Source organism: Podarcis liolepis (assembly GCF_965112155.1).
Source record: "Podarcis liolepis genome assembly, chromosome: 11".
Classification (NCBI taxonomy): Eukaryota; Metazoa; Chordata; class Lepidosauria; order Squamata; family Lacertidae; genus Podarcis; species Podarcis liolepis.
The window spans coordinates 38,954,001-39,197,793 of record NC_139565.1 but is presented as its reverse complement, the minus strand read 5'-3'; the positions used below and the strand labels follow the sequence as shown (position 1 = coordinate 39,197,793).

At 40.5% G+C, this 243,793-nt stretch overlaps 2 protein-coding genes and 2 long non-coding RNA genes across 26 annotated transcripts; 1 reads left to right on the top strand and 3 right to left on the bottom strand.

Moving 5' to 3' along the window:
• Positions 1 to 2,272: 2,272 nt before the first annotated feature.
• Positions 2,273 to 4,079, bottom strand: LOC310688803. Its single transcript, XR_014517198.1, has 2 exons — positions 3,174 to 4,079; positions 2,273 to 2,556 (listed from the first exon to the last, which is right to left on the bottom strand). It is a non-coding gene; the product is annotated as an uncharacterized lncRNA (long non-coding RNA).
• Positions 4,080 to 7,571: 3,492 nt separating this feature from the next.
• LOC310688793 lies at positions 7,572 to 14,323 on the bottom strand. Its single transcript, XR_014517188.1, has 3 exons — positions 14,268 to 14,323; positions 12,123 to 12,201; positions 7,572 to 7,972 (listed from the first exon to the last, which is right to left on the bottom strand). It is a non-coding gene; the product is annotated as an uncharacterized lncRNA (long non-coding RNA).
• Positions 14,324 to 23,810: 9,487 nt separating this feature from the next.
• Positions 23,811 to 229,760, top strand: MAST4 (microtubule associated serine/threonine kinase family member 4; the record flags this gene model as incomplete). Of its 23 annotated transcripts, none has more annotated exons than XM_083465118.1 (32): positions 23,924 to 24,577; positions 49,763 to 49,916; positions 56,370 to 56,491; positions 83,195 to 83,269; positions 100,639 to 100,670; positions 118,825 to 118,927; positions 121,697 to 121,777; positions 159,633 to 159,721; positions 164,515 to 164,584; positions 168,989 to 169,067; positions 173,122 to 173,279; positions 174,755 to 174,830; positions 176,311 to 176,520; positions 180,092 to 180,193; positions 182,298 to 182,430; positions 186,343 to 186,410; positions 186,994 to 187,079; positions 193,340 to 193,548; positions 194,329 to 194,467; positions 195,796 to 195,928; positions 196,638 to 196,803; positions 201,507 to 201,608; positions 204,695 to 204,817; positions 204,961 to 205,073; positions 211,926 to 212,053; positions 212,375 to 212,568; positions 214,410 to 214,610; positions 215,284 to 215,513; positions 215,963 to 216,085; positions 219,741 to 219,877; positions 222,299 to 222,480; positions 223,680 to 229,760. In XM_083465118.1, the coding sequence occupies 27 exons, from the start codon at positions 118,839 to 118,841 to the stop codon at positions 227,426 to 227,428; spliced, it is 7,170 nt and encodes a 2,389-aa protein (XP_083321244.1). In that variant the 3' UTR covers positions 227,429 to 229,760. The 23 variants fall into 23 exon arrangements, with proteins under 23 accessions (XP_083321259.1, XP_083321256.1, XP_083321240.1 ...); XM_083465135.1 differs by having other exon boundaries at positions 212,336 to 212,568; XM_083465130.1 differs by lacking the exons at positions 118,825 to 118,927; positions 121,697 to 121,777 and adding an exon at positions 168,013 to 168,033 and having other exon boundaries at positions 23,884 to 24,577.
• A 1,321-nt stretch (positions 229,761 to 231,081) lies between these two features.
• On the bottom strand, positions 231,082 to 239,524 carry CD180 (CD180 molecule). The gene is made up of 3 exons (XM_083465612.1): positions 239,224 to 239,524; positions 234,893 to 235,059; positions 231,082 to 233,488 (listed from the first exon to the last, which is right to left on the bottom strand). Exons 1-3 carry the CDS (start codon positions 239,311 to 239,313, stop codon positions 231,760 to 231,762), a joined length of 1,986 nt encoding a protein of 661 aa, XP_083321738.1. The 5' UTR covers positions 239,314 to 239,524; the 3' UTR covers positions 231,082 to 231,759.
• Between the last annotated feature and the right edge of the window lie 4,269 nt (positions 239,525 to 243,793).

The following is a 243,793-nucleotide window of genomic DNA, read 5'->3' as shown; positions in this document are numbered from 1 at the left end:
TGGAGGAGCAGAGACGCGAACCTGGTTCCCCAGATTACGAGACTACCGCTCTTAACCACTACACCACACTGGCTCTCCGCACTCTCTCTGAATTCTTGAACTATGATCATGCCTTTTTCTTGCCAAGATGGAGAGGTGTGTGTACACGTGTGTGTGTGTGGAAAATCTCATGACTAGAATGTAGCCTATTGTACATGGGTGGCACTGTGGGTTAAACCACAGAGCCTAGGACTTGCCGATCAGAAGGTCGGCGGTTCGAATCCCTGCCACGAGGTGAGCTCCCGTTGCTCAGTCCCAGCTCCTGCCAACCTAGCAGTTCAAAAGCATGTCAAAGTGCAAGTAGATGAATAGGTACCGCTCTGGCGGGAAGGTAAACGGCATTTCCATGTGCTGCTCTGGTTCGTCAGAAGTGGCTTACTCATGCTGGCCACATGACCTGGAAGCTGTCTGTGGACAAACGCTGGTTCCCTTGGCCAATAAAGCGAGATGAGCACCGCAACCCCAGAGTCGGCCACGACTGGACCTAATGGTCAAGGGTCCCTTTACTTTTTAAGAGTTGCATCCTTATGTAGCTGTGTAGTACCCTTTGATGAAGAGAGAGGCCACTGGATGGTTGGCAGCTCTCCAAGCTGCTGTGTTCTTCCCTTCAGGGCATGATAGTTCTCTGTGAATGCCTCTGTGGTGGCCACTGGAGAGGACATTTCATCTAGAATGCTAAGAGATGGATGACTATCAACTTTCCAGACTCTTCTGTCCTTTCTCCCAGGAGAAGATGGTTTTTCAGTAGCCTTGGGGTGGCAGTTGGGTAAGAGGGAGGCCACCTAAATTGGTACAGTATGAGCTATATGGTTGGCATTAAAGCATACTCCATGCTGATAGTATTGCAATGAACAATCTATATACTTATCTTGACTCATGGCAACATTTCAAAATGATCAATGGTGCGGATTAATGGTAGAGGGGGAATGTTTTTTCACTAAATCTTCTCAAAATATCAACTGTATTTTGAATATCAAAACCAAGTATTTAATTAGACAATACTGGGTATTGCTGTTGTTTTTAATCCAAACCTAATCTTCATCCACACATAGATTTCAGGAGGAAAATCCATACATTATTAAAAGAATGAAAATGAATACAGCATAATGAAATATAAAGCAATCAACCAGAAACAATTCAGGCCTCTAAAATAATTTAGCTCGGAGGTGGGGGTGTCACATAATACAGATTTGTCAGTGTAAAGATGGTCGATCAACGTAAAACATTTTAATTGATCAACAACCCTGGAATTTTGGAGTCAGGGTGGTTGCTGCCTCTGCCTCCAGGAGAAACTTCAAAATAAGGAGATAACCACCTTGGCCCCATCTGTAAGCAGGAAAAACAGCAGCTGTCTGAAAGAACACTCAACTGCAAGTGCCTGTTGCTCTGCAACTGCAGAATTAAGTGGTTTGTGCGCAATCCCTGGCCCCCATGCATCAGGCAAAGAAACAAGAGCCATCAACTGTTATTTGAACAAGAACACCAGCAAGGGAAGCCCGGCCTGAACTTGTTAAAAATGCCCACTCACAGCTTACCGTTTTGTATTGTACTGAATAACTAATCTCCCTCCTCCACATATTCCCCTCCACTTTCTTTGTGTGTCTTTCCTTTTTAGTTTGTAAGCTGGATGGGGGGTGCCTTAATGTTTAACTGATGTGGGGCCACTTTGAGAAGCAATTATTGTCTGAAAGGTAGGATAAAAAGACAGTAGTAAACAAACAAACATGTCTATGGAAGAATGGGTGGGGTGGGTGTTTTGTAATTGCATTTATCTCCGTGTGGGTGTTTTAATGTACCCCAGTTCTTTTGCTAGTACAGTGGACCCTCGGGTTACATTACTTTTGGGTAACATAACTAGGGTTGCAAACCCGGAAATGTATACTTCCGGGTTTCACAGCCTGTGCATGCGCAGAAACGCTCTTTCGCGCAGTGCGCTTGCACAGAAGTGGTGCCTCTCAATGCGGACTTTTAGGGGTATGTACGGACCCCTGGAATGAATTAAGTTCATATCTGGAAGGTCCACTGTATAACATTACATGGTCATAGTAGCTAGGAGTCGAATCTGGGAGTTTAGGGTTCAAACTAAGTTCCACTCCTCCTCCAATGCTGGCTATTTCAACCCTTCTCAATCAGTCAGTGTATCATTCATAATATACTATTGTTCATATCCAGATGTATATGTTGCAATCTACATCTTAAGAAAATCAGACACCAAACACTGCAAACTTGTAAGTTTGATTATTTACTTATTTAGGATGTTTATGGTATATAGCTCTGACAGGTTCTCAAAGCAGATTACAAGGGATTTTCAGCCTAAAAATTACATTCAGGTTTGTAACAGAAATATCATCGTGCCAGGATTATTCATTTGGCATGTTGAGCCCTCCTCCTTGGTCTTCTCTGGTGCTGAGCTTTGACCTCTGCCTATTAGGCACTGAATTTCCTCTGAGGCAAGTGTTTGGGGCCAAGCAGCTGGAAATTGCTCAGCCCATGATGGAGTCAAGTCTTCCCTTTCTCCTAAGTGAAAACAAGAACAGAATACCGAATTAAATAATGAAGAAAAAAGGAAATTTAATTACCATGCATAGCACACTTGGTCATGGATAAGTCTGGTTTGAGTCTAATAGTTTATTCATATTCATTCATTTGCTTAAACAATTGGAACCATTTACAGATAGGTAGCCGTGTTGGTCTGCCATAGTCAAAATAAAAAAATTCCTTCCAGTAGCACCTTAAAGACCAACTAAGTTAGTTCTTGGTATGAGCTTTCGTGTGCATGCACACTTCTTCAGATACACATCTGAAGAAGTGTGCATGCACACGAAAGCTCATACCAAGAACTAACTTAGTTGGTCTTTAAGGTGCTACTGGAAGGAATTTTTTTAATTGGAACCATGAGAAACTAGAAAAAATAGGTTGCATCCAACTCAGTTCTCACTGAAATTAATGGACCTATACCATATAGAACTTACCTGTATACAACCCAAAAAACGTTATAGAGAAATAGTTTCTGTATACAGTGCATCTTTTTCCAAGCAGATTATGTTGCGATGACAGCTATTCATGAATGTGCTTCACTTACAACAACTCTATGGGGAAAACATGACTATTCACATACCACCTTGTATGTATACCATTAGATTTTCTGGAAGCGAAATCATGTGCAGAAGTTGTGCTGTAGTTGTGCTTGCAAACCCCTGATGCAGTCAATGTATTCATGAGGTGACATCTGCTGAAAGCCTCAAAGACATGATTGGAAGAGAATCAACTCATTAGTGGTGAGCAGGAACTTTTCCCGGTGTGTGATGGCTGGGGGTGTTCTTTCAAGCTACCAGTTTGTATAGAATACAAGCGTTCATACAGAAAGTTGTTCCTACTGGAGAGATAACTTTCTGAATGCTAACTGCAGCATTCTTTTCTTCTTCAGCCTGCAGAGACATAACTTGCAGCACATCTGGGCTGTTCCTACTTCCCAAAGCAGTAGTCTGAAGCAGACGTGTTTGCTATTAACAACTCTGTAGGAAATGGAGAGATTAACAAAATGAGATTACATTTATACTGTTGATTGGTCAAGGAATTTGGATTTACATCTGTATTATTTTAACAATGAATAATCTTGTGGCATTTTAAGGATTCACAAATTTATTATGGCATCAAATTTGGCCTAGGGTTCACTTCCATCACATGCATGAAATGTCATACTGAATTTTATATATCCATCACACATAGATATTTCTTGCAATTGCACTATTTTATAACTGCTATGATGTTTTATTTGGCTAGTTTATTACATATTTTAATTATGGCTGTTCTAATGTTTAGGTATAATTGTATTTCACTCTTTATATTAATTACAGCCAGCTATAGTTTATACTTTGGTTGTATACTTGTTATTTGAGAATGATCTTGGTATTGCTTCTTGAAATGATAGGCGGTATATAAATTATTTTAATAATATATTTGGAGGGAGGGGAAAGTGAGAGGAGGGAAGTCAGAGGGAAATGAAGGAAAGAACAGTTGCAATTATGTAACAGTAAAATAGCTTTTTGCTTGGGATGCGGGTGGCGCTGTGGGTAAAACCACAGTGACTAGGACTTCCCGATCGTATGGTCGGCGGTTTGAATCCCCGTGGCGGGGTGAGCTCCCGTCTCTCGGTCCCAGCTCCTGCCCACCTAGCAGTTCAAAAGCACCCTTAAAGTGCAAGTAGATAAATAGGTACCGCTTTATAGCGGGAAGGTAAACAGCGTTCCGTGTGCTGCGCTGGTGCTGGTTCGCCAGAGCAGCGATGCCACACTGGCCATGTGACCCAGAAGTGTCTGCGGACGGCGCCGGCTCCTGGCCTCTAGAGTGAGATGAGCGCACAACCCTAGAGTCTGTCAAGACTTGCCCGTACGGGCAGGGGTACCTTTACCTTTGCTTTAAAATGGCTTTAGGGCTCATCCACACTTTTGCTTGACCTGTATTTTGATCGTATTGTGTACTGATTATTCCCTTACTGCTCAGCCGGACAAGGCAGCAGCCAATGGCCAGCCAGCCACTGAGGTACTGCCCTCCAGGAGGGACCACTGATTGGCCCATTTGAAAATACCTTTTTGGGCGGGAAGACTGCCCCAAAGATCCTGCCAGCTGAGGGGTATTCCCTTCCAACTGCTGGCAAACATGTGTGCCTAGGCCAGCGGCTAAGGAGGCCAAGAGCTGGGGGCCGCAATCGTCATCCACCAGGAAAGCGGCGAGCAGCTATTATTTCCCCTAGGTCCAAGAGCTTTTCTTGTTCCACGGCTGTGCCTTGTGAAAATCTTATCTTACTTGTTGAATTGAAGCTCAGCTAAATAAAATCTCTCTTTGGATTTTCCGTGTACCTGATGAGATCCAATTCAGTAAGTTAGATCAGTAAGTTAGTTTTTGCAAGGCATAGCCCTGGAACAAGAAGAAAAGCTTTCGAACCTGGGGAATTCATTGGTACACACAACAATCAAAATACAGATCAAGCAAAAGTGTGGGTGAGCCCATGGTGACCATTAACAAAGGTGGTGGTACTGAGAACACCAAAATCCTGCCATAAATTGGTATATGTTTTTGATATATATGGTGGGATAAAAACTCAAAATATTTTCTCATAAATTGCTCACACTTGAATTTCCCTTTGGTATTTCTTTGTTCCAGAATGGCTACTTGTAAGGTCAGTAGGTGAGTGCCCTGTGAGGCTGACATGTTCTCCCAAAGCTCCGTGTTTCCATCTGCTCCTGCCCATGAGTCTGGATGATCATGATCACCTCCAAATATGAAGAGAAGGTGTAGAGGGGACCATGGAGGAACATGAGCAAGCCCTTTGGTTGCTGCTAGGGCCACCACTATGCTCCCCTGTTGTCCTTTCAGAATGAGCTTTCATACCTATGTACACGCAGAGTTTATCAACATGAGGAGTGAGCACAGCACACTCAGGCTTCATCTTCATGCAAAAAAGCTCTTTGCACATACATTGGTATACAAATATAACTCCTCACCTTGTGCGAATGCATGGACATGGAGAGAGGGTGGTGGTGGGACTTGCCTGTATGGCCCTGTGACCACTTCCACATCTTTCAACACATGAACTCCCCCAATATCATCAGTATATCTCAGGTAGAGGAGAGGTACAACTAACCTGCATGGCAAGGATATCCACCATGTACAAAGACTATACCCATCTATTACATAGGGATATATAACACCACTGGTGCTGGCACTAGACTGAGGCTAGTCTGAGTACTGCTCTAATGCAGGGGTGACAAACTTGCCCATTTGGCCCATGGGCTATTTCCCCCAAACCACACCCACCTTCCCACACCTAACACCAGAAAGCTGGATTGAACTGCCTGCACATGAGCCGATTAGAATCTAATGGAAAAGCAGGCCCAAAGTTTGCATTTAATTGTCCCCAAGCCTCACAGAGTAATTACACAATTTGCAGTGTAGGAGGTGAACTCATTAGTTGAACTTTGTATGGCATGGCCACAGTAGCCAGCCAGGCCTAAAACAGGAAAGATGAATAATCATACTTTCCATAGGAAACAGGCACAATATCTGACATAATTCAATGTTATACTGTTTGCGTCTTCTTTTCTTAAAATAACACGTTAGGGCATTACCAGTGGCAGCTGTGTGGTACAGAAGTTAAAATATGAAACTTGACTATGTATTTCGGGTTAAGCCGAAGACCACAGTGCCATCATGGCGTGGTTGATTATAGACATACATGCATACTGTAAACAGGAATTCCAGTGCTAACTTTAAGAAAATTGAGACAAAAAAATTGCTAAGGAGTATAGAAGAATGAAGGGATGTGGGTGGCACTGTGATCTAAACCACAGAGCCTAGAGCTTGCTAATCAGAAGGTCGGCGGTTCGAATCCCCGCAATGGGGTGAGCTCCTGTTGTTCGGTCCCAGCTCCTGCCAACCTAGCAGTTCGAAAGTACATCAAAGTGCAAGTAGATAAATAGGTACCGCTCTGGTGGGAAGGTAAACGGCGTTTCTGTGCGCTGCTCTGGTTCGCCAGAAGCGGCTTAGTCATGCTGGCCACATGACCCAGAAGCTGTACGCCGGCTCCCTTGGCCAATAAAGCGAGATGAGCGCCGCAACCTCAGAGTTGTCCGTGACTGGACCTAATGGTCAGGGGTCCCTTTACCTTTTTATAGAATGATTGTTTCTATTGATGAGGAAATACTGAAGCTTGCATGGGGGGGGCGGAGAATAACAATCAGCAGTCACATTCCCAGAAACACAATTCTTGCAGCTGTTGTGTGATATTGTGTGATACAATGTAAATCAGTAGAAACCAAGGGAGTCCCAGGGGATCCTAGGATACAGAATATATCTCCTCCAAGTTTTCATTTAGGTATAGATGCCATGAACAGTAAATTAAACATGTTAATATTCAATTAAATACACACATCTGAACCTGAAACCTGTTATCAGTTTTATCTGTATGTTAATGCCTCTACCATCCAATGGACATGCCATGTTAGAATATATGCCACTTTCTGAGGTGTTTGCTTCCCATATTGATCAGGGTTTGAACTGCAACATAAAAGTCATACCAGGGTCCAAACACACCTCTCAGAAGCATTCTGTAGTCCAGCTATTATAGGCAGCACCATAGCGATAGTGTGGGGATTGATTTGGAAGGCTCTGTGTTCAGGATCTCCTAGGTAAGCCCTGTTTTCAAATCCCTATGTTCCTAGCCTCCAGCTCATTGGCCAGGGCAACTGCATATCTCCTATCCATTTTTGTATTTGTACTGATATTTGTGGTAGCTCAGTTATTTCAGCTGCACTTGCAACTTGTGAAAAATAAAACCAGTGCAGATGGTCCCTGTACTTACTGCTTCAGTTCTGAGTGTCAAGAGCAGCTTAGGACAGTAGAGTCCATAGCTAGTTGTCCTCTCCTTATGTAAAGCCATGACTGGGGGAAATAAGAAGAGCTCTAAAGGAGCTGATGACTTTTTAGAAGTTGAGCCAGGTACGTGTCAAATCAGTCAGATTAATATTTCTCCTTCTGAAACAAGACTTTACGACACCAAGACGGGAATCTATCAGTTGAGACTTCCCCTAATATCACATCGCTATTCTAAAAAGGGTTTTTTTTGCCTAGCATGGAGCTGTTAAAGAAAAAAGGAAGCATTCTGGTCTCTAGCCTCAGTAGCAAGCTGATTGGCAGACTCATGCATGCATTTCTGAACTGAACCAGAAAGTCCATTAAAATACGAGGTGGTGTCAGTAGCCCATGTCTCTATCCATTCAACGAATGTGTGGTCACACCTTTGGCTAAAATGTGGATGTCCACAAACAGGCGCTTGAAGAATTCAGCAAAAATTTGCACACCCCTTGCCAATAGCTTATGTCTTCTAGAGAGATTTGCTTCACATTTGAGAATCCTGGCATAGAACAGGATCATGCTGTAGAACAAGAATAAAAAGTCACATGTATTGAATATCCATCCCATTGCAGGTAAATGAATTTGTGAACTGCTCCAAGGATATGGCTATTTGGGCAATATATAGACACCATATACACCATAAATAGAAATCAGTTTTGGTTACTCTTGCATCTCATTAAAGAGAAGTATTTAGCAGCTGAGCACAGCCCCTAAGATGACTATGGTTATAGGCTTTTCTTTTTACAGTTTGATCCCTGCACAGTGCATGGATCTAAAATTGAATTAATGCCAAAAGATTCTCTGTTTGTAGCAGAACCACCCTCTTTCTTGTCTGCAGTTCTAATGTGAGATTACAGCTACTTTGGAAGACAGCACATTGCCAGAATTGTGTAAGCTCTATAAAAAACGCAGAGCCATTTAAAAAAAAAGTAATATCTTGTAACCTACAGCAACCACTATTTCTAATCTGAGGTACATTTCACACTATATCAAAATGAGCCCATTGAATCTGACTGTCATTGTCTTCATATAATGCAGGTAACATTAACTGAACTAAAAATGCAATGCTATTCCAGCTTTTCTTTCAAAATAATGTGTTGGCTGCAATGCTTGCTCCAGTTATTCTGTAGAGTCCAATTGAAGTAAATGGTCTACTTCAGTATAGTTTGTTTCAGAATTGTACCCTTATTATTTCCCTTTCCCCACCAGTACTTTCTACTGGCAGATATAAAACTGGAAATTATGGACTGTGTTCCACAAATCAGCTAAACGAAGATATAGTGTTAACAGGTGAAGTGCTGGAGATGATGCTGTGGATGATATTGCTCTCATTGAAATAAATGGAAGCAATATCCATTCCTACTGTAGCAAATACATGCTTTGAATATATTTATATCAACATTTAGATAGGTGTGACTTTTGGGTGGTATTTTAAGTCCACTAAAAACATTTTGAGATGTTGGTTCACTTGAGGTAACCAAAACCAGGGCTTACCAAGATTCAGCTCTGGGTCGTGTTTCAGCCCTAAAATGTGAATTGATGAAGCATTGAAGGTAATCTCAACCTCCAATATTGCTCATTAAAGGATTTTCGGTATTAAGCGGGGAACAAGGGCTCAAGATCCTGTTTAGCATAAAAGGGACTGAGAAAGAAGGATCAATAATCTCAGTAGCTGGATTAATATGTAACACTAAACCATGGTTAAGTGCTGTGTGGATGAATTTCCACAAGCCTCAGAACATTCCGCTCTCCACCTTTATGTCTGGGAGGATTTCCCCGGCAATGTGCTGTCTGGTGAGGCTCAGCCCTAGGCCTACTCAGCTGTGCTTCAATCTTGGACCCTTTGTATGTGAAGCATGAAGTCCACCATGGCAACATAGCCAGGACATTTACAAGCCTCTGAGTTCAGCAGCCTCCTCAATACATGAAGGTTGGAGTGCAGCTGATAAGGGAGTTGGTGAATGTAGCTCCCCCTTTCCCATCTACATATTCTCTGAACCACGGGGGGGGGAGTCACTTGTGAGCAGGGCTTATTACCGTATTTTGCGCCCCATAGGACGCTCCGGCCCATAGGACGCACCTAGTTTTTTTGGGGGAAAATAAAGAATTTTTTTTTATTCCCCCCCCCCCAGGTGCGGGGCTGGAAGAACCAGGTCGGGGAACAGTGGGAAGGCACGCTCTGCCTCCCCGCTCTCCCCCGAGCTTGTGGAGCTGGCGATGGGGAGAAGTGCGCTAATCCCGGGACTGCAGGCAGCTCTGCGCCGCCATCCGGAGCGGGACGGGACTTAGCGCCCCGCTCCCGATGGCCGTGCAGAGCTGCGCTGATCCCAGGACTGCAGGCAGCTCTGCGCCGCCATCCGGAGCAGGACGGGACTTTGCGCCCCGCTCCCGATGGCCGCGCAGAGCTGCGCTGATCCCGGGACTGCAGGCAGCTCTGCGCGGCCATCCGGAGCGGGGTGGGACTTAGCGCCCCGCTCCCGATGGCCGTGCAGAGCTGCGCTGATCCCAGGACTGCAGGCAGCTCTGCGCCCGCCGCCATCCGGAGCGGGGTGGGACTTAGCGCCCCGCTCCCGATGGCCGCGCAGAGCTGCGCTGATCCCAGGACTGCAGGCAGCTCTGCGCCGCCATCCGGAGCGGGGTGGGACTTAGCGCCCCGCTCCCGATGGCCGCGCAGAGCTGCGCTGATCCCGGGACTGCAGGCAGCTCTGCGCAACCCTCGGAGCCTGTCTCCCGAGGGTTGCGCAGAGCTTCCTGAAGCCTGGAGAGCGAGAGGGGTCGGTGCGCACCGACCCCTCTCGCTCTCCAGGCTTCAGCGAAAGCCTGCATTCGCCCCATAGGATGCACACACATTTCCCCTTCATTTTTGGAGGGGGAAAAGTGCGTCCTATAGGGCGAAAAATACGGTATGCAATTAAAATGGAGGCATATACAGTGGTACCTCGGGTTAAGAACTTAATTTGTTCTGGAGGTCTGTTCTTAACCTGAAACTGTTCTTAACCTGAAGCACCACTTTAGCTAATGGGGCTTCCTGCTGCCGCTGTGCCACCGCTGCATGATTTCTGTTCTCATCCTGAAGCAAAGTTTTTAACCCAAGGTAATATTTCTGGGTTAGCGGAGTCTGTAACCTGAAGCACATGTAACCTGAAGCGTATGTAACCCGAGGTACCACTGTACCTATATGAGAACATTCTTGAGTGCTGGGTATATTTAACCACGTTCATGATTAGCATAGTCAGCTGACAATATTTAACTAACCAGCTGCCAGATACCTTAATCCTGCTTGCTGTATCATATGGTACTTAAAAAAAATCAGGGCTGCATACATAACTTTATTTGCATTCATATTTGAATTGAGGAACCTGCTAAACATATGAAGGAACCGTGAAGTAGCTTAGGTAGCAGGTGGGGATTAGGGAATGTCCAGAGAGAACGAGTTACTACAAAGAGAGTAATTGCAAGGATGTGTCACAAGTGCAGAGGGAAAGGGGTGGAATTCTTCTAAATGAAAGTATCTTTCTGGTTAGGTTTCCAGGAAGAAATAATGGTAGGCTATCACAGGAGGAATAACTGGTTGGCTGCATGTTTAAGGTTCTGAATAAACTAAATTTAGTTGAGGGCATTCTTACTGTGACCTTTAAAGCGATAAATGCTTTCTGGATTTTCAGGTGAATGAACTCCACTGCCAATGGCTAGAAGCCATTTGTTTTAATTCCTTTTCACATCATGCAGACAGGCTGGGATAAGGGCATACGCACAATTTGAAGAGGTCATTTTGCAGGGAAATATTTATTCATCCTCCAGCTTGAAATAAGCTCTATTTATTATAAACACAAAACAGTTCCGAAGAAATCTTGCATCAAGCTAGCTCTTTGATCACATCGCTGTGGGGCAATTATACTTTTATTCTTGGCAGTCAGCACAGGGGGTTTGTTTCTTTTAAGCGATGGATAATGTACATTCCTTCACATTCTAAGATGGCAATACCAACTCAGGTTTTCTTGTTGTTGTCATTAATTTCACAGCTGAAAAAAGAGGTGTTGCTATAGAAATTTCAGGATGATGTAACCCGACAGCTGAAACTCCACTTATGCTTAATGGAGAAAAGTTTGCTAAACACAACAGTAATCGTTTTAGAACTATCACACTGCACTGATGTATTAAAAAAAAGATTCTTGAAGACTCTTCTGCTGAAATGGTGATTTGAGGTTATGCAATACATGTTGTTTTTGTTGAGTCAAATTCCCTTCTAGCTTTTGGCAACCTCTGGCCTCCAGGGCTGCTTGAGCTCTTCCGTGCAGATAAGATTTTCCCATAGTCTGTTGTAAACATCTCCGCAGAAATGACAACAGGAAAAGTTAATTATGGGGGGGGGGGACTACTTCTTTGGCCCTTCTTGGCTTTGGCAGGGTGCCTTTGCATCCCAAAAGCTAACAGAGGCAACAAGGTACACAAACAGCCTGTACTATTTCCATGAGATATAAGGAAGTAGCTTGTGACTCGGGGGAGCCATTCTTGGATGGGTTTGTGCATGAGCACAGGAAAACAAAGGACCTGGGCACATGAGAAAGATTAAGAGAGGGAGGAATGGCATGCTCTGTCCTGCCACCAAAGGTAGTCCAGGTGTATTTCTGTAGCGCCATCTACCTCAACGACCAAGGTCAAATTCTTACCTTGTTACATATTTGTTGTGAGGATATTCACCAGGTCAGAAGTATACGCAGGAATGAACTGACTGGTGTCATTAGGAAGCTGTGAGTGAACAAGGGAACTCTGTACTTTTGTATGAGGGCTAAAATATACATTATGTGCAAATGTATGCAATAAGACTCCAGGATGAATAATTAGATCACATCTACACTGTACACTTAAACTGCATGGCTTTTCTCAAAGAGTCCTGGGAACTCTATAGCTTGTTTAGGGTGCTGAGAATTGTAAACTACAGTTCCCAGGAAACTTTGGGAAACCTATGTATGGTGTGGATGTGAACACAATGGCCAAAAAAAAAAAAAAAAAAAAAGCATCTTGAGAGGGAGTTACAAGGATAAATGATGATTGGAGGAAGGGTTAAACACCCCTAGTGTTTCTCTGGTAAAAATAATCCTCTCATAACTGTTTTGTGAGGAAGAGCAAGACTAGATATAAGAGGCTTAAGTTACAAGAGAGTAGATTTTAGCTGAACATTAAGCTGAATGGTAAGAGCAGTTGAGCAAAGAAATCAGTTACCTGGGAGTGGGTGAGCTTTCCCTTTATGGAGCTCCAAGTATTGGCTGGATAGCCATATGACAGGCATGCTTTTGTTCTGGATTTGCTGTACCAACCAGGGAGTTGGACTAGATGGGTGAGCCAGGCACATTGTCACAAAGTACCCCAAAAACACAAGCACAAGAAAATCCTGTCTCACAAGAATATTAAGAAATCCAGTTGGGAATTTCCACCAACAGCAGCCATCTTCCCCTGCCCACAGGAGGTGTCTTCCATTTCCTCAATTCCTGGAAAGGTGTCGTGCTGGGTACCTGGCAAGTGTGGCCTGTGCTGATTGGCTGAAAATGTGCCAGCTGTCATTCAACCCAACATGGGTGTAAATGCTTAAAAATTGACTGTGGACATGTATCCCCCATTATCCCCCATTGACGACCAGAAAACCCTGCAACTGACCGTCTACGCTCCTTTTATTTTTCAGTATTCTGCTTTGTCCCTTTGTTCCATCCTTTGTCTTCCTTATTCCTAATAAGCATTATATTATTAGACAGTTGGGTCTGCGTGCATTGTTTCCAATTCAGATGGTTAATGAGACACACACACACCACCAAGTCTAAGCCACATGGCTCATGCTGCGGAGGTACAGGATTGGGTTTAACAGAGAAAAGTGGGCTGCTCTGATTTCTGGGAGAGGCAGGGAGGTGGATGCTTGGTCTCCTCTCCAGGAGCGTAGTGTGGGGGATGCCGGGGGGGCATGGCCCCAGGCGCACAATTTTTTGAGGGAGTGCAAACCAGGATCCCCCAGTACTTCTCTCCACCCACCAGCTGGGCTCCCCTCTGCATGGAGGGGCATGGCCCCAGTTTGCTCTGGTGTTGTCCTTCCAGTGGTGTTAGTGGCAAGGACTGGCACCCTCCAACCCATCACAGGTCTGCCCTGGGTGCCAGCAACCAACACTATGCCACTGCTCCTCTCCTCATAAACCAAGGAAGATCTTGGGAAAGAAAAACAAGTTTCTTGCATCCCAGGGAGGGTCAAAGAAACTGAATATCTTGCGTTCTCGGTTTTTAGTATTTCCTTGAGCACCCCAGAATTCCCTCTCACCTGGGGACTGTAAGTGGTGAAAGGGGTGGTGGTAGCAGCAATTACCGGATAGTTTTGGGAGGCAACTGTGGAAAGAAGGGTGTAAGCAGACTCCCCTAGCCTCCCTCTTCCATTGCAGTTCCCATGGTAGTTTCTCAAAATTACAAATGTGGCCAAAGGCCTCCAAAATATTGATGGTCCCTGCATTGCTTTCTTTGTCTCCCTGCCCTCATCTTTACCACACATGTGCCTAAATGTACATTTACACATTCATGTGAGTGTCAATTGTGCAGATGCATGCCCATAGAAAGCCTAGCAAAATCTGCCTTACAGACATTTGGGGGGATTTCATAGATTCAAAAATTTCCTGCAGAGGCATAGCTTAAAGTGCATAATTTGTCCGTAAAGTATTTCTAGAAGTCTTTACCGAACAGAGTGGTATTAGGATGATTTAACACATTTATAACCTTTCACTATATTCACTAGCAATTCTAATAACCATATTAAATGCTCCAGAGTGATAGACGTAACTTACAAGGCGTCCATGGATTGACTTTCAAAACTTGAAGACATTCATTTTGAAAGGTGAAACTGTCGAAAGAATCAAAGTAATATAGCTGTTATCAATAAATGAAGTCTATCTACGTCCTTAATTGCTTTTGCAGGGGGATTTCATAACTTCATTTAAGGAGATTGAATAATACAGCATGCCTATTTAAATGTCTTTCATACAAAGATTTAATACATATATTTTCTGTACACAACAATGAGCAGTAATAAATTTATTATCTCAATCAATATATGCAATTCTGAAGGAAATAATGTAGTCTAATACTTTGAAAAGACATCAAATGGAATATCTGTGAAAATAAAGAATATATTGCTCTGTCGTTAGCTTATTGTTAGCATGTAATCTGGCTCAAATGGTTTGGCACCGTATGTTTTGAAGAGGGGTTTTAGGCACACTTTCCTGGAAAGCCATGTGGTCATCTAAGCCTGGTATTAGTGGTTGGCCAGGTCAAACACTGGCAAATGGCCTCGGGGGCAAAGAAGGGCCACTCAGCAGCCATTCACCATCTTCCTCACAGGGAACTTGGATGGTCGTTTTCATGCTGGGCAGGTGGTGGAGTTTCTTTTGAATGGGTCTCATCCAGTGCCTGCCCACTAGGGATGGGCAAATACGTCAACTTAGTTTTTTCTCAGTTTTCCAGTTTTAAGTTCAGTTTTTAACATTTCTACATCAGTTTTCTATTTTTTAAAAAAAGTTCTCTTAAAAATTCATCACTATTTTATAGTGCAAATTTCAATATACATACATATTTTTTGAAAAGCAGTTTCCCTCAGTATGATGTATTAATGCATGTTATTATCACCAATAATGCATTTTTATGTGCAGTTTACACCAGTATGTGAAATTTTGTACACATTACTTGGCTAGAGAAAAGCATTACAAAGTTAGAAGTGTGAATTTTGCATGATGGCTAGATTTCAGTTTGCTTATTGTTTCCTTGGGGCCGGCCCACTCATGAGGCAAGGTGGGGTAGTTGCCTCAGGCCAGCTGCCTCCAGCATGGTGACCAATCCTCCTCTTGCAAAACACCTCCTTCACCCTGCGATGGTGATGCTCCACAAGCGCTTTTCCTCAAGAAGCACTTGTGGAGCCTCAACCCGCCTCCAGGTACATAGCACAGTGACTGAGGGCTGCTAGTTGAGCATGTGGGTCAGCAGCCATACAACAAGTGTGCCGCATTTTGAACTCTGCTCAGATACACACAACTCACATTTTCAGTGTGCTATCTTGGTTTTATGAATTGTTAAATGGTGCAACATCAAATGCAAAACTATAGGCTTATGTAACAGATTCTTCCTGCACCATTGTAGTCTACTAAAAACTGGTGTGGGTGGGGGAAGGAGGGAGCAGAACAAAGGGTCTTAAAGAGAGAATGCAAAATTTGAAGCATGATAGAATGGAGACTACAGCTTATAGCAATATCTGTGAAAGGCATGTAGAATTTCACATTCCAATCGCGAAGCTTCCTGCTGGCACTTTCTTCTTATCTTGCAGAGCTACATCAGAAATCAAAGTGGTTTGGGTGAACTCTCTCTTACTGAGCTCCCTAATAAAACATTTATATACCATGAGTGCAAGTGTTGCAGAATTAAAAATTAAGAAGGACTCATATTATTATTTACTTGAGGATTGGCACTAATTGGTGATATTGTTGACAGACTCAACAGGGAGGCCAAAGCATAAGAAAGTAAGGAACACTGGCTTAGCCTCAGAAGTGCTTCCTCCAGGTCAAGCATGGCAAACAGAACCACAGAAGGAAAACTGTTGAATCTCCCCAGGGCAATGTGGATAACTATTACTTGAAAAGGCAAATAATAATTGTCTGTACTATCAGCCAAGTCATCTCTCTTTTCCATGATCATTCTAATTCCTAAAATACATGTTTATTTTGCAAACCGTCTACCTGGAACCCTGATGAAAAATCTTGCAGTTTAATTTCATCATCCATCCCCCCCCCATAAAAAGATAAAATTGCTACGCAAGAATATATGGAAGTTTGGGGTCATGCTGATGGCACTCAGCTCTGTGTCCCTTCCTCCAACTCAACATCCTGAGACAGTGATGAGAATGCAGGTCAGTCAGAAAGAACTGAAATCATAGAGGAAGATATAATCTTGTGACTTGAAGAGAAAGAAAAATTTCTGGTGCCTCAGGTTTGCCAACCTGCATGTTCCTAGATCTGCAGGTGACCCGGCAAGCCCAGATCTTGACAACGGCTGGGAACAGGGGATCTGTCGGTTTTGGTTTCTCTCAACGTCTCATTTTTCCAGTCATTATGTTTACATTTCCACATCAGTTTCTGTTTTCTTACGTCCTCATGAAAATTTACTTGCTTTTTAGTACAACTTACTCCCAATAAACACATTTGTGTATGCCATTTCCCCTAATATACACATCTTTGCAATTTTCCCCTTATATGTTATCCTTATGCATTTTTATGTGTTAATTTTGCTGACATATGCACCTCAATACACTCTTTATCATAGTATTTGCATTTTTGTACACACTCTTTGGTTGGAGAACTGCATTGCAAAATTCAAGGAAGGACAACTTTTGAAGGATGGCTGTGTTTCAGTCTATATATTGTTTCAGAAAGTGCAGATTTGGTAGATTCACCTTGAAATGTGAACTGAATCAAATTTCTTTTTCATCTCTAGCTGGGAGTGTTCACTATTCATGCCTTTATAACGTTTGAAGCTAAACCCCTTGTACCATGCTCTATTTTATGTGCCCTTAATTACTTTCCACAATTTTCACCTAGCTCAGACCACGGCACCCTCCATCTGGAAAGGCAAATACATTAGATTACATAAAACCAGCACATAAACAGGTCCAAAATCTACTGAGCCCCTCCATAAATATTCAGACACAATTCAAGGTGCTAAAGGTAAAGGGACCCCTTACCATTAGGTCCAATCGTGGCCGACTCTGGGGCTGCAGCGCTCATCTCGCTTTATTGGCCAAGGGAGCTGGCGTACTACCGCTTCTGGCGAACCAGAGCAGCACACGGAAATGCCATTTACCTTCCCGCCAGAGCGATACCTATTTATCTACTCACACTCTGACTTGCTTTCGAACTGCTAGGTTGGCAGGTGCAGGGACCAAAGAACGGGAGCTCACCCCGTCGCGGAGATTTGAACCGTCGACCTTCTGATCGGCAAGTCCTAGGCTCTGTGGTTAAACCCACAGCGCCACCCACATCCTATTCAAGGTACTAGTTTTGTCTAAACATTTTAAATGGTTTGGTTTCTATCTACCATAGTGTCAAGCCCTTTAGAATCCATCATTATTAATATCAGTCAATTGTTGAATATATAAGTGTATGAAACTGTCTTCTACTGAGACTACTGGAATGAATGAATAAATAAATAAATAAATAAATAAATACGTATGTACGTACATACAAACATTATACTGCCCTATATCCATAGATCTCAAAGCAGTTCACAACATAAAATTACAATATAAAAAACACAAAATACATAATAAAAATAAAAATAAGAACAAAAACAAACTAATAACACCCCCCCCAACAACACGTGTAAGATGGCTTTGGATGTCAATCAGCCAAATGCTTGTTTAAAGAAGAACATATCTAGCTTAGTAGTGTTTACTCTGACTGGCAGCAGCCCTCCAAGGCTTTTGCAAGGGCCACCCGCAGCCCAGCTACCCGACAGGAATGACAATAAGCATTATCTTTGCCTTGCAGAAGGCAAAACTGGCATATCAATGCCAACTTCAGTGCAAGTAACAGTTTTTGTTAAGTTCTAACTTGAGGTATATTCAAAACCAGCTCAGGAAACATTATTACAAAATTGTGTCTCAAGTCCCAAATGCTTATCATCACCATTCTTCAATCTTGCCCTAATTAGATTGTAAGGTCACTGGAACAGCTACCATATTTTATTATGTTTCTGTGCCATCCAAGTTACAATGGGACTGCAATTCTCTTTAATGCCTCTTGGCACCACACCAGTGCTGCTTCTGTTATTGCTAATAATATAATGAAATAGAACTGAGTCTGCCTGCTGAGGAGAGTATGAGTATGTTAAAACAAATTACTCTTGGGATCCTTTAACATTATACAGGAGGATTTCCCCTGCAACACAGCTCTCTTCATTATTTTCATAAGCGCTACCCTTTGGCCTCATCACATCCCTGGCTTTATTTAGCCCTCCATCCTATTGGAGCAATTCAACAAAAAACCTCTGCTAATAATAAATACAAGGTTCAAATGTGTGTTTATGTAGAAACAGGTATGCTATTTGTTTATTCTCTATAGAATGCCTTGTTAGAGGGGTGTGGTTTATTTTTGGCTGTGTCAAGAGTTATAGTTGTAGCTAACCAACCTCTCATCAAAGTAGATATATGAACTTTCAATGGGTCTACTTTGACTAGAACTTAGTTGAATGATGTGGGCTAAACCTATCAACTGTTGCTTAATTCAAGTCCTGAAGTAAATCCCAATATCCAAACCCTGTGTTTATTTGCATACTAGGCTAGTCACAACATTAAAAAACCCTTACCTCTACAGCTAGTAATATAAATATATTTTACTAAAATGTGGTTCCAGCTACAATTATTACTTCTCAAAAAGACTTCTGTGGCATATTTTCCTTTGAGTATGAACCTCACCAAAAGGAAGGGGATATGTGTGGAACTATTCTTAAAGGCTGCAATCCTGTGCATGTTTATGAGTACACCCAGTCAATTTAGTGGGATTTGCTTCTGAGTAAATATGCACAGGATTTCACTGAACAAAGCTAGTATTTTTTAGTTTTGATTTATGAAAACCTACTATGGCAATACTTGGGAACCAAAACTACCTCCAAACAGTGTATTTACTGATTGTTCTGGCCCAACTGGCAACAGGGGACACATTTTAATCTCTTTTTTGTGTGTGAAAGGCTTTAAATATTCAAAACACCTTATCATATCCCACCTTTAACATTTATTCAGGCTAAATACAGTGGTGCCCCGCAAGACGAATGCCTCGCAAGAGGGAAAACTCGCTAGACGAAAGAGTTTTCCGTTTTGGAGGTGCTTCGCAAAACGAATTTCCTATGGGCTTGCTTCGCAAGACGAAAATGTCTTGCGAGTTCCTGCGGGTTCCCCCCCTTTTTCTAAGCCGCTAAGCCGCTTATCAGCTGATCCGATAAGCCGCTAAAAGCCGCTAATAGCGCTAATCCGCTAATCCATCAATGGGCTTGTTTCGCAAGACGAAAAAACCGCTAGACGAAGAGAATCACAGAACGGATTCTTTTCATCTTGTGAGGCACCACTGTATATCCAATTTTGTCAATGGCTTCTGTTCTTAACCACCTGATCCTCAGGACAGGCTAGAACGCAGTAGTAGCCTTTAACAGCAAGATGTGTGTCTTGGGGAAAATGTGTGCATCTGAAGGAAAGAACACTAGATGCTCTGTTCCCCCCCGCCCGAAAAAGGGGGTAAGGGGTGTGATTCCCCCCTCTCTCAAACCCACTGCACTGTGGCACTGCTGGCAACGACAGTGGCAACAACCCTCCACTGTGCAACTGTAGATCCTTTTAAAGGTTCAGGCTGCTTACCTTTGCTCACCATAACTGTTTTTCTTCCGCGCATACTTTGGTTTCTGTATGGTTATTTCAAGTTGCTACATCCCTATACACATGTATTTGGGAATAAATCCCAGGTGGGAGTGGCTTAATAATAATAATAATAATAATAATAATCTATACCCCATCTGGCTGGCTTTCCCAGCCACTCTGGGCGGCTTCCAACAAAACATTAAAATACAATAATTCAAGAGAGATGCATAGGATTACACTGTTGGAGTTTAAGTTCAAACTCCTTTCCAAATGCTGAATAATACATGAAGCAAAGGGACATCTTTTGTTTATTCCTTCTACAGTGAATCAATAAGAGGAGAGACATACTTCAGGGGCCTGGTTTGAATGTCACAGTAAGCCAAATGATTGCTTACTGGGACTGCACAAACCAAGAATAAACCTCGGGTGCCGATTGTGTTTAGGAAGGAGAAAGCTTATTCACCAGCTAAGTCAAACCTTGGTTTAGCTCAGTGTGCTGTGGGATTAAAAAAAGACCGGGGAGGAGCCAGACAGCTGTGACCTCCTCTCTGGGAATCCGTATATTCATGCGGTTGTGGCATGCCAAGATCTGTCCCCTTGCACTCTGTTAAGGCACTATGCACACTCAATACGCTATATAAACAAATAAAAATAGCAACCCTGTACTTCCTTACTTCTTTCCTGCCTGGAAACAGCCACAAAGTTCAAATTCTTCCTTATTCTGACTTTTGTATGTACCTTTTCAGCCACTCCCTTGCCTCCCTCAAGAGACTTACCTCTTACTCCCAAGGAGGCTGTTGCTCATGAGGAAGCTTCCTTTTCACCTCCCAGTCCACTTATCCTTCCCTTTTCTTCCACCACTCTAGTTGCTGTATCTGGGGGTTTAATGACAAGTAGGAACGACCTCTGAACTCCCTCACTTTCCATGTACTGGTAAAAGTGGGGGGGAAAGAATAACATCAAATGGAACATTAAAAAACCCCCCGATATTGCTTAACTGCTAATCAATTGTAATCTGAGGGGGGGGGGGAGAGTCAAATTCTCATATAAGTGGAATTTTACTACTTTACCTTAAACAGGTTAAGAAGTTGCTATAATCCAATCTATATCTTTTATATGTAAAGAGATGGTGACTGGAACATCTCCCATCATTAGTGATGTATGATTTATCTCATATTGAAGGAGTGGATTGATCATAAAAAGAGGACTGAAATTAAAAGGAGGCATTAAGCCAGTTATTAATTTCTGAAATGAAAGGTAATGGGACTGAGACTTTAAATTCATTTCGATGCATGGGTGGTGGGGGCAGGGATGGAGAGGTGGGTTATGGAAGGTCACACAGATCTTCCCTTAAAAAAACACACACACCTTGAAAACAGGATAGGAGTCCTGAATTTGGTTGAGTAATGTGTTTTAACTGATCCAAATTGCAGTTTAGATGTGGTATTAGCATCCTCTGTACAGATTCCTGTGTAGGGTTGATTGCAGTTTTAGGATGTGGAGAACTGAGATAACTGACATGGATCCCCCTCCCCAGGTGTGGTTTGACCCTCAGTGGTAAAAAACAAACAAAAAATGTTTTCGATATAAACAGTCTCTTCCATTAGTCTTTTGAAAATAGTTACACAAGGGTCCTTGTATAGTCCGTATAGTTAAAGCCATGGTTTTCCCAGTAGTGATGTATGGAAGTGAGAGCTTGACGATAAAGAAGGCTAATTGCCGAAGAATTGATGCTTTTGAATTATGGTGCTGGAGGAGACTTTTGAGAGTCCCATGGATTGCAAGAAGATCAAACCTATCCATTCTTAAGGAAATCAGCCCTGAGTGCTCACTGGAAGGACAGATCGTGAAGCTGAGGCTCCAATACTTTGGCCACCTCACGAGAAGAGAAGACTCCCTGGAAAAGACCCTGATGTGGGGAAAGATGGAGGGCACAAGGAGAAGGGGACGACAGAGGATGAGATGGCTGGATAGTGTTCTCGAAGCTACCAGCATGAATTTGACCAAACTGCGGGAGGCAGTGGAAGACAGGAGTGCCTGGCGTGCTTTGGCCCATGGGGTCACAAAGAGTCGGACACGACTAAACGACAACACACAAGGGTGCTATGTATTTCAAATTTTGGGAGGAGCCGTAGGAGTGATTACTGCCCTCTTGTAGCATTCCTTAGAGCAAGGGGTAGGGAACTTCTAGCCTAGGCGCTGAATGTAGGCTTCTCTAGCTAGCTCTCGTGGGTGCTCCCTTCACCTGAATCCTAAATGTATTTATTTTAATGTAGCCATCCAGCTAGTCAACATGTTCAGAAGTAACTCCTTGTTATTGACTGTTTTGGCCAAGACCCTTGAAGACTCCAGTTTTCGTTTAACAAGTGACCCAGTTTGTATTGTGTTTTTCTTTATGTTATAGATGGATACGTGTTAACAAAAAAAAAAGTCTGACTGGCTTCAGACCTTATACCCGGCATCCAACAGAGCCAAGCTAGTTTTTTAATTTGGTTTGGAGTCCTACAGTGTTCTATGGACAAATCAAAACTGTATGTCTTTCAAGTGCCTTACTTTGTTATTGTTAAATGGACAAATAAAGCAATTTGTTAGAAGTTCTGAAATGTATAATCCCATACAATACATTAAATCACCACAGCTTCTCTTCAGCACCATGAGGTACAGTACTCGGGCTTCAGTTGTAAGACAGCAACCTGCAGGTACAAGTCACACACATGCGCCCACACTGCCTGAATTATTTCTGCAGACACCCAGGCAAGCACTTGGGACTGCCAGGCCAGTGGCTCTGGACTGCACCTCCCGTGAGTCCTTTTTGCCCTTATTGTGATAATGCTTCTTGGATGGACAGGCATGAGTAGAACCCTCCAGATTTTGCATGGTTGGAACATAAGCACCTGTAGAAAGGTAAGAGTCATATTCCTTACTTCAACCAGTTTTTTGCCTTTAACTCTGTTCACTTTTGCATCTGTCTCTGCCTGCTACAGACATTTAGGCCTATAAGCCGCATATATATAAATAAATAAAGTGGTCCCTGGGAGATTACTCATGAGAGAAGATTCACTTGGGCTGCAAGGGTTCCCCACCTCTGCCTTTGAAATAGTGAAAACGATCTCCAAAAGAATATTGTGACTTTCAAATAAATAAATAAATAAATAACCTGCTAACCAGACGGGTTATTTATTAATGCGTATTATTTTCATCCCCTCTTTTCCCCAAGAAGTTCCAAATAGCATTTGAGACTCTGCATCGAGCCAGTAGTGGTAGGTGAGGTTGAGACAGAGGCGCCCAAGGCAACTCAGCCAAGCTCCACAGCTGAGGGGGGGGGGGAATCTGAGAGCCCACCTGGCACGAGCTGCTGATTCCCGAAATCGTGCTCCCGGTTATGCGCACACACGGCCCGCAAAACGGTTGTTGTAGAGCCGCAACTCCCTGACACCGCCTCCCCCACCCCCATCCGTTTCTATTGCCCGGTCCCAACCAAGCGCCGCGGGAAGCGAGCCCCTCTTACTTCAATGGGGTTTATTTGTAGGTGTAGCTTTACCGCCTAACACGCCAGTCCCTAGTAAGTTTTGTGGCGGCTACCTCGAGACTTCTTAGGGGTTGTTACTACAAATATTTGCAAAGCACCTTGCACACCTTTTGGTAGAAAGGCGGCGCGTGAATGAATAAATAAAAGTCCCAATGGGCTCAGCAGGGACTAGCTGTCAGGTTACGCCTGCAAAAAATAAAATAAAATCTGCAGCGGGGCAGCGCAATACCAAGCACTGATTAATAACGTTATCCTGAAAAGCTGAAGTCCCGCTGCCGGCGCCGCGTCCAAAGGGCGTGTTCCCAAGTCGGGGCGCGCGCAGGATCCACGCCTCGCGCTCTGTTTTTGCGGCGGCTTTTTCCCCGCCTTCCTCCCCTTACCTGCCGCTCACTCGCGTCGGGCTCGCGAGCCCTCCCTCGGCAGGGCCCACCCACCGCCTCCGCCATTGGCTCGGCGGGCTGCCCGTTTCCCCCCCGCCCATGGCCCGGAGGCAGGTCCGCGGAAGGCGGCAGCCCTCTCAGGGGCCGGCGGAGGCAGCGGGCTGCTCTCCCGGAGCCCCACAGCTCAGGCTCCCCGCTGCTGCCGCCTCCCAGGAGCGGCTTCCCAGCCGGCGGCGTTTCCGCGCTTGGGACAGCGGAAAGCGATGCGGGTAGCAGCAAGCCGCTAGGCGGTGCCTGGGCTCGGTGTTCCCCTTTCCCCTTCCCGGCGGAGGATGCTGCCGTTGCTGGAAGAAGAGGCGGGCGGCTGACTTTCTTCCCCGACCCGCCCAGGCGGCGGCGGCGGCGGCGGCGGTTGTCTCCCCTCAGGACTTAGCGGCGGCGATGGGCGAGAAAGTTTCCGCCGAGCAGCAGCAGCGGCAAGATTACGGCGGCGGCCGGAGGGTCTCGTCCTCTTCTTCCAGCTCGTCAGGCTCGCAAACTCTCTCCGAGGAGGGCGACGGCGATGCCTCAGCCGGGCAGCTCGGCGGGACGGGCTTCGCTGCCCCCCTCAGCCGCGGCGCCCCCGAGCGGCAGGTGGCGACGGCTTCTTCTTTCCCCCTCGCCGGGGAGAAGGGGGACCATGTGTTGGGCGAGGGGCAGCGCCGTCGGGGGAGCGAGGAGGAAGAGGACTCAGCCAGTGGCGGAGGCGGCCACTTTCGTCCCGAGAGCGACGCCTCGCTGGAGGAGCAGGACGAGGAGGTGCGAGGATATTGTGTGGGGAGGGAGACCTCATTCCCCGCCGACTGGGGGAGCCCAGACGTGTGCGCAGGGGCGGCGAAGACAGCGCCCGCAGGCTCCTCCGCCTCCCGGTTGCCGCCCACGGGGCGAGCCCTGGCCAATTGTGGCGGGAAGTGGGGTGGCTGCTGGACGTGGCCCGCCGCGCTGCCTTTTCCCCCCACCCTCGGGCTCGCCCAGGGCCGGGCTCCCTGCCCGGTGTTGACAGGCGGGCCTGCCCCTCCCAGGTTGACTTTGAGGGCTGTGTTTATGTCTCTCCTCCGCGTTCCCTGCGGCTTGCCGCAATTGAGGCTCCCGGAGCTTGCTTCCTTCCCCGCCCCTTCGGGTTGCGCCTCGGAGTCCCTTTCATGCTCAGCCAGCGCGTGCTTGTATTGTGGGTGCCGGCGAGCCACCGGCGACGTGCTTGCACGTGGGGATGCACGGTGGCCGCTTGAAATGGCACAGCCGAGGAGCAAACTGTCCCGAGAGCAGCAGAGTTGAAATCTTTTTTTTCCCCAGCAGGGGGCTCGTGCTTTTATAGCCCGAGCGTTCGTTATCAAAGCCTTCCGTAGCTTGGCAATGTTTTAATGTTTAATAGGTTATTGTATTTTAGTGTTTTGTTGGAAGCTGTCCAGAGTGGCGGGGTATAAATTATTATTATTATTATTATTATTATTATTATTATTATTATTATTATTATTATTATTGGCTGTGGAACATAAGCGTGCCTCGTGCTTCTTTTCACTGGTGGCAGAAATATTTGTGAAGAGGAGACAAATTCCAGAGGGATTCCTGTGAAGTCAGCATTGCCCACGAGTGTCTTTATTTAAATACTACTTTGGTTTTGGTGAGGAAGCAGTGCCTTTAACTGGAGAGTTCTGAAACTTGAGGAATTTTGGGCGAATGTGTGTATGGGTGGCTGCTCTTGAAGACGGGGCCTGTAATTAAGAGTTACAGATGTGCAGAGGCCTTGTATCCTTTTTAAAACTCTGGTTAGGCAAAGAAAGCTGCTTCTGTGTTCACAAACTTGGCGGCTGCCCTCTGTGAATAAAGAATCTGTTTGCCTGAGTGGCTGAACTAGGTTGCAAGGTTACACAACTCTATTTCAAGCTTCCCTCTGTTCTAGAGAAGGGCTGACATTGTAGGGAAACAGGATTTAGTTTATGCCAGTGCTCCTTCTTGGCATCTGTTCTCAAATGCTAGGGGCTCAAAGCCGGAAACACTAGGAAATGGTCCTGAGCAGGTGCATAGTGCTAGGGTGGGTAGGTAGGTAGTGTTTGCAGACAGGTAGCCCCAATATCTGTTCCTAGTAACCAGTGTTAGAAACTGAGATATGAAAGCTAGGAGCTAAATGGCACCTTAAACCTAACGGAATGTCTAGGAGCACTTTTTAATAACAAGAGTTATTATAACAAGCTGAAAACGGATGGAACTGCCGCTGAAATATTATGTTCATTTTTCATATCGTCTAGTTCTTCCCCTGTCCACCCCCTTAATATTCTCAAGAGGGTCTCTTCTCCAGTCTTCAGAGAGTAGCTGAAGTGGGTAGGAAGAAAAAGGTCCTCCTTTCCTTCTACTCTGCAGTTTTAAATCTGAAATCTTAGGTGCAGTACTGCATCCAGAGCTCAGAAATTGCTTGCACTAATGAAGTTTCCTGTCGCAAAATGCATCTAGAACAATGGGAGTTTCAAACACTGCTAGTAACTTAAGTCTACACCAGAGTAGAAAAACTTCTTTTCCTGTGTATTTTGCTTCTGGATATTATAGCTGCTAGGGTGTGAACTTGATGTCAAGCATTCATTATATACTTTGTTTTTGGTTGACAGTAATCTTGGAAGAACTAAACAGCATAGTTTTATGGAATAATGGGTGATTTTGCAAGTGATCTATTGGGAGAAAGTGCTCACATACTTCAGTCTACATGCATTCATATCTGAATTTTGAAAAATGATATGTCCAAATTAATAAAATTAGCATGTGTCAATAGCATGCGTATGAGAAAGTGTAGCTTAAGGTGAAGTGTGAGCACTTTCACAACTACTGGTAATACTTTTTAGTGACAAGTGTCCTACGTGATGTATACTTTCAGATTCCTTTTGTAGTTTACACTCTCTAATTTTCAGAATGGCCAATGAATGTTAACCATGTCAAGCAAGAAGCTTAGAATGGATAAAATAATGGGACAGCAATAGAATCTGGCTTTATTTTTGAGAAAGTGACTGCTGATGCCATACTTCACCGCTTCATTTTGTACATTAGCAGTTTTTTTTTAAAAAATAGGTATATAATTTTATACTATCTTCACTAATTATTCCAGGTCACTTTGCAGTTAGGCTTCTGGTGTACATTGCTATCATGTATTGTTCCACAGCTTTGTTGCAGTCAGCAAATTTGCTCATGGTTGAAATTGAACCTTAAGCGTATGCTATGCTTGGCCTATGATATGCAGTGGATAAACAAATGGATATCTACTCAGGTAGAACAGAGCTATTTCTGACTTTAAATGGAGCTCTCAAACTTTTTATAGTTAAGGAAAAACTGTTGGGCCTGCCCAATATTAGTAGGAAGTCTGTGAAAAAAGTAAGGCGTTGTCTGGATTGGTTCTTAGTCATAGTTTGACATGAGAACAAGTCTAGCTTTCTCCTATGTTTGTGCTCTTCCCCTCCTGTAAGATGTGGCAGTGAAAAGGAGTTAGTGTTTCTTTTTGATTAACTGTCGTTTGCTGTGTTTTCCTCACCTGGATAAACTGTGTTTAATCTTAACTTAGTTTAATGGAAGCCAGCCAACTTCAAATATTGTTTATGATCCAGGCTTGTTTTCATTAAGCATAATTAAGAATAACTGCACTTTAGACTATGGGCAACATACTAAATTACAGCTAATGTAAAATGGAAGCAGAAGCTTGTGTTCAATGCCATGTGGCAGTGCCAGGGGAGGGGTGGGGAGTCTGAGTTGTTATGTCCAAATGCAGTGATCAAATCCCAGTACTAGGGGCCAATACTAAAAGTGGAAGAACACATAATGAGAATTATCTGCTCATAAGTCTCATAAATTAAAATCAGACTCATAACATTTCTATAAATCTCAGTTTGCCAGTGTACATAGAAGCCATTTGTCTTTATATCTGCTGTGGCACATATTTCATTTAAAACTGCTATGATGCTTCTGCTGCCTTTAAGTGGCAAGGACTGTGTTGTTAAGAAAGGAATTCTGTAATAGAAGAGTGCATTAAAACATGAATCTTTAACTGTTGGCTTGCAGTCTGACCTAAGGTGGGTTAGCACCAAGAGCATCACAACCATATCATATACAGAGCGGAAAAAAGTTAAAAATTGGTCCCATAATTCATGTTTGGGCTAAAGGTGAGCCCTGGGTTTGAACATAAGGTCTTTGAAAAGTCATGGCATCCACAAATAGCAACACAACTCTCAGAGAAATGGGGCAACACTAGATAGATGAGTACTGTATAAGTTGCTATAATAGTGTCAGCCAGTGTTTCCTCAAACAGTAATCTGGAGACCATGAGTGATCCTCTGCCTATCTTCAGGCTGGCTTCTCTGCCACTGTGCATCCAGTGCTGCCTCTTCCTCTTCATCACCTTGTGGTGTGTGCTTTTTCATTGGACTAATGTTGGTACCAGCAGTGCCCAACATACTGAGTACAGGTGATTGGGTGACAGAGATGTTTGGTGGTGTGGTTGAAAAAGTAGTCCTCTTTCCTCTGAGGTGGAAGAGCCAGAGGTGGTTTTTGGTGACACAGTTTCCCTTTGAAAAATCACATGCTATGTGTGGTTCAGCATATCAGCAAGTGTCTGAAAAAATGCTTGCTCTGTATGTGAAAAATGAATTTGTAAGCATTTATAAAGCAGCAGCAGCAGCAACAACAACAACAACAACAACAACAACAACAACAACAACAACAACAACAATTTATTATTTATACCCCGTCCATCTGGCTGGGTTTCCCCAGCCACTGGGCAGCTTCCAACAAAAGATTAAAAATACACTGACATCAGTCATTAAAAACTTCCTTAAACAGGGCTGCCTTCAGATGTCTTCTAAACGTGAGATAGTTGTTTATTTCTTTGATATCTGATGGGAGGGCATTCCACAGGGTGGGTGCCACCACCAAGAAGGCCCTCTGCCTGGTTCCCTGTAACCTCACTTCTCACAGGGAGGGAATCAGCAGAAGGCCCTCGGTGCTGGACCTTAGTGTCCAGGCTGAACAATGGGAGTGGAGACGCTCCTTCAAGTATACTGGGCCGAGGTCGTTTAGGGCTTTAAAGGTCAGCACCAACACTTTGAATTGTGCTCAGAAACGTACTGGGAGCCAATGTAGGTCTTTCAATACCATTGTTATGTGGTCTTGGTGGCCACTCCCAGTCACCAGTCTAGCTGCCACATTCTGGATTAGTTGCAGTTTCAGTAGTTATTCTCTTGAAGCGGGGCAAAACTTGTTCCCTGTTTTTAATATTGGTGGCTACCAGCTTGAGCAGGGTGGCAAACATCCCCCACCCCTATGTGGTCTTCACTATAGCTTTGAAAATGTCTCAATGAGACATGGGAAGACCAATGACATTGAGAACTCAAGAGGCGCCTTGTATCTAGGAAGATCAAAAGAAAAGCAGGGTGCGGTTTCCCGCTTGTGTAGCTTTGGGTTGTATGTATGCTCTATAGGAAGGGAGGACCTAACACATAGGACCCTGGCATTACCAAGTAACACAGTGATCTGTCACTTAATGTCCGTGATCACCAAAAAGTGTTGCCTTTTGATGTAGTACACTAACTGGTATTTCTAGATGTTATTTCATAAAATGCATCCTTTAGGAAATTAACAGTTGGTGTGGGGTTTTTTTTTGCATGTTTGCTTATTTTTGTGTGTGAAACTTCATCTATTTCCCTTAATATTGAATTTGATTGTAATTGCATTCTAGATTTGTTAATGATTTTCTTTTATCTGTTGCCAACCCGTATCTAATTTATTACTACACACTGGAAAGAAAACCCAACTGCATATTTTTTTTAAACCACACTGAAAACTACAAAGCTGCCTTATTTCTAGAGCTGTCACTAGTTAGTTAGAAGGATCACTAATACTGTGACAGCTGAAATACTTTTTCTTTGGAGCTCTAACTGCAGGCGTTGGCATGATTTCAATCTATTAGATCTAATTACCTGCTCAAACACTGCATTTCTGCAATGTTAGAGACTGAAAATTTATTTAAAGTGATGCGTTTCCATGTTCCGCTCTGTTTTGTTATCTGTAAGGAGAAGAGCAATTAGACAGAACTTCAGGCAGGTTGCTCTAATTGTTGGTAGAGTTTGGTGGTAGATAGTGCTTAACATCAGAATAGCAAATTCATATTGGGCTGATTAAGGCACATTCCTTACTTAGCAAATGTACGGAATTTGTATCCAAATATTTATTTCCCCAACAATGTTACTCCAAACTCCTTCATTCTATTTGTTGCCTATTTCATGCTTGCTTCTGTGTCAAATGTTTGACCACAAGCTTCCTGAGGGGCGACCTCTGTTTTTGTTACACTGAAGTATAGTATAGTATAGTATAGTATAGTATAGTATAGTATAGTATAGTATAGTATAGTATAGTATAGTAGATGGACTTGGACTGCGAGAGCTTGGCCCTAATATCCCTTTGAGCGATGAAGCTGCTTTGGATGGTCGTTGTGAAATCCGGTTTCTAACTTTCACCTTTCTATAAGGATACAATAGGATAACCTCATGTATACCATCCTTAGATCTTTGGAGGATTGATGGGATACAAATATAATATAATTAGTTCTAAACAATGATTACAGAAAAATAAGCCCATGTGTTTAAATAAACACAGCTTATTCTCTACCTTACAAGATATAGAAAAGAAAAGGGACCAAAGTAACAACGCCATCAGTGTTGCTTTAGATTTTTTTCATAAGTGGCCAACTTGAATGTTTGGTAGCAATGGAATGCCTTGGGTTACAGTCTTATACACTTTTATCAGGGAGTAAATCCCATTGACCTTACTTCTGTAACTTACTTCTAAATAGACATGAATGGAATTGCATTGCAAGTAAATAACCTTTTCTGCTATTTTAAGTGAACATGAAGCCTGTGTGAACTTCTAGTAGTTATCAGTAATAGCTCATACAATTGTACATAGCACCCAGTAGACTGAAGTGGTATTTATTCTATCAAGCAGCCTCTTGGGGGAATACATAGTCTCTCCTACAAATATCTTAGTGACAGTTATATAAATGAGAGATGAGGAAGTTCTGACCCTCCAGATGATATTTCCTTCTAACTAACACCAGTTTCTGTCATTATGGCCAATTGTCAGGGATGCTGGTGCTGTACACCAGCAGTATTTTGAGCACCGCTAGTTCCCCAGTCCTGGTATAAATGCTCTAACTTTTGGTATTTTATAAAAAGGATTTTATAAAACCACACTCATGAAAGAGTTTTATAAAATCACACTCATGAAAGTTTCCTTGTACTTTTCCACATGGCATGCTCTGACATTTTAAAATGTCATATCACTTTTAAAATACTGCATTGTTTTTAAAGTCCATAGTTAACTGATGTTTATAGTTCCATGTTTATTACAGCGCTTTATGATCGTTGAAGATGTATGTAGCTCCTACTTAAAAATGTTCATCTCAAGTTCATTTTCACAGTGCATCTTGTAAAAACTAACAATGTGTGCATGCATAGTTGAGTATAATAGTGACATTCTCAAGTTTTATGGTGGTGTGCTACTTGAGATAAGAACACCTGGGTTGAAATAAATTGCTATGTCAAACGACTTCATAAATATACTTCAATGTTATCAGTGTTCCTTTGCTTGTTCTCTTGTAATCTGAGTACCAAACAACTACATTAGCAGCATTTTAACAAAATAGACATTGATGCTACGAAAACTGAAGGAATTGAATCTAATGTTTGAATAATGACTGCATAGTACAAAAGAAAAAAATGCAACAGAAATTGAGAAATGTAATAATTCTTGAGACTGGTTTAAGACATTGTTAAATTTTGAAACTATAAGGAAATTCAGAAAGATTGTTAGAGAAAAGCAACACACACATCTTGGTTTGTCACTCTTTTGGTGAGTAAGGATTTGGTGAGTGAGGATGGAGATACATTACAGCAAAATAAGACTGACAGAGCAGAAGGGAAAGCCCAGTAGTCAGACAGGACAAATTAAATAGCTAGTTAAGGTAGCAAAACACCAAGGTTCATTCAGTATATCAAATTGGTCACACTGCAACAAGGAGAAAGAACTCTAAAATTGTATACACTACTGAGATCAATGTCCAAAGACAAATTTAGTACTGCTCGATCCAGTTTCTAAGTTCTGATAACTGGTGTCAAAAACTTTGTGAAATATTTCTGACCAAAATACAGAAAGTGTAAGGCAACCCCACCACATGTGCATGTGCTCTGTTGCCCCAGACTTTCCATCATAAGGAAGGCAAACTTCAACATTATCAGAGTACACCAGTTACCAGCCAGTAGTGATTCCCGAGTACAGTAACTTCCTGCATCTTGGTAGAGGTCATTTTAAGTGAGGTCCAGGTCTTACTCCCAGACTAGCTGCTGCTGTTCTGTATTGTCCATGGAATTCTCAATCATTGAAGAGGCCATCCCCTTCAAGTTGGGGTAAACCACTGAGTCTCTTGGGCTTGCTGATTGGAAGGTCAGCAGTTCAAATTCGTGTGCTGGTGGTGAGCTCCCGTTGCACTGTCCCAGCTTCTGCCAACCTAGCAGTTCAAAAGCACACCTGTGCAAGTAGATAAATAGGTACCACTGTGGTGGGAAGGTAAATGGCGTTTCTGTGTGCTCTGGCTTCTGTCATGGTGTTCCGTTCCATTGCGGTTTAGCCATGCTGGCCACATGACCCAGAAAGCTGCCTGGACAAATGCTGGCTCCCTTGGCCTGAAGCGAGATGAGCACCGCACCCCATAGTTGTCTTTGACTGGGCTTAACTGTCCAGGGGTCCTTTACCTTTTTTACCTTTTACCTGATTTAGAGCAGTATGATTCATACACGGTTTTGCGCTTCTAAAATAAGGCTATTTATAAGTGACCATACTTGCCACCTGAAACCAGTTACAGTATAGTGGAGACTTCACAGTTTATTCTGCAGTGTTGTCTCAGTTATCGGGTGACAACATTTAATAAGTTTGAGACGTTTATACAGCCCTTTAGACACTCATCCTTTGATGTAGTACCATGTAACACCTTCTTCCATTTAAAAAACCATTGTGTTGGTGTGATAATGAGGAGGAAGCAGAACAGAAACTTTGGCAGAATTGACATACTGACTCAATTCCCCTGCCCAGCCCAGAAAGATGTAAGTGGTGTTAAGGGCAGAATTGCATTTGAAAAAAATGCTAACTAATGTGTTGTTTTATAAAATGTAGAGCACTGACAGCAGACAACACAGCAGAGGATTGTTCTGAGCCAAATGTTAGACTAGAATATCTCTTTCCCATCTGCTGGGTCATCAGTCATTCTGTTCCCATAAGAAAATCCCACCCCACCCCCACCATCTAATATTTGCAGTTATGGACACTTGGCATAAATGAAGAAAACTATATTGTAATCATTTATTTTAGTGGAAGTTTACTGTTCTCTTCGTTATACTTCTTTCTGTAGGTATTTGCCCAATAATTTGAGCCTGTGACAGCTGTGTGTATTAGTTATGTGTTGTCTTCAACTTGTTTTATTCATACACTGAATTGGTTTTTTGACAGCTGTTTCTGATTTCCAGATCAGTTTTTGGCATCTAATTGGTCTTTTAAAAACTGGTGCTAGGACCAGAGATTGGTAGCCAGCCTTATTCTGTGACAAATTATTTATTTGTCAAACTTGGGGGGCAAATTGGTATTCAGGGGTAAATAAGCAAGTATAACTGGTGGGTAAGACACATTGATAACATTTACAGAGGGGTTTTTTAAATCATGGCATCAGGGCAGCACACACGGTTCCTCTTTCCTCATTTAATCCTCTCAACAATACTGTGAAGTAAATTAGAATGAGAAATTGTGACTGTATCAGCATCACCCTGTGAACTTAATGGCAGAGTGAGACAAACACTTTATGCATCCTTTTTCAAAATTCCATGTTTTAGAAAATACTTCGGCAGGTTTTATTTGGCCTCTCCCCCCTGCCCCCCCAAAAACACAACAACTTGGGAGAAGGGCCATATTTCATTGGTAGAGCAATTCAGGTCCTAGGTTTAATCTCCTGCATCTCTAGATGAGGCAAGGAGGGACACCTGTCAGAAAACCTGGAAGTGCAGTGCAGACAATACTGACCTAGATGAACCTATGGTTTAAGTATAGTGTAGCTTCCCATGTTCCTAAGTTATTCTGTTGGCTTTAGAGAAGCAAGTCTGATAGGGACTTTAAAAACCTTACACATTTTGAGTGATAGCCAACATTAGTCATACTTGGAAGAGCTCCATTAAATTCAGTAGACTTAAGTAACTAAGTTCATTGATTTCAATCGGTCTAACTGTGAGTAGGACTTCATTGAGAAACAGTGTCTGAGGATAATACTCAGTTTCTCTTATGACACAAACTGCTTCACTATGGTATAAATATGTTTGAAATCTTTGTTTTGTGACCTACTTCATTTTCCTCCAAAATCTCTGTAATAGACTTTTTAGTTTTCTCTTATAAACAAGCATTACTTAGTTTGTGATTTCAGCTGTAATTGAAAGTCAATGGCAGGTTGCCATTAGTATTCAGTGGCAGTGTGCAGTGGTTCTGAAATCCCACTGGTCTTGCCTTTTTAAAGGGCAAATTGAAATCAAGATTGTCTTAAAAAGGATCAGATATTACACAATCTGGGCACTATTTAATTTTTTCAGGCCACAATATTTTTCAGTGGAGTGTCTACCTCTCCCTCCAAAAAAAGCTATAGAGAACAAAGTGATCTATAAATCCCTGCAAAGTTATCATTTGATTTGCAAGGGAACATATACGTCCTATAATGCCAGTTTTGAGGGAAATAGTGTAGGAGAAAAATGTTGAACATTCATTTATTAAATTATTATCCTACCCTTCTCCCAGAGGATCCCAGGGTGGCAAACCAAAGTGATAAAATGATACAATTAAAAATACCGTATTTTTCGCCCTATAGGATACACCGTCCCATAAGGCGCACCTAGTTTTTTTGGGGGGGAAATAAAGGGGGAAAAATTATTCCCCCCCAGCCCCCAGAACAGGCAACTCTCCGCAAGCCGTGGAAGCCCAGCGCAGGGCTCCCGCGCCTTGCGGAGAGCTGCGTGAAGTCTGGGCATGCTGAGCTCAGCGCCCAGCCTTTGGGATGCAGGCAACTTTCCGCAAGCCGCGGGAGCCCAGCACAGGGCTCCCGCGGCTTATGGAGATCTGCGGGAAGCCTGGAGAGCGAGAGGGGTCGGTGTGCACCGACCGCTCTCGCTCTCCAGGCTTCAGTGAAAGCCTGCATTCGCCCCGTAGGATGCACACACATTTCCCCTTCATTTTTGGAGGGGAAAAAGTGCGTCCTATGGGGCAAAAAATATGGTAAATCTAAAATATATATAAAATGAATAAAAACACCTAAAACTTTAGAACATGCAATACACAATTTCATAGGCATAGCTAATAACAATATATATTTGGGAAAACTGTTTTAGGTAATAATTAATTTTTTTATATATAAAGTAATCATAAGATGGCATTGGTCATTATATTGAATGTGCTGAGCTTCAGATGGCTCCATCTACAGCAGCTGTGTCATGTTGATTAGTGTGGCTAGAACATAATGTGATGTACATATATTCTGATAAAAATAAATTTTTAAAAATTAAAAAAATGTCCAGTAGCACCATAGAGACAAACTAAGTTTGTTCTGGCTATAAGCTTTCGTGTGCATGCATCTTTCGTGGATAGCATCTTGTATGCCTCCTGGCAACTCCTGCAACCAAGCTTTCCTTTCCTTTCCTTTCCTTTGTACCACATTAGTGGGGCTGAGAGTGGGGTCTTGTCATCTGGGTCCAGGACCTCCATACACACCGCCCAGGCTTGCGCCCCATGGAGGTCATTATGGTGCTGCAAATGCAGCAAAATTAGCTTACAGTGGAAGTGTAATGATTGGGTAGTGCTAAAGGCTAATCATCTGGAAGTAGCTTGAGAGATCAGTGGGTGAAACAAAAAAACAGGAATATTAATTTATCATTTCTATTGCTGTCACTGTCAATAAAGACAATTAAAAGATAAAATAAGAGCCCATGTTCTGCGATGAAAAGCCAGTACAATTTATTATTGTGTCTTGGTATGCAACACTTAATTGTGCTTAAAAGTAATGGAAGAGTCATTTAATTGTTTCTACCTCTAAGCCCTTTCACATGGATTTCTGGGAGTCTTTGCTTGCTAGAGGCCATATGATTTACTGTTGTGATGGTTCCTAGATAACTACGATATTTCCTATGTGTGAGTGCCTCCAGCTTTGTCCATTTTCAATAATTCTTGTTATATTGTAAGCGTCCCCTGGTTCAATGCGCTCAGTGAAGTCTGAATGTTTTGCCCCTCAGCAAGGCAGATGATATTTAATAGATGCCATATTTCTAAGTATCCCATTTAGCTGCATTGCTAAGTAGAATGGCAGCAATAGCAATAGTGAAGAGCTTTGTGGACTATGACTCTCATGTGACATCTAAGAAAGTGATGACATGCTAGCAGCAAACTTCTCTGACAAAAGAGGAACTATAGGCACAATAAATAGATAGCAGACTGTAAGTAGGTCCTTTTATAGTGGAGGAACATTGCCAATTTTATGATGGGGTAATGTGTAAGCTTTTGGATATATACAGTTGGGTATATAGCTCCAAAAGGTACTAACTCTTAATTAATTTTTACTAGCAAATATGCATGTTTTGCTTCTAAAATTAGGCTGGAAGACCTTTTATGTTCCTTTATACTGTGGTTTGGTCAGTGCTCCTGTACAAAATTGCCAGATACACATTCATTGTCTAGTAAGAGGGGGGAAATCACAACAATGAACTTGGGGCGCAGTTGTAACAAAAAAATAAATTAAAAAAATTCAGCAAATGTCACTGGTCTCCTTAAATATCCTAAAGTGAGAACTTTCTCAATTGTCAAAGTTCAACAAAAGGCCTTAAATAGCTGTCCTGTGCTCTAAATTATTTACAGATTATATGGTCAACTATGCTGATCTAAAGTTTGAGTTGCTTGGCTTCTTGTGGTTAGCAGACGTGACAACATGGGAAGAAGTTATACTTTGAGTGATAAGACAGACCAAATTGATTTTTAATAGAACTTATTTTTAAAAAGTTGAGTTCTTTGTTGTGGAGGAAGGAGTAGATGAGCTCTAATTCTAAGTTTCATAAATTTTTAATTTTTAATCTTTATGTTTTTAATCTTTACAATCCAATCCTGAGTCATTAAAACAGCTCCTTAATGTTAATGAAGCCACAGCTGTCATGTTTTATAAATGGAACTGATCTTTTTAACATAATGTTTGACATAACATAATAGCGATGCATAAATCTGGAATGTTTGTTTTATACCTTGAAGGGATTAACAGCACTACAGAAATAAATGCTTTCATGTTGAATGGTTGTTGGAAGTCACCAGGAAGCTAGAAAACAAGCCTGCTTCATGGCAAGGCTTTTGTCTAGAATACTAAGGGCCAATCATCACTTTATATTTTGTACTTGAGTAGAGATACCAGCGTACAAAATAACTGACCTCTTCTAAAACGTGAATATATAAAAAAGAGACATGGTGAATTCTATAGCATTGCAGTTCACCTACAGCTGGAATTTAAACTGATTGATCTTGCTTGTAGGACTATATAAGCTTCTGGTTGTGTTTTGTTTTGTTTACATAGAATTTATAAAGTCTGGCATGACATACATTGAGGTTGAAGAGGTTTCATTATACTGGAAACACATTTTGTTGCTACTTATTGCAGTGGTTATTGCAATAGTTTAAAGCATTTTGTAAAACTTATTTCTTCCAAAGCTTGTAACATTCGGTAGAGTTAAAAATTTCCAATGTTTGTTCTTTTTGTGTTCCTCAAAACTGCTCTGGGGAATCTAAAATCTTACTTTGCACAGAGATAATTCCAACTGCTTAATGTGTGTGTTTTGCTGTGGAAATGTGCCTTGCTGAGAATAAACCGTGTAAAGCTGCAATTGATGTGGTTCTAATTTAGGGCTAAAGTACATGTTACATTACATCTTCATTTTAAAAAAGTCAAAACAGTAGGTGTAGGCAGCCTGATCAGAATTGAGGCTGCCTCAAGAAGGGAGAAAGAACTTACCCTTTTCTCCCCTGCTGTGGTCCTAATGAAAATCCTGGTCCTGAAGCTGCTATTAGCACTGTGCTAATTTCACTCTTATAGTGTGTGGAGTGAATTTGTAGGATTGTGCTCTTGCACACTTGTACATTTACACAATTCTCTTAACTTTGGCACATTATGATAGTTGATCTTAGACGGCTCCTGCTTAGCATGAGTGAGAACAACAACCCATTATTCTTTGCTTAGCATCATATCTGAATTGGGGATTGTGGTTTCTTTCACTTCAAACAAACCACAATTGGAAGGGAAGTTTTGTTCATGATCAAGTTTGTGCAGTCCATAGTTTGGATGTAACGCCATTGCCAGAGGTCAGTGTAGCTTGTTCCTCCCTCAGTTGAATGATGGCCGGAGCGCGATGGCATTTTTACCTAGCAGTATATTGCGAGTGAAACTGCTGCTACTCCTTAGTCTCTCTGCCACCAGTGCCTGGCTGCAGTTCGTTTCTCCTTAGGGGCGCTGGTGGCAGAGGTGGCAGCGGTTTCACTTGTGATATACCACTGGGTGAAGCAGCCATCATGGTCGAATCCTCATACTGGTTCTGGGCAACGTATTGATACATTGCCCAGGCCTAGTGGTTGACAGTATGGAAAGCTGCTTAGCAATCCAGCAGAACCAGGGAACAGCTTTCACCTCTGTTCCTAGCCTGCTGGAGATCATCAACCAGCGTGACCGATGTGGTTTCAGTCCCATGATGGGGCCTGAAACCCAATTGGAAGGGGTTCAAATGCTCTGCATCCTCCAGGCATGCCTGGAATTGGTCCGCGACTACCCACCATCTAAGATAAATAAGTAATGTGGTTATTGAAATGGCTGAATAATAAAGATTACTGAAGGGTATATATACAAGGGTATATATCCTGTAATAACTTCAATTTACTGTAAACAGGCTTTTAATGAGTGTGCTATAAGTAGAGCTGAAAGTTTTAAGTGGCTTAATCAGTAGATTTTCAATTTTAAAGCTTGATTATTTGTTTGCAAAATTCCAGCTTTAAGTTAGTGGCACTGGGAATTAAGGGCAAACTTGCTTCTTTAGCCTACTTTATTCTTCTGTTACTGTAATATGCAGAATGGGGGGAAATAGTTTAAAATGATATTTCCAACAAGAGTTGTAACTTTTGTTTCTGAAGTGATCATAGCTTGCACTTCCTTCAATACTTCAAGGGCACAATAGTTATGCAATTTTTTTTGAATATAATCATTTGAGCTGTGAAATAGCAAATTGATGTTAATCTAAAATCATTTCACAGGTTGAGTGTTCTATTCCATATTAAAGCAGGGGTATCATACTTAAATGGATTGCGGGAAACTTTAAAATGCTAGTATCTAATACAGTGGTACCTCGGGTTACAGACGCTTCAGGTTACAGACACTTCAGGTTACAGACTCCGTTAACTCAGAAATAGTAACTCGGGTTAAGAACTTTGCTTCAGGATGAGAACAGAAATCGTGGGGCGGCGGCAGGCCCCATTAGCTAAAGTGGTACCTCAGGTGAAGAACAGTTTCAGGTTAAGAATGGACCTCCAGAACAAATTAAGTTCTTAACCCAAGGTACCTTTAGCATTATGCACTGAATGCAGCTTCTGGATCAAGTGCAATGGAAACTCCACATAGAGTGCATAGCAGTAATCCAACTTTAAAGTCACCATTGCCTGAACTGTCGTAGTTAAGCTCTCAGTCCAGGAATGGTCATCACTGTTGTACTAGGGAACTTGTAAATGACGTTTCTAGTGGTTTCATGGAAGTATTTCACACACTGGAAATGTAAGATTAGTTCATACTGTGCTAAGGATTTCTAGGATGAATGGATGTATAGCATGGGTAGGCAAACTAAGGCCCAGGGGTTGGATCCAGCCCAATTGCCTTCTAAATCCGGCCTGCAGACGATCTAGGAATCAGCGTGTTTTTACATGAGTAGATTGTGTGCTTTTATCTCTGGGTTATTTGTGGAGCATAGGAACTCGTTCATATTTTTTTTCCAAAATATAGTCCGGCCCCCCCAAAAGGTCTGAGGGACAGTGGACTGGCCCCCTGCTGAAAAAGTTTGCTTACCCCTGGTGTATAGTATGTAACTGTCCTGTTTTTCTCTGAAATAGTTTTCTAGGATGGTAGTATGTTACAGGTTTGTGTTTTTATGGTTTAGGGATGGGATCAGGCAGGCTTTCCTGTTGCTGTAATTGTGGAAATGCTTGTTCTGCTTCATGATTCGAGAGGAGTTTGGGCTTCCCCAGAGAGCATCAGGAATAGGAAATGTTCTTTTCTTTCACTTGGTACATAATCTTCACTCACTTAAGTTTTTTTATTGTTATTTCAAGCTACAGTTGTAGGGCTTGAAATTATTTCTTTTTTTTCTCATTTGGAAAGGAAGTGCAGTTTCTTGAGAGTCCTAGGATTATGGTAGAACTCTTGATAAGCTAGGCAAAATACTAATTTTTTATGACTTAATAAAAATGTGGATATGAAAATGATACATTATTCAGATGCCTTTATCATTTATTTTATTTTATTGATAGCTTGATGCTTGGCATTACATAGTATTGACAGTAAATTATGAAGTACTTCTACAGTTGGTTATTTTTTCATTCATTGTAATTTATAGTAGATTTTTTTGTAGATTTGTTTTTAGTGTGTTGTAGCTGTAGTGAGGAAATCAAATGACGTCTTTCCTTTAAGAGAAATAAAGGTAAGAATCAACAGAAAACATCACTAATTTTACCAAGGAAACTCGCTCCTTATGCAAGCACCTTAAGTAAACAAACTGCTTCCTGAAAATAAATCCACGATAACATAGCGATTTGTATAGTTTGATGTTTTTAAAAACTAAACATGATTTGGCAGATGCTGACTTAGGGGATGTGAGTTGTATGTTTGGTAGGAAATTGCGGTAGTACTGGGAGGATATTTTCATCTTACTTGCCACTTTTCATGAACATCACCTTCCCTTTTTTAAAATTAACTCTTGTGGAATACAACTCTGACCGCATTATACTATAACTATGGTCACTATTAATCCAATGATATGGACTGCAAGAAGATCAAACCTCTCCATAGTGATGTATGGAAATGAGAGCTGGACCATAAAGAAGGCTGATCGCCGAAGAATTGATGCTTTTGAATTATGGTGCTGGAGGAGACTTTTGAGAGTCCCATGGACTGCAAGAAGATCAAATTCTGAAGGGATCTATTCTGAAGGAAATCTATTCTGAAAGAAATCAGCCCTGAGTGCTCACTGGAAGGACAGATCATGAAGCTGAGGCTCCAATACTTTGGCCACCTCATGAGAAGAGAAGACTCCCTGGAAAAGACCCTGATGTTGGGAAAGATGGAAGGCACAAGGAGAAGGGGACGACAGAGGACGAGATGGTTGGATAGTGTTCTCGAAGCTACCAGCATGAGTTTGACCAAATTGCGGCAGGCAGTGGAAGACAGAAGTGCCTGGCGTGCTTTCGTCCATGGGGTCACGAAGAGTCGGACACGACTAAACGACTAAACAACAACAACAAATGATATAACACTATGCTGCTTATTCCATTGTGTCATGCAACATGGGTGGCTCTAAGGCCTCTTACCTCTGACCTTCAGTTATTATGTTTGTTTTAGTGGTAGCTAAGACTGATGGGAACTGAGGTCCAAAACATGTACAGGGAAGGCCACTACATTCACTGCATATTACTTAACTACCTTTGTTTGTATTTGTCCTCTTATTTCACCTGCCGTTTTGTGTTTTTTTGGCCAAACCTAAAATCTTTCCGTAATCTCTCTATTTTCTCTTGCTGCTCAATACAACTGGAAAGGTCTTCTACTTGGCATCTTCTTGACTAAAATGATTCTGTCCCTCAAAGTATTGAAAACTTGCTTTTTCTATGCCTAACTCCCCCCCCCCCCGTCCTCTTTGTCTATTCCCATGACTTGATAGCTACACTCCCAGAGGCATGCACATCCTTATAAATAAAGTGAATATTTTTGCCTCAATCACGTGGCATCTTTTATAAGGAAGAGTGAAACCCCTTGGTGTATACAATCTACATGAAGAGAGCTGTATCCTCCAGGATGCATCCTCTTCTAAAACCTGTCCAGTCACTCCCTCCCTGCTCTTCTGCCTAGCTTTTTCACATGGGCATAAGCATTGGAGGCATAGCCTTAGGCTGTGCTGCTGTTATGACGAAATTAATAGTACAACACTTACTGCTGCATGTGCTTTGTTTTTCCTATTCTTTGTCTTAACATCCTGAATAATTAATATATTTATTTAAATATATAGCAATGCTGCAGAGTTTGGATCACACAATTTTATTATATTAAGAGCTTGACCAGTATTTTATATTTATGTAATTGTTGTTGGCATCCATCTGTCGAGAGACAATGAAGTGTGCCTCTGGGGGTTAAGACAAACTTCTGCATTAGCAGCATCAAAGTGGCCAGACCCACCTCTTGGCCTCACTGATCTGCCCCCCACCCCCCCAAAAAAGCAGGGCAATACGTTCGGCACCAGCTTGGCACCATCCAGCTGTATTAGGTGCTCCAGATTTGTGTAGTGTTTTCTCCTTAGTGTTTTCTTTTCCCAAAGATATCCCTCAGAGCAGTGGAGATTTAGGATCAGAGTTTTCCATCTCCTAGGTGGGCTACCTTCCCAGGTTGATGAGCCCCATCTGCCCCAGGAATGGTTTATATATATGTTATGATATGATATGATATGATATGATATATAGGTGATACATCTAGTATTCTATAAAAGGAAATAGGTGTTGGGGTTAATTAGATATGTTTATTATATAGCACTGAGCAACTGTGATCATCCCATTGAGGGTCAGGCAACACTTGCAAAGTCTTATTTGTTTTGGGTAGACTTCTGCAAGCTAGCAACATAGGTACATTTGCTAGGTAACTCCAGCATGGCACCAAATTTTAGTGCATGCCTAAAACCAGGGCTGGCAATGTATTCTGCTAAATTCTTGAGAGATTTTACTGTAATCCTTTGAGATTTCAATGAAGCACACAAGATCTCCTGATATTTCAGTAAGATCTCAGCAGAACCCGCCACTACCATTTCACAGGCGCTGTTGCACAACCCAGGTTAAGAGAGGTAAGAGATGCTTCAGGGGCAGTGGGGCACCATGTTCCTGTTCTGCCTCAAGTGGTGAAATGGGACACTACCCATGCCTACAGCTTGCAGAGAAAGTAAGTGAAAAGCTATGATATCTATTAAATAGGTGCATTTGGAAGCTGTGAGAATGATGTGATCTAGTGTAGGGTATGAATAGTAGTCCTTTAAAACTATAGCAAGAGGTCATATTAGATGCAACTTTTTCTAACAAAAGGAAACAAATCTCTACAAGAAATAATTATCCAGAAACAAATAGATCCTCTGGAAAAGCAAAGCCACTGTGATGCACTAGAAGCCGTAGAGGGACATAGGTGGCAGTGCTCTAAACCACTGAGCCTCTTGATGGTCAGCAGTTCAAATCCATATGACAGGGTGGGCTCCTGTTGCTCTGTCCCAGCTTCTGTCCACCTAGCAGTTCAAAAGCATAGCAGTGCAAGAGGATAACTAGATACTGGTGCAGTAGGAAGGTAAACAGCATTTCCATGCGCTCTGGCACTTGTCACAGTGTCCCGTTGCGCCAGAAGTGGTTTAGTCCTGCTGGCTACATGACCTGCAAATCTGTCTGTTGACAAACACCAGCTCCCTCGGATGGAATGGGAAAAACTAGAGGATAAGAAAAAGTCCTAGAAGAACAGGCACACAGCCATTGTTTTCCAGCTCAAGATTTTTTACTCTGGGATTAGAAATGTGCTAGCTTGTATTTGTATTTTTATACTTTAATGTAACAGAGGAGAAAATGAGATCTAATTGAGCTTGGGTCGAAGTGCATAGACCTGAATGAACAATTAGCTTTCTGAAGCCTACATAGTATCTGATCGAATTAAGCCATTTTAGGTAGCTTTGAAATGTGTTGGTGACAGAGTAGAAATGGATTTTGTAAATGAACTAAACTGAGGTGACTTCATTAGTATTCCTGGTAAATACAATATCTCCTTCCCAAGAATACATATTCTCTTTTGTAGATTAAAGCATTTTTCACTAACCAAATGATGGTGGTGTCAACAAACCATGAATATGAATGCCTCTTTAATATGTGCTTAATTTCTTTTCCTTAAGATTGAAAGTGACTTTGAAAGCAAGCTTGCTGGTTTTACCCTGTGGCTGTGAAACTGTCACATTTTTTTGTCTTTTTAAATAAGCCAGTGTTTAAATCAATGGTGATGCATATAAAATATGTTAATAGTTGCAAAGTATTCTAAATATATTATGGCTGATTTAAAATTAGTATTTGTCTAATTATATATGTTTGGTTTATCATAAGACATTCAACAGTTTAAAAAATAATTTCTATGGAATATAAATATTAGTTACATTTTCAATATTTTTCTGAGAGCACTGAAAAATTATGCTTAACTTTTTCTGTGTTAGGGAACCTTTCTATTTTTTTTCTGGTATTTAACCAGGCTAAGGAAGAGAATTCTTAAGAAATAGAGTAGCTTTCCCAAAGGAAGTCTTCTCCCATAGGATTACGGGGTGGTATGAAAGGTATTATATGAAGGTTCCAAGACAGTGGGGGCTGGTGGGCTTTGGACCTGGTGGGACTGATAGGAGATCATGAAAGTGTGGCCATGAAAAAGGGACTCAAATGATGATCACAGGGCCCAGGTTCGTTGATATGGGGGGGGGGCGGGAAGCAGTCCTTGAAGTATTGCAGTCCTTGAGCACTTCAAATTGAGCTCAGAAGCTAATTGGCAGCGAGTGCAGTTGGGCCAGGATTGGCGTTTTTGAACCATGTTCAGAGACAGCCCCTTGTAACGTGTTGCAATAATCTTTAGAGATTGCCAGAGCATAGACAACAGAAGTTAGGTTATCTTTGTCCAGGTAGGGGTACAGCTGGGCTATCAGCCAAAGCTGATGGAAGGCACTCTGTGCCACCGAAGCCACCTGAGTCTCAAGCGACAGCAATGGATCCAGAAAGACCCTCAAGCTGTTATCAGGGTTGGCTTAGCTACAGGTCAGTACGGAAGCTCAGAGATGAGCAGTAAGGTTGATGCTTTATTTGAGGAAACAGAATACAAAACAGAGAAACCTATAGGCAAGACTGGCTCTGGTAAAGCTGTCAATCTGGGCCTTCCACTTCCCCCTAAGTCTCCTCCCCGGCCAGCTGTTGAGAGGTTGAGGAGAATTAACAGGGACACATTTCCCTTATCTCTCTCCTGACAGAAGTCATCATTCAGGGTGACCAAAGCAGTATATGTGCTGAAACTGAGACTACATCCCAGTTGAAATGGAGCTAGAAAATCAGTTTCTTCTATGAGTGCCTGGATCTGGTCTGCAACCACCCACTCAAGAACCTTGCCCAAGAAGGGGAGATTAGCAACTGTCTTTACTTAGATTTTCAAAATACAGGGAGGGTTTCTTGAGGAGTGGTTTTACCCCAGAGCCAGTCACTTCAGCATGGATGAACAGTCTGGGAGTCATCAACACTGTCTCTGACGAGACCTCTGTCAGCTCAGGAGACTGCGAAGCAGTATTAAACGGTTGTGTTATCACCCCAACTCTATTTATTATTTTCATTCCCAAGATCCTACACTTTGTTGAAGGGAAACCCCCCACCAGAATAGAAATCATATATTGAATAGATGGAAAGCTCTTTAATCTGAGTAGGCTGAAAGCAAAGAGTGAGGCTACCATAACTTCCACCACAGAGCTTCATTATGTTGATGACAACATAGTGTGTGCACACTCAGAGGATGACCTTCAAACCATCCTAAATATCTTTGCAGAAGTTTACAAAAAGTTTGGCCTATCACCCAAAATCCAAAAAACCAAAGTGGTACACCAACAAGCACAAAACAACCTCTCTGCAGCACCACAAATACCTGGGCAGTTATCTTTCCACAAGGGCTGACATTGATGCCAAAATCCAGCATTGCCTGAGCTCTATGAGTGCAGCTTTCTCCTGATTGAAGTGCAGAGTATTTGAGGACTGAGACATTCGCAGGGAAACCAAAATGCTTGTTTACAAAGCTATTGTACTACCAACCTTACTATATGATTGTGAAACATGGACCACGTATAAACTTCATCTCCAGCTCCTTGAAAGATTCCATCAACGGTGTCTCTGAAAATTTTTACACATCACTCGGGAAGATAGGCAAACTTACGCCATTGTACTGGAAGAAGCAAAGATCACCAGTGTCGAAGCAATGCTTTTTCAACAACAACTTCGTTGGACTGGTCATGTGGTTCTGATGCCTAATTATTGTCTTCCAAAGCAGTACCTCGAGTTACAAACGCTTCAGATTACAAACTCCGCTAACCTGGAAGAGTTACCTTGAGTTGAGAACTTTGCCCCAAGATGAGAATGGAAATCATGTGCCGGCGGTGCAGTGGCAGCAAGAGGCCCTATTAGCAAAAGCACGCCTCTAGTTAAGAACAGGTTAAGAACAGACCTCCGGAACAAATTAAGTTTGTAGCTAGAGGTACCACTGTACTCTATTCCGAACTTAAAAATGGAAAGCGCAAAAGAGGTCAACAAAAGAGGTTTAAAAACTCTCTTCAGGGAAGTCTGTTACTATAAGAGAACAAGGGAGATGCTCAAGATGAGTTCCGGCACCCTTTTTTTCTAGAAAAATAGCGCTGCTATGTTGATGGAAACAGACTGATTTCATGGAGAAATAGATGGTATAAGAGGAAAATTAAATAGATTTTTGTTTTATTACAAATATTCAAAATAGCCAATGCAAATTCTTCTCCCTGAGGGTGTAGTCTTTATTTTGTGTGTCTTTTAAATACACTTGGTGTTAGTTTAAGGTACAGTAAGTTTTGAGACACACAGAATTGTTTCTATTTTGTTAATTATGTAGTGCCATCTGGTGGCTTTTCCATCTCTTGCTGCAATATAGTTAAAATGGAGCTTAAAACAGAATATGAAAATTCAGTGGTGTGTTTTCATGATGTTATTCCTCCCGGCTTAATATGTTTGTCTGTACATAATGTAAACACGTTTTTATACTTTGCTGGATGGAGACCAGTTCATTCTAATTTCATCTATAGGTGGTTATGCATATATTGCAAGAGTTTATGTCATGAGATTCATAAATACAGTGGTACCTTGGTTTAAGAACAGTCCTGTTTACAAACAATTCGGTTTACAAACTCTGCAAAACCAGAAGTAGCATCCTGGTTTGCGAACTTTACCTTGGTCTAAGAATGGAAGCGGAACGGTGGAAGGGCACCGATGGCGGGAGGTCTCATTAACTAATGAGGAAAAGCACGCCTTGGTTTAAGAATGGTTTCGGTTTAAGGACGGACTTCCAGAACGGATTAAGTTTGTAAACCAAGGTACCACTGTACTACAGAATACACAGAGGAAATCCCTGTGTGTACCTTTTTCAGGTAGAATTGAAAGTTCCATTTTGTTGAGCTTAATTGGGCGAGCTTTCTGTATCCACAAGTAATGTGGTTAATATTTTAGGCTGCAGCAATAGGCCCCAAATATATGTAAAACCTATTGGTAGCATTCTATCTGATAGCTCTATAGGCAGTCAAGCCCAACACAGAAGTTAGAAGAAAAGCAGCAAGCTGGAGAGAGGAAACAATGTTTGATTTCTCTCTGACTCCAATGTTGTGGCAAGGACCTCTTGGGGTGTTGATACTGAGGCTCAGGTTGTATATATGTGTAAATAAACCATATATTACAAAGACACAACAGTCTCCACTGTAAAAGTAAAGGTAAAGGTACCCCTGCTCGTGCGGGCCAGTTGTATCCGATTCTAGGGTTGTGCACCCATCTCACTTAAGAGGCTGGGGGCCAGCGCTGTCCGGAGACACTTCCGGGTCACGTGGCCAGCATGACAAAGCTGCTCTGGCGAGCCAGCACCAGCGCAGCACACGGAAACGCCGTTTACCTTCCCACTATAAAGCGGTCCCTATTTATCTACTTGCACTTAGGGGTGTTTTCGAACTGCTAGGTGGGCAGGAGCTGGGACCAAAAGACGGGAGCTCACCCCACCGCGGGGATTCGAACCGCCGACCATACGATCGGCAAGTCATAGGCACTGAGGTTTTACCCACAGCGCCATCTGCGTCCCATAAATAAACCATATATTACAAAGACACAACAGGCTCCACTGTACCTCATTCCAAAAGCAAACACGAACTCTGGGTACGTGCTTGGAACTCCTGGAATCTTGCACCACTTGGAGAGTGGGGTGGTGTGCAACAATAGTAAAGCTTAAAGAGTTGTATGAAAAGAAGTTTCCCATACCATTTTCTCCCCCTTAGTGAAGGAAACAACATATAGTCAGATAACATATGGCCCTATGCATGTTTACTTTGTAAGCTTTGTTAAGTTTGATGCACAGGATTGTACTCTGAACGTTAATTGCTAACATTCCAGGCGACTTCACACTTGACAATGACTTGGTCCAGGGACAAGAAATGTTACACAAAAGATAAGGTCATGTAGCCTAACTAGTTGCAATTTGGTGTGATCACCTTTTACATCATAAAACAAACCAGGAGACGTCTGGTGGAAAAATACTCCACTGAGAAAAAGTAGGCTTATACTGAGGATGTTCAATGGATTTTAGTTTTAAAAAATAAAAATAAAATATCTACATTCTCATACTATATATTTGTTGCAAATTGGGTGCTCTAAGGCAGCAGACACCGCCTGTTAGGAATCTTTTTTTACTCTGCCTGAGGCTAGCAGGCAAGTACTTGCTTGCAAACCTGCCTTGGTATTGTTTTTATCCTTTATGAATAATAATTATTACATCTCTCCCTCTATCGACTCCTCTCTCTCTCTCTCTCTCTCTCTCTCTCTCTCTCTCCCTCTCCCTCTCCCTCTCCCTCTCCCATTCAAAGTTCCAATTCCCATGTAGAGAAGCCTGCTGCAGCAAAGGACCAATGAGACTTTATTGCATGGTCACCTGTATTTTGAACTTTTCTGCTTTTATAGCTACCAGTTAAAATTCCATGAACAAGGCTTAAGTATAGCCAGTCTATGCTTTCATCCTGAAATAACAACAGTACTGTACTAATTGTATGTTCAGAACAGTTTTTGATTATCATTGGCAAATAATAATGAGAAACATTTGGAAAACATAAAACTGCCAATGTACTGGTACCCAGATTCGTGACAGAGGTAGCTCAAACAAAAGCTGACAGACAATATTTTTTAAATAATTGAAAGTGGTGTGAGAGTTGCATCTCTCCACATTACACAGCCATTTATTTTGTCATCTCAATTCAAATAGGTTTTGTAGGTTTTTGATATGATGTAAACTTGCTATATTTAATTGTATTTTATCTTGCCCTTTCCAAGTGCAAAAATGAGATGTGAACAATGACCAGATAGTCCTCCTTCAAATTGCTTTCAATTTCATGTGTAAGTGTGTGTGTGTGTGTGTGTGCGTATGGGGAACATATCGCCTGTGGGCAGATGAAGGTTTGCTAGCATTCCATCTCTCTCCTTGTTTAAATAGCTTAAGGCAATGTGGTGTTCTCTGAAGCTAGCAAGCATTCTTTTTTTTACACATACAAATGGCCTATCTTTTACAACTACCATTTTATGCTTCCTCAGTGCATGCACAATCGTGCACGTGCACATTGCCACAACCCGGAAGTGGCCGGAGTGAGCTTATACACATTCCACCAACATGTGTGGAAGCCACGAACATAATCCTCATGTAAATGGAGGTTGCCTGTATTTCAAGTTGAGAATGGATTTTAACTCCAGCATCTTTGCTTTTTTTTTTTTTTACAGCTTGATAGTATATTGTCACCTCCATCTATGCCATTTCGGAAATCCAGCAACCCTGAAGTTTCTTCTGGCCCCAGCAAGCCACTGAAATTTAAAAGGCAACTCAGTGAAGATGGGAGACCATTTAGAAGAGGAAGTCTTGGAGGAGCTCTGACTGGTAAGAAAAATGGCATGTCCATATAGCCAAGGATGGATATATTCCCATACATAGTATATAAAAAAAAGCTCTGCTATAGAAAACACGCCTGATCTTAAAAAATTATATGAACAGACACCGGTCAAGCTCAGAGTTTTGTGTACTGATTATAGACAGATGACTTAGAGGGGATAACAGAGACAGATATCTCCATGAGTCATTTTAATGAATCTCCACGATACTGTCTCTGTAAAGTAAGATTAGCAATTACTCCTGCTCCCCACCAAAACCCATTGTACTGGTTATTGCAGCCCATTATTTAGTGAAGCCTGCATTTCTTTCTGGGTAACTTCCTGAGACCGTATGTCAGTGGTGGGTGGGACTGGAGACAAAAGTCAGCAGAGCAACAAATGTAAATTTTGCCTTTGATCAGAAGGTTGGTTTCTACACACAACTCTCTACCCCTCCCTCCCATCCAAGCAAGCAAGCAAGCAAGCAAGCAAGCAAGCAAGCAAGCAGGGAATCATTATAAGAAATCAGTGACATACCCCAGCCAGGCACAATTACTCAAGGAAAGTGCAGAGCAGGGCCAGTGAGGGGGGTGATGTGGCAAGAGTCCCAGGGGCCAGGTAGACTGTGTGGAAGGGCACATTTGGCCCCTGTCACTGATTTATACACTAGCTTCTTAGTCATAGGCGAGAAGGAATTGTATGCAGGCAAGTGAGCAGGCTGGTAGAAGAATGGCAGAACACTTCGTGTGTCATATGTACCTAGTATAGAACTGCAGCTGGCTCTTGCAAAATGATGAAGCCCTGTCCTTTTTCTGCCAGCCCCAGCAGGCTAGTAAAAAGAAAAAAGCATGTTAGTAACTTTTGTGGCCTTACATGCAAGGCTAATTTACTACCATGGTAGCTTTTGGGTTGCTCTTTTTTTTACTTACATAAAGTAGAAGTTACTCAATGGACCTTTAATTCCACTAAGAATGTACTGCTGTGACTCCTGGGGGGTGGGTGTGTCTCAGGAATCAGAACTCCATTTCCAGTGTCAGATGCCTATAGAAGATACATGCTGGAGTGAGCTATGCTGTGCCACTCAGAAACCAAGCAGTGGAATCTTAAAATGTCCTGCAGAAAATGTCAACATGCCCAGCAGAAGTGACAGCTATCTATTTGGAGAATGATGCGTATAATGTGATTTTGTGTGTGTTATAAACACCTTTTTGTTGTTGTTAGAGTAAAACTCTAGTTTCCCATGGATAACATGTTCATTTTTGCAAATTCTTTACAGTGGAAATTATCAGTTACTACAACCAGACAACTTGATCCTTCTGTACTCCACCTTTAGTTATTTCCCCTCAACTTTGCCAGTTGGAGACTTGTCCATTTTCCAATAAGTCTGTTGATGGTGGAGAAGGAAGAATTCTGCAGTCAAATTAACTATATACTTTTTCACTAGATTCTCCCTGCCACTTTCACATTCTTAGCTACTTGCCTTTCTGGAAGCTGCTATAGATCTCAAGAGAGAAGCTTGTCAATCATGTCACTTCATAAAATTATTCATGAATTCTAAATTTAAGTGTATTAGGAGACTGTCGACAATTTTTAATGTACAGCGTGGGTAGCCATTTTGCTGTTAGTTTCTGAATTACCACCATATATTTTAATAACAAATTCTCTATTTAAATTAAATATATCAACAGCAATTTATATGTTCAAACTAATTGGTTATAATTCACTGCCGAACTGAGTCAAGGCTCTTGTTTTCCCTTTATTAAAATATTAAATGCAGAAAACAAAGCTGCGTGATTTATTCCTGTCATGGAGCAGGAAAACTGGTTAACTGCAAAGCTCCTTTGCTGCAGTGAATGGGTTTCATGAGCTGAAGTAACATCAAAGGGCTTTATACAATCACTTGGGCTCGGGCTTAAATTGTCAGAATTGAGAATGCTCCACAGGCTTAGTAGGCTATGCTGAAAGTGGAATTCAAGATAGAAAATAATGGCTTTCTAAATGGGCTGGAGGTGAAGAGTGCTGTGTCTAACTAGGTTCAAAGTGAACTAAAATGTGTGACTTTATTTCCTTTCTATTACTTATTACAGAGCAGTATTGCATTGTAGTAACTTAAATGTTTTTGTTCATTATGCTAAGAAGTTTTAGGATGCTGAAATTGACTTTACCTTATTTATATATAATAAATAAAAATAAAGGTGAAATGCCTTTAATTTGGTTACTATGCTGTGTAGCAATTTCAGGCAGTTATTTCAGGCAATAAAATGCAGTCTAACTAATTCTATGCCGTTTAAGTCAGTGGCTCAGTTTGTATGTAATGCTAAGCCAAACCATGGCTAAGTGTGAGTGAACGTTTATATGAATGCATAGAGCAAACATTGTGGCTGCTTCGCGTCTCCCTTCATCCTGTGCTATCCTGAGCTAAGCCGTGGTTTGGTTTAGCGTTGTGTCTGAATCCGGGTTTTTGGTTTGTCTAGCCAAGAACAAACCATGAAAATACAAAACTGAGTGGTACAGAGCGAGTGATGGGGAATACCACTCCCTGACCTCCAGCTGATCCCCAGATAGCACTGGAATCCAGTATAATTAACTTTAACATTAGCTTTAGGATGGATAAATGAAAGTAGCTTTTTACACAACACATATTTAAATTATGATGTTTGCTGCAAATAAGATATTATTTGATGACTCTAAAGAAGAATTGAACAATTAGCTGTGATAGCAGAATAATGTAACAGCCGTGTTCAGAGGCAGATGCTGAATCTCATGTACTGAGAACAAGCATTCAATGCCTGTTGTGTTCATGCCCTGCTTGCAGGCTTCTGACTGGGTAGTGTGTGTTGACAGCAGGATCCTGGACCAGATAGATCCTTGGAGTGATGCAGCAGAAGAACTATTCCTGTGTTCTTGTGATGTTGGGGCAGAGTGTTATTTTCCCCAATGCTTCTTGTTTTAACTGAAATTTGTGAAAGTTGCTTTGGTGTTTGTGTAACTCAGAGGTGGGGAACCTGTGGTTCTCTAGATGTTGCTGAGCTACAGCTCCCTTCTTCCTAGCCATTGGCTGTGCTTGCTGGGCCTGATGGGAGTTCTAGTACAGCAACATCTGGGGGCTAAAGATTCCCCAGCTTGCATTTAATTTAAGGCAGTTTCAGTACATGTGCTCTAAAATGGAAGAATAAATGCATGAAACTTGAAAAACTTTTGTTTAAGAAACAGGCCGCTTTGTCCAAAGTAGCATTCTTCTGCCACTCTCTAAGCCATTTCTGAAGAGTTTTCATTGATGGACGTTTATGACATTAATTGTGGCTTAAGGTTCAGCTGAAACTCATTTCTTCCTTTATTACAGATCATAGTGAAATAGCAGTAGTCATTCTGAAAGAGCAAAGAATTAAAATAACACTAATTGTAAATGTTAACTGGGCAATTATTCCAAACTATTGAGGATATTTTAGCACCTCAATAATATGAGCTAGATAGGTTTTATTACTGTGTGGAGGAAGGGGCATGAAAGTGCTGAATTTTGTTAATGGGGGTTCTGTACAATGCAGTGGCCAAGGACAACACAATTAAGTCATCTGTACTTCTAGCTTTGATTGAATTATATCAGCTTTAATGGACAGATTGGGGGGAAATGTTTTATCTCTCTTTTAAATCTGGCAGGGAAAGAAGCATTGTCCGTTAATTTTAACCATATGCAGCTAAGTAATACACTTGACAGATGCTAATTTCCTTAAGTTGTAAGCAGCAAATGATGCATGAATTAAACAGCAACATGCTTTTTAAATGCCTGCTGGTATTCCTCCCAAACTGGATTTAAATAAAGTTTCTTGATGTAACTACAAGAAACCAAGATAACAATAATGAAGGGTTTCATAACAATGGTTTTAAAATTAATCAATTGTTTTATTTTTCTATTAAGTCTAACGGGGATGGTTGCATTAATTCTGCATACATTATTGTAAAAACAAACACTAACATTTACATATTTCTTTTTTCACCCTGCTGGCGCTGCAGCAGTTTGTACTAATAAAAGTGATGTCTTAGAGTCTTAGTTGCTAGGGTCTCTGGTGATCAGATTGAGAAGGGATTTATCCTCTTACTGCTCCTACCCTTCAAGTTAAATACAGTCGTTTGAAGAAATCATTGTTTGATGCAGATTATCTTAACATTTACTTCCTGCATTGCTGAACTTAAATACATAGCATGATACAGTCAAAGTTAAGTATTTCTAAGACTCATATCAATGGGAGAATTACTGTGCTTTCCTAGGCATGTCTACTCAGAGGTCAGTAGGACTTAATCCAGGTAATGGTGCATAGGATTGTAACCTTAAGCTTTTACTCTTTTTAAAAAATAATAAAAATAATAAATCAGTAATTAAATTAATGGGCCTTTAGTTCTGTTTAGATAGTGTCTAGATTCTGTGCTATTGTGATAATAGTTCTTTTTAAAGCCATTTCCATGTCTCTGGAAAGAAAGGGGGATAATTCCCATTAGGATTCAGCAGCCAAGCATGTCTTTATGTCACAAGAACAGTTCAGTTTTAATGTTATTTTTGAAAATGTGGTGATTTACCTAGAATATACATTTTTTCTTACAGACTTCTAGCCAACTGCCCTAATATCACATATGTGTTCATAAACATATAGGCATATGTATGCATCAGGCAATCTTTTTGTTTACTTAAAAACAGCTGCTCTATATATTTCTTTAAGTCAATCAGTTTACTTATACAGTGGTGCCCTGCAAGACGAATGCCTCGCAAGACAAAAAACTCGCTAGACGAAAGGTTTTTTCATTTGCGATTTGCCTCGCAAGACGAATTCCCCTATGGGCTTGCTTCGCAAGACGAAAACGTCTTGCGACTTTGTTAAACCGTTTAAACCGTGCTTCGCAAGAAGAAAAATTCGCTAGACGGCAAAAATTGCGGAACGAATTAATTTCGTCTTGCGGGGCACCACTGTATAATGCATTCTCCACGAATAGTTGGTGGTTCACAGAAAATAAGTCTACAATAATAATACACAGGTATAATACTTATTAAATGTGAGGATTTATGAGCTGACAAGCTAGCTGAGATAAAGCTCCAGGCATTCAGCCATCTCTGTATAAAGGATTTATTGCAAAACTTCAAACAGTTACAAGAGTTTCAAAAAGCACATCGATCTCTTAGGAGTCAGATGAGTCATCTGGCGTCTTTTTGTGACGTCTCCAGCAGACCCATCTCCTTAGTTCACGCCTCCTCTTACCTCTGCTCTGTGAGTGGCTGGGTCCTGGCATCGGCTCCTTCCTCCCAGCTTCCTCCTCTGACGTGGAAGAGAAACTACTGATTACCGACTTGGGCTCTCTATACTTGTCTCCCTCCCCCCTCAGCTCTTTTGCAGCCTCCAATTTCCTGACATTAAAGTTATAACATGACTGCAGAAATTAACAATTCACTTAAAATATATCAAAGTGAGCATAAAACTTACCAGCAGATCAGTTAGCAATATTCAATACATTCACATCCCAAGGTAGTCCAAATCTGATGGTGTTACCATAAATACATTAATAAAGAAACATGTTGTAATAATAATAGATCTCTAAGTGATTTACAGTAGATTAAAACAGAAGAGCAACCCCTCTTTTGTATGTAGACCCAACAGGATCAGTGTTTACTTTTGAAGGCTCCGAGGGCTAGAAGATGAAGTAAAGTAAGTAGAACCCCCCCCCCAATGGTCAATATTGAGTCTTTCGCCTCTCACAGCACTTCTCCGGAAACAGCTTCTTGATGAAGGTTCCTTGTGCCAGAGTCTGGGGACTCAGCTACATTAGTCAAAAAAACATGTTTTGAATTTGTTATAAACATGCAACATCAGATGGCGCCAGAGAGCAAAAGCGATTTTTACATCGCTCCAGCCCCCTTTTGTTATAACGATTTAATTTCTGACTTATTTATGGTGGGGGGTTTTCCTGTGTGTATATCTACCCTGGGTAAGAAATGTACTAGATAGGTCCCAAATGAGTAAAGCAAGTCTTTTTTTTCTAAAAAGGCAAGAAACAGGAGAAAGGAAGTAAGTAGAGAGAAAGAACACCCAAGGGATCAAAATTAATTCTTAGTGCAAGTTAAAAAAAGAGAAGGCATTAGGAACAATGGGTCAAATTATAAATAAACTAAAAAATCCTCCTATTCACAAGTCTCTCATTTCTTCTTTTGTTCATCAGTTACTTAATTCTCAGAATGGGATAAGTTTGTATTTATATTTGTATTTGCACAGTAAGATTTATTACCTGGAGTATGTGCATATATCTAAGGCTAGCTGAGTATCTATTTCAGAAGCTTATGAAGAGCATTCGAGGTTTAAATCTTGCTAAGTCAGACCAAATTTGTCCATTTACAGTGAGTTGCATGGACTAATATTGCAGACCATTAACTGTGCAAGAGGCTGTGTACTGACAACTTTTTTTCCACCGAAACTTTCGACAGGTAGGTACTTGCTGCCAAATGCTGTTACACAACAGTCATGGCAAACTGGAGAAACTTCCAATCTTGTCCGAATGCGCAGTCAAGCTCTTGGGCAGTCAGCACCTTCTCTGACAGCTAGCTTGGTGAGTTATATTTTCAAATATTTGTTTATTCAAGAAACTAATGTTTATGTAACATTGCTGCAAGGAGTTTATTTGCACTACAGTCAAATAATCCAAAATTGTTTTCAAAAGATACAGTAATTCAGGGCCTTTCACATAACTGTTGTCGGTTACTGTATATAATAGTACTAAACATGTACAGTTTATCTGAATTATGTTTACTGAGGGAGCTGTAATTTTGAATTGCCTTACTTGCTTTCCTATAAAACCTCAGCTGGGAGCACATTTTAGTATAGTTTTTCCATTTAAGTAGTCTATTTAAGAAAAAGAAGCAGTCACATTTTTTTAATAATACACTAGTTTCAAATACTGGGGTGTGTTTGTTTTTTAAAAAAGACATTCTATTATTTTGTTCTATTATGTGCATGCAAGTAGCTTACTAAAGGAATGTGTATATTGGTGTGTGTATTTGAAGCTCATCACGATAACGAGTAAAACATAGATTGGCATACTGTGTAGGACTTTTTAAATTGGGTGATGGAGCTTCAGGTTGCAGCTGGTACTAAATCTCTAAGTTAGAGGAATGTTAGCAATAGAATCAACTTTTGCACCACCACTATTTTATAGGGGGAGGGGGATATGTTTTTGAAAGTCATCTTGCAGGTCAATGGAACGGTAAGGCTGTCCTCAAAAAGTATTCAGTCTTGGTGTGGCCCTGAAGACTATTTTAATCTTAGTGTTAATTTTTTCACCCCACCTCTCCAAAACCAAAGGAGAAGCTTGGGCCTGACACTTCATTATAGATAACAAGAAAGTACTAAGTACTTGTGCTTATTTCAAAATATATATTTAAACTGATAGATATATTTAGTTATGAAAGGATGGAGATGGAATAGTTACTCAATGGAATCAGATTTGGAGACAGGTAGATAAAATCTCATCCAGTCTGCCAGTTGGGGATGCACAATATAACTTATTACTTAGGTGGTATCTAACACCTGCAAGGTTAAATGAAATCCACCCAGTTAATGGCTCTGAATGTTGGGAATGTTTTGTGGGAAATGTCCATTTATAACATAATGTGATGGAAATGCCCAATTGTCACAAATTATTGGTGGCAAATAACTCAAAATATCTCAGATATAATAGAGCATATATTGAGACCTAGCCCCATGTAGATGGGGATAATGTAACTATAAATCTGAAATCACTTGTCAGTATTGCCAAAATCGTATGGGCAAGAAAATGGAAATGCCAGCAGGCCCCAACAGAGTGGGGATGGCTGATGAAATGTACAGAATTGCCTATAATGGACAAGCTGACAGAGCTAGTCATAATAATAATAATAATAATAATAATAATAATAATAATAATAATAATAATATAAGGAAGGTAGGCAGGCTAAGAATGCTGACTTTGCTGAAAGATAGAACTGTTTTGTTGAGTTCAGGAATGTGCACTATAAATGTAGGATTGAAAATATTTTAGCGTATGTAATTATGTATGAGAAAACATGGGGATAGTGAGCTTTATGTGTAAAACATCGCATTAAAAAACTTCATACACTTAGAACTATAGCATCAAGTAGTATCTGAAGCAAAACATTGCAATGTGGAGTGTTCAGTCAAGTAACAAATAAGAAAATAAAACAGCCAGGTTGGACCACACCAAAGACCTTTCTAGTCTAGCGCTCTATTCCCACAGTGACTACAGGAAAACCGCAAAAAGACATGAACATAACATTTCTTTCTACACTCAAATTCTAGTCCCTTCACACATGTACAGAGTGTTTCAGTATGAAAGGTATGGAAATGAAACATATAGCAATATTTTTGTCCATTTTCATGGTACAGAGTCTGAGGTAGTAGAGAATGAGTTTATAAAGTCTACACACTTATAAAGAAGTACCATAGATTCTAATTTCAATTTTTAGATGTGACTTCTCTTGAAACATAGAATTGTGGTTGTTCTATTAAATAATGGCTTTTCATGTAATGATGGTATGCAGCATTGGAAGTTATCTAAATTAACATACCCTTCAATTTTTCTGCATTACATTTTAACGCTGATACTTGACCAGTGATGTGCTGTTTTGCTTCACTCAGTCAGCATTTGTCTAAATAAATGCTGCTTATTTGACCTTATTACATATTTGCTGTTGGAAAAGAGCAGAACATTCATTTCTGAAATATTCCTCTCTTGCTTTGTAGAAGAATTCCTCTGTACTCTGTTATTTCCACAGCTGAAAATAACTGTATGGAAAGGAATGGCCTTTCTTCCTGGGGAGTTTGCTGTATTTGTTTAGGAGAGAACAAATAACAAACACTTAATTGAAAATGATAACTCCTACTAAATTGTCATATGCCATTTGTAAAAATGGTTTCAGATATAATTATGTTAATTAGATTATAACTTCGTATTTGTATGTATTTCAGGAGTACTTCAGTACTATTTTATGCTTTACTTCCTCAAATAAAATGGGTCAATTACCTACCTGAGAGGTTATAAAATACCTTATGTACATAATGCAAGAATAAACAAGTGCGCCTTCAGAAGCATTAATTGGAAATATATTTGAATGTCAAATATAGTGCTGGCTTGCTTTTTAGCAGTAATGTTGAAATCACTGTTCTGTTAAAATGGGTTGTTTAAGAGTATTGAAGTGGGTCAAAGAGCTTCCTGATAACTGAGCAACACTAATTGAGAAGGCTGGCCCACCCATGAGGCAGATTACTGGATGGCTCTTAGATCCCCCCTCCATCTTCCCCAGGACTAGAGAAGCAGGGGATATGGCAAGCCAGGTAAAAGCTTTAAAGCCACTGTCTAATGTGGCTGACTAATGGGATGTCAGGGACCAACTGGACACTGAGGAGAGTTGGCTGAAAGCTGATCTCCCAGGTAGCAAGCAGGACAACTCTACTTCTTTGTGCAAGACAGAAAAGGCTCAGGACAAGGGAGAGGTCATGGACAGGCAACCGGAAATTCACAGGCAAGCAATGGAGATACTTCACGGAATGCTCTTCCTGCTCACTGCCTCAGTTGCACATTTTTTGATCCATACCCCAGAGAGACTGCTCTGCTTCTCCACTCTTCTCCCTAAAATAAGATTTTCTGAGCCCACAAAAGAGCATTAAAAAGAATGAACAAATCATGGCTATGCCCAAGTTAAATGCCTTGCCATAAAGGTTTTCATGGGAGGGAGGGGTGCAACCCCCCGATAGCTCTTTTTCCTCCCATCACTGGCAGAAGCTGTTGTGTCCGTCACGTATGTATGGCCAGAGTTAAAAACTGACCTGTATCAGGCTTTAAAGTTATTACTCTGGCCTTTTTCCATATTCTATTTTGTGAGCACCTCTGTGTTCTTGGGATGTGGCAGGCAAAATAACTGAATGTATACCTGCTGTTCTCAGAGTCACTGTGAGCTTATGTATGCTTATTCATGTGTTTCATATAAAGCAGAATGGAAGGGTGTAAATTTTATAAATAAATAGGTGCAAATGTGCGCCCTTCCCTCGAAGCATATCCTGTTCTATCCCTCCTAGCAAGGAAGGGCACAGACTTTGCAAAGTCCTTTAATACTGGAGTCAGATGCAAAATTTCATTAGAAGGTTAGCTCTTCTGGTTAAAGTTCATGCTGATTTGGTCTGGTAGAAGCTTTCTGACTCAGTTTTTTATATTTTATTTCACAAGGAGTAGTGCCAGTTGTGGCACAGTCTTGGGGAAAGACTGTTGCTTTTCTTGTCTGTTAATATCTAGAGTCCCCATGACCTCAAGAGGGCTTTAAAAGCATACATCTTCAAACTATCTAAAAATAGTATATTCTTCCCAAAAGCAACCTTCGGGGTCATGCTCCTGCCTGGCAGGCGAGCAAGCAAGAAATAAAGGCAAGTAATAAATAAAAGAATTTTGGGGGGGATTTTCTTTGCTTTCTGCCACTTGAGGGGGAAGAAGACAAAGAACTATTGGAAGGATTAAACAACCATATTAAAATGTGGTATAAGAAATGTAAAGTAATACTGGATCACAGAAGTAACATAGTCTCTAGGGGAAACACCCACTGCCCTTTTTGTATCTCTTAGTCTCAAGCATTAGTTTAAAAGCATTAATTAAAAGTAGCTAGCTGTAACTTCCCCATCTGAAGGAATCAGGAATAATGGATAAATAAAAGTATAAAACAATGGACATGGTGGCAATGGTAAGACCCTCCACAGTAAATAAGCTTTTCCATGTTTTAATATATTACAGCAGAGGCTTAAAACACTACATCAACTTTGTTACCTGAAAAAACCTAGAAAAAGCCAAAAGAATGTCTCTCAGCTCATCACCATTCCTATATCTGATATTCAAGCATGGTTTCCAGTTGTTTTATACTACCCATGCACAAGAGTGAGGTATCATCAGGCTTGAGGAGTTCTGTAGTTTGCAGAAATAAATAAAAATCTGTAAAAGGAGGTCCCAAAAAACATGCTCAGTAGTGATGGAATACTAACTGTTGGGGATAATGGGAAAACTGGATTGGTGCAGGAATGGAATATACCAGAGGAGAGTATGCCTGATCGGCCACAAAAGGGAACAGAACCATTCCAAACTGGAAAATTTCATGCAGATCTTCATTTTCTAACTGCCTTACAGATTCTTACACCTGCCATTCCAGATTGGAACTGAAATAGAAAACTAGAAACTTCCGGCATTTTAAAGTTTGTAGAAGGTTACTCCTTCACAAAATGAATGTTGAGATTTCATTGACTAAGAAAAATAAGTTTTTTTTAAGGAAATAATTTTATATGTAAGATGCTACATTATTGAAATAAAGATTATATATTAGTTTTCATACTGGTTTCCATCAATTTGGCAGTTAATTCTGGTGTATGAAAAGCAATGAGTGTTGGCCTGTGAGATGGGTGAGGTGATTTTTGCAATGGATTTAGCAGACTGCTTTAAAAGTACGAATGTAGTAGTTTGTACAAGTGATGTCCACTAGGTGGCACAAGAGCCGTGTGCAGTCTATATCATATGTGCTGTAACTAATATGTACCCTGTCCTTCCCCTTTGTTTTCAATGTTCATTTGTTATAGTCAAACTCAACTGCCAATCAAGATACAATGACTACACAGGTGCAACAGCTCTTATTTCAAAATGCATATAAAAGCTACCCATACTGGGATTCTGAAAATAGATAAACTGACTCCGCTCACCCTTGCATACAAATATGATAACTAAAGATTTGCTCTTATTTGTCTAGATGTGCTGTGAAATTAAAATAGTGCTGGACTTTTAAGACATCTGTTGTTGAAATTCAGCTTGTAGATTTAAATGCATTTGGCTAAATGAGAAGCAGGGTTCTTACGCACTCAGTTCATGTTTTTATCCTTTTTCATTATTGACTTCTGATTACTCTTTATTATGAAATGTACTTCAAAGAAAGCATGTTGTTTATGTTGGGATTTATCCTCCCAAGCAACAGGAAGTGGACCACTTAACCTTAGCTTTCTGATGAAGAGGTAGTGTTTTGCTTGCTCTTCAGAGAGTGAGCTCTAAAGGGCAAACAAGATGGGGGAGGAATATCTGCCTGTTCTTTAGAGATGAGGCATTACACTTACTTCTGTAAAACAAGAAAATCCTTAATAAAATATTAGGAGGAAAAAAACAACAACAACAGAGATGAGCAAGCAGAGGGAATCCTCTATCTTGGATCTTGGCACTAAGCTAAAGCTCTCTGCCTGCTCTTTCAATAAGGTAGCATTTCCACCCACAGTCACCCCAGTACTGGAGTGGGAGTGGTGAGAAATGCTGCCTTTTACTTTGCTGTTGGGGAAAACAGCCTGGTGAACAAAATTGGACTCAAGATTGGCCTGCAGGCTGCTGGCTTCCCATGTCTGCTGCAACGCTACAATCCATTGAAGCAGACGGAAGTGCCTAGTGGAGAAAGGGAATAAGAGTGTATTTATAATCTGCACACAGTTCCCACTCATTGCTACAGCGCACAGGCAGTCTCTGTATTGTTAAGTCAACTGTTACAGTTGATGAAACCTTTTACTTTCTAATGTATGATATGATGTTGGTTAACTTTGCAGAATTCCAGGCAGTGTGGAATGTTTCTTCCTTCCTCCTTGTCCCCAGGTTTTGATTAGGTAACTGGAAATAATAATAATAATAATAATGATGATGATGAAGAAGAAGAATACCAAATGCGTGCTCAAATTGTGCTCCATTTCGAAAGGAAAATATATTTCAGGAGCAGTTCAGACATTTTAGATAAGATACTACTAAAATATCTTGTTCCTACTGATAAGGGAAGAAAATGAATTGTACTTCCTAATAAAACAAATTTGCAAATACTTGGTGCATGTGGAGCCAAAGTAGAACATCTTTCTGTTTGATTGATGAGGTGATATGTATGGAGACAGCTTGGTATATATCAAAAGTATACTAGGATGTTTTTGTTAAGCTGTCCAAACTCATAGCTTAACATGTATGATTTTCTTTTTGAAATGTAAATTTTCAGTACCCTAATTTATGCTATTCTTAACTGTATCAGGTTGTGATGGGCAATATGACAAAAATAATAAGTCCAGGAAGATAGTCAACCCTCTAGTTGACAGGAAAAGATTATGATGCTTTCAGACCTAAACTGTATATATTATAAAGCCCTATAACCAAAACAGTAAACTTTAAATGGCAGCATAGATCATATTGCTCACATTTATCTCTTCTTTACTTGATGATAAATATGTTCATTTAAAAGCATATTTTTAAATTTAAAGTGGGTGTCGTAGTAGAGGGCGGGAACTTTTTAAAAAACTGATTCAAATTTGCTGTTCAAGGGCAGTCATCACTTAAATTTTAAGCCATTCTTTAGTTGCTGATTTTCAAAAAGGCACTCACACACAATTGTATAGAAGCAGTGACTTAAAAGTGGCCATGGAATCTTATAGGAGCTTTGTTGCTGCTGACTGGTATTGGGGGTGATGTGACACAAGGAACAGCTAGCAAATCTCTATCTTAATCAACAGGTGCATTGCGGACAGCTGTCTGCAGCCCTGGAGCATTTAGTCATAGTGATGAAGCCTTTTGTGGCATTTCTGATTCATGATAAACCATGAGATGGTGACCGATTAAATAAAAAGCTAGAATTTAAATTGCTGGAGGTCACTACAACAGAAATTAAACTTGGTGAAGGAGGATCTGGAAGAAGGGAAGTAGTAAGAGAAATTATCCAATAGAATATTGTCTTCCTAAGTGTCACTATCAAGCAGAAAGATGCTGTTTCTAATGTATTATAGTCTATTATGTTGTTTTTAGTCTATGAGGAAACATAGGAGTACTGTTATTATAGAGTGGTATAATAATTTGAATTATTGGTAATGAAATGTATTTGTCCTGTTTTTTCTTAGTTATGCTACACAATAACATTAAATACGTAGCTGGCAACTGTGTCTGGAATTTTATAGGAGTGCTTATGGGGGGTGGGGGAGAGATCATTGGCACTACAACACATAGCAAGGAAAGGTTTAACTCTCTCCTTACCAACTGCCTTACCAACTCCTTACCAACTGCCCACTACCTTTCCATTGATGTTCCTCTAACATTTTAAGACGTCTTGCCTGAGGTTCTGCCAACACCTGGTACCAGCACTCTACTTATCCATCAGACAAAATATTTGAATAGTGTGTGCAGTCTTTGGCAAATCTTACTCCTGATTTTATATGATACAATGCACTAAAGCATTATTCAGCTGGGTAGTCATGAGGATCCCAGCCCATGAACACATATTTCTGCTGGGAGATTTTAATGCCAGAATTGGGGATGCTCATCACACGTGGAACAAATTCTAAGGCCACTTTGGTATTAGCAGCATGAACAAGAACGGACAAAGGCTGCTTTTACTGTGCTCATATCAAGGCCTCTGCATCATGATCACGTTATTCTCTACTAAGGCAAAACACTGAGTGTCCCAGAGACATTCAAGGTTGGGCCACTGGCACCAGCTGGACTTGATTGTCACGCCTTTACTGAACTGTGTTCCTATCACATAGAGCTGCCACAGTGCCGACTGCAACATGGATCGCTCCCTGGTGGTGAGCAAGATCCTTCTCCAGCCAAAGAGGATGCATAGTGCAAAGCAGAAAGTGTGGCCTCAACCTGAGTTTTGTGAGAGCTCTACTGAACTGCCCCAGAGACAGTGTTGAAGCAAGACGAAACTACATCAAAAAGGCAACCTACAACACAGCTATGCCCTCTTTTGGCAAAAGAGAGCAGCAGATACTGGACTGGTTTGAGGTCAGCATTAAGGACATGGAGCCTGTTGTCACTACAAAGCATGAGGCTCTTGTGAACTACAAGTGTACACCCTGCGAGAAGACGCTTGTGGCACTGTGTAAGGCAAGGAGTGATGTCCAGTGGATTTCCAGACGATGTGCCAGTGGCTACTGGTAAAAGCTGTGCCAGAGGATTGAACTTGCTGCTGACAGAGGTAACACTCGCAAAATGTATGGAAGGTGTGAAGAAAGCCTTTGGACCAAAAGGCAAGGAAACTGCACTACTGAAAACCTTGTCTGGAGAGAATCATCACGGACTGCAGCAAGCAGATGAAACGATGGGCAGAGCACCATCAAGAACTGTACTCGCAGGAAAACGTGGTCTCTGACACAGCAACTGACAGCATCTAGACACAGCCTGTCTTGGAAGAGCTGGATGTTCCTTCCTCCACTGATGATCTGAAGAATGTCATCGGCTCAGACATGTGGTAAAGCATCAGGACAGGACGCAATCCCAACTGAAGTGCTGAAAGCCAGCCTCCATTGCTCCCTCATAACACACCTCCATAGCCTTCTCTTGCAGTGTTGGGAAACAGAACATGTGCCACCAGACATGCGAAACTCCAGCATGGTTCCAAGAACAAAGGTGACCACTATGACTGTAATGACTACTGTGGAATCGCCCTGCTGAGTGCTGTGGGGAAAGTCTTAGCCCATGTAGTTCTCAACAGATTGCAGTCACTCACTGACAGGGTCTATCCCAAGTCACAATGCGGTGCAGGAATGGAATACTTTTCATAACTGTAGGAAGCAAAATTGTACAATTACACTACCCACGGTAAAGTTTACTAATTATTTAAGAGTCAAAAGCAGAAATGTAATATATTGAGACAGAGGTGAATAGTACTTACTGAATTCTGGTGTAACGAAGCACATACTTCACATGATCCAAAAAATTTATTTGAGATGATATTCCATTTAGTTTGTTATTACTGTAGTTTTTTTTCCATTTTTCCATAATTTTCTATGTAAATATTTGTGGTTTTACAAAACTGACTAAAAATTACAATTACCAATGAAAAATTCACATCCTTGATTATAGCCCAAGGAGCATTCGTGGGAAGAAGGCTACAAACTCACATGCAAGCTCTGGAACTGGCTATTGTGTAAAATGTGGCAGTTAGCACTGGGATATTGTTATTCTGATACTGAAACAACTGCACTGGCTGCCAGTTGTCTTCTAGGCTCAATTAAGTGTGTTGGTTTTAGCATTTTAAAGCGCTTGGGGACCACATGTCTCATTATGAACTTGTGTGTCTATTAAGAATTATTTATAATGATATTTGTGTTGCTTGATGGACATCTGATTCTAGTATCTGACAGTTTGCGTATGTTATATCTGAAAAAATAGTCAAATTCCACTGTACAACATTCAACAAATTGACACAACAAACTTTCCAAATCTAAGACTAGCATCCCACACCTGGTCAAAATACACAAATATGTAGCAAAGACAGTCATTTTATCTTACTGGTTCTTCAATATCTATATTATTGCCCAGAGCCATTCTTTCAACACTTTATTTTGTCTCACAAGTTTTTGCCTCCAGCATGTAATATAATTTTTTATGTATGTGTGCCTGCTTCTCAAAGTGATGCTTTCTGACAGGAAATCAATATTTTTTCAAGCTAGATTTGAGGGTGCGATTGTCATAATCCTCCTCGTAGACTTTGTTAATGGCTAAATACTAGCCTGTATTTTTATCTTTCACATTGGCCTTTGGTAAGAAATGTACCTTTCACCTCTACTGCAAAAATGTCCCTCTTCATTCCTCACTTCGCAAATGTTTGCAGAGATTTTGAAAAAGGAGTGCTGGAACCAAGAATTTAAAATGCCAGTAGTTGTTTTAGAGAGATGGGTACTACTTAATAACCTCCATAGAAAGGGGAAAATAACAGGTTCAGTTTCAATTTATTTCCGTATGCACTTATACACCATCTGTTTGTTGAGGAAGCCTTACAAATAGGCCTGCATTGATGTCACCATCACAAGATCTAGTTCTCAACTGCTACAGACTGAATTTGGGTGCCAGAGCACTGAAGTGGAGGGAATAAACTTCAGTCTACCTTTTTCATCAATAAAGCTCTCTGGAAATTGAAAACTAGTAAATTGGGGAGAGAGGTTCTAGCTTAGTCCTTTGCTTAGACTTTTGCCTTCTGAACTGGTTTCCTATTTTAGGTAGATGTGTCTCAGAAATCTGATTTCCCTTCCTTCAATATTTCTGGGTAGCCTGTCATCTCACTATCATGCCTCTGTAAACAAAGCCGGAGAGACAGTATTTTTGACAATAGACCTCATGCTTTGTAAACTAGCAAATAAAGGATAGTTATTTATTTGGCAGGAATTTAATCATTAAAAATAATAACTGAATAGCACTTGACATACATATTGTAGAAAGAATGGTATAAATAAAGCATACAGAATATAACAAAAAAAGCAAATCCTTCAAACACAGGAACTGTGATAGAATACATTACCACAAAACAAAAGCAAAAAAATACAACTATCTGTTCTTATTAATGTCCTGGCTTCTACTGGAGGTAGAACTTGAACAAAGGCTGTGGTATTTCCCTTTAGCCAGTAGGGATGGTAGGTTGGGTTAGGCTCCACCTTCTGGCGAAAGCAGGCCTCTCCATGATGCTCTACTTTACAAAGACATTGATTGAACAAGAGACATGCCTCCTGTGATCCTGTTAAGAGTGGACACAACTTAGTGCAGCAAGCGGGACTGTTCCCTGGGCTGGGCAAGAAAATGGGCACTCTTCTGGGAAGGTTGTGTCTTCATTTCATATTTTTATGGGCCTGGTGAATTGACTGCCACGATTGTGGGAGAAAAGGGGAGACCGCATGTGGAGGGGTTCTTAGATGAAAGCTCCATTTGCACCCAATGCATGTCTGGGAAAAATAAGCCCACCCTCCTCTCTGGAGCAGTACAACACCATTTTGCTCAGCTTTACAAAAATGCATTGCTGGGAATTTTAATCCTTACATAGGCTTTAGGATAGTTTTCTTTCAACCTGGTCCCTTCCAGAATTTTGGATGACAATTCCCATTGGTCATGAACATTAGCCATGTTGGGACTGAAGAGAATTGTAATCCAAAAAGCATAGATATTAAAACTGAGTATTGTAAAGTGGCCCAGCGGGGCAGATAATTAAGAGCCAGAAGCCCCGAAGAAATTCTGCTGAGGAAAGATGTAGAGCAGGGTTTCCCAAGCTCTAGAGTAAGCCAAGAAAAAGGGATCTGAGGGATAGACCGTAAGTGAAAGAGGAGATTGAGGAAGGTCATTTGGAAAATGATGATCCAAGGAAAGAAGAAGCAAATGGAGGATGTGGTCAAACTGGGCCTCTCCAGATATTTTTGGACTCTATCTCTCATGAGCTTCCTCCAGCATTTCCAGTGATCAGGGATAATAGGAGTTTAGCAACTTTTTTTAGCATCGCAGGTTAGCAGTAAGGAAAAGGTGCTTGCACTGCTTAAGGTTCAGAATGCTTGTACAGTGTAGGCTGTGGGAAGACAGGAGGACTAGGGAAACTGCTCAAGATGCTTGGTGAAGTGACAGATTGAAAAACAGGAAAGCAGTAGGGGATAAATGGAGATGAGTAATGGAGAAGCCATACTGATTTTGGCCAACCTACAATATCTTTGGCTACAGACTTCTAGAAAGAATATAAGATAGCAGTTTGGTAACCTCTTCCAAAAGTTGCATTAGATATATAAAATTGATTGTGTTAGATACTGTCACAGGTTTTTCTGTGAATGAGAGGTACATGTTAGAACCCATCAAGGGACCTTCCAGGGCAGTATGCAGGTGGCCCGGGAAGCTGCAGGTAGAAGGGAGAATTGAAATTGTGGATGGACATGTTTAGATCCAATCCCTAATGTGGATACGAACGGGATCCGTTCCGGAGCCCTGTTTGCATCCTGAAGTAAATGTAAGACGCGATGGCGCATCTGCTTATCGCGTTTTGCCGCTTCCGCGCAGGTGCGTGACGTCATTTTGAGCGTCTGTGCGAGCGGCGAAACCTGGAAGTAACGTGCTCTGTTACTTCTGGGTTGCCGCAGAGTTCAACCCGAAAATATTCATCCCGAAGCTACTTCAACCCGAGGTACGACTGTAATTAAGGGATGCGGGTGGCGCTGTGGGTTAAACCACAGAGCCTGGGACTTGCCGATCAGAAGGTCGGCGGTTCGAATCCCTGCAACGGGATGAGCTCCTGTTGCTTGGTCCCTTCTCCTGCCAACCTAGCAGTTTGAAAGCACGTCAAAGTGCAAGTAGATAAATAGGTACTGCTCCGGTGGGAAGGTAAATGGTGTTTCCGTGTGCTGCTCTGGTTCGCCAGAAGCGGCTTAGTCATGCTGACCACATGACCCGGAAGCTGTACGCTGGCTCCCTTGGCCAATAAAGCAAGATGAGCGCCGCAACCCCAGAGTCAGTCACGACTGGACCTAATGGTCAGGGGTCCCTTTACCTTTACCTTTTATGACTGTAATTAAGTTTTGTTTACTATAATTTGGATCTAGACCCATCTGAAGGGAAATTGATGGGCATGTCTTAAATTCAACCTATCATTGCTGTGGGGGAGGCAGTGGTAAAGAAAATGGAAGAAATTTGTCTCCAGGTTTTATTCAGTCTAACAAAATTTGACTTTGCTTAGTATCCGAAGGGTTTCCTGGGTTTGTCCACATAACTGTTGATGGAATGTTGGTGTATTTACTTTATAATTCCAGTATAAATGTGTATTCTTAGTGCCTTTGCTTCAGGATGTTCACATGCTTAATTTTTGTAAAAATGCTTATGACTTTATCAGTGTATGTATATTGTAAACCAAATACTTTTGGAGTCATCTTGATGTGTGCACACCAGACTGAAAACCATTCTCATGATAGCCATTCCTATCTAATTATGGTGGGTGTTCTTTCCAGCCCAAGTATGAACACTGGAAGTAGTATGTGAAGCAGCTCTTGAAATGGTATCAGAAGAATAATCTTCATGACAACTCATTAGTATATTTGAAAGAATCCTCTCTTGAGTTAGGAATTAAATACTTGTTCACAAGAGTTTGTCCTGTAAACCTAAAGAGAGATGCAGAGCCCATTTTTGAAGCATGAAATGCAATTGATTTAGTTGGCGGATAGACTGTTAAATCCCTAAGCAATTTTTAATGACACACTCTAATCAATTGATATCAAGCCTAATAGCCTGATGACAGCTTCAAAAAAAATCAATCATTGCTTTAACCTCAGCTGTACTGATAAGGCAAATCAAATAGCTTTCTCTTTTTCCTTTTGAAATTCATTTGACCAGAAATCATGAACTCTGATAAAGATGTGTGACTATGGTTAAGGGGCAAGTTGGTTCCTCTTTCTCTTCTTTGATACTTAGCCCACATTGCCTAAATACAGGAATCTGAAAATGGGGAAAGATGATTTCTTATAATCTGGCATTGTGGTATCACTATTACTGTGGCAATATTCAAGCAATAAAAACTTAATATTCAGCTCCTTGCAGTCTTGAACTGGAATAAAATGGAAATGATCAGAGTAAACAAGTGGAAACAGAGTGTGAAATTATGCATGATGAGGGGGAGAAATAATATTTGTATCTACTACTTCATCTCCTTAGCATAGGTTAACTGTTTAACTGATGACTGTATTTTATGAGGTATTAATACTATGAATATTAATATTTTAAAAGCTTTGAAATATATAGGTAGAGCATACATTCTAGCAAGCTAAACAATTTTGCATTAATGTTTTTAGAATAAACACCAGTGTTGATTGGAAAGCTGCCATAGATCTCTCGTGTTCTGCCTTCCCCCCTCCCCACACCTTTGATGTCATTGAAACGACGAGAGCCAGACTTTGTTGTGCTGCTTGAGTGACCAGCTATGCTTCGTTTTTTCCTCTATCGGCTTTTGCCTTCTCTTGAGGTGTCACTGCTGATTAACTCAGACATTTTGACCTCACACTTCCTCTCAAAAGCTTGACCTATAGTCTGTGCTTAAAACAGTTTGCTGTTAGCACAGGATGCCGGGGTTATTGTTTTCGGAGCGTAGCAGTGCTCTTGCAGGATTTCCTCTGCTGAATAGCTGCTCCTGCCTAGATAAACGTGCTAGGTGTCTGGAGCCCACTTGCTGCTTTGTAACACAGTACTGCAAGCATTCATGAGCTCAGAAGTTACTGAGAGAATAACTGGCTGTAGTCAGCTGACTATTCCTCTCCAATCAGATAAGCTGTGATGTAAGTGTTTAGCAGCTGCTAGGATCTGAATTAAGTGTGCTGAAGTCTGAGATAGTACAGCATGGCTATATTGTTGTGGAAGGAATGAGGGAAGCAATGGACGAGTCCAGCATTCTGAGGAGACGAGGGCTTCAGGTAGGTTACCTAGTTCATGAGTTATGCTTTTCTCAGTGAGGAATTGTGTTGCAAAAGTTTGATTTGCATTCATGTTTTATGCAAAAACCTAGGGATAATTTTAAAGTGTTGGGTGTCATGCCACAAGTACAGCATGATAGATGGCTCATCAAAGAATTCCTTGTCAGAAAACTGTCTGCCTTCCTTCCCCAGGAGGGGTGAAAAATACTGTAATTCTCTCTAGTAACATTTCCTTGAGGAAAGAAGTTTGATTTTTAATATAAGCTGACACTAAAGAGCTACAAATGTGATATTTAGTAACATTATGATGACTGACATGTGCAAAAATAACCTTAAGGGTGGACCATTTAGCATTCAAATAAATGTTGGTAATTATTAAAGGTTTATTCTCAGAATTAAATAGCATACATGGGTACTGAGGTTTTTTTTCATTGCAAGTTTGAAACTTGTAGGATTATGTTTTAGGAATAAGGCACAAAGTTATGCTAGAGTGTGATTGATTTCAAGTTCATAGGTGGATGTGTTTTCGTTTTTGTTGTATTTTAAAAGTATTTTGTTGTCTTTTAAAAGTATTTTTTAAAGAACACATTAATGGATTAAGCACAAGCACTTCAATATTTTATATGAACCAACATTTGATATATGAATTTTAAACAAAGTAATATAATTTTTACAACTGAAGGTGGGTGTACCAATACTTTTAAACTTCATTGTTGCAGTCTATTGTTTAGGAATGAATATGCTTTGGTCATTCATCTTTGACTAAACTTCCTTCCTCATGTTTGCTATACAACCCCATTGTTTCAGTATTTAAAGAGGGGCTTTAAATTGTAGCTTTGTATATTTTTAGAGTGCTGGGAGTTTTGTAAACTCTTCAGCTCTTAACTGCAAGTCCTTACTGAAAGATGCTTTGTTAACTGCTCAGTGTTATGAAGTGTAGTGGTTTTCATGTACCAACAATATTACAATATTACAGTACAAACTATCAATGCTAGATAACTTGAGCTGGTTGAGGCATTTTGAGAAAATTGCTTTCTGGACTCTGGAGCCTTTAAAAAAACAATATAGTTTCCTTTGTTTTTATTGATACTATTGGAGAAATCATAGTTTATAATGTTGAACTCATGTATCCTAAAACATTGGAATGACTGTGGCTAAAGTGAACCATGCTTATTATTGTTGCTGCAAGTATAAACAAATTTCTTGACTATAGGATTTAAAAAGCCAAAGTTGTTACATTTTTAGTAAATATAGTGCTTGCATAAAACCAATCAGGTTTTTTTTTATTGTAAAGGACATTTCTGTCTTCAATAAAAATCAAGCAATTTCTCAAAAAATACACCACCACACTCTTCTGCTATTAACTTCTGCAGTATACTTTCAAAAAGTTTTAAATAATCCGTACACTCCCCCCTCTTTTTTTGAAAATTAAGGTGTCAAAATCTAGCAATTATCATGCCTAGAGGGAAGACCTATCCCCTACTTTACCAGTATGCTTTTAGTACTTGCTAAAGCACAATATTTTATTGTTACTCACCTTTTCTTTATGCATTGCACTCTGTCTTTCTACCATGTTCTTGTATGAAAAATATGAGTACTTAAAGCATCAATTAGCATTGTTGACACGTGGCTAGGTTTGCTGATGTCACTGTGCCTTATGGTCTCTTTCATTAAAGAGCACCTCTACACTGAGGTGTATCAGTTACTATATTCTCCTCTGTGAGGGTTCTTAACACTCCATAAAAGCTTTCATAAGAATATATCTGATTCAGTATAAAATTATTGCAGATATTGATATGTGTGTTAACTTAGAAGACATGGGTACATTTTTCCTCTCCTGATGTGTGAAGGAACATGAATTTTGGGGCGGGGATTGGCTGAGGGACAGAGACCTTCCTAATGTATGTATCTGGCATACAGTGCATTTCAAACTATTCAGCAGAGAGGCAGCTGAGGGACACATATTGTACCTATATGTAGCAGACAATCTGTGGCAGCATCTTTTTTAAAGAACAGAATTTCATAGCAATGTAGGTGGCAAAACACACCCACCTACCCTTGTTTTGCTGGTGCATCTGTGTATGGTGCTGTCTAGTGGAACTGTCATGTCTGATAAATGGCCCTGTAGACTTGATTGTTTGAGCTGATCTCAACTCCTGGTGCGAGGTATATCCTCAACATCATAATATTTTGTATGTGATCTGAAGAGAAACCAGAGTATATTTGTTATATGCTACTTACCTGGCAGGGGAGATACTGTGATCAGAGTATTTTATATGCATTAGCCTTTGATGTGGGAGTGTGATATTGAGGCATCCTTTTATAGCTTGTTGGTTAAATACACCTTGAGTCATGAGGAGGCCCAAACATTTTATATAGTTTGTAGAACTGATACTTGTCTCTTTTATCATCTAGCATAGATCTTCAAGGGACAGTGACTTGGAATGCTTTTCATAGGAAACAGCATCTGATTAATTCTGATATAGCTATTATCATCATTTATGCTGTTATGCCCTCCTATTAGAACTTCCCATAAGACTCTGGATGGCATAAAATATGGCACTGTTGACAGAGACAGATGATGTGGGGAGTTCTACAGTTAGGGGCTGCCACAGAGAATGCCCCCTCCTGGACCATCACCCCCCCCAAGCTTTTAAGAGCGATAGAACAACTAAGAGTGCTGCTTCTGCCAATCTTGGCACAAGAGAGGGTCTTTAGGGAAGGAGGCGATCTTTCAGGTATTTGTGGGCACGAGTCATTTAGAGCTTTAAACAATAACTCGAGCACCTTGAATTTGGGTCGGAAGTGAACTGGCAACCGGTGCAGCTGTTATATGAGATATGAAAGGAACCCCAGCCAGTAATCTGCTTGCTGCATTTTGGAACAAAATGTTTCTGAGCCATCTTTAAGGGTAGCCACACATAGAATGCATTATAATAATCCAATCTGGAAGTTACTAGAACATGGAGTACAGTGGCCAAGGCATCTAGGGAAGATGAATGGTGGAACATTCATGGCAGACAAAAGGAAGTACTTCTTCACACAGTGCATAAGTATAGTATGGAATTCAGTTCCTCAAATTGGTGGCTGTTACCACGTCTTGGAGAGTTTTAAAAGGGAATTAGAAAAATGCATGTTCTCAGTGACTAGGAATCATGATGGCTTTGAATAATGGTTGCTGGATGGAACAGCAGCAGAAGTGGGTTATTTGAATATGGAACAGCAGCAGAAGTGGGCTATTGTCCTCATGTTCTTATGGCCTTTCCATAGGTATCTCATTGTCTAATGTAGAAAACAGGATATTGGACTTGGTAGGCTTTTTGTCTGATCCAGCAGAACTTTTCTTATGTTCTTATGTTTGTTTTCACATAATCTGCCTCCCAATTTTATCTTGTTAATACATTTATTTGTTTATACCTTGTCTTGCAGTGAAATGTACTGGGTTGACTTACAAACTTTAACTCAAGACCACATCATAAAATGGAGTTTCATTCACCTTCTGAAACCTTGTTCCACATCTCATTGTCTTCTAAGGTGCAACTGGCTGTGATTTTTACTCCGTCTATTGTGATTGGGTATATCTGGTTGTGTTTTGTCAAGTTCTGTGCTTTTTCTTAAATTATTAGAATTTTATTGTGATTTTTAAAACAATTTTTTTTATATACATTCTATCCCACAAATATACATTCTATCCCACAAGGCCATCCTGTCAGCACAAGGACTTCTGCCTGTGCAAAATGACTTCTTCTCTTACCGAGCCTCCCAAATCTGCTTTGTTGGGCGAACTCGAAAACAGATTTGTAGTTGGTAGTGGGAGCATACAGGAAGAAGAAAGGGAGGAGAAGACCCATTATAAAGGTGGAAGTCTTTGAGATAATGACATTGGATACAGAAATTAAAACTTTTTAAATCTAAGGTGCCAAATATTTTTAAACATTATTTGCGCTGGAACAATCACAAAATATGACCCTTATCATGAAGTCAGAGGAAGCTCCCATTGTACAGGATTCTAGAAAGACTGAGATTACAGTTTTAGGACTTACTAGTAGTTGAACTGTAGAAGTGTTCCAGTTCATTTATAGAAACCGCAATATAGACAGAGGCATAAGGGGGAATGGTTGATCATAAGGTGTGGTTCTGGTAAACTTAGAGATCTTATAGAATCATAGAACTGTAGAACTGGAAGGGATCCTGAGGGTCATTTATTCCAACCCCCTTCACTGTCCCTGGGTGGGCTGGAACTATCAACTTACTGGTTAACAGCCAGACCCACTGTGCTACTGGGGTTCAGGGTTCAGTGTATATCACCGATGGTGCATTGGGAGTGTGGGGAAAAATTAAATTGCAGACAACTGTAGAATGGAGAGGAGAGCAGTGAAAGAGAAGAAAACGATGACAGCATAAAGGATGTGATAAATACAAAGATTTCGGAAAAGGGATTGTAAATTGCTTATAATTTTATGTAAATTTAGTTAGTGGACAGCTTAATATGTCCTTAAAAAGTATTCAAAGGTCTGTCAATTGAACCTTTCAGTTTCAGGGTATACCTTCTACATCAAGGAACATAATTTTCATTTTGAGAGGACCAGTGGTTCTGTTGAAGACCAATTTCAGCCTAAAATGTTTGTCAGCCTCTGTGGCAGGGCTTTCCCCCACAAGCAGTTATTGCATTGCATGCTCCCAACCTTACTAAATCACAAGGTGGCTAACACCAAAGCAATGTCAAGTCTGTCAGTGACTGCCTGCCTCTTTATCTGGAACAGGAGACAGTGGCTATAGAACCCACTGCTGCAAAGCAGTGAGAGCAACAGAGATAGTAATAGCTGTCCAGAAGAGGAGGCCCTCAGCTACTCCATGATGGTGATAGTGCTGCAGAGTTGCTAAGCAGTGTAAGCCCTCTGCGGTGTTGGTTACTAGGCGTGCAGCCCATTTTTCCAGCCAGCCCTTGAAAGCTCTTCTCCTCTGCCTATGTTGTGTAGCTCCTAAAGGCAGAAAGCTTCCGTCTCACCTCTTTCAGAATCTGTGTGGTACAAAATACCTGTGGGGGCAGCCTTAATGCCACTATAGAAACTCCAGTGAAATCCCAATAAGGAATAGTCCTTGTGCACACCATAAATAAATATGGAGACTTCAAATCAGGGTTTATGCAAAAATTCCAATCCTCACTCAATTGCTGAGTGAATCAGTTGGGTTGCAACTAATTTTTATATTGACAAGCCACAAACATTGTCTTCAGTTAGAGAAAGTTAGGAAAAGACAGAAGCAGCACCCACCAAGCAAAAGCAGCACCCACCACTGCCCGTGTTCCTGACAGCCTCAGCAGAAATTTATATGCTATTGCAGTTAGAATTGTGATAGTTGTAGTTACAGCGGCAAATTCCCCAGTCAAGGCAGTTCAATACAGGGGAAGCCATGGCCGTTTGGCCTACTGATCTCTCATCACGAGAGCAAGTCAGCCCAGTGAAGGAGGCCAGCAGAAGAGGGCGCTGCTGCCTGGCACTGGCTGCTGCACAGATGCATCTCTGAGACAGTGCTTTCTTGGTTTGGAGAGGGCAAGCTCTTCTTCTGGATGAAGTTCAAAGGGAAGCAATCTAGGCCTTTTACTTTTCTTCTTCCAGAGAACTTTCCCAGGTGAAGGAACCATTAGGGGATTTAATCATTTATAGTACGTTTGGGCATATTTCTGCTCTCACAGAAAGTATGATCAAACAGCAGATTCAGGTTGTAATCAAATGAATCATTTGAGTGGGTGAGGGAACCATGTAAGGAGCTGGAACTCCCAACAGCCAACAAGACAAGCTGTTTGAAAACTCAGAGGAAATTGCATGGTATGTGGAGTTTCCTTAGGTGTACACAGATAGTTCCTTTTCATTGTAATCCAGTCCCCCTGCCCCACCAGCCCCTGTGTGTGAAACAGAGAGAAAATAAGTACTCAAAGTGTCAGTGAAATCAAATAAAGATTGCTTACAAAATTGCTTATCGAAAGAAACTCATAACAAGTACAAAAAAATATAAACAATAGTCTAGATTGAGTTCTGACCTAATTTTTAGCATTCCTGGTCTCAGAAATCTAGGGTAATTAGATGTTCTGGTGGGAAAGGAAGCTCTGCATCCTGTTGCTCATAGTGAAATGATTTTTCTTTGGTAAGGGCCTGGAAGTACACAAACGAGTTGAAGCATTACTATATGTATTAATGAAAAACAATGCTTTATATATGAGGAAGTGAGATAGTAGAAAATTCCAGAGACTTTGTGTGGGATTGTTCCTTTTGTTGTTTTAATTGATTATTGAGAAATTAGACGTCCTAATCAGTATTTACCACAGTAATTGCATGGTAATGAAAACAATAATGGTACAGAAAAGAAAACCTGCTCATTAGACCATTTTTTTAAAAAAAGAATAAAGAGCATTTTTAGTATATACTAAATGGATCAGAATGGAGCTAAACACTGTTTCCCCCTAGGGACAGAGGTCTTGGTTTTGTTGTTGTTCTTATAATGGGCTATACACCATTAATACTCTTAATATTCTCAGTTATGCACTTGAGCATACAAAAGTTTGATTGCACACTCTGAAACCATAGCTGCATGTAATCTAATATTTTTATAGTAGGTCAGAAGTTCAGTTTTCACTGTTTTGTAGTTTTTGGATGCATTTTGCAGGTTTAGTTGAATACTGTTCTGGATGCTAAACATCTTTATTCTGTCATAACAATAGGAAACTTCTGCATTGTTCTTATAATGCTTAAATGATGCACATCAATAGCTGTTGTGCACATTTCTAAAACAGAATAATGCAGTGGTTTTCAGATGACATACCTTTTGACCTCATTTTCAGCTCCACACAATTTAAATCCACAATTTTGGCAAACAGGAGTCAAAATGCATATTTCCCCAGTGAGGTGAATGTAGCTTCCTCCCTTGTTTGGAATGCTATTGACAGGTGTATTAGTGAATTAAACATCAGTTCACTATTTATCTATTTATTTACCTATCTATTTTTTTAAAAATATTTATACAATGCTGTATCATAAAAATATACTGCAACAATATAAAAGCACAAAACCAGTATATTCTTTTGCCTATCCTGCCACACATGCTTTATGGGGGAGCTTAAAATTAAAAATGCTGCATGTATGCTCATGGGCATTTCTCACTTTAACCCCATCCTTAAACTGCTCTGAAGAGGCAGGTGGAAATGAGTTGCAGGGAACCAACGAACTAGCTCTCTGCACAGCCAGGTTCAGCTGCAAACAGGAAGAATGTATTTCTTGAGAACGTGATCCTTATCAGAAGCTTGTACATCAGAACAAAACACTATGATTGTGTTTCTATACTGGGCTCACTGCTCAAATTATTTTCTGATTAGGTGATGCTTCTATTGGCATAACAGAGAGCAGTGTATTTGCCTGCTTTGTCTGATGTTTTCAAGCCATTTATCTATCATTATGTGTTTGCCAAGCTATCTCAAAGGCTCTTTATTTGTAACAGTCAATTGTACTATTATTAAAGCTATATTAAGCTTCACAAAAGAGTTAACACTGTTTCCCATGGGTTCACTCCTTCTGTAGTCTAGTGGCCTCGTGCAGCAGAAAAAAGAGCTGCTACATTAATAGCTGGAGCGTTTGGAATTTGGCCAAACTAAATGTCTACAGCTTGTATCGTACTTCTCATTAATGCCTTTTGATAATTGCACCAACATTTCTTGATAATGTGTACAATATGTTACAAAGCTGACTGTTTGGTGTTCTGTTTGAAAGGAAAACCATAAACTTAATGTTCCTTCATGTCAAATCCTTTAGCAAGCAATATGTCTCTATAGAGGTATCCAAGGATGGTTTGAATCCAATTCCATTGCATTTCTGGACCTGTACCAAGCACCATTTTCACGGTCCTCTGAATGCTAGTTAGCTGTACTTTCCAAATCAGCCAACCTGTTCCTTAGAATTATCAATATTTGATGTTTTCAGTATTTGGATATGGACCAATATTCATTCTTATTATTTTTAATAGAAGTTACCTAAATTGTGCGTGGCAGATTCTCAAATTGAATTGGACAAATTTAAAAGTAATTGGTTCTGTTCCTACCTTCCAGACAAGACTATTACTTTATTACTGTTTGACAATATGGTAAAAGTATATCTCTCATCTAATTGCATGAATATGTTTCTAAGAATAATTGTCCTTCTGCCTCCTTTGATATTTTTTCTTAACAATACTATTTATTTTCATTAAGATTATGACCTAATCTGAGATATTTGACCACCAAATTTTCAGATACATTTTAACATTGATATAAACACTTGTTTCTTGCATAAATTAAGGAAAGTTTCTACTCATATGATATGTCATGTTCATGCCACTTCCCACTGCATAGAACTATAGTTTGTCAGATTGTGGCAGTGCCAATTATCTGTCTTAGTAATAAAATGACCTTTGGGAAATGCACTTATTGAAGGATAATTTCTTTTGAGCTATTATCTCTCCAGACAGCTTTGTCAACGCATCAAATGAATTACTGCATAGAAAACATTTTTCTGTAAACTTTTGATGGTGAAGAGACTATGTTTATCAGTAACTTGATAATTATATATAGCATAGGGTGTGTTGAATTTTTCCACTTTCAAATTCCAAAATGAGGGGTGCTAAAAAGTTGTAACATGACTTGGGAATTCAGAACATATTTTGGTTAGTTTTGCAGGGTAAATAACTACATAAAAGTATTGACATTTTTATGTTTTTGTGGAAGTGCCAGTAACTTCAAACTGGTCTTATTAAAAAAAAAATTGTGGAGAATGTGTGTAAAATTGCATAAAATAATTAAAAATGATGCCAAGTTCTTGCAGTTAATGTTATATATCAATATTTTTCTTATTATTTTTATATTATACATATTTTATATGTATGCAAAAAGTTGCAAAAAGGAAGCTCACATTAACTGTATATACCTTATTGAGGTGAAGATCCCTGTGAAGGAAATTGTTTTCATTAAAAGTCAGAGAGAGAGAGGACTGGTTCTCCTGGACCACATCTGATTGGCTTGCCAGATCTGCCTGAGCATAACAGACAAGTCAAAAAGAGGAGGTGGCAAGAAGGCGAGAGAAGAAGTCTCACTCAATATAAGCAGAACAGTAAGCAGGATGCTTCAATATCATCAAATGAAATATTTTCTCTGCTGATGAAAATGAATAAAAAATGGCTGATGCCCAAGATGGAAATATGGGAAGTTAAGAATTGACATTAGGAAAACCAAGTACACCTTCCAATTCTAATAAAAAGACAGATTACATCACATTAGAAATACATAATGTTGTTCTGCAGAGCATCAGACACGGTGTTGGCCTGTGTGCTACAGCTGCCATCACTGCTGCCACCTTTATGGATGCTGGCTTGATCACTGAAGAGGACAAGAGGCTTATACTTGATCATAATAAAGTCAAGAGGGCCCAAGAAAACGTTATGAAATCCCTGGATCAGGAATTTGACAATCTTTGCCAGAAGGGTGAACAGGACTTCATCTTTTTTGATGGTCATGGAAATACAACCAAAGTTATTCTGAAAACAGGCAATGTGGATCAGCAGTTTCCCCAGCATCATCAGAGAACAGCATTATTCTGTGTGCAGTGAGCCAGGTGAAAGATATCTCCACCTCTGCACTCTGGAGAAAGGCCCAAAGAGAGAAAAACTAACTGAAGTTATTGTTCATAATCTTGTAGATCTCATGAATAAGGGCATTGGTAAGAGGCTGTAGGCCACTGGAGTTGATTCTACAAATGTTGACACTGGCTGGAATGGTGGTATCATGCATTGGGTAGAGGTCAAGATTGGTCGTAAGCTGATTTGGTTGGTTTGTGTCTTCCACATCAATGAGTTACCCCTATGACACTTGATCACAACACTTTATGGGAAGACCTTGTCTAACAGCAAGTGGACAGATAACATTGGCAAGATGCTAGACACTGCTACATAACACTACGTTGATCCTTGGCTGGGCTGCTGAAGTTGTCTCGGATCACAGGCCTGGACTCCTTCAACACCACACTGGAGACAACTCAGCCAGCTCAGTGATGGAGGCCATTGGGTAGCAGGTTGGCCAGTATACCAAGCGTATTGTCAACCTGTTTTCAGGACCTCATGCCAGAATCCGGCCCTCCAAGCCAGCTCCCAAGTGTAGTATGTACTCCTATGAATTTTGATAATGCCTCTAGTCTGGTTAAGTGTTATACTGAGAACCCAGGTGTTCAGAGCTGTGTCAGATCAGGGACTGGCTGGATGAAGAAGAGTGATGGGAAGCACCAGCCGGGGAACCCCAGAGGAGGAAGGCTCAGAGCCAGGGGATTAGTGGTAGGACATGTAGGAGAGGTCAGAGGGAGAAGATTGGGAGGAGGATCTGAATGCTGAAGGGGCAACAGGGTTTACTGAGCAGAAAGGGCCTGTGACAAGGAGCAGTTCAGACTCAAGGCTGAAGCAGAGGAAGCAGGGTCAAGAGGCTGCTGAAGAATCCAGGGGATCTCCCTCTCCTGTTGTAGCAAGCTCTCCTACCCTAAGAATGCTCAGAATAATGAAGAGGGCAGAACAGAGACCAGAAGGGTGCAGACACAGTTTGAGACTGCTTGGGAAACATCTGGGAGAGGAGGAGCCTTGGAAGGGATGGAAGGCAGGCCCCCATTTTAATAAACTGGAATAAATAAATACAGAACTACTGTGATATAATGAGGACACACAAGATATATTGTGCATATGTGTTTTAAAAACACATGCTCTGTGTTACGCTCTGAATGCTAGGTTTATTATAAGAAGTTAAATGAAAGATACAAAGTAGGAATTAAGATACCTTAAATCTCATGTGCTAAGTACTTGATTGATCATGATTCCCTGTGAATCCTGTATGTATGAGACCCTATCTGCATGCATTTAAAGTGCTGATGTGATATTACAGTAGTTTTAACTTGCTTTCTTATCATTTCCGTATCCACATCATGCTGATTTTTAAAATCTCTTGGATGTCATGAGTGGGTTGGTGTGTGAAGGTGGAGATAGAGCATTTTGCATATATACCATAGGTAGAATATTATGGAGATACCAAGCAGGATGATACCAATTTAGATCAGAGATGGAAACCTGTGGCTTTCCTGATTCTATTGAACTCCATGTTCCATCAGGTTCAACCAATATGGCCAATGATCAAGGCTGTTGGGAGTTGTAGTCTCCCCCAAATCTGGAGGACTGCAGGTTCCCCATCTCTGCCCTAGACCATTGCAGCCTTAAAACTTCACATTTAAAATGTCACTTGATATAAAAAAGAACTTTCTTGCACCCCAATTTTCTAAACATTACAAGGTGCCATGGTTTCTCTTATAAACAAAATTTACTTACCAACAGCACAAGTGTGTAAGTAAGTGCAAATGGGTTTAACCCATTAATTTAACATATTTAAAAGGTGTATTGTTTAGGAAATAACTAATTTAATAATTAAAAGCAGTTGTTTTGAATGATGTTGATGTTAAAAGTTATTTTTGATATTAAAAATGTAATTTTTATATATTAAATTCTTAGTACATTATTTTTATCTTGTGCTTTTGACAGTAGTTGTTAATGTCAAGGGTATAATAAAGATTTGGTTCAGGGCTACCTATAATAAAATTAATATGGACAGCAGATGCATTTTTAAAATAACTGTATTTATTAGACATATAGGATATAATCCAACATTGAGCACTGAGAAAATCTGTTGAATTCAGTGAGTTAAGCAAGTGCTTAAATGTCTCCCAATGAAACTAATAGAACTATCACTTTACTATGGATGTGATCCATCCAAAGTTATCACATTGTGTTATTACTGACTCTATCTTTACATTAATGTTGCAATTGTTTATTGATTTTTTAGAAACAGAGTGAAAGTACACTTTAGTTAAATAGTCTCCTTCTCCCTTCCCTGGTCATTTTCCATTCCATTCCATCCCTTCCCATGATTCATCTTTCCCCTTTTTGTCCCTCCTTCCCTTTGCCACCTTTTATTCACTGTCAGGAAGGGACACCTCAGAAGAGCCATTTCAGCTCAACAAGACATCGCCAGAGACTAGTGGAACCAGCCACTACAAAAGTGAGTTAACTTAAGTGGAACTTAAATGTGCTAAACAAGGGAAATATTTCAAAGCTTTCATGAACATTACCTTGGTGGATTAGGGGAATGCTATGGACATAGTATATCTTGATTTCAGTAAAGCTTTTGACAGAATCCCCCATGATATTCTTGCAGAGAAGCTGGGTAACATGTGGGTTGGACTAGATGTCTGTTAGGTCTGACTGAATGAGTGCTCACTAATGGCTCCTTGTCATCTGGGAAAAAGTGACGAATGGGCACAGGATTCTGTCCTAGGCCCATTGTTGTTCAACATCTTTAGCCAATGACTTGGATGAAGTTATGGAGGAGATGCTCAATTTGTAGATGACCTCAATTTGTAGATGACCCCAAACTGGGAGGGGAAGCCAATGCAGCAGAATACAGAATCTGAATTCAAGATGACCTTACAGATTGGAGAACTTAAATTAGCAAAATGAGAGAGAGAGAGAGAGAGAGAGAGAGAGAGAGAGAGAGAGAGAGATTTGTCTGGCATGACTTATTTTTTGAAAAACCCACACTACATCTTAGTAACCACAGCATCCATTTCTAAGTGCTCACACACCAAGTGTTTTCTGGCATTAATTTCAAGCTCATTGGTCAGTAGTTAACTGGGTCTTCTTTTTTCCTCTTTTTGAAGCTGGGGAAAACATTTGCCTGCCTTGGGGATCTCACCAGTTTTCGAATAATTCTCAAAGGTTATAGATAGATGCCCTGAGATTTCATCTGCAAACTCCTTTAGCATCCTTGGGTGCATCAGGCCCTGGAGATTTGAATTCATTTAAAGGAGCTAGTTGTTTCCTTACCACCTCTTTTCGTATCTTGAGGTGCAGCTCCTTGCTTGCATTGTTTATTCTGTTATCACCAGGTTGGACGCTGTTTTCCTTTTGGACGAAGACAGGAACAAAGTAGGCATTGAGCAGTTCCACCTTCCCTTTGTCACTCAGTAGCATTTCTCAGTCCTTGCCATACAAGGGGAATACCACTTGTTCTTCCTCTTACTTTAAACATTGCCAAATAAACCTTTTCAATTTATTTTTAACCTCTTTTGCAAACCTGAGCTTTCGCCTGCCTGACCTTCTCCCTGCAACTGTTGGCTAGTTGTGTAGACTCTTCTTTTGTGATTTCTCCTTTCTTCCATTTCTAATACATTCCCTTCTTACATCTCTGCTTATCTGTAAGCTCCTTATGTAGCCACACTGGTTTCTTTAGACATCTCCCATTTTAGTTTCTTGTTAGAATTCCCTGCCTTTGCAACTTCAATATTTCACCTTTAAGAAGCTCCTATCCATCTTGGACTCCCTTCTCTTTGAGAATTTCTGACCACGGGACTTCTCCCATTAGTTTCTTAAGCTTTTTGAATCACCCTTCTTAAAGTCCAGAGTGCATGTCAGACTATACTCAGCTTTCCTTTTCCTGTATAAAATGAAACCCAAGAGAACATAATCACTTCCTTCCAAGGTTCTCCAGTACTTCCACTTGGTTGATCAGTTCCTCCTTGTTGGGGAGGACCAGGTCTAAGAGAGGTGAACCCCTTGTTGCTTCTTCCACCTTCTGGCAAATGAAATTGGCAGTGAGGCAATAGGAATTTGTTGGAATTATGTTCTTGCAGAATTTGAGTCCCAACCAGCCTTCGAAACTCCCACTCTAGATGCATTTTGTGACAAGGAATTTCATTAGCGCAAGCAGTTTCTGAGCTCTGGGCGCAGTACTGCGCCTAAGATTTCCACTGAAAACTGCAGAGTGGAAGGAAAGGAGGACCTTTTTCTGTCTTCCCACTTTCAGCCACTCTCTGAAGACTGGAGAAGAGACCCTCTTGAGAATATTAGGGAGGTAGGCAGCGGAAGCATGGCTTTGGTTTTTTTTTTTTTACAGTTTTCAGATGAGGACTAGACCATGTGAAAAATAAATATAAGATTTTAGCTGCAGTTCATTTGTTTTCAGCTTTGTATTCTGGTTATAAAAAGTGTGCCTAGACCAGGGGTCTGCAACCCGCGGCTCCGGAGCCGCATGTGGCTCTTTTACACCTTTGCCGCGGCTCCGGGATGGATACTAGCGAGGGGAGGAGGCGCATTGTGCGCCCCGACACTCCCCACTGTGGCGGGCACTGTACTGGCTGTGACATCGCATGGGGGCAGTGCGTGCGTTAGTCACGCACCGTCCCGACGTCACCTTCCCGCCCGCCCGCCCGCTACATTGTAAGGGGCATGTACACTGGTCACTGCATTGAAAGGGGGCATGTACGCTGGTCACTGTTTTGAAGGGGAGTGAAGAACACACACACACAAAAAGGTAACTTGTTAATTTAACGTTTATTTCTATGAGGATGAGTAATTCTGAGGGGTCAAACAAAGAAATAATAAAAAAGTGACAAAAAAGTTATTTTTATAATGACGAGTTTTGCGGCTCCCAGTTTTTTTTTCTTCGGAAACGGGTCCAAGTGGCTCTTTTTGTCTTAAAGGTTGCAGACCCCTGGCCTAGACATTCGATTTTTGCACCTATAATCTAGGTTTAAGGTGCCATTTAGCTCTTAGCTTTCATATTTTAGTTTCTAACACTTGTTCCAACAGATATTGGGGTAGCTGGAAGTCTCCCATGACTATCTCCTTTTTGAATGTTTGGTAATCTCCTCTAGGAAGGCACCATCCATGTCCTCATTTTGTCCTGGAGTTCTATAGCAGACACCCCCAGAAAGGTCACTACAGAAAATAGTGATAAAGAGATATTCTAATGAAGCACTTTTGGAAGTGCTATGAAAGCACCTGGCTGGAATCACAGTATCCGTTTTATTGCCTCTTTCTTGAAAATCCACATATATGACCAATTCTGACAACGCATTTGCAGTGTGCGTGTGTGTGTGTGCAAAAATAATTTCACCCCCCCCCCCCAGTGCAGACAAACATGGAAACAAGTTCTGTGATTACTGCCCTAATTAGCCAGAAACAAGGAAACCAGATAAATGTATTAGGGCAAAAATGACATTATGGAAATATTTTCTTTTCTTTTTTCCTTATTATTTTCTTGGTTTTGTTTGGCTTTTCCTATCTCAGAACTCAGCAGGAGGCTATCTAGATTGTTATATCCCAAATCACGTTTCAAATAGAAATCTTTGCTAGGGAATCTGACCTGGCAGCAATTTACAACTGCAAGATGTTTCCTTGATATCCTTTCTTGAAGGCAGAGCATACATTTGAAGAATATCTTGAGTGGATAAATGGGATTAGTTTTAAGAAGATTTTCACTGCTCTGTATTTCTGCTGTCATGGAAGGGCATTATAAGGTTATAGAGAAGTGTTGGTTACTATGTCTCTATGGATCTGATCACACCAAGAATGACCCATAGTATCTCCTAGATTGCAGTCTCCATCTGGCATGAGTAATAATGGATTTTTCTTCTATTAGTTCAGTATTAGTATCCTTCCTTTCAGCTGCACAGATGTTGAAGCAATTATTGAATAATACAGATCTACAAATTTCCTGGCTTGGTTGTATTCTTGGTTGGCTGCTTGGGGCAACTCCAGGTTTTTGTTAGCTGAGGATTTTTGCTATTTAATTGTAAGTTGCTACCTTATAAAGTTTGCATATGTACTAAATTGGTATTTAGAAATTCACTGTTTCTTGTTTAGCTTGAGATTTTTAGCTAACCAAACTGATTTTGGAAGAGTATTTTGTAAGGTATATTCTTGTTGCTGAGAATTTCATTTGATCGACCTTCAAGAGATATCAAGTTATGAAAGGCTCCACGCTAATATTGTGGAGCTCATTTTTTTATTTTTTTTTAGTGTTAAAATGTTTTAATTAATGGCATGGTGTGCATATTACGAGGAGCATTCATTAAAGATTTCCCCTGACATACTTCCCGTGGACTGAGACAAACTGGGCACAGTTATTAGTCCTGCTCTACATAGCTACCAGCAAGAGTCAAATACTGCTCCCATCACTTTATGCAGCTGTGGAGACCTTGTCTGTAGTAGTCGGCATTTTGTGTCAGTAACCACGACTTGACCTCAGAAATCAGCATTCACCGTTTGGAAAAAGCTTGCCCTTCAAAAATAACTTCATGGTTGGAAAGAACTGGAAGTCTGATGGTGCGAGGTCTGGAGAATAAGGGGGGTGAGGTAGGATTTCATAGTCACAGGACTGTACTTCCTTCTGAGCAACATTCAAGTTGTGAACCAGGGCATTACCCTGCAGGAGAAGGACACCTTTGGTTAGCATACCATGCCTCTCGATTTTGATGGCCTTCCGCAATTTCTGTAGTATGTCCCAGTACCCTTGTGGTACCCTTTGCCAGGATATCCATCATCACTACTCCACGCTGGTCCCAAAAGACCGTGAGCATGACCTTGCCTGCTGACAGTTGGACATGTGTCTACTTTGGAGGTGGTGAGGCAGAGTGCTTCCATTGTTTGGACTGGGATTTAGTCTCTGGGTCATAATGATGGACCCATGTTTCGTCCTGAGTAATTAGTCTGGCAAAGAAGTCTTCATGGTTTTTGTGACACATGGCCAAAAGAGCCCGTGAGCATGTGACTCGTTCCTGCTTCTGAAAAGGCGTCAGCAGCCGGGGAACCCACCATGCGGACACCTTTCCCATGTGCAAATGGTCACAGATTATTTTTTCTACAGAGCCCACACTGATCTTGACATCTGCGGCTAGTTAGCGAATGGTTATGAGGCGATCCTCCAAAATGGCAACCTCCACTTTCCGAATGGTGTCTTCATCAATGGAGGGGTGTGGTCTCCCAGGAATGGGAGCCATTCCACCAAAGTTCAACCACACCTGAACTGACAATACCAGTGCTTGACTATGTCATACGATGGGGCATCCTCCCCATAAGTCCCTTTCATCTCATCGAACATCTCTTGTGGTGTGCACAAGTACAAGAACCTGATGGCAGCTCTGCATTCAACTGGTTCCATTATCAGACGTTACTCCATGTTAGCACCCGTAATAGAGAAACTGTTAGGGGTGCAGAGCTACAAATTACTACGTTACCTATGGAGAGATGTATCATTATACATGTGCAGTTTCATCCTCCTACGATAACTGGAAGTGGGTCAGGGGAAATATTTAATGAACGCCCCTTGTATATCTAATTTATGTTTCAAGTTAAAGGGACAAGTGTTTTTCTTTTTGTTGTTGTTACTACAGCCTCCTTTTTCTCTTTAGTATTCTTTGGTTATAATACAAGAACAATATTTTGATTTTGGATAAAGCAGACTAGAAAATGTTTGTTTTGAAGTGCCAAGTATGTCACATTGAATGCAATAGTCTGTACTTTGGCCTTTGTCAATTCCAGGGTTTTTGCTTTTGTTTGTGCCTCTGTAATTGATAAAGGTATAATTAGTGATACCACAAAAAGCTCAAAAATAACAAGTAGGAAAATGAATTTTCCCAGTTTGTCATGTCCAAAGGTATTCAGAGAAAAACTACCTTGAACTGAAGTGCATCCTCTGCTCATTATCAAATCAATAATATGAGGTTTTGTGATGATTTTAATCTCTCTGCAATTTGCATTCCTCATGCTAGATGCTCAAAATCAGCAGCCATTTTTTGGCACATGCACAGAAGTTAATTACTCTAACCGCTTACTCTTAATAAAACTGTGATTGACTAGAATGTCTGAAAAATGGGACAATGATTTACAGAACAATATCTTGGCTACAGTCCCGACAAACCAATTAGCCCAGCTAGGTCTGGCCCAGTAATGTGGCAGAATGAGACTGTTTTATTGGGTGGCATATATGGAGGGCAATTTACACCCGTGGATCCATTTAATTATTGTACACTCAGTGAAGCAAGGCTTTCTGCCACCTTCTCCTGTGACAGAGGAAGCTGGCTATGCTTTGTCTCCATGGTCAGAGGCAGTTTGCTTCTGAATAAATAAAAAATAAATAATGAATACCAGTTGCTAGAAACCACAGGTAAGGGAGTTTGCTCTTGGAGGATGCTGAACTACATGAGCCCTTGGCCTGGCCCAGAAAACTCTAATGCTCTTAAGAATGTGTGCACTGCCACTTTAGTTCAATACTGTGGCTAGAAAGGTTTCCAAAGTTTTTTGTTCAGCCTAAACATAGAATGAAAAAATTAAAAAAAAACCACGGCTGAAAAACATGGCTGTATGGTTCATGCTTAAAAATGAAGATATCTAAAGGCTGCAGTCCTATCCATCAAGGATGGCGAAGTGTAGTTTTTATACTATAGTTCCCATCATTCCTCACTGTTGGCCATGGTGAATGGGACTGGATAGGAGCTGGAGTCCATAAGCTTCTCCCTCCCTGCTATATATGCTGACCTGGAAATAAATGTCATTGACAGGGATCTGAGTATGCTGTAAATGTATCTTCTCTGTAATAATGACCACTTTGTGAAATACAAACACATGAGTTGTATGTATTGAACAATCCTTCTTCTCTCCTCCTCCCTCCAATTCTGCTCTGAATTTTCCCCAAACGCCCTGGAGCAGATTTGCAGGGTGTGTGTGTTTGTGTGTGTGTGCATGCACACATGGGAGACAAAAGAGAGAGAAAGTTATTTTACATGAATTGTTCTGCTTCTGCAGTGACTGTGTTGGATTCAACCCATGATTCTGAATTGAATTTATTATTAGTAGCATACAAAAATGTCAAACACAATTGAGGTTCTTTATAACAATTAAAAATATATAGAGACTCGTCACAGCAATTGCATTGGATACTTAGCAGTTTTGTACTTGCATTATTAATTGCTTCATTTTTTTTTAACTCAGTGTGTTAGAGATCAGTCACTACTGTGGATTGACTGGTTTCCCGGGTCTAGGGCTTTGAGGCTTTCCTAGCCTGCTAGGCTTTTGCTTCTCATAGGACACATAGGCAAGCATACAGACACACCTCAGGTGAGACAAAAAACTCAAGATGTCCCAGGTGGATAAATAAGTCTCTGCAACTGAGTAAACTTGCCTGGAAAAACTGAAATCCTTACTTAAAGCTGGGTTGTTTACACATGCATTAATTTGAGTACAGAGTAACTTTTCTTCCTTTAGTTGTTTGAGGAATTGTAGAGCTTGAAAGCCTATACATTTTTACCAGTAGAGTTGTTCTCACAAAAGATACATTCTCACCTACTTGTTGCTCTTTGTTGGGAAATAAACATGGCCATGATGTTCTGTAGATTGCCTATGAGCAGCAGATTACTTTTGTTACGGTGATGTGTGCGGTAGAATAAGGACCTGAAAGTAGAATAGCTTTTGTTTTACTTTTTATAAAGCCCTAATTATTTCACAAATGTGACATGTGAGAAATTTCCTGGAGTATATTTAGGTAACTGTGAAAATGCATTAGGATTACTTCAATATTTGAAAACACTGCCACAAAAGCTGAAAGTAGATTTATTCTAAAAGCTTCTCCATATCTACAACATTAGCCATCTCTTTAGCAGTTTATGAACATTGTAGCTTTTATTGATTTCAGGGAATAGGACCCAGCAACAAACAACAAAATTCGATGGCACCTCTTTGCTTCCATATAGAGGTGTCCAGATCAATATTTTGAATTTACAGTAATTTACTGGTAATGGGTAAACAAATGGACAAAATTTCTGTATTGTGGATATGGCTAGGCATATATTCTTTTCATCTATACTCTGTTGTAGGTCAAAGTCTTTGTTCCTGCAGCTGGAAATGCAGCTGGATACTGAAATTATGTGCATATCCATGATGTTCTGAAATGTGTCATATGTTAAGGAACACTGAACAGGTTTCATTTATTATAGAATGTATTGAGTGTTCAAGGCTGTTTAAAACCAAAAAACTACTTGTGCTTTTAATACCGTTCAGAGTTTTGCTTGTTCTTTTGGTGTACATTTGTCAAGCTGCCTGGCTTTCAGACCTCAAGGATTTCCCTCTATATAGCGGTCTCTCTCTCTCTCTCACACACACACACATACACACACACACACACATACACACACACACACACACACAAAGGTGGGGAAAAGAAAATAGTGTGGAACTGGTAAAAATAAATGAGAAACTTTCGAGAATGAATGCTGATATGCTTCATGTGTACAGTTCTACCCTATTCTGCCCTATATTAATCACATGCAGCACTGTTTCCATTACAGTGCAGTTTGTCTTCCACCCAAAACTATTTTGTGTGTCTCATTGACTGCTGTGGTGAAATTACACACCTCAAGTAATTTATGAAAGTAATTATGTAACTTATGTGAATTATGTTGTCATTATGTTATTTCATTTCATTCATTTCAATGAAAAGGAAATAATGCAAATGGGGAGGGGGAAAGGATTAATTTATGTTTTGTTTGCAGACAGCAACAAAAGTGAATACTGATCATATTTACTGGGTTGATTTCCATTACAGACATGGGATGAATAAGTTGCAGATAGGTAGCCGTGTTGGTCTGCCATAGTCAAAATAAAAAAATTCCTTCCAGTAGCACCTTAAATACCAACTAAGTTAGTTCTTGGTATGAGCTTTCGTGAAGAAGTGTGCATGCACACGAAAGCTCATACCAAGAACTAACTTAGTTGGTCTTTAAGGTGCTACTGGAAGGAATTTTTTTATGGGATGAATAAGTGAACATTGGCAGTTTCTACTTCCATTTCTTGGAATTCTCCAACATCTCTAGTATACTGTTGTTGGCATCTGTCTTGGGAGACATGGGAGTGTGCCTCTGGGGGTGAAGTCAGACCAGTGCATTAGCAGCACTGAAGTGACCTCTCTTGGGCGCAAGCCTGGGCAGTGTGTATGGAGGTCCTGGGCTGCGCAGATGACAAGACACCACTCTTGACCTCCCTGACGTGGTCCAAAGGAAAGCAGAGCAATGTTTGGCACCAGCTTGGCTGCAGGAGTTGCCAGGTTGAGGCATACAAGACCCCATCCAACCATCTTAGAAACTCCACTCTGGATTTGTGTAGGGTTTACTCCTCAGCCTTTTCTTCTTCTGAAGATATCCGAGGTTTAGGATCAGAGGCTACCTTGCCAGGTTGATTAGCCCCATTTGCCCCTAACTTCCCTCCACAGCACACGAAGAAACTGCCTTCTTAGCTATTTGACCCACTATTGGTCTCGTCTGCTCAATCCACCAGAGCCTGTCTTCGCATACAGGGGAAGTACCTTACTCAACAAAGGGTTGAAACTCATCAACTGCCCTCACTTGGTTTATCTTACCAGTCAAAACCGTTTCCTAGAGTGTGGCCACTGTTGCATGCTGACAGCTTCTTTTTTTTTTTTTTTTTTAATAAACTTTATTACAAGCACATAAACTTACACATACATAAAATCAGATACATACACCTGAGAAAGAAAGAAAAACCAAACAAAGAAGAAAGAAAAAAAAACCAATCACACCCTTACACACATTTGACTTCCAATAACCTCAGCTTTGGATTAAGTGTTCTACATATATCATCTGCAGTTATTTTCATTTATCTTTCCACGTCGTAGGAGTTAAACATCATCTACTGTTAAATTATTGATTCCCAAATTAATCTCAAGGTAACTTAAAAATTTGGACCAATCCTCTGTCTTTTTGGGGTTGTCCCGCCTAATATATTGTGTAAGTCTCGCCAATTCCAAGTATTGATACAATTTCACCCGCCGCTCTCTCATTGTTGGTATTTCGGGGGATTTCCATTTCTTTGCTATTAAAATCCTTGCAGCAGTAGTAGCATACTGAAAGAAGGTCTGATCTGGTTTTTTTATTTCCTCCCCAATCATCCCTAAGAGGAAAGCTTCCGGATTCTTGGGGAAATTATACTTCAAAATTTTCTTTAACTCCTCGTAAATTTGTCCCCAGAAACCTTTCACTTCCCCACAGGTCCACCAAATATGAATGAAGGTCCCCACCTTATCTTTGCACCTCCAACAAGTATTATCTGCTGTTCTATACATTCTCCCTAGTCTGGCCGGGGTCAGGTACCAACGGTACATCATCTTATATAAATTCTCCCTTAAATCAGCACATGCAGTAAATCTCATGCCTTTCTTCCACAAAATTTGCCATTTATCATAGCCTAGCTCATATCCTAGGTCTTTGTTCCATTTAGTCATTACCTCTTTGATCAACACTTCCTTGTTTTCACTTTCCAGCAGTTGCCTGTACATTTTAGACAATAATTTGTTGTTACTCTCAATAATCTCTACTTGGAATCTAGATTTGTTTTCTCCCATACCTATTCTCTTGTGTTCCCTCCATAGTGCATTAATTTGGTGTAAATGAAACCAGTCCTTAATTTTCTCTTTTAATTCATCCTGCTGTCTTAATTTCCACCCTTCTTCTGATTTAATTAGGAGATCTTCATACGTCCACCTTCTACCTGTCATGTTTAATTTCTTTATTTTAATGATGTCCACAGGTGAAAGCCACCAGGGGGTACTTTGTTCTATCACGTTTTTCTTCCTATTCCAAACTTCTAAGAGTGGCCCTCTAACTGTATGGTTATAAAAACCTCTATGGATTTTATCTTTCTCCTGCCAGAGGTAGGCATGCCACCCAAATCTTAGATCAAATCCTTCTAGGTCTAGTAAATCAGTATCTTTCAGTGTGACCCATTCTTTAATCCAGAGTAAACATGCCGCCTCGTAATAGAGCCTTAAATTTGGTACACCAAAGCCCCCTCTTTCCCTAGAGTCCGTCAAATATTTAAGTTTCACCCTAGGTTTCTTCTCCTGCCAAATATATTTGGTCAAGGTCCTTTGCCAGTTTTTAAAGCAGGCGGTACCTTTTATGACTGGTAAGTTCTGGAACAAGAATAACAGCCTCGGGAGAATACACATCTTAATCGATGCCATCCTCCCGGTCCAGGATAGATTCAATCTACGCCAGGTGTCCATGTCTTTCTTCATTTCTTTCCACAGTTTATTATAATTATCCTCTACTAAATTAATATTCTTTGGGGATAACCAAATTCCCAAATATTTCACTTTATTTACTACTTTAATGTCCACCTGTTGTTCCAACTGTGATCTCTCCTGTGCTGTTAAGTTCTTTATTAATATTTTGGTTTTTCCCCTATTTAACTTGAATCCGGATAATTTACCGAACTCTTCCAAAAGTTCTACCGCTCTGCTGGTACTTTCAATTGGGTTCTCTAAGAAAAGGACCAGGTCATCAGCGTAGGCCTTTAGTTTGTATTCTTTCTCTCCAATTTTTAATCCCCTAATATTCGGGGTCGCTCTTATTTTATTTGCGGCTGTTTCTAACACCAAAATAAACAGTAAAGGTGACAGAGGGCAACCCTGCCTTGTCCCTTTCATAATTGGAAAATATTTAGTCAGGTTGTTATTAATAATCAGCCTAGCCTGCTGTTCTGTATAGATCGCCCTGATGGCCTTCAAGTAGGGGCCCCCTATTCCCACCTTATCCATATTTTGTAGCAGAAATTCCCAAGAGACGCGATCGAAAGCTTTTTCTGCGTCAATGAAAATAAGGGCCGCTGGTACGTCTGGTCTTGCCTCCAGGTACTCCATTATATCTAGTACGTGCCGGACATTATCCCTCAATTGCCTCCCTGGGAGAAATCCCACTTGATCTCTATGTATATATCTATTTAGTAGATTTTTGAGTCTACTTGCCATGATGTCTGCGAAAACCTTGTAATCACAATTTAAAAGTGAAATTGGCCTATAATTTTTTAAATCTGCCTTTTCATTTTCTGTCTTGGGAATCAGCGTAATATACGCCTCCTTCCAGGAACTAGGTATCCTCCCCTCTTGGAGAGTGTTATTTATTACCTCTGTTAATACCGGCGCTAACAGATCTACCAATTTCTTGTAATATTTTGCTGGCAGACCGTCCGGACCTGGGGACTTCCCGTTCTTCATCTTATTAATAGCGTCCCTGACCTCCTTTACAGACACCGCTTTGTTTAGTTGTATACAGTCCTCTTCTGTAAAAAATTTTCTTTCTTCTTGGTCCAGGTAGTTCTCTATTTCTACACTACTCTCTTCTCCTTTTTCATACAGCTTTTCAAAGAAAGCAACAAACCTGCATTCAATTTCACTTGGATCTTCTATCACCCTCTCATCTACAATAAGTTTATTAATCGTATTTTGTTTCTTTCTTTTCCTAAGCTGCCATGCAAGCAGCTTCCCCATTTTATTAGCCGACTCGAAATATTTCTGTCTTGTAAATTTGATTTTCTGTTCTACCTCTTGGTTCAAAATAGCTGAATATTGGGACTGCAACACCTTCACCGCTTGGTTAATCGTTTCATCTGTTGGATTTAGGGCCAGTTTCCTTTCATAGTCTTTTAATTGGGCCAAAATACTTTCCTTCTTTTTCTCCCTTAACTTCTTTCTATAACTATTTTGCTGTATCAAAAAACCCCTTAGGACTGCCTTACCGGCATCCCATACCAACTCTATTGGGGTATCTCTACTCAAATTTATCGCCAGATACTCTCTCAGAGTTTTTTTGGCCATATCTAGCACTTCCTCATTCTCAAATAAATATTCATTCATCCTCCACCTGGGTTGCCCTTTCAATTCATTTTTAATTTCCAAGATCAAGGGGCAGTGATCTGACAGGGTCCTGGGTAGTATCTCACATCTCTTAACTCTCCATACCATAGCCCTAGTCACCCATATCTGATCGATCCTGCCCCAGCTTTGGTGAGGCTCTGAATAATGAGTGAACTGTTTAGTGGTAGGATTTCGGTGTCTCCAGATGTCAATTAGATCTAAATTTTCCACTAACTCATTGAAAGCGTTAGGGAGCTTCCCCCTGTTTACGTTCCTCTGGTTCTCACTTCTGTCCATGCTTGGTGTTGGTACCCCGTTCCAGTCTCCCAATAGAATTAACTTATAAGGTTCCAATTCCAGCAGCAGACTTTCAAGTTTTTCAAAAAACTCTGCTCTATTTGAGTTCGGTGCATATACCGACACTACGTTGATTCTTTCCCCTCGAAAATTTAATTGAATACCTAATATTCTCCCTTCCTCATCTTTACAAATTTGTATTGGTTCCCACCTTTCTTTGGCGTATATTACCACTCCTCTTTTTTTGTTTACGTCCGAATTTACAAATTCTACTCCCAACTTTTTATTCACCAAAATATGTCTATGCCTCTTTGCAATATGAGTTTCCTGAAAACAGATTACGTCACATTTCTTATTTCTCAAAGCTTTTTGAATTTTATTCCTTTTAATTTTCTCATTCAACCCGTTCACGTTCCATGATAAAAATTTTAAAGTGTCCAGTGTTGTCTTAGTTCTCCGACTACTCTACCTCAGGTCAAAACTCTGATTAAAATCTAGCGCCTTTGTTTCCTGAGAGCCCCTCCTCCTCAGCCGCCCCTTCTCCCACTGCGGCTTCCTCATCTTCATCTCCTGAGATTGACCCCCTCTCTCCTTGGTCTTTCGCGCTCCCCTCCCCCTCCTCTTCCTTTTCCCGACCATTCCCCTTCATCTCTTCCCTGTCTCGCGGTCTATACTCTGTCCTTCCCAGCTCTCTTTCATATCTTCTCAGGAACTTCTCTGTTTCCTGTATGTCCGTCAGTTTAAATTTCTTATCTTTGTAGAAGAAGGTAATCCCCTCGGGGAATTCCCACCTAAATTGTATTCCATTCCTCCTTAAAGCCGCGACCACTTGTCTATAGCCCTCTCTTTTTCGTAATAATCTAATTGGAATTTCTTTGTAAATAATGATGGGCCTACCTTCGATTCTGAGTTTATTACGATAGCTCGTCCTTAGAATTAGATTTCTCATTTCTAAGGAGTTGAATATCACCAGACAGTCTCCCAAAAATTTATTAGGTTTTAAATGTTGTGGTCTAGACATTCTAAATACATTGTCTATTGTTAATGCTATCTCTTCTTCTTCCAAACCCAACCATTTAGAGAGCTCCTTAATCATTTTCTTTCTGACATCTTCATTTCTTTCTTCTACCACACCTCTGAATTTTAAGTGGAGCTGCTTTTGACGCATGTCAGCCATGGCGAGATTGTCCCAGATCCCCATGCTGACAGCTTCTAGGAGCCACAAGTGAGAACTGAGTGCAGGGTGGAGACCAAAAGTGGACAAACAACCCCAGAAGGAGCACAATGTGTCCCACACCAGACGTAGAGCCCCTCCCCTCACACCCCATGCACCCCTCTAGTATATAGTGACATTCAAATCAATACAGAAAAGCAAATTACATAAATAAGAGAGTGTTCAAAATTTCAGGAGGGCTCTACAATTACAGCATGATTTCTATAGTTCTCTTCAGTAGGTTGGTCTGCCAATCTATTCACTAAGTTTGTAATTGTAAGCAGGCACAAACTCCACAGTTCATTGCCAACAAGGCTTTTTAAATAGTTAATGCAGCAAAGAACTACTGAAACAGTTATGCATATTTCCCTCAGCTACATCAAGGTTTTTAAAAATCCTCTTAATATTACATGAGATCATTTACATATAATGAGAGGAAAAACTTGGATAGCAAGATAAAAAATGATGTTGCATTCAGAGAGCCAGATTGTGGTAACATTTCTGTACTTTTGTTACCCAAAGATTATGTCATGCAACACTAAGAGGAAATTTGGGTGTGGCCAGGCATAAAAATTGTTAGCAGTGAGCCTACTGTGAAATGTATTTCTAGTGCTTTGAACAGAAGTACAATTTTATCCCATCAGATTGAGCTTGGGAGGAAACATATTAATCCTGTTTTGTAGCTAACAGGAATATATGCCCTGTGCTGGCTGACTGGCCTTTGTGACAATCAGAAAGTTGCTTCCTTTTGAACTTCTTAACATTAAATAAACCTGATTTTTAATTATGGTGCTGAATAAACATTTAATCAGATCAAGGTACTTGAGGTCTGCCTCCCCCATGGCATAATGGGTGGCATTCAACTAAGTCGTACTCAGATTAGACTGTACAACTGTTATGAAATAATGTAACAATTGTGAAAAATTCTTGCAGCTTTCCCATATCCTCTTTATTAGCACTATATGCTTTTTACTGAATAGGTATACTTTTTAAAATATAATTAAAAATAAATATGAAAAATAAAATATATGTTTAGTTTTGTTTAAATTTATGCACCTTGGTTATTATTCCCTTCTTCATGTGTGAAAGATGCCTATACAGGAAGAAACTCCAGTTGGTTCAGCCATAATACAGGGAACAATATATGAGTACTTAGATGGGAAATAATAGTTTAGCACAGAATTGGATGATTCACCTATGATTCATGTCATCATGATGCAAGTGGATCATGTCAAAGTCAGCCCATAGGGTGGGGATGAGATGAAGATCTGGGCTACTAGGACGAAACATTTTCCCACCCCGGTGTAGAGCTACACATCATAATATATTAAATTTCTTCTAATATTGTATTTACAAATAAGCGATTAAGTAGAGGGAACTTTATTGTATATGGAAGTAAATAGTTCCTTTGTATGAACTCTCAGTGTTCACTGGTGATGTAGACCTCTAAATGATAGGTGTGTTGAAATATGAAATGAAAAATATGATAAAATCCTATAATTTGTTTTATTTGCTTAATTTTGGAAGAAGCCTAAGAAAAACATTATTCTAACTATAACCTGCTTTAAAACTTCATTGGGACTAGCTCAAAACTAATTCTTTCTCTCGGGATCATACCAAATCGTTTCTTTCTCTGGACCACCTTCCCAAACCCTTGACACTAACACTCATCCATATACCTTTGTTCTCCTGCTTCTCCTCACTGGTTATCTTGTTTCAATTTAGATTTGAGGGTAGATGAGTTTTCCTTGGTGGACATATGTTAAATAACATGACAGTGGAGGTGGAAGAGAAATATGAGGCTGAACAAATCAGGGTGAGGAGAGGGGAGAACATTCTCTTCTGACTAACCCCAAAACAGACCTCGTTAGTATGTGGCACCACAAGAAATGTTACATTTGTGCAGAATCCCTTTGTAGGAAATCCTTGTGTTTCTCAGAACATGGGTAAAAGTTTATTAAGTCCCAACATTTCTAGGTTAAAAGCAACAACCCATAGACCATCAGCATGCACTTAAAATTAAATAGTGCAATGCAAAAGAAATAAGAATTGGATGGTGGTGGTTTGCAGGAAAATAAATAAATAAATTATAAGATGGGAACTGGGAATCCTTCATTTATATACAGTAGAGTATGAAAAGAGGGAAGGAAATTGACATTTGTTGCTGTTTGAGTGTATTGAATGCTTTCAAGCGTACAATAACTCAGCATTTATTTTTGATATTCTGAACTATAATGCATAAATGAAAAATATGAAGAAATAGAATTAAAAATAGAACTTAGAAAGAAACTTTACCAGTGTATTGTTAGTTTGCTCTTTCTGTCGTGTTTTATTTTAGTTTATGTTTAAGTAGCATTTGCTGTGCTGGAATTCAAATGAGGTGTGTGTTTGTGTATAATAACTTTAAGGTGAGAAAAATTACTTTTTAGAACTGCCACAAATTGCCAATGTATCCTGATGACACTGTTGTTTTAAATGATACATCTGATGTTGAATTCAGGTTTCAAAATTCAACAAAGATGGGCAAATATACTTAAAATGTGGCTTCAGCAACAACAAGATCTATACATTTTCTCTCACTGTGCTGCAAGCTTATATTGTGTGAGTGTTAAATATATAGTCTTAGATCCTGGCCGTTTGCTTTTGCTAGTGTGAGCATCCCTGGATTGGAGTTCCATCCAGGTGATGCTCCTGCTGGTGGGGGAGATCATACTTTGCCAATTCACCCTCTCACCTGCAGTCCCTTGCAACCTCCAGAAATCTCCTCTGAAGAGTTAGAAGCCGCTGTGGAGTACTGTGGAACAGATACAGGGGGAAATAGATGAAAATTACCCCAACTCTTCTTCCCTCCTCTGGATTAAAGCCTTCTGTGTGGGTGGAAAGAACTTTTCTGCCATGGACAGTTTAGTTGGGCTTCAGTCCTGCATTAAGGGTTTAAATAAAGTATATAATGTTTTGTAAGGACCCATTTTACATGCCATAAAGGTGAGTCTGACTGAAAACTGCCTGGGCTCTGTTTTATTATTAACAGAAAACTGCCTGTTTCCTGGTAATTAGATGCCAAGAATTTTCAAGTTAACTATGCAGTTGCTGCTCCCCCCAAATATTTGGCATTGAGTGGGATTTCTGATTGCAGAATTAAGTACTAGAGTTTCATATACTGTATAACAAAATAAGAGGCAATCACTTAAGGCAATTTTCAACTTTGAAATATTAAATAGTGCACAAAGAACTAATGTATTTTTTAAAACATAAATCTTAGTCTAGAATAAGATGTCTGAACCATTCATATGTGGCATTTTAGGTAAATGATGGAAAAATATTCTTATTGTATGTTTAGAATTCATTTTATAATTACCTTTTTCTTCATTTGCAGAAGGAACTGAGCCTTCCAAGAAGGGGAAGTTTGTAAGTAGTTGAAATTTCTTCTTTTTATTTTGTTCAATGCGCTCTGCATAGGGCTTGACAGTTTTTCAATATGTCTTCCTTCTCTCAGTGGCTAGTGAAATGAAGGTTAAGTGTGGCAGTTGATTGTGCACAAAAAAGCTAACATTGTAAACCAATGCGCCATGTCCTTGTACTTCACTGAATGTTTCTTCTGGTATTGGTTAATAGTTTATAGTAGGAAATCATTATGAAAGAATTCTGGGTATCAATAAGGCTATCAATTAAAAATACATTAGAAATAAATCAAGTATAGGATATGTTCCTTTGGACTTGTTATGTTTGGAATTTCAAAAAATAGCTGAGAGAGATACGTGTACATAGATGGATTCAATTTTACTTTAATATTAATGCCAAAAATAAAGTAGCTTAAAAATTAAACTAATGCCAAGCGAGGCTAGCTAATATAATATTTAAAGAATCAAGGTATGGATTGTTAGAGCCTTGTAAGCATTTATTTGTATTGGTTTGGAAAATTAATGAGTTAAATATACTGACACCTCATGGTTAAGAATTGCATTGGGTAAATTTCTGTGTCTTGACTTTATTTGTCTAACTGCATAAGTCTAGGCATGCTTATTCAGAAGTAAGTCCCACTTTGTTCAAAAAGTTCAGTAAGTCACACTTTGTTAAATGCCATGTAAGTGTGCATAGAATTGCAGTCAAAGTACATTTTAAGCAGTTAATTTTTAAGGCCTGTGTTACTTTTTGTGCTTTTAAGTTGTATATTTTTCTTTACAATGCTTGGATAAAATGGATGACTGTGGTCTGAATGGGTCTCTCTATTTTTGATTTTGATTTTTGTTGCTGTTTTTAAGCCAGTAGTGAATCTTCTTTGGGAAGCTAGAGGCTGCAATTTTTCTTTTCCCCTAGTTCCTCAAATGTAGTGATGAGGGGGAATAGCACCTCTCCCACACTGATGCCTGCTGTTTCCTGCCCCAAGCTCCACCTAGGAGGTACTGGTGGTTTTTAAAGAAAATGACAGCCAGCAGCTGACTTGAAGGGTTCTAGAGAATATAAAGAGGGACTTATGAGAAATTCCACAAATCTTCAATGTACTTTCATGATTTCCTTGTTTTAAAACATATAAATGATGTTGGATTCAGGTTTAGATCAGTTTTTCAGGAACTTCTGACAGCTTGTTCTAAAACACACAGGGCTCGTTGAGCACTCCTGTCCCCAAGGCTTTGGTGTTTCCTTGTATTGTCCTGTGCAGGGCACACTGGGCAGTGTGTCCCGTTCTGCCACTTGAGGCAAAACAGGAAGTGCCGCCTTGCCTTGCTGCCACTGGAACTGCTTCTTCTCCCTCACTACCTCCTTCGCTGCTGGCGGAGAAGCAGCACCAGCAAGATTTCACATGATTTCTGGCAAATTTTTAGCCAAAATCAGCACTGATGCTGGCACCACTTCCATGCTGCTAGACCAGGTAACCCGTGGGGTGGTTGCCTTGGGGACTGGTGCCTAAATGGCAGAACTGGCTCTGGTCTCATGTAGGCAACCTCAGCAATATATACAGTTCTCAGGAGCTTTAAAAGCCAGCTTTTGGTGAATTTTTTACCATATAAATAGAGGGCATATTTGAAGGTGCAGTCAAAAGTGTTCACAGAAAACTGGAGGTCAGAAAATGCAAGTGAAAACAAAACTAAAATTGCTTGTCAGCTTAGCTCTGATGTATATTGCCTCCTTGTGCATTATACATAATTTCTCAAGTTATGATGGGTATGTTCTCTTTAAAAAAAATTGGCACAAGTTGAGGACCACCATTAATAGTTGTCTATTTTTGTTTTGAAACAGACAAGTTTACCCACTATTTATTGTATTAATGATGAGAACATGTAGTCTTCATATTTTTTGTTTTTGCTTTAAGTGCCACATATCTTGCATTGGACTAAAAAGGTTGAGAACTGCATGTACTTTTCAGAAATAGAAGCAGAACCAAGCTGTTGCTGTAATTAACATTTGAAGTTGAATGTTATGAGTGGGGGAACAAAATAATCTCTGACAAGGAAATCCTTTTCAATATTATGGCTTTGGAACATTGTAACATCACATTTATTAACTGAAGACGTAACTTTGATACTATCCTTGCAATGAGTTTACTTTTATATGTTGGAAGCTCTTCTGTGCATCTGGGTAAAAACTATTGTGGGAATAGTAGAGTTTACTTAACAAATATGGTAGAGGGTTTTGGAATAGAATTGTACCAGTGTTTTTTGGTGTGTTTTTTTGGTTTCAACATATTATCAGACTTATTTATCTTTTACTGAATCTCATTTTAATGAAATATGGCAAACCATAATCTGTGAAAATTTTGCATGAGACCATTTTATTCTATTATCTCAATCAGTTTTCACACATAGAAAAATCAGGCTGTTGCAGGTTTTCCACATAATGATCATAAACCTCATTATGTGTTGGATGGAAAGCAGCTGATACCATCAGATGAGGTGCTGAACAGAAGACTCCAAATGCATACAACTTAATAGGAATTGTTAAGCTTCTTTTTGCTTGAGGCTCATTCTGACAGGTTTCCCAGAAGTTGATAAGGGTTTGTAATTGGCCTGTTTATCGGTGATTTTGAGTGTGGATTATTGGATTACCTTGGGGAAGAAGAGATAAAGGTAGGAAATAGAATGAAATCCTCCCACTACAGCCAAACAATAAAAGAACAATGGGACAGTATTACATTTTTTATGCAGAAGTCTGTATTTTTCTATTGTTAACTTTGTTCAACTCTACAGATTTAATATCTGATTTTAGATTTGTGTCACAGTGGAAAAAATGTGGTTAGAGACAATTGCCGAAACTGCATTGCATGCCTGTTTGAAATTGCAATATTGGCCCAACAGTGTTGAATAGGTTTGTGATAATAGTCTAGGAGAATTAGTCATTAGCAGGGAGTACCTGCATGTGGTGCTGTGGGTTAAACCACAGAGCCTAGGACTTGCCAATCAGAAGGTCGGCGGTTCGAATCCCCGTGACGGGGTGAGCGCCCGTTGCTCGGTCCCTGTTCCTGCCAACCTAGCAGTTCAAAAGCACATCAAAGCCAAGTAGATAGGTACTGCTCTGGTAGGTACTGCTCCGGCAGGAAGGTAAACGGCGTTTCCGTGCGCTGCTCTGGTTTTCCAGAAGCAGCTTAGTCATGATGGCCACATGAACCGGAAGCTGTCTGTGGACAAACACCGGCTCCCTCGGCCAATAAAGTGAGATGAGCGCCGCAACCCCAGAGCCAGTCACAACTGGACCTAATGGTCAGGGGTCCCTTTACCTTTACCTTTAAAGGTAAAGGTACCCCTGCCCGTACGGGCCAGTCTTGCCAGACTCTAGAGTTGTACGCTCATCTCACTCTAGAGGCCGGGAGCCAGCGCTGTCCGCAGACACTTCCGGGTCACGTGGCCAGCGTGACAAGCTGCATCTGGTGAGCCAGTGCAGCACACGGAACATCGTTTCCCTTCCCGCTGGTAAGCGGTCCCTATTTATCTACTTGCACCCAGGAGTGCTTTCGAACTGCTAGGTTGGCAGGTGCTGGGACCGAACGACGGGAGCGCACCCCGCCGCGGGGATTCGAACCGCCGACCATGCGATCGGCAAGTCCTAGGCGCTGAGGTTTTACCCACAGCACCACCCGCGTCACCTTTACCTTTACCTGCATGTAACTGTACTGCTTGCTTTACAAATAGTAAGGAAGTAGCAAAAGCAGCAAGTACTGTTTTCAGAATCATCAGCTGTGTAACATAGAATTTGCCTTTTCTTTTAGAGATTAGGCAGCCAGTAACATCTCTTACGTGGGACACGGGTGGTGTTGTGGTCTAAACCACAGAGCCTAGGGCTTGCCGATCAGAAGGTCAGGGTGAGCTCCCATTGCTCGATCCCTGCTCCTGCCAACCTAGCAGTTCGAAAGCATGTCAAAGTGCAAGTAGATGAATAGGTACTGCTCCGGCGGGAAGGTAAACAGCGTTTCCATGCACTGCTCTGGTTCGCCAGTAGCGGCTTAGTCACCCAGAAGCTGTATGCCAGCTCCCTTAGCCAATAAAGCGAGATGAGCGCCACAACCTCAGAGTCGTCCGCGACTAGACCTAAAGGGACCTAATGGGGTCCCTTTACCTTTACCTAACATCTCTTACAGTTGATTGACTGTTCTTAAGTCCATGCAATTTTGCACAGAAGCTTCACTACTCTTAGTCTTTAACGGGATGAGGCCAGCCCTTTGGCAAGCACTTTTAATTTGTAATATGTTGGGGATAGTAAAGGATAACATCAGTTTCACTTTCAGCGAGCTTCTTATGCAAAGTCCTTGATTGGATTTTGAGAGGAAGTAGGGGAAAATAAACTTGAAATCATGCCCCAGCGAGTGGAAGGATGGAGGATGGGGAGCATGAAATAGGGATAAAGCCTGAGTAGGACACAAACTGAGGAGAGTGGCCAGTTAAAGGAGAAGAGAATGAAAAAGGGTGGCAATGTAGTAGTAGTGAATGCAGAAGTCTTTGGAGAGGAAGACAGAATAGGATTACCAGACTGGAAGGGGCCTTTGTCACTTAAAAAGCTTTGTTGATTCTGTCAGTATCAACATCATATTGCAGAGCTCCTTTCAATCATGTAATGCTAAAATGTAGCATCAGAAATACCAGAAGAGAGCTTCTGTACCAGATGACCTTCCTGCTACAGTATTAGTGAAGGAGAAAAAAGGAAGAATGTGAATTCTGTTTGGTGTGTGATTAAGAAGCCCCTCAGCCATCCTCCCCATCCTCTGCTTACCTACTCTTTCTGTGTTCCTTTGGCACACAGTTCTTCTCTTAGGAGACTGGTGTGCTGACAAGTCCTATACATGCTTGATCCTCTCATTCCTAATTTTGACATTCCCAATTTGCTGCTTCCAGCAGGCACTTGTTTGGAGATGGAGCCTGCCCTGGTTGTTTCTATTGCAGCATTTTTTTTGTTGTGGATTATGTGGACACCTGAATGAATAATGGGAATATTTATTGCTGCAATAGCAGTACTACCTCTTAGCATGAAACACAATGTGACAAAAATTGTGCCTGCTTTTGAGCACTATTGTCTGGAAATAAATTGTTCTTTAGAGTAACAGGATATGATCTAGGGAATGCAAATCAACATGTCAGAAATTCCTATCAACCTGAAAAGGGCAGCTGAGAAGCCAAAGAAAGAACACAGTGGATTTTTAGTGCAGATTCTATATTTCTCACTTCACCTCTTCCTTTGTGCAGCATATGTGTTCCTGGAGAAGCGTATCATTATTAAAAGAAAAGAATACCCTGCAGGTAAAAGGTCTCTAGCAATCACTAACAAGACCCAATAGATGAACCTGACAAAATTGGGCGGAAACAGCAAGCAGGAAGAAGTCAGAAAGAAATAAAGCGGACCACCTGCCAATCTTATTTTATGTGTTGCTTCAGTGATGTTTTTTTCAGTCTCTTTGTATATCTGGTAGACTGCTTCTCTTCATATAGTTTTTGTCTTGTCCTATGCCCTGACCTGTTGATCCTGCATTTTTTAAATGTTAGTCTTTTCATTCTTTGGCTCAGAAATAGGGAACAATGGAGCAAGAGCCTGTGGAGATTTAGATAGGAGAAAATGATAGAGAAGAAATTGCCCTAAATCAAAGAACATTTTAAGTGGGTTTAATTGTTTTCATGATGAATGTGATTACACGTCATAGGTAAACTGAATTTGGTATAATAACACGTGCTTTACTATATGCAGAATTTTTTTTTGTAAGGAACAAATATTTATGTACCCTTGACCTTTCCAAGATCCAGCTCATAATTCTCATCTGTTGTACATGGATTTTATAGAAGCACAAGTTCCTGTATGGTTAAATCAAACAGGTAAAACTGCACCCATAATTATAAAACTAAAACACTGTAAAGAAAATTCAGAAGATTGGCAAGGTGCAGGAGAGCAAAAATCTGTAGGACCTAGCATTGACAATATGACATGTTAGGCACCAGGTGAGCTTTTCTGTGGAGATGTTCAACTGATGGGGTGCTATAGTTGAAATAACACTCTCCTGTCATCATCCTTCTCACTTCTGGCTATCTTAATTATATGAGAGAACCCCAGTATCTGAGGCTTCGGTAATTCAGGGTTTCCTCTCACTAACTACGGTAGTTAGTTGGTAACATGCATTACACATCTATGTGATTTGTAGGAGGTTGTAGCAAAGGGAGTTCTCTTCCTATGTTATTTCCATATTCTGTTGTATTTTTATTTACTATTTTCATTGTTTTGATTAATCACCTTTTATGGTTTGGATTGTTTGTGGTAGAAAAGTGGGATGCAGAGTTTAAAATGTAGAGAAATGTAGGGATGTAGGAGTAGCATTTTGTGGATAGGAATATTCAGTGTTACTAACTTTGGAATTATAAGATCTGTAGAGGAACAAGCCTTGCCTGAAGCATCATGACTTCCGCAAAGGGAAGGTCAGACTCATCAACCCTTTGGAGCTCTTTGAGAGTGTAGATTTAAAAGCAATATACTTTTTGTGTATACAAGCATTTCCAAATGTTACCATAGTTAAAACTTCTTGTTTATCTGTCTTCTTTTTTTTTAATTGCTGCTGAAAGACTTTGGTAATATCTAGTATTAAGGACTGAAGCAGTTTTGAGGGAAATGTCTTTATGTTATTTTTGTATAAATCTGTAAGGCAAATGAAATAATTGAATGTAGAGGCAGCCCTAAACATGGAAAAGGTTACACCCAGGGCAAAAAGCTTTGACATTGTGCAACAATGATAGTTCCTGTTAGGGCTAACAAATATTGACTAGCTTTTTCATCTCCATTCACAGCTTCCTTCTGATTTGTGCCTCTGCTCCTCCCTAACTTCTTCTCAAACATTGATAGAAGCAAGTTAGTTTAAGCTACTAAATTTAGAATAATTACCGTTGCAGCTTTTTGACAACTATTGAGCAGAAACATCCTTTGCCTTCTAAACAATTGGCCTGTGCTGCTCTAATGCCTCTACTGTGGCCACATATAATTGCTTTCAAGCCTGATTCTGTAGCAACCTGGATAAGAGTTAAGGTGAGAGAAGATACTGGTCCATGGAAACCATAAATGGTTGGTTTGACTAGTAAGCAAAGCCAAGCGGTTTGAGCCTTTGAATCTACTCCTGGCTTGGCTTCCTCTGTGCTGGAATTCCAATTTCTAGATAATGTTTCTTTACCTTAAACATTTGCAGTATATCTCCTCATATTGGAATGTGACACATTTTTATTGTCTTGGATGACACGTGTGCAAAATTTCAGATTTCTGGTTCATGTAGAACTTTACACTAACAACTTTGATACCCCATGAGTTAGTGAGTCAGCCTTGTGAGTAAGGTTAAAATGTCTTTAGGTATGCATTGTGTATTTCTTACTCTTTTCTTGGATTTCCTGTTCTTTTATGCTTGTTTGAAAGCCATAAGTTTAGCTGTGAATATAACTGGAAATTTCACACAGTCCTATCTCACATTATTTAAATATAGGTTCTTTCATTGCTTTCAAAGTTGACGTTAGTTGTCTCATTGAAAAGTTAAAAGTCTAACTTGAAACCACACAGATCTTTTTAAGCATTTGCCATTCCTTTAAAAATAATCAGATCCCAGCAGCTTCATTTCAGCACTATTCTTTAATGGTTCAATGGCACCTCAGTAGGAGCCTGTCAATTGAGAGCCTGCCAATTCTAGCTGGCTGCCAGGGACTAAAAACTTTGATTGCAAACTTGCTGAATCTGACATTACACTAGAAAATAAAACAGAATGTACTCTAAAGCATTTCGGTAAATGACATCACCTGAAATTTCTATGTACAAATAAGAATGAAGTGCTTCTAGCAAAATGGAAAACTAAATTTCTTCTTGAGCCTTTTCCATGAATATTTTAAACGTATTTGGTGTCCATTTGACATCAGACCTACCATATGCAGGTAGTTCTAGATTACTTTGATTTTTTACATCTTTAGTAACTAGAACTTAAGTTTATTCTCCTCTGTATATTGTCTCAAAGAAGTCAATTTTAAGAGGAAATGTGATAGACTGGCCTTAGATAGCAGGAGTTCAGAGTACCCAGATTATTAGTTTACTTGGGACACAACATTTCTGATGTATTGCTATCTTCGGAGGCGGGGGGGGGGGGGTCATCATCAGGCTGTTGTTTCTGGATCCAATTCATGTTGCTGGTTTTGACTTCTAAACCGTTTGACTATGATTATCTCAGGGAATATCTGTTCTTGTATAGGTCCCTCTCCTAGTTTTGTGATACGCTTATACCTTTAAGTGTCAGGACACGTTCTGGAAAAGCATTTTTTTTCAGAGTTAAGGAAAGAATAACTTTATTGTTCCAATGTTATTGACTTCAGACAGTCAGCATTCCATGCCCACTAAGTATGTTCAGTGTTCACTTGGGCTGTCTTTGGAGTCCTTTCTCTTCTTTGCACCCCACTCCTTTAAAAAAATGATTATTCTTTTGTACTGCTGCAAACTTTTTTGTGTGTGAATATTTTATTAGTTGAATATAAGAACAACATATAATCAAATACAAGCGATCAAATACAGCCATAGCCGCGCGCAGCCCCTCCAGCCGGGAGAGGTTGCGCGTGGCTAAAGAGGAAGCCAAGACGCTGTCTTGGCTTCTTTGCTCTTTGGGGCTGGGGGGGGGGGAATAATATTTTTTTCCTTGATTTCTCCCTCTAAAAACTAGGTGCGCCTTATGGAGCGAAAAATACGGTAGATGGGCTGCTGCTTTGGCTGGTTGATATAATGATATGGTAACCTTGGCCTTTTATTCTGGTGTGTTAATTTTAGAAGCATGTTTTGCCAATTTTGTAATTTTTTTGTCTTCTGGTAGCTATTGGTAAGACTCCAAAGAGATAGAGGAGGTGCAGCAGCACCATCATTTTTATAGTGACGATTCGGCCCAACCATGACAGTGAACCCTTGCTCCAAGTTTTTAATTTTTGTCTAATCTCTTGGATCATTGGACCAAAATTAAGCTTTTCCAAATTTTGAAGGTTCCTGGGGATAATAACTCCTAAATATTTAAAATATTTCTGACAAAGTTTTATTCCAGTGGAGCGCTGAAGTTGTAGTTATACTTCAGGTGGCATATGAATGCATAGCAGGTCTGATTTGCTATAGTTAACACAAAAACCAGAGACCTTTCTGTAAGCAACAGGAATTTTCATTACAGCCGGGAGGCTTGTTCCAAGGCGAGACCAGACTACTCTGCCCATTAATTTGTATTCCAGACACCTAGGGTCTCCCCTAAGTGCTAGAGCCAAGGGTTCCATGGCCAGGGCAAAAAGAAGGAGCGACAATGGGCAGCCCTGCTTCGCGCCCTGGCCCATCAATATAGGCTCTGAGTGTATACCACTTATCAAAATATTTGTGGTGCAATCCTGATATAAGGTAGTCGGCAGTGCAATAAATTGGGCTCCCATGCCAAAACCTCGCAAGGTTCCAAAAAGAAAATTCCATTCAAGACGGTCAAATGCCTTCATTGCATCCAACATAAGGATGGCTGTTGGTGCCGGTTGGTTTGATCCCCAGTATATTGCATTGAGGATCCTCCTAACTGGGGTAGTTATTGACCCTTGCCTAATAAAACCTGTCTGATCCGAATGTATATAATTCGTTACAATCGTCGCTAACCTGTGTGTAATCATGTTTGTAAGTAATTTTAAATCAACATTTATTAATGAGATAGGCCTATAGGATTCAACCGACTCCAGGTCTTTATTTGGTTTTGGTAGCACTACGATGTGTGTGTTTTTCCAAGTTCCAGGTATCAGGCCATGATCCTCTATACAGTAGTGCCTCGCAAGACGAAAATAATCCGTTCCGCGATTCTCTTCGTCTAGCGGTTTTTTCGTCTTGCGAAGCAACCCTATTAGCGGCTTAGCGGATTAGCGCTATTAGCAGTTTAGCGGTTTAGCGGCTATTAAAGGCTTAGCGGCTTAGCGGCTAAAAAGCTATTAGTGGCTTAGCGGCTTAGAAAAAGGGGAGGAAGCGAAAAAAATCGCAAGACTCGCAAGACGTTTTCGTCTTGCGAAGCAAGCCCATAGGGAAATTCGTCTTGCGAAGCGCATCGAAAAATGGAAAACCCTTTCGTCTAGCGGGTTTTTCGTCTTGCGAGGCATTCGTCTTGCGGGGCACCACTGTATCTCTAAATAATTCCAGCAAAAATGGGGCCACAAGTTCAGAAAAGGTTTTATAAAAATAGCCAGTAAACCCATCTGGTTCAGGTGCCTTAAATGATTTTGTCTTTTTTATACTAGCTAATATTTCCTCGATAGGGACGCGGGTGGCGTTGTGGGTAAAACCTCAGCGCCTAGGACTTGCCGATCGCGGTTCGAATCCCCGCGGCGGGGTGCGCTCCCGTTGCTCGGTCCCAGCGCCTGCCAATCTAGCAGTTTGAAAGCACCCTTGGGTGCAAGCAGATAAATAGGGACCGCTTACTAGCGGGGAGGTAAATGGCGTTTCCGTGTGCTGCTCTGGCTTGCCAGAGCAGCTTCATCACGCTGGCCACGTGACCCGGAAGTGTCTGCGGACAGCGCTGGCTCCCGGCCTCTAGAGTGAGATGAGCGCACAACCCTAGAGTCTGTCAAGACTGGCCCGTACGGGCAGGGGTACCTTTACCTTTACCTAATATTTCCTCAAGTGAGAAGGTTTGATTTAAGTAAGTTGCATGCTCTTCTGTTAATTTTGGAATGTTAACTGTGGTCAGAAATTCCTGAATGGCATTTAGCGATGGTGTTTCAGAAGTGTCTAAGGTCTTATAGAATGCATGAAAGGCTTGGTTAATTTTAAGTTTATCATGTATTATTTCGCCTTTGCCTGTTTTTATTGAGTGGATTGTTCTGTTTAATTTACGTTACTTTAGTTGGTTTATTAAATTCGTAGTATTGTTGATTTAAATATTGAAGGGATGTTATTATTTTTGGTATTTCTAACATGTCTAATTCTTTCCTTTTCCAAATTAATTTGAGATACACTCTGTTACTGCATGTTATTTTATGTTTTTCTTCTAATTCCTTTATTTTTTTCTAATTGGAGATGAATATTTCATTTCCTTTTTTTGATTCTACTCCTCTCACTGATTAATGTTCCTCTAATTACTGTATCCCAAATTAAAGATGGGTTATATAATCCTGTATCATTGATCTTAAAAATTTCTGGTATCTCTTTTTGCAACCGTTTGAGAACCAGCTGATCTTGCAGTAGCCATGGGTCAAGTCTCCATACTGGGTTCCTTGGGTATCCTTCTCTCAGCAGTTCAGCAATAACCATAGCATGGTCAGAGACTTCTCCTGCTTTGATCTCTGATGAGTGGATCCGATGGATCCATCCCTCTGATGTCAATAAATAACCAATTCTAGAATAGTTTGTATCTCACTTTAGTAATCACTATAGTCCCTTAAATCAGAGTTTGCCATTCACCAGATATCATATAAATTGAATTTTTTAAGAATTCTATACAGAGGGTTTTTTGTTGATGGGGAGTCTCTATTGACCTTTTTTCCCCCTGACTTGAACAATTTCTGTCAAAATGTTCATTTAGGACTAAATTAAACTCTCCCCCCAGGATTGTTTGACCTATTTAAAAAATTTTCTAGCTCCGTCAAGGTTTTTCCAAAAATTCTTCCTGTTGGTTGTTTGGTGCATAAAGATTACCTATAGTCAGCCATTGGTCCTGCAATGTGCCCCTGATAAACAAGTAACGTCCATCAGGATCACTAAGGGTTTGTTCAGGTTTAAATTCTGATTTATCCACAACCCATGTTGCTATCCCACGAGCCTTAGATGTTCCTTGAGAGGCAAACCACTGTCCCCTAGAGGAGGGGAGGGGAGACGTACTCATTGTAGTCCCCCTCCTCCTCTGGTGAGTCTCCTGGACCAGAATCAAGTCCAGTCTCCCTTTTCCTAATTCCTTCCAAACCCGTCTCCTTTTTATGGGTGACCCCAGTCCATTAATATTCCATGTGATTATTTTTAAATTATCCATACTTGCTCCAGGATGATTAGTACGTTATAGGAACGTATGGAAAACATTATATCTAAAAGGCAATTGTTGACAACTTTCAATAGTTTAACAGCTGAATGGTGAACAAACTCCAAACTTCCCCTCCCCCCCTCTTTCCTCTCCCACCTACAACAAGAAAATTTCCTCCTTCTGTTGGAACCATTGTCGTATCCACAGAGTAGTAAATTCTACTCTTTCAGTAGTATTAACAATAGGGGATGACCAAAATCACCGCAGCATTTTTGACACCATTGGAAGGAATGCACTGTTCTGCTACCCCACTATTTTAGCACTTCCTCAAGGGGATGGGGCAGCAGAAACTACCCATGGTTCACAGTTCCCTAAATGGAATCTGAACTGGGTGCTAAAAGCATCCATGGCCTTTCAGGCCTATGGCCACATGTGCCCTCAAGTTCCTGACTTTAAAATTGGTATTCATGCTGGCTGTTAAATCTATGTGAAGGGTCTCCAAACTCCTGCGATCCCCTGTTGCATATTTTACATCAGGAAGTAGTGGTGCTCAGATCCATCTTTTGTTCCTAGGATTAATTCAGTATTTCACAGGTCACAGGAGGTTCTTCTGCCCACATTTTCTCCAAACCCATTGCAAGTCCAGTAAAAGGGTATGCAACATGCTAGATGTCTGTGGTGTTCTCTGCTTCTCTTTGGATGGAACTGCTGAATTTAGGGAAGGTGAGGGCGTCTTTCCATCTCTTTCCCTTAGGGAAGAAAGTGGCTCTGTCTCGTATCTCTTTATGATTTTAAGGAGGTCTCCATTTAAGGGTACATAGAATTTATTTGTTTTTAATAAAATTTCCATACCACTTGTTCATAACAAAACCCCTAAGTATTTTGCAAGAAATAAACTGATTTACAAACATTGGGGGAAATGCCACTGGGGCAGGAGGCAGGATTAGCCCACCCATTCTCTTGGGGTGAAAGTAGTCTTCTTCAGCAGCTGCCTTTAAGAAAAATTTCACCATTGTGGATATCTGTTGGGCAGCCACTTGGGTTTCCTGCATATTTTTGCCAAACATGATAAAATGGAAGGTTCTGCCGAAGGGCTGCTTGATCCCAGACCCCCACCTTGGATCCTATGACTAATACATTCCAAGAGACAGAAATGCTCTCGATACAACATGGCGTGGGGTGGAATGGAAATTTTCTTACCATTATTTTCTGTTTCCAGTTACTGTATCTCATGAAATGCTTTCTACTTGCCCTTCTTTTATGGGATTAGCATGATCGTATTATGTTAGTGCTTTCTGTGTGCACTTTGCATGCTTGGTGTTAGAGTGTCCTGATCAGTGGCTCCTTTCTGCTGTTGGTTCTGCACTGTATCTCTCTCCGCGCCCCCCCCCCATGTTTCATTTCTCACCAAGTTTAATTTTAAGCGGGTGGCTTAGTGGCCTGTATCGTGGTTTTCTTTCCATGGATGTCTGTGAAATCATTTATGAGGTTTGAGGAGTTTTCCTTCCTTTGGCAGTTGGTCTGGAGGGTGGGGTAAATCCTCCCTCTGATAAGATGGCTAGAAGAATCCATGTTCTGCCTCTATCAGCAAGCAGAATGTGTCATCCCAAGAGACAGGATTTCTCTCTATGTGACAGCTGCAAAACAAATTCACAGTAAGAAAACGTTTCTGTCATTAACACCATTATTTATTTTAAACAACTTAATAGTATAAATAACACTTGATTTTAAAGATTCCTTAAAATTGCAGTAGATCTAACATGTAAAATCTTTCACAGTGAGTTCCAAATGTTAGGTGGTATTTTATGCTACATGTTTGATCTAAATTATGAGTTTGATATAAATGTTGATCTTTTTCTTGTTGTGAAAGCCATAAACCATACTGTACTTTCTATTCAGAACAGTTTTAGAAGTGTTCTGCTTTGTGCAAAGCCCCATGCTATTTTCTGCAACCATTATGAGATGTGATATATTATTCTATACATCAAAGCTGTGGGCTGCTATATATGAAGATGAATTCATATGGACAAAATTTTCCTTCACAAGCATACATTTTTGTGCACTAATAGAGTCTCATACTTGTTTGTATATGCTTTCATGTTCTAAGACTTACATATCTTGTGAGACAATGTCCGTAAATAATACCTTAGGCTTACTAAGTCGGGAAATGGACAAATCTCCTGTTTTCATGGCATCATAGAGCTGCAGAATTGGAAGGGATCCCAAGCAGGGGTGGACTTTGGTAATATGGTGCCCTAAGTGAGCACTAAATTTTTCATGCTCTCAACTTTTGAGTAGGTACTATATACCATATATCTAGGTATACCCCTGCAATGCAGAAATCACAGCTAAAGACTCCCTGGGAGATGGCCTCTGTCTAAAAACCTCCACTGAAGGAGAGTCCACCACTTTTTGAGGTAGTCCATTCCCCTAGCATGCAGCTCTTGCTATCAGAAAGTTCTTCCTAAGATTTAATTGGAATCGCCTTTCTTGTAATTTAAATCAATTGTTATGGGATTTAAGAATAATGGAGAAAACATATTTCTCCATCTTCCATGTGATGGCCCTTCAGATATCTGGAGATGCCCATCATATCACCTTTCAGTCTTCTCAACACCAAACATACCCAACTCCCTCACAAGGCTTGGTTTCCAGACTCTTTATCATCTTGGTTGTCCTCTTCTGCACATGTTCCAGCTCGGCAATATAATGCCTAAAATTGTGCACAAACAGGTAAAGTTGATGAGACAGTGAGCTAAACCAACTAGACTAAAATGTGTTTGTTAACAATATTTTAAATGGCACGGGATGGGGAAAAGACTCGGATCTGTTCATATTTATTTTGGGATAAGAATCCTTTGATTCACTGCCAGTCTTTGATTTGTTTATGCATTCATAATATTAATCAAAAGCTGAAATGATCTGAAAGAGAATCTCTGTCCTGGGAAAACCTGGGATTTGCAACCTAGGTCTCTTCTGTTTTGGAGATGGCAGCCATTTTGCTCCCATAAGGTAAGAATTCACAAGCATCAGGTGAGCAGTAAGACTTGTTCTTTTTAATGCCAAATTCCTAGAAGTATTGACCTGAGATGTTCAGTACTGAAGGGAGGTGTTGGTAGTATACTCTGGAATATAGAGGGCTTGTTTAGAAACCCTAAGAGATTCTTTGGAGCCTAGATTGTGTAAGCAGGCAGCTAAGTAGGCACAAAGGATGCGGAGAGTTTGTAAACTGTATTTAAGTAATATTGTGTACAGAGGCTGTGCATTCAAAAATAATCACAGGTTGTTTTTTTTTACATTTCACTTAAGGTTCTGAAGTGTGGCACACCCTATTTGTGATTTTCATCTTTTTTAGAAGGTTGAATAAGTTGTGTAAGAAATACCTTGCATCTGGTGTTTTATAATACCCTTGTTCACCACCACTCTGGTGCAAACTATGGCCATTATTTCAGTTCGCACCTCGTTTCTCTTTGCTGTACCAGGTGAGACAAAATAGGACCTAACATGGGAGTTTTGCATTAGTGATGCAATTCCCCACAGCAGTATTGCAAATGTCCTATTTGCATATGGTGTTGGATTGGGCCGGAAGAGTTTCTGAAAGCAAAGTTTGGGATTCATGTTGGAAATGTAGGTAGGAACATACAAAGCTACCTTTTACTGAGTCAGACCATTAGTCTATCTAGCTATGCATTGCCTGCATGACAGGATTTTAGACAGGGTTCTCTCCCAGTCCTACCTGGAGATGCTGGTGATTGAACTTAAGAGTTGAGATCTTCTGCATAGACAGCTGAGTTATAGCTCTTCCCTGCCAAATAGGTGATATCAGTTGGGTCAGAGCCAGTTGGTACCCTTGCATGAGCATAAGGGTTTTGATTGGCAGTGGGGGATTGGTTTGTGGGAGGAACATATTTGCTGTGGTGCTTGGGCATGGTGCTGTCAGGGTATGGGGAAGATGGGAAAAACACTTCCTTCTCCTTTTTCATGAGTGGTTAGTAGACGCCTCTGCTGGTGCAACAGCACTGTGAAAACAAATTAGATACCCCTGTGTGTTTAAATCCTATTGGAGATATTTCAGCTTCTCCTCTGGACTTCACAGAGGTATAACAGGTATTTCAAAGCCCTAATACATGGTTGCATCCTTGATTTGAATCAATAATGTGACTTGCATGTCCTAGTTTCTGAGTCAGAGATGGCCTGGGGAGTTCACTGAGTGTTAAATGATGTTCATGTTGACATTTAGCAGGCAGTTCCTTTATGTAGATTCTTCCTCAGAAAAAAGAGTCGTGCGTTTGATAGATCTGCAGTCAGATTTTGGGCCTGTGAATGAACCCTATTGGGAATGATTAAAAGAGGTAAGAGTTGAAGTTTGAAATTTTGGAGAAACACTTTGGTCTCCTAAGAGAAGAGCTGAGAGAAAGCTCTGGGGATTAATTGGAAATCCATAAAACACAATTGATGGAAAAGGTTCTGAAATGCAGGTTGTTTAGGTGTTGGATGCAACGTTCTGTATTATCTATAATTTGAATTTCCTTGTAACAAACTGCAAAATATGTTACTATTTCTTTTTGCGTGTGTGGAAGAGAAACTGAGGCACAAGAGAGTGATACTCAAGTTTTAGCCACTGAGTCTGGGGCTAAGGTGAAAGCTGAGCCCAGACAATGTTCATTATTTGGCCTTCTGAGCCACAGTGGCTCATTCTTTTCTTATTTTGTCACAAAGGTAGTCATAGGGGAGGTTTCATAGGACTCGGACAAATTCTTAGAACTTTAATTGATTTACTTACTGCATTTATATAACTTTATGGTAATATACCAAGGCAGTGAAAACCCTAAAATGTTGAATGAAGCAAACATGCACAAAAACACAGGTCAAAATAATACAAGAGCAGAATTATTTCAGGCCATTGGTGGTTCCATCAGTTACTAACAGGCCAGGCTTAGGAAATGCATTCTATCTTTTGCCTTCCCATCTTGGCATATGGGCCTTTGTATCACCTGGAAGATGGGAGACATGCTACCCCTTACTAGACACCCTCAGGCCATCTTGAGTTTTGTTTCCATTTGTGTTCAGCATTGGTAATGATGAGTCTTTGTTAGTTAAGCTTATTTGCTGATACATGATGGCTGTGAACATGGGCATAGACAGAATTTATTTTAGGGGGACAGGCTTTATGTTAGGGGGACAGAACTGAGTTATGTGTGATGCAATTGGTCAGTTAAGTATTTTTATTTATTTGGTTGATTTAGGTGGGGCAGCTGCCCCCACCCCGCACCCCCTGGGTACGCCCATGGTTGCAAAAGAGCAGTATTCTCACTATTTCTCTGGTTGTCAAATCATTTAAGGTTTAAAAATATCCAGGAAACTTTAAAAAAAAAATGCAACAAGCTAAGAATCACTGCTGTGTGCATGCCATATAATTACCCTATGAGATTAATGGGTTTTCTTTCGGATTCCCTTTCTTGTTCATATTGTGCTTTAATAAAATATTTTTAACATTTTCTTTTTTTAGCACAAGTACAAGCTCCTTCAAATAAGATGATTAACTTTTGATCATGAATTAAGGAACAGCTGTGCTTCAGTGTCATGTGTTCCTTCCTAAGCTTGGAATAATTTTCTGGACGCAAAGGGAAGGAACTTAACTTCCTGTGATTTTATGCAGAAACAGAATTTTGCTCATCTGTAAAACAATAATGGGACAACCTAAACAAGATAGATAAATCATTTTTTAGAGGGTCATAAAGCTTGTTTGTATCTTGGATGTGTGTTGAAGAATAGCATTTTAAGCATATTTTGTTGCACTTCTTAATTTTTTGTTCTGTTCCGAAATCTGACAGTCTCTGTGGCAAGGGGCGGGCAGATTTTCATTCCTCTGAAGAGAAAAGTCTGCATTTTAGGAAGGAAACTGCTTCTTAGAATATTAGACATGAGTCGATTGAGATACAGTCCTGAAGCCTTCTTTCTGCTAGCAAAATCAGTGCAGTACGCTTGCGGTTAGCCTGGAAGAAACCTGCTGACATTTCTTCGTGACAGCTAGAAGTGGAAGGACCCAAACTTGCAGTGCTCCCTCCCCCAAGAGATTGTTAGTCCATTCCTTTATAGTGGCTCATTTGGGCTCTCTGTCATCACCAGGATGCTGCCACTGAATGTGTGTCATGGTTACAGTAGAATGTGGTAACGTAACAGCCATGAAAGCCCAACGCGAAAGGCTGCAAATTCCAGGGCTGACCTTGGAGTAAGTATTGTCTGCCTTTTAATATTTTAATGCTTTCTGCATGGCACTAGCTTTTGTGCGAGCTGTAGTTATTTAACATGCGTTTGTGCTGACAGGCTCAGAGCACTGCAGCTTTAGGTCGCAGGAACATTTTCAGAAAGCATTTCAGTTGCTGTTTGCAATGTGTGAGCCTAAAGCAAGGATATTGCAGTATATTTCAGATTAAAATATACTGCATACTTAAAATCACTGAATGCATGAATGTGAGCATCCTAAAAGCATACTGTGAAATAATGCTTCGGTAGGCCACGGTGTTCGTTTCTCTCTCACACCCTTTCTGTTTCTGTTTGTTTATCCCAGTGCTGCCTTTTTGAAAGGCCTCTTTCTCTGCTGAATAATAGAGAGCTCTGCAAGAGATTAGGGCATAAGAGGAATGCTATTTGTGAAAATTCATTGCGTATGATCCATGTTTTACTGTGTAGAGTACTGGTGAACTGTATTGCATTCTGACATTTCTGCTTGGTATTCTAGTCTTTGCATTAAATGTGTTTGTGTAGGTAAGGGCTTTGTTTACTTAGTGATGTTTTAGGACTGATGGACTCATTTGAATGATTCCAGTTTGCATTTAGAAAACAGCTGCATAAAAACATACGTATTTGATTTACAGTGAACATGTTGACCATAATGTCTGATTTTTAAAGTGCCAGTCCACTGATTCTGAATTAATCAGCCAGTGCAAAATGTGTTTATTTTTGTGTCCCACCGCAATTTGCTGCATAGATATAGATGTATACCAGCACACACACACATGCAATATTCTCTCAAGATGTTATTTTTGTAGGTATTGAATAGACTTAACGTGCCAGTTCTGCTTTCCTAAAGAGAATAGGTCATCTGTAAGGTCAGGTTACTTAGCTGTGAACCATTTTACCCATCTACAAATTAGGTATGTTATTTGATATACGTTTGCATTTATGCATGTAGTGCCACTTCTAGTGAGTTGCAACTGATACAAAATATTAATTCTGTTAGTATAAATGGCATTCTGGTATCTTTGACCACCTTTGATAACTAGATTACAGAAACACTGACATTAATAAAGGTAGTAGTTTCTGTGAGTGTTTCATTTATTGTATGTGATGTGTAGATAGAACCCTGAAAGAGTTACATAAACGCAGTGATAATGGTTTGCTTATTGTTTATTTTATTTGAGCATACCTTCCTTTAAAAAGATGGAGTCCAGTGTTTATACTTGGAGTTTTGCTTGATTGTAACTTTACCATATATAAAAGTAATAAATAATAGTAAGAAATTCTTGATTTTTTAAAGTATTGGGTTGTGATTGTTTTTAGTCTCAACATTTTATTATTTTCTGTTATATAGCTTTTATGTCTGACTTAATGTTTGACATATTTCATTTACAAAGTTTCTAAGGTAAAAATGATCCATTACGTTGCATTGGCAACTTGATAAAATTCTAACTCTTAACTATTATTTTGGTCAATTTTTAGACACAATGACAGCTGGCAAACTTTGTATTTTTTGTTACTATTTTTATTTTTATTTTCCACTAAAATTGGTGCATTAATGGACTTCATCTTAAGAATTGGGTATTCAAAGTTTGGGCTGGATGTTTTCCTTTGATAGATTAGAGAATTTGAAAAAATTATAGTCTTTAACTCCATTTTGCAAACATTTTATTAATAATCAAAATAGCAGTATTCCTGAAGGGAGCCATGGACTCCAGTAGGCATAGTTATATCTTCTGTTTCCATACTGTCTCTTGCCTGTGTACCTCAGTTCTGCCCAGTTAACTATGATATTTGCCATTGTTCAGAATAATTTGGATGACATGGAGTTTTAATATTGGTAGTTGGCCTGTTGCCATTATTGTTGGTGTTATGACTGGTGGAGTTATATTAGTAGTATTTTGAGAAAATTCTCACCACAAACAATTTGTGCCAGGTTTATTGACACAAATAAACATAGGCTGGAATTAGGCACAGTAATACAGATTTGATTAGATGAGAGCACAGTCATGTTAATTTTTTACAGATGTCTTTCTGGAACAAGTATCAGGTATTCATAATTCAATGTTTAGACACTGCTGTTGTCAGTGACTGTACCATATTTTCACAAATGGCATTCTCAAAACTAAAAACGAATAGTAATATTTTCATTATTATTTATTTTCCTCTAGGCCTGTTGCATCTTTTCTTTTGTAATTTTTCTTACGTGTATGTGTTAGTGTCACATTTAAAGTACTGAAATAAGTTTTTAATACTTCTTTCAGCCAATTTTCATTCAGCGTTTGCACAGTGCAATATTGTAGCCAATGAGGTTCATCTGAGGCATGATCATTGTTAATTGATTCCCCCCCCCCCCAGTGCATGGCAATTCAGAATTGAAGGCAATCAGTTCTCCTGAAAGTTAGCAGAATCTTTCTTTTGTGCATCAATTTGTGTACTCAAATTTGTGCTAATTTCATTTTTACAAGCAATTTTTATAACAAGATTTGTTTTTTTTTAAAAAAAATTGCTCCGTGTGTTTGAACACTTTCTTATAATGAAAACATTTGCATGGTTAATCCCACCCCCCATTTAATTAGGAAGATACAGAAAATTCAGGGGTCTTTTGACATAATTTTTTTTGTTTGGCTTTCCTCAATGTAGAGAAAACCAGTTTCCTGTCTACTGATTGTGCTTGAGGCCATACTCCCTTAATTCAGTCATACTATAGGATTTTTACTCAACTTCTGTTTACTAGAGATGACATTATTTTAACTTTCAGTCTCACCCCAAGAAGCCTGAGCCCAACCCCAACAAGCCCTTGCAGCCCATGCAGTCCTCTGTACGCTTTTCATTTTTGGAGGTAAGCAACTAAACTTCCATTGTTGCAGTTCTCTGCCTTCCACATTGAAGAGGGGGAATAGATAATTGAAGCCTGTATGTATGTATGTATGTATGCATAGTCAAGCAAATATTGGTAGCTTTAAAAATGTTTCCCCAAAGTAAATTAATTTGCATGTGTGGTAAGATAATACTGGTAGAGTTAGAGGTGGTAGCAGTCTTTGGATTTCTGAAGATTCAAGGTTTGTGAAGAGCCTTACTAATGCACCAGTTTGGCCATCATGATAAAATGTGATTTATCTTTTCAGGAATGATCTGTAGTGAGCTTTGGGTTCACACATTTCTTGCTTCCTCTCCTCCAGCACCAGAGGAGATCTTCTATTTTCATAATCCATGGTTTGAAGTTGACTTGTTTTAAACAAACTCTTAAAATTAACCAGAGTTTGTCAGACAAAACAGCAAGATGCAGATAGTCTCGAACAGAAGCAAAATTTTCAATCCCATGGCAAAATGAGCAACATACAAACTGAAGGCTTGTCATGGCTTGTTTCAGTACCTGGTAGCTTTGCATTTACTGTACTCTGCTGTTCAGAATACTGTCAAATGCACACCATCTGAATTTATCAGTTAGTTCAACCTTTTTCCCATAAATTATTTGACCACTTGTAGGTTGCCTAAAATTCAGTTATTCTTCTGGTCATTCATGAGTACGATTGCCAGCTCAAAAGTTTAGTACTTCATAGCTCTGTTCAGAATATTTTTGTATTCTGAAATGTTGTATTTGTCTGTGATGTTTTGGAATAATTTTTCAAAATTAGCTAGACTTAATGTATTTGCTTTGCACAGGTTGTGCAGTAGTTCTTATATCTGTGCCTCCCACTCTCTGCAACGAGAGTCGCTAACTTGTGGTCTTCCAGATGTTGTTGGACTCCTACGAGTCCCATTCAGCATGGCCTATAATATGGGGTGATGGGAGTATTGGTTCAGCTCTAAGTTTAACACAACACAGCACAACACAGCACAGCACAACACAACACAACACAATGATTGAACAAATACTTAATAAACAACAGGGTTAATATTAAAGAAGAAGATGAGGAGAAAAAACGAAAGTTACTGCATGATCTTTCAGGACTGCCCTTGTTGGGTGCTTTGCGGGCAGTGATAATAGTGGTAAATTGATCTGAATCTTAAGCAAAATCTTAAAAACCAAGTGTATAGTATATGGAGCAGGTATTATCATTGTCCACCAAACTGTTGCATTCCCACCTTGGACTGAATGGATGGTTGTCTCAGCTGCTGGTTGATTCATGAACTTTAAATTATAAACAATCACACAAGGTCTGGAGTGTCCAGTTAACTGGAAACTGCTATGAATGGAACCCATATTTTAGGACTTATGTGGGTAAAGATTTTTTCCCCTTTCTGTCCTCAGAAACTTCACAGTGAGAGTCTACCAGAACTCTGGAGTAAAGTTCTGGGGGTATGAGTTAGGACTCAACTGTTCAGCCTTTCTGTAGTCCAGCTCTTAATGCTAGGAGAACAGATCCCCACAAGATGCACTAAATTGTTATGGTGCTGCAATTACCAGTACCAAGAGATGAGCACACATTTTTTAAAATTACCCAACAGAACTCATCTGCATTTTTCTGCCTTTATTTTAGTTGAATTTTATATGCATATAGTTTGGCAGGGTAAGAAATACTTTGCTGAATCAATAGATTTATAGTGTTTGCTGGATTAAGAGATGGATGCACATTTTTATATTTGATAGTAAATAAAAATGGATGAGCAGTTTTTTAAAAGCAGATGCATTCAAACGATGTTTTATATATTTAACCAAGCTGCATATACAATTCTGCTTTGCTGTAAATTGTGACCTACTTTTGGATCATTGTGTAAATTCAGGGAGTTTTGAACAAAATTAATGGATCAGTTTTCTAATTGATCTGTGCTAATCATTGCCAACTCACAAAGCAAACTACAATTTCTCCTGATGCAAAATAGCAGCTGTTGTCACTGAAGCAGAGTGGTGGTTTCTAGACAAATCCCCTTTGAAATGTTGGTTCAGTTTTGTGTGAAAACAGTTTCCCTTTACCCCAGGGGTCTGCAACCTTTAAGACAAAAAGAGCCACTTGGACCCGTTTCCGGAAAAAAAACAACAACTGGGAGCCGCAAAAACATTGCAACATTTAAAACAAATATAACACTGCATATATTGTTTCTGGCCTTAATGCTATATATACAGGATGGTGCAGTCAGCTGTCAATCTCAAGAAAAAAGGACAAATTAATAGCTAATTAAAATATTTAATTTACAACCAGGTAACCAGGTTAATGGGACTTTTGCTCCTGAACCTCAGTGCTCAGTGTCTGCACATCAGGGCTGTAAGACGTCACCTTCATTTTCACACAGGCTTGCAAGCTGTCATCTGTGAGGCGTGATCGGTATTTGTTTTTAATATAGTTCATGTTGGAGAAGACCTGCTCACATACATATGTGGAAGAGACCACGAGGGCCATCGAGTCCAACCCCCTGCCAAGCAGGAAACACCATCAGAGCACTCCTGAGATATGGTTGTCAAGCCTCTGCTTAAAGACCTCCAAAGAAGGAGACTCCACCACACTCCTTGGCAGCAATTCACCAAAGTTTCACCTGCTTAAGTTTAAAAAGGGGCTTCAAGCAACTAAAAAGGGGCTTCAGGCAACTAACTCCACGTGGAATTCCACGCGACCGCGACTGCATAATCAATGCCACAAAATGCCAAAGAAAATTAACCAGGGCCCCAGTGAACCATAAATCATAATCAGTGCCTGATGTAAATAATAATTAATAATGAGGGCCCAATGTCATCCTCGTCATTATAAAAATAATCCCTCTCTTCGTGCCGCCCAGCCTCCCAAGAAAAAAACCCCACTTCAAACGGTCACAAAGCACAAATTCCACGCGACCGCGACTTGCTATGCCCAATAATCAATGCCCCAAAATGCCATAGAAAATTAATCAGGGCCCCAGTGTACCATAAATCATAATCAGTGCCTGATGTAAATAATAATTAATAATGAGGCATTCGTCATTATAAAAATACCATATTTTTCACCCCATAGGAAGCTCCGTCCCATAGGACGCACCTAGTTTTTTGGGGGGGAAATAAAGGGAAAAAAATTTCCCTTTATTTCCCCCCAAAAAACAGGTCGGGGAAACCGAATCAGGTCGAGGAACAGCGGGATGGCGGCGCTGCGCCTCCCTGCTGTCCCCCGAGCTTGTGGGGCTGGCCGATGTCTGCCCCGCGCGAGGGGCGCTCTGCATCAGGGCGCCCCCCCTGCGGGGCGGCAGGCTGCTATCCGCAGCGTGGGGAGCCTTGCCGGGAAGTCCGGCAAGGCTCCCCACGCTGCGGATGTCTGCCTGGCGAGGGGGGCGCTCTGCTTTAGGGCGCCCCGCCGGCCGGGCGGCAGGCTGCTATCCGCAGCGTGGGGAGCCTTGCCGGGAAGTCCGGCAAGGCTCCCCACGCTGCGGATGTCTGCCTGGCGAGGGGGGCGCTCTGCTTTAGGGCGCCCCGCCGGCCGGGCGGCAGGCTGCTATCCGCAGCGTGGGGAGCCTTGCCGGGAAGTCCGGCAAGGCTCCCCACGCTGCGGATGTCTGCCTGGCGAGGGGGGCGCTCTGCTTTAGGGCGCCCCGCCGGGCGGGCGGCAGGCTGCTCACCTCCGCCCCTCGCCTCCTCCCCTCGCCTCCGCCCCTCGCCTCCTCCCCTCGCCACCGCCCCTCGCCTCCGCTCCTCGCCTCCTCCCCTCGCCTCCTCCCCTCGCCACCGCCCCTCGCCTCCTCTCCTCGCCTCCGCTCCTCGCCTCCGCCCCTCGTCTCCTCCCCTCGCCACCGCCCCTCGCCTCCTCCCCTCGCCTCCGCTCCTCGCCTCCTCCCCTCGCCTCCGCCCCTCGCCTCCTCCCCTCGCCACCGCCCCTCGCCTCCTCCCCTCGCCACCGCCCCGGAGCCGCAGCAAAGGCTTTAAAGAGCCGCATGCGGCTCCGGAGCCGCAGGTTGCAGACCCCCGCTTTACCCTCTTGTCATCCATCATATCTGTTGCCTGCTACTTTCCCTAGCACCACCTCTGTGCTCTACTGCTTCGCTTTTCTACATTGCTGTCTAATGAAAGTGCATTTTTGAAATGATAAGAGGCTAAAAATTGTCATGGGTTTGTAGTAGTTCTGGCCCGGGTGAGTTCTCCCTTGTGCAGTCATCAGATCAGCACACATGCTGTTCTTGTAATCCTCCCCCCTTTATGCCAACACTTCTTGCTTCTGCTGGCAAAAAGTTCCAATTGCAAGCAGTCAGTAGAAAAGGAGATCAATTACTTCCATTCTCCCGTCTTTTACTCTTCCTTGGAAACTTGCCTGAATGCTGCTGCAGGTTAGGACGTTGGCAGTGGGAGAATGGGAACAAAGTACTGGCACATTGTGGTAATGAAGGTCAGATGAGTGTTGTAAGTAGTTTGAAGTGCAGAAAAGAACTTTGGCAGGTGGTTTCTTAATATGATTTGGTAAGACTGTATATTAGTCTGTTGCTTGGTAGGCTTCATCAGGAGCATGTTTGTTTTTTGCAGATATCCTTTTTTGCAGTTAGCTCTTAGTATATGTATATGGGACGTAAGCATGATATAGGTTTGGATTCTGGCTGTGCTGGGTACTTTTAACAGCCTTTGGGCCTTTAAGCTTTGCAGGAATATTAGAAGGTAGTTGACAGTGTATACTATATCAATACTGTGAAAATATGTAGGCATTGAAGTAGATTTATAAGTATAATGACTGCTTAGTTACTAACCTATATATAAACATTGGATATGACCGTTGACATACTAATTGGAAATGGGGCATGGTTTTCACTGTGATGGACTTAGACCATCAATTTGTTTAATGTAAGCTACCAGCAACAAGCAAATACAAGGCCCCTTTAACATTTATGAGGAGGGGGGGTATTGGGTTGTTTTTGTTTTTATTATGTATTTTTTGTTTTTATTGTGATTTTATGTTGCAACTGCCCTGAGACCTGCTGGTGTAGGGCGGTATACAAATTTATTATTATTATTATTATTATTATTATTATTATTATTATTATCATCATCATCATCATTATTATCAGGGGTGGTACTGACAGCTTGGAGTAGGCTTGTGTTCAGCTTTGTACCTTTCCTCCAATTACCTTGTGTCTGCTGCTGAGAGGCAGGAGCTGCAGAAGATAGCAGCAACAGCCTGGATGAGGAAACTCCACCCACTGAGTGACTTCATCTTTCTGATCATATTGTATTTTAAATACATTGTAAGTTAACTTGATTGTTCATTAGTAGGTGGGGTATTAATATTTGAAATAATAAAATATGGGTGTATTTCTAGTCTACATGTTGAATTAATCTAGATTATCAGATGATGCTTTAGCCTGGATGACAATATTACTAAAAACATTACTAAGAAACCTGTTACACAACAAGCTCATCAAAAAAGGCTCACCTGTTAAGTACTTGACATCCCATCCATCCTATGTGCAGTTCTAGACATGCAACAAAAAACAGGAGACTTTGAAAGCAGCGGTGGCCTGTGCTGGGCTTCATGGGTCACAAGTTCTGCTGGCCTATATTAAAGTTTCCTTTTTCAAACTGAAATGCTCAGGGAATCTCTTCCTTACTGTGACCCTTCATTTAATCAGCTTCCCTCTATTTGTTAGCTTTTGGGTTATACCTGACAAATCATTAACATGTATTTGTCTGTTGAATACTATCTTATGAATGTGATCTACGTGTTGGTGACTGAGTGTTACAATGTTAAATAGAGCTGTCATTAGGAAATAATTAAATGTAGCGCATAAAACATGTCTTTGTAAGCCTGTTGTTGCCTTGTAAGCTGTATCTTATTATTCTTTTGTATACCTGTGAATGAATTAATGTTTCTTTTAAAGTTTTATCTTTGTCTTGCAGCTGCACTGTTCCGTTTCAAGGGCCTGGAGTTGGTGAGGGCTGAAAGGGAATTATTGGTTATATAACAGCTATTCTCATCTGTCTATCATCTATCTATCATCTATCTATCTGTGGTTCTCTTCTATTTTATTTTGGAGGTGTATGTGGTGTGGCTGATTAGCTGGATTTTATGAAATGAAAACCACTGAGAGGACAGTGTTTAAATACTGCAACAAGTTTACCCAGCTCTTTTCCTTCTTCATCTTTCTATGTTTAATCTCCAGTTTAGTAATGGGTCCCGATTCTTGTGCAGGCAATATGGAGTCTATCCAGTGCTTCTTATCTTAAGTTCTATGGCTAGTTATTAAAGAAAACACAATCTCAGTTCAATAAGCTTCTAGATTGGGGCTAAATTTGCAGAAGAGTCGTTGAGATATCACAAATGGCCCATTGGCAACAGGGCCTTTAAAACTTGTTGGATTTCCTCCAGAAAGGGTAAATCTGGATTAGACGGGTGGTGGTGGTTATGGACTAGCATTTTGATGTCAGTGACATTGTATGGGCACTACAAAGCACCTGAGTGCATGAGGAGCACTGCTACCAAAATAAAAACCCATATGGAAGTACCGTGACTGGCATTTGCATCAAAGTAGGTTGATTTACTTCAAACTCTAGACAGGCAGGATACCCTAATGTTCTACTGGCTTGTGTTATAATAAGCATATGAAGGGGGAAATAAATATCCAGAAATATCTGGATGCCCACAGAAGAGCTGGAATTGGCTGTGATTCCATGATACGTGTCCATGTTTGTTTAGTAACATACATTTCCTTTTCATGTGTCATCTTTTGCTGTGGCAAATATAGTGGAACACTACCAACTTTAAAAGAGTCACATTGTCTGTCAGGCCTCATTTGAAGGTGCTTATTAAGGCTCCCAAATGATTTCTCCCTAAATATCTGAAAGAACCCCTCATTTTATACCAGCCTGCCTAAAGAGGAAGCCCAATCGGTGGTCCTTTCACCAATCAATGATCACAATGCAAGGGTCTGAAGGAGGGCTTTCTCTGCAGTGAGCCAACAGCTTTGGAATAGCCCCCCCCCGAGGTATGCCACACCCCTACTTTTTTCCAGCTTCATTCCAATGACAGGTAAACATGCACACTTTCCTTTGCCCAGGCTTTGTGGAGCGATGAGTTTACAGTGATCCTTCATTTCCAATTCTGCTGCATGTTTTATGTAAGATTGTTATTAATTTAATTATGGTGTTTGATTTATTTTGTTTCAGATTTTTAGTGTTAATTTTAATGTCCACTTTGTGCTGCCCTGAAGCCCTTAGTTGAATGGCAGACTAGCAACACTTCCAGCAAGCAAACATTGTTTTATCTGAGTTGCCATGTAGAGTGTGAATATTGGGAGGGGGACATACAGAATCATAGAATTGTAGACTTGGAAAGGGACCCTGAGGGTCATCTAATCCAATCCCCTGCAATGCAGGGATCTTTAGCCCAACCCTAAGATTAAGAATCTCATGCTTTACCAACTTAACTATCCCAGGTCCAGAGCAACATTGCTCTTGCTTTTGAGAAATGGAAAAGAAAATTTGAAGAAAAACCCTCCCATGAAATATTTTCTCATTTACATTGAATTGCTTTGATTGATTGATTTCTAATGTAAGACAATCTTCCAGCTTGGTGCCCTCCGTGTGTTTTGAACAGCATATCCCATCAGCCTTAGCAAAATCTATTGTTGGTGAAGACTGATCTAGAATTCTGTGATACAACGCTCAAATCTTAGGTACATGTCTGAACCTAGTTGTGCTGCAGTCTTCATGAGATGACTATAGAGAGCCTTTGTTGCTTGGTAATTGCTACTTGCCTTCTTCTGGTGACCTTTGGTTTAGTTTAAAGCAAATATCTTGCTTCTGCTGTCCTTTTGAACTGGTTCATCTTTTCTGGCGAACCTTTTCACCTCTCCCCTCGAGCAACTGTGACACAGACACCCTGCTATATAGGTTGAGCAACAAGAAGCCTTTGCCCTGCCTTGCTGAAGGACAAAAAGATCATAAGGAGATGGGGTGGAAAATGAAAAAGGCCTGTTGTGAGTGCCAAAGCCTAAGAGGAAGATCAATATTTAATCAATAATTGTTTTATACACATGTGAGGAATATATTTTGCCTTTTTAAGTGACAGGCATTGATGTAGCACTCCCACTGCTTCATTTGCATTAGATAGAAGGAAAGGTAGAGTTGAGTGTCATCTGGATATTGATGACACTTAATTCCAAACCTCTGGATGACCTCACTCAGTGGTTTCATGTCCTTGAGTGCTTGGAGTTGGCTGACATCTACTAACTGGGACACTTTGTGCAGTAAATAAATGTTGGCCACTAGCTAATAATTTATGTCTTTAGGGTTAAAGGTGGGTTTGAACAGGAACGGCCATGCCACAACATATTTCAAGGCAGCTCGGGCTATTCCCACTCTGCAAGAAGAAGTTGCCACCTCCTGTACCTAGGTATACATTCCATCTCTGCTGGATATTAAAAGGAGAGTGTGGTAATCAGCATACACTTGACCAAGACTTCAGACTTTAATAACTGAAAGTCATCCAAAAAATACTGGACAAGATAGAGCTTTGGGCAGCCCATAGCAGTCATGAAGTCCTATGCCATCGCAGATTAGGTGATCATAACTTGGATGATGATACCTCAGGACAGCCATCCTAGGAATCCTCATCAAATCCAAGTCCATCTCTGTCATTTTAGGAAGGGAAACTGATGAGACAATTGGATAGGCATTATACTTGCAGAATCCCTAATCTGAGTGCCCAACACACAATATAAATATTCAAGAGTGACACTCAAACAGATAGCCTTGAGAACAAGATGAAATTCCTGTTGACCACAGTAATTTTCTTTCCCTTACTCCCAATTCTTTGCTGGGGCTGAACAGAATACAATATCTGGAAGCTGAGAGACAGCTAGGACAGACTTAATCCAAATCATCCACCAAAGTCTTGGTAATTCTGGCCAGATCAGCCCATTCATTTACAATCAAATAATGCATGAAGACTGTTATTTTGGACATTATACCATCAGACTGAGGATAGACTGGTAATTCAACTACGGACCATTTGGTTCACGCAGAAACCAAAATAATGAATGGACAGAAGATGTATAATATCACTTTCTCTTTCCTGGTTTATCACAGTCCAACAGCATATCTCCAGCTGCTAGTGTGCTTTTTCTTAATTTTCACTCTATTTTGCTTTTTAGCTGAGATGTTGGTGGCAAGAATGTCTATAGATGCAGCCTCATAAAATCAATGTTTCCCTGATATTCTTCTAGGTTAAGGTGTAAGATCCTTTTAATCCTTTAGATGACAGGAGAGATAAACAGGTTACCACAAAACTATCTTCTATTTTCCGAACCCATTTGCTTTTTATTAAGCTACTAGAACAGTGGAAGTTTGATTTGAACTCCAAATTGTTTGTATTGGATTGAATATAAATGATTCAACTCATGCATAAATAGAGGTTGAACACATGTGGTGTATAACTTGGAATTCATGTTCTCCAGATTATAGTTCTCTCACTCTACAGAGAAGAAATGCAGTGAATGTGGTAGAAATCTTGAAAAAGGTAGCAGTTAATTAACTGTAACCACTAGAGGGAGTGAAGGGTCGATCATTGTGATTAGGGTAAAACAGAAAGCATTCTATCTTCATTATATTTTCCTCTCATAACGTTGGTTGGCTATAAGTAGTCTTCAGTAGTGAAGCTCTAGTTTGAGCTCTGCTATGTTTTGCTATATATTTCCTGCCACATATTTGAATATAAAATGGTAAACTTCATAAGATTTTTCATATAGAAATTGTGTACAGTGGTACCTTGGGTTACATACACTTCAGGTTACATACGCTTCAGGTTACAGACTCCGCTAATCCAGAAATAGTGCTTCAGGTTAAGAACTTTGCTTCAGGATAAGAACAGAAATCGGCGGCGCGGCGGCAGCAGGAGGCCCCATTAGCTGAAGTGGTGCTTCAGGTTAAGAACAGTTTCAGGTTAAGAACGGACGTCCAGAACGAATTAAGTACTTAACCCGAGGTACCACTGTATCTCTGTATGTGAAAGATTAAGTCCAGGGTTGCCATCCTTCTGGTCAGTTTCACAACCAGCTGTTCCAGGACATAGTCATTTAGAGTTTTTACCTCTTTCTCTTGCCTGGAAGACAAATGTCCTCATTCTGTGTGGCGGTGATTGGAGTCACCTATTACTACAGCATTTTCTCTTTTGGATGTCTCATTGATTTCATTCTCCATCTCAAGATCACCCTGAGCATTTTGGTCCTTACATCTGAAGTACTTATTTACTCTTGGAGCCTAGTATCACCAACTACAGTGAATCTTGGGAGGATTCTGCCCCTTTGGAGATTTCCAGCTTGTTGGGCTCAGCCCCCTTTTAACATTCAGAGCCTCATCACTGCACCATTTCCTTTCCTTCCTATAGAGTTTGTAAAGGTCTAATTGTAAATGAGTTGTATAGTTTTCTGACAAATTTTAAGCTGCCGTTAAAAGGTTAAGCTTTTGGGGAGAATGAGGAGTGTGAGGCCCTTTCTCTCCAGGTTACCTGCACAATTTCCTACTCTTTTGACACTTGTTTGAGGTGGTTGTATTGTAATCTCAGTAAGGTTTAGCCGGAAGTGGTGGAACACAATCTGACACAGTACATGGCTTTGCTAACCCTCACAACAGCACTGTGGTTACTAAATATGTCAACCATGCTCAGTCAGATCTTAAAATTGTCTTAGATATCGGGGGTGGTGGTATGTATGTATGTATGTATGTATGTATGTATGTATTTTATTACATTTGTATACTACCCTTCACCCAAAGATCACAGGGCGGTTCGCAACATAAAAATATAAAATGAAAAAATAAAATGTGTAATAAAGATCAGTTCATATGGGGAGATGGTCCTTGAGGTATTGTGGTCCAATAAAAATTCTCCAGGAAGCTCATATTACTTTGAATTTGTAGAAATGTAGTTACCAAACAGCCTTAGGCAAGCCACTCTCTCTCAGCTTCAGTTCCCTCATCTGCAAAATGTTGGGAAAAGAATACAATTTGAATGCTTAAAAGCGTTGTACAAATGCTTAGCCAATTTTAGCCGCTGTTTACTAAAGCAATGGCTCTGTAAGGATGGAGCAACCCCCCCCCCCAAGAAGTTAGCTTTACATTGTTTTGAACCTAAGCATGTTGTTGTTTATCTGCCTTTCACCCTAAGGGTCCAGGGCAGCAAATAAAACAACAATATTGAAAACAGTTTAAAATAACTTAAAATCCCAGAAATAAGGTGGACATATATAAAAATAAATTTAAAAATGTCCCGTAGCACCTTAGAGACCGAGAACAAACTTAGTTGGTCTCTAAGGTGTTACTGTACAATTTTGTTTATTTTTTTAATATAGTTCTACTGCGGCAGACCAACCCGGCTACCTACCTGAATCTAGAAATAAGGTGGGTTCTTAAAATATCCATCTGAAAAGCCAGGGTTAAGTGGTGCATCTTCAGCATTTCCCAAAACCCGTATAAAGAAGATGCCAGAAGCATCTCTGTGGGGCAGGAGATACGCAACTTGGGGGCTAACAGGGAAGACACCCTCTCCTGTCCCCAAACTTCCGCAGGTAGTGGAACAAACAAGAGGACTCCCTCTGCTGATCTTAGCACCTGAAAGAGTCTGTGGGAAAAGAGGCAGCCTTTCAGGTATTTTGGGCACAGGTCATTTAGGGCTTTAAATACTAACATGAGAATCCTGAATTGCACCCAGAAATGAACATTGGAGCTGTTTTAGAGCAGAGGCTGTTTGAGATCTAAACAGAACCCCATCCAGCAATCTGGCTGGTGCATTTTGGATCCTTTGAAGTTTCTGAGTTGCCTTCAAGGGCAACCACATGTAGAGCACATAATCTACCAGAGCATGAAGGACAAGTCATCTCTGTCCAAAAGGGGCTATAGCTGGTGAAGCAGCCAGAGCTGAAATAAAAAAAGGGAAATTGTTTACATGCAGTTTCACAAGGGAGATAGGATTTGCTTTGCATCTCTTACTGCATCATGTGTGGTAGCCATGAGAAAATGCCTTTACATTTCCAATAGCAATGAAGATAAGTGCTGACTCTCAGTGAAGTTAGGATTGTAGCATTTGTCATGCTTAGAAATAATTTCTGTTCTAAGCATGACTAAGACTGTATCCAATTTACTGCTTTTGAAAATAGCCAGGCGTACTTCTTTGTACAGGAGGAAACTAGGGCAGCATTAGAACTAGGGTAACACAAGAATGGAAAACTTGAGAAAGGTGATAGAGCATGAACTGAAGTTAAAGGAACAAAGTGAGAATGAGAGATGATTCTGGCATATGAATCCAAATGCGGCTAAGGGTATAAAACTGCAAAGCTGCAAGAATTAGTATTGGGACTAATGAGTAGGTGCTCAAGATGCCTCCAAGTGGAAGAAAGTATGAGGTGTAGCTGTAGTTATTAAATAGTTTCTCCTGCCACACCCTGTATTCTGGCTTTTCTTTTTTCTTTTGTTTTTGTTTTCAGTGCTGGAATGAATGGGCAATGAGTTTTAGTTTTGAGATGGGTGGCAGGATACTTCTCCTCCCACTCTTGGTCTGCTCACCTCACCCATGGTACAGGTATTGCAGCTTTGCCAATTATTAATAAGTTCCCAGCCAAGCAAGTTGAAATATACTCAGAGTCGCCAAGTGATTTCATGCTCTTTATTCAGCTCATAGTGGTGAGGAGGAATGAATGAAAGTCCCCTCAAAGTATCTGCTTTATATACAGTATTTACACAATGGGCTGCACATGATTGGTTAATTCTGGAATTCTACTGTAAGCCAATCAGGTTGTGGATTCACTTGTATCTGGAGTATGATTGGGTGGTTCCTGCCAACCAATCATACTGCTGCATTGCTCTTGGACCAATCAGACTGCTGCATTCTGAATCCTATTGTTCTAGGACCAATCAGACTGCTGCAATTTGGATCCTATTGTTCTAGGACCAATCAGACTGCTGCAGTTTGGATCCTATTCAACTCAGTACATAACACAAGTTGTGTTAAATCTGTTATTTAACAATTACAGATTTAACATGGAACTCCCTGGTGTCACTTTTCTTTAAGACAAACATACAAATTTACTGGTTTTAGTTACGAATAGAATTCCTATTTTGCCTATTATATGTTCCGTACAATAACACTTCTGGGGTGAATGACTTATTTTTTTCTGCTTTGAACATGAGTGGTGATCACACGATGAATAAGGCATTCATTTTACGTAGAAAAGGTGCTTTGAGTACCCTCTGGTTGGGGGGAAATAAAACTTTTTGCAAGCCTCTTACTGAAATCCTCTCCTTTTTATATCAGTGACTGCTAGAATTCTGGAAGAAATGTGTATTTGCAGTGGAAAGATTAAAGTTGGAAGATTTTTTCTTTCTTCTGCAGTAAAGGAGACCCTGATTTTGTTCACAGCCTCTCAATAATCAGGAAGATAGTATCAAAAGTGATAGGTTTAAGTCTTGGAAAAGTCTCTGAAAGATGATCTGATTTCTGAAGCAGCATGGGGGGGGAACAACTGTGTGAACTTTGAGATTTATTCTTCATTAATACTAAAGGAATTAAACTGGCTATTTTGTTTATTTAATGAAACTTTTAAAACAAAATTCCACGTTGAAATTATGACCACCAAGAAAGCTACAGAAAAAAAACAAAGATTATAACCTTCCCCCCTTTCAATGAACCTGAATGGTATCTTCCAAACAGATGACAAAGTACCTTTGGCTGAATCACACGTACAAGGACAGGGTTTTCAGCAGAATGGGAGGGCTAAAACTATTGTAATTTTTATTTAAAGCTTGGCAGCATACGCATCAGATCATTTAACCAGAAAAGGAAAAGTTTTTTATTTATTTATAATTGAGAACAGAAAGTTGTTCGCTACTAAGGAAGCCTATAGTATCCAGCTGCTTTGCTGTGCTTTAAAGTTGTCTTGAGTGGAGCTAATGTTTACATTTTCAGTGGGGAGGAGGATAATCAAATCGGGATTATTTCCCTTTTGTTCTTTTTGTATATATCCCTCCTTTTTTAAAGGGGAGAAACACAACTTGTGTGTTTAAGGAAGGAATATGGATATGTCTGATCCACATTTTTGGACTGTGTTCTCAAGTTTTACAATGCCTCATTTGAGAAGTGGAAACAGACTCCGCCGAACACAAAGGTAAAAACTGAGTTCAGGAAGCTTATGCTTCTAGTTGTTTGTTGCCGTTCTTATAAAGTTTTCAAAATGTAAATAAATTTTGGCCGCATACAATTGCCGAATAGCTTGTAATGCAGGTAAATACTGCTTCAGCACTTCCGCCTTCTTTGTTTTGAGGTTTCATGCTACTTTTAACGCTCAGTAGGCTATAATTAGTTTGTAGACTTATGGCTACCTTAACTATAGGTAGAGGGAAAAAAGTTTCAGTATTTGGATTTGTGCATCAATGAAATCTAATCACTGAACCTTTTATTGTTTCAAGCTTAGTAAATAACTCTTTTGTAGAGAAAGTTCAGTTTCAAATTAATGTTCTATATCTAATTCACTTTTCCCCAGAAATGAGTTCTTTAACGGGGGGGGGGGGGGTGCCACTTGTTAATACTGTGATTTTTCTGTTTATCAGAAAATGTTTTTCTGGAAGACAATTAAAATAACTAGAGAAATGTGGCATGTAAATAAAGTTTGGATTATTATTTTTGAAATGATTGCATTAATCTGGTGCTTTTGCTTAACCTGTGATAATGGGTTCCTTTTTTGTTGAGTGACAGCTTGATTAGTATTTAATCAGTTTTTTTCTGAATTTTGGCAGGATGTTTTCATTGGTCTATGTTTTGATACTACTTGTGTGTCAAGTATTAAGATACATTTCTGTAACTACAGCTTTTCTCACTTCAGTCAGAAGCAATAACAGAATAATGACAAGATCTAATCTGAAGTACATAACTAGTGAATTTGATAGAAACTAGAAACTAGAGCTATGTTAGAAGAAACAAAAAACTGATTAGAAATGAGCTAACAAGTATTTTTTACACTATGCCTCACATGTAGTTATTTATGTATTTTTAGACTGCCTTTAGCTAGAATCCCAGGGTGGGTTTGAAAGCAATCAAATAAAAGATACACATCATACAATCATATTAAAATATATAAACATTATATAAAACAAATTGCAATAATAAAAAATTAATATAGCAGTAGCAACTCATCCACTTTTGGAATTCAGTTAATGCACAACTTCCAAAGTTTGAAGGGAAACCATAGATCTTCAGCTGGGACCAGAAGACCACCAGTGAAGGAGACAGGTGCACATCCATAGAGAGGTAATTCCACATCCAGGGCACCACAACAGAGAAGACCCATTTTAGTACTTTGGCTAGTGTAACTCGTGGTTTACTGATGTGTAAATAGTCTATTGACTCTTGGAAACTTTGGGTACAGTCTGCATCTGTTTATGGATACATCATCACCATCATCATTATTAATAATAAATCACTTTATTACCTGCCCTTCACCATAAGGTCCCATAGTGGGTTACAACAATTTAAAATTCAAAACAGTTTAAAACAAGAGAGTCACAGGACTAGGGTAGTTCCTAAAAATGTATATCAGGTGTCAAAAGGCCAGGGTAAAGAGGTATGCCTTCAACGTAGGATAGAGGCTCTGTAAAGAAGGTGCTAGACCCCTCCTTCACAGTAGGGAATTCCACAATGTAAGGGCTGCCACAGAGAATACGCTCTCCTAACACACACATCCCAAACCTCTGGAAAAAACCCTGTTGATTTTAATACCTGAGTGGTTCTGATAAATAAATATTATTTATTAAATTTGTATACCGCTTTATACCCATAGGTCTCAGGGCGGTTACAACATAAAATCACAATATAAAAACACAAAATGCATAATAAAAAACAGCAACCAGTACCCACCCCCTCCCCAACACCTTTTAAAAGGGCATTGGATATCAGTCAGCCAAAGGCCTGGTTAAAGAGGGACATTTTTGCTTGGCACCTAAAGGTGTATAATGAAGATGGTCTTTCATATATTTGAGGACTAAGTCATTTGGGACTTAAACATGAATGTGATCACCTTGAATTAGGCCTAGAAACCAACTGGCAACCAGTACAGCTGTTATAAAGCAGAGATAACAACAGCAATAAATGGAACCCTAGGCAGGAATCTGGCTGTTGTATTTTGAACCAGCGGACGTTTTTGAGTCAATTAAATGCTACCCCGTTTAAACTGAACCATAGTTAGCACGGATGTGGACACATTGCTAAACTCTTGTTATGAGCATAACTAAAGCTGTGGTGAACTCAGACCAGGGTCTACTTAGTCCAGCTTTCTGTTATCAGAATGGCCGAACTGTGGGAAGCCCAGAAGCAGTCATGATCGTAATAACACTCTTCCAATAGTTTGCCAGCAATTGGTATTCAGAGGCACATACTTCTGATAGAGGCAGTATATATAGCTATCATGACTAGCAGCCATTAACAGCCTTTTTCTCCATGAAACTTTCTAATCTTTTTTTAATATTTTCCAAATTGGTGGCTATCAGTACATCTTGTGGTAGCTTGTAGCTTAACTATTAGCTATACAAAGTAATACTTCTTTTTATCTGTCCTGAATCTCACACTGTTCAGCTTTGGATTACCCCAGGTTCTAGTGTATATGAGAGGGTGGAAAACTTAATTCACTTTCTTCAGACCATTCATAATTTTCCTGTCCCATGCATTTCTTGTATGTGTTTTTTCTCTAAACTAAAATCTTTTGGGGCTGGATAATGTCTTATGGCTACTTGGGGGAAGGGACCCTCTGGAACCACAAAGGCAGTTGTGAGTTGCATAAAGGTAAAGGAACCCCTGACCATTAGGTCCAGTCGTGATCAACTCTGGGGTTGTGGCACTCATCTCGCTTTATTGGTCGAGGGAGCCGGCATACAGCTTCCGGGCCATGTGGCCAGCATGACTAAGCCGCTTCTGGCGAACCAGAGCAGTGCACAGAAATGCCATTTATCTTCCCGCCGGATCGGCACCTATTTATCTACTTGCACTTTGAGGTGCTTTCAAACTTCTAGGTCCTAGGCTCTGTGGTTTAACCCACAGCGCCACCCGCGTCCCTTTGTGAGTTGCATAGGGATAGAGAAATCCATGGAAATAGCTTCATTGCCCTTTCCTCCAGCAGGAAGCCTTTTCATTTGCACAAGAGCAAGTCTGAATCCAGCCCTGTGTTTTACATAGGCCCCTTAATGTGCATGACTAATAAGGTAAAGGTAAAGGTACCCCTGCCCGTACGGGCCAGTCTTGACAGACTCTAGGGTTGTGCGTTCATCTCACTCTAGAGGCCGGGAGCCAGCGCTGTCCGCAGACACTTCCGCATGACTAATAAGCTTGGCTAAATCCAAGGCTTAAACCTATAGAAACATTCATTCTGATTATCATGTCAGATTACAAAATATTTTGCTATTGCACTGGCTGAAAAAAGAATATCATCTTTCCTGATTTACTTGAGGAGTGCCATTTGTGGCCTGACATGGTGAGGGGAGTGGCCAGTGTCTCAGGCTCGTTGTGGGAAAATGGGGGCTGGATGGGACTTCAAGGAGCTAGTTGGGTGTCTGAGCCATGGAGCAGACCAGACAGAAGACTTTGTTCCACTTGGTCCGCTCCTGGCCTATAGAAGGCATGCCTTGTTTGCTTGCCTAACCAGTTGCACTGGGCTTTTTTTCAGCCTCCCACCCCCTGTTTAATTTACCTCTTCTTTGCAGGAATGGGTTTGCTGACCAATGACTTTGCTATGGACTCTTGGTTTCAGGGCTGGGGAGAAATTTTGCTCACAAGAAAATTTGCTTTGGCTTGTGGCTTTAGCTTACCTCATAGCAATCGTCACAACCTTTGATGGCGGGAGAGACATTTGGCTGGATCCTTAGTTGGGAGAGATAGGGAAGGGATTGTAGAGGTGGTGCTTTTCATCCTGAAGCCCAGCTCAGGGGCTGATGGGCCATAGTATCCCTGCCAGTGGCCAAATCAGGTCTACTAGAAGTGAACCAATCCCCACCTGTTGCCTGACAGCATATCAGCCAGCAAGTGGACTGGTTGAGTAATGGATCCATGCCTAATGCTTATGTTAAACCTATACTTCTGTAATCAGTAAAGTTGTGGCATAATTTTAATCCACACGGCTCTGTGTCATTCTTTGCTGCCTGCTCATCCACCCACAGCTTCACTGCACGGGAGCCCACAATTGATTAGTGTGCTTAGAGACCAAAAGGGTGTGCCTTTCCCAAGTAGGGCTGCTTCATTATGGCACATAGCAGGTTGGCTTGGAAACACAAAGTTGGAAGTGTTAAATGGCAACCGTGTATGATATTAATCCAGTGTTTTAATGTCACATGCCACATATAAGCAACAGATTATTTTCTTTTGTGTTCCAGTCTAACTTTAGTATTTAATTTTTGTATTGGTTCTGTATAATCCACCATTGGCTCAGCCAGTGAAAATAATCATTGGGCATATGCACGGCTATTTTCTACTTTGCTAAGGATAGTTCTTTCCCCTTGCACTGTTTTTCTACGTCCTGATCCTCCACTGCCCAGTGGGCTGTTTCCCTTTGAAGATTCAGAACCCCAGACCTCAGAAAGCTTGATAGGACCTAAGCTCCCCCCCAATGGTACAGTTACCTCTTCCAGGCCCTTGAGGCACCACATTGGTGACATACTATGGAGTCATGGATGCATGGCATGAGTGATGCTTCTTCCAGATACAGGACTGGAGCTTGAGACTATAAAAAGAACACCAAATGCAGTGTTTGTGGAAGACCACACGTGACTGTACTACAGATGAATCAGTAAACTGGGGTGCTTTTCTTTCCCTTCTATCTCTAAAGTGTGCCGTGCAAACTGTTGATATGAAATGGCCTCCTTCAGTGGATGGGAAATGTTAGCCCTGCCACTTCATAAATATGAAAGTGTTTTTAGTTTTTATTCTGTTTTAGTTTTATGCTTGTTTAAATGCATGTGCTGTTTTTTGTAAGTTGCTTTGAATTACTTTTCATTTAAAATGTCACTAATAAACAAACAAGCAATGAAAAGCTTTCTGTTTGCTTGTTAGTTTTGTCCTTGGTATGGTAGTGCATTGATCCATTTTGCATATATTGCTAAGCCAAACTATGATTTTATGCAAATGTGTGACTTCCTGATGTAAAGATCTTGGCTGCAGTGGTTCTCCCCAAGGCTGGCTGCGGCTGTGCTATTGGGGGCTAAGCCATGGTTTGGCTTAGCAATACATTTGAACCTTGGCTTGTTTTGCTGCTGTAATCAAACTTTATTTTGGCCAGAGCTTTTTTTCAGCCAGAACTCATTGGAACTCAGTTTCGGCACCTCTCAGGTGGGTGCCACTGCCATTATATCAGAACAAGGGAGGTGTTCCTGGTGAGTTCTGGCACCTCTAAGTAGCACAGCTTATGGCTCAGAAAGACAAAAATGTAAACCTTGGTTGAGCTGTAACATATAGTCAATCCATGGCTCAGCCCCAGGTAGCGTGGCAGCTGCAGGAACTGAGACTGAAGGCAGTCGCATCTGCTCAGTTATGCTAAGCCATGGTTTGACTTAATGTTAAGTGTGAATGGGGACATTATTTCTCAAGTGGTGAATTTGGTGGGGGGGGGGGTTTGAGGGAGGAATTGCACAGATTTGTATAACTTTTAAGAATTTTAAATAATTTACTTTTTGTTTATTTTGTGACATCACCATATAATTGTGTTGGGTTGTTGCGTTTGGCAGTTGGTCTGAAAAGCAGAACATCATTTTTTGTGATTATATGAGAGCTGAGTTTATTAACAACATTGGTATATCACTGAGGACAAATTTGGCTGTTCGGTATATTTGAAGTAACCCATGTTTATTTGCCAAAGAGTTCCTTTTGGGATTGTAGGTTTTATATGAGATTTTAGAGTGATTGTTAAAGACTCTGCTTCTATCTTTATTGTTAATTTCTTTCCTCATGAATCTTTAAGGTGTTGGCTTTATTTGTAGGTTTTTTGTTTTTGTATATTACATATCCTAACTTGCTGGCTTTAAAAAAAATTAAAATACAATAGATGCCAGGCTATTCCATGTACAATCAGACCAATGGTTAATCTAGTCTTGACTTGCCTGTGTTCATCAAGTGGATTTAATCTCACATCTAGAATAATTCTTAGGTGTGGCCTCTGCTTTCATACAACAGTTTGCACTTTAAGTCAGTCTATTATTTGTATTAGCAGGACATTTGTTTTAAACAAATTTGGATATATGGAAATGGAAATCAAGATTTGATAAGGAATAAGTTTATTCCCGTACACCAGTTCCTAATATTATTCATTTTCTCAGAAACCACAAGCTTCACATTTTCAGATTAAGTAATTACAAGCTGCTCCAGATGCTGGTATTCATTGATACTACTTTTCAGAACCATTGAGTGTAATTAACATTCACATCCTTTATGATTACTTAGACCTGCTGTGGTAGAACACTTTGTTTCAAACCTGAATAAAACGGAAGGGCAAAACAGCTTGTGGTGAAATCTTAATCATCAGGGGAAAAGAGACTTGTGATTCTGTTGAAAATGATCCAGCAGAGAAACAGCAGATGTAGAATAGTAGCAGTTTGAAGATAGGCACTGGTCCCAATAGATAGAAACAAGTTTCAGAAGTTTGGGACACTAAGATTACTTCCATATCGATTTGCCCATTGGAGAAGGTTCAAAAAAGCAACTGTACTGCAGTTTATCCGTACTAGCTGTTATTGTCTGAAGGTGTTATTTCATCAGGTCTGGTGTCAGTAAAAATGCCATAGTTCATTTTCTTCCTTAATTTTCCCTACACAATTTTTTTCCAATGCATATTATTCCTAAAATTTTATAATCCATATTCATTTCAACACAGTTCTGAATTAATTATTCTTGGTTGTATCTAATTGTGTTTGCACACAAGTGGGAACAGATGTATTGTTACTGCAAAAGGACTTGGACTTCCTCACTTCTCCACTGCAGCATCCCCCCCCCCAAAAAAAATGTACTGGAAGGCTGGGAAGGGGATTGTAGGGGGAGGAGAGGATACTAAATTGTGTGAATGGAAGGCAATGTTGGATTAAACCCTCTGTAATTAAAAGAAATTACTCCCCTTTTCACTAGTTCATGTGTCTAAATGCCCAGTTGTTTAAAATGTTGCAATGTACATTGATTACTGTACTACAAAATCACTTTACTGGTTAATTTTACCCAAGACTGCAGTACAAGTACCTTAAAACAAGTTCCACAGTTACCCCTCAGTGGCCATTCATAGGCTTACACCTAAGGAAACACACATAGGCTTGGAACTAAATGTGAAATGAAAAGGTATGTGAGAATCTATGGTTGGTTGGCATCCGTTTGTTTTGAGAGACAGTGAAAGAATACACCTTTGGGGGTGATGTCAAACTTTTGGAAAGTTACAGGGCCTGCACTGGCTGTAAACACCAATACAGGAGAGACATGTTTTGTTGCACTTGGAGCAAATGAAGGTGTCCGGTTGTCCTGATGCAGGTGTACCATGGCATTTCTTCTTTCTGCATTCTTTCCTGTGGTCATTCCTCCTTTGGTCCCTGCTCTGGATACAGAACTTGTTTTCAGGCACTGCAGTTTTCTGCAAGGGATTCCTACATCGCGGGGTTAATGTTGTCAGCCTTCATGTCACATTTGCATAGTCTTTGTGACACAGAGTTGGTCTGCTAATGCAGTGTTTCCCAACCTTTTTTGGGCAAAGGCACACTTGTTTGATGAAAAAAATCTCGAGGCACACCACCATTACAGCCCTGTGACGTCAGCGCGCAGCGTCACGCCGGGAGGGACGCACGAAAGTGTAACTTTCAATTTTTTTCCCTCCCCCTTGCCGGGGAACCTCCAAGCTTTGGGGGTGGGGGGGAGGAGGCAGCAAAGCGAGGGACTGAGGGACCCTAACCCTAACCCTAACCCTAACCCTCACCGATCACCCGGGAAAGCATGCGAACGAGGAGCCCCCGTGTCCTGCTCCCGGCAGCGGACGGCACAAAGCGAGGAGGCCTGGACAAGGCAGCACGCTCCCCGCTCTCGCTGCATCGGGGCTTTTCTCCTCCAGGCCGCTTTCGAAGTCCCCTTCTCCGCTCCCAAGAGCCGGAGCCACTGCTTCCAGGCCCTGTCCGAGCCCCGACTTGTGGCCTCACTTCGAGGAGCGCCTGTTGCTGGGGACGGGGCTGCATCCCCCTCAGCCGCCGCCTCGCTTCCTTCCAGGAGACCCGACGGCTCCCCCTCTCCCGCTCGCCCTCCTGCGCCCGCAGCAGACCGAGACCTCCCCGCCCCCGCCCAGCTCGGCCCTACCTGGGCGCCTCCAAGCCCGGCCGGCTCCGCGTCGCGCTCCACGCCGGGCAGCTGCAGCAGGGGCTGCGCGGGGGCACGCGGCGGCCCGGCTGAGCGCGCCCCGGAGCCGCCGCGCCGTCGCTCGCGAGTCCCTCCGAGAGCCCTCGGGACTGACTCCGGAGTCGCGAGGCGGCGCGTCGCCCAGGGAAGGGGCGGCTTCCCACAAGTCCTCCGGGAAGCAAACGCCCTCGCCCGCCTCCCTCCAGGCAACATCTCGCGGCACACCAGGCAACATCTCACGGCACACTAGTGTGCCGCGGAACACCGGTTGGGAAACACTGTGCTAATGGCCCAGTGCCTGAAGCCAGCTCCCAATAGAGCACTTCCTTGGGGATCACATAACACAACTTAGTTCTTATTAGTACTGGTGGAATGGCTACCTGATCACCAAGAGTCAATCATACTTTTTAGCAAGTATGCTAAATGGATTTTAAACACTAAGAAGTCTGAATTAAAAAAAAAGTATTTATGCAAAGTAGTACTAGGCTGTACAGTAATACTAAAGCAGTTGTTTGAATGAGCATGAGTTTCCATGAGCATGTCAAAAAGTATGTTGAGTATAAAACACAGATCAATTTCTTATTACTTCCCATTCTTAAAATAGTGGTGGCCACCATATTTGGCAAACATGTCACAAGCTTGAGGTTGAAATTATGACTCTGCAGTTCTTAGTGTGCAATAAACTATGTATACAGCTCATACCTGGGGGTGGCTTGTCTTCTACTGTTACTGAGCTAGAAATAGAAGCAAAGCAGTACTGAAGAAGCAAACAAGGGCATAGACCTGATTCTAATCCATAGCCAGACTGGTGAGCCCTGCAGCCAGATCTGGGATCTGGGTGTGGACCAGGGTGAAGCCTGTGCTGGCCTTTATGTGCACCTGGGCTATAAAACCTGGGACTGCAGCAGCCCTGAAGCTTCTGAAGCCACCACCAACTGACCCACCTACTCTCAGTGAAATACATTGGGGGGGGGGTATCAAACAGCTGTTGGTTGATAGGGCTGGGAAGCAACTTTATCTATGGTTGAAACTGATCCACTGTGTGGTGGAAAACCACCTGCTGGAATCTCGTCAGGTTGCCCAAGGAGGCAGGCTGGATGAGAGATTGGGCCAGCTGGTGGACTGACTGGAAGAATGGATCCTTGCCCCATGCCATGCCCAAACCCCACAGTGCTGGTAACCAATAAAGCTGTGGCCTCGTTTTTCGCCCATATCCTGCCTTTGTTTGGTTCTTGCTCACACTTGCCTGCCTCCCCCGTGCTTGGTGTGCAATAGGTCTTAACTCTTCTCTCCAAACAATGACGACTATATTTAAATGTTTTTGTAGTAAAGTCAGTTTGGTGACTCATAACCTTATGAGCTGGAGTCATGCTTCTTCCTTTTACTTTGTTTCCTAATGCCTTATTCCTCCCAATATCTGTTTTGCAATGAAGAAGCCTGCATTTAAACTGCGTAACAGTGAGTAAAGGGTGTTTCATCTAGTATAAGCTTGTCTCCTAGAGAAATGTTTTCTACCGAGTATTTTTGGCACATTAGAAACTTCGTATCAAAAAAAATCTACCTACTTCAGAAACACCCGTTTCGTTTGGAGTAAAGTCCAACATTATAGATAATGATTATTTTTAATGTTGACTAGGAGTAGCATATGTTGTCCAATGGAAAGCAAATGAGCATCACAGAGTTTTATTTCTTTCTCATCTAAATATGGTGTTTCAACTTTTTAAAGAAACCTTTGTGACCATGTCTCTGATTCTGCAGCTTTTTATTTTTCAACTTAAATAAAATGACATTAGCAACATAATTTCTCGCATATAATTTTGATGCCATAAGCACTTGCTGCTTGAAAGAGAAGGAAAAGTAGTTAAGCAAGTTTTGTGGCTGTCTGGTTTTCACTTAGAAGGCTTATGCCAAAGCACATGACTGGTGCTGTGCCACCCAAAGATTATTAATGAATAGGCCATGCCTTCCTTTGCTGAGGGCACAAGAAGGGACATGTAGAAAGCAGGAGAGTTTTTACAAAAGTTTCTTCTGACTTCAGGCAGGATTACTCACTGCTTTTCCCCTGCTACTTCCTCATGTTAAAATGAGCATAGCATGATGTAATTGTCTTGTCATATAATCTGTGAGGTAGTTTCAGAGCTGAACTGAATTTTTCCATTTATACCATCTTCTATTTCCTATTTGTACATTCAGCAGAGGACTTAAGAGTACTAGTCATCTGTACTAAATCAGGTAGCTTCAGTAAACTAGAAAACTGGGAGAGGCCTGTGTGGTAGAAGTTTTTTTGTTCTTTTCTCTCTCCAGAGTTTTTTGTTGCTAGGGTTGGTGGCAAGCACATATTCAAGCTGTGAAACTTCTTATGTTAATTGACAAATGCCCTTACCATTAAATTTGTGTTAAGCAACTATTAAAGAGCTAGGACCCCACCATTATGAATTTGAAGTCTTCTTTAAAGGAAAGTAGTTTAAGGTCTGCTAGAAAAAAAGTTGCAACATTACATACTGGCTTGAATTAAAAAACCAATATCTTATATGAACATTCATGTGGTGTTTTTTTATAAAAAGGTTGGTATAATATGAACATCAGAGTCCTTTTAGTAATAGGAAAAGGTTCATTTAGAACCAACTTAACTGCCATTTTCTATCTGTGGGCAATATACAACAAAATAGCAGAATGGGACTTCCCCCTCACCCTTTCCCTCTGTGCACAGTGGGACTTCCCCCTCACCCTTTCCCTCTGTGCCATCCCCATGCTCCAGAGAGTTTTCAACATATCCTGTTTTCACTGTTGCTATAATGAAATGAAAAGAAAAACACAACCCTTTGATCTCTTGCTAATATTGCTCCTTTTCCAAGAAAGAAGTGTCAGGATATCATTCTGCAAGAAAACCCAGACAGTTTTCACACAATTTTGTGAGACTGGATGTTTTGGCTAGGTTATGCATTGTCATGGCAAGCTGTGTGGCAGTTCATATACTTCTAAGGTTTAATACATAACAGGGGGAGTAACGAGAGCGGTGAGTGACATGCAATGCCGAAACAAAAAAAGTTCCATTAACCGTGTTATCACAAGACACCGAAAACATCAGTTGATACCATGAACTGGGTTGTTGTCCTTGTGTTGTGCTTTGAACTGCTCCTTGAGCATGGTTTACAGTCATATTTTCCCTCATGGATGTTGTTAAATTAGAGTAAACACTATGTCTAACAGTTGCTAAACAGTGTGTTGGATAAAATTAATAGAGTGTTTAGGTGGAAAATTCTTGATTGTAAAAATGCTGACCAAAATATATATTAAAATGAAACATTTGAATGAATTTGTCATTCTGTATGGCAGAAGTTGTGAAAGATACATCATGAAAGCTGCTGTTTACCAAATTTCTCTAGGTTAACAGTCTCTGAACTCAGTTATCCTGTGGCTTGTGTACACAAAGTATGACTCAAAGCTTGAAGTGAGTAGAGTGTCTAGAAAGAATCCCTAGCTAGAACAAGGAATCTTAACTCATCTCTTTTCTTCATGATAAGTGATCATGAAAAGTAAACAAGAGGATTGCTATATTTGATAGTTCACAAGACAGCAGAAAAACACAATGGCCCGTGAATGTTTAAAAACGGTCAGGAGAAGAATGGCAATTGTGTAAACACAGTCTATGCCAAGGAGCCTTCTAAATATGTAGAAGGAGCTCCTTGAACTTAAAAGGTGTTGTGCTACTATTTCAATTAGGGACAGTAATTACTTGCATGCAGGAATTTTCTCAGTATATACCTAAGATAGATTGGTGTAAAGTGGTACCTCGGGTTACAGACGCTTCAGGTTACAGAAGCTTCAGCTAACCCAGAAATTGTACCTCGGGTTAAGAACTTTGCTTCAGGATGAGAACAGATATTGCGCAGTGGCGCCAGCGGGAGGCCCCATTAGCTAAAGTGGTACCTCAGGTTAAGAACAGTTTCCGGTTTAAGAACGGACCTCCAGAATGAATTAAGCTCTTAATCTGAGGTACCACTGTACAGTATATGGCACAGGACAACTGCAGTATGGGACATTTGGTTTTGCATTTGCATTTAACTTTGTTTTTAATGTAAGGAAGTTTTTACAGTCCTATTCCCCCCATCCGATCTACCCAATCAGATACCAGTCAGATTGTTTCATATCTTAATAACTTAAGCTGTCATTTTAAAAGGAACAAAACAAAGCAGACACAGTATATGGCTGTTATGAAAGTGTGTGGGTGGAAGCCTGCAAATGCTTCAGCTGTGGTGAATTCTGACAGCAAAGATGTTATAGGGATCCTTAATTGCATCATTCCTTAACTGTATCATTCTATTTCCATTGTTAGATTCTTGAAACAGTGTTGGGGATGAGAAGGTTTTTGCAATTTAATTGAACCAAAATTAAATGTTGGGATTTCACACAGCACCAGGTCAGGTATAATTTTTCTCATGAGAATGGTATGGTTGAACTCAGATCCTGTCACCTGTGTGAACCCTAACTCATTGTTACCTGATACATTTCAGTTCGATAAATTCTCAGTAAAAGGAAACAACGTTTGAATGAAGATTCAATTTATTTTGGACATAATGTTAAGAGATGGCTTTACTTGTGCTTTGTGTGTTTCAACCAACATCAATATATCACATCTTTTGTTATTGTGACATCCTTGTTGTACCCCTGCTTTACACTTCATTAGCATTTGTTGCTTGTCTATATTTAGTAATCTTATTTGCAGTCACATATGTTTCTTTCCTGGCACATTTCGGACTGTTCTTGGCAGCTCTAATTAAAGTTTGATTTTTCTTACATAATACTATTTTAAATGTTTGATTTAAGAGGGGAAATGAAATAAATGTTGTAATTGGGGAAGACATCAACACCTTTCCATATATAACTTATTGCAAACATTTATGAACAAAGAGAATACATAAGACAGACCCTATGCATAAAACACAATAGTTTTATTGGGTCACAGGGAAGCTGAATCCATGTTTTCCTTGGTGATGGGCAAGTTTCCAGGAACTGGCTTTTGTTGATTGGATTTCACTGGTTTGTTTATTTAGGACTCATAAGTGTTTGCCCACATTACACCCTAAAAATAATGGCAAATTATAAAGCCAAAGTGTGGTGTTTACATGGTATAGAAATAATTGAGAGATCCAAAGAAAAAGACTCTTACCAGTATCAAGATGGAAAAGTAACTGAGCTTTCAAAACTGTTTCTGTTTAGGAGAATGATAGGGTGACATATAAATATATTGCCTTGGAATATAAATGCAAGGGCAGGTCCTCAAAATAAACAGTAAGTTTTTGCGGAAAGTTTTCCCCAACCTGTAGCACTGGGAAACAGCCTTTTGGACCCTTGGCAATCATGTTGTGGATGTTGCAGGGCTATCAATTATCTCGGGTACTATTTAATAGCTGTATGAAGCCACTGGGATAGATCATTAGGTGATTTCTGGCTTGATGTCATTGACACACTGATGACACACAGCTCTCTTTTTCTGTAACGTCTGAGTCAGAAACTATTTGGATGGTTGGTTCTCACATCTGGGAGCTGGTCAGTTACATGTTCTGGATTGGGTTGCTTTTACTCTTAACAGAACAGGCTTGCAGCTTGTGAGTGCTCCTAGATTCCGCTTTGTTGCTGGAGGACCAAGTGTCTGCATCTTCTGCCAGCTTTAGCTGGTATATCAGCTCTGGACTTTCCAGGAAAAGGATAACTTGACCACAGTGGTGCATGTCTTAGTAATAAACATCAGATTGCTTGCCCCAACACTGTGTTGGGGATGTTTCTTTCCAGAAACTACAGCCAGTGCTAAATGCAGCAGTTGGTTCCTTTGCACGATGACCTTTTGTCAGAGTATATCACTATTGCTGAAAGAGTTGGCCTTTTCTATACACTATTGGGCTAAGTTTAATGCTTACTTATTGTTTATAAACCATGAAAAACTTAGGGCCATGTTATCTTTAAGATCTCTTGCTCCCCATGCTACCACCCAGTCTTTATGTTCAGTGATGAGGTTGGTCTATACATTTATTCCATAAATAAATACATTTATTAATTACAAATAATCTTCCATGTTTTGTCTTTTCCTGTTAGTTCACTATAAAGCAGAGATATAAAAGAGTATACACCCAAGCTTAATTGTTTGATACCATCAAGATGTTCAGACAATAAAAATCTTAAATCTCACTCTGTAGCCCAACTTGGAAATCATAATAGATAATATAATCTTATAGCAACATATTCTTGTTCTAATCTGGTGTCTATCAAGATATAGAATGGCCTGATAAGGTTCTTTAATATCAAGATGAAAGTATTCTTTCTTAATAGGTACGTTTGTGGATACTCCAGACAGCCAGCTGTCCCCACCATAAAAATGATAAGATTTGAGCATAATTGGTAATATCAGTAGAGGCAGTGAATTGAATATGATAGTATTATTGTATGCTGTTGATATTTTCTGAAGCATCCGAAGAATTTTACCAATGAACAGCCTAGAAATATACTAAATAAATTGAATGGGCTGAGAAACAGTGAACTGTTAAAACCCTCTTTGTGACAATAAATGTTCCTAGGCTATTAATTATTAACCATTTAGCTTCCTTTTGTTAAAATGGCCTTAATAAATATTTTAGAATAAATAACTTTAGCTTTGGACTGTTTTGGCCACCTCCTAAGAGCAGAAGCTAGATGTCATTTAATGGATCCATAGAAAGTATAAGAATATGATATCGACTCAAGGAGGTATGTGGTGGAAATACTGTTGAAAACTGTCTATTCATAAAGGCATCAATGTACAAAATTGGCTGGTTGCCTAATTCTGTCAAGTGTACCCTGTCACATAGTAAATTGGCTTATATAGCAGCTAATCATATAACACCATATATTTTTCTAGTCACATATTCAGCTGAAGTCTATATCAAGCAGTACTCCAGATTATGTAACAGGATATTTAAAAATCCAAGGAAATGTATCATTCTCACTGAAATGTCATGTTGACATAATACAAAATGACAACACAAAAAAATTGTACAGGAGCAGCATAAGCCATAGTCTTCTAGAAACCCTTCTAATAATGTTACAAACAAAAATAGGTTAAATTTATGATGGGATATGAGGAAAGCTTTTTAAAAAGTTTGTTTCCTTAGTTTATGCATATAACCCATTCCATAGACCTCTTCTTTGCAATCAAATCCCCCCTTTCCTGTCCAAAAGTGGAAATGTGTTAATGTGCAAAGCAGGTACTTGGTGGCAGATTTAAGTGCTCATAAGATGTTTCAGGATTATTTCCACATCATTAAAATTTGACTGCACTAATTTTTCATATGTTTCTCACTTGGGCCTTATCTAGCTTGAAAGGTAACATTTGAATCAAAGGGCAGTTCCCTAACTGTTTAGATTTGCATATGTGCTGTGATGCTAGGTCTTTTGCTGTGAAATAATTAAGGTTAATTCTGTCAGTGTGACAAGATGCGTGACTTTGGGGAGGTAGAACTCTCAGTGTTCGTCAGTATAAAAATTAATCAATATTACGCTAGTAATTTATATTTAATGGACCAGTGCAGCAATTTGATGAAATTGTAAATGTAAACTTTCAATAAGATGCATTAATAGAGGGTACAATGAAAAGTAGCTTGTGGGATTTTAAAAGCATGTTACAGAAGTTTAGTTATTTGCTGACAAATTGTGTTTTGTTCCATTTTAAGAATATATAGTGAAATGCAAATTTTTGTACTGCATGTCATTTTCTCCTCTGCTAATAGAGCAATCTCAGCAATGCCTTTGGTGCTCTCTCTTCAATTCTCCCTCTAATCAGTTTGTCTTTTTGCTGCATTTTTTGTTTTCTTTTTTAAAACCCATTTTCAAAAATCAAAACATGCCAACCTACTTTGCTGAATACTTAAAGATGAGCAAACAAGCGAGAAGTGGGGGTGCACAGTCAAACTCTGCTCTCTCCAGCACATCACCTGTACAGTGTACACTCTTTAGAGCCCTTCATGAGTTTCATGATGGAGCACTGAGTGGGGAGTGCCCTCTTCTTGTGTGGCCGTTCCCTGCGCAATTTAGAACCCTGCACAGCCAGGATTTTAAATCAGGCATGGAGTCTCCGTGGAATCAGATAGAAGTTGCTCCCCACTTCAAACTTTGCCCTCAAACTCACAGAGGGTTCTAAACTATGAAGAAATGTCCAAATAGGCTTATGTGAGGTACCTGTGAGGAATATGAAATGAGCTTGTATAAAATAAGGCAATTGTTGCCTGAAAGCTGACACAGCATTGCAACTTAGAGACTGTTATGAATCACAACATCTTTGGAAACTATACAGCAAAATGTAAACCTATAATTGTGGATGCTGTAGATGATGTGCTCCATGGCATGTGTTGACAATTGCAGAGGAGAAGGGGAGCTATGTATGCAAGGCTTAATACCTCTTTAGGGACAGATTTTTCCGTATTTGCAAATAAAGGATTAACATACAGTAAATATTGAAAGCCTAGAGATGAAAACTGCTAAGGAACTGACTGCTGTAATTAAAATCATGCTTCTTTGGGATAACTTGTCCTAGTCTTGTGATTCGGCATGTAATTATTGTTTTGGTTTGCTTGATTTCTCCAGCATGAAATCAAGACAAAAGATACAGAAAGAAGTATAAATATTAGAATTCGCTAGGGAAATATGTCCAGTTGATGTCGGGAACAAGCAATTTGGGTATCTTTCCCACCTCCCAAAGTAAACTACATAAACACTGATTCACCATTTCCAACAGGTGGTTGTTTTCCAAGGCAGCCGCCACTCTCTCTTTGTCAGTCAGTTGCTTGTTTACTGCATGCTCTGATGCATGTGTTCCAGGGGTTATGTGGACATCCACCTTAAACCTTTTAGGGAGAGATCTGATCAGCTTCACTTTGATCGAAAGGCCAATTAGCATTGCCATGCTGCAGTGAGGAATGGTGAAAGTGAATTCCACTGAAACAGTGCTCTCAGCATCATTTAACTCAGGGGTCAGCAACCTTTTTCAGCTATGTGCCGGTCCACCATCCTTCAAACCATGTGGTGGGCCGGACTATATTTTTTGGGGGGAAATGAACGAACTCCTATGCCCCACAAACAACCCAGAGATGCATCTTAAATAAAAGCACACATTCTACTATGTAAAAACACCAGACAGGCCCCACAAATAACCCAGAGATTCATTTTAAATAAAAGGACACATTCTACTCATGTAAAAACAGGCTGATTCCCGGACTGTCGGTGGGCCGGATTGAGAAGGTGATTGGGCTGCATCCGTCCCCGGGGTCTTAGGTTACCTACCCCTGATTGAACTTGACTCGAACTTGTTCTGCAACTTGGGTCGTTGATGCAATGAATGAAATTTAGAAAGTGAAGGAAAACACTCTACCAGCAAAGCACAGCCAGGCACAAAGCCACAGGCCCTTGGCTGTTTGAAGGGTCCTTGGGAGGCCATCTATTCCCACCTGCCTGTTCAGTGCAAGGTTTTGCAGCTTCAGCCTCCCTGCCACGAAGACCACCCAGCTGCCGAGGGTCCACGATTAGAGTATCAGGCTGAGGAAAAAGTCCCCACAGAGCCCCAAAAGTCACCAGGAAGGGTGGGATGGCTGCATTGTGAAAACAGTATGCACTCTTGTTAATAAATATATAAAGTAATAATAAGTTGGATCATCGAAACTTTGCAGTGTACAGAATAATATAGCCATTGCCTGCCTTCATCTGTTCTACCTTCTTAGCTCATGAAGTTTTTACATTTCAATAAATGTTGATTCAGCCAACTAGATGTTAACTAAATGATAACCAGAGACCTGAAAACCCTGCCATGCTATAAATTCTCTTGGGGGTAATGCTTGTGTCATATGGTGTTTCTGCTCAGTTGAGATCTAAATGTGAAGCACATAGCTGTTGAATAAAATTTAATATATATTTCTATATTACTGTTGCAGTATTTTGCACCATTCTTTGCTTTATTTCTGATATTTTCATGTGTGCTTTATAAATATTTTAAGATTTGTTTAAGACTGCAGATTGGGAATCTTGGGCTATTACTATTATTTTAACTGCAACTAATCAAAGTGGCATATAGGCACAGAGAACCCAGCCACCTTGAAAATATGGCAGGCACCACCAGGGTCAAACTACGTTTCATGAGCACATGGCGCTTCTAAAATAACCCTGTTCAGAATATTACCCTCGTGTGTGAGACAAGTGAGTAAGCTTTTTAAAAGCCAGGGATGTAGGCCATAAGGCAAAGAGGCAGTATAGCTTGGCAGGCAAGCAGAGGACAGATGAGGAAGCAACTGGGAAATAAACAGACTGAAGGGACTTGGGGATCCTCATAGAGGAAAAGTCCAGTAGGAACTTTCAAGGGTGATGGAAAGGATGTCTCTCTCTCTCTCTCTCTCTCTCTCTCTCTCTCTCTCCCTCACCCCCAAAGGGATCCCAGAAAAAGAAGAAATGCCATCTGGCAGGCCCATACAGGGGTGGGGAGCAGCTGGGTATACTTGTCCTGGGCATTGGAAGGCTAAGCTGGGGGAGGGGGTGCCAGGGGCCTGCTATACTTGCACTGTCATGCTAAGAATGTCCAGGGACAACTGGGGACTTAATGGGCGAAATGGCCGTGCCTGTCCATCTGCATTGCAAGGCTTCAGTAGTAAAATCTGGACCTGTGTTACTGCGTACAGTCATACCTTGAGTTACAGACGCTTCAGGTTGCATTTTTTCGGGTTGCGGATGCGCTGAAACCCGGAAGTACCGGAAGTACACTTTGCGCATGCGCAGACGCTGCAGGTTGCAAACACTGCAGGTTGCAAACGTTCCTCCCGCATGGATCACATTCACAACCCGAGCGTCCACTGTACTAGCATGTAGCGTTAGGTCAGATTAGGTGCTGCGTCTCATGGACAAGACTCTTGCCCCAGGCCTAAGACAAGCCCTGCATGGGCCTGCCCTCTGGACTCTGCCCTGTTAGCTTCATGGGCTGAATCAGTTTAACATGCACATTTCAGCTCTCAACCTGTGTTCCCAATTATCAGCATGGTCAGTTATTTCTTTTGAAACAAACTTCCACTTAATACGTCACAAAAATAGCCATTAATGCTTTTCTCCTCAATATATGAAATGCACCCTGCAGATACAAAGATACAGGTTTCTTCACACATTTTTGGATATAGCCCTGGAACTGAAAACCAAGGTCTGGCATAAATTTAAGCTGTTAAAAAAAAAAATGCTCAGTTTTTGCCCTTAAAGACAGAGGCGAGGCAAAATATTTGTGTACTGTGAAATTAAGTTTGCTGAAAGTAGCAACGTAGTTATGAAACCAACCATGCTTTGTAAATCCTTGCGTAACAAGAATATGGTACTAAACATTCATGCCCCATTGGAGTTAAATTTTAACATTTATGTGTTTTTTCATCTTGTGTATATTTGCATTACATGGATAATAAACTAAAAATACGATGCAGACTAAGGCAGGGCTCAGGAACAATTTACTGTGCTGATAGTCTGACTTCCTATATAATTTTATTTCATTGTGCATGTGTGTAAGGCATGGAAAAGGAAGATTTAACCCTTCTCACAGTCAGGAGCTTGATGACAAATAGCAGAGCCAGTCCTAAACCAAATTGTACCCAGGCAAAGTATGTCTTCACCTCTCTCCAATTTAAACTTTAGAATTATATATATTGTTTGTGTTTGTAAAACAGGCTATCAAAATGTGGTTTGCTCTTCCGATGTTTATCTAGCTTTAGTTAGACCAAAGCAAAGTTCCTAGAGTTTTGGTGTAGGAGGAAATTGTGCTTTATGAAAAAGTGAAACCAGAATGTTTCAATCTCCTTGCATATGGAGAGGGCAAAGGGAAGCACATGATTTTGAGGTACACCAAGGTGTGTTTTCATAACAAGTAACCATAGGTTTGATCTAAGCAAATGGCTTTAACTAGTAGTACTTAAGCTAGTATTTTATAACTAGTAATAGCTTTAACTGCTATTGGCTTCAAGATTGTTTTATAGATGAAAAGCCTTTTTGTCTGAAGTTAATAAGGATGCTGAAGTAAAATAGTTTTAAAAGGTGCAAACATGTTGGCATAATTTTTGCCAATAGATTTATAGAGGCTTTGTTCCAAAAAAATTGCTGCGTCCTTTGTCACTCTCATAGCCTATGTTGAACAGATGATCTGAAGGAGTGTCTCCACCCCCATCGTTCTACCCAGACACTGAGGTCCAGTGCTGAGGGCCTTCTGGCGGTTCCCTCACTGCGAGAAGCCAAGTTACAGAGAACCAGGCAGAGGGCCTTCTCGGTAGTGGCACCTGCCCTATGGAATGCCCTCCCACCAGATGTCAAAGACAACAACAACTACCAGACTTTTAGAGGACATCTGAAGGCAGCCCTGTTTAGGGAAGCTTTTAATGTTTGATGCGTCACTGTATTTTAATATTGTGTTGGAAGCCACCCAGAGTGGTGGGGTATAAATATCATCATCATCATCATCATCTGCACCTTAGGCTGCTGTACCATAAACAGAGTTGGCACTCTGGAATCTGTGCTTAGCAAAGCAAATAAATCTGAAGTCAACTTTCACATCATGTTGAATATAATGTAAACTTATCTAGTGTAAACAAAATGGACACATACCATATCTTGCCAGAGGTAGCCTACCTCTGTGAGATGACGTTTAGCTGTACATTTTTAATAGTAAAAAAGCATGAAGCCTCCATCCTCTACTCATTCATCCTTGCCTGTATCACTTTATATTGTGTTCCTACATGACATTTGGAATTTAAAATTGGTTTAGAAAGCACTTCATTTGTTGTGCTTTCCAAATACAAAGACCCATACTCTTTTAAAGCTTTATCTTCTGCTCAACCAGCAAGCACATTACAATGACAACAAAATTAAGGGATACATTACAATAGTCAGTGTATGCTGTTAAAGGTTCTGCCATAATAGTTTACAGCCCATATATCCATCTTCATTACAAGTGTAAATATTAATAATTAAGGATGTTAAAATGAAATTATTATAAATGATTAAAACAGATGTCAGATTTCAAGTGAAAAGCGTGGTAAAAAGCAATTGCTGCCAGCACATTCCTTTCACCCAGCTCTTTTTAGCAATTAACCTTTATTGCCAGTAATTTACCCATGTATTCATAGTAAACGACTCTCTCTGAAGAAGAAACATTAATGGTAGCATACCTAACAGGGCCATTATCTGTGCTGCTGATTGCCTTATCTTGAAAGCTGCACTTAGTAGCACCACATTGCAACGTGATTGTATGTAAATATTGATTTATGGGTCCTTATGTGTTTGATCTGCTCCCTTGGTATATTCACGTAATATGAGGGGTTTGACAGAAGGCTGCTGCCCAGCTGTTGGTGGTTTGAGTTGTGATGACCTCTTATCCAGTGTGCAAAAACCCCCAGCTAGTTGAGCCTTCCCTATAGCCACTAAATGATGATCAAAGTGATTGTAGCCCATGTTTGAAACAGTGTGAAACGGGGAAGGCATAAGAATTGCTAGTGGTTTCTTAGTAACAATATTCAGTTTCAAATGTGACCTTTCTCACCAGCGCTAAGTTGATTTTAACAGTTAATAGGCAATTAAATAAATTGGGGAGCATGTCTTTTTACATGTAGAAACAGACATGCCATACTTTTCTTTTTAATAGACATCTGACATTTAAATATAAGCTGTTCTGAATATAGCAGTGTTTTAAAGCAAAACGATAATGTGATAAATGGTCCTCATTTAGCAGAACTGGAAAACAAAAACAAAAAAAACTGTGGTTTGAACATTTAAAATTGGATCCCCGAGTGGTGAAAGTAGTTTACAGGAAATATATGTGAAGGAATATGTTTGCCTAGGAGTACTGAGTAGGCTATGGTTCCTTAACAAGAGTACTCAAATACTTTGGTTTCTTTAAGGAGCTAGAAACTTGTGAAAGGCATTTGAAGTTCTGACACCACTGCAGTAGAACACTCAGAGCCCTATCTACCACTTGTTTTCGGAGCAGATAAAATCCTACTGAGGTTTGGTTTTTATTTGTGTTATTTGGGAGATGGCTTCTCTGATTGAAATCATATTATTGGCCTTCAGGGATGGATTTCGCTTACATGGGGTTGTAACTCCACAACTGTGCCACCGCAAAAACAGATTGAGTGGTATCCAACTAAGTTATGCTCTTTGTAGGTCCACTGAAATTAATTGATTTAGGATGAATTTATTGTAAGTCTGTTTACTTCAACGGGTTTACTCTGAGTATGACTTAGCTGGATACCACCCTTCTGCAGGAACTTGATCAGTGTTTTATTTCCTTGCCTATAGAAGTGTGAGCTATTTGTATTTTTGTTGCTTGTGTGCGTGCATGTATGTGTTTGAAGACTTACAGTGTGAATTCAATGTATGCATTCACCCTTCCTTAGTTTAAGCAGACCATAGCTCACTGGCAGAGCATATACTTTCACTTCAGAATGTCCCAGGTATAGTTCCCAATATCTTCAGTTAAAAAGAATCAGGTAGCAGATGATGGGAAAGAACTGTGCCTGATACCCCAGAGAGTCACTGTCAGTCAGAGTACTAGGCTAGATTGACAAATAGTATGACCTGGTATAAGGCAGTTTCCTATGTTTATTCTGAAGATGTAATGGAATAATTTGTATTCCAAATGTTAACATATTTGATGCACACATTTTTGCTCATTCACAATTTCATTATCTTAGGGGAAATAATTTACATGTGTGTTTCAAGGTGGAAGATGATATTCTTAGGTGTATTTGATTATAATTACAAGAGTATGAATTCACTTAAAGCTGCAGAGGTCCTGCTTTTTAGTAGATGTATGCATTTGCCATTCATGTCATAATTATCTGTAATGGAGAAAAATAGTGATTTGCAGTGCTTGAGATGAAAAATGTATGAGTGAAAGAACACATTTATCTTTGTAGGATGTGCCTGGTCTATTTACAAAAAGACGCAGATGTGAAATTTGCTTCAATAATTAGATTTTTAATTAGTATATCATAAGATAGATAGATTATTGCCCTGGATGGAATTAGGAAATCCATGTATCAAATGGTGGTTCTAAATGGTCATCTTTTTTTCTGACATTTTTATGTATTATAAATAAGACTGTTGTTCTGTATCAGATAAAATGTCAGTGTTAATAGTGTAATGTCATAGTGGCAGGTGGATTTCTTTGGGGATAATATCTGCATAAAAATTGTGGTTATAATTAACCTTAATGCATTTTCTCCTGCTGATATATGGGATATAACTCATTTAACATTCAGTGTGTGGTCTAATTCTAGGGTTTCTCCCCTCCCCTGAATTCAGAATGCCTATCACAAGATAGTAATTCTGAGTTAAATAGAGGGTTGGGATGCTACATATTTGAAACATTTGTGCTTTAAGTATTCTCTTCTCTTCCTACAGTTGCCGGACAAGTAACAGAAAAAGTTTGATATGCAATGGGCAGTCCCCAGCTATGCCCCGGCCCCATTCGCCACTTTCAGCTCATGCAGGTAAATTCCACTGTTTCCATAGACTTAAGAGAGAAATATTGTAGTCTGTAATTACATAGCGTGACTGGGTTGGGGTACCCTAGCGCTTCCAACAATCACTTTGGAACCAGACTAGAATGAAAGTTTGAAATTTTAGTTTTTAATGCTGGTTTAAACACATTAATGGTAAGTTTTAGCAGCAGCAACACCAGAAAATTCCTTAGGTAACAAAGTCCAGAGGAAATAAAAAGCTATTTGCCTGTTGCTCAGACCAGACAAATTTCATAAAAAAGGTGCTGCAACAGAGAAGGCCATCCCTCTGGTCCTTGCCTACCTCATTTCAAATAGCAGAGACACTGAAAATTATTTCCAGATTATTGCTGTACATAGACAGGTTGATGAGTAAACTAATCTTTCTCTAGGTCCTCAGTCTTAACAGTGTTTCACAGGAAAAAACACCAGCATGTGGGGGTGGAAATAAAGGTATCATCAGGTTGTGGAGCTGACATTTTCACAAAAAACCTTTTGGTTTTAAGTGATTTTCAATTTGCATTTGTATAGAAAAAAGATTCTACATAGCTGATCGCACACATAATACAGTGGTACCTCGCAAGACGAATGCCTCGCAAGACAAAAAACTCGCTAGACGAAAGGTTTTTCCGTTTTCGATTTGCCTCGCAAGACGAATTTCCCCTATGGGCTTGCTTCGCAAGACGAAAACGTCTCGCGACTTTTTTTTCTTTGACTAAAAACAAAGACATGTTTTGTTTATAAAGTTAATTTATTTTCCCTTAAATTTTTGAACTGCTCTTTACAGTATGTGTGACTTTAAAGAGCAGTTAATAAACTGTTGTTGTACCAAATTTGGCTTTGTTTGGACTTTTTTTGACCATAGGAACGCATTAATTGATTTTCAATGCATTCCTATGGGATTTCGTGATTCGCAAGACGAAAAATTCGCTAGACAACAAAAATTGCGGAACGAATTAATTTCGTCTTGCGGGGCACCACTGTATCTGATCACAAATATATATTCATTTCCATTCACAGTTAGTGCCTAAATAATTGATACTGGTTCCTAAAACGGAACTGTTTTTCCAGCTCTGGGTTGAAAGCTTCATGCACATAAAATGCTCAGTTCACACAATTCAAATGAAAGAAACAAGAGACAGCAGTGTCATATAGAAATACATTTAAGCAAAGAATGGAGTCTTTAAGCATTAACATAAAACATGAGGACAGCAGGAGAGACAAGAAAATAACATTATGGTTGTAATTTTAAAGCAATTGTACTATGACAGAACTTCTCTGAAACATGAATACTTGATACGTTACACATTGATTTCACTGCAAATCTTACTAAAGTTTCTCAAATCAAAATGCCTATACAACAAAATTATATACCAGAAATATATTTACAGTTTGGGAACTGTCATTTTCCAGTCCTGATTTTATGCTTTTTTTTCATTAGGAGACATAATAAAGACCAACTGAAATATGTAATACAAATAAATTGTAGTACTGTACTGACAGCCACCAACATTTCTGTAGGTTCAAATTTTCCCAAACACTCTTTCCCAGGGGCTTGTTTGGAGACATTGAATTGAAAGCTTTCTTCAAAGCAAGCCTGCTGCTAGTGCCACAAGGCCACTTAGTGAAAAATTAACATTTTCCTTTCAGAAATTACATGTTCTGATAGATAATCAGATATAAGAGATAGGAAACTTTCCTGTAGTGAGTTCTGTTATCTTCTGGGATCTTCTACATTTAATCAAGCTCTTGTAGGTCCTCAGCAACATATTCTGAAACCTTTTCCCACATAAATCATCTGGCAGTTTCTTGGAAAATTATTTTTCTGCCATCTGCAGCATAGTTACATTCTAGGGTGTCAAAACAGAGACGATAACTTCCTGGATAGTTGCCTGAATTATAAAAATTGCCAGATTACTACAAACTAATAAATTTGAGTAGTTACTAGTATATTTTATGGCTATAGTGATAAATGCGGATAGGCATTAAAGAGAGTTGTCAAGTGGTAACAACAAGGTTTCTAACTGATCCTGTGTATAATCTTAAAGATCAGTTATTATTAATCTCCCTTAGTACCGTCTGTGTATCAAAACATTTGTTCCAGGCACTAAAGCACAGCAATAATTTATAGTCAGTGCAATAGTTGCTCTCTCAGAGTTCTTCAGGATTTCTGAAGCTCTTCATTCTGAATATATTCACATAATGCAATATGTATGCAACACAGCTCCTAATATATTGCCATTAAATACAGTATTTTGAAATACTGATTACTCGCTCTCAATGTTTGCCTCTCCCTGGAGATTGTAGTGTTAATTATATAATGCCTGACCCTACCAATCAGGTTTACTTTATCTGGCCAGAAACGTCAGTAGTAGTCTCGACAGCAAATGAAATGTGTGAAAGCTGAAACAGCCAGCAAAATCCCTGAGAACAGCAGGATTTGAGTAATAAGGAAGCAGTGCACATATGGGCAGAGAATTAACTGGCACTGGTTGTCATTTGAAAGCCTCTCAGGTATTGACTTGCAGATAGGTGGATGAGTACTGAGAGAAATGCTGTGAGCGATGAAGGTCACAGATGAGACTCCAGTTGCTTTTCTGAAATGCCACGCCTTAAATTGTGGCAGCAGTATGATTCCTATTCCTATTGTCTCTGGGTTTTCTTGCCCTCTGTTTGAGTTATTTGAATACTTAAACGAGTCAGCTGTGCAACATGCTGTGAACTCTTTTGCATCTAAATATTGAGTTTAGTGACTGGCAAAGGCAATAAAGTTTTAAAAGAAAATCAATATATTCAGCAAAAGCAAATCTTCAGCTGTAGGGATGTGTGTTCTTCCAAGCATCTTCCTCATAAGATTTCTGCTTAAGATCTATTTGCCCCAAGAGTTCAAGACAAGATTTTCTAATGAAGTGTGGGCTGATGTTACCAACTTTTCCCTTCAGAGGTGGACCCCCAGTTAGGATGGTCAAACCCCCAAAACTTATGGATTCTGATGGATTCCTGACCATTCTGGGGGTTTTTCTGGTGGATAAAGCTGGTGATCCTTCTGAGGCCCTCATCTTGCTGTGAAATGGCATGATGCAAAGGGCCATAAGTACAATCACTCCTGAGTGTCCTCTCTGAGAATATGGAACACATTCTCTGCCCCTGGTATACTGGGGAGAGATGTGCTATGAAACAGGCTAAACAATGTAGAACACAGGTGGTGAATGCCCTGCTATGAAGAAAACCAAATGTGTGTTGGAGCACATAACCATGTGGGCAGTGAGCAGGGCCAACTTTGCTGCTTCCATCACTTCATTGCGTAATCAGCCATTAGAGCCCTTCAGGGTGGACCATAGAGTGTCGACACCAAATTGGTTAATGGAGCCCGGAACACCTCTGAGAGTTGCTTTGATGACCAAAATTAATCTTGAGGAATGACTATAATACAATAATTATACAGTAGTTGAATAATTAACATTTTCTAGTAGAACTCTAGTGTTTATTATGACCACTGGTTAATTACTGTTTAAGCATCTGCAGTGCATTACTCTTTAGTACACACACTGGATAATTATTTGCTACCTTTAAAACTAAACAATGTTGTCAAATAGAAAAAGACGAACCTTGCGTGCAATAACTCAACTTTATTCCCTTGAACAGTGTAATCTTGTTTCTATATATTGGACTGTGTGATTATCAAAAACTTAGTGGGTTGTGTGTTTCTCTAGAAAGAGGGTTATGTATTTCTTGACAGACACCACTGCTCATAAAAAGAACATTCTTGCTTGTGTCGCCTTTACGTTTCCCCTGTAGACAGACCACATGCTCTAATTATGCATGCTGAGAGGCAGGCTGGAATAGTGGTGAACTTTCCCTCAACAGCTGCCTGCCAAGCTTTCTCAGTGTTCAGCAGCAGGTTGAGTGGTCTAATGTGAGAAAGTAACAAGGCCCCAAAGGAAATGTTCTCTTCACAATGAGCAGTCACATCTTCATATCATTTAAGATCACCTCCCCATGCCTTGGTCTTGCCAGTCCTGGGAATAACTTTCTATCTAATTTTCATGGTTTGCTTGTTGGCATATAGAATGGTTTTTAAAAGGGGGGGGGGGCGGCAAGAAAAATGTTGAGAAATAACATTTTTAAACTGTGGATATCAGTGTTTATTGCAAATGTCCTTAAATGCTGATATATTGAGAACAGATATATACATATTTTATATACTTTTTTTAAAAAGCAGAGTTTCAGTCTTAATATTCCGCCCCCCCCAAACAGAAATATTTCTGTAGCTGTGGTGAACTAATTTTGGTTGAGATGATGTAATAATTGTTTTTGTTTTTTTGTTACGTCTTTTGTGTTCTCGTTTTGTATTTTTATGTTATATATTACATTTTTATGTTATATTTAAATATTTAGATGAAGGGTGGTATACAAATTCAATGAATAAAATAATAAACACATAAAAAATATATTGAGAGAACCACAGATGGAAAGCAGGATGGAAGTTAAGAGTCTAGCTTCCATTTTATTTACATTTTAGATAATTATATTTTATTTATTTACTTTATATGCCACTCCATAACAAAAGCAGTCAGGGCAGCACAAGGTGAGCCAATGTATATGGCTGGAATAGAACTTGAAGGTTACACTATTTGACCAACTTTGTCATTAAGCACGATACACATTAAGTGCTATACAAACAAATGATAATCAGAGCAAAATAGGTTTCTGAGGATTTTCACTGAGTCTATGATTGTATGACACTTTAAATAATTTTCTTACTTTCTTCTGTTTCTCACCAGGGAGCAGTCCTCAAGATAGCCCTAGAAATTTTTCTCCTAGTGCCTCAGCCCACTTTTCTTTTGCACGAAGGTAGGATGGGTTTGTGTGTATTTGATGTGTCATAATTCATAGTTGGGAATCATGCTTCACTTTGCATTTATGCATTTATAATATGCTGGTGGAGGTAAGAAATACCAATATATGTTGCCTTAAAATGCAATTCAATTTATAATAGTCTTCGCAACCTGCTTCTTGCTACTGCTAATTTCTTGCAATATCTAAAGTTCATTTATATAAGAACCAGGATTATCACCTCTTTCCCTTCCTTCGTAGTAATTTAATTTAACTTAATTTAATTAATTTTAAAAAGACTAGAAAATACGTATAGAATTTACAACGGCCTGTAATCCAGCCTTTGCAAAACTGTACTAGTGAATTATAGAAACCCAGAATTGTAGAGTTGGAAAGGACCTTGAGGGTCATCTAGTTCAACCTTCTGCAATGCAGGAATCTCACCTCGATCAGATGGCCATACAACCTCTGCTTAAAAACCTCCAAGGAAGGAGTGCCCATCGCTTCTCATGATAGGTATCAGTACATTCTAAAACCTTCCACTCATAAATTGGTATCTGCTATTTAATGCGGCATCTTGAGAGAGAATCCTTTGGCTTCAAACTAGCTCTTCCACAACTGTAATGATACGTGTGCTGTTATGGGAAATACTGAAGGAGTTTATCTACCTCAGTGATTTCCAAAACCAGTTTCCTACTACACTGAAAGGAGCCAACTGGGGTGGAGTACAGTATGGGAATCTGTCAAAAGAGATTGTCACTACATTGTCATTCTGCAGAACTATTAATTAAGCCACAATGCTGTGTAGTGAGTCACCCAGAGAAGAGCTGCCATTGTTGATTAGGGTGACTCTACTGATGAAGATGCCCCTAGCAGAACAAAATCCAGAAAATAAGACAGAGGGAAAGTTGTGTTAGAAAAAGAGTGGATCCTGCCTCATCTGGCATAGTACCTCAGAGGTTAGAATGTAAAAGAACCAATGAATACCCTGAAGAGAGTGCTAGGTTTTGTCTACCCAGGAACACCTTTGTGAGGATTAATTTTTGTATAGTTCTTGGAAGATACATTTGTGATTGTATAGTACTATTGCATCAGTATAAGTGATCTGTTGGTCACCTGAAGTATTTGACTAATCCGAAGCATAGGATTACATTTTCTTGTGAATACATTGCGGGTTGGTTAATGGGTACTCAGCTGTATCAGAAAACGAACCAATTCTATATAAAGGAAACCAGTGGTTTCTTAAAAATTGTTATCTGAAGCATGCACAGATAACCAGTGTAGCTGATATGTAGCATGAAGTTCAAATGCTACACCTTCCCCACCTGTCTCGGCAACCATAAATAGATGTGAAAATAACATTAAAACTGGAATGTTTGGACATGATAGTTGTCAAATGCTGGACAATGACCCCACTTTCTCTAGTGGATTCAGTAGCCTGGGTAAGAAATACCTCTTCTCCAAATAACTGCAGTCTCCTGCAGTTTTTGCCTGTGATCCTTTCTCTTTTTTCGGTGATTGGAGTGAGAAGAAAGCCACAAACCTGAATACAATTCCATTTGTCACGGCCTTATAGAAAGTATTAATGTTGGGAGGGACAGATGCATAAAATGTTACATCTTGATTATATACAGATTTATTTGAAAATTCTGATTGATTTATCTTGCAGTTTCTATTCTTTCAACATTTTCTTTAAGGACATACTATTCCTTCCCAATTTATTTCCCATCTTCTTTTCATATTTGTTCAGAAACATAAACCACTACTATGTATTTCAGAATAGCTGATTGAAAACTAATTTACATTGTGTGCCAGTTTTGTACACCAGAGGAAATACCAATAGGAAAAAAATAGAATTGTAGCATAATAAATTGCATTGATTCTCTGAGTTGTAACTATTACCATGAGCAAAATTCAAAGCCAGGAATGCAGGTTACCCCTTCTTCTATTTGTATATAGGAATTTCCCATTGTAAAGACTAAGTTTTGCCTTGCTCATAGAATAAAACAGAGGATCTTATGCACATGTGTTTTATTGAAAGCCCAACCTAAGAGTTTTGGGAATGAAAAGTAATTGGTTCATCCTAACTTTGCTCATTTAAAAGAACTGTACATCTCAAAAATCTGAAAAAAAGTCTACCTAACTACTGTCATTACGTGTTTAGGATCTGTGTTTTAAATATTTAACATTATATATTTGTGCTCATAGAAATGTTTCTCTCTGAATTACTACTTTCGGCAACAATCTATTTTTCAGTGAGGAAATAATTTGTTCTTTAGAAAGAGGTTCTCGTTCCCCCGCCTTCTAGATTAGAGCAAGTCTTACACAATGCATTTTTTTCATTGCTTTGTTTTCATAGCTTAATGAGCATGCTAGAAGTGGCAAAGTGCCATTATACCAGCACTCCCTTCTATTTATCCCTCTGCAATATGAATAAAATTGTCATCATTCTAGCTGACTGCTGTGCATATAGTAAGGATCCTGAAATACATGTGAGGATACATCACAATATGAGACTTAGTTCTCATACCATGCAAGTGAGAAAGTTGGCAGAGCAAAAAACATAGTATGGTAACATGAAAGGGGTGACTGTCTAGTCCACAAGACCATCAGTTGTCCATTAATTTCATTTAGATGGTCTTTGGCATGCTTGTAAAGATACAATTAAAAACATTACAACATCTAGCACAGCACGTTACAATTGCTCCAACAACTAGAAAAATAATTAAGTGGTCCACCAAGACCCTCAGCAACCAAGTGGTCCACAGGGAGGGAAATTGGGAACTACTGATCTATTCAGCATAGCAGTTTTCTTTAAAACACAACAAATTTCTAATAAGCAAAAGTTCATACATCCTATTACTGAATGGATGCCACTGGTTGCTCTTCTGGCCTTCTCTGGAAACGTAGCACGACTGGCATCTCCCTATTTCTTCATGGGAAATAGGACTTCATGGGACTTCCACTTTAGAAGTCACCTTGGTCTGACACCACTTTGTTGTAGCATTATGAAAAAAATCATCAACAGGGTGTTTGTGTAAATAGAAGCAGATCATTGCACTGACCAAAGTTGAGTAAAAGATAGAGAATGGGCCTTGAATAAACAACGAAGTTGCACCATTCAGTTATGTCAGGGATGGGGAACCCGAGGTCCTCCTTATCTTGGACTCCCAACTCCCTTCAGCCCCAGCTGCCATAGTTATTGATCAGGGGTTATGTGAGTTGTAACCTGACAAAATCTGGAGTACCACAGATCCCCCACCCCAGAGTTGTGGGTTTTTTACATCTGTTGTAAAATTGGAAGATCTTTTGCAAAATGCCATGCAGGGTACGTCCCCATATATTTTGAAGCTGTCTATGCTGATTGTCATGCTCTTATATTTAGAAAGTTGTTGTTCTACTTCTTCATTTGTTTTTTAAATATACTTTGCACAATTATAATGCAGTCATGGGCATCGAAACGAGAGGTAACTGTCACGAAAACTTACTACTCTGTTTTTGTGGTTTGTTAATTTGATTGTAAATTTCTGACTAGGATTGCCAACTGCCTAGAAACAAACCAGCCAAGCCAGGGTTTTTCCTTTTTCTCAGAACAGTGTTGCTAAAGTGGGGTGGGGAAAGAGGATTAACTATTAGTTAAGCAGCACTGTGTAACCTTGTTGCATATACGGGTCACAAAAATGTAAAAGGCCACCGGAGCCCAGGAAGATAGCATTGAAGGAGCTCTCTTCACCATTGTGCTGGCAAGCTTACCTGCTCCCCCCCCAGGCACTGATTAGCAATCACAGAGCTATCAGTTGTGTTGGATGCAGACAGTGCATATCATGTGTATGTTATTTTCTACTTTTGTCTGTGAAACAGTTGTAGCCTCCTGTTAGACATTGGATGGTAGTGCTGTAGCAGAGGAATTATAAACACAGGCACTAACTGCACACGTTACATCAGCAGAGTATTTAGGCCTCATCCAGCTGAAAATTTAAGTTGGCAGTCCTATGTCTGAATGTGGACTACATGTAGCAGAATTTGAAATTGTCCTACATGGTAAATGTTTTGTTCTACCAAAATTTATAATTTTATGAAAATGTTTAGTTTTGCAAGTCACGTTGCTGTAATTCTTGGTTCATTTTATATACATTTCCATGTACATTCAATTTTCTAGCCTATCATGGTTGTGCATCGGTCTCTCCTCCATCCTGTTCCTGTTTTGCATTGTCTCTAACCGATATCCTAAAACATCCCATTCACAGCTGGATTATTTCATGTGCTTTTTAAAAAAGTGCCTTGTAAAAACGCTTGCTTATGAGTTTGTCTATATTTCCTCATGGTACACCACAACATTTCATGGATTCTATTTCAACAGTTTTTGTATAATACTGTAGGGTTAACAGTTGTCTTATGTGGCTTAACTCAAATTCCCAACAGGACTGATGGACGACGTTGGTCACTGGCATCTCTCCCCTCTTCTGGCTATGGTACAAATACTCCAAGCTCAACTGTTTCAGTAAGTAACAATAGATAGATAGATAGATAGATAGATAGATAGATAGATAGATAGATAGATAGATATAGATAGATAGATAGATAGATAGCTTCTGCTTGTAATATATTCTCAGATTCAGTCCTTGTAAGATTTCAAACAATAATGCAGATTTCTACTAGTATCTACAGTAGGGGTAGGGTTATAGGTAGATAGGGGGAGGCTCTATCCCAGCAATACCATCTATTAACATTTTAAAGGATTTTGATTGGGTTGCCCACTATTCTTGTCAAAATATTTACTATTTTAACTTTTCCTGGCAATTAGTTCCCCCCTCCTTTCTCATAATTCATACAATAGATGCTGTCTGCTGAACTTGAATGAAAAAAATTAAGTGCAGTGCTTGAAAACAGTTACAGGCATGCTAGCTAACAAGTAATTGTTAAGGCAGCCTCACTGACATAATTGAGAACTTGCACTGATCCTCTGCCCAAAAATGCTATTCAAGTAGAGCTGTATTTCTAACGAATACACTTTTTCTGTTATTGTCCCTCTTTCAACAGACACACTGTGTGTTATAACCACTGTTGATTTCCCTTCCTTCATATAATATACAGTACAACATGATAGTATATTTTATATATGCCAGAAGGTACTTTGTATCCTCCCATAACTCATTTTCACTTTGAAATTTTTATTTAGCAGGATTCCATGCATCGCTTAGCTATAATACAAATAGTTATTTTCCCCGTTACACAGTTTGGGGCCCATTTTCCTTGGAGTAAATCCATGTTCTATTGAAGCCTATTATTATCACTGCAAGATGGGTTTGGGTGCCTGAATAATTACATATTCATATCTTGATAGGTACAACCTGGCTCTTCATACTAATTTTTAAGATTAGGTGATGTTTAGATAACTATAAGAAAATACGAACCACAGTTAATCTACTGGTAGGTTGTTAAGAGATCACAGCATAAATTGTCATATTCTGTTATTGTTTTAAACCTTCTGGAAAATAGTTTCATGTAAACTGTTATGTTGAGAAAATTAAGAAAAAGCCTTTGAACTATCTGTCATTGGGAAGATGTCTCTGAATAATAAACATAGATAAAATAAAAACTGACAAATTGCCAACTGGGTCCAGATGGCATTCGCCAGAGAGTTCTCAAAGAACTCAAATGTGAAATGGCTGATCTTCCAACAGAAATATGTAACTTGTCACTCAGATTAGCCTTCATACCAGAGGACTGGAAAGCAGCCAATATAACACCAATTTTGAAAAAGACATCCAGGGAGATCCTGGAAATTACAGGCCAATTTGCTTAACGTCTGGCCTGGGAAAACCAGCAGAAAGTATTTTTAAAGATAAGCTAACCAAGCATATAGAAGAACAAGCCTTGCTGAAGCAGAGCTGGCATGGCTTCTGCAAGGGCAAGACCAGTTTCATGAGCCTATTAGAGTTCTTTGAGATTGTGAACAAGCTCACAGGGGTGATCCAGTTGGCATAGCATACTTGGGCTTTCAAAAAGCTTTCAATTAGGTCCCTCACCAAAGTCTCCCGAGTCAGCTTAGCAGTCATTGACTAAGAGGAGAGGTCATCTTGTGGGTAATTAGCAGAAAACAGAGAGTAGGAATAAATGCGCAGTTCTCTGAATGGAGAAAGGGGAGTCCCCCAAGGATTGGTATTGGAACTGGTGCATTTTAACTTGTTTATAAATGAATTGAAGTTAGGGGTGAGCAGTGAGGTAGCCAAGCATGCTGATGATATTGTTCGGGTTTGTTAAAGCAAAAAAGAGATTGTGAAATGCTCCAACAGAAATGAATGGACAGTAAAACGGCAAATGCAGTTCAGTGCAAACAAGTGTAAAGTGATGCAAAACATTCTAATTTCACACACACATATATATGCTCATGTAGTCTGAACTTGTAGTGACTGACCATGAATGAGACCTTGAGGTTGTAGTGGACAGCTCAATAAAGATGTAGTTCCAGAGTGTGGCAGCTGTGAAAAAGCATTATGACAATCTCATAATGCTGTTATACAAATCTGTAGTGTGACCACAACTGAAATACTTTATACAGTTCTGGTCTCTAAACCTCAAGAAGAATATTATAGAGTGGGAAAAGATTCAGAAAAGGGCATCCAAAGTGATTGAAGAGATGGAGCAATTCTCCTGTGAGGAAAGGTTGAAGCATTTGGAACTTTTTAGTTTAGAGAAAATGCAAATAGGAGGTGACATGAGAAAAGCTTATCAGATTATGTATAACATGGAGGAAATAGGTAGAGAAAAACGTTTCTGCCTCCTTCTTATTAAACCAGAACTTAAGAACATCTAGTGAAGCTGAATAGTGGGAGATTCAGGACAGATAAAGGAAAGTGTTTATTCACACAGTGCACATTTAAACTGTGGATCTATGAGCACCAACTTAGATGGCTTTAAAAGAGGATTAGATAAATTCATGGAGGAGAAGGCTATCAGTGGCTATAAGTCGTGATGGTTATGCTTTACCTCTTCTGTCAGAGGCAATATGCCTCTGAAAACCAGTTGCTGGCAATTGTAGGTGGGCAGAGTGCTGTTGCGCTCAGGTCCTCCTTGCAGGCTTTTCACAGGGAGTGGAGGACCTTGGGGTCTCAAATTTCAGCAGCGCCCTGTACAACCCCCAGAACTGGCGTTCCCCACCTCTCATATTCCATTCTAAATCATAGTTGTGGCATTCCCAAGGCTCCAGGCCTAGTGTGACCAAACCAGTCACACTCTCCTAAATCTGCCACAGCCTTGTGGTTGGCCACTATATGAGCAGGATGCTGGACTATAAGGGCCAGTGACGTGATCCAGCATGACTCTTCTCACACTTCTTAACCAGGCATAGGCAAACTTGGCCCTCCAGATATTTTGGGACTACAATTCCCATCATCCCTGACCACTGGTCCTGTTAGCTAGGGATGATGGGAATTGTAGTCCCAAAACATCTGGAGGGCTGAGTTTGCCTATGCCTGTTCTTAACTGATCAGTCTGAAGCTGTCAGAACAAATCACTTAACTTAAGGATTGTATGTAAGCATAGGTAAGGTAAAATTAATAGAAAACTCCTTTGCTCATTGCTTTTTCATCCTAGATTTTAAACAAAGAGGATAGTATTTCAAAAGAAAATCTATTCATAGTAATATTCAAGCAAGTAACTATTTTGGTCTTCAAGATTTATACAGATGTTTGCTTTGTGAATCTGAATAATTGACTGAACACATGCTTGGAGACTGGATAGGAAATTTCTGTAATTTTCTTCACCTCCAGAAAGGTGAAGTGTTGCTGCCTCAGGATTTAGAAGCAGCAGCAACCTGTTAGAAGGAAACTAACTGTTGCTCCCCATCATGTGTTCCTTCTGCAAAGCAAATGTGCCTCTTTACTACACCCAAGTAAATATCCATGTAGGAAAGTGTATTAAGTGGAGTGATTCTGGAACATAGGAATATAGAAAGCTTCCTTATACCAAGCTAGTCCATCAAGCTCAGTAACGTTGACCCTCACTGACAGCAGCATTCGGAGGTTTCCAGTAGGAGTTATTCCCAGCTCTACATGGGAAACACCAGGGGTTGAACCTGGGACTTTTCATATGCAAAGGAGGTGCTCTACCACTGTGCTATAAGCCTTCCTCAAAATTGCTTCTGAAAATTGCTTCTGTAACTTTCCAACGCATCATCTTGATAAGTCACCTTCTGCACCAAATTATCTTTAAAGTTGCATTACAGCACAGCAAATCAAAAAGGATAGCGGTAGTTAATGGATGATCATGTTATACTATTTTCATACATATGCTTAGCAGTTTTGTCTGTTTTAAATCCAAGGGCTGAGAGAATACGCAGGAAGGGTCCTTGAAATTGCAAGGCTGTATCTGTACAGATGCATATAAAGTGTTTGCATGATGTTATTGCTTCTATAATCTATTAAGGTTGCATTTTTATTTTCTGTGTTCAGAAAGTTTAGGAATAAGGAAGTTATTCTGTGTACAATCCATACAAATGTTTAACATGACTTTAGGGTTATGGTACGAATTTATCTTCCACATGTTTATTGCAGTCATCCTGTTCCTCCCAAGAGAAGTTGCACCAGTTACCATACCAACCAACTCCAGACGAACTACATTTTTTGTCTAAACATTTCTGTGCCACTGAAAGCATTGCCAGTGATAATAGATGTAGGACCACTCAAATGCGGCCGCGATCCAGAAGCCTGAGGTGGGTTGACCTGCCAGGAAATTGAAATGATACCTTCATGTGGAAACTCATGAGGAACTATACATTTTATGCACGTTACTATAACATTGTTTTATATTTTGTTACCTTGTTTAAAAGCATTTCTAAATCTCTTAATGTAAAACATGAAAAACAGTAAGACAATACAATAAATACGGAGATTCAAAATATACAACAGGGTCCAAAATTGTGTGTCAGGGAAAGTCTGGATAAAATGGTATTTTTTGTGTGTGTGTGCTTGTACTAATGTTTGAATTGTAGTAAAATATAGAGCTAATTGTGTCTTATGCTTTTTTAAAAAAATGCACATTAGTTTTCAAATGGTCTTCCACTAGCCTTGCCCTTGGAAATGTGAAATCATGACCTTAAGTTTATAATTTTCATTTCAGTTGCTTCCTAGCTTAATAATCTTCAAAATGTTCTCAGGATATCTATTGAAATGATCAAAAATGTGCTGCATGGCAACATAAATTATTCAGAATTCCTACCATCACAAAAAAGTATTTAGTTTAAATTTCTTCCTCTCGTAAAGTTCTGAGTACATTATGGTGATTAATAAAAAAGCTACATTCACAATCTGTAGAGAATTAGACTACTTGTTGAGAAACCAAATTATAGGGTGATAGGTTTGCTCTTTTCAAGAGTTTGAAGTTCTCTTGTTCTCAGTAGAGGTGAAGCTTGTCAACAAAGAGAAAGAAATATAGGTGATCTTTTCATTTGTTCAGAACTAAATCAAAATATTTAAGGCATTAGTTTAATATAAAACTAGTGTCTCCAGAAACTACAACTTGCAGACATTTCCTGCCTTAGCTCCATAGATTGAAATGTTACATTCTTCTGATTCCCAGTTATCTGAGAAGGATAAATTTTATCCCGAACTGTGATGCATGTATCCTGGAGGCTGTGGTCACTCTCTAGATTTAATGAAACAGCATCTCCATATGAAAAAACAGTGAGTTGTAGTGTTAGTGTCAGCGTAAACAAGTCAGTCTAATGTACATATGCACTTGGCTCCTCTTGTACCACCCCCACTCCTTAATTTCCCTTAGCCATGTAGAGGCTTGAGAGGGGACAAAATGCAATAAGCAAACTAACATGCCTACACCTCTGGAAACTGGGAGTGGACTGACCCCCAGCTCTTGAAAACATTGTTTTTAGCAGTTTACAAAAAAGCATGTTCAGAGGTCAAGCTGGCTGACATGGCAAGGTACAGGGGACAGGACAGAAAACCAGGTTGGAGGGTTGACTAGAATTGAGTATTGCAGAGGAAGGCATGGCACACAGACTGGAACAGTGACTAAGACCTCTTCACTCTGCCACATTTTGTTGCAGTCCCACTTGTCCTGTAGTAATAATAATACTGACTGCCTACAGAAGAGAGTACATAAATTATAGATCTCATTTTCAGTTCATTCAGTACAAGATCCAAGGGATGATTGGCTTTGCTTTACTTGCAGCCCTGGACGTTCTCCTGCCTGCTGTGACCATGAAATCATTATGATGAACCATGTATACAAAGAAAGATTCCCAAAGGTAAAGATGAATATTCACTGCATTCTAAAGCTGACTTGATAAGAAATCTGTGTTCTAAAAAAAGGTGTTCTGTTATATTTGGTATATCAGATTAATTTAAGCCAAAAATGCTATCATAAAGCAACAATATTCTTTAAAATATTTGTCAGCTGATCTGCAGCTGATCTGTCTCAGAAACAATCATGCCAAAGTTGCATTATAGTTCTTGTCGCTTTCCAAAAAGCTTTGGTTTTATGGTAACAGTTACACAGGGTACATAACTTTCTAGAAGGTTCTTTGGCAGTGTAAGATGCAATGACAGGACACACAGCCCAGATAGTTCCTTGCAAATACATGGAATCCTGGTGGAAGCAGCATGTATAACTTTGTGGAAGCAACTTTTGCAAGTGTGTGCTTTAGAAATATATGTTTATTTTTAGTGTAGATATTTTTAGTATTGAATTATCAGAGTAACAGGGTTTTTTTGATTGCTGTACAATTATGAAATGGAATTCCTCTAGCATTCAGGAAGACCCTTCTTTTCTCAAAACATTTGATTTGTGCATTGGCGAGTTAACTGCATTTAACTGGAGTATGGTTGTTACTGCTTTATGCTAGTGGTTTTAATGTTGTTTGTTTCGCTGACTTGACTATGTGCTTTAAAAGGTTTTATAATGCACTACAGTCCATTTTGTGGAGGATTTCCTCTAAAGAGAGTATAAATCTCTTTTAAAAATGCCAGGTCGTTTGAAAGAGGGATAAAATTTTACCTCTTTCTACAGCCCAGTTTGCACACCACATTAAACCATAGTTTAAAAGAAGCTGATTTGATGTGAATGAGCAGTGTGCTGTTGTATGCTGGTCAGAAGTTTGCAGGATACTCTTTCCCCACTCCTTCTGCACTGTAGCTAAAACAAGCTAAAGTGATTACTTCTGGTGATTTGTTTGGAGGAAACAAACCACAAGGCCCTTCTTTGGACTACATGACAAGTCAGACTCTGGCTGGTTTCGTCCTCTGTGTGGTAGCAGCACAAACAGGAGAGGAGTGCCACAAGAACTTTTGAGTAACGTGCACAAGCACATTGCGTGTTCACATTAAACCATAGTTGGTTTTAAACTATGTTTTCATGTAACGTGAAAGCCAGGCTAGTATGTATGGCCTATATGATCACCATCTGTGGCCTTTTTAGAAATGGGCAGGATATATATTTAAATAAATTTATTAAAGATTTCCTTTGGTTACAAAAGTACATGCATTGTCTCTTTTTGATGCATTTCTTTATTCTATGTGGGGGATGTTGCCTGGTTGGTTGGTTGTAAGTTGCTTTTGAGTTGCCCTGGGCAAGATAAAGCAACTATCCAATCAATCAATCAATCAATCAATCAATCAAGTAAGTTTACAGGTTCAGTAAACTTCTATTTTGTCTTGCAAGGATTTTAATTTAAATCTGAAGTATGTTTAATAGCTTCTTGATTAAACCCATAAAACTTATTTTGATAGGCTACTGCTCAGATGGAAGAGCGGCTTCAGGAGATTATCACCAACTACTCTCCTGATAACGTCCTTCCCTTGGCAGACGGAGTTCTCAGTTTCACCCACCACCAGATCATTGAGCTGGCTCGTGATTGCTTGGATAAATCTCATCAGGGCCTCATCACCTCACGATACTTCTTCGAGTTACAGCACAAATTGGATAAGCTCCTACAAGAGGTATGAACCACATAAATATGGTTTAGAAATTGCTGAGATACGTTAGTTGAAGAAAATGCAACTCTGGAGATAGTTATGGCAACTGACCTATAAAAATAAATACATAAGACACCTACAGCTCTTTAAGTGGGTCTGGTCAGTTCAGTGACCTTCGCGGTTGTCTAAGGGACCTTAAAGCATATGACTCTATATAATTGGTTTATGAAGTATCTGAAAGCTAGCTTATTTTATCCTAGAATGTAACTTAGGCAGTCCCTCTGTGCCTCAGATGAAATAGTCTTATACTCTCCTCTGTCGTAGACAAAAGGAATATTATATCCAAGTTTAATTTTGTCCAGTCTAATAATTTTGGCTAATTTTATCCAATCTAGTAATAATTGTGTGGTTAAGGAAAAGCTATACAAAAGAATGTGAATGTGAAATTCATTAGACTTGCAGAAGGCATTGAAAATCTGCATTACATGTACCAAGCCCTTCCACCAGCCAGATTTCCTCTTAGTATATTTCGCTCCTTGGGTAAGAAAGCCTCCTCCATCCACCATGTTGGCAAGGTGGCTCCAAGTGTATAATTGCATCATTCATTTGCCTCCACCCATCAAGATTTTTGCTCATTCAGCAAGAGCAGCAGCTGCTCCAGCAGCATTTTCCTTAAATGTGCTTCTGCAGAAAGTCAATCAGTTGGCTACATGGGTTAGTCCCCGTATCTTTTTAAGACTTATAAGGTGGATTTTTATGCTTTGGCCAAGGCAGCATGCATGATACATGTTTTATAGAAGGGGTCAGCAAAGTTTTTGTGGCTTGGGCTGGTCCACAGTCCCGCAGATGCCGCAGTGGGCTGGAGTGTGTGTGCTGCATGCACGCACTCGCAAACACTATTTCCGGCACTCCTTCTGGTGCGGAGGAGGTGTGCGCAGCTTCCCATTGGCTGCAGCCAATGGGAAGCCGGCTAGCGTCACAGAAGGCGGTCCCCGCTCTGCTCCGCGCTTGTTTAGTGTGGTGCACGGGAGCCAACCGAGCGGGCGGCAGGGGTCCATGGGCTGGTTAAACAACCCCCATGGGCTGCTTGTGGCCCATGGGCCTTAGGTTGCTGACCCCTGTCTTATAGCATGTTCTCCTAGTTCAGAAGGCAGACCTCCATTTTAGATGAATCAGCTTAGGTATATCGCACCTGATGTAGTTTACATGCTTGAGGGAAGAGACCATTGGTCCTTATCTGTGAATTTGTTTACTGTATTAACAAATCATTGAACATTTTGATGAAGATGAGTACAGGCAAAATTATTACATGTAGTTTAAGTGTATCACAGACCTGGGTATGCCTTCTGTCCAAGTACAACGTGAAATAATATTTCTGAATTGTCCATGGTCAAGTGCTATTAAAATGTTAGCAAAAATAATAAGGTTTTTGAATAATGCTGGAGTTTTTAAGAACATTTTGGAATTTTAAAAAAAGGCTTGGCTTTGCACGATGTTTGGTAACATTAAATTATTGATAAGAAAATTGATTCCTAAGTGCACTTTTAAACAGTATCTTTGAGCTCAAACTGAGCTTTTATGGTTTTTATATAGGTCTCCTTTATTCCCAAGTATGAAAACTCCCATTTTTGCTACCTTTATAGTGTTCATTTCAACATAAATCCTTGCAGGAATGCCTGCTGTTTGCTGGAACTAAATTGTGGGAACACACTTTGGGTTTCTGATGATGCAATTGTTGTCAGTTCCCAGCTGTGACATTCAGTGGATGGCTGTGTCTCCTGCTGCTTGGCACATTGTTATTGCTTTGCATGGCTAAGGGAAGTCACAAGGCATCTGAGCAGCTTGATTTAGCTGACATATTTGTATTAAGGTCAAGGTCAATCTGAGTTTAATGTTTTCTTGGAGCAACCTCCTTTTCCTTTCCTGGGATCTTTTTGTTCACAAGCTCACCTAGTATTGCAGGTTTAAGCATCTGATACAAATAGTAATGCATTCAACATTCTAATGTTTGCTAGACTGGAATAGTGAAAATCATTTCTCTCGTTTTGTTTCTTCTCTCAAATTTGCCATACAATAAAATGCAATAAGCTATACATACCGCCTTTAAACTACTAGGTATTTAAAAAAAACTATCCTGAACTTAATTTTTCATATTGTTTTAATTAAGAGTTAACATGTATGGGATTTTAACTCACAAGTAAAAAAATATTTTGAAAAGTAAGTCTCTAGTAATGCAATCAACCATCTAACTTGGATTGATTCAGATTCACACTCGTGGATATCTACCAGTACACTGGAGAATAAGTTGTGACTGTAATTTGAACTTTATCCTGCAGCTTCTATTATTCAGACAAAGAAGTGGCTTTTTTGCGATATGAACAAAGGAGCGTCAATATCCTTCAGACAGGAGAAGCAACATATGGCTTCTTTGCATTCATTAGGTCTCTGAAAGTCTATTCTTTGTTACTAGACAAAAAAAAGTTTGAAAGAAATTTGGAATGCAGTACAAAACCTCTTGCAATTTCTTTCCCAAGCTTTTTCTTCAAAAAAGTGCTCTTTTTGTTCCCATTCTTTCACATTATACTTTCAATTTCTTTTCTGATCATCTACTGAATTTGCCATCCCAGTAATTCTGCTTAGATTACTCACCTGCTATTTTCCCCCATGTACATTTTATTTGCTGCTGCTTCCACAGATAGAGGTAAAATGTTTACTCCTAAGGCAGATGATTGCACAGCTCGTATCTAAGGAAATTTGCTCTCATCCAGCAGTGGCAGTCCATGTGCAGAAGCAAGATTCCATCCATAGATTGCTTTGCTAAACATAATCTGTGAGCACATAAACATACAGTGTTGGGGTTTGTTTTTTTAATTAAAAAAATCTTTAATCCAGCACCTATGCTATTCCAGCAGTGATTCTTAATGAACTGAGTTCATATTTCTACCACATGTATACAGTTGGACAGATGTTCACCCTGAGATGCACATAGCAAAGGCAAGATTCAAATGTAAGAACTAACTAGTTTGTACTGTCAATCCTGACATGACAGTTCATTGTTTGGGGTGGTAGAGTGCACCGGTGGCTGCATTAATATGGTTTGGAGTTAGCTGAGCTACCAAACAGTTAGCAAGTCATTTATATGACTTACCTATAAATGTTATCCTTGTTTTTTCAGTAAATCCAGAGCAATTTATGATAACATTCAAAACAAAATTAAAGAAGAACTCCTCACAAAACCATTTCCTTACAAGCCCTCTTAAAACTAATCTGCCAAATATGTGTACCAAACTATGGGTTTCCTTCTACAGCATGACTATTTTACTAAGCTTTCTCTCGCCCTTGCACTAAGATGCTCCCCTTACATAGGAGATGGATGGACACACACACACACTGTCACAGGTCATGCATTTAACAACAGAGGCATTGCTATTACTTGTGTCAACATGGTGGCTATGTTGAGATGGTAACCCATGTGACTGTAGAAATGATTGTGTTGGAAGAATATACAGTTCATTTCACTGTATTACGTTTGGTTTGTCATATTAATTCTTTCTCTATGTCCGTATATAACATCAAGTCTCTTTTTCTTTATCAGGCCCAAGAACGATCAGAAAGCGGAGAACTGGCATTTATTAAGCAGCTCGTTCGAAAGATTCTTATTGTCATAGCACGTCCTGCTCGCTTACTGGAATGTTTGGTAAGATTATGCTTATTTTAATCAGTTGGGTTGCTGTTGAAGGTCAGTGGAAGGGCTCCAATGAATGAGCGCTTTTCATTCAATATTGTTGCTTTTAGTACATTTTTAGTATGCCCCACCCCCCCAACAACGAATTGCAGTCATAGATTGGGATACTGTGTAAGCATTCAATAGTGGTGAAATTGTTTTTTATTTGCCTTTCTTGATCTCTGGGAGCAAGTGAGTGAAAGCTAGGAAAATAGAATGCAAATGTTTGAACCATGTGGTCTGTGGATTGAATGCATATGTTCTGCTTTATCCACTCTATTGGTTTATTGAAAGATAGTGTTTTGGCTGGTAGGTGTGTAGTGTTTTTCCACCCTTTGTTTATCTTTTGTCATTTTCAAAGTTAAGGTTTTATTTCTTCACAAGCATAGGTTTCTGTGTATTATTACCTGTATGCCAGAAGTCCATGCTCTTACATTTTAGAGTAATGATTATATATATACCTGTTTGGGAGACACTCTGCAGGTCTCCGTGAAATCAGTTGCTTACCGTGGAAAAAGATTGCAGCCAGCCTCATATTTTACTAAGCTCCAAGTGGCTTATCACTTCATGTATTTATAGGTGTTTGGGATGAGGGTCATGGTGAGGAAAGCTTATTAGTAGCGATAGGTGAATTCTCTAGTGGACTGGTTTGGAATGGGTCCATTTAAATCAGATTATTTTAATGGATGTTTGCTAAATGTCCCAAACAAATACTATATAAAATCAGATTTGTTCCAAGTTTATTAGGCACGAGTATTTTCCTCACAATGTAATTGGGGAAGAAATGGGGCCTAGAGATTTCCCTGCCGCACCCATTTATGTGGGGTGGGGGCAGCAGAAAAAAAGGTGTTGCATAACCATTATGGCCTCTAGTAGTAGTAATAGTAGTGGTAGTACTAGTAGTTGTTATTTTACAATTGTTATCAAAGTAATTCAAACAAAGCAATGCAATAAAAATAATGGAAGTACAAATACAAATAAACAAAACGAAAAAGCAGTTCAGTATAGCTGGAAGAGACTTAAATCATATGAGGAAAGGTTACAACGTTTTAGAAAAAGGCAAGTAAGTGGGAGCATGATGGGGTTGTATAAGGAGCAAAGAAATTTTGCATCAGCTGTTAGGTGGCTCTTACCCAGTGCACATCAGCGTCGACTGCTGTCACAGATATCCCTTTAAGGAGTCTTGTATGCACTTCCATTTTAGGACTGTCTTCTGTTTTGAAAGAGAGAGGGAGAGGTGGTTTTGGTGAAACAGACTGATAAAAATGGGAAACAATAAATCACCTTCAATACATCAGTGCCATCACAAAATGATTAGGTGGGGGTTTGTGGGGGAGAGAGAGAGAGTGTGTCTACAGCTGGCTTTGGCACTGAAAGGATTTTGCCTTCCCCATATCAGTAATCAGTCATAGGTGCTAATAGAACTTTAACTTGTCACCATGTTTGTTGTGAGCATTGAGGAGAGGCAGGACTGAGGAGGATCACCATAAGAAGTCTTGCGGGAGTCACACGATGGCCCCAGGTTGGAGAGCTGCTTTTGGCCACAACATACCCAGGTTGCTCACAGAACCCTCAGAAGGGGCCATAGTAGGCTTAGGAGTCAGAAAACTCCCTGAAGATTTACTCTCAGGATGGTGACAGGGGCAGCAACGTCAGCCAACAAACAGGTTGCTCAGTGTTTGGATCGTTGCAAAACTCTGGCAAGCTGTAATCAATAAAGCTGCCTTCAGTCAGTCTACATTTAGTCATTGCCCCAAACAATAGAACTAGCTGTGCACGGTACACAAATATATATGAACGGAAACATTTGAATTGCAAAAGGGAAATAATGTGAAATCTGCTAGAATAAAACTGAAATAAGGGGAATTTGTACACTCTCTAAAGTTTAGATTTTGTTGTTCTTTCCCTTTGATTGCAATGATAAGCCATTCCACAATGGTTGTGGCAGTGGTGGTGTTTGTAGCGTGTGGGGATGCTATGCATCAAAATTGTTATCATAAGAAAGGCATCTTAATGACTTGCAAACAAATTAAGTAAACACAGAAGATCTCTGCAGTGATTTTTCTTTTCTTTTTAGGAATTTGATCCTGAGGAATTTTACTATCTTCTTGAAGCTGCTGAAGGACATGCAAAAGAGGGACAGGGCATTAAAACTGACATTCCTAGATATATTATCAGTCAACTGGGATTGAATAAGGATCCATTGGAAGGTATGAGAATGCCATGGACTAATAATAAACAGCTCTTAAATCAAGTTTATTATGTTAGCTTGTTCTACTTTCTTTATCTAGTTTACTTCAACCTTTATAATGATGTACAAACAGCATGGAATAAAATATATAATATTTTATCTATCAAGTGTTAGAAAATAGCAAGTTGTTAGCAAGAAAAAGGAAGATAAAGGATAAAGCCAGTTCATTTTTCATCTCAGGAGGTGCATTGCTGATAAAGGAAGATACGACTGAGCTTCTCAATGCCTTCCCTCATTAAATGTTTTCATGGTGGAAATTTGTGGTGCGACGTTTAGTGGTTTTGAGAAAAGCAGGGACAGCTGCAGGTGAGGTCAAGTCATAGGGCAGGATAAACGAAGGATGATGTGAATATAAGTTATATTAGAGCATATCAAAACATTCTTGGATAGTCTGGATAATTTTAATATGATTCACTCAGAGAACCAGAAAGAAGTCATTGGGCAAATCTCAGTAGTAAAGGGGGTAGCAGCATAGATAAAAGTAACGCTTTTGAGATGGGTTTTTGTATGTTAATCTGATTTAAAAGAAAAATTCAGGGCAGTCCAGAGGTATAAAGTAAGTGTGCATAGAATTTCAGCCTTATATTTAAGTAAGTGATCACACTCTCTATCCTTGTATTTATATAGAACAAGCCACACAGAAATCTGTCTCTAAGCAGATACAATTCTTCAGAACAAAAGACATATAGACTACATGGCCAAAGCTTTTGGATTATGGTCCTAGGTTGCTATTGACTACTTAGTTTTATACCAAAACGTTAAATATGGCATGCATTCCTGTCTAGGAAATGTATTAACCTCCCATGGGAAACAGTTAGGTTAGTCTTCTTGCCTATTTAAATCAGTATAGCAAATTGCCCTGGTTTAAAACAATCCTTTGGTTGGCACGTGGGGATAGAACATGGAAATACACCACTTATTGACCTTTTTTAGTATTCTTTAGTATTTTTGAAGGATGAGGACAGCTTGTAAAGGAAAAGGTAAAGGTACCCCTGCCCGTACGGGCAGTCGTGTCCGACTCTAGGGTTGTGTGCTCATCTCACTTAAGAGGCCGGGAGCCAGTGCTGTCCGGAGCACCAGCACCAGCGCAGCACACAGAAACGCCGTTTACCTTCCCGCTATAAAGCGGTCCCTATTTATCTACTTGCACTTGGGGGTGCTTTCGAACTGCTAGGTGGGCAGGAGCTGGGACCGAAAGATGGGAGCTCACCCCACCGTGGGGATTCGAACCGCCGACCATATGATCGGCAAGTCCTAGGCACTGAGGTTTTACCCACAGCGCCACCCATGTCCCTTGAGGACAGCTTGACTTCCCCGCAAAAACATGCAGTACCTGTTTGCTTAATTAAATAATTTAGCCACATAGTTAATTTATTGCAAGGTTTCATTTCTTCAGGCTAATCAAACAGTGATTTAAGCCCACTTGCCTTTTTAATGTTAAAACCATATAAACAAAATTGGACTTTGAATAGGATTGTACTGTAATTACCGTATTTTTCGCCCCATAGGGCGCTCCGGCCCATAGGGCGAACCTAGTTTTGGGGGGCGGAAATAAAGGAAAAAAAATAAAGAAAAAAAGCTTCCCCAGCCCCCAGAACAGGCTGCTATCTGCAAGCCTAGGGAGCCTGGCGGGAAGTCGCGGCCGGTCTCCCCAGGCTTGCGGATATCTGCCCGAAGCCCGGGGCACATGCCCCAGGCTTTGGGATGCAGGCAGCTCTCCGCAAGCTATGGGAGCCCAGCGGGAAGTCCTGCGGGCTCCCAAGGCTTGTGGATAGCATCCTGAAGCCTGCATTCTCCCCATAGGATGCACACACATTTCCCCTTCATTTCTGGAGGGGGAAAAGTGTGTCCTATGGGGTGAAAAATACGGTATGCATGTTACAACAACGTTAGCATGCAGTGGTGCTTTCTGTTGCATAGTTCTGAAACTTATCTAAAGAAACATGCGATCCCATCTGCAGATTTTGAAGCTTGTTAATAATTTCAGTGGTATGTAAATTCAGACACATTGAAATAAAAGTTCAATAAGTATAGTTCCCCTATGAAACTATAGGGGAGACTCCCGTTGCTCTGTCCCTGCTTCTGACAACCTAGCAGTTAGAAAGCATGCCAGTGCAAATAGATAAATAGGTACCGCTGTGGCGGGAAGATAAACAGCGTTTCTGTGCGCTCTGGTTTCCGTCACGGTGCTCTGTTGCACCAGAAGTGGTTTAGTCATGCTGGCCATATGATCCAGAAAGCTGTCTGTGGACAAATGCTGGCTCCTGAAAGCAAGATGAGCGCCACACCCCATAGTCGCCTTTGACTGGACTTAACCATCCAGGGGTCCTTTACCTTTACCTTTTACCTTCATTGTTAGTATCAGGTCAGCTCTAGTTGACTAAGTTTATAAAAACAAGTTTATAACAAGGATATATTTTCAGTTGTAAGCGAGTGAGCCTCTTAATACGACAATGAAATTTGTTTTCCAGTAATTGTGCTTAGGATTTCAGCCTTTATGTTTTTCCTCCTTTTTGTTATAGCTTCTAAAGTATCTTTTCTTCAAGTGAAATGATGCATGCAGTACTTCAAGATAATGCCAGATAACCTATACTGTACTGAAAGCAATAGCACAACAGATTCATCATTTATTGGAGCCTGGTTGTTGTATTTCAGAAATGTTCCCTGGGGAGAAATGTTTCCCCATGGCTTTTAAATTACCATCTTTACCTTTTTGAATCATGAGTCTTTAGAAATGGTTTAAATCAATGGAATAAAAAAGCAGATGTTTAATGGTATTTAGATGAGTTTTAAAAAATGTCTTCAGGCATTACAAAATGGTTCCTTAACTTCCTGCTTCAAAAGCTGACTCGTGGTTTCATTCCATTACTACCTACTGTTTACAAATAATGTGTGTTTCTCAGATAATGGTTATTTTGCAAAAGTAATGTTTAAAACGGAACCATTTTAATTTTCTTATTTATGAATATAATTTTTGGATTGAGAAGGTTGTCAAAGTACATTAATGGCTTAGGTCTTGCCAAGCCAAAAAAAGCGGATGGGAAAACTCACTCTCAGCACTTCCATGATAAAATCCCATATTTTCTAACTTACTAGTAAAGCTAATACAAAGTTTTTTGTTGTTGTTGTAGGTGGCCATGTTGGCTTTGATTTAAAAGAAACACCTACATGCATTCTTGACTTGGATTGTATTAATGATTTCTTCCGTGTGTGTGTGTGTTTAGTTTATGAATTGGTTTTTGCTCTTATGGGATGGTTTCCTTTGTGTTTTATTTTTTAAAGCTGATGTGAGGATGGCTATACTTAGCCTCCACCGTTGGAGGCAGCTGAAAACCAGAGGAGGGGAGAGTGCTCTTGTGCTCAAATCCTGCTTGTTGGTTTCCCATAGGCAACTGTTTAGTCACTGTGAGAACAGGATGCTGAACTAGATGGACTGTTGGCCTGATCCACCGGGCTCTTTAAGAACAGAAGAAGAGCCTGCTGGGTCAGGCCAATAGCCCAATATTGACATGTATATACTATGGATTGGATCCTGATATGCGCTCAGTGGAGGTACACTAGTGCTGGACAAATGGGGCAAGGTGGAGATTTTTGCCATTTCCTCTTTTCCAACCACCTTAAAATTTTATCAGGGAGGTGGCACTACAAATACTTTTTTTAACTATTACTTTCATTAGCGTGACTTTGTATTATTAGTTCTTACCCCAATTTAAATGAAGATGTAGTTGAACTTCAAAAGTGTTATGCCTTAAGTAAATTGTATTTCCCTGTATCAGTTAAAACATTGCACCCTCTGTCTTTTAGCCCATTATTTTAATAAATATTCAAACTGTACTCTTAAAATATAGTGTACTTTGTTTTTATATTGTAGAAATAGCCCAGCTAGCAAACTATGACAGTGGAACTGCAGCAACTCCAGAAACTGATGAATCAGTTAGTGTAAGTCTTTTGCTACATTGGCCTATGTTTTCTTATAATGAGTTCAAAATAAACAGTTGGCTGTATTGTTTCATTTCATTATCTTATAATGTGCAGCCTACATCCTATTTGTCTTTAGTAATCAATATAAATGTAGCAATTATATGAGAAATTAGTTTGGAGGGTTACTTTCTTTATTCTCTTATTCATGTGTTTAGTTGTAATCAAAGACCACTCTTTTTTGACAATATTATTTTTGCTTTATAGTAATATAAAAAATAAAAATAAGTAATTTGTGCATTTTGCAAAATAGAAGAGAATGGTTATCTGCACTGCCATTCTATTCATTAATCAAGCAATTTGTCCAGTAAGAGAGCACTTCTAGGACTCAGCACCTAGACCTTCTGTTGTTGTGTCCATAACCTAGGTTTAAGGTGCCATTTAGCTCCTAGCTTTCACATCTCAGTTTCTAACACTGGTTCTAAATAGACCCACTTCGTATACAGTGGTATATACTGTGGTATATACTTCGTATACCACTGTATATTGCAACTTTTTATGCCTAGTGTAACTGGATTTATTTCTTTTTTAATTTCTTTTAAAGAGTTCCAGTGCATCCCTTAAACTTAAAAGGAAGCCTCGTGAAAGTGATTTTGAGACAATTAAGCTGATTAGTAATGGAGCATATGGGTGAGTACTCTTATAATAAATAAGACTCATAGCTTTGCATGCAAGTTTGTATACTATTCAAAATGAAACTGCTTACTTCTTGGCTGAAAAACAAGTTTGTATAGAAAAATGTAATTAAATAATTCTTCTCCTGGTAATGAATAGCTCTTAAATGGGGAAAGGGGTTCCCATTTATTATTATTATTATTTTATCTTTGGTAAAACTTCTGCTTAAAATAGAGTCTCTTTACCTTGCATAATATGCAGCACATGCATAAAGCCTATGTTGAAATCATTTGTCTTTTTCATTGTTTTTTCATTGTTTAGCGTTAACAAAACACATTCATTGGTTTTCTTTATTTGTTTGGGTTATTAATGCTAAGTTCAAAAGGTTAGAATTCTGATCCCCTGTGTTCAGTCAAATTGGACCACTATTTCCAAGTAAAAAGGTAGCACTTACTAATAACTTAGCTGTTAAGCATTTTAGTACCATTAAACAATAAGTATACTATTTCTTTTGTGGATGCAAAGCAATAAACTGTTTCACAGGCACTTAATGCTGTTTATTACTAGTATAAACTGAAAATAAAGTTAATGTTGTCAGACAACATTTTTCCTTTTGGTGTTTTCCAGGCCATTAATTTTCTGCAGTCCCATAAATAAGTGAGGTCTAGCTTATGGTTCATTGATTTATTTTCAGAAATGTCACCGGGTATATTTTTCTGATGTAGTTCATTAATGTTTTTATTATGATAGTATAACATGCTGTTTCTTCCAAATGGAAGCATTTTGAGTGAACCAAATATGTATGTATATAAAAAAGTAAAGGGACCCCTGACCATTAGGTCCAGTTGTGGACGACTCTGGGGTTGCAGCGCTCATCTTGCTTTACTGGCCGAGGGAGCCAGCGTTTGTCCGCAGACAGTTTTTCCGGGTCATGTGGCCAGCATGACTAAGCCGCTTCTGGCGAAACCAGAGCAGCACACGGAAACACCATTTACCTTTCCACTGGAGCGGTACCTATTTATCTACTTGCACTTTGACGTGCTTTCGAACTGTTAGGTTGGCAGGAGCAGGGACCGAGCAACGGGAGCTCACCCTGTCATGGGGATTCGAACCGCCATTCTTTATTTGTTTGGATCTGTTATGGAATTAGGTGCCTTCATTAGAGAGCTTACATGATGTGTTTCAAAATAGTAATTCTTGATTTTGGCATAATTTGGCATAAATTTATCAGATTTATTAAGTTTGATCAAATAAATATGTGAACCTTTTGCCTAAGTTTCAGTAAATATGTTTTTTAAAAGCTGGCTGAGAATTGGAGGAATAGATTCATTTGTATGGGGGAATAAATTCATGTGAATTAAAATACTTTATATCACATGAGATACACTAGGCTATTGGGAATGAATGGTTGAGAATATACAAGAAGTTAAACAAGCTGTGAATCAGTAAACATGTAGGATGCAGGCCAAGTCATTAATATCTTCACAAGCTGTCTTGTCTTAGACTTTCCTCCGTAAGCCAAATCTTGTGTTTGTTGCACATAAATTGTTTATTGTTGCAAATGCAATGTGTTCTCTCCCCCCCTTCCCAATTATTTTAACCTCAGAACAGAAGTTTCATTCACAATTGTTGCACTTGCTTAATCCCTCATCGGTATGCTTTGGTGAAACAGTTCAATAGCTATTTCTAGTTTTGTTGAAGGTTACATAAATACAGTTGCTGTCACTACAATTAGGTCTTCTCAAGACTTTGCTAGTGAGCAGCAGGGAAATAAACATATGTGGCTGATACATACACAAAATAATTAACAAAACCTATTGTTAGTTGTGTTGCTTTAAGTTTGAGAGGGGTGATGCTCTTTCGCTTTGGGGATTAAAGGAAGAGTGCTTATTCTCATTTTTTCTAGTAGAATAGAAAGCATTTCTAAATAAACTATCTAATTTGTAGAGATTACTATTAGCACTGTGGGGAAAATATTTCAGATCTTGTCTTTGCCAGTGTAGGGACACTTCTGCCCTATTCTCATCCTAATGAGCCATCCATAATGGGTTAGATCTAGACAAAGAGGCGGGGATTATTTTTTGCCCCTTTCCCCTGCAGCCCCCACCTTTACATTGTTCCAGAGCAGGGGTCAACAAACTTTTTCAGCAGGGGGCCAGTCCACTGTCCCTCAGACCTTGTGGGAGGCCTGACTATATTTTGGGGAAAAATAATGAATGAATTCCTATGCCCCACAAATAACCCAGAGATGCATTTTAAATAAAAGGGCACATTCTACTCATGTGAAAACACACTGGGACGGATTTAAAAGGCGATTGGGCCGGATCTGGCCCCCAGGCCTTAGTTTATCTACCCATGTTCCAGAGGGTAGTGGCATAGATTTTGGGGAGGAATAGGGGATGGCAGGCAGAAGTAGGAATCTGAGAAAATTGCCTCCCCTTCCCCAGGGCCTCCAGCTGGCCACTACCCTTCATCCTGTGTTTTCTGAGGCATATTTTGGAAAATATATACTCAACAGGAGCTCCATTTGGGTGTAAGGCATGTGCTTTTTAATAAATGAATTAACATTATTAATTTATTTAAATGCCAGTGGAGGACAATTTGATTAAAAAGGGAGCACAGAAATCTTTAATGCAAATAAATAAATGAACTGCCCTAAATATGGTGCTCTTAATGAAGTTTTTTGGCCTGTAAACTGACTGAAAGCAGGAAAATAATGCTTTTATATGTAAAAATACGTTTTCCTAAGGTTAAATCGGTCAAGTGAAAGAAGGAAAGCATCACTGTGTTTTTGTTTATGTTTATCAAGATGTTGTGCACGCATAGTTGGCTGATAAACAGCTCTTCTTTCTGATGCACAGATTTAAAAGATACTTACCTTATGTTTGGCCATTAGTGTTCCAATGTAGTTTGACTAGATTCCAAAGAACAGATTTGTGAACAAAGGAGTGAACCTGAGGTACTTTGGACTGCTACTGCAAAACTGCTTGTCTCTATTTAGCACTAGGAATGACTACAAAGGAAACCAGACGTCAGTCTCTGGATGTGTGTGATTTTCTGCTGTGTGTACATGCCCATTGGCTGAATCTTGACCTATATGCATGAGTTTTTCATAGCATTCTACTTTAAAAACAACAACAAAACTTTATCGAAAACAGTATGGATAAACAAATATGTGGCTGGATTCAGACATACGCATACTTTAGAGTAGACCTATAATAATACGTCCCATTGAGTCCAATGGGTCTATTTTTAAGTACATTTGGATCCAGCCTATAGAATTAAATAGAAGATGTAATAATGAAAATGAGGTGAGGAAGAATTGGAAAAAAGCAAATTAGATTAGGAAAATCAGTAATGTCAACTGTAATGTGGAACCCTCACAAGAGAATCACTTGATTTCAAATGTACAGTGGTACCTCGGGTTACATACGCTTCAGTTTACAGATGCTTCAGGTTACAGACTCCACTAACCCAGAAATAGTACCTTGGGTTAAGAACTTTGCTTCAGGATGAGAACAGAAATCGTGCTGCGGCAGCGGGAGGCCCCCATTAGGTAAATTGGTGCTTCAGGTTAAGAACAGTTTCAGGTTAAGAACGGACCTCTGGAACGATGTAAGTTTTTAACCCGAGGTACCACTGTACCTGGTCTGTGCAATAATTAAATATTAAGGACTGCAAAGAAGTAATAACATTCACATTGTTATGTTTTCATATAGACAATGTGCCAAGGAAGATTTCAATTGAATGCTATTGAATGTTCTAGCAGATCGGGTTTTAAACAGGATGCATTTGTTCCACAGTGTCATCTGCTGTGCAGTTTCTCTCATGCCATATTAATGGTACTTGTGGTCTTGAGTATGTGGTTATATGCCATATAGCATTTATGTTTAAATTTTGTTAGAGTGGTCCATACTGTGTATGGTGTATGGCCTATTCATTCTTTCACACAACTAATTTCAGTTATTGCTTAGACTCTATACAACTTGAACATCTTTAAAACGGGTTTAGACTAAATATTGTATAAAATTATAAGTAGCTATGAATCATGATGATTGTGTATTGCCTCCAGTGTTGCAGCTACCTTCCCCCTGAGACCAGTTGCTGGGGTACATGGGCAGGAGAGGGCTGTTGCACTGTTGCCCTGCTTGTGTGGTTCCCATAGACCTCTAGTTGGCCACCATAGGAACAGAATTTTGGACAAGGAAGGCCTTTTGTCTTATACAGCAGGGCTCATTTTAGACTCGTGTGTATACACTATACAGGCAGCTCCCTGTTTATGTGGGGGTTACAATCTGAGGCACCACGTGTGTCTGTGAAATAAAGTATGATTGAAACCCATTGAAAAAGCCTGCAAACACCCCGCCCTGCTCCCCCGCCCCGCCTCTGTTCTGCCCTCTTAATGACGTTTCAGTGATGTCTTTATGGCATTTCTGGGTCACTTCTGGGTTCGGCATGATGTACACATACACGATTGCACACATATTGAATGTGCATAAGCAGGGGGCTGCCTGTACTTTTAAAGCAAATTCAAAGCTCATCCTTTCCCTCGAAGAATTCTGGGCACTGTGGATTATCAAGGGTGCTGGGAATTGTAACTCCATGAGATGTTAACTCCATTGCCCAGAATTCTTTGAGGAGGAAAATGTACTTTAAAAGTGTAGCATGTATGAAGCCTTATATTCTTATGCACAATCAGTTGATTAATTAACTGTTTAGTTTTCAGGGTATTGGGGATGAGTCCAAACTCCCCCCATCCCTAAACTTTCGTGTTTATGGAAACTTTACAGAGCAGCAGGCCACTGTAGCATTTGTAGCCCTCCTACACATGGTTGTTGGCAGTAGGTGGTTGGCAGGCAGATTGCTCTGACAGCCTGGAAGTGGCACAGTATAAGGGCCAAGATCAGACCTGATGCCACCACATCACTACAGTAGGGCCAGGTTGGCAGGTCACAGATAGACCCAGCCCTGCCCCTGGACAGTCCCATTTGAGGGTGTTCTGGTGGCTATTGCTAGCGAGGATCCTGTTTGCCTGCATGTTTGGCAGGGCAGAAGTGGAAGCTCCTTGCCAGCAGAGTGATGCCAGCAGGGCTGCTGGAGGGACATCTCTATCCCATCCACCCCACCCCCAGACAAAGCGGATCAGGGTGGATTGCTCTTGCCTGTCGACAAACTTAATGCAAATTATGAGGGCCACTTTCCTGTACATATGATAAACAAAAGCTTACCACATTAAAATCAAAGAGAAGAGTTCAAGGCTGAACAGGGCAAATCATTCATATTCAAAGAGAAACAAATGGGATAAAGAACCTAAACTCTAGGGAAGGATTAAATATGTTTATGCCATAATTTCTGTGGCCAGCAGCAAGGAAATGAACTTTATTGATTGAGTGTGTGGACGGACACACACACACACACACACACACACACACACACACACATTCTGAGGGGTTTGCGAGAAGCAGAAGCCAGTTTCAAAACGTTATTGGGCTGAGTCACATGGCTTCATTAAAGGAAGTACAAAGGATGTAACATGATTCATATTTTGCCTAAGGTGCTATGTCGTCCTGATTTCAGTGTGGTGCAATCTCTTTTGTCTGCTCCAGCACTGAAATGGGAATGGTGCTGTCAGAGTGAGAGAAATTAAGAGAAAGTGTATCTTAAGAAATGTTCCTGTAGTGGTAATAAGGGACAGAACTTTGACTACGTGAAAAAGATAATGCTGATGTTATTTTTAAAAGATTGTGGGGATACAAATAAAAATAGACATAATTCAGCCCATATTCAGAAATATATAGGGCTCTGGAACTTGAGTGGAGTTTGATCAGAGGTTGGAAGGCTTCTATGTAGCAGCTATGATGTCAGCGAACTCTAGATTGACTCAGCCACAGCACAGCTGCCTTAGTAGTGATAAATTTTATTCATTGGTAATGTCTAGGATAGTGGGTGTACCACTTTCACAATTTGGAAAGAAAAGCTGTCTCATCATGAAGCTCTCATCCTCCCTCCTTTGTGTTCAAGATTTCATCCTTAAGAGTCAAAGGTGGAGTCATAAATATGATGCACACCCGCAGAGTAAGCAGTCTCAGGTTTAATTATTATATTGCGCCATAATAGTTCCCCCCATCATAAAGCCTTTTAGTGAGTACTGACAAAAACATGAAGTGGCAACTTAGGTCAGAAATTGAATTCTGGAATTCTAGCATAGTGTACATTAAAAGTAGTAGATTTAAAAACAATCTCATCCTGATTCTTTCTCTCTCTTTTCTTTTCAGTGCTGTTTATTTGGTGCGGTATAAAGAAACCAGACAGAGGTTTGCGATGAAGAAGATTAACAAACAGAATCTCATTCTTCGAAACCAGATTCAGCAGGCTTTTGTTGAGCGTGATATCCTGACATTTGCAGAAAATCCATTTGTAGTCAGCATGTACTGTTCCTTTGAAGCTAGACGCCATTTATGCATGGTCATGGAATATGTAGAAGGTACTGTATTGTTCTACATCCAGTGGCATGCGCAGTGTAATACTGGAAGATGAGAATATTTTTACCTTTCAAATTCCCATTCTTCAGTGTCCACAATGCACACTAGAAATTAGGGATCACAAGAGTGATAGAAGATAAATCCCACTAATTCATAATGTTCACCTTCTTAAAAGGCAGGGAGCATTATAAGGACTGAGCTGAAATTACTCCCAGATTTTCCTTGTGGCAAACTAGAGAGGTCATTGGGGGAGTGTGCAAAATGGTTAGGGGTAGTTAGGGGTGATGAGACACTTGGCTTACTATGACGATGGTTCTGTGTTCTTTCCCTCCTTTCCTTTTTTTTTAAGCTGTAGAAGAAAACCAGCAATCACCAGCTTAGGTAGTTGAGTGGGGAGGCTTATGGGTTTGGTGAAGGAATTGGACCATGTTGTACCTGATTACCTGGAAAGCTATGTGGTCTGATTGACTTGTAACTATCTTCAGAAAGGGCAAATATTAAAAAGAGATACACATACCTAAAATGTTCAGCATTAGTTTCTTTAACTTATTTGAATGTATGTAACACAATTAAAAAAATATAGTTTCTTTTTGTGATGTAAAGCGGCAAAAAAGTCCTATTACTATAATAGTTTCTATTATAGTCAACATGTCTGCTCACATGTTGACTGTAATAGAATAGTCTTATGGATACACTGTTCTTAATTATAATTGTGTGTCAAACCGAATCCTGAAACATCTCTTCAGCGTGGAATAAGTTTAATAATACACGTTATATTTCAGGTGGAGATTGTGCTACTTTAATGAAAAATATGGGACCTCTGCCCGTAGACATGGCCAGAATGTATTTTGCAGAGACTGTTCTGGCATTGGAGTATCTCCACAACTATGGAATAGTACACAGGGATTTGAAACCAGATAAGTAAGTATATAGCATGTAACTAACAGTTGCTTGAAACACTAATGATATATGAAGCCTCTGGGCAAAGTGAAATGAAGTGTAGTGTAGTTTGCATGGTTTTCCTTTTCCGTGGTTTATATGTGTACTACTCATTTCATATTACATATTGAATGACTTCCAGGGTTTTAATTTTATTTTAATGGGCTTGTGTCCATGTAATAAAATTTTATTGATAGATAAATTCAGAATATAATCATTTAACTGCTTTGTTTCTTTTTAAAAGAACTGCAATTATAGTGAATTTGTTGACTAGTTCCTTTTTTATTTTTAATTCACTGCAGCAGTGCGTTTCAAGGAGATATTCCAGTCATAGTCCGTAGCTGAGGGCAACAGTGGTTTATATGCTTTATCCACCATTTGACACTTGTTAAGTATTGCAGTTTCTACATGTGTCAGATCATGCAAATGTTTGCAGACTCACCTTTGGACAATAATGGTCCAGTTAAGAGGGTTAAAGCTTTTCTCAGGTGTGGATTATTTTAAACAAGAGCTGAATGAAGACACACTGCAGAATTTTCAAAGTTAGCTTTTTTAGAGCTGTCTAAAAACCTGCACAAATGTGTTTTGTCACATTCTTCTAGTATGATGGCCACCATCTATGGAGAAACATTTTTATTTTGTTTCCATAGTTTTGGATTTCTTTTTGCTTCCTACTACTAAATGAAGGAAAAATACAAATCCTATTAATTTTTGTTATAGTTACCATAACTTTATAAATGCTTTCTCTCTTCCCCAGTTTATATACATATTTATTCACCTCTTTGTAGACATCTTCAATTTCTTCTATGATGATTCGAGGCCAATAACTTTATTATAAGATTTAATAAAGCCTAATTACCAGCTCTATTTGCACATTTATTCATGCATAGGGCACTCAGTGTGGCAGCATGAGTGGAGTTGCACTTCTGGCCCTAAGGTTGGTGCCACAAGGCCATCCTGATCTTGATGTGTTGTCTGAAAAGGAAATGAGATTTTGAAATTATACCCATTGGAGAGATCAATCACACTGCTACTTCCATTGAATTATTCTTTATACCTACTAATTGGCTGTGCTATTATGGGACCGTGACATTCTCACTAGCAGTACTCCGGAAAGAGAGTCTAAGACCCCACATAACACTGTATCCCTTGCCAGTTGTCATATCCATTTGCTGGCTTTATTCCAACAAATTTCATGATATACTGTGACTGTAATGTGAGTTTAAATTTATGTGTTACAGCGAAAACATTATGCTGTTACAGCAGTGAAGTAGAAAGTAATAGTAATCTGCTATCATTCTCATTTGCAGTTTACTGGTAACTTCCATGGGGCATATAAAGTTAACAGATTTTGGACTATCTAAGGTTGGCCTCATGAGTATGACCACTAATCTTTATGAGGGTCACATTGAGAAGGATGCTAGAGAATTTCTGGATAAACAGGTAAGAGATGTGTCATTCCTTTTGTATTTGCAGAACACTTTAGTAACTAGATGAGTTGTGCAAATTGTGTAGGTGCTTTTTTATTTCTATAGTGTTGTTACAAATCCATATGTAAGAGTTACCTTTACTGTTCTAGACTTTCCCTCCTTCAATTATGGTCTATTAATAAGATGAATGATCTAATTGTGAGCAAGTGAGATTGTAAGAGAGACAAATGGAAAGTTGTTTTTATAAAGAATTCAGGAGTCTCAGCAGAGTACTTGTGGAACTCATGATGCATTGCACAATCAAGGGTGCTAAAAATCCTAGCTATGGCCCATTTCCCTTTAAGCATGCCTCATTACCATTTGCCCACAATCTGTTCACTGAAAGAGTTACTTAAGGTAAATCCATTGCAGTTTTCATGTTATAATAAGGAGCCAATTGTGCTTAGTATAAATATATGTAATTTACTGTGACTTCACATTAGCAAACAACATATATGAAGTATTTTTTCATGCTCTCAGTTGAGATCTGAATTGCAGTTGAATTTTGCATTTAGTTGCTTGAGTACTTTCATCAGAAAAGTTGAAATATATGCAGCCAAAAAGAAAGTCATGACGAAATTTGTAATTCTCCATATGTTTCTTTTAACACATTGATTGCAATCAACTTACAGTTTTATGCACAGAAATATAATTCAGGTTTGATTTTCTTCTCTCACGTTTAGGTCTGTGGCACACCAGAATATATTGCTCCAGAAGTAATTCTAAGACAGGGCTATGGCAAGCCAGTGGACTGGTGGTCTATGGGAATTATTCTTTATGAGTTTCTTGTTGGGTGTGTTCCTTTTTTTGGTGATACCCCGGAGGAGCTATTTGGACAAGTAATCAGCGGTAAATATCAGAAAAGTTGAATTATTATCCTTAAAACCATGCTACTTGGGTCAATGTTCAGTCAGGCCTTTGTGGGACAGGGGAGCTTTCAAGAAAAATGACATATATTTCAGTGTAAGAACCACTTAAATCCATATTGCTTACTAACATATTTGCCACAATTAAAAATGTAATTGTCTATATAATGCCCCAGAATTACAATACTGGTATGTGAACTTGTGAAACAGAGCAGGACTGAATTCAGCGAATATCATTATAATTTGATATTACTACAGTGCTTACATTTAATATTTCTATAATGTTTAATATGTAGGAAACACTTTACAGTATATAAAAATTCAGAGCAATTTTCGTCAGCCGTCTGTCAGTCTAAGGCACGAAATGATCAAAGAAATAGAAAGAGGAAGGAACAAAAAGAAGAGTATCAGTGCTGGTGAGCAAGAATATGATCAGAAAAAAAATTAGAAGAGTCATACTAGAAAAGGAAGAGGGAAATGTTTTTTAAAAGGAAAAGAGAGTTAGTCACAAAGAAGAGGATAAATACTTTAATCAGAAAGGAACAATTATCTGGATAGTTAATACGTCTGGAGCTAGTACTGTCTTTTCAGCCATTAATTTTAAAAATCAGCAAAAAAAGGTTGATATGTACTTAATTTGCATAAATGGGAAAATGCCTAAGGGCACAATGCAATAAATTAACAGAAATGTAATAAAACCCTAAAACAAATGTCTCCCAAATAATAAATAATGGGGAAAAGAAGGATTCAAATGCAGTTCACAGATTGTTAATGATTTCACTAGTGGCCGTTACAGTATAATGTTATTTCTGTAACAGCTGTTCTTCTTTCATTTAAAATTCAATAACCTTTTAGATCTTAACCTGCAGGCCGGCCCTAAGTATTGTTATGCAGCTTGTGGCAAAACTAAATGATAATTAAACAGTATCTATCTCTATTCTACCTGCTGTTCCCTTATATTTTCCAGATGCAAAACATGTAGATGGCCACAGTTTATGCCAAATGCTTACTAGAATGACATTTCTGTTACTAGTTGTTTCCCGATCCATTCTATAAAATACAATGAAAAGGTACACTAGTGAAGTGAACAGGGGAGGGGAGGCTGCAATTATGTCTATGTTCTATTAGATCTTCCAGCTAGGCATGCTTGTAATCTAATGAAATAGATTTGTTAGTTGCCTACAGTAAATAACCTACTGTATTTTTCGCCCTATAGGACGCACTTTCCCCCCTCCAAAAATGAAGGGGAAACGTGTGTGCGTCCTAAGGAGAGAATGCAGGCTTTCGCTGAAGCCTGGAGAGCGAGAGGCGTCGGTGCGCACCGACCCCTCTTGCTTTCCAGGCTTCAGGAAGCTATCCGCAAGCCTCACGTGCCCGGCAGGAGGTCCCGCCGGGCGAGCAAGGCTTGGGGCGGCAGCCTATTCTGGGGGCTGCTGAGCCTGCCCCCTGCTTCGGGCAGATGTCCATAAGCCTCGCGCGCCCGGCGGGAGGTCCCGCTGGGCAAGCAAGGCTTGGGGCGGCAGCCTGTTCTGGGGGCTGGGGTCGGGGGAAGCTCAGGCTTCCCCCGCGCGAGCCCCCGTGCCTGGGGTGGAAATAATTCCCCCCCCCTTTATTTCCCCCCCCAAAAAAAAACTAGGTGCGTTCTATGGGGCGGTGCGTCCTATGAGGCGAAAAATATGGTATTTATACAATACATTAGCTGTTTATAGATTTAAAAACATACTGGGGTTTTTGGACCTAAGTTACAAGAGGGAATCAAATGTTTAATTAAAACAAGCAGAAGTTGTTTTTGATCCCTGAGGCAGCAACAATTTTTATATTTTCATATTCATACATTTGGGTGCATGCAAATGATATTATGGAATAAAGTAATAAGCTGGAGAAGGACATTCCAACAGCTTCAGTTAACTAAAAAGAAATTGGACGCTTCAGTATTTTAGCAGACGTTGCAGAGACTGAAAATGTGCATCTTATTCTAGGTTAAAATTCTTGTTGAAATCAAACTCTAATTAACAATTGCACCAGTAGGGGAAATAAATGTATGAGGAGACGAAGCTGAGAAGAAAAAATGGTCAGTTGTTTTACCATGGTTAAGGGATACTACACTTTCCATACTGTGTATTTTAATACTAAATAAATATTAATTTTTTAAAAAAACTTGTAGTAAAGTATAATTAATACCTGGTTACAAGTTTCAATTCAAAGAATTGGCATTGCTTAGGAAGTAATTTCCTCCCCTGGTGCATTTCTTCTGTGCAATGAGATTCTTTACAAGTTTCTCCCTAAGGGAAAGGAAGACTTTATCTGTCAGATTCTCTTGAGTTCAGAGAATGTGTCTTTGCCATAGCTTCTTATTTAACACCCCTCCCTCCTTTTTCTACTGCTTTTCATACCACATTCTGTGCCTGTGCATTGGAGTGATTTACCTCATTACAAAACATAAATGCAAAAAAGTTAGTTAAAAACTATGGTTTATTCCACCACAAAATCACTTTTTGCATGATAGATGTCTTCAGCATGTGTTTAGATCTATAGGCAACCATATTTGACAGGATTCAAATATCAGGTCTTCCAAATATGAGCTTCCTCGTAAGGCTTGGGTTTGTTTTTAAATCTCCTTCAACCAAGTTGAAAAATATCTCTTTTGCTTTTCACTCTGAGTAAAAGCATTTCTGTGTAAATCCACCTAGGTAAAATTCAGCACGTGGTCCATCATAGTTGTGATGTTTAATCTAGCCCTTCTGGAGAATACCGCAATTAAGTTATGACCTTTGCCATAGGACCTAGTCTTGCATCTTGACTATAGTTTGCAAGTTGCATGACTATTTCCCCTGGGTGTCAGGCTGTTACATAGGTAAACATCACCACCTACTGTCCAAGGTAGGAAATGTTCAGAGCCAAGGAGTATGTAGCTATTTCCTGTCCTCATCCAGTCCATTTCCTGCCTTTGTCCAAGGTGAATTAAGTTCTACATCAGCTGCAGCTTCTGGATCAACCCCACTGCAGTAATCCAGCCATGAGATTGCCAATGCATGGACCACTGTGATCAAACTATTCTGATACAGGAATGTCCATAGTTGTCTTAACAACCAAAGTTAGCATACAACACTCCTAGTCACTGTGGACACCCGTCTAGTGGCAGAGCTAGATCTAGAAGCACCCCCAAAATCCACTTCTGTCCCTTCAAAGAGAGCACAACTCTATCCAGGGCAGGCAACTTACCAACTTCCTGGTCCCACCCACTCTCCATTTTGCAAAGATTCAGACTCAGTTTATTAGTTCTCATCCAGTCCACCACTGCATCCAAACACTGGCTAAGGGTCTCCTCTGCCAGATTCAGATGTTACTGAGAGTTGGGTATCAACAGCATACTGATGACACCTTGCTCCAAAATACCTAATGGCAACTCCCAGTGGCTTAATGTAGATGTTAAATACCCTGTGGTGCCCTATTGCTTAAAAGCCATGGGATTGAGAAGTATGCTGTGTTCTGAAACTATCCCTGGAGATGACACCAGAACCACTGCAGAACAGTGTCCCCAATACCCATCACCTGTAGATGAGCCTACAAAACATGGCTTGATGGGACATTGGAAACCTCACTTGGAACACCATCAATCCTGGCATCTAGCTTGCTGTGAAGGTAACCAACTATGTCCTCAAAGCAATTCACAGAGGGACCCTCAGGTGTCTCAGGCTCCGTCTACCAATATAGGTGTCAGTAGGTTATGGACCGCTCTGAAGAGCTCTGCTAACCGATTTATCAAGGATGTGATGGAAGCAGCAAAGTGAGCCTTCTTTGCTGCGTTCGCTTCCACATAGTAGGCAGGATTATGTGCTCTAGCACCTGTTTGGTCATCTTTGCAGTGAGACTTCTGGCACCTGCACATTAGCCATCACCTAAACTGTTTCATTACTTACAGCTTCCCAGTATACCAGGGTGCCAAACATGCTCCACAGGGGCTCAGGCATGATTATATCTACAGCCTTCTGAGTCTCACAATTCCATTGGCCTCAACAGGATTGCCAGTTCTATCCACCCAAAAATCCCCCAGAGCATTCAGGAATCCATTGAAATCCATAAGTCTCCAGGGGTGAACCATAATAGTGGGTCTTCCATCTCTACAGAGGGAAGTTGGTACCATTATCCCAACCCCACCAGGAAGTGGCCTGATCATGACTAGGGCGTCACAGAAACCCTTCCTATTTCCAGACCATCAGCTTTGTCACCAGGGGCAAAAAAACAAGTTGTCCTGCGCTATGGGTCAGGGTTGGTGACCACTTGAGACAGCCCCATGGTTGTCATGGAGGCCATGAGGGCCAGAGCCAGACCAGCAAAAGCAGCCTCCGTATGGATGTTTAAATCCCCCGGGACAATACTCCTAGTGTTCTCCAATGTGTCACCAGAGGCTGCTTGCATTAGCTCTGTTAGGGAGACTACTGGGCAACAGCATCGCCAGTCTCTCTCTCTCTGGTTTGACACCAAGTGTCAAACCAAAGGCCAGCTCCCGAATGAAGATGTCTCCTGGTAAGCATGGCCGAAGACCAGTGAACCACAGCAACACCCCCACCTTGATCCCTGAGGCTGCGCTTATGCTGCACCAAGTTATGCTGAATAGATGTCACAAGTCAATGTTGAATGATAGAATGTTAAAAAAGATTGACAATTTGTATCTCTCTCTGCTAGATGAGATCAACTGGCCAGAAAAAGATGAAGCACCACCTCCGGATGCCCAGGAACTGATTACTTTGCTTCTGAGACAAAACCCCTTGGAGAGATTGGGAACAGGTTAGAAAGCATGGTTTTTACACTCATGTTTACCAAGATGATAGAAATAGTATCTTCTTGGCTTGTTTTGGGCCTTTTATCTTGCTCTTTTTGACTAAGTGAATGCATTATGAACATTTATTGCAAAGGCAACATCTAGTTTTGTTTCACTGGTAATATTTTAAGGAAACAGTCATTTGACCAGACTCCACAGTGTACTGTTCCTGTTGTGCTTTTTCAACATATTTTGATGAATACTGAGACTGCTTTTCACACACTAAACATATTTTCTTAAGGAAAATGCCAGTGACAGCACTTCTGCAACCTGAGATCATAATGCCTGCAAAGAGTCAAATGTGGGTTTGTATAGACAATGCTGTTTCACAGTCTCATCACAATCTATTAATAGATCCCCAGTTCTTCCAGTTCTGAAAGTGTATATTTGTTTTTTTTAATTATTATTAATTTTAATTGAAAGTTAAAAAAAATTCATAACCATACGTGCACCAAACATGGTGAGGCGCAAACAAAAAAGAAACTGAACCCATGCAGAAGGAAAAACAAAGGGGGGGGGGACCCAAAACTGTATGTTTGTGATGAAAGCAACTACTCCTATTAAATATCCTGGTGCTTGTGATGATGGAGTGGACACATATCCACCCTGTGGGTATTTCACTAAAGCTTCTGCTTCAGGCATTGGAAGACATGCTACTGGGTCTGAAATAAATGATCTGCGGAAACAACTGAAGTGCCAATCAGCAGTGGGATTCTGGAAGTCTTTTCTGTCACTGAAAATGTATCTGATCTATGTGCTTTGTGTCTCATTTGGCTACTCACTCCATCCACCTCGCTCATACATACAGAAGAAGCCATACATAACCCCATGCCTGAACTCTGTAGTGATATACAAACCAAAAGGCACAGGTGGGACCATTTCTTCACAAGGGGGATCATAGTACTACTCTCCTGGCTGTATAATGCATCTTGGCACCCATAGCACATTGACTGAGCTGTACCAAACTTTAAGGAAACCCATACACCTCCCACTACTGTACAGAGGCAGTGTCTAGTAATTGCACTTCAGCAGAGAGCCCAGACTGGCTGGGTCCTCTTCTATAGCATATCAAAGTTTACATCATGGTTAATGAATATAGAATGCCATTTTCATGTGCCACAGTTAACGCTGTCAAAACAATTATCTCAGTAGATGCTAGTGTGAGTGACTGAACTTTTCTTTTGACTAATACAAAGAAAAGGCTTGAGTTTGAGTCACATAATGCTTTCTTATCCTCTTCATTCAGTGCAATTCTTTTGCAGAAGCAAAAAACAGGAGAAATTGAAGGAGATAAAAGGAAAGGGGTGATGAATACAGCTATGTCTTTTGTACTGTGGTCTGGCTGAAATTTGTGCTCCAGTTTTTCATAGAGAGATTGATAATGTGCTGGTAATAGCAGTGCTGGTTGCCTTGGTTTGTGATAAAGTTGTGCGTATAAAGAGAGACTGAAAAGTGTTTCTTTGAATGACAGTATTATGCATTTAGAGAATGTGCATTTGAGTTGGAGGTGAAAATTTGACAGTCACAATTTTTGGTGAGTCTAGATTGTTTGACATTTGGAATGCTGGTCAAAAGTGACTTTAAAAAAATGGGAAATAATATTGTTTTGGAAATTAATGCATTTGGTATTTGCCTAAAACCAGTTGTCAGATTTTGGTAAACTTCTGACCTTCACTGTTATTCTAGATCAGAGGTTCTCAAACTCTGGTCCATGGCCCACTAGTAGTCCATGAGATTCCTTCTGGTGGTCTGCAGCGTATCTGTGGATTTGGTTCTTTTTATTGTTATTATTTATGCCCCCCCCCAAAAAAATTACAAGCATACATTGGTTTCCAAAGTACTTGTAAATTACATTTTTGACAAGTAAAACAATAACAAGAACCCATTAACCCTCCCCTTCCCTCCCCCCAAAACACTCAGGTAGCCAATCAGGACCAGGTTCACAATATAAAAACAGAGGATGAAAAACACAAAAGGCATAAAAAGAATAAAAAACCAATAACCCCCCCCCCAAGGTCTTCTTAGAAAGTCAACCTATAACTGTTATGTAGTATCTGGATTTGTGATTGAAGAAAAGAGACGGCACCTTCACCATATAAAATATTCATATAACTTTTAATTGTATTTTTATTGCTTCTTTTAAAATAAAAAGAAACAAAAGAAGCAATAAAGTACAATTAAAAAACATACAGCATCTAGCACAGCACATTACAATTGATAAAACAGGGGGGGGGGAACCATTGTGTTTATCATTAATTACCCACCAGCAATTTTCATGTCTGTAAGAAAAAAAGTTTGCAAACTACTGTTCTAGATACTATGCAAAATACTGTACCTGTTGAGTGCAGAAACACCAAGGAATTGGCTAACCAGTTCAATCCATTATATATAATTCAGCTCCCTTTCCCCTCTCCATTGCATATTGGCCCAAACTGTCCCATCAGTGTACAACTACCTAAAAAATAAATAAATTGTTTTTAAGGAAAAGGATAGCCTTTTTAACAGGGAATAAAGTTTAAAATATAGACAACAAAATGAACATCAAATAAAAATGCAAGATCCCCAATGTTTATTTCCCAGTGTGTTGTTAATGTTATTTCATATGACATAGTGGGTGTTTTTATTTTTTTCGATATCACAGACATTGTGTTGCTTCTAACTTACCTGAGCTCAGGCTATCCCCTGAAGAAGAATATGAAAATGTAGTTCACAAAAGTAATTAAACAGTTGGTAATACTCACAGACTATTTTTTCAATATTAAAACAAATGGCTCAAGTTTCTAATGTATTCTTACTGGTTTGTTTAATGCTTTGCTTCTGTGTCAAAGTAAATACCGGTTCTGGTGTACATTTTACCTACTTAAGATGGACTGGGAAGCAGTCTCAAGTTTTTGTAGTTTGTTTTCTAAAGACAGATTAATCCAAGACAATCATTTAAAAATGACAACATGGCAACCGTTTTAGAAATAAATGGTATTATTATGTTAAAATAAATATGACTGAATAATTTATTTGTAGAATTAATCCAGACAGGCTTCTCTTGCTCCCCCAGGTGGTGCTTATGAGGTGAAACAGCACCCGTTCTTCCAAAACTTAGATTGGAATAGTTTGCTGAGACAGAAGGCAGAATTCATTCCTCAGCTGGAATCTGAAGATGACACAAGCTACTTTGACAGTATGTTTCATTTTCTACAGAAGCGATAATTTTAATTCTATGTTTTACTGTCCTAGAAGTTGACTGTATTAACAAAAATAAAACTGTCCTACAGTTAGTTTTCAAACTACAGTAATTCTGACAGATTGTCCTGTATTTTATAGCTCGTTCTGAGAAATACCACCACATGGAAACTGAAGAAGAGGATGATACAAATGATGAAGATTTTAATTTGGAGATTAGGCAGTTTTCCTCATGTTCGCATCGATTTTCAAAAGTAAGCATTTGCATGTACCATAAGATATACCAAATTTGTGGTGAGTGTAATGCATGAGAAAACAGAAGAAAAGTGTAGTGGTGAATTATTGAGAGACATTTTTGGCACGTCCATTGAAGGGTTTTTAAAAAATGATCTTCCTGTAAATACTACTACTGTTAATTTATTATGGTTTACTTTACTAGGGCTGTTTGAGAAAATATCCAAATTATTGGATATTAAGTAAATATATAAGTAAATATATTAGCATTGTGCATTTCAGTTCCTTTTAACAAATACAAAAATGGTCACACTCCATAGCAAACCCTAAGCTTTCTTCCATTGTACCCAGCCAGGTGATTTGTCAAAAGATAATAAGCGTTCCCCCCCCCCATTCTGCACCTGTATCTTGCTCCTTTGTGAGTTTATCATGTTTCCATATGATGAGTATGTGAGATCAAAAGAGGAAAGTAACTAAAAGCATTGCTCCTGGATTTTTAAAGTGAGAAAGTAATGAAGAAGAGACCCCGTACAAAAATAGTAAAAGCTAATATTTAGGTCTTAGTTCAGTTTTAACTTTTATAAAATAAGTTTCAGCAGTTTTGAGCATAATTATTGCAGTATTGAATATATAAAGATGAATATTCTGGGTGGTTTAACTTAAGTTATTCCATAGTATAGCACTAAGGGCTAAGGTGAAACTGTGAAGCTCCCTCGTTATTTTTGCTATTGGATGTTGGATGCTGTTCTATTTATAGTATTGGAATGTGTCTTTCTCTATGTTATTATGTTTGCTATTGTTTTGTTATGTTGTTGTGTAAATGTGGGTATGTTATTGTTTTGCTGTGTTATAATGAAATTGTTTTGTAGTGTGTGTTTGAAATGTATCCCTGTTTCTTGGTTGCAAGCCTCTTGGAGCATATTTCTGTGCATAGAAAAATGGTATACAAATAAAGTGAATGAATGAGTATGTAAGCATACAGTGAGGGGGATAAGTATTTGATCCCCTGCTAAATTTGCCCATTGAGTTCGTGAGTTAAGTTGATGCCAAAGAGCTCAATTTTGGTCTCATCTGACCACAACAGTTTCACCCAGTTCTCCTCTGGGTCATTCAGATGTGCATTGGCAAACTGCAGATGGGCCTGTACATGTGCTGTCTTGAGCAAGGGGACCTTGCGGGCTCTGCAAGATCTCAATCCTTCACGGTGTAGTGTGTTACCAACTGTTTTCATGGTGACTAGGGTCCCCTTCATGGATCACTGCCTTGCCGTGGCGAAGGGGCTTGAATAACTCGGAGAAGCTATGAGCTATGCCGTGCAGGGCCACCCAAGATGGACAGGTCATAGTGGAGAGTTTTGACCAAATGTGATCCACCTGGAACAGTAACCGGCAAACCACTCCAGTATCCCTGCCAAGAAAACTCCATGGACAAAGACAACAGGCATATAAAAGTTATGACGCTGGAAGATGAGCCCCTCAGGTCGGAAGGCGTCCAACATGCTACTGAGGAAGAGCGGAGGACAAGTACAAGTAGATTCAGAGCTGATGAAGCGGCTGGGCCAAAGCCGAAAGGACGCTCAGTTGCGGATATGCCTGGAAGCGAAAGGAAAGTCCAATGCTGTAAAGAAAAATATTGCATAGGAACCTGGAATGTAAGAACCATGAACCTTGGTAAGTTGGATGTGGTCAAAAATGAGATGGCAAGAATAAATATTGACATCCTGGGCATCGGTGAACTAAAATGGATGGGAATGGGCGAATTCAGTTCGGATGACCATCACATCTGTGGGCAAGAATCCCGTAAAAGAAATGGAGTGGCCCTCATAGTCAACAAAAGAGTGGCGAAAGCTGTACTGGGATGCAATCTCAAAAATGATAGAATGATCTCGATACGAATCCAAGGCAGACCTTTTAACATCACAGTAATCCACGTTTATGCACCAACCACTGGTGCTGAAGAAACTGAAATTGACCAATTCTATGAAGACTTACAACACCTTATAGAAATGACACCAAAGAAGGATGTTCTTCTCATTATAGGGGATTGGAATGCTAAAGTAGGGAGTCAAGAGATAAAAGGAACAACTGGCAAGTTTGGCCTTGGAGTTCAAAACGAAGCAGGGCAAAGGCTAATAGAGTTTTGCCAAGAGAACAAGCTGGTCATCACAAACACAACACAAGAGACGACTCGATACATAGACATCACCAGATGGGCAGCATCGAAATCAGATTGATTATATTCTCTGCAGCCAAAGATGGAGAAGCTCTATACAGTCAGCGAAAACAAGACCTGGAGCTGACTGTGGCTCAGATCATCAGCTTCTTATAGCAAAATTCAAGCTTAAACTGAAGAAAGTAGGAAAAACCACTGGGCCGCTAAGATACAATCTAAGTCAAATCCCTTATGAATACACAGTGGGAGTGATGAACAGGTTTAAGGATTTAGATTTGGTGGACAGTGCCTGAAGGATAGATGGAGGCTCGTAACATTATACAAGAGGCAGCAACTAAAACCATCCCAATGAAAAGGAAATGCAAGAAAGCAAAGTGGCTATCCAATGAGGCCTTACAAATAGCGGGGGAGAGAAGGCAAGCAAAATGCAAGGGAGATAGTGAAAGATACAGGAAACTGAATGCAGATTTCCAAAGAATAGCAAGGAGAGACAAGAAGGCCTTCTTAAACGAGCAATGCAAAGAAATATAGGAAAACAATAGAATGGGAAAAACCAGAGATCTGTTCAAGAAAATTAGAGATATGAAAGGAACATTTCGTACAAAGATTTCCACAATAAGAGACAAAAGTGGAAAGGACCTAACAGAAGCAGAAGACATCAAGAAGAGGTGGCAAGAATACACAGAGGAACTATACCAGAAAGAAAAGGATGTCTCTTATACCCCAGGTAGTGTGGTTGCGGACCTTGAGCCAGACATCCTGGAGAGTGAAGTCAAATGGGCCTTAGAAAGCATTGCTAATAACAAGGCCAGTGGAAGTGGTGATATTCCAGCTGAACTATTTAAAATTTTAAAAGATGATGCTGTTAAGGTGCTACACTCAAAATGCCAGCAAATTTGGACAACTCAGCAGTGGCCAGAGGATTGGAGAAGATCAGTCTACATCCCAATCCCAAAGAAGGGTAGTGCCAAAGAATGCTCCTACTACCGCACAATTGCACTCATTTCACACTCTAGCAAGGTTATGCTTAAAATTCTACAAGGCAGGCTTAAGCAGTATGTGGACGGAGAACTCCCAGAAGTGCAAGCTGGATTTAGAAGAGGCAGAGGAACCAGGGACCAAATTGCAAACATGCGCTGGATTATGGAGAAAGGTAGAGAGTTTCAGAAAGACATCTACTTCTGCTTCATTGACTGTGCAAAAGCCTTTGACTGTGTCGACCACAGCAAACTATGGCAATTTCTTAAAGAAATGGGAGTGCCTGATCACCTCATCTGTCTCTTGAGAAATCTCTATGTGGGACAAGAAGCTACAGTTAGAACTGGATATGGAACAACTGATTGGTTCAAAATTGGGAAAGGAGTATGGCAAGGCTGTATACTGTCTCCCTGCTTATTTAACTTATATGCAGAATTCATCATGCGAAAGGCTGGAAGAAATATCAACAACCTCAGATATGCAGATGACACAACCTTGATGGCAGAAAGTGAGGAGGAATTAAAGAACCTTTTAATGAGGGTGAAAGAGGAGAGCGCAAAATATGGTCTGAAGCTCAACATCAAAAAAATGAAGATCATGGCCACTGGTCCCATCACCTCCTGGCAAATAGAAGGGGAAGAAATGGCGGCAGTGAGAGATTTTACTTTCTTGGGCTCCATGATCACTGCAGAGGGTGACAGCAGTCACGAAATTAAAAGACGCCTGCTCCTTGGAGAAAGGCAATGGCAAACTAGACAGCATCTTAAAAAGCAGAGACATCACCTTGCCAACAAAGGTCCGTATAGTTAAAGCCATGGTCTTCCCAGTAGTGATGTATGGAAGTGAGAGCTGGACAATAAAGAAGGCTGATCGCCGAAGAATTGATCTTGGTTGATCTAGGAGTCTTGGTTGAATTGATCTTGGTTGATCTAGGAGTCTTGGTTGACCACAAACTTGACATGAGCCAACAGTGTGACGCGGCAGCTAAAAAAGCCAATGCAATTCTGGGCTGCATCAATAGGAGCATAGCATCTAGATCAAGGGAAGTAATAGTGCCACTGTATTCTGCTCTGGTCAGACCTCACCTGGAGTACTGTGTCCAGTTCTGGGCACCACAATTCAAGAAGGACACTGACAAACTGGAACGTGTCCAGAGGAGGGCAACCAAAATGGTCAAAGGCCTGGAAACGATGCCTTATGAGGAACGGCTAAGGGAGCTGGGCATGTTTAGCCTGGAGAAGAGGAGGTTAAGGGGTGATATGATAGCCATGTTCAAATATATAAAAGGATGTCACATAGAGGAGGGAGAAAGGTTGTTTTCTGCTGCTCCAGAGAAGCGTACACGGAGCAATGGATCCAAACTACAAGAAAGAAGATTCCACCTAAACATTAGGAAGAACTTCCTGACAGTAAGAGCTGTTCGACAGTGGAATTTGCTGCCAAGGAGTGTGGTGGAGTCTCCTACTTTGGAGGTCTTTAAGCAGAGGCTTGACAACCATATGTCAGGAGTGCTCTGAGGGTGTTTCCTGCTTGGCAGGGGGTTGGACTCGATGGCCCTTGTGGTCTCTTCCAACTCTATGATTCTATGATTCTATTCTATGATGCTTTTGAGTTATGGTGCTGGAGGAGACTCTTGAGAGTCCCATGGACTGCAAGAAGATCAAACGTATCCATTCTTAAGGAAATCAGCCCTGAGTGCTCACTGGAAGGACAGATCGTGAAGCTGAGGCTCCAATACTTTGGCCACCTCATGAGAAGAGAAGACTCCCTGGAAAAGACCCTGATGCTGGGAAAGATGGAGAGCACAAGGAGAAGGGGACAACAGAGGACGAGATGGTTGGACAGTGTTCTCGAAGCTACAAACATGAGTCTGACCAAACTGCGGGAGGCAGTGGAAGACAGGAGTGCCTGGCGTGCTCTGGTCCATGGGGTCACGAAGAGTCGGACACGACTAAACAACTAAACAACAACAAATGTTCCCAGCTGCCCTGAGATCATTGACAAGTTCCCACCATGTAGTTCTGGGCTGCTTCATCACCATTCTCCTGATCATTGCAACTCCACGAGATGAGATCTTGCATGGAGCCCCAGACCGAGGGAGGTTGACAGTTATTTTGTGTTTCTTCCATCTGTGAATTATTGCACCAACTGTTGTCACCTTCTCACCAAGCTGCTTGGCAATAGTTCTGTAGCCCAGTCCAGCCTTGTACAGATCTACAATCTTGTCCCTGACATCCTTGGACAGCTCTTTGGTCTTGGTCATGGTGGCTACTTTGGAATCTGCTGGATTGATTGCTTCTGTCAACAGGTGTTTTTTTGTACAGGTACTGTAACGAGCTGGGATTACAGGTAAGACCTCTCCCTTACAGCAGGTGCTTCTAATCTCAGCTCGTTACATACAGTGAAGATACCAGGTAGCCTGACATCTGGCTGGTTGAGAGAGGATCAAATACTGATTTCACTCATTATAATGCACATCAATCTCTGACTTTCGTCTTCTGGGTTTCTGGGGGTTTTCCTGTTGTTATTCTGTCTCTCACAGCTACAATAAACCTACCATTAAAATTATGGACTGGTCATTTCTTCGTCAGAGGGCAAAAGGGCAAATTTAGCAGGGGATCAAATACTTTCCCCCCTCACTGTAATTTTGTCCACCCTGAGTACACTGTTGTTGTTGTTTTTAAGGGAGGGGCAGGAGCAGTTTTAACATCTTAAAATATGTATGCTTTTTATAGTTCGTCTGCTGTTGCAGTACCTTCTCTAAACCCCTGTGATGTGATGGGCTATATGTGTAAATAAATAAACTCGGTCGGTGACTGTATACCATTTCCAAATGCTTTTTGCAGAATATGATTAAATGCAAGGGATTTTAAAGTTTCTGTTCCTCTTGTGCATAGTTATATGCTTCCCTATCTGTAGAAATCCATAATCCCCATTCATCTGTAGAGGCAATTTAAGAATGGGCAAGCGGGAAAAGCAAGAGAAGGTCTTGCTTTCCGTCTAGTGATGTTAAACCTTTGTCATGACTTGGCAGCAGGAATCCAATTCTCAAACAGCAAGAAGCATTTAAATCTTCTCTTTGTGGATGGCTTCTGTGCATTTGTAAGATAGGATACTACAAGAATAGCATGATACTGATATCTTAAAAGCTCAACTTTTTTCATTGCAAACAAGCTCAATATGCAGGTTGTCAGATAAACAACTGGCTTTTTTATGGCCACCCCCCCCGCCAGATCTCTAAATCATTTAGTCAAGTAATTTATTCTCATCTTCACAGTCAATTTCAACTCACTCTCCCTACCACTTTGCATTCCTGAGTGATGGCCATTATATGACTTGCTGATATTTTTGTTTTCGTTTTTTCAGTGACTTTATGGTTAAGAAGTATTTGTGATATGCACTGATCCTATGATATAAAAATCCTGAAGCATCTATAGGTTTAGCATGCATGTCCATAGTACATAAAGTCAAAGGTGAAGAAGAAATGAGATGAATTCATGACAGAAAAGATGCCATTAGCTACCCTGTTGCTTAGCAAAGATACCAAGGAGAGTAGAATTGAAAATCATTTTAAGAACTTCATCTACTGAAGTCCTTTAAAACTCCAGGATACTGCCTATAAGTATTTAGAGCATGCAGAGCTCTGCATGATATGTATTTTTCTGAAGTTCTTTTAGATACAAACAACTGCTAGCTATCATTTCTTTTTCCCCCATGCACAGGTTTTTAGCAGTATAGATCGAGGAACTCGAAATCAAACTGCAGAGAAGGAAGATACAACAGAGAGAACAAAGAATGTAGTACTAACATCTGCAGAATCTTTAAGCTGGAGCTCAGAATATTCTGAAATGTAAGTATTTATTTCATATTTGTCCCCTGCCAATAGAGTATGTAGAGTTATCATAAACTAACTTCACAATAATCCTATGAAGCAGATTAGGCCAAACTATAATGATATGCCAGAGACCAAACATAACATGAGATGTGTACAGTAAGGCATTGGTTCTCTCTTAACACCATTGTGTTTGATTAATTTTACTGTTAATGCAACATTGCAAAATTTTGTGTTTTTCTGGTTTTGATTTGTGTTCACCTATTTAATTATATCGTGTAAATATCATTTTAAATGTAGGCAGCAACTATCTACATCTTTGTCTTCTGGTACTGAAAGTTCTAGGCAACGTCACAGTTCAGGGTTACTTCCAAAATTGTCAGTATCAGCTGAAGGAGATGAAGAAGAATCACCACATTCTGTTGGATCCTGCAAAGACCAAGAAAAGGTTGCATTTGTTAGTGAGGAAATTGTTTTAGATGAAGTGGAGGTAACAACTCCAGCAAGCACAATCAGTAGCTCCACTCTGTCAGGTAAGATGGAAGTATTTTCTACAGCATGTATGTTTTGTTCATCTGTTTTGTATAAAGTTAGACATTTCATCTGACCTTCTCCTTCCTAAATTCCAAGATCAAAATTATGTCTTCAGTTTTAGGGCCAAACTACATGCGACACAAAATGCATAATCTATATGGGTAATGGAACATTGGGGATTTTTCTTTTAATGAACAACATACATGGATGGCAGTGACTTTCATGGGCACTGTATCATTAATTAATTGCTTCACTCATAGAAATGACTCAGTGTCTTACAGACATAGTTGAAATACTAAGACTATTTACAATAAACACAATAAAACATTAAAAGACAAACAAATAAAATAAAGGTCTAGACTCCTGCCCCATCAAAAGAGGCCACAAATACTTAAAAACTTTTCAAATTAAGTGTCAATAGCACAGGTAAAAATGAAAGTTTTTGAATCACACTTACAACTAGACAAAGATGGTTTCAGGGAAGTTTCCTTTGGGAGACCATTCCTCAAGTAGGGAACCACCACTGAAGAGGCCCATTTTCATGTTGCCGCCCTCAGGACCTTCAGTGGAGGGGGCACTCAGAAAAGAGCTTCAGATGACAATCGCAGAGACTGGACCAGTTTATGTCAGGAGTGGCAGTTCTTGAAGTACAGTGGTACCTCGGGTTACAGTTGTTTCAGGTTACAGACGCTTCAGGTTACAGACTCCGCTAACCGAGAAATAGTACCTCAGGTTAAGAACTTTGCTTCAGGATGAGAACAGAAATCGCGTGGCGGCGGCAGCGGGAGGCCCCATTAGCTAAAGTGGTACCTCAGGTTAAGAACAGTTTCTGGTTAAGAGTGGACCTCCAGAACGAATTAAGTTCTTAACCAGAGGTACCACTGTATTGGGTTCCTGAGCCACATAAGGCTTTATAGCTCAAATCTAGCATTTTAATTAAGCCTGGAAATTAATTGGAAGCCAGTGCTGTTGGGCTAAGGTTGGTGTTATGTGCTCAGAACATCTTGCTCCAGGAAGCAACCTGGCTGCTGAATTCTGCACCAGCTGCAGTTTCTGAACCATCTTCAAAGGCATCCCCATCTATAGCACACTGCAGTAATGATATTTCAGAAACTTCAGCCTGTAGAACAAACCTTGGCTCCAGCTTATTGGCAAGAAAGATAGACCTTAAGCATGCTAAGCCAAACCTTGGGTTAGGTGCCACATTGAGCCAAAACCTCTTGAAAGGAGCACATTGGATGCAATCTCCTCTTCAGGAGCTAGCATGTTTATGTTAAGGCGTGATTTGGTAAGTATGATGTGCGAACATGGCCATTGTCAGTGCAGGCTATCTCATTTGCCTAGTGATCAATTTTTTGCTTATAAAAAAATATTTATGGATCATTGATTCATCAGCTACAATTGTCACCGATGACAGCGTAAATCACCTAACCTAGGAATAGACACTTCACATAAAAGAGTAGGATACATTTTGTTGATTGTTAAATTATTATATTTTTAGTTGTATAAGTCTTGCATAAACACATACATGACAGTATAAATTGTGCAGGACATCTTAGCTGTTCACTCCTTTCCTTATCAAGTATATTTATTCAAAGTCTAAAGTTGTAGATTTCCACAAATATGGGGAGTTTAGTGCATGGAAGGGGAAGGAGAGACCATTGTTTTGGCTCACTCCTGATCCCTAGACATGGCTAACAATTAAGTCAATAGTGGCCATAACATTTTAGTGTATGCATATGCTTCTAGAAATGAGATTGTTTTACAGTGTTGTTTGATTCTGCCCCAACCTCTTGGTTTGTTCCTTCCTTCAGTTTGATGGTTCTTTTCTTTTGTGCAGTTGGAAGTTTTTCAGAGCACTTGGATCAGATAAATGGAAGAAGTGAGTGTGTGGACAGCACTGATAATTCCTCAAAGCCTTCCAATGAGCAAGCATCTCATATGGCTCGTCAGCGATTAGAAACAACAGAGAAAAAGAAAATCTCTGGAAAAGTCACAAAGTCCCTCTCGGCCAGTGCTCTATCCCTTATGATTCCAGGAGGTAGAGATTATGATTATAACTATTAAATTGATGCTTGTATATGCATGTATATACCCCTTTCCTCTTCATGCAATGTGATATTAGTGCAGCTTTGCTAGGTATTTAATTTGAAGTCTTATTTTTAAAATAATTAATTTTTTTTTGTGTGTAAATAGGAGAATAATAATTTGTATATGTAGGGATCTCCCTGGAAAAAGAACAGGAAATTTTAATGTAAATGCACCTTTAGATCATTCATTCAGTTTTTAAAAATTCCAACCCAGCAAAATATACATACAGTGGTACCTTGGTTTAAGAACAGCTTAGTTTATGAACAACTTGGATTAAGAACGCTGCAAACCTGGAAGTAGGTGTTTTGGTTTGTGAACTTTACCTTGGAATAAGAACATGTTTCACTTCCTGTTGAGTGTGTTCTATTGTAAATTGAGTCCCCCACTGCTATGGGAAAGCACACCTTGGTTTAAGAACGCTTTGGTTTAAGAATGGACTTCCAGAACAGATTAGGTTCGTAAATCAAGGCACCACTGTATTGTAAATGTTTTGGAAATTTATCTAGATTTGCGGGGGAGAGAATTATTTTTTTAAGCATCTGCTTAGTTTTCTAGTCTACATATGTAGGATGTATGAACATAAATTCAGAATGTAAACTTATATAGAGGACCATTTGTTCCAGATATATTTGGTGTGTCCCCTTTGGGAAGTCCAATGTCCCCCCATTCCGTGTCTTCAGATCCTTCGTCTTCTAGAGATTCTTCACCTAGCCGTGATTCTTCAGCTGCTTCTGCAAGTCCTCATCAGCCTGTCATAATTCACACTTCAGGCAAGAAGTATGGATTTACTATCCGCGCAATCAGAGTGTATGTGGGTGATAGCGACATCTACACAGTACAGCATATTGTCTGGGTAAGGCTTATGTTTGTTGTTTCAAGTCTACATCCGATGAAAATGGCCCAACATGCTGGCATTCTAACAAGCTATCTGGGTCGCCTTGTAGAGGGCAGTATGTTCATTATATGCCATTCTAGACCTAGACCAATTTTAGAATTTTCTGTGCATCTGTTAAGTGCTCTCTTAACTCAGATATATGTCCATATCCAAAAAAGTTAATTGCATCACAGTCTGCTGCTTGCAGCTGAGCCACTTGATTTGCTTAGCCCAACATCCATTGGCTTCTCTAATCCATTTTCAAGTTCCATTTTCCATCTTACCTGGACACCAAAACGAAATTCTAAAATAATTTTATTTTTTACACCTGCCCATTACACACTCAATTTACATTATCCTTAACTTAGACAAAATCATATAATTCCAATAAGATTTCTGGTTCAGAAATACCTCTCTTTGCTTTCTAGAATGTTGAAGAAGGAAGTTCGGCTTATCATGCTGGATTGAAAGCTGGTGACCTCATCACACATATCAACGGAGAACCAGTGCATGGCCTTGTTCATACTGAAGTCATAGAACTGTTATTAAAGGTACAGTATTTATTTATTTATATTTTTTAAAGTTTTGTACAAGAAACCTGGTGCATACCATTCATTCAATAGATGCCTTTCCTTCTGGAGGCTGAAACTTAGTAGCTATTAGCAACTCGTGCTTATCCAGCCTTAAAGCTGATTTATCCAGGGCTCACCAAGTTGACTACAGTGAGAGCAATAAGATGCAGCCACAGGTTCGGTGCAGACCAGATCCCCATTGGAATATTTTGAACACAACCTTATCATATCCTATATCCCAGCACTGCCCATTTGGCACTTAAAATCATGAATCTAAATTTAAGGCAACCTAGCATTTAAGTAATTTATAAACATATTTTTGTGTTAGCTGGCTGTTATTTTAAATGGAGCATAAAGGCATCAAAGAATTCCACTGCAATATTTGGTATGTCTTTCATATTCATCTCTTATTTGAAGCTAGAGGAGCTCTCAGAACCTATAAATAACTCAGTTATCACAACCCTCCTTTGGTGGTGGTTTTGAACCACATATATTTGGCTAGTCAAGTGGAAAATTGCTAAAAGCCTACGGATTAATAGAACCACTTAAACATAATAAAGCTGAAGCCTGAATGCTCCCCACACAGAGACGGGACATGCAGTGTAGGTGAAGATGCATTCCCAAGTCAATGAATAGAAAAATAGCACAAGTGTAATGATATAAAATGAAGCACTTCTTGCAATTATCAATTCTCTGAACTGTGTAATCCTATTTCATCCTCATTCAGTCTTTCTGATAACAGCTAACAAATGTCACTACTGTATTAAAGCGGGTGTTCAGCAGCTGGCCCTTTCAATTGCACTCTAGTCCTTTCCATGTTTCTATCAAGTGCACCCTGTATATAACTCTGTTTTTGTCATTTAGAAAGGCTAGGTGATTCAAGGCATGCTGCAGCAAATTCACTGAGGGTTTTTAATTTTTTTATTTTAAAGTGTAGTATGAGGACCTGGCCTCTCCAGTTTTGTCACCATGTACAACTTTGATAGCCATTCTTTTCAGTAATTGTCATAGTTGCTTGCAGCAAATAGTTTACTCAGATGCAGCATCAATCCAGCAGGTGGTGAAAGAGAACGGGCCTACATGCATACTTGAGCATGCGACTAATTCTCTCTCTCCCCCCTACCCACATGGGAGTGAGATTTTAATTTTAACTCTCTGTTCTCCAAATAAGTGAATATGTCCTTCTGTCTTACTAGTGTATAGTCTATATTACCCAGAAAGCACAACAGCATATTTGGGTCTGCCACTGCTTGGATTCTAAGCTTATAGGCAGGGTTCTTCATATATAATATATACTTGCTTTCCGTCTGTCAGTTTCTTTGTACTGGTCATCCATCAAGGCAAGCAAAGTACAGTGGTGCCCCGCAAGAAGAATGCCTCGCAAGACAAAAAACTCGCTAGACGAAAGGTTTTTCCGTTCGCGATTTGCCTCGCAAGACGAATTTCCCCTATGGGCTTGCTTCGCAAGACGAAAACGTCTCGCGACTTTTTTTTCTTTGACTAAAAACAAAGACATGTTTTGTTTATAAAGTTAATTTATTTTCCCTTAAATTTTTGAACTGCTCTTTACAGTATGTGTGACTTTAAAGAGCAGTTAATAAACTGTTGTTGTACCAAATTTGGCTTTGTTTGGACTTTTTTTGACCATAGGAACGCATTAATTGATTTTCAATGCATTCCTATGGGATTTCGTGCTTCGCAAGATGAAAAATTCGCTAAACAACAAAAATTGCGGAACGAATTAATTTCGTCTTGCAGGGCACCACTGTAGTTTCACTTCCAGATTTGGGCTAGAATCCAGATTGACATGGATCTAGATAATCAGTTTGATTTGACTGTGCTTGGAGGTGACCCAGAACCACAGTGTTTTTAACACTGATTGGGAGCAGCCCAGAGTGGCTGGGGAAACTCAGCCAGATGGGCGGGGTATAAATAATAAATTATTATTATTATTATATTCCAGCACTTTGCCTAACATTAGAAACCAGCCAGGTGTTGATAAAATCCTTTGCGGTCCAAGGAGACTTACAACCACTTCCTTCAAGGTGGCTAGAACTACATTCTTTGCTAACAAAGCATTTATAACCTCCTAAACTCAGCTTGAAGGGACGCGGGTTGCACTGTGGTCTAAACCACTGAGCCTAGGGCTTGCTGATCAGAAGGTTGGCGATTCAAATCCCCGCAACAGGGTGAGCTCCCGTTGCTCGGTCCCTGCTCCTTCCCACCTAGCAGTTCAAAAACACATCAAAGTGCAAGTAGATAAATAGGTACCACTCCAGTGGGAAGGTAAATGGCGTTTCCGTGCACTGCTCTGGTTCGCCAGAAGCGGCTTAGTCATGCTGTCCACATGACCCAGAAGCTGTCTGCGGACACACGCCGGCTCCCTCGGCCGGTAAAATGAGATGAGTGCGCAACCCTAGAGTTGTCTGCAAGTGGACTTATGCTCAGGGGTCCCTTTACCTTTAAACTCAGCTTGAACAGTGCCTCCCTGGTAAATGTGGTAAGCCCTGAAAAATCAAGCTCACAAGTGAATCCACATCTTTAAATTGTAACAATTGAAACTCAAGCCACAAAACCAGACTATACTGTTCAATGGACCCTGATTTGACTCATTTAAAAAGTGGCATATAGCTCAGAGGTGAATGCAAGCAATTTTGGCCTTTCATTATCAAATGAACTATACAACCCTGCCACCTCATGGATGTAATTGAGCAGTTCTGGTAGCACTCTGAAAGCAAAATTGTACAGAGCTCAATGCATGTCCGCAGTGGTGCATCTGACATTGGAGCCAGAGTTCTGCTGAAGCCAAATGTTTTCAGCCAGTAGCCATTCAATGACACAATCGCAGGATTCAGTCCTTTTGAGCTTGATTGGTCCATGAAGAAGACATGCACTGCTTTCCTCCTAAAACAAAATACTAAATTATAAACAGTTGAGCATGTTTGAAAAATACAAAGATCTTGGCCATGCCCAGTGGAATTTGACTTCTTATCTTTGAAGAGCAGATCCTCACCACCACCACCAGCCCCCTCAGTTTCAAAAGAGATTTGTCACGCAGCAAGTGGGACTGCTGTACAAGTTCAAAGCTCCCTTTGTTGTCTGTTACTGGTTGTGCAGTTGTTTGGATCTTGCCCACCATTTTTCAGTTCCCCTCTTGATCTCTTAGAGTTCTACAGCTGACTTCACTTCTAATGTAAAACTTAAGTGGAAGATAACAGCAGAAAGAAGAATTGCTCACTCTACAGATCTGGACTTGGAATTGCCTAGCTCAGTGAAATCACGGGCTCAGTGCTGTATTAATAAGCAGTAGTAGTTAGCTTGTTGACCTATGACATACTCTTCCACCTATGAACTCCACTATATATTACCACATCATCCAGATTATAACATGGTGCTGTCAAAGTGGAGGGGTGATGAAAATGTTCCCTCCAAAAGCCCCGTAAGCAAGGACTGGTATAATAAGAGGATGACTCGGGTAGGTGGGACCAGTAAAGATCAATGATTGCTGGTGATATTGATGTAAGAGGAAACTTTCTTCCTAACTATGTAATGGTGCACATCTCCTGATCTGCTGTACTGTTTGGAAGAATATGGTTCAGTAACAACTTACGCCTTGAAAATTCTTACTTGACAGAGTGGCAATAAAGTGTCAATTACTACAACAGCCTTTGAGAATACTTCAATAAAAACAGGACCAGCTAGAAGAAATAGCTATAGGGGCCGAATGGTTAGACGGAGTAAGAAAACAAAAAAGAAGGAGAGTTTGGAAAGGTAAGTTGTGGTTGCTTAATACAGAATAAATTGAAGTTTGTTTTCTTTGCTATTAAGAGGAAGGTGTTGTGGTGCCAGTCGCACCACCACCCCTCCCCTTGCATGGCTACAGCTAGTGTATAATGAACAAACTCAGGCAGACAACATTCTGCAATTTTATTGATTCCGGATGTAGGTGGATTTTGGCTCAGGCATTGTGTGTATATCCACTTCAGCATCCTGCCAGGGGGCTGAAACTTTTCAGGGTTGCACCAAGGATTATGGCCTCCGCAAGACGCCAGTCTACCGTGAAGGCCATCCTAAGGCTGCCTCTGGAAGCTCTATGGCCTGTCTGCCCCACACTTGGCTTCTGGACAGAGATTCCCAGCAAGACCCCTCTAACGGGGTTCCTGGAATATGCCACTGGTTCGGATCCAGGTGGTGCATCAATTCACCCTAAATCTTGATGAGTAGTATTCCACCCAATGCCTTAACTGCTGAAAGTTTTTGCTGTGGGTGAGGCAAAACTTGCAAACGAGGCTAATCTGTTTGCAGGCAAATTCCTTCCTGGCTCTGAATATGGCAACCATTGGTAACCATAGCAAGGTCAGGTAATACAAAAGGCAAAACGTGGTTAAAACAAGCAACCAAGAAAGCAAAATATGGTTAGATTGATTGTAACACCAAGTGGCCTAGAATGCAAAACAAGAAAATTACAGTAGCATAAGAGGGAGGGAGGGTTTGCCAACTGTGCTGGATGTGCCCGGTGCAGTTGGCTTTTATGCATCGCTGGTGGACTGGCATGGAAACTTCTGGCTCGGGGTCCACTGGCAAGGATTTGCCTGCTTGAGGACCCCTGATTGGCTGATTCAAAACTGGGGTTTTGGCAGGCAGTCCTGCCTTGCCTTGCCATGCAGCCATCCAGGGTGGATTTTAACAGCTACCTGACCCCTGACTGCCCGGCGATAGTGGCAGACCCACAAGGGACTGCAGTCGCCACTCACACAGAATAGGGTAAGCGGTCATTTCATCTCAAATATGAAGGCAAGTCCAGTGGTCCAATCAAGTTTAGTAGTAAGTCAAACCCAGTAGTTCAGTTCAGGTTGGTGCTGCCAGTTCCAAGAGAGGGCAAGGCAAAACTGCTCAGGATTCTGAAGAGTTACCTGTTCCAAGTGTTGACTAGAACTCCTGTTGTCTCAGCAGCATCCTGAAGTCTTATTAGCAAGATGCCTCCTGTTAGTGCCTTTCCCCTTGAGAAGCTGTCTGTTCATTCAAAGCAGGGTGGGCATCCTCCAGCCAGTGGGCCAAGCTTGGCCTGCCAGATATTCAGATTCATCTCATGTGGCACTTTCCCTATAGCACTCCTCTCTACCTGTCCCAAACCTGATGTCAGTGCACAACTGGGAGCCTTAAAGTATGCTTCTCAACTGTGTACTGGCAAGAGAAAGCAGCCTTTGGGTCTCCCACCCACCAGCTGATAGGCAGTATAGCCAATGCCTGCAGGGAACTTGTTCAGGTAGCCAATGCCAACAGAAAGCATCTCTTCTGTGCAGCACTCCCTACCTGACAGCCCTTTGGCTGAAAACCCTTTTTACCACTTTGCACAGTGGTTCCCAAGCACCCAACAGCTAGCTAGTTGTCAGGTGGGAATCACTGCACAAGGGATGCTTTTTTAATTTAAGAGATCAATAAATTACAAAACAAACTAACCATACATTTCCTTAAATTATATGGATAGATCAGTCAAAACAAGAAGATGCATAATTTTTTAGACATTATAATTATGTCATGTGAATGACATTTCACATGGGTTGTCCTGTCCACCACCTCAAAGTTGACCCATAGGGTGGAGCCAGAAAAGGACCCAGCCCACAGAGTCAAAAACGTTCTCAACCCCGATGTAAAGTCCTGTTCCGTAACCAGTGGCTCCTGTGGCATGAAGGTGGGGTTGTGGCCAGAGAACATGACACATAATTAGAACCTTACAATTGTATATTGTTCTGTTTTGTATTGTGAAACTGCACTGAGATATTTCATAGGAAGTGTTCCATAAATGAAATGAAACTGTGATGAGTTTTTCAGAACTTAAAATTTGGGGGTTAGGTTTATTTTTAAATTCTGTGGTCACCTGCAACAGTGACAACTTTTTTCTTTTCTTTTAATTTATTATTTAAATAATTTTTGCATTAAAAGCCACATGGTACAAATCAGAGCTCTATTCCACATTTCTAATACCACAAGATCTGAGTTTGTAGAGTTTACGCAACTGCGGTTCTAAAACTTTGGCTGCAGTGTTGCCTAAAACCTTGGTAGTCGTATCATGTTTTTTCACTCCTTGTGGGTAAATGAAATGTTGTTATCACTGAGATGGTACTATGACAGCCTGCTTTTGCCGTGTTGTTGGGAGCGTGTTTTACAGAAGAGCTCTTGTCTTCACATTAGGAGAAGATCTCTCTTCAAAAAGCTGGCTAAGCAGCCTTCGCCCCTCCTTCATACTAGTCGGAGTTTCTCCTGCCTGAACCGATCTCTCTCATCAGGGGAGAGCTTACCTGGTTCTCCAACTCACAGCTTGTCTCCCCGCTCACCAACACCCAGCCTCCGCTCCACCCCCGATTTCCCCTCAGGTGAGTATGGATGTCAGGGACTTGGCAGAGGAGGAATGGTGGAGACTGCCTCCCCAGCCTGACCCTTCCAGAGAAGAAGAAGACAGCTCAGAATAACAACAGGGGTTTGAGGGAAAATACAGCTCAGAGACAGATGAGGGGGAAAGCTGGGAAATAATGGGTGAAGAGAGGGAGGAAGAAGAAGCACTAGGGGGGACGACAGCTGACAGAGACAGTGTCTTTAGAAAGCATTTCAGAACCCCCCTTACCAAAACCCGGCGAGCATTGAAAGTAGGAGAGCAAAGAGCTCAAAGGCAGAGGGCACTTTTCAGCACCTGTAGCGATGGCGCACGAGAGAGAGGGAAGGGGTGGAGACTCACTCAGGACAACGCCATTATTCCAAGAGGCTGCATTCCCAAGCCACTCTCTGTAAATATTGAATAAAAAGCAGATGGTAAGGACTTTTCCTTGTCTTATCTGTTCCTGGCAAGCTGCTGTTAAGGTTGGTTCCTCTGATGCCTGACAATAGATACCCAATGAAAGGAAAGCGGGATTATCTAATGAAACCCAAGAGCCAACTTGTGGCTGCACTCAGATGCTCACACACGAGCAGGCTTTCACAGCCACTTCCTTTCTTCCAAAAGAAAAAGGCCGAAACAAAACAACCAACTTTGAGAATTCCTGTGAATTCTTGAACTAGAGGAAAAATATAAAAAAAATTCTTAAGCCAGCAAATATTGCTGCAGTGCAGTTTTCATTATATCATCTATTCTGTATTTCTTTTTTTGCTTCACTTCCCAGAGCATGTTTCAGGTGGCCTCTGGGTTGATGCTCTCCCTCAGTAGTCCAAAACCCCAGCTAATCACACTATTAAAAGTTTCTGAAAGAGCTGCTTATATTATTCAGCCATATATAGAGAGTGGCTTGTGTTCACTCTATATTCATATCAGCTCAGGCGGCTAGTATTAGACCATATAGCAGAGTCCTCTTAGAAAATCCAGAAAGTAGGCCAAGTTCAGTTAATTTAAACTTCAAGTGGAAATGCAGGCAAGGAGTATGAAAAAGCTATAGAGATTTGACCTTTGAAAGCCAGTAATTTTCAAGCCATATTGGGTTTGATTATTATTTTCTTCTTGTCTGTATAGAAACAACATCTTTTATAGCTTATTGACAAGCATTGATTGAAGGTTCTAGTGCAGTTCTATTTGTTTCTCTTCCAGGTACAAATTCTTCACAGAGTAGCTCTCCAAGTTCAAGTGCACCCAATTCTCCAGCTGGTTCTGGGCATATTAGGCCCAGCACACTTCATGGTTTGGGGCCCAAGCTCGGTGGGCAAAGATACAGGTCAGGAAGACGCAAATCAGCTGGCAGCATTCCTCTCTCTCCTTTGGCACGGACGCCTTCTCCAACACCTCAACCAACATCTCCTCAGCGGTCTCCATCACCTTTACTGGGGCATTCAATTGGAAACACAAAAATAGCTCAGGCTTTCCCTACAAAAATGCACTCTCCTCCCACTATTGTCAGACACATAGTGAGGCCTAAGAGTGCAGAACCACCAAGGTCTCCTTTGCTCAAGAGGGTTCAGTCAGAAGAGAAACTTGCCCCTTCTTATGGCACTGACAAGAAACACTTGTGCTCTCGCAAGCACAGCCTGGAAGTAACTCAGGAAGAAGTTAATAGAGAGGTATCTCAACGGGATACAACCCTCCAGAGCCTGGAGGAGAATGTTTCTGATGTGCCATCACTCACACGAGTGAGACCTGCTGAACAAGGCTGCTTGAAACGTCCCATTTCCAGGAAGTTGGGCAGGCAAGAATCTGTTGATGAGCTGGATAAAGAAAAATTAAAGGTTAAGATAGTTGTGAAGAAGCAAGATCTGGCAGAGAAACAGGAATATTTTCAGAAAGCAAGCACCGTACATGAAATTTGTGGTGAATCAGAAAACCCAGTTGCCTCATGCTTAGAAGAGAGAGATGGCAAAAAAGCATTTCAGAAAGCTTTGGAAAGATCAAACCACTTTGAAGCTAAAATTGCAGCTCTGGAGACAGAGTCAGTAGGTGGCATGCTAAAAGACACCCTTCAGAAGAATGCAAGCATGAGATCAAATGATTGTACTGCTTTGGATGCGCACACACCATGTCATGGGCCTCCGCTTAATGAGCTCAGTCATTTGTCTTATGACTTCAAAAGAATCCCCCCTCCATGTACATTGCAAAATGTTCTGCCTCACTCATCTGACAAGATGCCGAATGGGAAAGGAGAAAATGTAGATAAAACTGCACCGACAAAAGAACCTGTCAAATTTGAAAGATTAGATAGTAAGCTTGCAAATATTGATTATCTCCGGAAGAAAATGTCCTTTGAAGAAAAAGATGACAACTCCTGTCCAGTGCTAAAGTCCAAACTGACACCAAGTGTACATGAATGCCATCAGCTGAGTGCAGTCAGACCTATAAACATGCTGCAAGATTCCACCTCGGTGACTGAAAGCCGATCATTTATTAGCAGTCCTCATGCCACTCAGATTAACTCCGTTCCTTTCATTCCTCTCAAAGGATTGACTGGCCGAACAGAAGGTGGTGTGGAGAAATCAGCCTTGATTTCCACAGAGTCACCTGTCCGAAAGAGTCCTTCAGAATATAAGTTAGAAGGGAGGTCTGTGTCCTGCTTGAAGCCAATTGAAGGAACCTTAGATATTGCTTTAATTTCTGGGCCACAATCTTCAAAGACAGAAGTGTCTTCATGTGCAGTTGCAGGGGGCCAAAATGCCAAAAATGATGTCCAAGGAGGCATCAGTGTAAAGGTTGAGCCGTCTTGTCAGAAAGTGCAGCCACCAGCCTTTCAACAGTCCACTCCTTATGAGTCTAATCTGCTAAAGTTCCAGTCTCCAAAGCCAAATAAAAGTACTCAGAGCTCACCAGCAATGCCTGTGACCACTGAACAGCAGTCAGAAAAGACACTTTCCAATTTCAGTGCTAAATGTGACCCCTCTGTAAAGGTGATTAATCAAAAGAAAGAGGTTATTCAGCTTTCAGCACATGAGGCTAAATCCAGCAGTTCCCAAAACCAGAGTTCCACCTTGACGAGTTGCAAATCTGCCCATGCACAGGGAAATCCCGAGAAAGCCAAACGGAAGGAGAAGAAAACCTACAAAGAAGGACCAGACAACCACACAAGGCCTCAGCCAAGTGAGAGCATCCTTCCAGAGAAGCCTAAGGCAGTTGAGGTTTCTCCATCAAAGAAATCTGTTACAGACGTGTCACCGAATCAGGATGCAAAACGCATTCAGAGGTATTCCTTTGATTCAGCTGCTCAGCAGCAAATACGTGGAATAGCAAAAGTACAAATAGCAAGCTCGAAAACAAAGTTCAAAGATGTGCTCAAGCCATCGGTAAAAGAGGATGATAACACCACTAGAGACTATTCAGCAAATGAGTTGGGCCTGCAGAAAGCAAGTGGATGTTCCAAGCCTGAAGCATCACTTCTGGCTGGTGTAACCATGCAAACGGACCAGGGGGAAAAAGAACAGAAGCAGCCCAAAAATGCGGAGCCTCCAGCTGGTAACAAAGAGGCCAGCATTGCTTCTAGGCAACAAGGTAGCAATTCTGATCTTCTCGCTGCAAAAGAATTATTAAACAGGCCCTGTGCAGTGGATGCTCCTGGTTGCTGCAGCATTAAAGATAATATGAGACCTGCAACATACATGGAAAATAGCACTGTTAAATCTAGACCAGTTCCTGACACTTGTTTCTCGAAATTGAAACATTCTGAAAAACAGACACAAAAGCAAATAGCTACAAATGTAAAAGAAAAAGAAACTGGCCCTCATGCTTTGGCCAGCTCTGTGAAGGAGGGGAAAAACATCAATAAGTCTGCACTGGATTCTTTTTCACACCCTCCAAGCTCTCGGAGAAAGCTAAATAATGAGCAAATGCAGGCAGAAAGGCATCTGGTCATAGAATGTGGGTCAGAACCCTCAATCCACATCAATAGCACCTTGCCTGAAAAACAGCTTAAATCCTCCAATAAAAAGCAGGCAGCGGCAGCAGCCCCAGATGGCGCTAAGCATTTTCAGAGGCAAGAGATGGCAAGTTTAAATGATCCTGTTGATCAAAAGCCATTCAGTATGCGTACCAAGCAGAACACGCCTCCCAAGACATCGTCCGCTGTAAAAGAGGGCTCCTCGTCGAGCAAACCGGCCGACAAGAGCCTGAACATTCAGGCCACCTCTGCGGAAATGCACCCTGAAGGGGGGAAATGCACCGATGCACTTTATTTTCAAACTGACCATGGGAAGCCAGATCCTAACCTTTCCCTTCTTAGCTGTGATGCCAGAGGAAAAGCAGTGGAAAAGGCATTCACGGGTGCGAAGAACTTTCAAGACACAAAAGGAAAAGGGCACATGAATCAAAAGCAGCTATCCGAGGGGAGCAAGCAGCATGCTGCAAAACATTCCTCCACCCCTGCTTTGCAGAGTTCATGTCGCGCAGCTTCAAAGCAGCTTGAGTGCCCACCCAGCTTCCCTGAATCTAGGCCGGAAGCCCCTGTTCTGCCTTCAGCAAAGGCTAGCCTGGGGTCGCCCGAGCCACTTGCACTGAGCAGCAGGGAAGTGAAAAAGCAAGCCAGCTCTTCCTCAGCAGACGGCAGGGCAGAAATGACTAAAAGTGTTTCCCTGTTGGGCTTGCACTATACTCCGTCCCCTGTGGAAGAGAACATTCCCACTTCAGACTTGGCGGGGAAGCACAAAAGCCAAGAGAGGTCTCACTCTGCTGTGGACATGAAGGGGAAAGACCCCGGTCTGCCTCAGTCTTCTGCCGCGAGAAAACCGAATGTAGGTAAAGATTTACCAAAGTCAGGGACTCCAGCTGACTCTCCCAATGCACTTTCAGCCGACAAAGACTCTGCCCGGCCGAGGCGAGGAAAAGACACCTCCCGAAGCAGCCCTCACAAAAAGCCCTCCCAATAGCAAGACGTGCAAATAGGACTGCTTCGTTGAAAACCTAGTGTCTTGTCTTACCTTTAGCACTGTGTAGTATTTTCTTGCAGAAAAAAATATTCAGCGCCACTTAAGCAGGGTGTGTAAAGAAAGGACTCATTTCCTTCCCCCTCAAAATTCCCTCCCAAATGTAACCGGTTAAACTGTTACCATATTGTATTTGTACAAAAATACTTTTACAATTTGAGAGACAGGTTGTGGGCGGGGTGGGACGACAAATTATCTGTAAATACTTACTAGTGTGTATCGTTTAGAATGTAGTGTCTCTACTTTGCTGCTGATTGCATTGTTTACTGTATCTTTTTAATGATAGTTGCTTTGCCACTAGTTTGCCATAATTTAAGAAGAAGCAGAATTACTAAAACTTGGGCCTAGACGGAACCCACAAATATATATAGGTCTGAAGGGAGAAGAAAGATGCTCCATTCTTTCCTTGTTCAAAAAGCTGTGCACAACTCTAAAATGGAAGAAGTGATAAATCTAATGACTTTCAGTGAATTTAGAATTGTATTTAAGAGCAGCAAGGTTGGTATTATTGTAGTGAGCTAACTTTGCCAGTTAAAACTGGAGCTCTTCAGTACACAATTTCTGCCTCTTGTGTAGACTATGTGCATGATTGGGAAAGAGAAGTCTCCATTATCATGGGTACACCATCCCATTCACAATATAGTTTTCTGGTAATATGAAATTGCCCTGTGTTCTTTCATCTCATCCTGGGCTTTAGACTAAAATACCTTTGTGAGCTTAGTTCCTGCTGTCTTGATTCAGCTCACATTTATTTCTGTCCAGGCCTTTCTGGTATGAAGAACATACAGATGTGCATGGCATAAAGTGTTGAAACAATTTTCATGTACACAAATGAATCATCTTTGTCATGATAGGAAGATTTGAGCATTTAGCAGTTCAGCTTTCTTTTCTATTTTATGACAAAAGTGGTGGAGGCATTTTTCAGCATTGTATCTAGATGATATATCAAACACCTGATAACATTTTAATACCTAGCTGGGGCCTTATGTTGTAGATTAATCTTGCTGTTTTTAGCAAGTCATCCTAGGTTTAACATTCTTCTTGAAGTACATTAAGTAGCTCTATACATTTCATATTGTGATCTTTATTTGTATGCAAAAGAAGTAAATGTATTTTTTTTAATGAAAAAGGCATTCTTTTGTAGAAAAACGGGGGGCTGTTGGAGCTTTTTGGTGCTAGAATGTTGGTGTTCTTTTTACTTTTTGCTAAGCCTTATTTGAATTTTGTGTATAGTGGAATATGTCGAATTTGTCTGATTTAATTTGGAGGGAAAGTATTTGGTTTTTTGGAAACATGTACAGCAACACTCCAGAAAGATTATCACAGATAAGTATGCTAAAACGACTGGGATCCACAAAACAATTGTGCTTTTTTTCTTCTATATTTCCTTGCAAAAGCTCATTTAATGCTGACCCTCCTTCAGGGCATTTTCCCCGCTCCCCGCACACCATTTCCCTAGTTATATTTACCCAAGCATAACCCAATTATGAATTGGCTGCTTGTAAGGTATTTACAAGTATGCTAAATGCATTTTCCTGAGAAAAATGAGTAAACCAATTGGGATTTTGTTCATTTTTGAAACCCTTGTTAAGAAAATAAAATTACCAGCAAGTCCCTGTAATTTTCCATACAGTGATGGAATATTCTTTTTCTTTCCATGTGCTCATGAATTATTAAAATCAACTGGGGGGAAACATTTTGAAGTGAGTGGTTCTAGCATTTATAGCCTATATCTGTGCTTTGGGGGTTGAAATAATTAAACACTAATGCACTCCAAAATCATGACATTTCTATCTGGGAGTTATCCCATAGTTTACATTTGCTTGCAAGTTAAAAAAACCTTCCACTTGTTTCCCTTAAAGCACACCTAGCTCTCTTGTTTACAAATGTATCTTTTTATGTATATTTTGTATAGTGCTTTATCACTTCTGCCAAATACTTCCCGCCTATTTTAGAAATGTAGTGGCACCTAAGCTTGCATTCATGTAGTTTCCTTGTTCTTGATGTTTACCTTACAGTGAACTGTTAGAGATCCTCTTTAGTGTGTACTCTTTTGTCAGTCTATGTGTTGGTTGTATATTAGAATGACCCTTTGTAGTTCTTCCTACTGTAGATTATCAAATTATTAAAAAAAAAAAGTTAGGATCTGTGCAATAAAGTGTTTGCAGTCTTATTTTCTTTAAGAAATCCACATGGATGACCTAACCTTTGGGTATTGAATAAAATTATTTATACTTATGAAGAACATTAAAATAAAACTGAGCATGAAAGGGAATTGAGTCTGTTTCTTGAACTGGCTTCCTTGAATTTTCACCAAATATAGGTCTATAAATGCACAGGCAGAAAAGGAAGGAGGAGTCCATACAGCATAGCCTTTTGTCCCACTGATAAAACATATTCCCTTCTCATGTGAATTGCATAAGAGGAAATAATAATAATAATAATAATAATAATAATAATAATAATAATAATAATAATAATAATAATAATAATAATAATATCTTTATTGTCATTGCCCTTCGGGGACAACGAAATTACTTGACTGCTCCATAAAAACACATTGCAGATAGCCAGAGGCTGCTGTTGGGCAACAGCGCCCTGGGTCCCAGGCCCCCCACCATGTTCACACATTAAACAGGGGAAAGCATACATGCCTGGGCTTTCCACACTTTCTCGGTTCCAGAACACTTGGGGAAACTGGTGCATGTAGAAGTGGTCTCACAGAGACTTTTCCCTGTAGACAGCCACACCTAACTGCACAACCTTGGGGCAAGGCTAGCAGTGAAACCCCACAGTCCCCTTCTTTGTGTGAAAAGGGTATAAATGACCAAATAACCGAGTGACAATGGGCCACAAAAAGTGGTGTTTTTTCCTGTTTGGATGCCAGGTGATGGTTTTGGCTATATAAAAATCGCCACTATTGTTTTGACATTTCTGAGTTTCCTTTCCTATTACGTGCTTGAAGTAACGTTTAGTTGAAACACAAAGTGGTATGTGTATAATCGGCTAGAATGCTTAATATCAGGACACTTGTTTTGCTCTGCCCTCGTGAACCATTCTTGAACCCTCAAGGGGGTGGGGGGGTGAACTGCTGCGGTTTGCTGTGGTGCCCCCACAGGATGCCTAAATATAGAAGAATGAAATAGCAACCACAGCAAACTGGGATAATGCAGGACTGCAGACTAAATTCCTCTATCGGACAAAGGACTGTGGACGTGAGAGGTGGAGAGCAGGGCAGGAGGAGACAGAGACTCAACATGGCCTCTACTAAAGCAGCAACAAAGCGGGGGCGGCGGGTGGAGAGAATGGAAGAAGAGAGAAAAAGAGGTCCATGAGGGGCCCGACCGCCAGCAGGGGAGGGGAGGAAGAGTGATGGAGTGGCAACTCAAGTACAACCATCTCTTGTACTGGCCCTACTCGGCAGGGTAAAATGGGGAGGGTTTAACTCCCTTTGTGCAGCAAATAAATAGATGGATCTAGGTAGGTCCTGGAATAAAATACATATGGCTGCCACACCACATCCAGTTTAGCCCTTATTTGTCTGTGTAATATTTACCCTCTTTAACCCCTGTGAGAAAACATTAAACAAACAGTAATGAAAAAGAGAACTGCCTTGCTGTTTATTATTGTGGCATTTTTATTCCAAATATGGAAGCCTTGGCTAAGTACTACAGAGTACTTTCAAGCTTTTTCTTGTCCAGGAGTTAGCAGGAGTCTTCCTTGCCATGTGTAAAATGATCACCTAGGAAAGAACAACTGCCTTACATTTTTCAGGTTAAGATACTGTCAACTTTACCCTGACCTGGTGCACTGTGAGGTGGTCAATTTTAGCCTCCTATATGGCACTGAGAATGAATTCTACCTGGAAAATGCAAGACCAAACAGTAAAATTCTGGCTTTCTCTTATTTCCATACTTTGCAGTGATTTCCTTTGCCATGTTATCTCATGTCAAAAACAAGTTGACCAAGTGCAGTACAGGCAACTCATGATTTAGGCGCACCTGAATGATGCGCGATCACACACATGCACACTGCACCAAACCTGAAAACAGCCCCAAAACATCATAAAGATGTCATGAAAAGGGGTTGGGGGTGGAGCAGAGTGGGCTTTTGATTGCATGGGTTCAGAATGGAACCCCCATGCAAAACGAGGACTGCCTGTACAGTCAACAACAACTGGAACAAAAATTAGAAAGTGAAATTCCCTTATAAGCATCTTCCTACTAATTTGTTGCCTTTTGTTACTCTTCTGTATCTTTTCTTTCTCCAGGAACTCAAAGCTGTTGGTAGTTTTTCCTTAAAAAACGTATGATCAAAATGAAGGTCACTACAATTACTGCTATCGTAACAAAGGCAATCAATACTACTTGAGCAGTGCTAAACCCACAGGACAGATTTATAGAGAGGAGCTTAGAGCCTGCTAGTGATTTGGGCTCTGAGCACACTGTCTCTTCAGAGTCTTCAATTTTATCTATGTTTTGCTTGTACCAAGTTAATAATCCAATATTGGAACAGGTGCATTCCAGTGGATTGTAACTTAAATTGATTACACTCTGGCCAGATAGGTTAGTCAACATATCACGTGGGATAATATGGATCCTATTGTTGGCAAAATTGAGATATATGTTTCTGAGGCTGGAAAATGCATCTGAATTGAATGCAATAAGATTGTTGTGGCTCAAGTCCATGTGTTTTAACTTCTTGAGGCTAGAAAATGCCTTGGTTTGTATAGCCGACAATTTGCAGGAAGATAACGTTAACACTTCCAAATTGGGTGCCTGCTGAAAGAGGTTGTCTTCCAGGATGGTCTTGGATTCAAAGTTATTTCCATTCAGCTTCAAGACAATAAGATTCTCCAGACCTTGTAAAATGTGTGGGATATTGAGATCAATTTTAGAGTAAGAAAGGTTCAGAATCTGCAAAAGATGCAGGTTGCAAAAGGGTCCTTGAGAAGCGTTGATGAGAATCTGTGTGGAAGTGAGGTCCAGAACCTTCAGGTTAATGCTTTCATTGAACGCTGCATTGTGGAAACTGAACTTGCTATTGTAGCTCAGGTTGAGGTGTTGCAAGCTGCTCAGGCCACGGAGCGGCTTGCTGCAGCAGTCGGCGCTTTCTATTTGAGATCTGCTCAAGTCCAGGTGTTGCAGTTTCGACAAAGACCCTAGGCACCCAGATCCCAAATCCAAGCTTTTCAGATTCCCTCTGAGAGAAATATGGGTGAGGTTGGGGAAAGCAGAAGCCCTGATATTGCAAAGGTGCTCAAATTTATTCTTGTCGAGATTGAGTTCCCTCAGGAAATTCAACTGAACCAGGCCAGTGGGTAGTTCGCCGATGTCTGTGTGGGCCATGTCCAACTTTTGGAGTTTGGCCAAACACTGGAATGTGTCAGCTGAGAAGTATAGGAAATGGCGATATGGCAGATAGAGGTAGTCAACAGAGATGTTGCAGATACCCTGCAACATGGTGGGAGTTATGGGAAGGGCATCTCTATCCAAAGAATTCCCAAGTCGAAGAGCAACAGTACTGGCATCCTGCAGCCCTTCCAGGATCACCGAAACATTAACACAATGACCAAAATCCAAAGTATAGAAAAAAATGGAACTGAAAGCCTTGGTCTCAATGTGCATAATATCGTTGTCTGCAAGAATGAGAGTCAGATTGCTGACTCGCTTTAATACCCTTATGTCTTCAGCTGATATTCTTTGTATTATGTTCATCTGAAAATCCAAATATTTGAGGTTCCTCGTTGGAAAATGTGATGGGAGCTCTAGTGATTGGATGTAGTTGTCTTTTAGTATCAGTGTCTCCAAGTTACCCAGGCCCTGCATTGGGATGGATGATAAACTACGGAGTCCTGTTTGGGTCAGGTCAAGGTGTTTCAGAGAGTGAGGTCCAGAGAATGCTCTGTCTGCCAGAAACAGAAGATTGTTTCCAGTCAAGATGATTGTCTCCAGGTGAGCGTTGTTTCCGAAGGCATCCTCATATACCCAGTTAATTTGACACCTTAAAAAACAAAAAACACACAAAAGTCTAGCATTCAAACACCACAACTGTATATGCTTATCTTACTAATATACATCTACGGAAACAATAAAAATGGATTTCCTGCTTTTGTTTACATTTTTAATGAGAGGAGAACAATACAACTGGCACAGCTGTAAATGGGATCATATTTTGCACCAACCTAAATAGGCAGTGAACATTAACACTGCAATTCATTGTCTCTCATTCAGTCAGCACAATAATTTATCTTTGCACAATGAAACATTTTCTCCTCCTCCCCCCGTGTGTGCCCTAAATCTGTTCTAGGGGTTCCCAAACCCTCTGGAGCAGATCTGCAGAGGGAGAAACTCCAATGAACAGATGTGCATGGATGGATACCCAAGTTGTGTGCCTGTTTTTAATCAATGAGGGTCTCTGCTAATTTCAGGCTGAGCATGAACCGCTGTACCTTTCTGTAGCCATGCACTGTGTTCCAGGAACATTCCAATGCACCCACTTGCATAAATCCTTGTAAGTCATATAATACAGGGGAGGGTATGCCAGTGTGCCAAAGCGTTTGCTTTTGCAATTTTGTTGGAAGAGCAGCTTTTCACACTCCTCAGCTATTCTCTGAAATTGAGGCGTTTGTTCTCCTTGCCTCTTCATTTGGTTTTGGCAGCACAATTTGTATGAAAAACAGAATTCTGAGTGCAGGTACAGGGCAGTAAGTTTTGTATGTTTGCTGTTTGTTCAAGCATGAACCATTAGTGCCTGTGTAGCGGGGTGGGGGGTGGGGGGCTTAATTCTCACCCCAGCAAGCAAACCAAGCAGAAATGTAAGAGAAGGGTTCCGCCTGATTTAGGAGATATACAGTGAGTAATACTGCTATTTCCCTAGAAGAAACCAGTGCCATTTCCCGACACTGGCCTTATCCTATTTCCTCTTTCCTTGCAAGATAGGCCAGTCAGTTTATATAGTCAAGAAACAAAATATGCACCCAGAGTTTGTCATCTAGGACTTTTTTCAATACTCTACTGCGGGGTAATGAAGCAAGTTCTATGAATTTCTGGTCTTGTAATATGTGTGCCTTGGTAGGGTAGGGTTTGGTTTTGCCTTTCATGTGATTTTGCATAGCATTATAGGACTTCAGGCAGCAGTTTTAGGTGTCAGTTCTAGGCTGCACATGGCATAACATTAGGTAATAGCACTGCACAGGTTGTGACTGTCTAAAGGCTGGCATCAGTTTACCACAACTACAAAATTTTCTAACAAGTATCGATTCACAGTGCAATGGCTTGTGGGAGCAGGTTTGGGTAGATGAGAGTTCTAGCTTTGAGGCTGTAACCACAAGTACCACTTGCTTGAAAAGTTGAAGTGAAAGTCCCAATTTGCACAAAAAGAGGCGAGGACAAAGATCTAGCATACCTTGTCAAGTCTAAATACACCAGATCTTTCAGCTTGCTGAGTGTTGATTGCTGAAGGGAATACAGGAAGTTGAAGCTGAAATCAAGGACTTGGGTTATGTTAGGTAGTTGCTCAGGAATCTCTTTCAGTCCCAGATCTTCACAACTGTAGCTTCTGTTAGCAATAAGCTGTAAAAATTACACACAGTTTTATGGATCCGCACATATTGATGCACAGAGATGCATTAATGCAACAGAGATGTGTGCATCTCTGTTGGCAGAATGCAATCTCTTGTAATTGGGGTTTGTAAATAAATAAATAAAATTCATTTGAAACTTCTAATATTGTCCCATCTCTGTATTGGTCTGAATCTGTACCAATGCCAAAAATGGACTCTGCCTGGGAATCTGACATGCTATCTCCTTTTTATTTTTGCATGGAAGGCGAAGTGTATAAGTTGTTGTTTAGTCGTTTAGTCGTGTCCAACTCTTCCTGACCCCATGGAGCAGAGCACGCCAGGCACTTCCGTCTTCTGTGTATAAGTATTGTGCCACAAATTATTTTGTTATTGTAGTATCAGTATCAGCAAGGGCCTTTTGTAGTTTTCAGAAACTCTGGTGTTTGTATCTGAAATCAAAGGCAATAGTCCGGGTGATGCTGGTGACTTCTTTAATTGTCAGACAACTTACAAATTTTGAGAACTATAAAAGGAAGGCAGACCTGAGGGGATTTCTCCTCACATTCTGGACCCTGTTTTTGGCACCTCCACACCAGCTCATATTTTATCTAAGGTGATACAGGCTTTATTCATATCTGTAAGAAAACTGCCCTGCAGATAAGTGATGAGAGGGACCCTCTCCCAAAATGTCCATTCCAGGCTGCATCTTTTCACAGCTGTGTTGGCTTAAAAAAGTGTTAGAGGGGGTCTTTCAAATGACTGAGGCTGCAATGGGATTCCTGAATAGAAAGGCATAGGGTTGTGCTTTGAGTGTCACTTTTAATTTGATCTGGACTCTTCTTTCTGAAACTCTGGATATGGGGGAGGGAAAGCGACTACACCAGCAGACGACATAAGATATTAAAGTCAATATAATGCTATGTGACTGGCACTGTCAAAATCAGGGCAAACCAGGCTGGTCACAAAAAGTTGGATACAGAACCCGTGGTCACACACTGCCTTGTTGCATTGCAGGAGTGAGGCCAAAATTTGACCCCCACCCATTTGCCAGCCCTTGAGTTGCCTTCCCAAAGCTGGATAAGCAAGGCACCAGGCTTTGGGAAGCAGGTGTGAGCCTCTGGCAGGGCCCTCCCACCTTCCCAAAGCTGAAAAAGTGCTAACTAGAATTTGCGAAGGAGGCTGGAGGACCCTGTTAGGACCCTGTCAGAGCCCTCACTCCTCCTTCCCAAAGCCCAGCACCACCCTTACGCAGCTTTGGGAACACAGTGCCAGGGCTGGATGGTGTCATGGGCCAGGAGCCAGCTTCACCTACTGAACAGCAGCCTGAAGGGGAGAGAAGGTGGAGTGACTCCACCTGCAGCTGATCAGCCTTCAAGGACTCAGAAGAGAAGGCACTGATGAGAACCAGCTGGCTTCAGCCACCTTAAGCAGAGCTTCCAGCAGCAGTCAGAGGCTGCTAACAACACTTGTAGTTCCTGGGCCTATATTGCTGCTTTCTGCTCGTCTTGACCCTTGACCCCATGATCTTTGGATTTTCTGACCCCAGACCATCTGACCACATGGGTTGCTGTTCACCCAACCCTAGGACTGAACCTGACTTCGGATGCTGATTCTGCCTCCAGGCAAGTACACCTCAGAGACCCTTCTGGTTGGCTGGCCTCCACTGAGCCCTGCATGTTGTTGATTAGCAATGAGATTACAACAAGGGGGAGCATCAAATGTTTCTGAGGGGCACCAAAAAAGGCCTTGAGGGCCACATGTGGCTCTTGGGCCATGTGTTGGACTGCCCTGGTCTCAATGATACTCATAATGGAAACTCCCCAAATCAGACCTGGAAAGGATGTTTTTCTAAACAATGCCGTCTTCAAGTGCAAATTCTAGTATTGAACTTTGTGTGCTAAAAGCTGCTGTCATTGTTGTTAGGTCTATAAAGGACCTACATACTTATTCAGAGTGAGAACATGGTGTGAATAAGCATCTGAAGCCCTCCCCACAACACCACAGTCCTAGTCCAGATAGGCTCCCGGTGTTTGATATTCTTTCTCTCTTTTTTAAAGCCTATGCGGATGCTAATATTGTGATTAAGATCAATTCTAGTTTGGCCCTATACAGAGGCCATTCTTAGTTCTGTTACTCCTAATTATCTTTGAAACTGGAGTGGGATCTGTGCCAGGTGACAACTATTGCAACAGGTTAAAACATTAAAGTGAGAAAAATCATTAGAATAATTAAAAGGGGAAGTTAAATGCAAATTTTAGTGCTCCTTTTAGTCTGTAGCTATTTTATCTAGTGGGGGGATGCTGACATTTTTTTCTGCTACTGTATAGAAAATGCCACCTCTTTTAACAAATTCTGAAAGCACATTCAAATACACTAATGAAGTATTGCTTTTGCAAAGGTAGTTCTTTGATAAGGTGAAAAGCTGAAAGAAATATTAACCTACCTACTATGCAACTGTGACTTGTCTCCTCTGCTACATCTATCAAGGATGTTACTGCTTGCAGCATAAAGTGTGCAAAAAAAAAAAGGGTCTAGTTCTACCGAAATTAGGTACATTTAAACTGCTTATAAAACAAAGCACCTGTTCGGAAGCCCTGCTGCAAACAGATTAAAGGCACCAGTGGTCTGTTTCATTACAACCCCCTCTGGTTCCAAAAAACTCCTAGTAAAATGTCCATGTGAGCTCAGTCTGCAAAATACGTGCACTACCTCGAAAATGGGTTCTCCGTCATTGCCTCTCATGTCTACATGTCCATTTAAAACTTCTTAGACACAATTTAGGACAAGATTTTTCAGACTTGTCCTTTCGCTTATTGATATGCTGCACTGTATGACCTCCCTGCAGGAGATGTGGCTGAATCTTTGGTGCGATAGGCAGCAAGAGGCTCACTCCCAGTCAGTGGTATAGCGTGGGTTGTCAGCACCCGGGGCAAGGCAAGTAATTTGCGCCTCCTAACCCATGGATTTGCGCCCCCTAACCCTAACCCCCAGATGTTGTGCCCGGTGCGGCCGGGCCCCCCCCTGTACCCCCTACGCTACGCCACTGCTCCCAGTTACTGTGTCAGGGGCGCCATCTCACCCTCAGTATTGTGGCTGCCCACCCCTACAACGTGGATACGCGATATTACATGCCTGCACATAGTTGTGGGGGGCGGTGGCACAGCAGCTTCTCTTCCTCCTCCTCCTCTCTGCAGCCAGCAAGGCACTGGCGGAGGAAGAGGAGGGGCGAGGGAGCGCACTGCCCCCAGACCATGATCTTGGTGGGGTGCCATTGCTGCTGCCCCCCGCACTGGACGCCATGCCCCCACAGGCAGTGCACCACGCTCCCAGGACACACGCCACACCCCCATGGGTGGTGCGCCATGCCCCCGGGACGCGCCCCACGCCCTCACCTGCTCTCCGTCCCCGGTGCTGGAGCATGAAGCTCTGCCACAGCAGCAAGGCACCCTTTTCCATGGGGAGGGGCTCAGACTTGCAGGCAGATCAACTCTGTCTCTGCATCCCAGCCCAGCCCCCCAGTAAAGGGGGCCTCGCTTGCTGGATGCTGAGGGAGGAACTTAACTGCTTCTCTTTCACAGGCCGTGCCGCTACCTCACGCCGGCTTTTCTCATTGACTTGTGGGTGCCCAGCCCCCTTCCCCAATTATATTATTGTGGGTGCCCAAGCACCCGTGGCCCCCTGGAGTTGACTCTATGAACTGTATATAGGATTGCATTCATAGGTTGGAATCCTAAATAAACTTGCCATGCACCAGGGAGCACTGTGCTACTGAACACAGTGAAAATGCATAGCTATAAGGCTAAAATTGCGAGTACAAGAGAATAAATGCCATTAAAACAACGAGAAACATATTTCCAAGTAGATACGCATAGGACGGTCCTTATTAAGTCCCACATTAATATGGCACAGGGTTATCGCTGCTAATTTGTTTCCCTTTTCAGCGAGAAAGGATCCTCGAGGTCTAGAAATTTTTCCTGCCTGAGGCCGGTTTTAGCGAATGTGCTCCGAAGGCACAGCATTGTCCCTGATACTTTTGCCCCACCAACTGCAAATTTCATAGCCCTTTGAAGTAGCCTGATGTTATCATGCAAGTATTCACTGCCACAGATTAATTATTGATTCTCTCTTGAAGACGCTTTTCCCCGAATAGAGAGACAAACAAGTTATCACTCACCTCAGTGCACATCATATCTGCTGGCTTGGTTACTTCACAGCTAACATCTAAAAGGCCCATCAGAACCCAGCAGAACGTGCACCAGGCCATTAGGAGGGTTTATTAGATTCTCCACACAGACGAGCTGCAGTAATGGAAGTCAGATGAAAAATAATTTTCGAGAATGGAGGTTTAGAAAGCTTTGTTAAACTGGAGATGTGAGAGACAAAACGGCCGTCACAGCTAAAAAGAAGTTTCCTCTTGAAGCCCAGTCATTTATGGGCCCTGCAGCCAACCTTTCGGTTCCCTTTTTTCTGCCCCACACTTAAATCCTTGCAACATCAGTCTGAACACTTCTGCATCAAATGTCAGGAAATAGGCACGTGAAAAGAGGGTTTGGTCTTTGAGGTTAACTTGGTGTCAGTGCTATTTTTCTTTTCTTTTCTTTTTTAAAAAAGAGGGCCAGAACTCACCTTGTTCTCTTATAATGGCAATGGTGCCCACCTGAGAGGTGCCAAAACTGAGTTCCGGCTGAAAAAAAGCCCTGCTTGCTTCATCAGAGGAACGTTCCAAGTGAAGCAAATTAGGTGCCACAGAAGCCTTCCAAATCAAATGTGTGTCGTTTGCTGGGAACATTCTTCTTTTCCCAGTATTTAGGGGTTACCGCTGTCAATTATACTGCCAAAATGGCACCTTCCTTACACAAGAGGGAGGCATCCACAGGCTCTGAACCATTTTTTTAAAAAAATCTGAAGTTGGGTGCAGCCATGTGAGGGACCCCCCAAAACAGCTCAGCATCTGTGGGGGATGATGTGCTGAAACAGTGACTCAGAGGATTGAGGACAAGTATTCCAGTACCAATGTAAGGAGACTTGTCATCTCATCCCACTGCTGGGAACCAACCCCAGACCAAATGCTGTCCAACCAGTTTAATAATAATAATAATAATAATAATAATAATAATAATAATAATAATTTATTTATATCCCACCCTCCCCAGCCGAAGCCTTGCTATTTATTTATTTATTTATTTATTTATTTTTGTGTGTGTTTCTTTTGAATCTTTTATACCTGTTTTTGCAGCTCACATGAGCTGCCTAATAAAGTGATTTACAATTCAATTATTAAAAACAATTGAATACAACCATTTCAAAAACAAGCCATGATACCAAACACTATCCAGGCAGTAGGCTTATTGATACTTAAAGAAAAAAAAAAGAAAGAAGAAGCAGTTTTCAGGTGGGATCAAAAAGCTGCCAAGATGGAAGCCAAAATAGGTCACTCAGTGCAGGTTATCCCACAATTTGGGCAGTACGACTGAAATAAAATGGCTGTGCCCATGGAGCCCCTTGTGGTAGTGGATGCATGAGGGACCCTTCCAATGATCTAAATGGATGGGCAAGATCATGTTCCTGAGAGGGAATGGGGGAGGGGCACATGGAGCAGAGCAGGACATCTTTGTTCCACTTGCTAAGTACAACAAGCTTTTTTTTTTACTTGATTTTGGGCTAATAACTGTATTGGGGCAGCTCAAGGATGTATATGTTCTTCCACAGGACTAGTTCAAAGCAGTTTATGGAAAAGGGAATAAGAATAAGAGCAAGAATAAGAATAAGAATAAATTTATTATTTCTACCCTGCCCATATGGCTGGGTTTCCTCAGCCACTCTGGGCGACTTTTAACAGAACATTAAAAACAGAATAAAACTTCAAACATAAAAAACTTCCCTAAACAGGGCTGCCTTCAGGTGTCTTCTAAAAGTCGGATAGTTTATTTCCTTGACATCTGATGGGAGGGCGTTCCACAGGGTGAATCTCAAGACAGAAAATCGCTTCCTGCTGCACATAAAGCCTGTTTCCTTTAGGGCTGTTTTGCTCTTGTGAATAGGGCTGATGTGTGAAGGAGAGCCAGGATGCTGCCTCTTTAGTATGTAGATAGCATGGGAGACTGTAAATATGCAGGGGTGAGAAGATGTGCAGCCGCCTACATAGATTTCCCCCTATTCCAAAAGGTACCAGGGCTCCTTTTCTCAACCTGCACACAAATAGTACATTGCAATGCCTTTTCCCTCCTCCCCATCTCAGGTGCCCTTCTGTGTCTTCTACAGATTACCTATTTTGTTTTAGCAGTTTCCGTTCTCAATCCAACTTTTGTTCGTCCCCTTGTGGCAAGGGCATATTCTCATTTCAGTCCGTGATGCACTTAAAACAAAGTGATTTTATCAGTAAGTTCAAGGTCTCTTAGTCCCCCCCCCCCATTATCCCATTTTACACTCTCCTTGGTGCTTTGTGTTGCCCACTTCATACCCCATTCAATTACTCCGAGGAATGGGATTGCCAATAGCCTTGCCTTGATGCAGTCACTAAATCAGACCATTTGCCGAAGCGCCTGTCTAATCCTAGTGGGCATATTCTTACATCATAAAAAAAAATCTTATTGCATAGATTAATTTGTCTGCTTCTCCCAATGCTGCACCAGCCTTCTCCGAGGCTGATATCGAATGCTTTTGTTAAAAATCAATATGCTTAAGATAGGTTTTGGTCAAGAAATAGTCTCTCCTCCCTGCTTCTTTATTTTTTCCCCAATCTCTCTCAGCAATCTGTGGAGTAAGTATTCATAGTGTGATCTTGCAAGGTGCAAATTCTTCTTTAACCTCCTCCTCTTCTCAGTATTGCCCCCCCCCCGCCTGCCACAGTTCAATGTGACCGTGGCTAATGCTTTGTCTATGACTGAGAGCTCTTTCCACTAACTCCTCCTGCTTCGGTAAGAAGGGAAATGAGGGCATTAATGACTTTTTGTCTGTGCCCACCGGTTCTCTACTACTCCTGTTCCGACAAGAAATGTAATCTGACTGCTGGGACATTTAATTCTGTGCTCTGTAACTCTTGAGAGAAACAGAACCTGACTGTAAGGCCAAAAGGCAAGTTCTGGTCTGCGATCCTTGAAAGATGCTTCCTGCAGTGTTGCTGTAAATGCCTTATAGTCTGGTGGCTGTCGATTGGATCCCTGGCGTGGCGGCCTGATAGCAGGTGCTGCCACGGCGCTGTGGGTTTTGTGCAGAGGATGTGGTTAAATGAGGCTGAAATGCAAAGCAGGCAGCGAGAGCCTCCTGTTTCACGAGCACCAGATGTATCTGCCCATCCACATCAAGGTCAGCAGGAACCATATGAAGGCGTTCTCCGGGCGAGGGCTCGGTTGTTAAATACGCACACTTAGAAATGCTGCAGAGTTGTTAGTTAGTGATTGGCCCTCCCACCAGGCACTTGGCAAGCAAAGTCTAATGCGATGACAATGGATGGGAGTCCTGAGCGTCGAAGCTACCGAACAGATAGCAGCTCCACTAATTCAATCAATTGAGTTTCAAGCAATCAAGACACCATCTGGACAGAATCTAACTCATTGCCCAAGAAGATAAAGACATCTGGACTTCCTAGATGCCAGGGACATGCTTGCTTAGTCCCATAGGCTGCAGGCTGCAGCCAGCAGCCAGGCTCACGCTGACACGTTTTCTTAATTATGCTGAAATAATCTCACCCTGCAAGTGCCAGGCACTCCTCGCTTCAAAAGGTTAGAAGGATCATGTTTCACAAAGCAGAGCTTGAGGAGGAGCCATCTCCCGTTGTGATTGGAGGGAGCCCCAACCAACCTTTGTAAGAAAGGGCAAATCAAAGGACAAGGTGAGGTAGGTCTATAAATTCAGTCAGAACCGTATATTCAATTTTCCATTGAAATCTGGGATGAAATCGGCAATGAAATGGCTGTGGTACCATTTTCTACTTTGGCACTCCGGTGCTAGTAACACATATTCCCAACATGCTCAGACAGGAGCACGAGCCAAATCAATTTTGTGCAAAACAGGGCAAGCGAGAACACGGGCAATTCCAAGCGTCTGGAGCTGAGCGAGGCTGGTTCATGTGTCACGAAGCAGGCCAGACAACAGTGAGAGCAGCAGTGGCAGAAATTGCACAGGTGATCATGCGTAAGTGTGACTGCCTCTGTCGCTGAGAAAGGCAGCTTCTCTGCCAGCCTCACAAGGAGCTGGTGAGATCGCATCTAGAATTAGAACCAGAACCCTTGAAAAACAGCTGTGAAAGGTGCGCAAGGCACAGGACTGGACCGAGACATTTTGGCGCCTGAGGAGGACCCCAGATTGATGCCCAGGAAGAAGGGGTGAGGGAAGATCTATACAAGAACAAGCAGGGTGGGGGACAGAGAAAGATTAACATCAGGATACACTGCCTGGGGGATCCTGTTGTCTGAGGCAGTTGTCTCACCTTATCTCATGGGTCTTCTGGTCCTGCTTAACACCTTTTTTCTGCCGCTTGTACAGATCTGGAGAGCTGTCCTCAGCAGCACCCACTGTCTGAGCTAGGGGGAGCCTCTCTTTTATAGCAGCTTCCGGGCACATCAGATTGAGTCTCAACTGCAAGTCCCTAACCAATCCAAGTTAGCCACCGGCAGGAGCAGAAAATCCACTGAGTAATTATAAGGAAGGATTAAGAGGGCACAGAAGTGCAAATGTGAGACACTAATAAACGTTGTGTTTTGCCTTTCCCCCAGACTGATTGGTTTAAAAAACCTCACCAAAAC

Coding starts and splice junctions, on each gene's coding strand:
- CD180 (XM_083465612.1), bottom strand. CDS start 239,313: ATGGCCTGGTGCACGTTCTGCTGGGTTCTGATGGGCCTTTTAGATGTT. Junction 235,060..239,223: donor CAGATATGATGTGCACTGAG/GTGAGTGATAAC, acceptor TAATTTTTACAG/CTTATTGCTAACAGAAGCTA. Junction 233,489..234,892: donor GTGTATTTAGACTTGACAAG/GTATGCTAGATC, acceptor TTGTTTTTTAAG/GTGTCAAATTAACTGGGTAT.